Consider the following 288,358-nt stretch of genomic DNA (forward strand, 5'->3'; position numbering starts at 1 on the left):
TACAACCCTAGGTGGGACCAACGTGGAGGTACATAAGCAGGGAACCGAGAGGAAGCTGATGGTATATGACGGGCTGGCCTCTCCAAGGAGCTGGTGTTGGAGCAGAAACCTGAAGGAGGTGGGGACTGAGCTATGACAACGGGCAGCAGCTATTCAATGAGGGCTGACCGCTGGGAGCACCGGAAGACTTAAAACAACAAAACCAGGAGTGCCCCGACCCTACCATCTTCTCCGAATGACACCCACCTCTCTGAGGGGGACTTCGGGCAGCCGTACTTTTTAAAGCTCCCAGGGGATCCTAGTGGGCAGCCCGAGCTGAGAGCCACTCAGCTGGCTACAAGAACATCCTAGGGAGAAGGAAGAGCAGGTGTAAAAGGCCTGAGCAGGTCAGGAGGCCGGCGTGGGAGGAGGTGGGCGGGGAGGTGCTGGGCTGATGAGCTCTGAGGGGCCGAGAGGTCAGTTGCCTTGTGCTCCCGTGGAGATGGGAAGCCGGGGAGGTTGGGTTTTTTTTTTAAACAGCTTTATTGAGACACAATCACATACCATACAATCCACCCATTTAAAAGTGTATAATTCAATAATCTTAGGTGTGTTACATTCATTTTAAAACATTGTGGTAAAAAATATATAACATCAAATTTGCCCTTTTAACCATTTTCAAGTGTGTAATTCAGTGGCATTAATCAGAGTTGTGTTTTGAGCATGTTTTCGAAACATCAGCATTTCACGGACCCTCTTTGGGTGCATCAGGACACAGTGTATGTTATTATTTATTTTCTTTAATCCAGAGAAACAAAGGCCACCCATATTCCTTCTGTGCTGAGGGATTTCCCTGCAGCCATCTTTCAGTGGTCACGATGATGCCACAGGCAGGCACTAATCATAGTCCCATTCTCCAGATGGGGAAAGTGACTTGCCTAAGGTCACACGACAGGTCAGTGCCAAAGCCAGGATTCAAAGCCGACTGCCTGACACCAAGCCAGGGCAGTGGCCCATCAGACGACATGGCCTGTGTGTGCGGCACCGACCTAGGTTTTCGCAAAGCCTCTGGGCGGCCCTTCCCTGACTCTTCTCAACTGCCCCGGGTGGGGGTGGGGGTGGGTATTATTCTGCTTTTGGGAAATTGAGACACGGGGGCTAAATGAATTTAGAGGAAGTCGGGTTTTTAGTTGCAAACAAGAGAATCCACTCTACGTAAATTGGAGCAGGGAAGAAATGAAAGGATATTAAGAGGCTCCCAGATCTCTGGGAGGGAGGCCAGAGAGACTGGCTTGGAGACCACACAGCCACGAAAGATGTCCAGATTCCATTGCAGGACCTTTGTGTCACTGCCACTGGGCCCAGACACTGCAACTCTCACTAGTGACAATGGGCATGCCCTTTTGGCCTCCTCGCTAGATTGGATCCCATGTGTCACAATCCACTTCCATTGCTTTCACATGTGGACGTATCTGGATTGGCTAAGCCTAGGTTCCGCGTGGGTGTATTTGACTAAGTCTAACTACCATTTGGATGTATTTGATTGGCTGAGCCTGGGTCCCATCTGAGTATATCTCACTGATTGAGCCCAGTTCACATGCTTGCATTCTAACTGCAAGGGAGGCTGGGAACGTGAGATGCAGCTGCTTCTGGTGCCAGGTCCCAAGGTAGGAATTGTCCAACCCCAAAAGACCTTGGTTAATGAAAATGTTGACAGCATACACTGTAGAACTCCAAAGTCCGTCAGTCAGGTCAGCTGTCAAGAGCAGAGTTCACTTGGCCAGTTAAAGTGGAAAGCTGTAGTGAGCAAACCTGTCTACAGTCTGTCGTGTTAACTTGGTGAGGCCGGAACTACATTTCTCAGAATCCCTTTCCTTGAGTATTTCTGAGGTAGAATTGACCAAAAGAGGAACTTGTGTGAGATATTGAAGGTGGAAGGGAAGCAGTAGCCTCTTCTCTCGGTCGTCCCAGTTAGATAGGGTGACAGCCACAGAGTGTGCTTGTCCTCACTGCCTCTGTGCAGGTCTGGCCTCAGGACATCAGCACCTGAACTGACCCCTGGACGCTTGGTGGCAGAACGTGCCTTGGTTTCTCACATAGGACAGCCACCTTTCTCCCCATTTAATTCCGTACCCAGTGTAGGTCCCTTGTGGAACACAGCGGACTGGTGGGTCCTGAAATGCTCCAGACCCTTGGCTGTAAGGAGCCGAGGGAACAGTTTGCAGCTTTCCAGCCCCTTGCGTTCAGGAGGGCACAGCAGCAGCAGGAGGGAGGAGGGGAGGAAGGACGGCTGCGTGTTGGACCAGGCAGTTCTCACCCAGCGCTGTGGCCAGCGATCAAACCCTTGGCTTTGCCATCTGGCCCACAGCTCTACCTGCCCAGGGCTCTATTCTCAGGGCATGGTATTAATGGGATACCTCTGTCCCCCTGGCCCAGAGGATAGTCCGAGGTCAGGCCAGCTGGGCACTAGCCAGCTTGTTAAGGCAGTTGAGTACTGACCTTGATTCACCTTAATGAACTGAAGGAGAAGGAACTCCATGTACAAGCATCTTCTTCATTCCAGGCAACACTGCATCCTAATAACCTGCATTTGGCAGCTGAGGACATCAGGCCCAGAGAGGTGGAGGAAGCTGTCTGAGCTTACACAGCTAGTTAGTGGCAGAAGCTGGACTTGAACCCAGTCTGACGACACAAAAAAACTGCCTGCTCTTAACCATTACGATATCTTTAGAAGTCATTATTGGAGAAGCTTTTGTATAAAAGCCACTCATGTAGTCACTGTTAATTAGGCTCCCATTCACAGCTGGGCAGTTTCAGGAGCTGCAGACACAGCTATGGACAGAGGGTAGCTACAGGGTAGTGCTTAGGACGGGAGCTGTAAACTCTGCTCGGCTCCCAGGCCCAGGTAGAGACTAGAAACCAAAGAAGCAGATCGGTGGTGGTGGGGCAGGGGGGCTGGGGCTGGGGGAGGGTAGAATCGACATAGACATGTCTTCTTTGTATGTGAAACATGGTAGAATCGATTCATGCATCTATGTTCTTCTTGAAACATGAAGGTCCCTTGGTTTAGTTTTTGCATTTCCACTTTTGATAGAAAAATACTTCTCCATTCTGGAAAAAACAGTCAGCAGGTGTGATGATGAATGACAGCTGATGCTTGGCCTCAGTGTTGCAGGGAGACAGCAGGGTGTGGTGGGGAATGCGGCCATTGGGTAAGCCTAGAGAGTACCTGCTGCAGCTAAAAGGGGCAGCTGCAGTGTGGCTCAGCTGGTCATGTGCACATGCAGGCCCGGTGTCAACAGACTGTTCACTTTTTTGGAGAGAGAAGTCACAATTTAAATGAAATCTCCCAAGTCTTAAGTAACTGGATCAAAGATTAAAAACATACCATGAAGGGCAATCAATCTTACATGTGGGCCAGATCTGGCCTGTGAGCCACCCACCAGTTTGCAGCCTCAGGCCGGAGAACAGTAATCTAGCAGTCAAAGACGCTGGGTTGGAAACGCAAGCTCTGCCACCTTTTTTCAGGTGTGAGGTCAGGGGCAAGCCACACCTCTCTGGGCCTCAGTTTCCCCCTCTGTAAAGTGGGGTTTATGAAAACCACAGTTAATTGGATGACAAGCTTATTCTTTGCCACACCTTGTTCTAAACCAGTATTTTCAAAACAATGGGTTATGAGTGAAATTGGTTTGTAGATTGTGACCTGCATCATTTAAAAACAGAGTAGGGAGGAAGATCACAGGATACAGCACAGTGATACGGGTAGGCATTGCTTTGTGAGATAATTTTAGTTACATTCACAAAACACATACACTCATGTTTAGGTACACATACATATATGTATGTTATCCTGGGTGGATACTCAGGATACTACATACTCATAATGTAGTATGAGTTTCTTGTGGAGGGCAGTCAAAAAAGTTTGAAAGCCACTTCTAAGTGCTGTTCCCATCTGAATGCACTCGGTGTGGTCAACAAATCTGTGAGGTCAGTGCTGTTGTCACACCCATTTTCAACTGCAAACTGGGGTTCAGGAGGTGCAGTTCCCACAGATATAAAAGGGAGAGCTGGGATTTAACCCAGTGTCAGTGTCCTAACTACCGTGCCCTCCCTCCTCTCCTGACAGGACCCTGGGTGGCTGTGAGGACAGAATGAGCTAATGCAGGTCAAAGGCTTAGCCCAGCACCTGGGACATAGCAGCTTGTCATTCAACCACACCAAGTGGCCAGCAGGACCGAGACGAAGGCCGCTACCCCACTACCTGCGCAGTGGGGGCTGCAGATGAAAAGAGGTGCCCCCTCACCTATAGCCAGAGTTGACCAAATGCTCATTTGAGGCCAAATCCTTAATGGCTGAATTTAAAAATCAGTATTTGGCCGGACCTGGCTTGTTACTAACTTCAAATGAACTTCTGGTTATAAAATAAATGCCAACATTTCTCCAAACAATTTTAATTATTGCAATCACATTATTAAAAGTTAGAGAAGCCAACTTTTAAAGACGGGGCAGGTGTAGGACAGTGCTCTCCAGACCTGTGGCTGCAGATCGCCCTTGGGGCCACCTTAGCGTCCCTTGCCTTCCTACAGACACTGCTCCTTGCTGGGATCCCCACTGCGGCCTTGGCCGATCAGCTGGTCATTAACTCGTGGGCCTGAACGTTGTCAACGGCGCTGCCATTTCATTGAGACAATCCCTGAAGCCTGGGCATGGCCTGAAGAAGACGCTTTCAAAATCCTTTCAAGGGCAACCCTGCCTTGTTCCAGGCCCCACTTCAGGGGGCCCCTGCGCGGCGCTCAGGCCAGCTGCAGGGTTGCACTGCCCTCTGGTGGTCACTGGCAAGCACAGTTTGCTGGCGCTGAGCTGGCATCAACAGGGGTTGAAAGCAGTGTAAGGAGAATGGTCCAGAATTAACTCAAATTCTCTACCCAGAGTGAGCTGCACATCCACGCCATAACAGGGACCGCCTCAAAAACCTTATGAGTGAAAGAAGCCAGATAGAGAACAGTACATGCTGTATGGGCCTGTGTATATTAACCCATGATCAGGCCCAACTACTGTGGTGGCAGAAATCAGGAACATGACGGAATGGGGGTAAAGGCTGGCAAGGGCCAGGAGACAGTTTTTATGGGCCTGGAAATGTCTTCCATCTGGATCTGGCTGCTGGCTACCCAAATCATATGTAAAAATACATCAAGATGCATACTTGAGTTTCATGTAGGAAACTGTGTGTAGATTATAAAATAATATTTAAAAGTCTCTGTTCAGTTCATGGGGACTCCCATAACCAGTTATTTTTGACTGGACGCCCTGCCTCCATCCTTCTGCCTTCAGACCATTTTTCCCCACAGCAGTTAGGGTGATTTTTTAAAATGTAAATCAGATCATGCCACTCTCCTGCTTAAAGCTCTATGGAGTCTTCTCCTTGGATTTAGAATAAAATACAAACTCCAGTAAAATCCCACATCACCTCCAAAAGCATTCAGTCAGATCTAGCCAGGTCTTGCCCTTTGACCCATGACCTTTGGCCTCACCTGTAGCCACACCCGGTTCCTTTTTTTTTTTTTTTCCTCACCTGGTTCCTTTCTTGCCCTCCAGCTTGAAAGGTTTGTTTGCCTGGAAGCTCTGTACTTCCTGTCTCCCTGGAACGCTTTCTGGGTTTTTCTCATCATCCGGGTCTGAGCTCAGATGTCACCTGAGTTCACCTCCTTAGAGGAGGTGGTCCGTGGTGCCCGCACATTGCTCCGGTTACTCCACACCGCATCGCCCTGTGCTTTCTCTGGACTTCAGCTGAGGTCTGAGGAGGACAGCAGCCTCCACTGTTGACACAACAAGGCCATGCTGTGTGTTCTGAAAGTCAAAATCTCAACCAACAGAAAAGACCCTCAATGAATGTTCACCCCTTGGACAGCAAAGGGGCCATTATTTGGACTCTGAATAAATTTCACCGGACAGATACCGTGATCTCTTTCAAAGATGTTCTCAGGGCTCTTTTTTTTGAAGTTGGCTGACTTAGGCTTCCAAGATCTACCTTCTCCTTGCTGAGAGTCATACGGCCCCTTCTCCTGACCTCAAGGCACTTCTTGGAAGGGGACTTAGGCTCAAGCAGAAAAGCAAGCTTGTGCCCGGCGTGTGTAAAGGACCTGGGGTGTGTACAGGTTTCCTGCTTCTGGCTGGCAGGCCCTCTCCGCAAGATGAGGAGGTGAGGGGGAAAGCCCGAGCCCCCAGTTCAGCTGCCGGCTTTCTTTCAGGGTCCCTCTGCAGGAAAGTTGGCTCCATGAAGGTCTGGGCTGCCTCTGTATTCAGAAGTTGAGGAGAGCACCTGGTAAATGGTAGACCTGGCTCACCCTGGGAGAATGGATGAATGGATGTAGCACAGTTGCTCTGAAAGCTCCTTTGACAGGGCTTTCTGGGGTGTCCCTGACTCAGAGCCCTGGGAGCACCACTACCTGTGATGGCTCAGGGCAGGCGAGGCTTCCTGGGATGGGGCAGGAGGGGTCGCTTGATTTACAGACGTTTCTTCAGTCTTCACACCAGCACCTTGAGGGCCATGGGGAAAGGGCTACTGTTGTCATTTGGGGGAAACTGTGGCTAGAAACAAGCTCCCTAGGGCAACAGGCTATGAGAGATAAGTCCCCAGAACTGACATTTGATCTTTAAGATGTTCTAATGGTAACCCATTCACAAGTTCAACATGTAAATAAGGTATCTATATGTAAATAAATATCTCCCACTTGATAACCTGTCTGATAGCTCCCTACAGGTCACTGCTTTAATTTCTTACACATCCTTCCAAAGTTTGTTTTTGCAAATAAGATAATAGTTATTTTTTTCTCTATTTTCATATATTCGGTGGCATGTGCACATGTCATTCTGCTCTGGCATCTGAGTCTTTTTTACTTAGTGATGTGTTTAGATCTTCCCAAACTGATACGTAGGGAAGGATCTTGTTCTTTTTTATGACTGTATAGTATTCCATTGCAGGGCTATATCATCATGTAAACACTTTACCACAGATGAGTATTTGGGTTGTTTTCATTCTCTGCAATTATAGACACACCTACATACATATATCTATAAGTAAATTCTCAGAAGTGGGATTGCTGGGTCAAACTTACATATTGGATAAATAGTGTCAACCTTCTCTCCTTAGGAGCTGTGTCAATTTCAGCCTGCAAGAGCAATGCACAAAGGGCCCCACAGCTCCGCCAGAACTGTGAGTCCTAAAACTTCCAGATTTTTGTCAACCTGATGGGGGAAAATGGTTCTCAATGTATTTGCATTTCTCTTATGAGTAAGACTAATCTTCTTATAAGATTGAGAACCCGTTGTGATTTTAAAAAATCACATGTTTGTTGATAGTCTCTGACCATTTTTCATTTGGTTGTTGGACTGTTATTAGTTTCTAAGAGCTCTTTTTATATTGGGATTGACCCTTGGTCTTGTCGGTGATTTGAATTTCACTCTGACTTTTGTCTCTGCTTATGTTTTTTTAGTAAGTTTTTTTTTAAGGTGGTCAAATTTATCAATGTTTTTCTTTGCATGGCAATGTCTTATTCAGATTTGTGTCTCTTGCGCCTGCGACACTGCAGTGCAGTTTAGATTCTTGATTAATAGTTGATGAAAAAAATATCCTGCTCCTTGTTGATAACAGGAATGACTGATTTCCTGAGTAGAGATCTAAGCCCATGTGATATACGACTCTACTACTAACACTATTTGTTATGTGTTGGATAAGTTGGGATGCTTTTGGCTGCAAATAACTCAGGAAGAACCAACTCAGAATATATTTCAGCCATAAGGACATTTGTTAACTCCCAGGATTAATTTAACCTATTTTTCCTAAGCAATCATTCTTTCAAGAATTAAACAGTACTTTGTCAATGGAAAGCTTTGTTGAATTACTCCTTCTACAGCTTCTACTCTAAGCATGTGGATTACTGCCTACAAATGAAACCAAATGGGAGGAAACATCATCCGGGGATGGAGAGAGAGAATTTAAAAATTTAAAGGCATATCTTGAATTCTGTATTTGGGATGGGGTTGGGGGTCTGAGATCACACATTGCTGAATCTTTTGGTCAACTAAGCCAAGTAATTTTGTTTTTCTTGTTGAAGCACTTTGTGTTTCTGTCATTTGCAATGAAAAAAATAAAACAAATTCCAGTGGTGGACCTTTGACTTCTAAATCCTGCGGATAGCCAAATACCTTCAGCTCCAGAGGTTGACCCAAGGACTTCTTTGGGTCTCTGTCCTTCTGCTGGACTGGTCAGCAAGTTCTGGAGTCATGCTCAGACTTTTGGAAGGCTCAGAGCTTTTGTTTATGGGTACTCAGTAGTCCAGTTCTAGAGAACTGCAAGATACTGCTGGGGAAATGGTGAAGGCAAGCAGTGTGGGACCACTGAGGCTTAGCTATCCATCATCCACCCACTGCCTGTCTACCACCTGTCCAGCCACCCATTCATCATCTAACATTTATTAAGTGCTGTCTCCGTGCTATACTCTGTTATGGGCACTGAGTGTAAAGAATGAGAAAGAGACTGTTCTTGCCCAGTGGCATCTGAGTCATCTAGAATGAAGGCTAAAACACTTACCTGACAGACTGTGGACTGCGGGCTTCTGTCAGACCAGCCTTTGGCATTTAGTCAACACAACAGTAAAGTAGTTGACCATCTAGGTAGTTAGTTTCAGGATTAGAGGGAATATATCTGTTTTTACCCCAAGCTTCTTCCTAGGTGGATGGCTGTAAGTCTACTATTAGTACCTCTAAATGGAAGTCTATTAAAATAAAAACCCCTTTTACAAATAATTTACTTTTTGTTCAGTTCTCAACAGAATTTTTGCTGACGGAAGTTTTGGCAGTGGCAAGAAGGGGGAAATGGTCAGAGCATGGTTGCGGTGGGTGCCCGAGAAGCAGGCATTGAGACAGTGGGGGGACAGGGATGGCACAGGAGTTCCACAGCAGTGACTTCCCAGGGTGCCTCTGCTCCAGTCTCTGTCTACTCTAGTCGGAAGCCAATTCATCCAGTAAAACTCTACTCATTCTAGACGTTGTTTAAACTGACAGATCATCGTGAGGGCAATCCAGGTATTTTAGGCAACTTTAGGGATTCTTCACCTCCACTTATGCATCCATCCATTTAACTTTTATACCATTCTCCCATCCACATATCCAACCATTTTGGATTATTACTAACCACACATCAACCAGCCATCATCGCATTCCATCTACCCACCCAAACATCTATCCACTCATTTATGCACTCACCCACCTAATCATCTATCCATGTTTCCATAAAACCACATATACAAACAACCATCCATCCATTCATTTCACTACATACAACCACTTGGTCATCAATTCAGTTGTCCAGCCAATCATCTATCTACTCATAATCTACATAATCACGCATCTAGTCCTCCCAACGTCGATCCATTCATCCTCCAATCACCTAGCTAGCCATCTGTCTTCCACTCGCTCAACCATCCATCCACCCACTCAGCTCTTGAACCATCTATTCATCCATTTGTCCAAAATGTACATTCACCCATCCAATTACCCATCTGACTATGATTCCAATTATACTTCCATCCTTCCTTCTATCTCATCTATAATGGGATTCTAATTTGTGTCAGCATACAGTCTGTGGATTGATTCCAAGCACATCTGATGCTGGGGATACAGATTTGAAAACCAATAGCCCTGCATCCAGGGAGCTCAGAGTCTAGTAAGGGAGTCTATCTCACCCTTGGTGATGGTTTTCTATCCGTCAGAGATTCTAGCTCTGAGATGCCAATCACTGAGTCATCTCCCATTTCCACTGACATGGATACCAGCCAGTTGGTAACCCTGGATTTTACCAACACGGAGAGGGGAAGGAGCTTTTACTTATGTCTAGCAGCCAATCAGATGGAATCAGGCTCTACTTGGAACTCTGTGGGCAGAAACAATGCTCAAGGCATCCTCAGGACTTTTCCAATTGCCCCTCCTTGCCCCCTATACTGGATTCGTGGCTCACCTACTGTAAAATGAAGTCTAATCACTGGAATGGAAGTCGGTTGTACTTTCTAGTTCAACCATGCAATTTTCCCCAGTCTTTTAGTAATAGCCCACAGATTTTCTCTTTGGGAGGCCAGGTCTCCCCAATTTTTTGTTCATGAGGGATCAAACCCTAAATTGAGCTCCATGGGTAGTCCGTGACTCAGGTTTGGACAATGAGATACAGTCCTGGGGCTCTGTCAGAACCCCTGTGCTGGAAGTGCTCTTTCTATAGGTGTGGTTTTGCTAAAAAAAATCTTGGTCATCTTTGCCACATAGGAAAGAGTGTGACTGAGAACTAAGACCACACAGGTGGAAGTCATTTGATCACCTGGATCCAGCTATGCCTGAAGTCAGTAACACCTAAAGTTCCTGAAGACATTTTTCTTTTTTTGTCTTAAGCCAGTTTGAGTTGGATTTTATTCCTTTGCTACTGAAAAAGTTCAGAAAAGGCCAAACATTCGGAAGCCTGAAGAATGGTAATAAAGTAGTGGTACCCTACCCCACTTCAAAATGTAAACGTGGTTTTATTTAATGCCTCTTATCTGTCACAAAGTACCACCTCCTCTCCAGCAACTCCTCTTCCTAGAAAACAAGATGGCAGCATAAGGCACGTGCACTGTCCACATGACGTCAAGTTAGGTCCTTAAAAACGAATAAGCAATAGTTTTTCCCAACAGCCCCAAATCGCCTCCCTCACCAATTGTTCAAAGAATGATTGTCCCCCCCAAAGCCCAACTTGGAGCAGAGAGTACTTAAATTAGAGCTGAACACCACCCCACATGCCAGTTTAAAAAACCAAACCAAACCAACGACTAAGAAAACCAACAACACAGGTATGAGAGCGTCGTCAGAGTAATGACATTAGTCCATAAATTAAAAAAAAAAAACAAAAACAAAAAACAAAACCGAGCCTGTCCCCTCCTCCTCACCAGCCCTCCCCCAAATCAGCAATTCCTTGCTTTTGTGCTGTAAGTCTTGTAGAAAAGTCTGGACTCTGAGCCTGAGACAGCCCTTTCCCCCAAAGTTAAATATCCTAAAGCCACTGCTGGGTACTCTGCTTCTCAGGACCCACGTTTGGACTGAAAGGACAGCTTCTGAGATGGTCACTGGACGGGTCCTCTCGGCTGAAGGTACCCTTCTGGCGCTCAGCATCTGGCGGGGAGGCAGGGAAGGCGAGGGGCCTGGGTGGGTGGGATGCCCGGGATGCCCCTTGATGGCAGATGGTGCTGTGGGTCCTGCTATAAATACTCCAGCTCCAGGGCGTGCCTCAGTGCCTCCAGGTCGGCGTGGCAGGATATCCGCCAGAAAGGCATGTTGTGCTAGAACACAGAACATCAGCCCTGCGGTTATGGTCCTGCTCCGCACCTCCTGCAGCCCCCTGGATCCCTGTCCACAGTCAGGGCCTCATGAGAAGCTAACCCAAGTCAACGTGGTGTGGGCGTTTCCCCAACCAGGAGGCGCGTGGCATTGTCCGCAGACCCCTATCTGGCCGGTACGCACCAGTCTGGCCACACGGTTTCTACTCCCTCTGAGCCTGTTCTGGTTGGCTCTTCCTATGCCACCTGGCTTATCGATGGACACCCTCCCCTCCACTGGGACCAGCGTGGTCCTAGGTGGTGCGTGGACGTGGACTTCATCATGTGCAAGAAAGCTATACCTTTTTTAAAATTTGTGCTCAATTTTGCTACTTCAAGGAGAAAGACTCAGCTGGCGGCTAGCGTGTCTTTAACCCTTCCCTACTATCTGCTGATCTTCAGCGGAGCAGAGCTGGGCCCGGAGAGCGCGGGGCAGGCCGCGGGGAACAGCACCGCATTCGTTCGTTTTCTCTCTTTACAGCAGGTGCTGCCTGCACTGCATGACTGTCACGATAGCAGGTTTTCAATTTTAAATATAAGTGAGTTGATCAAAAGGAAGACGGTAAGTAGTAGTAGTATGGGCAGTATGTGGATACAACGAGTTGTGAGTGGTGTAGGAAGCGTAATGTTACTGCTGGTCATGGCAGAAAATCACTCACATGGAGAGAAAAATTCGTGAAATACAGATGAGGGTTAAACGTCAGAGGGTGGCCTGTGCACGGCTCTGTTCTACCATCATTAGCTGGGTTACCTTAAACAACTGCCTTTGCTGCTTGGCTGTGAAAAGCGGTACTATTTACCGTATACAATTGTTGTGGCTATTCACAGTGCCTGGCACATATACTGACTGCTTGATAAATATGAGCTGCTACTATGATTCTATCCACATGCACAAGGACATAGCTGTATAAATATAGACAGAGTCAGGACAGGTGCGGGGCAAACTGTGTAGGTAGAGGGAAGAATTTGGGGGCGCACGCAGAAGTTTAGAAAACAATAAGATTATACCATGAAGATGCAAATAAACCATCCGGCAGGCATAAATAAAGTGTCATGGAGCCAGCAAGAGGAAGCAGCCTCTTTTGGTGGCCCAGGACAGGGTGGGGCCAGGCCAGGCATCCCAGAGGAAGAGTCATGGGGCCTGAGCACTGAAGGATGAATGAGGGTTTCCCAGCTGGCAGGGAGCTGGACGGAGGTGTGTTCCAGGCAGAGCGTGCCTGCGTGGGCCAAGGAAGAAATGCAAGGACGCCAGGGGAGGGGGACTTGGGAATATAGTCATGCAAGTGGTTCTGGCATGGTGCGTGTGTGCATGTGCATGTGAGTGTGTGTGTGTGTGTGTGTGTGTGTGTGCGTGCGTGTGCATATATGTGGAAGGGTGAGGGTTGGAGAAAGGCTGGTTGATTAAAGTTTCTGTGTACTATGATGCAGAATTTGGGTTTCACTGTGTAAGCTGATACCCAATGTTTTAAATAGTCATCTTTGACCTGAACTATTATTGAACCAGACCCTGTGTCAGGAGCTTTCTGTTTACTCTCATTGCAACACCAAAACAAAAAAAACCTAGAAACAAAACCAAAAATACCTTTTCCAAGTGGGGGAAAGAAGAAAAGAAAATAGACTTAACCAAAGTTGAATTATTGGCAGGCCAGTAATAATTATGATCATTACCAGTGTGGCACACTGTTAAGTGTCTGCTGTGTGCCATGCACTGTGCTGAACACTTCACATACGTTACCTCATCTAGCCTCATCAAGATCCTCTGAGAGAGGCGCTATTTCTATCTTATTTTGTAGATGAGGAGACTGAGGCAAGCAGAGGTCATGTCGGGCTCTAGGAAAGACACTTCACTGCATTTTTATGGCTGAAAAGTTTAATCATTAGCTTAAGTTGTTGCTTTTTGAATCTCTCCTTTCTTGCTTCCAGAACCTGAATTGACAGCTCTGTGCCAGGACACAGGGGATGATTTATGACCTTCTAAGTAAACTATGACAAGCCCATCCCCAGCCTTGTTTGCTAGGGAATTGTCCTGTGTCCTTTCTGACTTGTGACCCATTAAAGTCAATGAGGAGGTTGGCTGGGGGCTTCTGGGTAAGGTTTTCCTCAATGATTAAGGGGAGCCACCTGGGAGAACTGTTCCCTCCTTACTTTCCCTTCCTGTCTGGATGCTGTCATGTTAGTATGTAGTGCCTGGAGCTGTAGCAGCCATTTTGAGACCATGAGGTAACAAAACAAAATAAAAAGCCAAAGATGGTTAGAAAGGTACAGCAAAATGATGGAAAGGGACTCTTGGTGAAATTTTGACCCGCTGAAACAACCTAGGGTACACTTACTTCTAATCTTACTGGGTGAGCATGTTTAAGTCATCATTTCCTAAATTTTCTGTTATCCACAGCTAAAAGATACTGAACTTCCTCAAGACAGTCCTTGACCTTAAATTATTTACTGAATGAAAAGATGGTGCTTGATGACTACATGGTTGCCCAGATTTCTTGTGGTAATTCTGCCGCCCTGTGAAATTCTATGCCCACAGGCTAGAAACTACAGGTGTCCTCTGGCTCCGGCAACACGTCAAACCCTTTCCTGCTTCTAGGGGGTCTGCACTTACTACTTTGCCAATGCATTGTATCATTGTTTATCTTTACCTTTCTGGTGTGTGGCAGGCAGAATAACAGTCCCCCAAAGATGTCTACATCCTAATCCCTCAAACCTGTGAATATGTGACTTTACATGGCAGAAGGGATTTTTCAGATGTGATGAAGTTAAGGATTTCGAGATGGGGCGATTATCCAGAAGGGAGGGACTTTGTCCAATTGTCCACTGCTGTGTCCCCAGTGAAGCCTTCTGTATAGGGGGTATACACTCATGGGGTTCTTATTGGAGTCACAGATAATAAATCCATAGGTTAAAAGTAAACAAGATGATTTCTTTGTGTGATAAGTGCTATGAAGGAAAGAACAGGCGGGTAGCGGGGAAAGCAGCTGAGAATCGGTGTCTACTTTTGATTGCTGGGTCAGGGAAGGCCTGTCTAGGGTAGGAGTGATATTTAAATGGGCCCCAGAGGATGAGAAGGAGGCACAAACATGTGAGGGAGGTAGTTGAGGCAGAAGACACAGTAAGTGCAAAGGCCCTGAGGAGGGTTTGTGCTTGGAATGCCATATTCACTGTGCATTGCATGGCTCCTGGAACATAGGTGCTCAGGAAATATTTACAGAGGGAATGAAAAGAGGAGAGGTGGAAGGAAAAGAGGGAACAGGAGCTTTTCAAAGTCCTCCATGAATACATATTTTTCCCTTTTGCTCAAAGGGAGCAGAATTCCATCTATCATGGGCAACAGATGCCAACTCCTTAACATCTTCCAGTTACCCCAGCTCCTCCACCCTCTCCTCACCCCAGGCAGGCCTTCCTTTCTCTGCAAAGGTGGATTCTGGTTGCTGCCAGGCCCATCCTGTCCCTCTTTAAAGAATATAATTCATTTTTCTGGGAGGAAATGAGCAAAGGTGGGTGAGAATGTCTCAGCCACCTCCATCCCAGGCCTGATGGCTCTAGAGTACAGGTGGATTTATCACTTGTGGAGAGGTAGAGACAAATGACCCACTAAAATGGAGATATTAACAACACTGTCAGCTGAAACAGTCAAAGCCTCTGTCCTGTCACCATATTTCATGCCGCTCAGGTATCCAGTGGCCTTGGCTAATGACTCCCATCCATCAGGCCAGGAGAGCTGCTGGCATACAGCGTTTTTCACTAATGGGCTGGGGTTGCTGCTTCAGACACTGGCAGAAGTTTTTAGGGGAGCTCAGTATCCGGGGGTGTGTGCACCCTAGTCTTTGGTGGACTCCAATCTTGTCTGACCAGCTCATGGGTCATGTTTGAGACTCCTAAGTCCACCTCCCTTCCTGCCAGGTGTTTGAAGCAAAACACATCAGTTTGCATGTATCAGCTCTGTAAGCTTAGGTAAAATTAACTAACATCTCTCAGTCTCAAACCCATCCTTTATAAAATAAAGTGGAACAATGCCCACTTTGCAGGGGAATTTGAGGATTAAATAAAATGACCCTGTAACAGGAGAGTGAGCCCAGACCAGCAGTTCTCAAAGGGGGAAAAGCCTGCTCCCTAGGGGTCACTGTGGAAATTTCTAGAGGTAAGATTTTTTACTATTTTAATGATTTGGGGGCACAGCAGATGGGGACAGATGTCTTGCCTCATGCCACACACCTTGGGCCTGGATGGTTTTCAAATGTACAAACTCATTTCTAATAGCCTGAGCCTGGACGCTGGACTTGTAACATTTTACATGTCGTATATAGAGTATTTTTTGCATGTTTTTAATAAGACCTGAACTTCCAGGGGTCCAACTACTGTGTAAATCCAGGGAAGTCTGTATTGTGTTTAATTCAGAACCTCTCCCTGAGTTAGCAGTTGGAGAAATCATGTTACAGCTGCAGCACCTCACCTGGGTCGTGAATGGGCAGGAATGCACACCTGTGTCCACCTGTTTGCTGGGACCCCTTGCAGCCACAGCACGTTTGGGTGTGAGCACTGGGGTTTTGTGTCTGAACATTTACGTACTGAAGCACACGCTGTTTTGAGGATAAACGAGTCTCCCTTTATTTTTCTTTGATAGTACCATTAGGTATCGATCTTTTGGACATCACGGCTACGTGCAGGTCATATGACCCATAAGTATTTCATTTTAGGATAGTAGATGTCATTTCAAAACATCTGCTATGCTGCCCTAACAAAACTTCTCTGATGGTGAGAAGGCTGGCAGATGGCAGCAACCGCTCCATAGGAGACCCTGTCATTTTCCAGGTGGGAACCTAAGGGCAGTTACAGGGGCACTGGGAGCCCCGGGCCTAAGCCTGGTTCTCCCATGCAACTTTGATAGAAGCAAAGCTCTATTTTGATGGCTGTCACATGCTTAGGGAGGGTTTTCAGTTAGATTCGAACTTGAAAGAAGGAATGGGGGGCTCTAGAATCCCCCTGTGACCCTGACAGTGGGCTTCAGGTAGTCTCATCACATAGACCGCACTCTTGACCTGGCATAGTATTTCTGGAACACCGAAAGTCAGGAGGTGATGCACGTGATTCATGCCCCTGCTTTGGCCATATCTTTGTGTATCACCGCTATTACTATTATTAAGATTTTTCTCTCTACATCAATTCACTTTCAGAAGAAGTGCTCAAGTCAAAACTGAAGTCCTTTGGGTGGCTCCAGGTCCCTTCCCGAGCCCACCTCCTGCCACTGCCTACACACTTGGCCCACCACTGTGGTTCAGCCTGGCTTCCTGCAGAAGCTCCAGTTTTCAGACCTTTGAAATTCTTTGTTCCTCTCTTGAAACACCCTCCCTCTGATGACTCATTCGGCCCAACCCCTCTCCATCTTTGGTTAGATGTCGCCTCACAGTGACGCCTGCTTTGACCACTGGCTATACTTGCAATTTGTCCCAAGTCCCCTCTGTTCCCATTCTCTGCTTTTTTTTCCCCAAAGCTCCTGTCACCACCTGACATGCATGTCAATTACATGTTTGCTGCTTGTCCCTGGCTGTGGACTGAGAGCCCTGTCCCGCTCACTGTAGATCCCCAGTGCCTGCACTAGTGGTTGGCACATATAGATGCACAGCTAACAGAGCTTACACACTAGCTGGAGGGTCTGTGATTAAGCTACTGATCACACAGGCAATTCTTTCCTGACAAGAGGGGATGATGCCCTGGAAAAACAATATGGACAGAGAGTCACTGATCTAGCTGGAATATCAGACTGGGAGCCGACCAGGGAAGTTTTCTCCCTGGAAGTGCTGCTGAAGGTGAGGTCTAAAGGATGATTCTGGAAGAGCTGGGAAAGGGGAGGAGCCTTCCAGGTGGAGGGAATAGTATATGCAAAGCCTCCTAAGCTCCCTGTCCCTAGCCTCTCACTCAGAAACCTAAAGCCTTTCACTTCTTGTAGGTTTCATCCACTGAGACCCTAAACATTTTTGCATTTTCTTGAAATCTGTTGCTGGGGAGGGAAAGGGGAAACTAGGTCCCCCAAATTAAGCTCTGTGACATTAACAATCCACTTCCCAGGCCTCTGGGTGGGCAACAGCAGGCTCTCTGGGATGCTGCTGACAGGTCCAGACCCGGACTTTGGCAGCTGTTTCTTTTCCAGGAAGAGAGCTGTGGCCACCAGAACCCCCTACCTCTCTCCTCCTGGGCTCAAGATCACAAATTCAGGATTTTCCTTTTCATTAGCTTAATGCTGTCTTTATTAACTGGGAAGGGTTCCTGGAACATATGATCAGTAAGTATTAAATAAAATGCACACACGTGCACAGCCCCCCCCACTCCCCTACTAGCCTGCCGTGACAGGGTGTCTCTGGGCTCCTGAGCAGTTGTCTTAGAGACAATCCAGGGCTCCCGGGGTGGCAGCCAAAGACACGGAGGGGGATTTGCAGAAGGAAATTAGTCAGGATGCTTCGGCGATTTGCAAATGGGAATGGACCTGCAAGCAAAGAACCCAGGAAGCAGGGGACCCAGCCAACGATGCGGAGGTGGAAAAAAATCCATGTAAAGAGCCCTTGAAAACCATGACATGGGCTCGAGAAGGAGGGAGAGTCAGCCCCGGAGACGGACGGAGTACCTTTTTTGCTCCCTGCTCCTCTTCGACACCATCGCCAATCACGATGTAGACGGCTTTTCTGCCGAATCGCTGCATTATCCTTTCGAAGCAGCTCTCCTTCCCTGCACACCCGGAAGGAAGGAAGGAAGGAAGGAAGGAGAGACACTACGTGAGGACCTACCGTGCTGTGGTGGCGAATGGCACCACCCGCTGTGGGCTGCCGCCCACAGAAGCACCAGGTATTAACCATTTATCCTCAAACGTTTGAGGCATGCACTGTCACCACCCCCACGTGGCAGACGACAACACGGAGGCACAGAGAGGTTCAGTGGCTTGCCCAGGGTGACACAGCAGGACAGACAGCATTGCAGGGGCTGGACACCAGCTCTCAAGTCCACGCCGCTGTCTGGTGTAGGAGTGCTGGACCCATTTTACAGAAGAGGACACGAGGCTCTGAGAGGTGAAGTGATGTGGCCACACCCCAGAGTTAGGAAGCAGAGGTGCCAGAGTTCACATGCCCCCAGGGGAGGCTGCCTGGTGGCAGAGCTGACTGTCAGGACACCTCCCCTGTATGCTCTTCTTGGTGCCTGTTGATGACCACCTCTTCCTGTTTTCCTTCTTCCCAGGTGCCTGGGCAGGAGCATCAGCCCAAGCCCACTGGATTCAGACCTCAGCTCATCCTGATTGTGTCAGCAAGTTTAGTGACCATAATAATAGTTAATGAAAAGAGCGATAATAATAGCTTTCTCTCATTGAATTACTGTGGCCTAGGCACTCTGCTAAGCTCTTTACCTACATCGGGATTTCTCAGCCTTGCTCCTATTGACATTTTGGGCTGGATAATTCACGGCTGTGGGGGCTTCCCTGGGTGCTGTAGGCACTGTAGGGTGTCTAGCAGCATCTCTGGTCTCTACCCATCAGACCACTGTAGCAGCTTCTCTAGTTTGGAAATGAAAAATGTCTCCAGATGTTGCCCAATGTCCCCTGGGAGGCAAACTGCCCCCCGCTTCCTCCAGGGGGAACCACTGACTTACACTAATTCATTTACTGTCACAGCAATCCTTATGAAATTGGAATGAATCTGATCCCCATTTTAGAGATAAACTCAGGGTTGGTGAGAGGCTCAGGGTTGGTGAACTGCCTTAAAGATGAGCACAGGAGTTACAGTAACAGTAAGACTGCTCTTACAGTTGAGCGCTTGTGCTCTGCTGGGAACTGTTACATGTTTTACGTACATTATTTAACTTTGTCCTCTGTTTAGAGGTATTTTGATCATCCATTCTACACACTACAAAGCTGAGGCAGAGAGGGGTCGCATTGCCTGCATTTCCCTTGCAACTAGCCAAGGCCACGTGACAGAACTGGGGCCAGCAGGAGGGAGCAGAAGTAACCTGTGTCCCTTCTGAGTCTTGGCTTTAATGTGTTGGACAAGAATGACTCCTTTTTTTCTCCCTTCATGGAGGCTGGAATGATGATGTGTCAGGACTCTGAGTTGATCACATGAATGAGAAAAAAACACAGGGGGTGGTGGAAAAACAAAATGGGAAGGACTTGGCTTCCCGGGTGACTGAGGGCAGAGTCACCAACCAGCCAGCATCACTCACCTCTGGCCTATTGACATGTGAAGGAGTAATAAGCTTTGACTCTGATGTGAGCCCTTGTATATTTAGGGTGTGTTCGTTATAGCAGCTTTGTAGGTGTCCTAACTAATACACACCCTTTGGAAAACTACAGTCCTAAACCAACTTCTCTAGAGGCAGAGGCTACAGCAAGTGGTTTGTGGGGGTTGTTTTGGGGATCTGAGTCATGCCTGTGGACAAGTTCTTCAGCTTTCCTTACCCGGGATAGAGAGCTAACCTCACCCTCCCTCTCTGCATTGCCCTGAGGTCTGGGTTCTGCCTACCTGTCTTGGTTGCACTGTAGATGTTCTCAATAGGAAACACGGAGCCCAGGCCATACAGCAGGACTTTGGCCAGTGCAGGAATTAGTTGAGTGGTGGTGACCAGCACGTTGACGCAATTGGGCCTGAGGACAAAGAAGACTGTCTGTTGGAACTTCAAAGTGCCGCAAGGCTAGGCCTCCTCACCTGGCAGCGTGGGCCAGGAGTCAGGAGGAATTCTAGTGGGGCTTGGAGGCCCTGGTTAAGTTGTCTTCTGGGAAGGGTAGGTCCCAAGGAGCCTCCAGCTGCTCTTTTCTTTCAAGCATGAAGCCAGCCTGACATTGAAATGTGATTTGAATGTAATACTTTTCTTATCTAAAAGGAAAATGTTTATTTCAAGGGACACACACTTTAATGGCTGCAGGGGCCTACTGATAATGTAAATGATTGATATGGAACAAGTACAGGACAGCAGAGAGAGGTGGGGACTGGGGCAAACTGGAGAGCACATGCCATTTCTGATATTTTGCAGAACCTAGACACTTGGAGCTGTGGATTCACATTCCCAGTCTTTGGGACAAAGTATATAACAGAACACATGAGGAGGGTGGCTTCAGCTTGTGGGCTGCCATTTTGTAACTATTCATAAGTTGGATCACAAGGTTTTTAGATGGTAGTGCAGAGGAGTAATTTGTTCTCCAGCCTAGATGATCTTATTTAAGAGGAAAAGGCAATTTCTTGGGAGGCTCAGAATGAAACTGGACCCTTCCTACGTCAACAAGTACTCACCAGATGATCTGTGACATTTCAGAGGACAATGTTATAACTTGTAGGTGTTAACATGCAAGAGTGGATGGGACAAGATGGACCTACGTACAAAGGTCTTTAGGTCTGTTGGGCCCTGATAAGTCTCTGCAGCTATTTGCTCAGCTAAGGTTACAAGAGGTCACGGTGCCTTGTACACCCAAACTTCATCAAATGTCTGGGAATTACGAAAGTGAGAATTTGGAGAGTCCCATTCTCCCAAATGTGGCAATGAAGAAGCCATTACTCTCAAATGGGAGAAAGTTCAGAGGCACAAAGGAAAACAGGGCTCCCACCTACCGGGAGTTGATGAGGTTTAGTGCCTTCAGGGAGTGGGTCAGCCAGAGGTCGGTGAGAGCTTCCAGCTCGGCTCGGAGCTGTAGCCAGGTCTCTCTTTTGGGTGCTCCTATCAACCCTATGGACAAAGGAAATAAAGATTGGGGAGCTATCATTTTAGAGGTCTGGGGGGATAGAGTTAGGATAGGGGAGTCTATCAACTTTACTTTGATGTTTCAAATCAGATGACACCCAAGTGCTCTTAATCTTATCCACTGATTGATTCATTCATTCACCCACTCACCCTTCTACCCACCCACTCATCTGCCTATGCATCCATCCATCCATCCATCCATCCATCCATCCATCCATCCATCCATCCATCCATCCTTCCATCCACCTACCCATCCATCATCTAATCATCTACTCATCCATCCATCAACAAAGAATTCAGCAGGAGTGCCTTCTATGTGTTCAGTATTGTAATGGCACTGAACACACACAGATGAACAAACCATGTGGATTACAGAGCTTATACTGTTACAGTAGAGACAAGAATTAATAATAAAATAAAAAATAAAGACATCATTTAGTGCATGCTATGTGCAGGGCCCTGTGCTTTCAGGATGATTTATTTCATTTATTCTCACAGCAACCCTAGAGGTGGACACTCTTTTTTAAAAACTGAGATATAACTGACATGTAACATTGTGTAAGTCAGGTAGGGAAACAGGCTTTGTGAGGTCAACTGACTTGCTCACTGTAGAGAGGGAATTACGGAGACAGGAGCTGAACTTCAGAGCTCACTCTGGTGTTTCTAAACCTGATTGTCATTTTCTCAGCCGTTAGGGCCCTTAAGGTACAATTCAGACTCCACAGTTGTAACCCTGCCCTGACCCAGTTGCCAGTCTCATCTCTTAACCACTGCATGGATGGCCTTCTGTTCCAACCCCAGGGCCCCCCTCTTGGTGCTTTGAAATATCAGGTATGTTCCTGTCTCAGGACTTTGCACATCTCATTTCAGAACCTGGACCACTCTTCTGACCTCATCTTCCCATTCTGCCAGGCCAAATCCTTCACCCTCATCTTAAACGTCACTCTGCAAGGCCCATCCTGGTCAGGTCTCCCTATTTGAAACCCTCTCTGTACCTCTACTTCATAGCACTTGTCACAACTGTAATTTAAAAACGTATCTGTGTGATGACATGTTCGATGTCTGCCTTGGCCACTGATTATTTGCTCCATCAGCGTGGGGACCAAATCAGCATTGTTCACCACCACGTTACGAGCCCCTACAGCAGGGGCCAGCATGTGGTTGGTGCTCGGTCAGTATCTGTTCGAGGAGAATGAATTCACAGAGACAAAATGCTGTAGGTGGCCTCTGGTTTTCCTTTCTTTCTTCACCTTCCCTACAGCCCCTTAGCTGGGGTCCTTAGTAGCAACCCAAACTCTTAGGGGCACAGCACTTTACAGTTTGCAGAAGGCTTCCCCACCTATGTGCCATGGGTAGCTAGCTGGAAAGTGTACTTGCAATCACTGTTTGCCTCCTACCTGCAGCATTTCCTCCAGGCTTGGTCTCCTTCCCCAGGTAACAAGAGCAGCAATTATGAAGTGCCTACTGTGTGGCAGCACTGGGCTGAGCACCTTCCATGTATTAATTCACATTATTCTGACATTGATCCTGTGAGTTGGGCAGCATCATCCCCATTTTACACATGAGAAAACTTAGGCACAGAGAGGTCGAATAACCTGCTGAGGATTACCCAGGACATGGCAGAGGAAGTTATGAAGTCAGGCAGAGGCCTCTGAACCTAACCACTGCTTCCAGAGACGGACTTATGGAGCGTTTTTGGCCTTCATCCTGCATGCTGCAGAAGTCTCTCTTCTGAGCACATCTTCTAAAACCCTGGGAATCCTGGGAGCCCCCCAGGCTGGAGGCCGGTGACAGAGAAACAGCTGGGGGTGGTGGTGGTGGCAGAGTGGGCAGAAGCTGCAAGAAGTGGGGGCAGGAGGCGGGGCTGCCCACCTCAGCCTGCCAGGTGTGTGCTCCTTGCCTGTGGCCCCGCTGGGGCTTCCCCTCAGCATACAGGGGAGCAAAGCAGTCTGAAAGAAGCCCTGGGCGTTTGCCGCACTAAACCTGCCCAGGCAGCAGATGGCCTCCGTTGGCCGGCTCCCTCCTTGTCTCCCCTGTCCCTGGCACACTGGTCCCTCCTCTCTCCCTGCAGAGGTGGGTGAGCAAGCAGGGGGCTGGCCTGATGCTCTCTGCTTCACTCCTGCAGTCGACAGAGGCTGTCGGATGTGAGAGGCCACGGAGTGCGGGCCGAGGTGGGGCCTGGGACTCCCTGGTGGCTCTGCTGTCTGTGCTGTGGGGTGCTGGGCAGGTTGCTTAACCTCTCTGATCTCAGTCTCCCCCTTCACGCACATGGATGATAAAAGCACTTACCTGGTAGGGATGTTGTGAACAGCAAAAGAGCGAATTAGATGAAAAGCTTTCTAATGGAGCCGGTCATAGAGTAAGCACTCAGCAGACATTAGCTGCTGCCTGGGGTGTATCAGGACCGCAGCCACAGACAAGACGGAAAATCTGTCCCCAAGACCTGACGGTCTATCCGGGCCAGCAGAAGAGATGGCAGAGCCAGGAAGACTCCCAAGCAAAACTCAAAGGAACTGCGTGCCTGCTATATACCATGACTTGGGCATAGATTAACATTAACCTTTCAATAACCCAGGGAAGCAGAATTCTTCTTATCCCCATTTCATAGGCTTAGAAACAGAGGTGCAGAGAGCTTGGAAAGTGGCACGTTGGGACTGGAAACACATTCTGCCCAGTTTGACACCCTAAATTCTGCCTGGGACTCTACTCTTTCCTGGGAAGGGAGAGGGGGCCCTAAAAGCTTTGGGGCCAAGGTGTATAGGGTGGACTTCATTGGCCGCCTACTCAAACCTCTTCCCTTGTGGGCCAGCAGCTGATTCCAGACGCTGTGACAAAAACACCCCCAAATGCCTCCTTGGTGGGGATGCAGTACCCCCTCCTCCTAAGAACCACTGGCCTAGAGAATGGCAGCAAGAGTGATCTGGGGCCTGGCCGCTGCTGAGCCGGCCGTGCCGCTAGCCCCTTCCAGACGGCTTGTTCCTTGTGTGAACCGATGCTCTCTTGCTACTCAAGCCGGAGCTTTCTCCTTGGCTGCACGTTGGCGCCGCCCAGGGGGCCTTGTGAACCTCGGCGTCCAGGCTGCAGCCAGGCCAAGAAAATCGGAATTGGAAACTCCTCAGCTGGTTCCAATATGAGCCAAGTTTAGAACCAGTGACATCTAGTTCTGTGTCAACTCTAGTTTCCACAAATAACCTGGGAACTGTGTTAAACATGCAGATTCTGACTCAGTTGCCTGGGGTGGGGCCCGAGAGTCTGAATTTCTAACAAGCTCCCAGGTGATGCTATGTGGCTGGATACAGACCACAGTCTGAGCAGTGAAGGCTGAAGCCACTGGTCCCCAACTCCAGCGAGCATCAGAATTGCGTGTGAAGAGGCGTGTTAAAACACAGATGGCCAGGCCCACCCCAGAGCTTAAGATCTGACAGGTCTGAGGTGGGGCCAGAGCATCTGTGCTCCCCACAAGTCTCCAGGTGGCGTTGATGCCGCTGGTCCGAAGACCACACTTGGAGAACCACTGTTGTGGCTGAGACATGAGGGAGGGGCCTACCCCCCACGCCCACCCCCACCATCTGTGGGTTGTATAATCTCGGGCAAGATGCTTCTCTTACTCCTCAGTGTCCTCCCCTCAAAATGAGGGTGATGAAATACTAGTGCCTCTTCCAGTGGGCGTCCCGAGGGTTGCAGTGAGGGCGCCAGCAGGGGTAAGCCTCTCGGAGCAGCGCCCGCCGCAGAGCAGGACTGATGTGAGTGACACATCCATCCTTGCTGCAATTGCACAGGCAGGCCTTGGCCCCTGGGGTGGCCCTCCTCTGGCCCACTCACCGCCAACGTTGTTCTTGTACGTGTTGTACATCTCCTTCACCCGCCGGTAGCGGAAGGCCAGCTTCCTCATCCAGTCCACACCGCCGTGCACACCGGAGCCCAGGCACAGGTTGGCTCCCGGGGCTGAACTGTGGAAGCCATCAGCCGAGAAGTTGTACGTGCTGGGGACAGAGAAGGGGGATGGGGGTGGAGAAGAGACAGCGTTAGTGTAGGGAGTGGGGGTGGGAGGCTCCTCTCCAGGGGACCGCAGGCCCCCTGTGACACAGGTTGGGGCTTAGGGCATTCAAGCCCCTGAATGTGCACTTGGAGGAGCAGGTCTGTAGCTTGAATCAACTTCCCAAAGAATGGAGGCACCTTTTATTCTTGCCTAATCACCATCCATTTTCCTTTCTTTTGGTATCAGATAACATCTCTATTTTGGGGGGCACTATCCCCACCCCTTGCATGCAGTGGCCAAGCAAGGGGAAGCCTCTCTCCCTTTAGAATTTGAAGTTGGAAGGGAATTCCAAAAGGAGATGGAGTTGGTTCATCCTAACAGAAGGGTCCGGAAGAAGGTGTCAGTTCCCACTCCTTTGACCCCCACATCTGTCCTGCTTCCCATCCCCCCAGGAGGCTGGGCTGCTCACCCATTTCTCCCATTCTGTGAGCATCTATCTCCATATCCTTCCACAGAGATTCCCTATTTAAAATGTTTTACTTGTTCAAGTAGGCAGAGTCGATTTGCGGATGTAATTCCCCACCCTGAAGGAAGCCTTCCGGGCTAGGAAGTTCTACACGTAGGTGGGTGACAAGTCAGAATGTTACACGAAGTTAATGACAGAAGTGGCAGCTGGGAACCAGATGGGGAACATGTGGGCGATTTACCACCCACAGCAACTAGCCTGCGAGAATGCAAACCCCAGCCCTTTGGAGGAAGCCTGCACCAGAGGCTTTGTACAGGGTTGCGAATTCCCAGGCGTGTTGCTTATGCTATGGAGCTGCAGGGAAGTACCACCCAGAGGGCGCACGGGATGTAGGACCGAACGCTTAGAAGATGAAAGTCTCTTCAGAGAAAGACCAGAAGGAAACGAGTCAGTGCGGTACCACGGGCTGTCTCAGGGCGTGAGCGTGGCTGAGGTTTTTCTCTCTGATCTATTTTTGCTATTTCTGGATTTTCTATGATGAGTTTAAGAGCGGAAAAAGAGAAACATTATATATATTTTTAGAAGATGCAATGCAATAGGAATGAAACACCCCTTGGAAATTGTACCTCAAGTGCCTCCGGTTAACGCCACTCCTGTGGCAGAGTGAGAGGGAACTTAAAGAGTGGGAAGGGCCAGGAGGGTGACATGCCGGGCGCCAGAGCGCAGAGGGATGGGACTTGCTGCTGTCACCACTTCAGTGCCTGGGCTCAGCCTGTCTCTGAGCAGAGGCCAGGCCTTGCTGCCTGGGTGGAAAACTGCTCCCAGGGAAGAGGATCTGGTGTGGCAACAACTCTGCAGGGGCCACAGAAATGCCTTGAGTGAAGTCCCACCCTCAACAGAAAATTTCGCCCTGGGGCTTCCTGGGGCAGGTAGGCCAGGAGGACATGAGCAGCCCGCCAGTGTTGCCTCCAGAGCAGGCTGTGTGGACAGTCACACAGACACCACCAGGCCGACAGAAGTCCTTCAGACAGCCTTAAATTCTCGCCTACGGGTCCATCTAACCCCCCCCCCACATTCACCCGTGCCATTTTTCATATAGACATATCTGTGAGTGTGAGTGTGTAAAAAATGGGACGCAAGTAAGTCATAATGTCCGAAAGTGGTTAGTTCGAGATTGCAAATAGAGGTGGTTGTAAGTTTCTTCTCTGTTCTTTACTGAATTACTTAAATGGTAAGACCCATGGAGAAGACAGTATGGCTGTTCCGATACTTGTTTGCACAAAACCTTCCTCTTCCCCATGACAGACGTCAGTGGGTTTATCACCAGACATGTTGTTCCTTCTCCCTCCTCAGCTGCCGCCTTGGGTGGTGATGACCAGGGGCTGAAGATAAATGAAATTTACCAACTGGTAAAAGGAGCAGACAACACCTCACCACAGGACAGAGGGCCTTTTCTCAAGGACTCCCTTGTGCTGGGCACTTTTCTAGCACATTCTTAACCTGATAAGAAGGAGGCAATACAACTTCCCCTGATCACATCCCCTTGTCTCCAGAACCTATACTTTGATCCTCCTTCCTCTCTACTGTAGAGTTTTCCATCTTGCTAGATTATTTACTTTTTTTTAGGAACTTTATTTTCCATCATCCTTATTTTGATTTTAGACTACTATGGAGGAACAGTTTAAGACCACTCGGTGGGTTCCTGCCCATTCATGGCTTGGGCACTGAAGCTGCAGGCCTGTCTTTGGTGGTGAGCTTGGGCTGAGCGCTGCGGTCTTCATGAGGGAACCGCTGGACAGACAGGGAGCCCCAGTGTGCCTCCAGGCCCATCTGTGACCTTGGGTTGAGGACAGGAAATGTGGGAGCAGGAGCCACCCATTCCGCCTGACAGTCCTCCTTGCCCACAGCCTTTTCCCCAGGGGCCTGCCCTTCCTCTTCCATCCCTCCAGGACCTCTGAGGAAGCAGAGATCACGACCTCCCACACGTGTTCACAGGAGATGGTGCCACGCATGCCCAGAACACCCCAGCTCAGCATCCAGCACGTCAGGCCCGCTGAGGGAGCCCTGTTGCAGGGATGGCAGTGTCTGCACAGCCCAGAGGAGAGTCCGTGTTACAAAGAGTGATCATAGGCAGGTTCACACAGAGCTTCACGAGAGGCTGGTGGTCGGCCCTGGGATCAGCAGCCACCAGAGGTCTCGGCTCCCAGACTGCTGCCTGGCTCCGGTTAGCAAACATTCCAGAGGTGAAGCAGCCGGCAAGAGGCGTGGCTCTGGTGGCAGCTGCAAACTTCAGCACGGCTCACTGGCCAGGATTCCTGGAGGATATGACACCAGCATCAGCCCGGTTTTCAGTGGCCACAATGGCACGAGCTGCTGGCAGAAGCTTCTCCCAGGTTCTCTTCAGCTTTATGATGTAGATGCCAACACTCCTTTTGTAGATGTACTGTTGTGTTTGGAGTCAGGGTTGGTGCCACCTGAGTGGGTTCCTTCTGCAAGGCATGTGAGGACACGCTCCTCCTTCATTTGCAAGACATCAAGGATGCTGGACTTTGTGGAAGTTTCCCTTTAAATTACATTGGGAACCCAGAACAATGCCCATGGACCCCTTCCTGGGTAGTATGAAAGGGCTAGATCATTTATTTTTGAAAAACAGCACTGAGGGTGACTATAAACTCCAGGACATCCACGGGAGATGTCTGGATGTTCTTCCAAGAGGTGGAGGGCAGGGACTCCTGCCTCTCCCACTCACCCGCTGGGTGAGGCTGGTGGATTACTTAACCTCTCTGTGCCTCCAATCCCCCAACTGTGAGATGGGGATGATGATAAAAGCATCTAGGTCCTAGTTAGTAAGTGTGAAGATGAGTGAGCTAGTCCACGGAGAGCATCTGCAACAGGGTGCGGCGCAAAGCAAGGGGCGTTACCAAGGTTGGTTTTTACTGTCAACTGAAAAAACAAAAGAAGGGGCATTTGCTGCTTGGTGCCAGTGCCTGGCAGGTACTCAGGAGATAGTTCCTGAATGAATAAATGGGGAATTTGGTTGCTGAGGGAAGAACACCCTTGGATTGTGGATTCTTGAAGGAGGTACCAAACAGCTCAGCATGAGACAGGGCTCAAAAGAACATTGCTCTGAATTCCAAGCCAGCCAGCCAGAGGGGAAGCTATAAAAATGGAACCCTGGTTGCTCATTGACTTGAAAGGGAAAATGGTTCCCGGGGATGACTTCATGGAAAGGACACAATTAACCTCGATCTGGGGTTTATTCCATAAATTGAGAACTCCTGGCTGGCCCGGGAGCCTTGCTCTTGACTGCAGGAAGGGGTTTGCTGAATAGCAGATTAAAACGAAGCAGGCGCCTGCCCGCCTATCGCCTCTAATTGTGCTGGGCTTTGAAAAGACGCGTAGGGCTCAGTAACAGAAAGTCTGATTTCTTTTTTTTGGAGCAAGTTGGAAGACACACCCAGGGAGCAGACACTAAGTGAAGTTATGATGACTGTAATCAAAAAATTATTTGGTCTAGTATTATTTTTGGTGGGCCAAGAGGCATTGAATTGTGATAATATAAGCACAGATTCGCTATGGTTCTATTTTTATAAAGTCTCCTTGGGGGCAGGCTTGGAACATTCCTGCTACATTCCTCTGAAAGCTGTCTTGTTCCAAGTGGTTGGGTACCTTATTTCCAGAATCCATGTCCTAGGAGTGTTTTCCCCTCAAAACCAGACATACCACTTATTCATTCAAGAAATATTGTTTTGAGTATTGACTATATCAACTTTTATATGAAATAATATATATGTGCTAATCAATGCAATCAAGCCTTTGAAGGACGTATACCAGACTCTTAATGATGGTGATTCCGGGAGGCAAGATGGGACGTGGTGTTTGAATTTTTTTACGATATGCATGAGTTACTTTGGCAGGCCAGAAAGAAAGCATAGAGAGATAAACCTAAGCAGAGTCACAGAGTTTGTGGAAATCTCTGCCTCAGCAATAAGAGGTGATGTGGAAGAGGCTGCAGGGTAGAGGCTGCGTTGTGATTTTTGAGTTCAGAGAAGCACACGGCCCAGTTGTGGCTGCAGACAGGCACACCTCCTGTTGAAAACCAGCCCGCCCCTCCTCTCTGCCTCCCAGTGCAAGGCAAGATCGCTCGCCAAGCAGAAGGGGCGTCTGGGCGTCTGTGACTCCCCAAATCCCTACCTTAAATCCTGTCCGTTATCATCAGAGGAGACGTCATCAATGTGGATCTGGTCACAGTCCTACAGAGAATTTGGCAAGAAGAGAAAAAGAGGGAGAAACACGACTGGTTACTCTCTTGCAGCCTCTAGGAGCTGAGGGGTGGAATGAGCAATGGCCTCGGAGTCAGAAGTCCTGAATTCCAGTCCAAGCGTTGCCACTACAGGGCAGGTGACCTCGGGCTTATTCTCATCCCCTCTTTGCCTGTGGTTTCCTACAAAGGAGCAGGTTCATTCTAAGGGGGTAGGTGGGTGAACATATTAATTTGCCATGCAAACCAGGACAGTTTTGCACGTAAAGGGGGCTGCTGTTAGTATTACACAGGAGGACAGGCACAAAGCGGGACCACCTCCCTGTGTTCCCAGGTACACTGGGAAATATGGTCACGTTGGCCATTTAGTAGAAGCCTTTGCCTTGTTCAAGGTGTTTCCTCTGCTGGGAATGCTCTTCTGCCTCCTCCATCTAGTGACCCTTCTCCTCTTTAAGCATTAGCTTCTGGAGGTACCCCTTCCCAAGTTCCCCTTTGTGTCCCATGATCTGTGATCCTCATTTATCAAGCACTTCCAAGGGCTTGCCATGCAACAGACTCCAACGACATGCTGCTTTCCAACACCCATAGATTTCTGTACTTTCTGGAGAAACACCTTAACACATGTGAGTTAAGACCAAGAAGAGGAGATGAGGAAGGAGGTGGGCGCATGACCCAGACTCAACCAATCAGAGAGACTCAGGCTGCCTGAGGCCACAGCACCTGCTTCGGTGATGAGCACGTAATCTAAGCTGGGCCAGTGAGAACCCGATCCTGGAGCTGCTGGAGGAAAGTAGGTCTGAGAGCTGGAGAGAGGAATGGGGTCCGATCACATTATTTGATCTGCTGGACCCAGCCACAAGTGAAACTAGGGCGCCCTGACTGGGAGGCTGGAACTAGCCCTGCAAAGATGTCTGTGGAACCTTAAGTGACTTTGCAGATATGATTAAGTTGAAGAATTGGGGATGAGGAGATATCTTGGATTACCCAGGTGGGCCCTACATATAATTACAGGGTCCTTGCAAGTTGGAGGCAGGGGGATGTTTGACAACAGGAAGAGGGGGCTGGAGCGATGTGCTTTGAAGATGGAGGAGGAGGCCACAAGCCAAGAAATACAAGTGGGCCCTGGAAGCCGAAAAAGGCACAGATTCTTCCCTCACAGCCCCAGAAGATGCCGGCCCCACTGACATCTTGAGCTCAGTGAAACCTATTTCAGACTTCCGGCCCCCGGAACCAGAAGAGAACGCATTTGTGCTGCTTAAGCCGCTAAGTGTGTGGTGATTTGTCACGGCTGCCACAGGACATTAATGCACAACTTTTCAGTCTAAGCTAGCGGGGTCGGATTTCTGTCGCTTGGCAGTCAGGAGTCCTGCAACGCCGCCCACGGAAGCTACACGCAGCACAGACCCCTCCGGCCAACCCCACCTCCACCATCAAGCCCACTGGGATGAAGGGGCCGTAAGGCAAAGATCGTGAGTGTGCTGCGCCCCTCCCTGCGGTACAGGCTCTGGAATCTGACCACCTGGGTTTGGGGTCTAGATCCAATCACCCCCCAGCTGACCTCAGCACCCTGAACTCAGAGGTCTGACTGGTAAGTGGGGATAATCTGAACCTACTTGACAGGGTTGAGGTGAAGAGGGACGTGCTGCATTGGAAGCATCTAGAACAGCGCCTAGAACACAGTTGGGGCTACATACATACAGTTTTCACTGTGTTAAGATTGATAAATGCCCCCATTTTGGTTGCAAGGTAGTTTTAGGAGGCAGCTCTCTCCTCACAAAGAGTGTCAGGGAGAGGAGAACCACATACAACTCTGAGCTTGACCTCTGAGGAAAATGTGGTGGTAGCATTTCTGGGCCTTCGGTGGGAAGACTGTATGAGCTGGAAAAAAATGTTTTCAACATTCTGAGCAGATCTCTGTTTACACAAGGAAGATGCCTGACTTGGCCTTTGAGAACAGGAGCTTTGCTGGGGGATGACATGAACCCCACCCCTCATGAAACTTTTTAAAGGTGTCTAGAGGTAACTTTGTTGTTATGGAGATGTGGGGATGGGGACAGTGGCCTTTGGGACAGCCTGGGCTTTGGGGATCAAGGCTGGGACCAGGGAGAAGGGGTGGTGGCCCTGCTGGGTCGTCTCTGACCCCTGAATGGGCTTCGGATCGGACAGGGGTTTGCTGGGAGGTGAGGTTTGTCTCCAGAGTCCCTGGCCTGCTGTGGCGCACAGCTCTGGGAGAGTGACAAATTATGACTCAGAGCCTACCGTTCTCTCGCAGTAGGGGACCTTGCATGTGTGTGGCCTGGCCAGCACTGGGCATGGGCACGGTGTGCTCTGAAGGCCTGGATGGCAGAGGCAGCAGGGAAGCCCCACCACGTGACTTCAGGGTCAGCCACAGGCAAGTGGGAATCTGAGCAGATGACAGAGAACACGGCCAGTGCGAAATGGTGGCCACCACAGAGAAACTCTTGGAAGAGTGCTGGTGGAAAAAAAATGGAGTGGGGGTGGCCACTGGGTGGCCACTCATGAGCCAGCAGCTGTCTGGCTTTCTCCCCAACCTCTTCTGCTCATGATTCCATGTTTCCTTTTTTTCCATGTAGGCGGAGGCTAGTGGAGGCTTGGGGGCCTCAGGGGTAATTTACCCTCCTCCCCCAGGGGGCGTGTCCTTTCCTAAAGTAGTTGAGGCTGATCATGATGCTATGCCCCAAATTTAAAGATTCTATAGCCATACTACTGCAGTAGCAATTAGCCACATGTGGTTATTTATAGTTATATTTAAATTAATTACAATTAAATATAATTAGAAATTCAGTTCCTTAGGCCTATTTCAAGTGCTTAAAAGCCAGATGTAGCCCGTGGCTCCCATACTGGATGGTGCATGTCTTTCCATCATTGCAGGAAATTCTACTTTTGAGGGATAAAGGAACCAGGCTGACAACTTTTCTTCTGTGTTGATAAGCTCAGTTAGGGAACAGCTTGGAAGCTGGCCTGGGGACATATATTATTTAGCCCTCATTTTTTTTTTAGATTGTGCTTAAAAAATTTGAGGGGGGAACAAGCACCATATGTAAATTCAGGGGATCTCTCTCATCCATCCTCTCTCTTCTTGTTCTCACTCTGTCTCCCGAATGTTCAGCGACTTTGCAAGTTTACACGTGTGGTAATACAAGGCTTGCATTCTCTTACGTGGACAATCGGTCTCTGCTGGGTGTTCTTTTCATGACCTGGTTCCTTGGCCCCTGTGGGCATCCTAGTTTGAGACCTCTGATCCACAGAATCCCATATAGATGGAAGGATTCTGGGGCCAGCAACCTTGATATGTTAATGAAAACTATATTTAAAAGCCATGCTGACTTTACAGACCCAGGCACAGAGGAAACAAAATTAATAGCAGATCCTCCACCCCAGTCCATTGCTTTGCCTGAAATTGGAAAAACACCTCCTTATGCCCCCCAGCCCTTCCCTCCAGCTCAAAAGCTGCTCTGGGGGTCACCCGGGCTCAGGCCTCTGGAAGGGGTTCCCTGCTTTCCCTGATGTCAGGGGAAAGGTATGTGGGGAGGCTCTGTTTTTCTCATTTGCAAGGGGATTGTTGGGGGCGCTAAAGTGTGACAACAGTAGCGATCACATTTCGGACTTAATAAAATACCATGCCGCTCAGCTAGACACTACCTCATACTCCACCAGCTGACCCGGATCGAGTTACCCACCGAGCCAGCAACCAGGCGAGTGGGACAGTGCACAGGGCAGAGGACAGACTGAGCTTCTGGGGAGGAGGGCCCGAGGCCCCTCAACTCTGCTGCCTGGAGGGCAGGCCACTAAGGCGCTGGATGCTGGCTTTTCATAGCTCAGAGCGCTTCTGGCCTCTCCTGGGCTACAGTGGGACTATCCTGGGGGTGTGAGCAGGACTGGCTAGCAATGGCAGAGGAAGGGTTCTCACGGTCTGGACATGGGTGAGGCCCAAGCCCCAGAGCAATCTCAGCCTCAAGGAATTTATACTTTCTGACCCAGAGAAACACCCACAAATACCTTGGACAAGGATGTCCATCATCCCAGTGAGGGGCTGGAAGACACCTAGAGTGCCCTCAACTGGATCATAGCTGAATGAGCTGTGGTATGTCCATTCAGTGGACTTCCAGCTGGTAGTTCAGAACAATGAGATGAATTTTTATGTTAGCACGTGGTAATATTTCCAAGATAGCCTATTGTGTGAAAAAAGCAGGCTGGAGAATGCTACATCCAGTATTGCATCATCTGTGTGTTTGTAAAAACTCAGTAAAACAAAACCAAGGTATTTTATAGGCATATATACACGTATGTAAGTCCAAAAAGATCTGGAGGCTCACACATCCAACCAAGAGCAGCAATTCCCTCTGGGAAGGGCTGGGGTTGCGTTAGCGGTTGAAGGAAGCTTGATACTTACTGAAACTCTTTATTTTCCTTCCTTTTTTTCCCACAAGGATAATGCAGTATGCTATGCTTTTGGGAAAAAACTGACAATAACTCACGGGGGAGGAGACAGTCTCTAACGCTGGAGGGCAGAAGCTAACTTTAAGTTCCCAATGTGTTGGGGGCTGTGCTCAGCATTTCACATATATTAAGGGGGATATCATTGTCATCCCATCTTATGGGGAAGAAAATGAGGTGGGGACAAGTGCAGGGACATGCCTGTCATGGGCTGAATTGTGTCCCCTCAAAAGATGAGGAAGCTGTAACCCCCAGCCCCCTTGAACATGACCTTATTTGGAAATAGGAGCTTTGCCGATGATCAAGTTAAGATGAGGTCACTAGGGGTGGGCCCTAATCTAATATAATTGGCGTCCTTATAAAAAGGGGGAATTTGGACTGCAACGCACAGAGAGAATGCCATGTGATCATGAGGACAGAGATGGGGCAATGCATCGACAAACCAAGGAACAGCTGGGATCACCAGAAGCTAGGAGAGAGAGGCCTGGAGCAGATTCTCCCACCCGCCCTCAGAAGAAAGTAACCTTGCTGACACCTTGATCTTGGACTTCTGGTCTCAAGAACTGTGAGGCAGTAAGTGTCTGTTATTGAAGCCACCCAGACTGTACTTTGTCCACAGCAGCCCCAAGAAATGAATACAATGGCCGATTCTACACAGCAAGGGGAGAGGGAGCCCAGGAGGCCTTCAGAGCCTGGAAGAAGAGCCAGCCATCTGAAGCCTATCTATAAAAACACCTACTATGGGTCCAGAACAGCTTTAGACAATGCATGGGTCAGGAGAGGGGAGGTTTTTGCCCTCAAGGTACTTATCATGGCCCTGGGGAAGATGAGGTAAATGCACATGAAATACTGAACTGCTAATTCAAGATACCCAGGTCTGATTACCTGCTATGTGCCCAGAGCTAGGCTGGACCCTGCATGTGTCCTGGCGCCCCTGACTCCTTGCTTTCCCTCACATCCCACTACCAATCTAGTAGCAAATCCTGCTGGCTCTCCCTTCCATGTGTAGCTGACCCTTGAACAATGTGGGGCACTGGGGTGCTGGGACCCCTGTGCAGTTGCAAATCTACATATAACTTCTGACTCCCCCAAACTTAACTACTAATAGTCTACTGTTGACAGGAGGCCTGATAATATCAACAGTTGAATAACACACATGTTGTATGTTATATGTATTATATACTGTATCCTTACCATAAAGTAAGTTAGAGAAAAGAAAATATTTTTTCAAATTGTAACACACCTCCCCAAATTTTCTAATATATTTACTGAAAAAAGTCCATGCACCCACACAGTTCAAACCTGTGCTGTTCAAGGGCTGCTGTAAATCCACAATTCAATATATATTCAATTTATATCCCCAATCTGACTAGTCTCCTCCACTGTTCCCATGGTGGCCCAAGCCACCACTATCTCCCATCTAGACCAGGGCTCAGCCAACTACAACCTGTGGGCCAAATCAGGCCCAACACCTATTTGTGTAAATAAAGTTTTATTGGAAACAGCCATGTTTATTCATTTACATACTGTCTATGGCTGCTTTTGTCCTACAGCTGAAGAACTGAATAGTGGAGGCAGAGACAGTTTGACCCGCAAAACCTAAACCATTAACTGTCTGGCTTTTTCCAGAAGTTTGCTGGCCCCTGACTCGGACTACTGCAGGCAGCTCATCAATCTCCCTGCCTCCACCCTTGCCTACCCGCTACCTTCCAGCCTCAGCTCCATCCAGCAGGCAAAGGGATCCTGTTAAACCCTAATGCAGATCCTGTCCCTCCCCTGCTCAAACTCCACAACAGGTCCCACCTCTCTCCAAGTGAAAACAGCACTCACAATGACTCCAGCTCCACGGGGCTGCACACCTTCCCACTCATCGCTTACCCCTGCCTACAACCTCGCCTCCCATCCACCTCTCACTGTGCTGCAGACATAGCGGCCTCCTGCTGTTCCTTCGGCAGCCCGTGTAGCCCTGCTGCTGGGCCTCTGCATTGCTGCTCTGGATTGAATGCCTTTCCCTTCTCTTCTGTCTGTCAAAAGCCTATAAAGGCTCTGTTGATGTCATCTCCTTTGTAAAAACAGCCCCAACTCCACCCCATGTGAGAGCAAATGGCTTCTGACTCTGTTGCCCCACTTTGTGGGGTCTCTAGGGCTAAGCTAGGCCTGACGTAATGGCCAATTTCTTCTTTCCTTCACTAAATTGGGAAGCTGAAGGTACTAGTTATTTTTTACTGATTTTTGCAAGGTCAGTGGGTACAGCAGTTAAGAGCACAGACTCGGGGTCCTGGGTTCAATTCTGCCTCTGCTACTTACAAACTGAATGACCCTGGACAAGGTATTGAATTTTTTTGACTCTCAGCCTCCTCATCTGTAACTGAGCTATGAAATGGTGTTTACCACATAGGGTATTACAAGGATTAAACAAATAGTACAGGTAAAGCACTTTCAAAAGTGCCTCACCTAATGTAATCACAATGCTGCTCATGTGAAACCTTCATAAGACTGTATATCAATGATACCTTAAAAAAAAAAAGGTGAAAAAACCCCCCCAACATTAAAAAAGAAAAAAAAATGTGCCTCAGCTGAAGAAGATACCACATACATGTCTAGTATAGTTATTGCTATTACTACTATTTTTAATTTTACAGCCCAAACTCTGTGCCTGGTACAGTGATGGTCAAATTGAATTGAGCCATCAAGAGAGACTCCTGGATAGTCAGCTCTGCAGATGGGGCAATTTAGAGGCGAAGCAGAAAACCACATTCCTCAGCCCAAACTCCATGAACATGTCAAGAGGCTCTGCATTCCTGCATCTCAGGGAACAGGGCAGAAGAGAACGCGGTAGAGAAGTTCAGGTTCACATGTCCTAGACTTTGCAGTTGGTGTTCAAACGCCCCTCCCTGGGCTCCAGTCCCTGCCCCCCATTTTCTAGGCATGTGATTTCAGGTAACTTGCTTAACACCTTTGAGCCTTCAGGTTTTGTTTTTTGTTTTTACATAAAATTTTAATTTTAGACTAGTTGTAGATTTACAGAAAAGTTGTGCATATAGTATAGGGAGTTCCCATATACCTCTGGCCCAGCTTACCCTATTGATAACATATTTGTACGATATGTTGGTCAAAACTAATAGGCAAATAAAGGTACATTATTATTAACTAATGTCAGTTGTTTATTCATAGTTCCTTAGTTTCTCCACTAATGTCCTTTTTCCCTTTCGGGATCCCACCCAGGGTGCCACATTACATTTTACCATCTTGTCTCTTTCGGGTCCTCTGGGTCATGAAAGTTTTTCAGACTTTCCTTGGTTATGATGACAGTTTAGAGGAGGATGGGTCAGGTATTTTGTAGCATGTCTCTCACCCAGGATTTGTCTCATGATTAGACCGGGGTTATGGGTTTTTTTAGAGGAAGACCCCGGAGGGAGGTGCCCTTCTCATCACATTGTTATCAAGGGTACCTACTATCAACTCGAATTATCATGGTCGATGTTGACTGGCTCAGGTGGGGTTTGTCAGGTTTCTCCACTATCAAGATACTTCCCCCACTTTCCATACTGTACTCTTCAGAACGATGTCACTGTGCAAAGCTCACAATTAAGAGTGAAGCATCTCCATGAATTCTTTGGAATTTTTCTGCAAAGAGATTTGTCTATTGTCCCCCACTTATTTATTCATTCAATCATTTATCTGTATCAGTATGGACGCATGGACACTTCTTTTATACTTAGCATCCAGTACTATGTTATTTATTTTAGTACTCAAATTGTTCCAGCTTTGGCCACTGGGAACTCTTCCAGTTAGCTCCTGTGTGGCTTTGGCATGGCCCATCACTGGGGGGTCTTTTGAGCACTTCCTTACTTTCTGGCCCTACAAGATGCTCCAGGTTCATCATGTGTCTTCTATGCCCCAGCCCAAGAGCCAGACATTTCTCCGAGGAGCCCTGGTTTCTTTCATTGGAAAATGGTATTAGAAACCAAGATCTGGGTGCTCGGTGTGCTCACTGCTATAGGAGCATTACTGCTTCTGGGTTCTCTCAGGTGACAGAGAAAAGTCTCCAGTTGCTTTATTTCTAAAATCATGAAACATGGTTCATATATGTTATGAGGCTTGTGGCAGGCCTGATAAGTGGTAGCAATCATAGTCCAGACTCCTCTTTCATCAGGAGTCTGAAACTGAAGCTCAGGCAGGGTCCAAGGGGAACTCAGGTACAGTCACAGGGCACAAGCGAAGGTATCTGCAGGATTTCAGGAGCATCCCACCTTTCATCAGCGATGACAGTGATTTGACAGCAGTGATGGATTTAGTTTAAGGGTGATGCCTGTCTCATAAAATATGTGGGGAGCATCCCATCTTCTTTGCTTTGTAGTTTGTGCAGGATGGGATTTATACTTTCCTCAAATGTTTGTTGGAGTCCTTTCTAAAAACCAACTGGACACGATGTCTTTTTTGGGAAGCATATCTCACAGTCACTGGTTTATTTTAAAAAGTTTCTCCTTGGGTTAATTTTGGTAAAACATCTCTTTTTGGAAAGTGTCAACGTCATCTAAGTTTTCAAGTTCATTCCTATAATAATGGTATTCTCATAATTAAAAAAAGAAAAAGAATTCCCCTGAATCTTCAATAGTGTCTACTCTTTCATTTTGGATATTGTTTATTAATCTTTTTTTCTTGTTCATGCTTGCCACAGACTTATTATCTACCTTCATGGTCTTTTCAATGACCAGTTTTTATTAATTTTCCTGTTTTTCTAATAAATGTAATTTAAGGTAGTACATGTGAGTCTTGATCATCCTTCACCTGCATTCTACCAGCTTTGATCCTTAGTTTTCTCACTGTTGCTCAGTCCTGAACAGTAAGCTTGGTGACAAATACTTATCAAACCCTGTTCTCATTAAGTTGGCAACAGCTGGGGTTTCCCTAAGCCGCACTGCTGGGGTTGGATCCCATTACTTTTTGTCCTCGGCTGCCTAGAGACGCAAATGCAGAAAGGAAATTGTTGACAAATTTGCTTTAGAAAAATGACTCTCGTCACAGCCTAGATGGACTCCTGGGCCACTCCTCCTTTGAAGCAGGTATACTTTTAAGTGAGATTGTTTAATGCTTGTCTCTAGACTAGCCAGAGAGGGCCCTCCTCCCTGGGAGGAAAACCGTGGCCATTATTCTTGTGTTGTCTAAATGTTTAGCTTATCTGAAGAGCACTAAAGAGGCCGTGGGCTGCAATGCATTAATGGCCAGTTGGGCAGGACGCCTTGGAGAGCAGCTTGGCGCTGACACAGTGAAACAGTATTCTCCCTGATAGCGGTCCCGCGGAACCATAAGCCAGACGTTTAGCAATCAGGCCCGCGTGTCAGGCAAGCAGCTATGGCCTGCCCAGATTCCAGCCACCTCTCCGTCCCTCCAGCAAGATCTTTCCCGAGGCTCTGGCAGCGTGTTGAAATGCTCTCCCTCTGGCCCATCTGCCTGCCTGGCTGCTTCTGAATTGGGCCAGGGATACCTTCTGCCAAAAACCTTTAGGTTAATCTTGTTCCTTACGACAGACTCTTCCGTCCACTCTGCTGATCTGTATTCCTTCTCCGCCTCACAGTTCATCTAAAAACTGTAGCTCCCATGAAGGATAAATACCCAGCTTGGAAGTCAGCTTGGCCTGGGGTCAAAAATCCATACTACTCTTACCAGATATGGGGCCCTGGGAAAGTGACCTCTCTGGACCTCTTTCTTCATCTGTAAAATAGAGATAAAATCTCCCTAGCAGGATTATTGTGATATTTCAGTGAGAAAATACATGTGTGATACCTGGCACAGGATAAGAGCTCCATACATGTCAGCTCTGGGCAAGTCAAACCCCCTTGGTGCCTCAGTTTTCCCATCTCTAAAATGGGGATATGTAACAGTATTTACCTCTTTGGCTGTTGCAAGGGTTAAATGAACGGGTGCAGGCAAGCCCTTCCGTAAGCACGCTGTGCCGGTCAGCTATCGTGGTGACTGTGTTTATTATTCCTATCTGCGCTCTCCTCTCATCTCCAACTGCGGTCCATGTCCTTCTTTCTAGAAGTGCATTCAGGTCCTTGTGTGCTGCTTAGTTCACCTTCATGGTGGGCAGTGAGGGTGCTGTTGTGGTTCAATGTGGTTTTGGTTGTTATTTGTTGATTTTCGTTTTGCACATACAGTGTGAAGATGATATGCTTGCTCATATCTTTGTCTTCTGTATTCACATCAGGAATTTCTCCTCTTGCTGTCAGAATTTGCTTGTCTTCCTCTAGGTTTCCTGGCTACTCCAACCCTCCCGGTTCTCTTTATTCCTTTGAACTCATCATCTCCTGCCTGTATTCGTGAGTTGGGAACCTTCTTTCTTAAGCTAGGTGGCAATTGCTAGGACTCTGGAGATGGGCTGCCTGGATCTGAATATTGTCACTGCCACTGTGTGGCTTTGGGATGTTTACTTAACCTTTCTGTGCTTCAGTTTTTTCACTGGTAAAATGGGTGTTACGGACTGAATGTTTATATCTTTGCCAAGATTCATATGTTGCAGCCCTAACTCCCAGTGTGGCTGTATTTGGAGACGGGACCTCTAAGGAAGTAATTGAGGTTAAATGAGGTCGTCAGGTTGGGGCTCTGATCTACTAGGAATAGTGTCCTTTTAAGGAGAGACACCAGAGAGCTCTTGCTTTCTCTCTGCGCACATGCCATATAAAGACACAGTGAGAAAGGAGGTGGCCTTCTGCAAGCCAGGAAGAGAGTCCTCACCAGAAACCAAATTTGCCAGCACCTCAATCTTGGACTTCCTGCCTCCAGAACTATAAGAAAATGCATATTTGCTGTGTAAGCCACGCACTCTGTGGCCTGAGCAGACTATGATAATGGGGATAATGACAGTGAGAAGTAAACAAATTAATACGTGCAAACTGCAGAACAGCGCCTGGTACATACTAAGTGCCCAGCTATTGTCACCATCACCATCATTACTGACAACGTAGGTCCTGCCTTACAAATTCAGAGTTGCCCTGTCTGCTAGAACATTCTACAAAGAGGTACATATTCTGTGCTTTCCAATACGATAGCCACCAGCCACCTGAGGTTATTTACATTAAAATTAGTTAAAGTCAATACAATTAAAAATTCAGTGGCTCAGCCGCCCTTGCTATATTTCAAATGCTGAATAACCACATGGCTACCATATTGGACAGTGTGGAAAAGAACATTCACATCTTTGTAGAAAATTCTACTGGACAGCACTGCTCTGGAGCATTGGCTTCCAAGTGGTTTGACTGTGACCTGCAGCAAGAAATACATTTTCTATCACACTGAGGTTTAAATTATTGAAATACCACATTACTGAAACGATTTTTCAATCAATACTCATGACTACTCTTGTGATGAGCCCTATGATACTTTGTTGTACTCTTTGCTCTTTAATTATTTAATAAATTGTGCTGGTCTTGATCCTTTAAATGGGTCATGGCTTGCTGTGTGAAAAAATGCTAGTGTTCCCTGCATCTTGAGAAGCAGGAGTGAGAGAAAGAATGACTCCTTATCAAAGCCTGGGCTAGATACCATAAATACTTTTCCTAATTTCATTCCCATGGGTACCCTGTGGACTGCCAATTCCCTACTAGAGGAGGAAGAAGTAGTGATTTATTAAGTACCTTGTTCAAGGTCTGAGAGCTAAGAAGGGGTGGGACCTGGATTTGAACCTGGGTCCTTCTGACCTTGAATTGAGCATCCCCACTCATTCATAATGTGAAATCTCTCAGTGGAGGGGTCGCTGCCAGGGTGGTGCTTTCCAGTCTGTGGTCCTTGCTGTGGCCCCTTCATGGATTTTGCCATGTAAGAGCCCCACCTGTTGTTTACTTCACATTTATCTTTAAATCTACTCTCTTTTTCAAGCATTTAAAACCTTAGCTTCATCCTAAGCAATACCACGTATATGAAGTCACTGACTTAATGTGCCAGTCTTTCCCTGCTAAAACTCTAACAAGAAAAAATGAAAGTTTAACAGAAAAATTTTAGTGCTATTTCAAGAAACCAGCCACAGGAAGCCTGTGTGTGCCGTATGTTCCATGATCCCAAAACACCGTGCAGCCGATCCACAGCTTCAAGCGCTCAGCACAGCGCTTCTCATTGGTGCCACTGGCATTTTAGGGGTGACGATTCCTCATTGTATGTGGCTGTCCAAAGTGCTGGGTTATCTGGCATCCCTGGCTCTGGCTGCTAAAAACCAATAGTTCTTCCCCTTCTTTGAGAACCTAAAACCCCATCCTATTTCCAGATGCCACATGGATGGTACTGCCCTCGGTCTAGTTAAATACACTGACAATCATGTGGTTGCAGACAGTATGGATGCCTCTTGGGAAGAAATGGTAAGGATGCCCACCCTCTCCCACAAATGGCACCATTAAGGAATTAGAGGGGGAGCAGGGTGTATGCTCCGAGTGAATGAACAGGCCAGCCGAACACACCAAACTGAACCATCCAGCGGAAAGAGGATGATGGGTGAGGGTCCAAGCCCCAGGCTGGAACCAGAGATTAGGATTTGAGGAGGACAAAATGCAGCAAATGGAACTGAGGTCAGAGAAACAGGAGGAAAGCTGGGTGATGCTGCACATTGCCGGCTCCCTCCTGGGACCTGTTCCCCTCCTTCCCACAGACACAGAGCTTTTGTCAAATGAGGCTTCTTGCGGGAAGTGGTGCTGGTTCAGAGATCTGGGAGGGGAACAGAAGCTGGCTAGGTCTTGGACTTTGAGAATGAGGGGGCAGGGGAGTGGTTGGGACATGTGTGCTGGGAAGAGGGCATGGTCTGTGCAGAATCCCAGCCAGGGGGGAGCATGCTGTGTTCAAGGGACTGAAAACAGTGTGAAAGCCTAGTGGGTCTGGGATGGGATAAAAGAAAGAGCGAGATAGGGAAAGAGGAGAAGTAGGTGGGGGCCAATCTATGAACGTTTTATTTTTATTTATTTTTTGACTTGATTGTGTTTAAGACCACAGAGAGGCCACTGGAGAGATTTAAGGAGGGAGTGACACATTCACCAAGGCCTCCGTGGCTACTGTGAGAACAGACTGGAGGGTGTTAGGCAGAGTCTGCATGCTGACCCTGATCCCCTAATATCCATTTTCTCCCTTCTATAGTATCAGAATTTGCACTGGCATGTGACTGAGTGGAGTAAGGACTACATTTCCCAGCCTCCTTTGCAGGGATGTGTAGCCACATGACTAAGCTCTTGCCAATGGGATGTGAGCAGAGATTATAAATATAACCTCTGGGCGGTGCCCTTGAATGTGACTGAGGAAGCGGCAGTATTGGGCCATGTGGTCAAGGGCACCATGAGAGGAGGAGTCTGGGCAGAGCTGCCCTAGATTGCTTTTCATGAGTTCAGATTCAGAGAATTCAGATGCTCTTATGAGAGAGAAATAAACTTGTATTTTGCTTAAATCACAGTTATTTTGGTGAGTTTGGATCCTAATTGACAGATGGCAAGAAAGAGTGGAAGCGGGGAGACATCAAAGAGACTGTGCCAGAGCCTCCTCTGTTCCCTCACTTAGATGACAGGCGGCAAAGGATGGGGACGGAAGGGGGCAGGGCCTCTCAGACTGCTGCTGCTGGGCGATGACCTTCTTCCCTGCTGGGCTCACTGATCTCCCCTGGGGCTCACTGTCTCTGTCACCTCCCTCTTACTGCTGCTGTCCCCGTGCAGACCCTGGACCTCTTCCGCAGGGACTGCAGCCTCACCCACCCACATCTCCCAGCTTGACCTGGGCTTCTGCTGAACAACCCTGGGACTGTCTGTCAGAGCTGTCCCTGTCCACCTGTCCTGCGATGCTGTGTTACACATGTGTCCCTTACCAGGTGGCGGGCTCCTCAAGGAAAGGGGCCACGCCTAGCTCATTTCTGTGACCAGAGCCCCTGCCCTGTACCCCACAGATGGGTGACGGCTGTTAACTGGAGGAATAATACATGGAAGGACAAGACAGAGGGAAGAAAGAAGGAAGGTGGATGGATGGATGAAAGAAAAGAAAGGAAGGACAAATAGAGAGAAGGAAGCTAGAGGGATAAATGGAAAGAAGATGGAAAATAGAGGGATGGGAAGGTGGATGAATGGATAGTTGGATGAATGAATGGGAAGGAAGAAAAATGGATGTATGGATGTATGGATAGAAGGCTAGGTGGGTGGAAATGAGGGACTGGAATACAGGTGGAAGAAAGAATGGAAGGAAGGGGAGGGGAGGGAAGGGGAGGTAAAGGAGGTAAGAGGAAAAAGAACAGAGAGGGTGTTCTGGGAGAGAGACAGAGAGACAGGGACAGAGAGAGAAAGGGAACAAGCCAAGCAGAAGCAGGGGAGAAGGAGCAGGGAGAGGCAAGATGGGAAAAAGTGAGGATGTGTTTCTGTGACCCGAATCTGCCCTGCTTTCCCCATTCCCCTCTCCACGGAGGAGACATGCTGGGCATCTCCTCCCCTGCTGCTCCCTGAGCCCGGAAGTCAGACCAGAGAGGGCTGTGCACCCAAGGGCCTCCGCTCAGCTGGAGTAGAGGCCACACAGCCAGGTCCAGCACCAACCTTGGCGGTGACTAGTCCTCACCTCTGGAAGTGGCCGCTCGGGAGGCTTCCCGGGAAAGGGCTCACCCAGTTCAGTGAGCCCTGAGGATGGCTCCCCGGCTTCTGAGCAGCAGGCGTGTGAGTTTCAATCAAGCCTGCACCTTCACCCAATTTCAACCCAGCCAACATTTCAGATGACGGTTCCCTGCCCTAGATTTTACTGCAAAATAGCAGCTCCTGCACAAAGGCAAGCTGGCCAGGAGCAGAGGGGTGGCTGTCGGTATTTGTGCCCAAGCTCTAGCAATGGGCAGTGATTCAGCACCGGCTTGCTCACCACCATCAGGATCCTTGCCATGTCTCTGTATTCCATGTACTGTTATTGAATTATTATAAAACCAGGGGCTGGGCAAGCTACTTATATTTTTCTAACTCGGAGTAAAAAAATACCTAACAATTTAACCAGTTCGGCCCTATACCACGTAATCTCCTCCTCCCAGAATAGTCCCAGTGGTGCGCACGTAGCCCTCTGGTGGAGGGGTCCATTTGCTGGGCATGTACAGTGTGCCAGGCTCTGTGCTGACTGCTTTATCTATCCTGCATCATCACTGTAACCCTGAAAGGTAGGAGCTTTTCTTCTACCTACTTAACAGGTGAAGAAACTGAGGCTAAAGGAGAGGAAGCACCTTGCCCAGGTCACAGAGCCAGGAGATGGTGGAGTCAGGACTCCAAAGCAGATCCCAGTGATTAGAAAGCACTTGTCCTAGACTCAGGACACGCATCCTGAATAGCCCGAGAGACAGCTTGACCCTTGTCCTTGACCAGCCCCTACACCTCATGGATTCTTCTCCCCGAGTGTTTTCACATGGGAGTCTGGGAACCCTGATGCAATGCAGATGCCTGCTTCCACCCTCTCCCCTAGGCTCTGCTCTCCAACTGGTAGCCAGAGGGAGCCTCTGTACCATAAGTCAGCTCATGCCGCTTTCCTGTTCAAAGCCCTCCAAAGGCTTCTTGTCGCACTGAGAATAGTCTTACGAATAGGAGCCTCGTGACCTGACCTCCCTCCCCACCATAACCCTTCCTGTTCCTTCTGCTCCAGCCGCCCTGTTCCTGAAACCAGCCAACTGTGACTATGCCTCAGGGCCTTTGCACTGCTGCTCTGTCTGGCACACTCTTAGCCCAGACACCCACATGCGTGCTCCCTCATCTCCTTCAGGTCTCGGCTCAAATGTCAGAAAAGCCTTACCTGGTTATACCAAGAAAAGTAACAGCACTGGTGATTGTTTCCTCCCTGGCTCTGCTGGTCTCTTAGCAGCACTTTAAGTCGCTTACATATTTAGTTGTTTATGGTCTATCTCCCCAACAGGAATACCAGTGTCTTGAGGGTGGGGTGTTGCTGTGTTTTGTAGCAGGGCCCCGCAAATGCTAAGTTCTCTGTAAATCGCCACTGCATGCTGGAGCTAACCTCCTTATTTACAGATGACACCACAGGCTCTGAGCAGAAAGGCATTTTCTGACTTTGCTCCCTAAACCCACCCATCTGCCCTTTGGTGCAGGCCTGGCCTTGCGCTGGACTCCTGCAGGCCGTGCGCCTCTCGCCAGTCCCACAGGGCCTCCGCGGGAAGCTGCAGGAGGCTGCCCTTTGGATTCTGACATGGACTCCCGGCACCAGCGAGCACTATGGTTTCACTTGTGTGAGTCTCAGCTTCGCCGCCGTGTAACATGGTTTCAATTCTGCTGAGGTGCCCTGAGGGCTTCTGGCACTGGGGACATTTTTGAAAAAAAAAAATGTAGAGAATAAAAACAAACTGGCTTCTCTGAGTAGCTCCAGCTGGTAATTAAGATCCTTCTCCAACTTCGACTCCCTTCAACTGCAACTTTGACCTTGGGGCTGGTGAGGAACAGCAGCGGGGGCAAAGCTGAAGAGGTGGGCTTGAAGCAAAAGCCAGGCTCTGCACCTCAGCTTCAGCCAAGACAACGAAGCACCCACTATGTGTCTGGCATTTTCACAGCTTAGGAGCTTTAAACTCATACATCTGCCTGTCAATTTGGTGTCTTCATTGGGGCGTCACACATATCTCAAACCCGGTGTCGCATGATGCAGAGGTAGATTTCCTCTGCTGCATGCCCACATACTCCCGTCTCTGAGAATGGCGCCTTGGCCCCAGTCAAGCCCAGTCAGGCGCCTCCCTTGAGCCCTCTCTCCCTCCTTCCTCTTAACCAACCCATCAGCAAGTCCCCTTGGCTTTACCACCGTCCTGAAGCCTGCATCTTTACATCTCCATTCAACCTGCTTTTCTTTTTTTGCTGGGACGACTGCAATAATCTGCTGGCCTCCCTGCCTCCACCTTCCCTCTCCCATGGCCCATTCTCCATGCAGTAGCCGGAGTCGTCTTTGTAAAACACAGGCCAGGTCACGCAGCTTTTCCTGTTTAACGCTCCTCGGCCCCATGGTTGTCCACAGCACTTTGAATGAACTCTGGTGTCTGTGACCCATGTCCGGCCCATACCTCCCTCTCCCCCTCATCTGTCTGCATGGCCCTCTGCTTTCGCTCAGTCACCACATTCACTACTTCCCACTGTAGGGCCTGTGCACTTGCTGATCCCACCTCCCTAGATCTCCAGCTGGCCAGCTCCTATCATCATCCAGGCCTTGGCTCAAGTGCCACCATGTTTAAAGGCCTTTCGTGACCCCCTGGAGAATGTGAACCTCCCATCCTACCCCCTGCACCCCCAATCATTCCCCATCTCACTTCATTGTTTTAGATTCTTCACATCCTTCTCCTTATCATGAACATTCTCATTTATGGATTTGGGTGTTTACTGCTGGTGTAAATCCCCAGGGTGTTATTTAGGGGGAATGAGACAGAGGTGGTCCCTGTTCTCATGGAACTAACATTCTAAGGAGGGGACAGAGAAAAAATAAATCTACCCTGGACTTTTCAACTACAAGGGCCAATAATTTCCATTTCTTGCTAAAGCAATTCGGGCTTTGCTATTGACAAATCAGCGGAGTCTTTACTACCTTAGGCTCCATAAATTGCTGAGTTCATTGGCTTTTTTAATTTTTTGTTTTGTTTTCTTTTATCATAAATTCTCTCCCTCTCTCTGTCTCTCTCTCTCTCTCTCTTTTTCTCCAAGATGAGAGTCCTTGTAAAGGGAGCCTACGCATTGCTTTTGGCCAGAGACCGTCTGGGTCTCGACTCTAATGGCATTCTCCGGACTCTGAAATTCTCTTTTGTCATCAAGTTTCTACATTGCTCCTCTCCTTGAAACAGTTGTTGGACAGAGAACATCAATTCCATTTCACAGGCAGGAGGACTGAGGCCTAAAATGGCTTGCCTAGACTGGACAGAACACAGGATTGATCATTGCAGCAAGGATTCCCAACTCTGGAATTCTAGGACTGAGGACCAGACAGAAAAATCTGTATCCTCCTCTGATGATCAATATCAGTCATGCTCTGGGCTAGCCAGGATGATTTGGAATTCATAGCCTTCACAGCTCTGCCTCACAGGTTAGACCCCAAGGATTTTGCAGGTTCCAGGAAACACTATTCCTACTCAGATAAACAGAATTGTTCTTTTACATGCAGTTTCCCCTTGGGTTACCTTTATTTTGCAATCTGGTAAGCCAAAAATGTGAATATAATTTGCAAAGCCATAAGACCCCTGAGTCAGTTGAAAAACCCTTCTTTACCTCGGAGAAAGCTGCTTGCTCTTTCATTAGAGAAAAGTAATGCATTGTATCTCCCTCTTTGCTTTGGCCACCAGGAAGCTCAGACATTAGACTCTGCACTTAACTGCAGGAGTCAGCCTGAGGTGCATTTTTTCATCTACCACCTTACCCCTTATTTGTGACGTAGCCTCCTACTCCTTTGTCTTTGTTTTTATAGTTCTATTTTAATGTTTTCCATTTGAAAGTCTTCCCCAATCTTTCTGACCTAGGTTGGGTATAAACAGATGAATTAAGGTTATTTCTGAGCTGCTCTCCCCTTTTCTTTCACCCTCACCACTTGCTTAGGGGCACAGGAGCTGAGTGATTGAAGTAACCATGGTCCTGCTCACTCTCTCACTTTGTAAACCATGTTTTTTTTTTTTAATATGAAAAATAAATTCATATTTATTTACAGATACAATGATTCATGCATTGATAATAAAGCAGCTTTATGGTAACCTAGTGTAGTCTATACATTAGCTTATATGCCTAGCCTGTACTCTAATGAATGAATTTTTGTGTAAACCATGTTTTAAGGGGAATATGAATTATTTTTAAAAGCTTCCATCCTGGCCTACTGCTAATTACTACTGACCCAGGAGCCTCTGTACTAATTTGCCTTAATAAACTTATTAAATAGCAAATTTCAGGAGGAAGAAACTACACAGCCTCGATTGGATTAGTGAAACTGCCAGTGGACATCACCACTAGAGCAGAAGGACGCCGGAGGAGATAATCTGGTCAAGTGTGTTTCCAATAAACTGTCGCTGGCCACAGCTCTGTGCTTTCTTGGGGGTTGCTGGCAAAGGTTTTGAGCCTCCAAAGAAAAGAGGAAAAGCAATGTCTTTCCCCCAAACCAGACGCAGGTGATTAAACACAGCATATATGAAAGGAAACGAGCAAATCCAAACCTCCAGGTCATTGAAGAACAGATGCGTGTCTGCAAGGTTGAAGATCATTTCTTCCATCATCAGGCCGATGCGCACAGACGTCGTGGTGTCCTGATAGAAAGAAAAGGGGAAAATCACATGCACAGGGCATCGTTGTCATCTTAGCCTCGTTTTCTCTCCAATCCCATCTCTGAACGGCAGTTTGGTCTTTCCTGATCTGCTAACACCCGGCCTAAAATGTGCCCCTGTACACAGTCAGGGTGATCATGTTTGCACACTTCTGAGATTTCACTTCTAGTATTTTATAATTTATGTGTAGCCTCTTCAGTAGTTAAATGGCCCTCACAATGCCCCTGGAATTGCAACTGTGTTCAGTGTTGCAAGAACCAGAAATGACTGCACTAAAAGGGGGCCTCTTGGAAACTGTGTTTTCAGGGATACTCCAACCCTTTTTGTTCTCAAGGAGGCCTGACAGAGTTCAGGGAGAGCAGTAAAACTCATCTAAACCACTCACTGGGAGAGCTGGGATGCTGGTTCTCTCTTTACAACAACCTCTGTGTGGCTGTTCCTTTATTCCTCCTGATATTTTAAATACAACTGTTATCTAACAACAGGGAATTAATGATAAAAACAAACAAATACAGGCCCACTATGGTACATCCATACCAGGGAAAATGAACCATTAAAAAAATGAAGTCATGTTAGAGCTACAGACGTGAAACTATCGTCAAGAAATACAGTATTAAGTAGCAAAAGCAAGTTGCGTCACAGTTTAATGTGTGAAATACAGTTGTGCAACACACGGGTCCATTCTCTCTCCCTCTCAAAAATACAGTTGTGCAACACACGGGTCCATTCTCTCTCCCTCTCTTTTCTGTGTACAGTGTGGGAGACTGCATTTCTCTTCACCCATATGTGGGGTTGCTTTGGCTTCTCCCTGTAGGAGGATGATACATACCAGGGGTTGGTAAACTATGACCCACAGGCTGAATCTGGACTGCTGCTTGATTGTTGCTTATGAGCTAAGAATGATTCTGTACATTTTTAAACAGTATATTGTCTACAGTTCCTTTTGTGCTTTGAAGGCAGAGGTCAGTGGTTGCAACAGAGACCGTATGTCCTGCAAAGCCTAAGATATTTATTATTTGGCCTTTCACAGAAAACGTCTGCAGCCCCTGATATACCCTTTTACTTATGAATTCATGCTTTGGCCAATGACATATGAGCAGAAGTTATGTTTCACTTCCAGGAAGAAGGTTTAAAAGCTAGTGTATGGTTTGCCATGCTCTCTCTTCCCACGTCACAAGACTCAGTGTTCCAGATAAAAGCTACTCGGTCAGCCTGGGTTTCAGAGTAAAGCGAATGGGGGTCAGAGCTGCAAAAGACTACAATGGTCCATAAAAGAGAAGCAGATGAGATTTGGGGGATGTTTGTTACTGCGGCCATAACCTCACTTATCCCAACTGATGCATGTGGAAAATATGTAGCACAGTGGTTCTCAACCCTGGCTTCCTACTGTAACGATCTGGGGAACATTTAGAAATCTTAATGCTCAGGCCGTACCCCAGATCAATAAAATCAGAACTGCTGAGAGTGGGGTCCAAGCATCCCCACTTGATTTCAGCATGCAGCCAAGGTTAAGAACCACACTGGTCTAAAAGCCTATCAACACTTAGTAATAATATTTCTGGTTACTATCTGGGAAGCGCTTTCTCTGTGCCACCTTATAATTATTCATTCATTTAATTCTCCCAAGGCTCTACAAGGTGAGCACTATTACTTCCCCATTTTATAGATGAGGACTGAAAGGTTAGGTAACTTGCTGGTGAGTGCGGGGGTCTGAATACAGGTGGCCTGTTCCAGAGCTGCGCTGCTTCCATGGAGGGCTTGGAGAGGCCGGAGTTGGCAGAGGAGGAAGGGGGCCTTAGACTGTCACTCCATACACTTCTTTTCCTGTTTGAATTTTTCACTGGGAGGCTGTATTACTTCTACTATAAAAATAAATAATGACATAAACCCTTCATGACCCTTTAAAAAAAAGGGGGAAAAATGTAGCTGGTGATCTCAGCTTCACACACGCAACTGTGAAGAATCAGGCCCAGGAACGCAGCCATTAGGCAAAACACCTCATTAGGATCCCAATGGCCAAAGCTTAGAAGGGCCCTGGCTAGAAGGCGGCAGGGGACTCGGTGAAAAACGAAGAGAAAATGAGGAAAACAAAGATTTCAGGGCTAAGCAGGGACTCCTTGTGTGTGACCTGGGAAAAGGTCTAGGAGGTGTTCCCAGGAATTACTCGTACCCGAACCATTTCACCTCTGCATAATTACACATTCTTTCTTGGCAAAGCTGTTTGTACATCTCACCACTGATGAGCAGCCCTCAGTGTACTGGACAAGAGGCAAGAAACCCACTGAAAGGGTTTATTTAGAAAAATGTCAACCCCCCCAGGCCAGCACAGAAACAGGAAAGGTAATTATTGCATACAAAGTGACTTATCTGTGAAAAAGCATTTGAATAGTTATAAAAAGGCAAATAGTCTATATTGATAAAGCTTAAATTATGATCTATTGATATGGGGAGGATGTGAAGAAAAGGTTTGCATATGTATGATGGGGTCCAGGGTGAGAAGAGTTAAATTCTTATCCTCCAGTTTGGGAAGCCAGAGACCATGCGAAAAACAGAAGGACATCAAGAAGTGGGAACATAAGCAGGTTCCTTAGAAGTTTGGAGGAAAGAACCAAAGGAATCAGCGCGAGTTGGAAGTCGTTGCCTCTGGGCAGGAAGAGAACAAAGGAGGTGCCCACTGGGGGCTGCTGCTTTTCATAATGCTTTGCTTTGTTGAACTGTGTAAGTTTTTCACTGTAAGCATATACATCTTGGATCTAAAAAAAAACCCCAGAACAAAAGGGAACATATTCAGTAATTTTACTTTGCATTTTCTATTCTAGAGAAAAACCATCCATATGAACAAAGAACATGTAAAAAGATGTTCACCACAGAGTTGTCTGTAACTGACAAAAAATTTGGGAATGGTTTAGCTGCCTGGCCAAAGGAGACTAGAGAAATCAAATGTAGTGCATTCATACAGTGGAAAACTAAATTCAACGGCAAGAAATGAACCAGACACATCAAACAAAATATTATTGAGTGAAAACAACAGTTTTCTGGAAGTTATATACTGCATGTTATTACCATTTATTAGAAACACATACAGTGTTACTACATATTTTCCATTGGCACTTATATATTTATATATACTTATAGTATTATATATATATAAATGTATATATTTATAAATATCTCAAAGGATATATGCAGAGTCAGAACAGTAATTACTTTCAGAAGGTGGAAAGGAAAGGACAGGAATTAGAGGTGATGATCAAAAGGAACTTTAGCATTATCTAGAATACTCTAAAAAATTTTTAAAGGAGAAGGCATTCAAATACTTATTGTATAATTAAAAGTTAAAACAGAATTTTAAAGCCATCTACACGTTTCTCAGTAGAACCGTTAGAATCCCCTCTACTCCTTGGGAATTCTAGTTACTTCAATTTTCCTAAAATCTGCTTGCCTGTTGCCTACAGATTGTTTTAAACTGCGTAGATGGGACCTCTTTTCAAGGAACTTGATAAAAACTAGTTGTACAGAGGAGGAAAAGTCTGGAACAGCCCAAGAAAAGCATGACTGTCCCAGGAGTTAAGTAACACAGAGTGCTACCCTGGGCCAGACCACTTCATCCAAGGGGAAGATGTTTTCCCAGGATTGCAAGGAGTGGGAAACTAAGAGAAAAAAAAAATTGGAGGAGACAGCATTAATTAATGGGAAATACATCCGGAGGGAGGGAGGCAAGACCAAAGCCGGTGGCGTCATCTTGTGCTGTCTGCTGAACGAGTCCCTGATAAATTTCACAGACACACCACTCAGGTCTGCTGGCCTCAGTCGCCCTGCCACTTGGGCAGGGAGGACCCTCCGTCTGGCCTAGCGCATCTCCTGGTCAAATAAAACCTAAAATCTGGGAGCCTTCATGCCAGGTTCTTCAGCTAATAAAAGGCATTCAAGTCTACCCGATCCCTCTACCGCCTCGCATTGTGGTGAGGGTGGACGAGATGGCACAACGTAAACACCTCGCCGGGAGAGCAGCACGCCCTCCCCAAGCAGTGGTTACTGTCAGAACCCCCCAGTCCACTTCCTGGGACTCTTCAGCAAAGAACCTGTTTCTGTAAACCCGGCAGAAACTCCCCAAATCAGATGGTACTTCATGAAAACCATTTCCTTAATTATCACATACTTGCTGGGTTAGGGGGAAAAAAAAAATCAGCGGTTAATTTCCTAAACAAGCAATAGCAGAAACAGATTGCTTTTAAAAAAATGATCAATTAAAACCAGAACAGGAAACTGAAAAACAAGGGAGTTCTTCCAAAACGGGCTTCAGTTTATAACTTGTCCGTGGCAGGACTGTGCTGGGGGCTGGTGGGGTTGGGCGAGTGGAATGTTATCTTTGTTTGACTTGAGAATTTGTGGGTGGTTCTCTCCCAGTGAAAGTACAAATAAGACTAAGACCCTGCAGATTTTTTCAGTGTGTCCTAATGTTCTACAGATTTCTCGGGGTTTGGTTTGGATGACAGCGAGGCGGGCTGCGCACACATTGATTTGGGATGTTGATGAGGCGGATGGAGCACTGGAAGCCCGTTGGAGGCAGAGGCTGTGGACCTGCCTGCAGCCCCGAAACCTAGTTATTACGCATTCCTGGTGAAGTTCTCTTGATGAGAGGAGGATGGCGGGGATGTTCACCATGTGGGCTGCTCTAGGATCTGCCTCGTGGATCAGTAAATTGTCTTGTGATGTATGGTTGTATTTTTTTTTTTTTTGTATTTTCTGGATGGAGGAGAAGAGGGTAGGAGCATAAAAATAAGTCTCCTAAAAATTAATCTGATGTCAAACCAACTTGAATGAAGAAAACAGCAAGTGGATTCTTGGAGGTTTCAAATTGTGAACACAGAAGTCATTCAGGGTTAATTAAGACGAAAATGGTTGTTTTGTATCAAGTATCTCCACCATCCCCAAATTTATAAGCTTCCCAACTAAAGCCACATTCTTCCAGTCGACTTCCCAATCCCTACAGATGAGGAGGCACCCATTTTCATTTGAAAAGGAGTCTAAGTTTTTACCAAAAAGTTGTTTTAATGAATCACAATTCTCTTTGTCCGTTATAGAATTTCCCTTTCTGAGTTTTCCAAGTTTTTCGTGTTCAGCATGGAACGCTTTTGTGGTAGATGGTTCTAGAGAGCGTGTAATTCAAAGAAGTGAGATCCACACACTATTTATTCAGTATCACAACCCTGTGAACAAAGAAGGAGGGCACACCGTAATTTCATCCTCAAGCCCTTTAAGAGACAGTGGGCTCTTGGGTTCCTTTACGCTGGTTGGAAAAACAGCAATAGCCAATTCGGAGTGCTTCAGAGTAGAGGTAAGAAGTGGGCTCTGAGCCAGGCTGCTTACAGTGAAGGCCATTCCACCTTACCAGCTAGATGACCTTGTACAAGTTTCTTAACCTCTGTGTGCCTCATTTTCTTCTCTGTAAAATGGGGTTGCTCATCTCATTGGGTTGTTATAAAGATTGAATGAGCTTTTCAACGTGCGGTCACAGTCCTTTTTGTGGATGTTTACTTTAATGGCCAACATTAAGAAAGAAAAAAAAAAGAATGGAGAAAATAACAAGAGAATCCAGGAGTCAGCAAACTAGGGCCCACTGCCTGTTTTTGTAAATACGGTTTTACTAGGATACAGCAAAGCCCATTTGTTGACTTAGTGTTTATGGCTGCTTTTGGGCTTCAGTGGCAGAGTTGATAGTTGCTACAGAGCTTAGCCTGAAGCCTAAAATAATCATTATCCCTTTATAGAAAAAGTCTGCCAATCCCTAGAAGAGACAAGATATCAGAGTGTGTCATATGCAGTAATGGTAAACTTCCATTTCAGCTGGAGTATGTGTGTGTGTGTGTGAGTGTGTGTGTGAGAGAGAGTGGGTTGTGTAACATACATGTCTTACTGAAGGTGCTTTGGGACTGGAACTCAGGTCTGACCTGACTCCAGATTCCAAAATCTTCTGTTGGGTCCCGATGCCTGCTATGGCTTCTTTGCTCTGAGAAGTGTCGGCCTTCCACGACTCAGGTGAGCTTCCCTGGTTGGCAGCATTCGGCACATGTCACACATCAGTGGGAGGCTTAAGTGGCATGTCTGTGCTCCACCGGGAAGGACAGTGGAAAGGGGTCATTTTGGGTTGTCATAGTAATTGGGGGGTAGTGGTATTTGGAGGTGTGTGATACTGTGATTTCTACTAAGAAATACATATTTGGTCTTTGTGCCCTGGCGCACACCTGACCACGGTTCACAAAGGCACTCTGCCTGTCCTTGCGCTTCACTTTGTCCTTACACCTCAACTTTCTGATTTCTTCAAAAGCAAGGGATTAAGAGACATTTCCCCAAGATGATAATACTCATGATCAGAGCTCCCCTGGATTCTGGGCACCTGCTATGTGCTGGGTCCTGTGCTGAGCCCTTTGCTTCATTTCCAAGGGGCCTTTATTTCATCATTGAGAGAAGAAGATAGGAAGAGAACAAATACATATGTGTGCTGGGCTATGTATAGTGACAGCTAGCTTCCCCTTTCCCCCAAACCTATTGCCTACACTGGTAGCCAGAGTGCCCTTTTTTAAAACAAAAATCAGAACTGTCCTTCTTCATTTAAATCCACTAGCCTTCCTGGCCCAGGGAGTAAAGCCAACATCCTTCGGTGGCCACCATCCACTTCTCTACTCCAACCTACTTCTCTGCTCCTTGAACCTGCCAGACTTGTTCCTGCCTCAGGCCTTTTGCACCTGTGGTTCCGTCTGCCTGGAATTTCCTTTCCCCAGGCACTTTCATGAATGGCTCCTTTGTGAAGTTCAGCTCCTGCTTTCAGTACCAGAAAGGCCTTCTCTGACTATTCCATCTAAGGTTACCTACATGCCAACCCCTGACTCATCCCTTTGCTCTGTTACAGTTTTTAATAACATTTATCATTATCTGAAATGATCTTTCTTATGGATGATGGCTGGTGCTTCCCCCACAAGCAGAAGGCAAGCTCTACGGGAGCTATTGCTATGTCCCTCATACTTGGAACATAGCCCAGTCCATAGCCCATGCTCCGTGAAGCATTTATTAAATGGATATATGAGTGTGTGTGAGTTTATACACAGGACCACATTTCCTCCTCAAAATATCTTTTCCCTATTTCACAGCTAAATCAAGACTCAAAGTGACAAGGTGACTTGTCCAGGGTCACACTGCTAATAAACGGCAGAGCTGGGATTCAAGCCCATGACTACCTGACTAGGAAACTAGAATCTTAACCATTTTACTCATAGATCATGTTTGTGGGAACTAATAACAAATTATGTTATTAGGGAAATGAAGCTCAAGGCAGATTATAATCAGGTTTTTTTTTTTTTTTGTGTGTGTGTGGTAAATGCCTGATTTAAAATGTTGAGGTCTACTTTTAATGAAATGAATGATTCACTTAATTGAGTTATTCTTCCAAAGCTGGGGGAAATGGCAAGCAGCTGCAGTGTAAAAATTAGCACTGATTGTGTTCTCAGCTCTCATACTGCCTTTCTTTTCTAATAACCGTTGGGCCTCAGAGGGGATAAAAGGAGGGACCAAAGGGTGGGGAAAGATCTCTTCTTATTGCCTTAGGGCACTTGTGCCTTTCATTTCCTGGACTTGATATGTAAAAGCAAAATTCTCATTTCTCAGCTGCCCTCCTCCCCCACCCCCAAGCCGGCCTGGGGAACCAGACACCTTAGCTGAGATTGGAAATCAGATCACTGTAGCTGGCCCTGAAGAGCTCGGAATCCTTTCTGTGCCCCCCAGCTCCCCCCTCCACAGCTTACTGGTGGCCCGTAACTTTTTAGGATATCGTCATAGGAGTCAAAAAGAGGTGTGCTGTCGGAAGACCCATTTCGGTGACCAAATGTTAGGGCCTTTTTACACCCATTGATGGTATCAGATGCAATGATTCCAAAAGTAACTTTCAGAAAACAACTAAGGAACTCTGTGAATTCCGTCTTGTTTTCACTGTGTCTAAGGCTGGCTGCTTCCCAGGTGCGTCTGTTCCATCCTTAACAGGGGTGTCCTGGGGACAATGCCATGATCAGTCCTTCGAGATAAAGATGGGGAAGTCCACAGTCTTTACTCCAAAATGCTCGCATTCTGACATCCTAAACATTAGACCCAGTTCCAGGCTCTGAGCATATACCCAGTCCTCCTGACTGTCTGCTTATCTTCCCTGCTACAATACAGCTTGGAAAGTGACTCCAAAGAGGCATCTGGAGATTTCTGAATACTTCTCTTAGCGCAAAAGTGCTTGGATGAGGAAACTACTTCCCGCTCTTCACGAGGCATTTTTTTTAAAGGAAACTTGTGTAACAAGTAGAGGTAGATGTTTGGGAGTCTGGGAAGTAGTCTTCAAATATTCATGTACTAGTCAGAGTTCATCAATTACTGATGTGTGGTTGAGAATACTTTGATGTGTTTCTGAAAAACTTCTGGTGGCATGGATAACTGTCAAAAGCACTAACTAATGAATGAACTAATTGAAAGCAGTGATTATTGGTCCCCCTAAAAAGCGGCTTTTGTGTGTTTACAAAATGTCTCTAGAATGAAGAATTTGAGCATTCCATAAATCAGGGATTTTAAAACTCAGTGCTATTGACATTTCAGCAGGATCATTCTTTGTTGGGGGGCTGTCCTGCCCATTGCAGGGTGTTGAGCAGCACCCCAGGCCTCTACCCACCAGCCCCTTGCCCAGTTGTGATAACTGAGAATATCTCTCTAAATCATCTTAAAATAATGAAAAGGCTTGGTCCTTAGTGTTAGCCTATCAACTTTGTAATTACAGAGTGAGTCACCTTGTTAATGAAACTAGCTTTCTCAGTGATGAGCTATAAAAAAAAGAAAAGACTAAATCTCCCAACCAGCTGAGTACAGGGTGCTGAGGTGGACCAGGGAAATGGGATAAGGGTCATGCCATTTGTGAAATCACTTAGCCTGCAGAAAAGGGCCCACCCAGTTCATTCTTTAACTTAATCTATAGGCTGTTCTTCCTTTTCTTCCTTCCCCTTAATCAAGTAAGTAACTTTGTAACCAGGACAGGAGATAGACCTCTGAAGTGTAAATGAACCTGTGTGGATAAAGAATGCCAAAATACAGTCAACACAGTCTCCTAAACAACCCTATTCCTAAGACAAAACTTCAAAGGAATTATTAATCACCTGTATACATCAGGCCTTATGCTGACCCCTATCCAAAAGGCCCTATAAAACCCCAAACCCTTAAGTGCATCTCGTTTCTGAGGTTGCCCACACTCCCCTTTCTTCAAGTGTGTACTTTTTAAATAAAGAATTCTCACTGTTCAACTTACTGCATTTTTTTTTTTTTTTTTTTTTTGAGGGGAAAATTGAATATTTATTTAATGGATCTGTTTATAGACATAGATATATATTGAATGCAGTTAAATAGCAAAAAAATAGCTTGCTGATATAATTATTTATACATATTTTAATAATGTTATATAAAATATTCATTAATATAGTCATATCCTTTCACTCTCAAAATTTGAAAGAAAACTTTCTTCAGACTTTTCACATGTATGGTTAACAACATGTCTATCACTATAGCCATATTTTGAATCACAGATAACCATATTATAAGTTACATCATCTTCCATCTATGTTGTTTGAGAAATAGCATTTTAAAAATCTGTGTATGATGCTGTCATTTGAAATATGGTTATCAAAGCACGAGGACCCACATGTGTCTTGCTGTTGTCTGTTTTTAGGCTTTTCTTTTTGTCAGTCTCTGTACTCTTCCAGTGGTGTCCACTTTGCTATTTCATTCTATTTTCCAGACTTAAGCACAAGTCTTCACTCTGTCTCTGTTCTATTCCAGATGAGTAGGGAGAGGCTACTGAGAGCCTGATTTGGGCTTGCAAGTTCCTGTCGCCTGGGTGACCCGGACAGGACTGCAGCTGTGCAATCATGCTCTTTAGTTGCCTGCCGAAAATCTTTCTTTGCCTTTGGGAAGTTCTCAGAACATAATCTCTCACCCAGTCTCTGCAGCTCCCTCGCCTCCTGAGGTAGTAGGTGCTTAGTCCCCATGCCGTGCAGATCCAAGTGGACCCTGGACGCCAGGTGACCCTGGCTTTAGAAGCTGGCAAGGATCTGCCCAGTGACCACCAGCAATTCAGTGAGCTTCCCTTTCCTGCCTCTGTTCTTCCTTGCTCTCTGCTGCCCGCAGGCAGCTGCCATTCCCTGCTACTCTTGCTTGAATGAATTCCTTCCTTACCTACACTCATCTGGCCTCTGGAGAATTCTTTCTCGTTCAGAGTCAGGAACCCTCTCGCCCATCCAGGTTGAGGTTTCACCTGGGGCACAGGGAGAGATCTCCTCAGATGTGGTTTCCCCCGCAACAGCGCCACGTTCCTGTCTCAAAGGGCAGTGTGACACGGCAGTTCAGAAACACTGCTGCAGCCAGATGCCTGTCTGCAAACCGCCTGTCTAGCTACTAGAAGGTGCCTGACTTCGGGCAAGACACCGTCCTCATTCCCTTGTCTGTAGGATGTGGGTAACCACAGCTCCTACCTCCCAAAGTGACTGGGAGAGAAAAGGAGCTGCTGTCTGGTAAGCACTTTAGCAGGGTGCTGGGCTGCCCTCCTGGTGGGCTTGACATTCTCATTCACAGAGTCACTTCTCTGGGTCTCACTGGCCACATGCAGCACTTGCCCTCGGCAGGCCCCTTCACAAGTGCCATGTGAATGAAAGGAAGGTCAGGGGAGACCACGGGCGGGAGCTGAGCTTGTCATTTTGCGATCCCAGCCCTTTGCTCCACATCTCAGCACTCAGGCTGCCACAAGCTACGCTGGTGTCTCAGCAGGGACCCTGTCTGGGCTTGCAGACTTTTGCAGAAAAGGGCAGACATGCCCACTTTGGAGATGATTCACAAATTCAGGCAGCCTGCCACCTGCCTTTGCCTCGCCCTTCTCCTCTGAGGATTACCCTGACATCCCAACATCAAAACAATGCACTTCTGCACCTATTTTGGAGCAGAGACCTCTTCCCCTCTTTTTAAGAACAAAAACGCAGGAACACACAAAACCAATCAAAGCCATGGCACCAAGCAAGCCAACTGGGCCTTTAAAAAATCACCACCAAGTAGCTGTTTACAAGCTGAACAAATAATTACTCTGCCACGAGGAAGAAAAGTATTAATTAAAGCTATTCATTAAACCAGCCTCACCATTCTGTGGGGTTTATCTCTTGGAAGTGTCAGCCAGAGGTTAGGGACGGATTAACACACAATGAGGACTTTGCCAGTTAAATCTCCTCCTTGTGGTTAGCTTTTAATAATAAAGTTGTCATTAAAAGAAAGAATTTAATGGTTTTAATTGGGTTTAATTACTTGGAAACTCCTGGAAAACAGATCAGCTTGTTTAAGAGAGGAAGACAAGAAAATGATGGTTGTAAAGAAAAAAAGAGGTTGATTCACATGTTTAAACAGTAAAGTTAAAAAAAAAAACAAGGACCCAACTTGGCTTCTTTGGCTGTTTCCTAGGACACAGAAAATAGAAAAGCTCTTCTTAGCTCAGCAAATCCATTTATCTGTACTAACAAGAACTTTACCAAAAAAACTATAGGATAAACCACATCATCACTGCATCACAAAAGAGTCAAACTGACTACAAATGATAAAATCAGGGTCAAATTCAAGAGAACGAAGATGTCTACACTGGTTCCTCTTCTGGAGTTTTATGCAACTACTCAGACTCTTAGATCTTTTTTTAATCCTTCGAAAAATGTTCTTTCAGTTGGGTAGTGTGTAGTAGCTTTTAATGCATTTTTCTAGGATGTAAATTTAAAGGCAAAAAATAGTAAGTAGATAAACTGAGCTGTGAACATGGAGTCAGGGGATCACCTGTCCTGATTTGCCCAAACTGCGGTGTTTCCTGGGACTTGGGACTTTGACACTGCGATGGTCTGTGTCATGGAGCGATGAAGAACTATCAACCCCTACCAGGGAACCTAAAGAACAGGAAGAGGGTACAAGAGAACAACCCTTCTGAGAAGCAAAATCAATTTCCTCTTAAATGGTGACAGTGAGCTCAGCATACTGTCCTCTGGGCTCCCTAGCATCTGCGGAGGGGTCCCAGCAGGAGCAAGAGGTCACTGCATGGGGCTCCTTCCAGTCCCCAGGGTACTGTCCTCACAGACATCCATCAGGACACAGGGCTCCTCTTCTTTCACACTGCAAATTAGCTGTCAATGTGCAGCTTGGTTCAGGGGGACAGAAATTCATTCATTCATCCGGCACATATTTACTGAGTGTCTTCTACAGGCCTGGCATTGCTCTAGGCACTGGGATAAAGCAGCAAACTCGTAAATGAATAAAACAAGATTTGTAGTATGTCTGATCGCGGGGCTGCTGTGTATGGCTGTAAAGGTTGTGCACTGTACAACTCCAGGGATACCATGCACAGAGACCACCATCAAAGTGGTACCTCCTAGAGGTGGGCCCTGCACATTCTGCAAGACAGTGTGCCCTGCCAGGGGTGATAAATGCTACCGAAAAAATACAGCACAGGATTTGTTTCATGTGGGCTGTACAGGAGGAGGTGTTAGAGTTTCATGGATGGTCAGGAAGGAACTCACTGAGAAGATGGCATCTAAGCAGATTTTCAGGAGGAAGGGGAGGAAGCCACGTGGGAAGAAGAACATTTCAGACAAAGGGAACCAAGTGTTCCAAGTAAATGGGTGATAAAATACCTAGCGATTAAGGCTGCAATAGCAGGAAGTACAGGGTGCAAAAGGAACATCCTGGAGGGACACCTAACCCAGTGTAGTCAAGGAAAGCTTCCTGGAGGCAGGGATGTTTAAGATAAGACCTGAAGGCTGAATAAGCATTGGTTGGGCAAATGGGTGGCGAGTGGGAAAAACACATTTCTGGCAGAGGGAACAGCATGGATAAAGGCCTGGAGTTTGTTGGCACAACTTCAAGGCTGTAGCCTAAGATATAAAGTTGAGAGCCTGAGAGATGACACAGGGAAGGATAAAAGGAGCTCAGTCATGAAGGGTCTGGAAGCCAGCCCAGAGAGTTTAGACTTTATTCTGTGGATGAGGCGCAAAAGACAACAAGACTTACCGAGACTAAGCAGCTCATGTAAATGAGGGAAATGGTTCACGTGAAACACATGGCCTTGGGGGTCTTTCATTTTCCAACTCGTGATGCAAGAAATGTTTCACTTTCCCCCTACCTCTTAGAGAAAGACAATAGTGCAAGAGAGATAGTAATGACAGCTGATATTTGGCCTTACTTAGTATTATAGAAGCAACAGGGAGTGGTAAGGACTGTGGCAAACTGGAGACCACCTGCCTCAGTTAAAGGGGGGCAGCTGCTAGCAGCTCCAGCCTAGGGGTGCCATTTGGGATTGTGGGTGCAGCATGGGCAGAGCTTCTGATTTTTCAAGAGAACATAGAAATCTGATTTTTTTTATGTGAAATCTCCCAGTTTTAAGTTCTGGCAACTCAAAAAAATGTGTTTGAAAGTCAGGAATGTCTTGCAGACCCCCTGCGGTGTGATGTCGGGTATGGGGAGGAACCACATGGGACTGAACTGCATTGAACTGAAGGTTTGGAAGTCGGCCATGGAACATGGGGGCTTTGTGATCAGCTGTGTCTGCTCAGGTGGCAGAGGGGTTCAGAACGGCCTTTGCAGTGCTGGGTCTGATGCCTTCTCTGCCACTGACGGGCTTGGCAGTCTTGGGCAGGGTCTCTGTTCTTTTGGTAGAATGGGGAGCACCCACATCTACTCTGACCAAGGAGATGACTCATGACCAGCACAGTGCATGTGGGGAGAGATTTACAGTTTTTATCCCTGTAACTGAAGACTCTGAGTAAGGGTTATATGCTACAAACTGAAAGTCACCAGGAAAGTTAAATACTCTTTTTTTTGTTTTTAGCTCTACACACCTAAATTTGACAATGAATGAAATGGACCAATTCCTCAAAAACCACAAACTACCAAAACTCACCCAGAATGAATGAGCTGCAAGTATTAAAAGAATTGAATTCATATTTAAAAGCTTCCTGAAAAACAAAATCTCCAGGTCCACTGGAGGAGCCCCCCAAACATTTCAAGAAGAATTAGCGCCAATTCTCCCCAATCTCTAACAAAAGAAGAGGAAGCAATACTTCCCAACTCATTTTATGAGGCCGGTATTACCTGGACACCAAAACCAGACGAAGAGAGTATTAAAAAAAAAAAAAAGCCTAATTTTTCAAGCAAAAAATATTCATCATTTACCAGCACTAGGTCGCGTGTTCCCTCAACAGTACCGATAGTGCTCTTCGGGAAGCATCAGATGAGTCTCAGACTGGTCTTACGTGCTCAGTGGGCAGGAATTATTACTCCATCTTTACAGATGAGCAAAAACCTCTAGCCAGTTCCAAAATATTTTCATCAGCTCAAAAGGAAACCCCATGCCCCTGGAGCAGCTGCTCCTCATTCCCCTCTCCTCCCAGGCCCTGGTAACCGCTGAACCGTGTTCTGTCTCTATGGGTTTAGCTATTCTGGGTCTTTCATATACATGGCATCTCAGGACGTATGACCTTTTGTGTCTGGCTTCTTTCACTTAGCAGAACGTTTTTGGGGTTCGTCCATGTTGCAGCATGTATCTATGAGTCCTCCATGCCTTATTATGGCTGAAAAATACTCCATTGTGTGAATACCCTAAAATGTGTTTATTCATTCATCTGTTGACGGACATTTCCAAAGAGATTCTTAAACTGCTTAAGTTTGAATTAGGCCCCACGGGAGGAACTGCATCAGAGCTTTTTCTGCCTCTGCCATCAGAAGGGCCCAAGAGCTCTTTAACTCATGGAGGAAATGCGGGAAGCAGGCATGGCGGAGGGAACCTCCTATTTCCCTGTCACTCAGCCCCCAGTACAGCTGTGCTGACACCTTCTGCCATTCACCAAGTGGCACCCTCATCACCAAAGGCTCATGGGAATTCCAGCGATCTTTGGACAGCTCAAGGGCCCTATTGTTGGGAAATAAGTACCGTAAAAAGTGCAGGTGGGGCGCTGGGGGAGACAGCGTCTCAACCTGCTAGTTAAGTGTAAAGGAAAATTGTTCCCATTATTTAGGTTTGCAGGGTGCCTGGGATTTTTTTTTTCACCACTTATCATTGTGAGCAGCAACCCCTATATTTACAGAAGACAAAAGAGCTTCTCACTCTTAAACCCAACCAATAATTTGTTGTAAGTTTTGCATAGGAGATTTAAATCCCTCTTATTATTATTTTTTTTCCAGATGCCCTTCAGCATTCATTGAAAGGCAGGGCTAGAGAAGGAAAAAAAAAAAGTTGGCAAAAGAAGTCGGGGAAGCAGTCGGCATTTGCTAAATTTGTGGGTGGAAAATCCGTACTATGCAGGAGTCTTAACGCGTTGGAGAAAACCCTCCGCCTGGATTAAGTGCAACTGCGGAAAACGGTCTCCCTCCGAGCAGAAGAGAGCACAGGCTTCAAAGAAAGTCTCTGCTAATGAGCACTTTTGTGACAATCCCAAACCATCTCTAAAATATATTTTATGTTGGAAATAATCCTTTAATGTTTTAAAATACATAAGCAGAGGCACTTGGCATGGCGACCCACTGGCTCAGGGAAGCACTATTACAGGGGATTAAATCTACAAAGGGTCCCACCTCCTGCCCCTCCAACTGTCATTTACCTCTAGGACATCTTTCAAAGCATTTCCAGCCTCTTCCTCACCCACCCCCTCCAGAACGACAACTGCAGATGTTCGCTTCTTACCCTCATTGGATGGGATGAAGTGACTAGTTAAGTCACCATCCCTACTCTTACAAGGAAAATAATCTGCTCGGGAAGGCCACTTAAAGTCACCATTTCTTTATTAGCCACAAAGACTAAATATTTTTTACCTAACTGAAAAGAGAGCTGGGTGGGGGGGGGGGGGAGATTTAAATGCAAGGTTTAACCCCCAGTGGGGGAAAGAAATCTCCGACTTCCTCAGAAAATCCTTTCCAAATTGTATTCATCTTGACTTAATCCACATCTACCAAGTGAATTAGGCAGTATTTATTTTGAAAATCTATTTTATAGAGTTCCAAGGACTCTGTTTTCCTTGGGCAGGGCTGACTCTATTTCAGAGCTGGAGGCCGCTGCGAGGGCCCGGCCAGGCCTTTAAACTTCCAAGGTGCTTGCCTCACATGGCTAACAAAATGTAAATAAACACAGCTGAGCCTGGAGAAATTGGAAGGTTTTCTCATTAAAGAAATAAAATAAACAGATGTCCTTAAGCACTTTGGCTTGTGTTTGTCAAAGGATGGAAAGCTCTAGATGTCTGAATGGCAGAAGTGAATTCGAGCTACATCTCAAGGTAGGCAGCGGGAAAAGGAAAGAAAAGGAAAGAATCTGTGGTCCTCTGAATTAACTAATAGTCCTCCAGGGAGGGCACTTTTGATTTGAACCGTAGCAACTTCTACAAATAGTTTTTAACTGCTGGGTCATAAAACCGGGGTTTTTTATTTCTTCTCAGTTTGTAAAGTAGTAACGGACAGGCCACGCCGTGTATCGCCGACTGGATCTGATTGAATCCTGCTGGCGCTGCGCTGGGTATTGGATTCCGGAATCTGAGCCGGAATCACGTAATAACACCCTTGGAGGGTGGGGGAGGACCGTGGCTGGTTGGAGGGGGCAGAGGGGCCATGGGGGGTGGGGGTTAAGCCAAGATCTGGCCAGCTCTCGGTACCTAGCCCCTGCTAGATACACAAAGAGGCCGACGGGCTGGCTGGATCCAGGAGAAAAGCCATTACCAGGTGAATTCATGGCTTATGTCTTGCTTCACAGGCTAATGTGTGAACAAATCAAGTTTAGATGTCCATTCCGATTCTGTGGGGGGACCTGAGACTCTGCATTTCTAACAGGTCCCTGGAGATGAGGGTCCCTGGGCCACACTGCTGGTAGCCAGGAGGGCTTAGGTAACAACAGGGCTGTGGCAAAGAGGAGTTGCAGTCCCTGTAAGAAGCAATCGTGAAGAAGTCTGAACGTCCAGAGCTCCTCAGTGCTTGCTTTGGGTGTCCTCCAAGGTAGACCCTGAGCCTAGGGTTCAAGTGCAAGCTGGGAGGTGACCCTGGGAAGCACTGGAGGCAAGTACCGAAGTGAGGGGGAGCGGAAGGAAGTCAGCAAGGGTGGGCCAGTGAGCAGGTCACTGCTGTGGACAACCAGGGCTCTGTCCCTCTAGTGACATCTGTGAAGAACACCCCGAGTGTCACAGGTACTTGCAGAGGGAAGCCATCACGCCTATATGGGAAGGGTTATGAGTGGGACATTGAGAAGTACTGATGAAAATTCCATCTTAGCCATCTTACGATGATGATGATGGTGATGTTACTCAGTAATCAAATAATCGCACCATGAAATGAGTAACTGAAACTGTGTTATGCAAGCCCCTTGGGCTGTGAGCTGTCACAGGGCATTTGGACTGGTCAGGAAGGTTGGAGAGCGTTTCCTAAGGATGAAACCCTTCTGTTGCTGTTGGAAGAAGGTGGGGATTTAAACCACACTGAGTGAACAGAAGTCCCAGCCACGGTAACAGAGCCTCAAGATAGATCTTCCCTAGGAATTAAGTAGTGTGTAGTGTAAGGCATGGTTTGGAACCACCTGACTAAGTTTGGAACCCAACTGGAGGGAACTAGGGGCCCTTGTGTCCCAGAGTCCACACAGAGGACCCGGAGGGCATGAGCACCACTGATCTCTGCCTTATATATACCACGTTGGTGGGACACTGCCTGGCATTGGTGGGGTACAAACATAAATACCCTTAGGGGTGAAGGAGACACCACACACGTGGAATTGCTCACAGCCTGCAACCCAGGTGTGACGTGATGCTCTGCTCCCAGGAGAGAGGGGGCTGCAGTGAACCCTGGGGCACATGTCCTGTCAAAGGGTCCCCACTTTTTGAAAGCTCAAGCCTGGTGTTGCCAGATCGCCCCATTTTCCAAGAAAGTGAGACATCCAGGCTTTATGTAAACTATTCTATTAAAAAATATTGGCAATGAATTTAGAACTTAAGGGTATGTTTGGGGACCAACATAAACCTGTCTTCATGCCAGATTCGGCCCCCCCATCGCCAATTAAAAACCTCTGATCTCTTACGAATGAGCAGGGTGTGGCCCTTTAAAGAGGAGATGTGGAGGGAATTCTGCTCAGGCAGACATCAAGGGCCACCCCACCTGCCAAAGGGTCCCTGGCCCTCAGCCTTCCCAGAGGGGCTGCTGCTCAACACTTCACAGCCTTTGCTGAGTCCCGGCTGTGGGCACAGCTCAGGGTAAGGCCAGGCCAGGCTGGCACCCAGCACCTTGGCCCTGGAGAGATGCTGACAGGCTCCTGTCTTGTCACAGGTGTGGATATTTGTTCCCCTGAGTTCCTTGGTACCCTGGAATCTCATTTTTGCAGTGCTTGCAATCACACACAGTTAAAACTCCCTACCTGCAGGTTATTTATTTATTTGAATATTCAAAGATACTTGCCAAGCAGATGTGTCAGGCACTGCAGGATAGCAGGGGATGAAGCTACGAACACATCAGACCTAGTCTCTTGGAGCTCACAATCAAGCAGAAGACAATGGATTTTAATTGTACCCTGAGGACATTAACGTGGATCACTGGGGATGCAGTTCAGAAGCATATGGTTAAGAGCAGTGGCCGCATCCTGGCTTTCATCCCTTCCAAACTAGGTGACTTTGGCTGAATGACTTGACCTCTCTGAACCTCAGTTTCTCCAGACGTGGGTATTATAAGAGAAGCCATGCCTTATGGGTTGCGGTGAGGATTCAATAAGAGAGGAGGTATAAAGCTCAGAACAGTCCCTATAGGATGCTCATCACAGCTTTTGCCTGTGCTAGTAGGGAGCCGGGGCACCTGGACGTCCCCCCCATTGGGAGGGGCATTTAAGGAAGACATGGGACTCGAATTCGGAGCAGTGGTTAGATGCGAGACTTCTCAATTGCAGTACTATGGACACTTGGGGGCCAGATAATCCCCTGTGGTTGGGGCCGTCCTGTGCACTGTGGGATGTTGAACAGCGTCTGTGGCCTCCACCCACTAGATGGCAGCGGCCCTCCCCTAAGCTGTGACCACCCAAAACGGTTCTGAGATTGCCAGAAGTCCTGTGGGGCAAAACGCCTCCAGTTGAGAACCCCTGAGGGCAATAGAGTTGAATGTACAGGGACGTGTAAGGATCTAAAAACATAGAGCACAGGGTGAAAAGTGAGAAACAGAGTATTTACACAATGCCATTTACAAACATAAATGCACACAAAATGATAATGCATATTTTGCAGGAAAACAAACAAAAAGCTACACATTGAACTCTGGGGTGGGGAAGAGGAAGGGTCCAAACGGGTCTAAAAGGAAACACGCACATGAAGCAAGAAGGGGACCCTGGGTGGACAAAGCTTATGAATAATGCAATGTCTACATTTCTTAAAAAAGCAGTCGTACTCACAGCAGAGTACTTGCCTTATAGCAAATGTGCAAAAAAACAGGAGAATTTGTTCGAGAGGAATTTGTTAGTTGTCATTGGGGGAGAAGAGATCAGGTCCCTTCAGAGGGAAACTACGGACAGAAAATAGGATATCTAAGTAGCCCTGGGGGTGAGAATAAGGGACGTGCAATTTCTTATCAGTGGTTGGTTCTGTCTTCAAAATATATCCTGACTGCTATACCTCCCACCACCTCACCTCTACCGCCCCAGTCTAAACAACATCTTCTTTCAGCCTGACTGTGGCAGTAGCCTCCTTACTGGTTTTCACACTTGCCCCCCTATAGTCTACTCTCCCTAGGGCAGAGCCAGAGAGATTCTTTAGAAATATGACTTAGACCCTGTCCTTGCTCTACTCCAAGCCTCCATGACTCCCACCTCGGAGTGAAAGCCAGGTGAGCCACTACTCTCCCCCTCACTTGCTCTGCTCCAGCCATGCTAGCTTCCTTCTTGTCCTTCAAACCCACCAGGCAAACTTCTGCCTCAGGGCCTTTGCACTCGCTACTCCTTCTGCTCTTCCACCAGACATCTGTTCCTCCACTTCCTTCAAGTCTTTATTCAAAATTCAGCTTCCCCATGAGGCCTCCTTCCCTGGCCACCTTTTCTCAAATTTAATTTCAATTCCTCCCCCTGTGATACTTCATGTACTTCAAAGGACACCATCAATAAAATGAAAAGACAACCCACAGAATGGGAGCAAATATTTGCAAATCACATATCTGATCATGGACTGGTATCCAGAATATATAAAGAACCCTTACAACTCAGCAATAAAAAGACAACCCAATTAAAAAATGGGCAAAGGATCTGAATAGGTATTTCTCCAAAGAAGGTATTACAAATGGCTGATAAGCACAGGAAAACATCACTAGTCATTAGCCTAATTAGACATTAGGGAAAATACAAAACAAAACCACAGTGAGATATGGCTTCACATCCACTAAGAGGACTATAACCAAAAAACAGATGTTAACAAATGTTCGTGAGGAGGTGGAGAAATTGGAACACTTATACATTGCTCACAGGGATGTAAAACGGTGCAACTACTCTGGAAAACAGTCTGGTAGTTCCTCAAAACCATAAACCTAGAGTTACCGTATGACCCAGCAATGCCACTCCTGGGCATAAGAGAATTAAAACACATATCCATGCAAAAACTTGTAGACAAAGGTCACAGAAGCCTTATCCATAGTAGCCAAAAACCCAACTGTCCATCAACTGGCTAATGAATAGACAAAATACAGTATATCCATTCAATGGAAAATTATGTCACAATCAAAAGGAATGAAGTACTGACACATGCTACAATGTGGATGAATCTTGAAAACATGATGCTAAGTGAAAGAAGCCAGTCACAAAAGACTGCATATTGTATGATTACATTTGCAAGAAATGTCCAGAAGAGGTACATCTATAAAAACGGAAAGCAGATTAGTGGTTGCTAGGGTTGTGGGAAGGGGGAAATGGGAAATGATTGTCAGTGGGTACGGGGTTTCTTTTGGGGGTGATGAAAACATTCTAAAATGAGACAGTGGTGATGGTTACACAACTCTGTGAATATACCTAAAACCACTAAATTGGACACATTGAAATAGCCAATTTATGGTATGCGGATTATTTCTCAATGAAGTTGTAGAAAAAAAACCCACAATGGTTCTAGAGTTGAGCTTCCAATTGGTGCTGAGCTGCCTGGAAGGCAAGAAACAAAAGGAGATGTCAGGGCTGCCTCAGTGTGAACCCCGGAAGACTGCAGATTAGTCCCCTTTAGGGTCCCTTGGCCACAGGCAGAGGCTCCTGACCCCCTTGCATTTGTTTGATCCCAGCTGGAAGAAACAGAATTCAGGGACAGCGGGGAGGTGGGGTGGGAGGAGGAGAGGCTAGGAAAGAGGAGGCAATCGCTGGCTGCTCCAGCTCCCCAGGGAATTTCTAATGGATCCACAAGATGCAGAGAGGTACAGCTACCAAAGAGATGGTCTGGCTCCGAGCACTGGGTAGGAAGAGATGGGAAGGAAGTAGAGAGATGACAGCCTCGAGCAGCACATGCCCTGATTGGGAACAGGAAGAGAGCCCAGTTTCTGGTTTAAAATTCAAACACTCTGTTTTGCATCATTCCTTAATCACTTTAGCTCTGTGAGTCTTATTTCCCTAAGTAAACAGCAAGTCTCCCTTTAGCTGGGACCACAGTTGACATGCTTTCTGCTTCCTGTACAGTGCTCAGCCCAGAGGTCACAAGCTGCTGGTCCTTGGCATAGGTGTACAGGGGTTTTGGCCTTCAGAGGCCATGCTGGACCTCCACAGTCCTTACCCTTTTCTGGAAAGAGCACTTCAGTTTCTTTTGGGGGACCATCCCTCTCTGACTATGACCATTAGGTTAGGAGGGAGCTGACTCACTTTTCTTCCACTCTTTTCATGCCAGGAGTGAGCTCTTGATCTAGGCTGGCTAATCAGAGCCACAGAGGTTGGTGAATGGATGGGCATTTGACCCAGTTTGGGCCAATTGAGATTCAAGCCTGGAGTTGTGCTGGAATTGGGAAGTAGGTGTCCTTTTTAAATTGGGATTGCTGAGAGGGAGTTACCACATGGAGATAGTCAGCTGAGGGATGCAGAAAACCCAATCCCTGAGAACACTGCTTGAGCTCCTGGATCGAGCCTGACCTGAATGAATCTCATTAATAATGAGCTCCACATGGCAGCAGCACAAAGAGAAAGCACAAAGAGAAAAGCACAAACAGAAAGAGCTGTGGGCTAAAAGTCAAGGCCATCTATTTTAGTTTTGTTATGAATACTTTGACTACATGGCCTCCCTATCTCTCAGTTACTCTGTCTGAAAAATGGGGCTCCTGCTCTCTGGATCCTACACTTCTCTGACGTCCAAGTTTACAGTGATAGCCCAGACTTCTCTTTGGAGTTCCAGACACACAAATAGGATTCTAGATTCTTTTCCTCAACAGTCTTCTCTTTCATTGTTCTTCCCATATCACATGGTATTTGTGCTAGAAAATGCTGGCTGCTCTGCAATATCCATTCTTCCCTTCTCCCTCTTCAAATAATAGAAGCTCTACATTTTAATGGAAGACATGACTAGACCAGGTTTCCCAGACTCCCTTCCAGCTAGATGCAGCTATATGATCAAATTCCAGCCAATGGCATGTGAGTAGAAATCACATGTGCAACCAACCTCTGGGTCTGGCCTTTAAAAGAGAGAGAAAAAATAAAAATAAAATTAAAAAGAGAGGAGTAAATTCCTCTTTTCCTGTTCCCCCTTCTCCCTGGCTAGCATGCACACATGGGGATAAGCTGTGTCTTATCTTGCCAATGAGGGCAATGCTTCAGGGCTGGCAGAGAACAAGACGGAAGGGGCCTCGGTCCCTGGCTCTGGGTAAGCAGCCTTAGCACCTTGAACTGCTTGGCTGCTAGGTGACAGAGAAACTACCTTATTTAAGCCATGAATATTCTGGGTCTCTTTTAGGGTGGCTGACTTTAGCAAATAAAAAGATGCTTATTCCTCACTGAAGAGAGAGCTGGAGAAGAGAGTGGAAAATTCTAGAAGAGGAATGAAGATAGCACAGGAGACCTGGGGGCTCCAAGAGCTTCCCACCTGTTTTCCCTGGACATCCTGGGAGCATGACTCTCATTCTCCTTTGGGTGATTTTAGTCTCTCTGGGCCTCAGTTTCTCCTTAAATACTATGGAGACTAATTGGACATGAGAGTCCCAGGTCCTTCCAGCTCTGAGCTTCTGTGGTTCTGAAATTCTAGGATGGATGTTGAAACTCAGAGGCCAGTGGGGCCAGGAGGGTCCTGTAAGTGGGTTAACAGGCCAGGTGGGGGCTGTGGTTGGGCTGGAGAGCACACTCCCCTACCCCACTGCCCCACCATGAGGGTGGTTGCTACTCAGCTCCTGCTGATTGCTGCCCCATGGGAATGCAGGATGGCCAGATTTTCTAATTTTTCAAGAAGAGTTGGAAATCTAGATGTTTTGGTCTGTGCAATCTCCTGATTTTTAAATGTTGGCGACAAAGTCACATTTTTTCCAACACTCTTGGGGCCAAAGGGAAATGTCTGCTAGTGAATCTGGCTGGTGGCCACCACTTAGGAATTTTTTGTTTTGATGCTATTTTCTTTCCTTTGCTTCCTTCCTTTATTGAACAAATATTTATTTGACACCTACTAAGTGAGGGGCACTATTCTATACACTGGGATGAAGCAGCGAACAAAACAGAACAAAAGGTGCCTGCCTTCATGCAGCTTTTGTTCTAGAGGCTTGTTTCGATTTGTTCATGCAACAAATACTTATTGGGCAATTCTGGCCCACGCTCTGTGCTTGATGGGGTAGTTAAGAAAATGTCCCTTGTCCCTACACTTATGGTACAATAGCCTAGAAAGGAGACAGACAGTAAGTGCATAATAGTATGAATGAGAAACACACTTATGGGGACAGATGCAATTTAGATGGAAAGGAATGGTTAGCAAAGTCCTTTTGAAAGAGGCTACACTTAAAGTGAAAACTGAAAGATAAGATTTAATCTAGTAAAATAACATTCTCGAACATTCTAGATCACACCAGAGGTTTCCAGTATGTCCCTTCCTCATTTGCCCTCAGAGGTCACCATCCCTATACATGCAGAAACTTTCTTCTGTTATCACCACAATTTCCTGTCCTAGAGCTTTCTTGGGGCAGGCCAGAGTGCAGGGAGATAACACCCTTAGGAGAAGCCGCCCACCCATGATGGGAGGGAATTTGTAGATAAATATCCAAGCACCCTCACCCCTTGGGTGGATTAACTCTGAGGTGTGTTCTACAGAGTCTCCCTGGGGTCCCTGCTGGGGTGGAGACCCAGTTACCTACAGCAGTAACTAGTTAGGCACTCTGCATTGGCTGCCTTCCCTTCCCTGTCTCACTTCCCCACCCTGGACCCAGTGCTTTCTGGGATCATCTCCCTGCAGAGAAACTATTCACGCTCACTCCTTGTCTCAGGCTCTGCTTCTGGGAGAAACCCAGCAGAAATGGGAAATACTGTGGCAGGTTTGAGGACAGAAAGCAGCTCAGGATAAGTAGTAGGACATGGGGCTGGAGAGTGGGGCAGGAGCCAGCTCATGGACGGTCTTAGAGGCTGGGGTTAGGGTTTGTCAACAGGAAGCCACTGACAATTTTTTGGTAGGGGAGTGATACGACCTGGCTCGTCTTGTAGGATGACCGCTCTGTGGCGAGCTGTGAAGAGCAGAAGTGAAAGCTGGGAGGCCAGGTAGCTCGAGGTGAAGGTGGCTGGGATTAGGCGGCAAGGGTGGAGAGAGGTGGCCAGCAATGAGGAATGACATGGACCAGGTGGCATGGGGCTCAGAAAGGAGCTCTGGGCTTTGTACTTGTCTTGGGGGGACAAACCCACAATATGGTTTAAGGAGTGGCCCTTAAGACACTGAGGCACAGACACAAAAAGCACCCCCAAGATTACAAAACCCTATGCAATCTGTGAGAGCCCGGCTGCCGCACAGAGCCGCAGAGCCTCAGAAGGGCAGGAGGAGTGAAGGAATGCTTTCAGGGTGGGTGACTTTACTGAGGTGGTTAGAAAAAACACAGAACACCTACATCTACTCGGTCACTCCCTACTGCAGCCCCTTTGGGGCAGCCCAACCTTTTGCAGAGGCTGCCAAATCCACACTGGTGTTTTCAGCAGTTCCCAACTCTGCCATCCTTTACCTAAGCTGTGCACAGTCCAAAAACGCATGCCGGATTTCCCTCAGGCACTGCTGGACGTATTAACGGCATTTCTACGTGGCAAGAGATTTCTGCACCGCCAACACCATTTTTATATTCTTTACAACATAACGGCAGATGATAAATCTATCTTGCTAATTACACATCCAGCTTGTTATAACCCCCATAAAAAACACGAGCAGCTGGAAAAGCCACGAGGTGATGTCAAATCATAGTCCTGGTCTCTAAACAGAAACAGAAATATTTTCCAGGCACTGGTGAGTCTCACGGTTCTTACCCATGCGGGGAGGCAGCTGCCAACAGGTCGCTCACCCCGGATGAGACGGTAACTTGCCTATTCTTAAAGCTCTGCCCTCCCGGCCCCCTGGTCTCCCCGAGGAGGTGGTCTCCGCAGGTGGTTCGGTGGAAAGCCCACAAGGTGAACGCAAAGAGTCAGCAGGGTTTGTCCTTTGGCAACTGGGTCCACTTTTGCATTATTAAGGTGGTTTCAGTGTGTCTTCTGTTCACCACCAATCAGTCCATAGCATTTGCCCTGAATTCTACTTGATGGTTCCCCAACATAATTTTTTGAATGATACATTTGCAAAGCTGTTGCTCAGATCCACGCTGGACCTGACCAAATGCTTCCCCCTTGTCTCAGAAAAACGGAAGGAAAATTAAATTCATCTGCCAGAGACACTAAGATAAACAAGAGGGAAGAAGAAAAATACCTCTTTTTTAGCTAAGATTACTGGTTTTGGCTGCAGCACATCCTAGCCCTCTTAGGAGGGAGACAGCTGAAGACAATGAGCTTATATCCTACCAAGCAAACACTTCGTGTGTTGTAAGAAAAGGCAGGGGAGACAATACAAGAGGAAGCTAATTAATTTTTCACATGTCAGGGGAAAATTCCATAGGCTTCCTCAAACCCAGGCTGACTCGAAGGGGCAGCTTTTGTTGGGGAAGTTGCCTCATAAGCTGCCCCCACAATTCCCAGGACAAACCAGCCGGACAGGCTGTCTTGTTGAAAAAAAAGAGAGAGACAAAATGGATTCTTACCTTCCCGTATCTGGATGCAAAAGTCCCCGTGAGTAAGGAGTGAAAAATAATTATTGTCTCATCCAAGTCCCACACGAACACACGCTGTGATGAAAGAGAGGAAGAGAATGGAGACAAATGGACTCGCTTGCATCTGACTTAACGTCTGCAGAAATTAATTCCCTGGGAGGAGAAGGGAGTCTTGAAAAACATTATCTTTAAGTTATAAAACATGTGACTCCCTGATGTGTCACTGAGTCCCCGGCCAACCTCAGCTGTGTAAAGTGTATTCTGATGGCCACTTTTTGGTCTCCTATCAACCCCTAGATGCCAGAACCGAGCAGTCTGTTTTTTGCCTTCCACATAAAAGCTCAGAAAAGAAGGAGTTCAGTCCAAAAACAATAATAAAAATCATAAAAACTCATTTGACAAAGTGAAATACTACCATTTTACATCACTGATCACCATAAGACCAACTAGTACCAAACATTTCTGTTTTTAGCAATTCTGGTGATCACCTCCTTAATGCTAAAACACTTACTGCACCTTTACTTATTGATTTGCCAACTTTAGACAGTATCTTTTGACGGGGCAATGTGAAAGGAGGGTGTAGCTCATGGCAATCTCCCTCATTTCTCCAGAACTTCATATTTTCACATGTGTGAGCCCCTCTATTTCCAGTTCCATCGGTTTTAGGCATTCTCCCTCAGCTAAACAGTAAATCCCGTATGGAAGACATGAATATTGGCATCTACCATTTCCCTTGCCTCCTCCCCTCTCTAGTGTTTATCAGTTTTAACCTTATGTTTGCTTCATCAACGTGGATAAACTGGTTTGTGCATTTGATTTGATAACTGTACTTGAATCTTCTGTGCTCTGTTTATATGTTGATTTTAAAAGTTAATAACCACTAAAGAGCATTTACATCTTGTGATTGCTGTTCACTACAGAGCCAAGTAATGTGCTAGGATTTCACTTGCTTCTCTATGTGTCCAATAACCCTGAAGCCACTTGAAGGAGACTGTTCCTACCGTCAAGGTCATGTGTATTCTCCTTCCCTGCACTCCATCCCAATGAAATCTTGTCTGTTCACATAGGAATCATGCCTGTTTGGAATAACTTTTTGTTTCTGCTGGAGTTTACTAACTGATTTCTTTTCTTGTTTCCAAAACGTGCCTTCCTTAGAATTTCAAATTCAGCCACACCCTCTGGACCAGAGATGTCCATCCTCAGTGACAGAATGCTCCAGTGGGGACTGGATCATCTCTAGGTCTGCTGCATCTCTAGTTTGCATCCTGAGACTTCCCTTTATTGCATTTCTGGGTAAGATCCACTGTTTCCTGGGCCTCAAGTCTCTCTTTTTCTTGGACTTCTTCCTTGGTTTGCTTAAATACACCCTTAAGTTATTTTTTCTGAAAGGATGCATGGAAAGTAATCTTGAATTCTTGCATATCTGACGATGTCTCTGCTTTACTCTAGGGTATGTCTGGGTACAGAATTCAAATTGGAAAATAATGGCCTCTAGATTTTTGAAAGACTCCCTCTGCTATCCCATAGTGTCCAGCGTGACTGATGAGAAGTCTGGTGTTGCAGTGGTCCTCAGTCCTTTATAAGTTTTGCCTTTTTTCTCTCTAGGATTTAAAAATTTTTTCCCTTTTATATCATTAAATATATGTAGAACATCAAAGGTGTGGTCTTTTTTCATTCATACCGTTCAGCACTTAATAAGCATTTTCAATCATATTTCTTTAAATAATTTCCTCCTGCCTTTCCATTGTTCTCTCTTTCTAGAATTCCCAGTAGTCAAATTCAATCTTTGGGAATGACATCGCTTATCCTTAAAAAATATATATTTTCTATAATTTTGTCTATTTGATCTATGTTCTGGGAGATTTTCTAAACTTTCTTTCCCAAACCTTTCATTAAACTTTTGATTCTGTCACTTAAGAATTTCCAATAACTCCTTCTTTGTCTCTGAACATTCCTTCCTCAACAACTTCCACTTCTTATTTATGGATTCAAGATTGCCTTGACTCTGTATAAGAAAACCAATCAGTATTTTTTCACATTCTTTTCTGCTTCTTAAATTACCTCTGTCATTTATCCTATTCATGTATCTTGGCCTTTCATTTTTCATACTGTTGGTGTTTCTCATTTGTCTGATCATTATTTTTTTTAAGCATTAAATATTTTAATTAAACTGTGATGAAATATAACACATTAATGAAATAACTGCAACAATTGTTGCACAAATAAATATGCAAATTACAATTGACTGGAGACTCTGATGCATTTAAATTTATTTTTTATAATGTGGGATAGTAGAAGTCACCAACAGTTAGAAAGGCTTACTCAGGCCTGTAAAGATCATAAAAAGGCCCTGAGGACCACATTAAAATCAAGCCTGTTTTTTGATCATTATTTTTAAGAACAAAAACCCAGACTGATCATCTGGTTAGCTGGTGTTGGGTGTGGGGCCAAATGCATCTGCTTGGTCTGCCATCTTGAATGGGCCACATCTGAGAACCCTCTGTGGTCAATGACTGTATTTCCACATTGGCATTTCCCATGCCTTTAAAAGTAAAGAGAAGGGTGGTATCTAAGAGGAAACAGGCCAGTCAGTGCAGGGGTAAAGCAATGAGCATATCTGAGTATTATTTTGTGAATTTTCTGGCCTAGTTATATTTATGTGTTTATATGTGCTGGGTCACAATATTAAGTATAGTTCTTATTATAGGTCACAGTAAAAGAAGGTTTGAAAACTACTGTTTTTAAAGAGGGTTTAAATATGCTAAGTCCTGATTTATCTGAACTAAGTTAGATCAGTGGAACTTAGAGGTTTTGGTAAGGGCATTTTTAAGGATCAGTATTTTCAAATTTAATGCAGACCCCATTAATTTGTCTACTAAATCCCTTCTGCAGAAGGCCTGTCCGTCCCCCCATTCCCCTACCACTCTTTTCCTCTGCCCTAGACACTCAGTGGGTCCTGGGGACCATTCTGCAGGTGACCCGATCCTCTAGCCCACTGTGGTTTGAGGCAGGGTGGGCCCCTAAGCAGTGGGGTCAGACGCTTTCCTTGGGAACTGAAAATTGGGCCTAGAAAGAAATTCATCATCTTTGGGTGACCCTTGGCAACCATACGATCAGCAGGACAGGGAAGGCCATTCTCCAGAGATGGAGAAAGAGAGGACTAGAGATGGAAAGACCAGCCAGGACCTGGTTTCAGGTAGAGGCAGAGTGAGGGGCCTGGAGGACAGCTGTGTCCAGTAACCGGGGCAGCTGGCCCTGAAGACAACGAATGTCTTTGGGGATTCTAGCACTTTCTCTGTGGCATGTGGGGAGAGAGGGCGTAAACACATTTCCTTGCCCTGTCTACCTTCTGGGTCCACTACCTTGCTGACACTCTGCTGTACCCCTGCCTTGGGTTCTAAGAGAATCCCTGTGTCCTTACAATAAATTCTGCTTTTTCACTTAAACTAGTTCAAGTTGGTTTCTGGCACCTACAGTGGAGGGATTTTAAGTAATACACACTCAGAATTTCCCCCCTTTCCACATCTTTACATAATTTTTCTCTCATGGGTCTCAGTCATTAGCAAAACTGCCAAAGACTTAAGAGGTGTGACCCATGCAAACCCTCCATGCTGACATTAAGCACAGAAGTGAAACACAGCTCACACCTTTTCAACTGTTCTTGCCATGGTACTTACTCTGGAATCAAGAAGCAGATGTTTCCAGAATAATATCACCCCATAATCCACGACTTCCATGCCATCCCCACCCCCTTCTCGGTTTAATGGAAAAATATCTTTCCACCTTCACTTCTCCTACCAAGTGCAGAAGCCATGCGAGGCGACCAAATAAAAAGTTTAAGAAAGATATGAATGTGGATGCTGCCCTCTGTGATTTTTATGCTCTGTCACGTCAAGCTGCAGAAAATCTTCAGGAATATGGGAGGGACAACCCGAGGTCGGTGAATTTTCTTCCAGCCTTTTGCAGAGGCCTCATTCTGTGGAATGGATTGCACGGTCTCCCCTTGGTGTTAGAAGGAGAGGGCTTCAAGAATTAGAGGGAAACCAGTCTGAGAGTAGGCTCACGGGATGTGGGCACACTTGCTCTGTGGCTGGTCCCCAGGAAGGACAAGTTCCCAGAGGAGATGGCTGCTGGTATAGCTTCAGAGGTTGATCAAGCATAGGGGACAAATGTTCAAAATATGTAGCCAGTATTCTAGTGAATATTGGCTAAACACCAAATGCCCTGGTGGTGGGCATTTGTTGTTGGGCCCCCAGCGTCTATCCCCTTCTAAGAGCACTCTGGTTTTCTTTTTCCACAGTGTGCTGTCTTGCTGGGATTGTCACTCAGGGGCCAGCATAGGCCCCAAGCCAGGCCAGTGGGAATGCTGTCTCCTTGGAATGGAACATCAAGGATGTGGCACTGGAATCTGGAATGGCTCCCTGTCCAGCAGGGGTGGCGCCCTGAAGGGTCCCTGGATTCCTGTATGGCCTTTGTTACTGTTCTTCCTAACCTTGGTCTTACGACTTCTCTCCCAGTCAATTCCTTCCTGCTTAAGTAACCAGAGCTGGCTTCTGCTGCTTGCAACCAAAGGATGATAGCTAATACTCCAAGGTTCTTGTCCTGAACAAGGATTTCTAGGCCCAGAGTAAGGCACTAAAACCCCAGAGAAAGGCTGCACTTTCACTGACCACTGCAGGCGTTGACAATGAGGGAACAGCGGCCCCCAAGACACCCTGGGCATCAGAGGTTCTTATTCTGTTTTCTGAGACCACTTGAACCCCACGATTCTCATACACTTCTGGGAGGGTGGGCAGGGCCAATAATGAGATGGAATTTTCTACCACCCCGTGGAATGGGGACTCAGAGTCAAAATTACATGGATTTTAAGGAAATGATAAAGATGACTATTTCTTTGCATGTCTGAATTTGTGGGCTGAGCTTCGTAGCCGCTGCATAAATTGTACAGGAAGGTGAGCAGGGACGTGATGATGACGTATTTGGATTTCTTGGCCCTGACCCAGACACGGCCAGTTTTGTCCGTATGCTCACAGCACACTCAAGCCAACAAATGACTGCTTTCTGCAAAGAAGTTTGAACTCATGAACATGTCCATTTTTCTCCCTAATAAATGCCAGTTGCTTCTCTCTGATTTTGTTTGCGAAAATGTCAGTGCCTGACCAATAATCCTACACGTGCTTTATTACAATAAAAATGGGTTTATCCTTAGTCTAACTGGGTTCTCAGCCTGGCCTGCATGTTGGAATCACCCAGGGAACTTAAAAAATATTGAAGAGGGCAGCTTTCACTCTGAGGGGAATCTGACTTAATTGACATCTGCGGTGCAGCTTGAGAATGAAGTTTCTCAAAGCTTCGCAGGAGAATGTAAAGCGTAGCACCGGTTGAGAACCACTGTTGAAGAAACTCAGAATCATAGAAATCACACGAATTCATCTGAGCCAGCCTCCTGTCTCCAGGTAGATAAATATGTAAGTCATATTAGAATCACTAAGGGAATGTTCAGAACTCCCCTGAAATGTATAATTAGTCTGGGATGGGGCCTGGGCCTTTGTATTTTAAAAAGTATTCCAGGTGATTCTAATATGTAGTTCCGGGTCAGAACCACTCTAACCCACCTGGGAAGGTCCACTGCTCACTGTCCTCTTTGCTGGGGCCTCTCAAAGTGTGGTCCGCAACCCAGCAACATCAGCATCAACGGGGAACTTGCTCGAAATGCAGATTCTCAGGCCCTGCCCCAGGTCTGCTGAACGGAACACTGTGGGTGGGGCTCAGCAGGCTGGGTCTTCACAAGCTCCCAGGTAATTCTGCTGCTTATCTTTGGGAACCACTGCTTTTTACTGTCTCGGGGGTCAGTTTTCCTGGCCTGGTCAGTCAGCAGGCTCTATGGTCAACCTGATTTGTCCCTGCGTTTCCACCAAGTGCTCTTTTCTCTCTTACTGTACTTTGTGACCATTCTCTGCTATGGACTTGCAGAGAACTCTATCCCTCACCCTCCTGCCCTGGCCACAGATGGAGATCACATTCACCAAGTCAAACAGGCAATCCGGACTCACCTCAATCTCATTGTTCCCTGCTGGGGAGGGGTCGCTGCTCCGCTTAGACCGGCCTCGGAGCTTCCCGTCGGAGGAGGCCCGGTGCGGCCTGTCTGCGTCTCCCTCCTTTGCGGGCGTGGAAGGTCCATTGTGTGTGTGATATTCACCTGGTGTAGGAAGCGGAACGGGGCACATGTCAGAAGCTTTGCTGAAAGTCTCCTCCCAGGAAATACCACACAGCAACCAGCTAACTCCGTGCCTCCAGTGAAGATAACAAGGAATAGCAACTGCCATGTCCAGCCCTAAAGTGCCCCTTCCTAGCCACTCATTTGCCCAACACAGATCTACCCAGCAGGCGCTCGTTCTCACAGCACTTACACTCTAGAGAGAGGAGAGAGACACGAGACACACAAGCAGGTGAACACACAATACCCCAGGTGCAGATGTGTGTTACAGAGACTTAATACATTGGATAGGGGAATGGGGGTGCTGGAGGTTCCAAATTCACACGGGTCTGCTGAGGGGAGGCCGTGTGGGTAAGGAGACACCCGAGCAGGGAGTGAAGCTACAGTCACAATGAATAGAATTGTGTGTCTGCAACTCTCTAGCTACCCATAAGCCTGAGAATACCTAGACAGACAGAAGGGAGAAAATAAATGTTTATATGTAGCAGAGCATCAAACTCTGCTATTTTTAAAAGGTCCCACCATGTGGGGTTAATGTGGAAGGTGGAGAGACTTCTTTAGGTGCCTCTTCCTGTGCAGTTTGCTCTAGTTTCCCTTACAATCAAGCCCTTGAAGCTTTACTTATCAAGAGCTTTTTCAGTTTGGGAATTAAATAAGATTACATATACGAAAGCCTCCATACAGGGCTGGCCATTAGGAGATGGCAGTAGGGAATCTGGATCGAGTTCTGGCTCTACTGGACCCACATACACACAAGGATCAGCGAGAAGGTGTAGGGTGGAAGGCAGTCATTGAGGTGGTGCTGGACACTGTGCACCGAGAGGCTGCCATATTCCTGCCCTCAAGCAACTGTCTCATCACCCCGAACAAGTGAGCAGCACCCTCCCGGGACTCAGGTCCCAAAGTTTTTTTTAAGCACAGAAGTTTTAAATACATGGCTTTTTATTAGATTTTATTATCTGTGTTTAACTGATGAGGGAACTGAGGCTTAGTGAGATGATCTAATTATCCTGAGAATTAGTGGTGGGCCAGAGCTAAAACCTGGGCCTGCCCTTGTAGCTGGAGTGACAGAAGTGTAAACCAGGGTGGAGCCTGAGAGGATATCCCGTCCTGCCTACTTGTTTTACAGCTGCTGGTTTTAGCTCCCAAATGTATCCTGTGGACTCCACCTCTCCTCCCATAATTTCCAGGTCTTGGATGATTGGGGGAAAACACTTTTGTCTAAAAATACTTGGCAATGCACTGATTTCCATCCCCCTACCATGGAAGGACTATTGCCCTCCAAAACCCAAAGGACTGAACTTTATTTACTATTTATAAAACTTCTTAGCAGGCTAAGGACATAATAAGAAAAGACTTGATTTTGAGTTGTCAGGACTGCTGGGCCACCTCCAACTCCCCATTTTCAGGGTGTGGCAATGGAGATTCCCAAACATCAGTCTAGCAAAGATTATCTTTTGGAGCATGATGAACAGAGTGTCAATAAATTCACAGATGCTTATGAGTCATAAATAAGATTTATCCTGATGCACTTGGTACTTCTAAGTCTGTGGGGGCTTAGAAACAAGTGTTGACCTCAGTAAAATCCAGGTAAATATTATTTAAGAAGGGGGAGAATGCCAACCACCTAAGAAATGTCTAGGGGTGCCAAAAATAAAGCAGCCTTTTCTCCAACCTTATACGTTCTTGAGAATGATGGGTCAAAGTTCAAGGTCACAGCCGAGGTACACAGGCTGGAGAAATTTATGGGTTCATTTTACTCTTCTACTTTCTCTCTTTTTATGTTTTTACTTTTATTTTAACAGCTTTATTGAGGTAAAATTGACATGCATTAAATCATAAATACTTAGAGCTCACAATTTGATAAGTTTTGACGTATGTGTGTGTGTGTGTATATATATATATATATATATATATATATATCCATGGAACCATCACCCAGTCAAGATAATGAACAAATCCAGAGGTTCCTTGTAGTCCCTTTAGTGATCTCCTCCTCCTGGTCCCCTCCCCAGGAGATGCTTTCTTTGGCTCTAAATTAGTTTACATTTTCTAGAGTTTCCAGAGTTCATTGATTTCCAGGCTCATTTTTATTATTTCCCTTCTTCTGTTTACTTTGGGTGTAATTGCTCTTCCTTTTCTAGTTTCTTAAGGTGTTTGGCTTCAAACCTTCCTACTTTCCTATTAGAGGTATTTAGTGATATAAATTTCCCTGTAAGTACTGTTTTAGTGACCTTCTATACATGTTGATATGTTGCCTTTTCATTTTCATTAAGTTCAAAATACTTTAAAATTTCCCTTTGATTTCTTCTTTGATTCATGGTAAAATAGGGTTTTCCAGAGAAACAGAAAATATATATAAATACATATAAGGAGACTTATAGGAACTGGCTCACACAGTTCTAGAGACCAGGAAGTCCTACAATCTGCTGTTTGCAAGTTAGAGAATCAGGAAAGCCGGTGGTGTAATTCAGCTGGGGTCTGAAGGCCTAAAAACCAGGGGAGTGGACGGTATAAAACTCCCAGTCTGAGGCTGGCGGTCTGAGGGCTGGGGAGAGGGAAGCGAGAGGTGGGAGCAGGTCTTGCTGGTATGAGTCCTGGAGCCCAAAGGCACAAGGGGCTCCAATGTCTGAGGTCAGGAAGAGAAGGGTGTCCCGGCTTAAGGAGAGAGAGAAATCACTTCCTCTGCCTTTTTGTTCTATATGTGCCCTCAGGGAATTGGACTGGTGAGGGCCACCTTCCTTACTTCGCCTCCTGATCCAAATGCAAATCTTTTCCAGACACGCTGTCATAGACACACCCAGAAATAATATTTATCAGCTATCTGGGCATCTCTCAGCCTGGTCAAGTTGGCACATTCAATTAACCATCACATGTGGGTTATTTAGAAGTGTGTTATTTAGCTTCTGAATATTTGGGAATTTTCCAGAAGTCTTTCTGTTATTTATTTCTAATTTAAGTCCACTGTCTTCAGAAAACATACTCTGTATGCTTTGAATCCTCTTAAATGTAAGAAACTTGATTTATGGTCCAGAATATGTCTATTTCGGTAGATGTCTTGTGTATACTTGAAAAAAATGTGTATTTTGCTGTTGTTGGGTGGAGTAGCCTATAGATTATCTATTACATCGTCTTTTCCTTGCTCTCTAGCTCCCTCCCAAGAGAATATGACTGTTAACAGTTGCTGTTGCCTCCTTCCAGAAATTTCCTACCCAAATATGGGTATAAAAGTATACTTATATTAAAAAAAAGCCAGTATCATCTTAAACACACAGTTCTGCACCTTGTTTTTTTCACCAATCACAATAGCTCAGAGAAATGTTCATGTTAGCACAGATCCTTATTCTTTTTAACAGATGCATAATGTGTCACCAGTGGATACACCATAGTTTATTTAACCTGACTTCTGTTAATGGGTATTCAGGCGTTTCCAGTCTTTTGCTATGAAGATATTACAATAAATATTCTTTTTACTCAAGTCTTTGTACCTGTGTGTGAGTTTCTCTTTCAGATAAGTTCCTCAAAGTAGAATAACTGGGTTAAACAGCACATGCTCTTTTAATTTTATTAGATATTGCCAAATTGCATGGAAAAGCCTCCTAAGTTTCTTGAGAGATTTTAAAAGTTTCTCCTTCTGTTGACTGAGGGAGATGATCTAAGAAGTTAAGAAGATCCTATAACTTCATTTTAGATCATTTGTGTCATACGTAAATATTCAAAAAGAAAAAAAAGGCTGTAAGCAACCACTACTGATGGGTCTTTTCTCTGAGCAACCCGAGGTTCAGACTGTGCCCTGAGCATTGGCAGACTGCCCTGAAATCATCCGCAAATCGTGGGGGCTTCATAAAACTGTTAATGCATGTCAGACTGGGCTGGAGGCTGGGGGCCGGGGGTAGAGAGGCACATCAGGATAGTGTAGCCAGACAATGTAAAGAGTGAGTATGATCCGTCAGTAATATATAAACCTCTTGAGTTGGGAGTTTGGAACCAAACTACTCAAGGAGATCCTGGATAATTTCAAAAGTGGAGTTTTTATGGGAAATTCTAAGAGCGTGCCCGAGTGTGTACACGTGTGCACACCGAGTCACACATGCATGCTTGCATGCCCTTCTTTTATAACAGACACTGGGGAAAAGACGCAAGAGACCTTGGTTATAGCTGACAATTATTTATGTCATTAGATTTTATGTGAGCTTGTTAGACACACAGTAAAAACCATCTCAACCACTTATTGTTGAACCTTAGACCAAGGGATAAATGAAGAACAGGGGGAAGCAATAAAGGAATATTTCAAAGAGACACAATGAACCTTTGTTTGCTCTCAACAGGGAACAAAGATGGCCTTCCCGCATAGCCCAAATTCTTGGGAAATCTTTGGAATTCAGTTCACCACTGAATTATAGATAGATAGGGGCATCTACTTGAAGATTTCTCACTCATATTTCCTCTCTGTAAAGAGTTTGGAGAGACCAAACTGAAAAGCAGATGGTAAAAGAAAAAGAAAATTCAGGATTATGACAAAGAAAAGTTTGTTGAATTTCATACTCTTCGAAGAAAGCAATTTGGAAGTTGTCATATAGGTACTATGTAATTCATTCAATACTCTGTGATGAGATCACAATAACCAAAACCAATGCTTGAGCCCTAAACTTCCTTAAAAGCTGACCAAAAAGAACTTAGCTATGTTGTCTTCATTTGCGACAAAGCCAGTGGTGACTACTCGGTCCCCAGTGATGGGAAATACAAGGGCTAAAAGCAACAGCTGCTCCAAGAACCTCAGTAAGAAAAGAGGTGAGTCCTCACTATGATTCTTTTTCTGACTATCAACAATGAATATTTATTGAATTTGTGTCCACATACCATCATGCCAGCTTAGCTTCTACAAAGCCCCAGAACATCAGTATGTGTCAGAAAAGAAGAAAACTGAACAAAATACAGTGACAGTGACCTTATATTTGGATGTTCTAATTTTACTGCTGTCACATCACTTAATGTTGATTAGCCTAAACCACCTCATAAAAAAGACATGTGCATAGCAAGCACATTTATGGAATGAATGAATGAATCTCCAGGCTGGTGAGTTAGTTGCTCAGGGATATACATCACCAAGGGGCCAGGACATGGACTCTCTCACTGTTGCATGTAATCTAGGGGGGATCCACAATCTAGGTTGTGGATACCTGATATTTAGAAACCCCTCCAGTGTCTCTGATGTCTTCTTCTGGGTACAGTGCACCGGGTTTCTTTGGGAAACCACGTCTCCCTCACTCTCAGTCCATGTGGCCTGGGTGGGGCTGACCCCAAGCAAGAGCTCGGGGCTGTGGGCATGAGACCCAGGTCTGCTGCCCCATCCCAGCATTATCTCCCACTGGCCACAGAGAATGGTTTGAAGATAGGCAGGTGACCTAAGTGGGGTCAATGGCAGCATTACCCGGCGCCTCTGCAGGATCTGTTAAGAGTGAAGAACTCTCTCCGAGGAGTAGATCAGCAGGCAGGATTGAATCCTGGAGCAGCTGGTGGCCATCTTTGCCACCACAGGGAGAGAGCCCACTTGAGAGTGAAATGAATCCACGAAAATGCAGAGGTAGAAGGAAGAGAGAGACTGAGTCCCAACATTATCTTCTGAACTCCTGGACTTTTTTTTTGCTTGAACTAGTTTGAATTGCATTTTCTATTTTTGAAGTTAAAAAAGTCCTGACTAACTGCTGTGCCATTGAAAAGGCACACGTGTAAAGATTTTTGAAGGATTCTAGAATTCCTGGTGACTGATTAGAGAGAGAACAATGATTTGAAGGCCTCTGCCCTTCTGTTCCCAAATGGATTTTAGATAATATAGTCTCAGCTGTGGATGGCTAGTGGCTATGGAGCCCTGCAAGCCTGGGTTCAAATCCCAGCTCCACCAATTCCTAGCAAGTTCCTTAACACTCCTCATTGTTCTTATCTGGGGAAGATGGTAACTGCAAACATGTTGTGAGGACTATGTATGACTGTCCTCATGAGGATTATGACTTAGTTTTACATATTTGTGTGACTATTTGATTCCTGTCTGCAAAGAGCAAGTCTATACTGCACTTCATTTTATTTCCCAAAAGAAGGAGTGCCTGTAAAACAGCAGGTGCTTCACAAATGTTGATTCAGTATATAAATTAGTGGTTAGAGAAGACTACACAGGCATGTGCTTGGCACATAGTGGATGAGCAATGAATACAAGTTTCCTTTCCTTAAAGACCAGGGCCCACAAGCTCCAGTGCCTGCATGGGCCAGGCAGCTAGTAAACCGGAGGTAAGCTGGCTAGATGTGGAATGGTGTGTGTGGAAGTGGGGCAGACGTTACTCAGCTCCAGCTAAGTGTTGTCACTTACAAATGTGGACCTACAGAGACCAGATCTCCTTTCAAGAGAAGGCGGAAATTAGAATTTTTAGGAAAAAAATTCTGACTTTTAAACAGGGGTACAATTAAATACACACATACACACACACAGAGAACAGGTGAACAAATATATCTGAGGTCTGGATTTAGCCCTTGGGTGGCTGGCTCATTACAACTAGGACCTATGTCCAGTCTGTCCTTCATGTAAGAGCTCAGCCCACAGCTACGAACTTCCATGCGACACTGAGTGTACATACCGCCAAGCAGCTCAGAACTCTGGCTAGGGGCGTTGTGAGATGCCTCCTGAAGGACGTAGGTGGCCGTGGAGAGGGGTGAAGGGCAGACGCTGCTGGCCGGGACATAGGGAGTGCTGTAGGACGAGCTGTAATACTGGGAGTACTGGCTCTGAGGGAAGCCAGGGTAGGAAGGATAGTCCTAGAAAGGGAAACACACAAGGCTGTGAGTGTGGAGGCTTCTGTCAGCCCAGCACAGGCTGATGGCGGCAAGTGGGCTGCTCTCCTGTGACTAATCTCTCTCCCCATTGGAATAAAAGCCCTATGAGGGCAGGACTTTTCCCCAAAGCAAAGCTGCAAGTGCAAGCAGAGCAGTTGGGAGGCAAAGAGACACCAGCTGGGGAGTGAGGAAGCGGGATACTGAAGGGAAGAAGGGAAGGAGCCAGTCCAGGGGCTTCTAAGTGGGGACTGGAGTGAATTCTCTTAGGGAAACACTGGGATGGAATCAAATGCACATCTCAGAACCCTCTTTCCAGGGGCAAGGGAGCCAGGCTGTTTATACACCAATTCCAGCCAGTCTTTGTTTGAGAGCTGCTCCCAGGGGGTTTTCATTTCCCACTGTAAGATAAATTCTAACCAAAATAAGCAGGCGACGAGAGGCAACAAAGGGCCGGGCAGTTTATTTGAGCGCAATCCTGGACGATGTTCCCTGGTCTGGCTAGTCACAGGCTGGGGAAGTCGCGCTCAGCAGGGCAGGCAGCGAGTTTTTAAAGAAGGTAGGGGGAGGCAGGGCTTAGATTTACAGCAGCGCGTGGACTGGCTAGCCTAAGGCACATTTTTCAGGTTGGGAGGGGGCAGCAGCCGGGGACTTTGGCACGTCGTCAGTGTCCGATGTGCTCACCCCTCCCTCCAGTGCCTCCAACCTTCACCCACTACTTCCTGTCTACCCTATATACTGGTTCTAGGGAACACCCTCGGGCCCAGGGATGCAGAGACTGGTGGCTGGAGGTCAGCAGGTGCGCATGAGGGACATGGCGTGGCCCTGACAGCGTCTGTGCTGATCACTGTTGGATCAGTGCCCAGTGCCTGGAACAGTGCTGGGCACAAACAGGCACTCAGTAAATGCTGCAAAAATTGATGAACAAACAAACGAGTAAAAAGGACCACATACACACATACCCAGGAGACTAGATGCCATTTTAGGTTCATAAGGGGTGCCAATACAGCCACACCCCCATTAGAGATCCAGAATCTTCTCTGAGGGAGTCTTGGAGATCCAATCAGAGAATGCCAATCCTCTTACCAAGCTTTGCTTAAACCAACCAGGTATTCCAACTCCCCAACAATAGTCGTCATTTCAAATCTTCTGCCCTATCACCTCCATAAACCGATGCTGCTCAACCCTGCAAGGGACTCAGGGAAAAATTCAGCTTCCTGGGCTCCACCCCAGACCCACAGAATCAGAATTTCTGGGGGCAGCATTTAGGGAGTCTGGGTTTTTGACAAGCTCCTATGGAGAAGTGGACAAACACCCAGAGTGAAGAACCCACCTTAAAATGTACTGTTTTATTTACAAAGTATTTTATCTATGTATGTCCTATACTGGAAGTAATACAATAATGTCTGAAACAATTTTCACATACTTTAAGGTTTATATCATTTAGATTCTTTAGCTCACTGAGGAAGAAACAGCGTGATCCTCATATTTAAATATGTTACATAGTCCATAAAGCTGATCTACTCTGGGGTGGTTTTAACACTAGCCTGAAATATGGTACCTTTTGTTTTGCAATAATTTTAGACTTATAGGAAAGGTGCACAAAGAGTACACAGAGGTCCCATATACCTGCAGTGGGTTAATTTTTGATTCACTCTCTGAGTGAAATTGAGAGAGTCAAACCATTAGCCAGCATTATTTATCTTTACAGGGTTGACTTAGTTCAACTTAACAAGCATTTACAAAGCCCCTACTGTGTGGGGGGCACTTGACACTGGGCTGCAGAGTTGAAGATGATGTCATCTGATTTAATAGCCACTGAGTATCTTGGGCTCAGGTCAAGATGTAATGTATAATAACATGTAGGTCCTCTTGGAAATCTAATAATTCCAATTTCTCTGCCTCTACACCGTATCTTTCCAATGGCCTTTTGCACAATCTGGCTTCTATGGTCTCCAAACCCAGAGAGGAAGAGACTGGATTTCTGGAGTGGGCTCTTGGAGTGCCCTGATTAAGGGGGATTATTTAAGCAAAGAATGGAGAAACAGCTGGTGGGGAGCCTTGTCTACCTGGTGCACACTTGCAAATCCGGCTGCGTTGGGCAGTCCGTTTGCTCCTTGATAGATCCCCGCCGAACCTGCAGGAGGGAGGAATGGGTACAGATGAGTTCTTACAGCCAGAGAGGGATGGGGAAGAAGGATGCAGCAGACAGGGGCGGACTTTGAAGGCTGACAGGCTGGAATGGAACCTGGCACCCGGGCAAGTTACCAGATTTCTCTGAACCTCAGTTTTCTCAATTAAATAACAAACTAAATAACCCCTTCGTCAAAGGACTGTGGAAAGAAATAAATGAGACAGTGCATACAATGCAGAATCTGGTCTTTGATAATTAGGTTTTAAAAAAATTATTTATTTTATTTTAATTTTAATTGACATTTATTTTAAATGACATAAAATTTACCATTTTAACCATTTTTTAAAACGGACAGTGTTGTGGCATTAAGCATATTCACATAGTTGTACCACTGCCACCACCATCCATGTCCAGAGATTTTTCCATCTTACGAAACTGGAACCCTGTTTCTGTGAGACAGTAACTCCCCATTCTCCTCTCCCCTCAACTCCTGGCAACCACCAACTACTTTCTGTCTCTACGAATCTGAGTATTCTAGGGGCCTAGATAAATAGAATCACATAGCATTTGTACTTTTTTGACCGGCTTATTTCATTTAGCATAATGTCTTCAAGGTTCATCCTTATGGCATGTGTCAGAATTTCCTTCCTTTTTAAGGCTAAACAACATTCCATTGTATGGCTAGAACACATTTTGTTTATCTGTTCATCCATCGATGGACCCTTGGGCTGCTCCCACCACTGGGCTGTCATAACTAACGCTATGAACATGGGAGTACAAATGTTTCTTTCAGACCCTACTTTCAATTCCTTTAGATATACATCCAGAAGCAGAACTGTCAGATTGCATGATAATTCCATTTTTAATTTTGGGGAGAGCTGCCATCCTGTTTTCCATAGCAGTTGCACCATTTTACACTCCCAGCATCTCAGTGGACAAGGGTTCCAAGTTCTCCACATCCTCACCAACACTTATTTTTTATTTTTGTGGGTTTTTTTTTTTTGACAGTAGCCACCTTCAGTGGTGTGAAATGGTACATGAATAAACTGAATGGTAAACTGAATGAATGAATGAATGAATGAATGAAATGACCTTATCTCTCTGAGCTTCAGTTGCCCCATCTAAGATGGGATAAATGACACTATTACTATTACTAGTAGAAGATGCTATTTAGTGAATGAATGAGTAAACGAATGAACAAGTGGGGTGTCATATAAGATAGGGTGGTCAGGGAGGGCCTCCCTGAGATGATGTCTGAGCTGAGACATGAACGGTAGGGAGAAGCCAGTGATGGAAACTTCCTAGGGGAAAAGTGTTCATTCACAAATACTGAGTTTGTAGACCGTAACATAGAGAGCAGCATGGCAGGTTAGAGGAAGAGAAAAATGCCAGTAGGGCAGGAGCCCAGGGAGGGAAGGGTTGGCTAGAGCAACAATGGTGAGCTGGTGCCTATCAGGTGCCATTCTGAGCTCTTGGTGGGGAGAGTGAGGCACAGGAAAGCTAAGCAGTGTGCCTGAGCCACACAGATAGAGTGAGTAACAGCTGCTGGGGCTGCAAGCAGCTTGAGTCTCCGTCTTTAACATGACACTATCCCACTCTTGGCTGCTTTTTAAAACTGTTTTTTGGGGTAAAATTTATATACTCTAAAATTCCTCCATTGTGTCAGTTTGACTATTTTCCTAAGTGAATTAATATAATTGTGCAAATATCACCCTAATGCAGTTTTAGAACATTTCCATCATCCCCAAAGTTCCCTTGTGCCAGTGTGCGGTCAACCCCCCATTCCCAATCCCCTGCCTTGGGGCAGGCACCGATCTGTTGCTGATTCTACAGTATTGCCTTTAGAAATGGGATCATACAGTAGGAGCTTGCAATTGGCCTCTTTCCCTTAGCACAATGCTTTAGAATCTCATCCATGTTGTAATGTGTCTCTGAAGTTCATTCTTTTTTGTTGTTGAATAGTATTCCATGGTATGGATGTACTGCCTCCAATTTCTGGCTATTATCAATAATGCTGCTAAAATATTTGCAAACAAGTCCTTGTGTGGATATATGTTTTCATTCCTCTTGGGCAGATCCCTAGGAATAGGACTGTGGAGTCATGTAGTAAGAGTGTGTTTTACTTTTTAAGAAATGGCCAAACTGTCCTCCAAAGTAGCTGTGCCACTTTACATACCTATCAGCAATGTATGAGAGTTTCCGTTTCTTCAGCACTTGGTATTTTTGGTCCTTTTGTTTATAGCCATTCTGGTTGGTATGTACTAGTATGTCATTGTGGTCTTAAGCAGCATTTCTCTAGTGGCTAACCGTGTTGGACATCATTTCATGTGCTTATCAGCCATTCATGCATTTTCCTTGATGAAGATCTATTCAAATCTTTTGCCCATTAAAATAAAGTTAGGTATGTCCTCTTAAAATAGTTGTTAAGAGTTCCCCATGTATGTAAGAGTATTGCCCATATATAAAGGATACAAGTCCTTTATCATATATATGATTTGTAAATATTATCTGCCAATCTATACATTGCTTTTCATTTTCTTAATAGTGTCTTTTGAAGAGCATAAGTTTTTCAGTTATTCATTTTTTTCTTTTATGGATCTTGCTTTTGCTCTCCTAGCCGAAGATCATAAAGATTCTTTTCTGTTTGCGTCTAGAAATTTTATAGTTTTAGCACTTACGTTTAGGTTCATGATCTCATGTAAGTTAATTTTTGTGTAGGGTGTGAAATAAGGGGCTAAATTAATCTTGTTGCTTTTGGATATTCAGTTATTTTAGCACAAATGTAAAAACATTTTTCCTTCTCTCCATTGACTTACTTGGCACTTTTGCCAAGTATTAATTAACAATAAATGTAATAAGAGTTTGTTTCTGGACTTCCTATTATATTCCACTAACATATCTCCCCTATACCAATTCTATCCTGTCTTGATACTGTAGCTTTAAATATGGTACGTTTTGGAGCCCAGATATAAACCAAGCATATATGGTCAATTAATATACAATAAAAGAGCCATGGGTATACAATGGGGGAAATGACAGCCTCTTCAACAACTGGTGTTGGCAAAACCAGACAGTTACATGCAAGAGAATGAAACTGGATTATTGTTTAACCCCATACACAAAAGTAAACTCAAAATTGATCAAAGACCTGAACGTAAGTCATGAAACCATAAAACTCTTAGAAGAAAACAGCACAGAGAAGACAAGTAGTGATTCTATAGCATCTTACTATGCTGATGGACAGTGACTATAATGGGGTATATGGTGGGGACTTAATAATGGGGGGAATCTAGTAACCACACTCATGTAAGTGTGTATTAATGATACCAAAAAAAAAACAACAACAAAGAAAACCTACATCCAAATCAAAAAAGAGGAGAAAACATAGGCAAAAATCTCTTGAACATAAATGTGAGCAACTTTTTCCTGAACACATCTCGGGCAAGGGAAACAAAATAAAAAATGAACAAATGGGACTACATCAAGCTAAAAAGCTACTGTACACCATCAGCAGAACAAAAAGGCATCCTACAGTATGGGCGACTATATTTGTAAATGACCTATCTGACAAGGGGTTAACATCCAAAATATATAAAGAACTCACATGCCTCAACACCCAAAAAGCAAATAACCCTATTAAAAAATGGGCAGAGGGTATGAACAGACACTTCTTCAAAGAAGAAATTCAGATGGTCAACAGGCACATGAAAAGATGTCCACATTGCTAATTATCAGGGAAATGCAAAATAAAACCACAATGAGATATCACTTCACATCAGTTAGGATGGCCAATATAGAAAAGACTAGGAACAACAAATGCTGGCGAGGATGTGGAGAAAGGGGAACCCTCCTACACTGGTGATGGGAATGTAAACTAGTTCAACCATTGTGGAAAGCCATATGGAGGTTCCTCAAAAAACTAAAAATAGAAATGCCATTTGACCTGGGAATTCCACTCCTAAGAATTTACCTAAAGAAAACAACTTCTCAGATTCAAAAAGACATGTGCAGCACTATTTACAATAGCCAAGATATGGAAGCAACTTAAGTGTCCATCAGTAGATGAATAGATAAAGAAGAGGTGGTACATATACACAATGGAATACTACTCAGCCATAAATAAGAAACATCCTACCATTTGCAACAACATAGATGGAGCTGGAGGGTATTATGCTCAGTGAAATAAGTCAGGCAGAGAAAGACAAATACCAAATGATTTTTCTCATTTGTGGAGTACAACAACAAAGCAAAACTGAAGGAACAAAACAGCAGCAGACTCACAGACTCCAAGAAGGGACTAGTGGTTACCAAAGGGGAGGGGTGGGGGAGAGCGGTGGGGAAGGAGGGAGAAGGGGATTGTGGGGTATCATGATTGGTGCACATGGTGTGTGTGGGATCACGGGGAAGACAGTGTACCTCAGAGAAGACAAATAGGGACTCTGTGGCATCTTACTACACTGATGGACAGTGACTACAATGGGGCATGGGGGGACTCGATAATAAGGGTAAACATAATAACCACATTGTTTTTCTTGTGAAACCTTCGTAAGAGTGTGTATCAATGATACCTTAATAAAAAAATATATAGTATGTTTTGAAATCAGGTAGTTTAAGTTCTCCAACTTTTTTCTCCTTTTTCAAGCTTGTTTTGGCTCCTGTGTATAACTTTGGCATTTACATATCAGTTTTAGAATAAGCTCATCAATTTCTATTTGTCAGAAGGAAGTGGCACCGCATTTTTCAAGTGTGTTAACACAGAATTCTATATCCAGGGAAACTATCCTTCAGGAATGAAGGGAAAATCAAGACATTCTCAAGTGAAGGAAAACTAAGAAAATGTGCTGCAGCAGATCTGTGCTGAAGGAACAGGTAGTGAAAGTTCTTGAAACAGAAAACTTAAGAACGGAAGATATGATCTTGACACATCAGGAAAGAAGAAAGAAAAAGGAAAAGAACAAAAATATGGGTAAATAAGTCTCCTCTCTTTTGTGGTTATGCTATTAAAGCAACAGACAAGATTTTTAACAATTGACTAGCACGATTTTAGGTATTATTTTTTCATATGCATTTTATAATTATATAAAATATTGAAATGGTTCCAAAGTATAATCTACAAAACAAACTATATCCCTATCCAAGGGGGAGGGGAGGGTGCTGGGCTCTAGGAAGGCAGGGGAGAAGTAAGCTATCAATCAGTGCCCTCACGGGCAGCTCAGGAGGCACAGGGAAGGGCTCTGTAATGCCACCTGGAGAGGGGCGGGACCAGGGAAGGCTTCCTATTGGAAATGACATCTGATTTAATCTCTGCAGGATGAGTTGGAGCTGCCAGGTGAACAGAGCAAGAACCAGGAACATGGCCACACCTGGGCATTCTTTGCTGATCTCCATTATGTGGGGGCTTGTCTAAGGGCCAGAAATCACAGAATTTGTCCACACCAGTGTGTCACGCTGGGATCCCATTCTGTCCTCAATGGCCTGTCCAGACACATCTGGCAGAAGGTCTAGGCCAGCCTCTTCTATTCCAGGTCTCTTTTGGGTCCTGTTTCCCATGGCAACCTTACCCGCTAAAGCTTAGGAATAACAGCTGCCTAGGAAGATTCTTGGACGCAGTGTTCTCTCTTCTGACCTTTTCATTTCTTTTGTGTCAACCTTCTGAATGACGACTTATGGCAGGTTTGAGAACAGACAGGCTGCAGGCTTGCCCCTTGGCATTCTTTCTCCAGGACAGCGGGCAGCTGAGCAAACTGCAGTGTGTCGTGGGCAGTCACAGAGCCCCTGCAGGGAGAGACTCACCCCAGGCCTGAGAGGGCCCAGGAGCAGGGGGCATGTGGCCCCAGAAACTTTGTGCCACATATATGGTCTCTGGAGGGTTTTGCAAATGGACCTGCCTTGAGCTGGAATGTTAAACACTAACTTCTAGCCTGCATCTGGCTGGTAGGATGCCCAGTGAGGGCAGGGGAGGGCAAGAACAAGAAGAGGGAAACATCCTCTCTGAAGGTGGTGGTGGCAGGTTCTGCTAGGGGCCCCCCAATATCCATTCACCCCTTCTCTCTGATATTAATAGAATATCTGCTTTTAAGCTGGGCACATGGCTAATTAGAATAAACACTAACCTTCCCCAGTTTCCCTTGGGGCTGGTGAGGCCATCCGATGAGTTCTAGACAAGGGTAGAGGCATAAATTAGTGTGTGCGACTTCCTGGTTATACTCATAAAGGGCAGGAGAGGTCCTCCCCTTCCTGTGGAAGGGGCATCTTGGATCACACAGCTCAGCAAAACGATATAAGGAGTTTGGGCCTCTGCCACATTTGTAGACCAGAACCACCGCATCAGTGTGGAATTTTAGGTAAGAAAGAAATACACTTCTTTTTGTCAAAGACATTGCTCTTTCGTGTGTCATCTGATGCATCTTTTTTTAGGGGATTGTTTGGTTATCTTGAGTTTTAAGTAAAAGTAGACTCTAAATGTCTGGCTCAGTAAAACAGTTTTTAACTGAATATTAATTAACTCATTCAACAATACATCTCCTAGTGATATATCAAATATTACCACGTCAGGCACTGTTCTAGATGTGGTGGTAAGGGGTTGAGGCTTACATTCAGACAGGAGGGACAGAACATTATCAAGTGAATGGATACACAAGGAGTTCAAATAATTCCAGACAAGTCAAAATGGAGCGGTGCATTAACACAGCCCTATTGAAATATGGCCTGCAGACTGGACCCTGCCTGCAAACTGTTTATTACCAGTCTGTGATGAGATAAATACAGAAATCGAGAGCCAGGGTATAGAAATTTCTATTGTTTGCTCAATCTGATAATAAAAAAACCAGGGCTTGAAATCTGTGAGTCTTTTAAAAAATTTCTCTGTTTTGCAATCTTTTTTCATTATTGCTATCCTCTGCCCCCATCCTTTTTGACATTTCCTCCCTACTCATCTGTCCCCAATGACATTTTAATATTACAGATACACCATATATATCTGTTTAAGTTCTTAACACAAAAAGAGTGAGATGCTTTTGCCATCACCCCCCCAACTCCCTCACTGAACCATTTTTTTTGCCCTGTTTGGGTGACACTGTCCCCACTGAAAGTGCATGTTCTGGTGATTCGTTTTTATTGCACTTTACACTAACTTGAAGAAAAGACCCTGGTCTTTCACCACAGTGAATATATGAAGTACTGGGTGATACAGCACTTGGTGGTGGGCCTAGGGGCCAAATAAAAGACACTCCCAGCACTGCAGGCTGTTATGTATAGTGACCTGTTTAATGTTGCTGTCCCCTCTCCCAGGCAGATACTGTTATTTTATTTACAGAAACTCAGTGTTGGAAAAGTTCTGTGGCTTGCCCAACAGCTGCTACTCAGCATCTACCAGACTGGCCGTTAAGAAACTATGGAAAACAAGTGCTGGGGAGGAAGCCTCACATGTTGCTGGTGGGACTATAAAATGGTACAGCCATTATGGAAAACAGTTTGCTGAGGCCCCACAAAGTTCAACAGGGCATTTGCACAGGATCCAGCAGTTACACTCCAGTGTATATGCCAATGAAGTGAAAACAGGTGTTCAAACACTTGTACACAAGTGTTCAGATCACTATTCACAACAACCAAAAGATGGAACAACCCAAATGTCCAATTTATCAGTGAATTGATAAACAAAAGGTGGTATAGGCATACAATGGAGTATTATTCAGCTGTAAAAAGGGATGAAGTTCTAATACATGCTGTGTGGATAACTCTCAAAAACATTATGCTAAGTGAAAGAAGCCAGACACCAAAGGTCACATATTATATCATTCCATTTATATGAACTGTCCAGAATAGGCAAATCCACAGAGAAAGAAAGTAGACTAGCAGGTGCCAAGGGCAGAGGTTGGGGGAGACCTGGGCTTGACAGCTCAATAGCTGTGGGATTTCCTTCTGGGGTGATGAAAATGTACTGGGAGTAGATGGAGGTGGTGGTCGCATGAATGCACGCAATGCCATCGAGCTGTACACTTTGAAATGGTTAATGGCTGATTTCATGTAATGTGACTTTTATCTCAATTAAAAATAAGGCAAAACTGCTGCTTCCCCTGCCTCCCAATTCTGTCCCCATAGCCTGTCTCCTGGATAACAGCAAAGGGAGGGTACAGAGAGGCCCAGAAAGATCAGGACGTTCCCTTTGCCACACTCCCAGATGCTCTGAGCACTGAGCCCCCAGAGAACAGAAGATATCAGAGTTTCCAGATTCCTGCTGCCACACTCTGAGCTCAGGGACCAATGCTTGTTCCTACTCCTTTGGCACCGACCTTCTGTTCCCTTTCCACCTTCTGCTTTCCCTTTGTTGGCAATATTATGGCGTCATCTAACCAGGCTGCTAATATTTCCTGCAAAGGGCTCTTCTGCATGGAGAGACATTGAGCTGGGTCTGGCAACCTGGGCAACATGCACCACTGAGATCACGAACAGCTCTTGCATGCTGGGGCTGCTTACAGTACTGGTCGGATCTGGGATCTTTCAAATGCTGTCAGTTAAAAAGATACATCCTACTGCATTGCTGCTGTCAGGAGGACTGGATCCCCCAGAGAGACACACTCTGTGTAAACTGGGATGCGAATGTGTTTACTGCACTGATCTCTGCACATGATACTGATTCTTCCTGTTTGCTCACCTATCAGAGATGACTGCATAAAAGAGTGGGTGCCCAACTGTGATGCTGGGGAACTCCCCACAAATCGGCACCAGGTGTGCAATCAAGAGGGCACTTCAGAGTGGCCTGATAGATTCTAGGGCAGATTTTACATGGTAGATTAGACAATTAGAAATCAGAGCTCTATGGATATGTTTAATGGAGAGATACTAAAGAAAACGTTGAGAGGCGTGCACTTTCTGCACATTTTCCCTTTACTTCCCTGCTGAGAAAGCACTCCTGTGGTGGTCAGTCTGATTTCACTCTCCCTTCCTCCACTGGTTACTCCTCACCAGGTAATCGCCATGAGAGGTAGAAAGTGCTTTGGGGACTAGGGGAGGAAGGCAAGTATGTCAGGGCAATCAGGACCTCTGTCAGACAGTCACATCAGGGTCTTGGACCCTGAACCAGGATCCACCGGCAGGCAGAAGAAATAGCAGAGATGAGTTATCCCAGTTAATGTGTTACAGAGTTTAGGCCCCAGAGTCTGAAAGGGTTTGAGGTACAGGCTAAGGCTTCTCAAACTGTCTGTGAAAGACCCGTTTGTAAATGTCTAGCCTTTTGGGGATGCAGATGCTGTGCATGACCAGCATGTAACTCATGTCACATGCAGTTCGCTGTGTGATTGGACAACTCCAGACCTAGTCTATGTCCCATGCTGTGAGATGAGTCTCTAATCACATGCTTGGATGTTGGGGCAATACCTAACTGCTGTGCAAGATTCTTGCTCATACTCTCAGCTCCATTTTTTATGTTATTGCAGGCCTGTAATGGTCTGTGGACTGACCTTAGTTGACAGACCAATTAAGAATTAGATTGATGTAGGTAAAATGGCTTAGTAAGAAATATAAAGGAAGAAGGATTTTCTGAAAGGGGGAGCAATCCTCCAGGCTAGAGAAACGGGGTAGGGCAAGAGGGAAAGGAAAGGAGGGGGTACAGAGAGAATGGGAATGAACAGGGAGTCCTGAGGCAGAGGGACTCTATTCTCTGTGCTCACGTACAGCTAGCTGCCAAGAAAGCAGCAATCCGCAGTCAGAAATGGCCTTGTGTGCTGAGTCTAAGACAGGCAGCGCTCAAACTGTACAGACTCCGCAGGTAAGGCAGGTGAAGGAAGGAGTTAGTGTGGCCACATGATAAATGGTGACTGACACAGAGCTTCAGCATGGGGAACAATAGCGGGTGGTGGGGACTGCAGCAAACTGGAGTGTAGAGTTTCTATCTAAGGGACGGCAGTTTGTGGCCGGCATTATTTAGCATCCCTAATTCCTTTCTCCTTGCTGGCATCTGTTCTTTCTTTCCCAGCTTCCCTTGCTTCTCCAGGATGGCCATTTAATTTGTTCTAGCCAAGAGGTTTCTGGGAAAGGCTTTTCTTTTGTTTCTTGCTGGCTCCTCCCCTGGATTATGTAAGGATATAATGGCTGGAGTTATAGCAGCTGTTTCAGCACATGAGGCTATGAACAGAGAGCAAAAGGCCCACATGCTAAGTGAAAGCATGTGAAGAACCTGGTCCTTGAAGATATAACTGAGCTGCTAAACCAATGCTGGGGTCCAGACTTCTTGCTAAATACACAATAAATGTCACTATGGTTTAAGCCTGTGTTAGTTGGGATTTTGTAATGGCAGCCAAAAGCATTCCTAACGGATACAATGCTATTCAGCTCTAGCCAAAATCTCTGTCACCCCGAAGTATTAGCCTAATATAGCCAGGGCTTCTGATTTTCCAAAAGAAGTCAGAAATGTGGGTTTGTCTGTGAAATTTCCCAATTTTAAAATGTGGGCAACAAATACAAATTAGTTGGGGAACACAAAAACAAAACAAAACAAAACAGGCAAAAACATGTTTGCAGGATGGACGTGGTCCATGGGTTTCCAGTTTGTGACCTCTAGTCTGGAAAGACAGAACAATGAAAGATCCCTGTGCCCACAATGTGGCAAAGGAACGAAGCCTCAGGCCAGAAGGAGCCCCAGGGACGACTAGGCAGCAGCCTGGGGCTCAGTGACTGAACACCAGGTGAGTCCCTGACACTGCAGCGCGCTGGCACAAGGTTAAGATGCCACAACCGTGGCCAAAATTCTGGAGAGTTTGGGGAAAGCCCTCAAGGCCCAAGATGAAGCTTTTCCACCAGCCCAGGGGAATGGTGGCTCAAAACAGAAATCATGCTGAAATGCGGAAAAGAAAGGCAGTTCTGTTTTTTACTCCCTTCGGCTCCCAGTTTGAGAGTGATAACTTCTATTCGAGAGACAGGGGAATTCTTTATGTCCCTGGATCTGTGCCTCCAATGTCAGGGAACCTGTGTGGACAGCGGCTGGCATCAGCCCATCCCCTTTGGTCATCCTGCAAAACGTTAGGTGCTACCATGGAGTTACTTCAAGTTCATGGCTCCTTTTCCTCATGAGGACACCCAAGACCTCTCTTTTGAAGGTAGTGATTCTGGCTAGTCTGATGCATATCATTTTGTCTCCACGTGTTCTCGCAAAATACGCACAGTGTTTTGTCGGTAGGCATATAATTCCTGTAACTTCTGTGTTATATTTCTGATGGTTTCTCAGTTTTTTTGCCCAGCATCAAGTTCTGAGGCTCTGTCCACGTTGCTGTGGGTACCTCTCCCCTGTCACCTGGCAGGTGTGCAGTGCTCCCTCGGGGACATTCTCTCTCTTCTGCTCCTCCTGAGGAGAGCGCCCGGGATGCCCCTGTCTCCACCCACACAACAAGGCTGCCATGAGCATCCTCAGGTTCATCCCCTTCTGGGCCAGTGTGTGACTTTCCTGGGGGTGTGTCCCCAGGAAGGGCACTGATGGGTCCCCAGGTGTGAAGACCTACTTTCCCTCAGGGCCAGGTGAGAGCTCTCGGCATTCTCACCTGTAGTGCCCATGGTTCCTGTCTTCCCACTCCCCCAACAGCGGGCATAACTCCACTTGCTGATTTCTGCCACCCTAATAGGACTTGTCTTTAATTCATGTTTCTCTGGTAACCAGTGGCTCTGCACATCCTTCTTGGGCTTGTTGTCCTCTGGGTGTCCCCCTTATTTCGAGGAGATAGTGACAGTCACCGTGAAAACTCTCCTCCCTTTCCCGGGCCAAGCTCAGCTTTAACTTAATCCAAGACCTTGGAAGCCTCTCAGTTACTGTCATTAACAGTTGGACAAAAAAATAACAAAATAATACTGAAAGCCTCCGTTTACTGAGCACTTAGTTCCTTCCCCAGGGCTAGTCACTTTACATGCCTATCTTGTTTAATCTCCACCACAACCCTAGGCAGCAGGTCCTATGAGGAAGTGGCAGAGCAGGGTTCAGGCACAGGTCAGCCTGCCTCGGAGGCCCAGGCTCCCAGCCAGCGTGCAGCCCTGCCTACCAGGCAGCTGTGGGAAACAGCGCAGGTTACTGCCTGCCTCAGGTCTTCTAGGCCAACCTGATTTCCCTGTCACCCACAGGCATGACATGTCACCCCAGGAGATGCAGAAAAAGCCTCACAGATGGTCCCAACAAACAAGCATCCCCCAAAGTGACTAGCTTTGGAATCCATCTTACCTCCTTCGCGCACAGCAAAGCAACCTAATGTAGTGGGTCCACGGCAGCACTCAAAGCCATGTACTCATTCACCTTAATTAAGTCTTACCGATGCCAGAATTAAAATCAAAGTGCTGAAAACATAGAACTGCAAGTGAAAAAGGTCTGGATATGAATTGCGGGGGTGACATAAAAAGAGCTGATATAAGAAGTAGTCAGCACATAATGTATAAAATGGAAAAACCACAGTAGGTTGAGAGAGATGAGCCTGTTAGGAAACCTCACACCCTCCAGTACCCCAACCATGGCCCAGGTTCTGGAAAGAGACAAAGCACAGATCTTCACAGGTTGCTGTCTCTGCTTTTCTTTACCTGGAATGCAAAGTGGTGAAGCCAAAGACCTGGCAAGCCATGGCCCCACCCTTTATCTGCTGTGCTCATTCATTCGGGCATTCACTTATTTATTCAGCAAGTATTTGCTGAGTGCCTACTATGTGCCAAGATTTCCACCTTGAGAAAGAGCTGGGGCCTGTCTTCTTGGATCTTGGAGCCCAGAAGGGGGTGGAAGACAACAGAGAATCCATACAGAATTGATTGTTCTCCCTGGTGACTATGGACAAATGATTGAAATTTCTAAGCCTCAATTTCCTCATCTGTAAAATAGAACCAAGTATAGTTTATTTATTTGGTTTATGGTGAGGATTCTGTGAGATAAGACATAAAATCATAGGCAGAGCCCAGTACAGAGTAAGTGTTCAATAAATGGTACTAAGGTCATTATTCTTTGTACATTACTAATCACCACTGGAGATGTCAACAATGCTGGTATTTCATTGATCCACCAGTTAAAAAAATATTCATGGGAATAAAAACATCTGGGAAAGTTAACAAACAAACAAACAATTTGGATAGGGCCAAACCAGAAGATCTGAATGAAAACAAAGGGTTAGGATTTTAGGGGACCCGGACTGAGTTCTCAGCTGAGACCAACAGGAACACATGGTCCATGAGCATGGAAGGGAGGCAGGCGCCTGTATCTGTCCCTCTGACACTCAGTCGTCTAGTCCATTTGCCATCTTACAATACCCACACATGCACCCAGAGCCCGGCCTCCTGCAGCTTTGCTCCACATGGAGTCCAGCCCACATCTGGGTTTAATCAAATTAGTTGCTAAATGTCACAATGGCCTCATTCACAGGTAGCATAAAGTATATTTAACTGGTAATAAAACAATCCACATTCCTGAGAATGCCATTTCAGATGGGCTGCCCTGTCACTGCATCTCTGCCACACGAGCCAGAATCATGCCGGGGCAAAGATGGGGGGGAGGGGGTCCAGGAAAGGCAGTGATGCTGCAGAGAGAAAGCTATCCCACGTGGGTCCGTGTGTGCTGGTGTGGAAAGGTGTCTCACATGCAGTGCTAGGTGAAAAATAGGCAAGCTGCAGAATTGTGAGTACACACTAGAGTAAACATTGATGTTTGCTCATTTCAGTTATGCATTGCGTTGATGAAGTGGGAGGGCCACTTAGAGGAGGTGGCGGTTGAACAGAAGCTAAATGGACGGGGAAGGAGTCAGCTGCATGAAGATCTGGGAAAAGGCATCTCAATCCAGCAAAATGTAATGGCCCTGAGGTGGGAGGACTGAAAGAAAGCCAGTGTGAATGAAATGGAGAGGATGGTGCAGGTGGGGGCAGGGGCAGTATGCACGATGAGATCAGAGAGGTTTTCAGGGCTCAGAGACCGGGAGTCACAGCAAGGCATTGGCATTTATTTCTGATTGCAATGGGAAGCCCCAGATGGAGGCTTTCAGGCAGGAGAATGGCATGATGGGACACAAGGCAAAGGAGTGACTGTGTGACTTCTTCAGTCAGAGCTGTGGAAACAGGTCAAGGGGTCACAATGGATCCCTAGACTAAATGTACTATTCTTACTGCCAAGGATCTCTTCTGGAGGGATTCTTGGGAATGGTAACCCATAAAGACTAGTTTCGGAGATAAACTGCACATGTTGGAGATTTTCACTCACACAGTGCCCAGGGAAAGCACTGAGGTTAGACATGCCTTACCTGCCTTGATAGGAATTTGGCAGGGATGGAATATGTGACCCAGCCTGGGCCAGTCGGTGTTATTACATTCCCCTGATCACAGGGATCGCTTCAGAGGTGTGCACCTGAACTAAGCAGATCCAAATGAGAGGGAATCTCAAGATGTATGCTAAAGAGACTGGAGCTGCTGCAGCCACTTGGCCACCATGAGGTCACTTAGTATTTACATGATTGCCCTCCTCCCAAAAGAGGTCACATCCATTTTTCACTGACCAGATATGCAAAAAATGTTTGTGAAAGAACACATGGATGACAGAATCATCATCCTTGATGTTCCTCCCCTTTCATAGATCAAATACTGTCACCAATTTTTGTGGAGATGGCCTCTTAAATACTCTGCAAGCCTACCTACTTTTCTCTGTCTCCACCACTACCAATACCTCCATACTCCTATCATCTCTTTGCCCAGGCACAGTATAGTTTCCTCATTGATTTTGCTGCATCCACCCTGACTCTGGTAAAATCCATTATCCTCATAGGTGCCCAGAGCTCATTTTCAGGTCAGTCACCCTCCCTGGCTTCCATCCCTTCACCAGGTCCACAGACCGGGTGTGATTCATCTCTTCTCTGACCTCGCTGAGCCCCACCTTTTAGCCCTGTTTTGGATTGAGCTGTGCCCCCAGAAAGATATATTCAAGTCCTAGCCCCAGTACCTATGTATGTAACCTTATTTGGACATAGGATCTTTGTGAATGTAACCAAGTTAAGATGAGGGCATACTGGATTATAAGAAGAGGGAAATCTGGTCATAGACAAGCAGAGGGAAGACTGCTATGTGAAGACAGAGGCAGAGACTGGAGCGATAAGTCTATAAGCCAGGGAACGCCGAGGATTGCTAGGAGAGAGGCAGGAACAGATTCTTGCTGCAAAGCCCTGATTTCCAGAATCGTGAGAGAAGGCATTTCTATTGCTTTAAGCCACCCGGTTTGTGACACTTGTTATACCAGCCCGAGGAGACCACCGCACCCCCCCTTTGCCTCCCTCCAGGGGCCAGAACATCATTTTAGGATGCCTGCATCCACTCCTCTCTCTGCCGGAAATACCTCCCCATAGCCCAATGCTTCTCAAATATCAGGGTGTACGGGAATCATCTGGAGATCCTGTTAAAAAGAAGAGTCTGTAGGTTCCAGGTGAGACGTGAGATCTAACACTCCCCCAGGTGACACCTGCCGGTGCTGCCAGACTGAGACCACAGCTGGAGGCCAGACCCCTCCCACGGCTGGCTGCCCCCTCAGTCAGGTCTCAGCTCAGACGTGACCCTCCCTGACCACTCCAGCTAAAGCGGTTCCCCACACCAGCCCCAATTCCAGCCACACATTACATATGACCCTGGTTTTGATTTTTTGTCTTCTGATAGCCCTTACACCCTCTGAAATCCTCTTATGTATTTTAGGTGCCCATTTATTGTTTATCTCATTCCCCCTGGGATGTAAGCTCCTTGAGATCAGGAATTTGTCTTGGGTTCACTGTTTCATGTCCAAGAGTTGTAGGCAGCCCATGGCAGGCTCTCTGGAAATAATTTGTGGAACAAACAAACAAAACAAGAATGTCTGCCTCGTTCCAGGCACTATTTCCAGCTACTAGCACAGTACCTGGCACGTAACAAACATTTAATAACTATTTAGTGAATGAATAAATCAAGAGTAAATGAGTTGACCTTGATAATAATTTCTGATTATTGAGCACATATGTGCTGGGAGCCCTGGCCTTGGGTTTTCCCAACACGGAGAACAGAACAAAGCAGGCTTTATTGTGATCCCTTTTCAATCATCTCAGCAATGTTGACTGAGCACCTCGTGTGTCCCAGTCTGTCTGAAGCCCTAAGGACGTAGCAATGGACAAGATGGTAGAAACCAGTGGCTCAGTGTAGCTGATGTCCTAGTGGGGAGGGGCTGAAAGTGAGTAAATCTGTAAGATAGTCTACGGATGATGATAGGAACTGGAGACAGTCACAGCAAGGAGGGGCCTGGGGAGCACAGGGGTAGAGCAGGGGTGGTCAAGGAGGCTCCACATTTGAGTAAAGATTTGCAGGAAGTGAAAGACCGAAGCCCAGAGAGGTCAAGCAATTTACAATTTATAACTCAGAGATTATAAGTGGCAGAGCTGGGATTCAAACCCAGGACTGAATGACTCTGGGGCCGTTGCTTTTCATCTCAGTGTTCTCCCACCTCCAGCCTGCTGGAATTTCCATGCCACTGGCAGGTTCATTAGTAGTTTCAGTGGGTATTTGATGTAATCTGGCTTAAAGTTCCTCTCCCCGTCCTCCTCCCTGTGGTCCCTTAGATGTTGTACCGGCTGCACACATGGCTCTGATTCCTCCAAGGGACAGCTGCCTGGTGGGCTGTCTCGATCACATTTTGCCATGCCAGCTGATGCACCGTGGCTATGCTGCTGTGGTAAAGCCCTGCAGAATCTGCTTTTCTAACTCCCTGGCAGCCAGCGCTCGGCAACAAGGGGACTGTCTGCTGGAGGCCAGGAGCTTGCCCTCGGGCAGACAGAGGCCAACATCTGGTTTGTAACAGGGTGGCCATCCAAAAAGCCACAGTATGGCTTCTGATCTAACGTTTCCTGGCTGTAAAGACAAGCTTCTCCAAATTGATACTTTTTTCAAATAGAGAGGTCAAGTGCTCACCAAAATGACCTCCCACGGCAATCCTTGAGCGCCTCATAAGATCACAAATCCTACATATGTCTGACTTGATGGGCAAAGAGCCCCATAAAATGGTGCATTGTTCTCAGGTACCTTTTGCAGAGGCCCTGGGCTTGCTCCCTGCGAATGTCAACTCCGCTCCTCTACTTACAAAGCTGCCTGTTTCAAGTGTTTACCATTAGGAGTAAAGTTCCTTCCGCAGACCTGTAAATTCCAAGTGGGTCCATCTAATGTACCCCAGGAGGATGTGGGAATAACTTATGCAAAGGCCACAGCTTCCCCTAAGATGTCTCCCACTTTTAGATCAAAGCCATCTTGTCCCTGGTCCTAACAGCCATAATTCACTCCTTGCCCTAAAACCTCACGTTGCTTTTAAAGATTTGATGGTCCGAGCAGCTGTGGACCTTGGCTTTCATCTCTGCTGGATTTATTCCCCCTTCTCTGGTCAGCTCTTCCAATTTCTGTACCTTAAATTATTTCCAAAGTCCCAGAATCTGGGTGTTGTTCCTCCCTACTCTCACCATTGCCAGTGGGCGTTTTGAAGCCTGGCCCATACTCAGTGGGTATTCACATATACTGAGTGCATCCTATGCATTAGGTCAGCCCAAGGGCTAGCTGCAGCCTGCCGATGTGTCTTGCTGAATATTTAGTGTTTATATTTTCCCCTTTCTCTACACAAGGAAAGCATTTTAAACCAAGGGGTTATAGGGCATGGGCTCTGTGGCTTAAGGTTAACATCCCCGGTAATAAGACAGACTGATAACACGTAACCCCTGATAAGAGGCACTGACATCGCTAGTGTGGTCTCCTGCCCGACATGCACCACCTCAATCTAATCATGAGACATCAGACAGACCCAAATTGAGGGGCCCTTGACAAAATGCCTCCCCAGGATGGCTCAAAGGGCCAAGGAAACGAAAGACTGAAGGGCTGTGACAGATTGGAGTCCAGAAGAGGTACAGCAACTAAATGCCATGTGCGATCCTGGACTGGATCCTAGGAACAGAAAATGGACGTTTGTGGAAAAACTGGTGACCTTCAGAAAAGGTCTGTGTTCTGTTCCAAGTTTGAGCCACTGCTAATTTCCTGGTTTTGACCACTTGCACTATGGTTCTGTAAGATGTTCACTCTATGGGAAGCTGGATACAGTGCACGCGGGAACTCTCTGTACTAGTTCTGCCACTTTTCTGTAAATCTAACTTATTTTAAAAGAAAAAAGTCAAAAAAAAAAGGAAAACATAGATTCTGAGAGTTTGAATCTGCTTCTTGTTGGCTGTGTGACCCCTGTGCAAATTTTGTAATCCTTCTGTGACTTAATCTTTCCACCCGTGTAATGGGTATTAAAAGTAACACCCACCTCACAGGGTCATTGTGAGAATCAAACGAATTAATACCCATGAAGTGCTGAGAACCATATCTGGTACTCAGAAATGCTGGGACAAATGTCACCTATACTATCAGTATCATTCTTGTCACTGTCACTGCTACTATTTCTCTTTTGCCGGGAGAGAATGAGGTGGAACAGGTCCCCATCAGGGTCCCCTGTCAGCATCCAACCTGGTACAGTTACTAATATCTGCCAGGAAACTACAGCATGATATTTCAAAAACTGACCAAGTTTAATAAATGTTGCATAACAATCCAGATCTGGGGCTTCTATTTGAGCAACAAAAGTGAGGGAAGCTCTGGTACAGGGGCCTGCTTCCTCACGTGCAATCACACCCTAGGAATAAAGAGCGGCCACCCCTCTAGATGGAGTACATGCTCTCCCTGTGACCACACTTCTCTCCCCAACCTGTTGTCTCCCCAGCACTGAGGGGGAATCCCATCATCCTTGGCATGATTGCTTCCTGACAGTTACAAAACTGTTCCTATGTATCTGTGGGTGGCTGAGTAATGGCCCCAAAGATGTCCACATTCTAATCCCCAGAAAGGTGGATATCTCACCTTATACGGCAGAAGGTATTTTCAGATTAAGTTAATGATCTTGAGATAGGGAGATTATCCGAGTGAGCCCAGGGTAATCACACGGGTCTTTGCAAGAGAGAGGCAGGTGGTCGGGAGTGAGAGGGGGCAAGTGGTGATGGAAGCAGTGGTGGGAGCGATGGGGTCTGCAGGCGGGGGAGGGGGCCACAACGCCAGGAATGTGGATCATTCTAGAAGCTGGAAAACGCAACGAAATGGATTCTGCCCTAGAGCCTCTAGAAGGAACCCCCTGCTGACACCTTGACCTTAGACTTCTGACCTCCACAACAACGATAACAAGTTTGTGTTGTTTTAAGCCACTACATTTGTGATAATTTGTAACTGCATCGATAGGACATGGTACTCAGGTCTCTAACAAAAATAAGAGCGAGAAAAATACAGGAAGAGCTGCCCTCGCTTTCTTCTGCTCAGCCCACTTCAATCCCTTGTGTGATCTGCCCTGTTCCAGTGGACATTTGTGTTTGCTGCCCTCCGCCAGGAGCCTCATATCATTTATTCCTCATTCATGCATGCGTGCTTTACAGTTACTCACTGGGGATACAATGGAGGAATAAGACAGTCCCTGCCCTAAAGGATCTTACAGTTTAAGGAGATGTTCAAGGGAATTACATATAACATTTAAGTAAAGAAACAGAAAAATTGTATTCTATGAGAAATACACAAAATAAATTTTCAAAAGTGGACAAGCTGCCTCGATTTATATTAGTTTTGTCTTCATAATGACCTGGGGGAGATAGATATTATACCCCACTCTATCTTACAAATAAGGAAACTGAGGCTCAGATAAGCATTATGTCTAAGGTTGCACAGCTGCTAAGTGGCAAGCCAGCTCCAATAGGAGCCTCGTCCCATTTCTCCACGAGGCAGCTCAGATCTGTCGGGACCTCCCGCAGCAACACACCAAGCTGCTGAACTCCTGAACTCACTTCACAGTCTGCATTTAAGCAGTGGCACATGTTATAGTGACAAACCTGGCCCAGAGCTGTTCCCGGGCTGGGCTGTCTGTGGTTGCAGCCACTTGGTGGCACGTTCTGAGCAGATGAAAGGACTGGCTCAGAAAAAGCAGATCCGCACCAACTCCACACTTGGCTGGGAGGACCTGGACCCAATCCACACCAACATGAGCCTTTCATCAAAGCTCACACGCTGGATATTAATGCCAAGAGAGGGCTGGGAGTTGCACTGGGCAGCCTGCAGCCAACTGCTTGCTCTGTGTAGAGAGGAGCAGAACCCAGTCACTGTCATCCTTGGGCATATCCACAGGCTGGCTCCCCTCACCAGTCATGGGTGGCAGAGCCTGGTAACTACCCAAAAGGTTTGTTCTTTGCTTTTCTCTCATAGTGGCAAAGTTAGAAATTTCACCTGTGCCTAGGCCATCCTGACTAAATACAATAACTCCCAACTTCCCTGGCAGCTAAGTTGGCCAAGTGTCTAAGATTTGGTGAATGTCACATGAGTAGATGTGTGGTGTGCAACATCTGGACTGTGCCTTTAAAAGGAGCTGTGGTCCTTTCCTTCCACCTCATCCCCTTTCTCTCTGGCTGGAGTAGGTGTAGTGTGAGCCATCCTGGGTCATGTGGATGACCCAGGAACCTAGGAACTGTGGAACAAGAGGAAAGGGTCCTGGGGTCCTACCTCTGTGGAGCTGCCTACTATCAGACTGTAACAGAAGAGAAAAATAAACTGTTATCTCATTGAACCATTGATCATTTTGGTCTTTGTTACAGCAGCTGAGCACATACTCCAATGCTATTCCCAAACCTTCATCCACCAGTGATACCAAATAAAACTAAGACAGGACCCTGCCAATTTTCCAAGAAAAATTCTCTTGGTCAGCAGTGCTTCCATTGCTTATATAGATGTCTAGGAAAAAACACTGAGGAAAAGGACAGGGCAAGTCCAGGCAGGAGTTCCCTCTGGTGACAAGTCCTTGGGGACACTACGTTCCAGCTCTCTGCAAGCTTGTCAGAAGTTCTTAAGAAGGAATGTGGTAGGTTGTCTTCAAATATGGCTGCCAACAATTCCTCTGATCCCAGTATATGAATGCTGTTCCTCCTATCTGATGGTGGGGCCTCTATTCCATCTCCTTGAATGTAGGCTGGCCTTGTGACTTGCTGTGACTAATAACCTGTGGCAGAAGTGATGTTCTGGAACTTCCAAGCTGAGACCTTAAAGAGAGCTGGCAGTTTCTGCCTTCATTTTCTTGGAACCCAGCCACCACGCCGTAAGGAAGCTGGCTAGACACCGAAGGAACAGAGGTCACATGGAGGAGAATCAGGACACCCTAGCCTATAGCACTGATGGCCACATGAGCCGTGGACACCTCAGCTGAATGCAACTTCACGAGTGGCCCCAGGCATCGCCAAGAAGAGCAAAAACCACCCAGCTGAGCCCAGCCAACCCAAGAAATTACAAGAATACACTGTTGCTATTTTAAGCCACTAAGTTTTGGGGTAGTTTGTTACACAGCACTAGCCAATCCACACACAGGAACTGTTTTTTTTTTTTCTTTGCCTTTCTCCAGGACCAGAGTTCCTCAAAGCCCTTTATTCTTGTCGTCTCCACTGCCACACCCCTGATCCTTCTGATGACTCTACTTTGTTTTCCATCCATAGCATTTTCCAACGTACCATATAATATACTTATTCTATTGCCTATATTGGTTTTTGTTTGTCTTCCCATCACAAAAATTGACTTTTGTTTATTTTTCTCCCTTGATGCATCTCAAGTGCCTGGAACCATGCTGAGCACACAGTAGGTGTCAGCAGACATATGTTGAATGAATGAATGAATAAATGGAAGATATGTTCATAGGGATCCATGGCTCTTAGAAGTGTGGAAGTGAGCATATGGAAAGCAGCCCCATTAGTAGAAGGCTCTTTACCTTATCAAGATACGGCAGCACCATATGTTAAAAACAGTTCTGACAACTATAAGTCTATGACGACTCTGATGTGAAGGAGCTGTGTAAAACCAAAAGCAGGGCCCAGATGGAAGGGCTGTGTGACAAACAGGGCCCAGCTCTGTTCTACACCAACAAGCTGAACACCTTCCCAATGCCCTCTCTCCAAACACACAGATTTAGGTCTCTGGACAACTTCGCTGGAATCCAAAAACCTCATAAACTTGAACTATTCCTCTTGATCATTGCAACAATGAGAAAATTACTCAAAAACTGCTCAGCACTGATAGGGAAGGTGTCAACTTCTGTTAACCCACTCATGTGGGATAATGATGATACCATAACCTGAACTGAGAGCTGATGATGGGCCAGAGAGTCTCTGTGAGCTTTATATGTACATTAACTTGCTAACGTGCATACCACTTCTCTGAGGTGGGTATTATTCTCAGCTCACTGGGCAAATGAGAATGCTGAGTAACAGAGTGACTAAGAAATTCATCCAAGGCCACCCAGCTAGAAAGTGGTGGGAAAATGCTGAGTCAAGCCAGGTCATAAATGAGAGAGCACACTGCCTTATGAGTGCAGCATTGAAAGAAATGCTGGCAGGTCACGTGAAGAAATGTGTTCCCCGCTATGGCCACGGGCACCTGGGGAGAAGACGGGCTCCAAGGCTACTTCCTGTCTTCAGCTATAGCTGGAAGGCACCTGACGCATTCATTCTTCTGAGACTTCTACGTGACCTTCCCAGGCTGAACATTTGCCTCCCCTTTTCAAACAGTCCCTTTCCATGGGTTCCCTGCCTATGCCTCCTGTCATACTTAAATATACATCTGCGCTGTGGTGAACTTTCGTTCCCCTGGCGTAAGTTTGCCAGGAAAAACAAAAGTGGCCTCAACATGTAGAAGTTCACAGAGAAGCCCTTTTATGGAAAAATAAAGCATTTGTACTCTTGGGCACTGAGCTCCGTAAGAGGGGAGAATGAATATTCTTTTACCATGGTGCTACAGAGCTGGAAGGGGTCTGAGGATTAACCCTCCCCTCCTTCCTTCCCTCCTGTCTTTCTTTAATCATTTATAGTTGCCTGATGGTCGACTACTCAGTATCCATTTCCTTCCCATTCTTGTTAAGAGAAGCCTCCTGGAATAGCAAAGCTTCCAGGTAAAAATAATTACTTCTCTAGTCTCCCCTGCAACCAAGGATGGCCATATGACACAAATCTAGCTAATAAAACAAAACCTGGAAAGTTTAGCTTTCCTTATCATGGTGCTGATCTGTTTTGATTCTCCTTTCTTCTGTCTGCCTGGTAGGTTGAGGTAAAGGCTGGAGGTAAAGCAACCACTTTGTGATTCTGAAGTGACAAGAATTAGGAACAAAACTAGAGGGAAGCTGGGACACTGGATTTTCTGTTGCTTGTGGCTGACTGAACTCTGACGATGTGTGCCAGATGCCATGTATCCTGTGAATAAGGGATGGTTCCTGCTATCTAGAAGCTCAAATATAGCTCAACTTCTGTACTTTATAGATGGGGAAATTAAGGATCAGAGACTGAGTAACCAGGGTCATATAAGAATTAGTAACAGAGACAGGATTGGAACCCAGAATTATGTCCTAAGTCTAGTTTTGCTGCTTCTACTAGTCCAGGGGTTCCAGAGTGTGATGGAAATCCCCAAGGTAGGACAGAACATAACTGCATATGACTCCCCCCTCTTTATTATTCTCTTTTAGTCTATCTCACAGGTAGTCTAAATAAGAGGTTAAAAGCCTGGACTCTGGATAAGAGGTTAAAATCCTGGCATCACTAGTCATTAGTAGAGTGACCTTGAACATGTTATTGGCCGTCTGTGCCTCACTTTCCTCTAAAAAATGGACATAATTTCTGTATTATAACAGCAGTTGTGAGCATTTAATGAGGTAGCACCTAGAACATAGTAAATATTAAATAAATATTAATTATTACTAGGTCAAAGAAAAAAATCTTTAAACTTACAAATCTCTCTTTTTGGCTATGAGAGCACAGGCTTCAGGTCTGCAGACTTGGCTAGAATTTAATAACACTGTTTTTCAGTGGATTTACTTTTATCAATTCCTTCCATTTATGGCAAACAATGCTAGCTTTCCACTGAAGGCAGAGCTATAAATTTGGCTTTTTAAATTAATTTATTTTAGGCCAAAATAAGTCTGTAAATTTAAAAAAAAAAGATCAAATAATAGTACAGGTGATGCTCAGATATAACAAAATCATGAATAAGATATTTGAGTGCCTGAGGTTTAGAAAACACTTTCCAAACTTAGGGCGAAAAATCTGCAGCCCCGACCCTGCATCCCGCCTCCCACAGTCAAGGCAGACATAACTAATTGATCCCCGCATGCCTTCCCATGGAAGCCTACGAGGCCACAGATGTTTATTGAGTGAAATTACCAATCTCGATTGGTCCTGTTCTGACAGAACCCAGAATCTGACACTGCAACCCAGTGATGGAAAGAGCAGACCAGCAGGCCGTTGTCAGCAGCTCAAAGACTGTGAGTCTCGATAGGTTTCGGGGGTTGGGTTTTTACCATTTGTATAAAAAGTGTCAAATGCAAGCTTTGCGCAGTGGCAGTATCGTAGCCAATGAGGTTTATCCGAGGCGCGATTATTGCTAATTGAAAAAAAAAAAAAAAAAAAGTGTCAAATGTACATATATGCTTAGACATGTACAGACTGTCTCTGGAAGGACACCCAAGAAACTGGTGACAGGAATTGCTTCTGTGGACAAGTTGCAGGTGGCTGTGGGACAGGGGCAGGAGACAACTGTTTCCTCCTCTGTACTATGTGCATGTGTTAACGCTTCAAAAAATAATAATATATCATGAAAGAAAAGGGCAGGGGGTGAGGGGATTTTCTGGTCGGTCACAACTGCCAAAGTTTCTGGACTTCCTGAGGATCAGAGGGCCTTTAAACACTGGAGAACCTAGAACAGGCTTGTGCGCAGAAGTCCAAGTCCCAGGGGTGGGGGTGGCAGCTGAGCAGGCCAGGAAGTATAATGCCCACCTGCTGGTCACCTAACTTCTCTGCAGGGGGGTGGTTATGCCTCCAGCCAGGCCTAAGCTGCTTACCTACAGAGCCTCATCTGTGCTTCTGGACCCCTGCAGCTCTGAGCACACAGCTGGGGGCACACCAAGGATTTACCTGAGCACCTGCCATTCAGTGATAAGCACCTGGCTCGTCCTCTCCTCTTCCTGTCCCTCACCCCAGATACTTCCATTTCTAGCCATAGTTTTAGCACAGTGCTTACAGGGTTGATTCTCTACCAGAAAGCCTGAGCTCAGATCCAAGCTCCACTAGTTCCTAGCTGTGTGACCTCAAGCAAATTGCTTAACATTTCTGTGCCTTAGACGCCTTCTCTGTCCTATGAGACTAATTTCACTATCCACCTGTTGGCCCTGTTGCTGTGAACCGCGTGCTGTGCTAAGAACAGTTACTGCTTTATGATGTTGATTTTTATTATGTGAACAAAGAGCAAGTGACAGAACGGGAAATGACGAAAGCAGCAGGGGCTGCATGTACGGAGTGTCTTGGAGGGCCAGGCCTGGTGCTGAGCCACTGACTCTGCATTTTCCCCCTAGCCTCAGGTCAGCTCTGCAGGGTAGGTGCTGCTATCTCCATTCTACAGATCAGAAAACCGAGGTTCAGACCATGGAAGGAACTTGCCCGAAGTCCCCCATTCTGGAAGACACAGAGATGGGTCCTAACCTGAGCAGTTCATTCTTGAAAGACCACATTGTTTACACTACTCTGTGGAATGCTATTTGCCAGCTAGGGAGACCCACTAGCAGGCTATGAAATGAATCTGGCAGATGGAAACACCATTGTGGAAAAGGTTAACTTCAGTGCTTCAATGGCTAGCGCTTGTCTGGTGCACAATCTGTGCCAAGCATGACTAACTGTTGCACATCTAATAAATAATTTAACCTTCCCAACAAAAATTATCCTCGTTTCAGAGTGAAGAAGCTGAAGCGCAGAGAAGTTAAATGATTTTCCACAGTCATACAGCTAACAGCAACCCAGGGTTTGAACCCAAGCAGGCTGGCTGGCCTGTGTCCTTTATTACTACAAGATACCTCAACAGAAGAGAACTGAAAATACTGCATCTATCTCCAGGGGGATGGGGGGTATATCCATGTCCACAGGTGAGCGCCTGCAGAGTGTTAAATTATAAACTGTATTTCTTTCTGTGCATCTAGATCAGGGGACTGGCAAACATTTTCTGTAAAGGGCCACAAAGGAAATATTTTCTGCTGAACTGTGCCCCTGAAGTGTGAAAGCACCCACAGGCAATATGTAAGTGAATGGGAGTAGCAGTGTACCAATAAAACTTTATTTGTGGGCACTGAAATTAATAATTAATATAATTTTTATGTGTCATGACAGGGGACAGAGGACGCCCTTTGCTGACCTTTGACCCTCCTGCCTAGGGCCGCTGACAGGCTGTTCCCCAGCCTCTCCCCTTTCCCTGGGTCCATGCCCCTCCTCTCTCCTGGACCACAGCAGTCACCTCCTGGCTGTTTCCCTGTGCCCAGCCCTCGACAGCCTACAGAGGGCTCTCTACACGGCAGATCCTGCTAGAACCTATAGTGGGCTGAACTGTAACCATCCCCGACTCCCCAACAAAATTCATGTCCATGCGGAACATCAGCATGTGCCCTTATTTGGAAATAGAGTCTTTGCAGATGTAATCAAATTAAGGAGGGAGATGAGACTCTCCTGGGTTAACGGGGCTCTAAATCCATGACAGTGTCCTTATAAGAGATTCAGTGACACCGAGACACAGAGGAGGCAGTGCGAAGATGGAGGCAGAGATCAGGGGGATGCACCTACAAGCCAAGGAGCTCCCGGGGCCCCAGGAGCTGGAAGAGCAAGGGAGGATTCCCCTCTGTAGCTTTTAGAGCGAGCGAGGCTCTGCTGTGCCTTGCCTTCAGACTTGTGGCTTCCAGAAAGGCAAAAGAATATATCTTTGTTGTTCGAAGCCACTCAGTTCGTGGTGATTTGTTGCCACAGTCCTGGAAAATCATACAGAACCCAAGTCTGATCCTATCCTCCTGCCCTTCCCACCCCAGTCCAGCCGCTGACCTGGCCCCCTCGCCGCAGCGCTTGGCCTCATCTCCTCCCTCTCCTGCCACCCCCGCCACTCCTGCCACGCCGGTCCCCTGGATGCTTCTCAGACCCAGGGGTACTGACCACTTTGCCGTGCTGTTCCTTCTGCCTGGATGCCGACCCCAGACGTCCTGCGGGCCTCCCTTCCTCCCCCTCCTCTCCATGCCCTTTGCTCAAATTCACCTGCTCAGAGAGGCTTTCCTACCGAAAATCGTATCTGCTCTGTACTGGCTTACCAATTCCCTTTACTTTTCTGCATAAATCCATCACTGTCTGAACCACTATGAATTTTACTTAAAAAAAAAAAAGAATCTTATTTATTGTCTATTTCCCCCTTTTAGAATGTAAGCTCTGCAAGGATTGCAGGTTTCCTGTTTGGCATTGCTGTGACCCCAAACCTGCATAGTAGATGCTATTGAATAAATATTTATTGACTGATGAATGAGTGTTAAATTATAAGCCGCATTTCTTTCTGTGCATCTAGATGAGGGGATGGGCAATACCCATGAAAAATAACACTCATGTGAAGCTTCCTCTGTGCCATGCTCTATTCTCAGTGTCTTACATGTACTAAGTGAGTGTGGTGGGGAGAGTAATGCCTTCCCCCCACAGATATCCATCCTAATCCCTGGAATCTGTACCTATGTGAGCATAAATGGCAGAAGGCAGTTCAGGCTGCAGATGGAATTAGGGCTGCTCATCAGCTGACCTTAAATAGGGAGAGTAGCTTGGATCATCCAGGTGGGCACAATGCTACTCCCGAAAGTGGCAAAGGAGGCAGGAGAGAGAGTCAGAGAGACATACAGCCGTGGGAGATCGGCCTGACGTGCGGAGGGCAGGACGTGACCACCGCCCCGGGCTCTGAAGATGAAGAGGCCACAAGGACTGGAACGTGAGCAGCCTCTAGGAGCTGGAAAAGGCAAGGAAACAGATTCTTCCTGGAGCTCTGAGAAGGAATGCCTCCCTGCTGACCCCTTGACTTTAGCTCAGTGAGACCATGTCTGACTTTGACCTCAGGAGCTGTCAGGTAAGAAATCTGTGCTTTTAAGCTCATCATGTGGTAATTAGTTACAGCAGCAATAGAAAATGAACACAACAATACCCATGAAAAACAATAACACTCAGGTGATGCTTCCTCTGGGCCGCGCTCTATTCTCAGTGTCTTACATGCACTAACTGGTTTTATCCTTACAACAGTTGAAAACAACACAACTGATGAGGTGGAGAGTCCTATGATCCGGATCTTACAAATGTGGAAACTGAGGCCTGGAGAAGCTAAGCTGCTTGCCTGTCACACAGCTATGAAGTGGTTGAGCTGGGATATTAATGGCGACAGACGGGCCAGCAGAGCAGGACTGAGGACCCAGGGAGCGAATGCAGGCCAAGTGCTCAGCCTGCACCTGGCCCCTGAAAGCTGTTATCCAGGATGAGCTGTTTTTAGGATTATTCTGCACCTGTTGCTAAATTGGCTATTGATCCATGGTGGCTACGATGAGGCTGGTTGGTCACTAAATAGTAGTCAAACAAATGCTGGATATTAGGACACACTATTAGAGTCACTGCCTCAGGGTTCCAAGCTGCCATCAGAGAGAAGAAAACAGGCGCACGCAGGAGAGACATCTATTATGAATTCTTTTCCCCTTGGGGCCGGGGTGCCGGCAGAAGGGGCTGGTTTTAAAACAATAAAGTCAATTTGATACGGTCTGCTTTGGTGTTTTGAGATCTTTGAAAGAGATATTGTGTGGCTCTGGGAGGGGTGGCCGGGCAGGGAGTTATATTTATACGGTAAAGAGTAGGCCCTGACCTTTGCTGGCGGCGGCCTCTCCTTGTCCAACTTGCTGGGGTCTGGCCTGTCCTTGCCGCCACAGTCTTAGACTGAGACTAATGCAAGCCAGCTGAGCGGCAGAGGCCTTGACCGACCACTCTCGCTTGGGTGGTTCCCATTTCTGCAAAGCCCAGCCATCTCAGGGACAGAACACAGCTCTCAGCCCCCAAGCCTTTTGCTGCTCAGGCGGGACCCTGGGTGGGTGGTGGGGTGGGTTGTGTCCCCCAAAAAGATATGTTCAACTCCTAACCTCTGGTGCCTGTGACTGTGACCTTATTGAGCCAGGGTCTTTGTAGATGTTAATCTAGTTAAGATGAGGTCATACTGGATAGGGTGGGCCCCTGATGGGCCCCCACTCAATGACAGGCGCCCTTAGAAGAAGAGGGTGATTTGCGTACAGACACACAGGGAGAAAGCCATGTGAAGAATGAGGCAGAGACTGGAACGCCAAGGGTTGCCAGCAGCCACCAGAAGCTATGACGGTGGCATGGAGTGGATCCTTCCTCTGAGCCTCCAGGCGGAACTAACCCTACAACATCTTGATGCAGACGGCTTGCCTCCAGAACAATGAGACTGTAACAAAGTTCTATTCATTTTTGCCACCCAGTTTGTGGTACCTTGTCAGGAAGCCTCAGGAATCTGATACAGGGGACCCTGTTGACTTGACAGGGCCACGGGTCCAACGGCAGCCTAACCTCTGAATTGCAAAACTCAGGGATGCCTCCTGGACCTGCCAGTGGAAAGCTGGGGCCCCCACTTCCAAATCTGTGCAAGGAAGATAGGGAACTAGATTCACTTAGCCAGACTTCACTCAACTTTATGCATTTTACCATATCTTCCAACCACCAGTACTATTATTTTACTTAATGTTTTCCATAAATCAACTTTAGATTGACTCACATTTTTGTAAAACTTGGCTTTGCCCAAGCCATAACATCTATAAAATCACTCACTGTTTTTACTTAAATAGATTTGTCTGAGAAGACCTTATGTCACTACCATAAAGAGAAAAATCAATGCCACTTGCCATCAGTGAAAACATGAAAATAGAAAATACATGGAAAACAAATGTTCTTAGCTCTTTAAGCCCCAAGGTACAGGTGGCAGCGGTTCCAGCCTTGTGGGACCATTTGCTGGAAGGACAAAGATGAGTAGAGAGGCAGGTCTGAGAGTGTTCAGTCTCTGGTTCTGGGTTCCGAGGCCAGCTGTACTCCCTCTGCAGGCAGTTTGGCTTCCATGAGCCAACACAGGCCTTTCTAAAACCTAACCTAGTTTGATCTGGGTTTTGGTAACTTGCAGGAGAGCCTTGGGGTGGATGGCATGATTGTGGCGAACACAAAGGACTGGAAAGACCCATTTGTTAATCCAAAGTCACACAGTAGTTGGTGGAAGACCAGGATCCACACCCTCTCTAGAATCAAAATTTGAGCATGATTTCTATAAGATTCCATGCATTCTCTATGGCTAGATGTGTCCGGTGTGTTCTGTGGACCCGTGGCCACCCTAAACTATGCTGTTGTCCTGGCATAATTACTAATGATGTTCCTTTCATCCTAAAAAAATGCCGAGGTTTCAGGCAATAAATCATATGGTCACTCCAACCGGTGCATTATTAAGTAAAAAGAAATATCTTTTTTTCTTCATTTTAACCTAGTCATTTATATTTCATTCTGGAACCAAAGCAAGCCAGAAACTTCAGGGCTTTACCAAGTTACATTTTAATACATTTAATATATGTCCTTAAGAAAGACGAAAGAGCTAAACATGGCAGAATGATGTGAGTACAAATAAACTCTATAGCATCATCTATTAGACCAGGGTCAGCAAACTTTTTCTGTGAAGGGCTAGACAGTAAATGTTTTAGATTTTTCAGGTTATGGGGTCTCTGTTGCAACTGTTCAGCTCTGTCACTGCAGTGAGAAAGCAGCTGTAGACAATACAAACACAAGTGGGTGTGGTGGTGTTCCAATAAAACTTTATTTATAAACACAGGTTGCTGGCTGTTCAGATGTAGTTTGCTGACCCCTGTATAAGATGGAAAAAGCTGGTAATTCCTCAAATGCCCATCAGTATGTGATTTGTTAAATAAATTATAGCACACTGATTCAGTGAGACCATAAAGTCATTTAAAAGCATATTTGCAAAGAATGTTCAGTAAGATGAGAAAACACACACAATATTAAAAAACCCATAAAACCTAAATCTATGGATTCAACATGATTTAAATTTGTTCAAGACTATACATATGCTAAATCAAAAACTTAAAAGGAATTGGTGGGACCAAAGATAAAGTAGCTTAACCAAATGGTGGGAATATAGATTATTAATAAAAATTTCTTTATTGTGCTTTTATGGAATTTCTAATGCAATCACAATGAGCATATAATACTTTTAAATTCTAGCAGGAAGAAATTATTATTTAAAAAAAAATAAGCCCTCTTGTCATTAAGCCACCACTGGAAAGGACCTTAGGGCCCAATTTGTCCTGAATCCCAAACTCTCAGTCATGACCCATTAGTGGGATCCAAAATCAACATATGTGTCCAAAAGCAAAGCTTTAAATGACATAGAAGAGGACTGTGTTTTGCTTCCGATTAGCCTATGGAACACCCAGTAAGAGGCAGTACTGTTTTTTAGAGCCTTTGTTAACTAGTCATGCACACAAATACCTGTACATCATGTGTTCTGGGCTGTGATGCAGAATGTCTTTCTTAGTGTGGACTATGATCAAAGAAGGCTGAAAGCTACTCATTTCTAGCCCAACTCTCTCATTTTACAGATGGGAAAGCTGAGTCCCAGAGAAAAGGGTATGTTACTCCTGATGTCATCTTATGCTGAGCACACACCAGAAGATGAGTCCACCCTCCCCTTTTAATAACCTGCCCCAACATTCCAGGCCACAGCAATTGGCCAGCCAGTCCAGTGTGCAATATCAAATGTCCATATGACGAATGACCCCATGGCAGGTCACAAGGCATGCTTGTATTTACAACAGCAAATCCTAAGAATCGGGGCCTCCAAGGTCACAAACCCCAACCCTCCCCCAAGGGGGAATCTCCTGTGCATCTTTTTAGCCACATCCCTATTTTGGTCCCAGGGGTCTGTAACGAGACCAGTCAGAGAAGCCTGGGGAATTTAAAGGTCAGGCAGCTGATTGAAGCCCAAAAGCAACAGCAGCTGGGATGGCCTTAGGCTATGGTTTTGGGGGTTGCAGAATCTTTTTGAGCAGCTAATTCCTGGAGATCAAAATTTAGAGCTGGCATAGCAAAGGGCTAAGGAGGCCTGGTGAGGCCTGCTGAGGAAGTTGTAAGGAGCCCTGGTTGCCACCAAGGGAGACAAACACACACACAGAAATGAGGATCTTGGACAAAATAGCAGGACAGCAAATGGCCCAGCAAGCAAAGTTTCAGTGCAGTGACCGATACTCCAGAACAGCAGGCCACACACCAGGGTGGAAAAGGTGTAGAGACTGCAAGCTTCGGAGGAAGTACAAACAGTGAGATATTGGAAATAATCTAACTGCCCAGGCAAAGGGGAGTGGATAAATACCACAGTATATCCGTAAGAATCATCGCCGATGCTGTTTCAGGCACTGTCCTAAGCTCTGTGCTCGTATTTCCTAGCATCCAGCTCCACGACAGCCTGGGAGGTCAGCTATTTCTACAGACCCCATTTCACAGATGAGAAAATCATTTCAGGGATGTCATTTGCTTAAAGCCATACAACTAGTAAGTGGAAGTGCTGGGATTCAAACCCTGGAGAACTAGGGAGTCAGAAAATAGAGCTTCTGGAGAGACACACACTAATTACTTATGTGATTTAAAATAAATACATGAAAAATTAAAAGGCAATGTAAAAAGAAAGGAGGAGTAGGGTCTGGGAGATCATGCTGCTCCTGGGGCACTAGGAAACTACCACGGGTGAGGTAAGGTGGAAAGAGAGAGCCCTTCCTGAGAGAATCAGAGGAATTCCCGGCCAGTTCCCCATTCCCTTTCCCCACTGAACTCTTAGGAGCAGCACAAATTTGATTTGTTCAAAGGGTGCAAATTTTGTCTGGCATAACCTGACTTGTTTCTCTTTGAGTGGGGATGAATCTGCAGTGTCTGTGTCTCTTGCCTAATCGATGGCTGCCTGTTCAAGGCTGCACGCCCCCTCCCCTGGCTGCCCACTCCTTCATTATCGCTTTCAGTTCTGGCGCAGACAGCCGACTGCTGGGGGATAGGCCGAGGCTGCTCCCCACTTTTCCCTCTAAGGAATTAGTAAGGCAGCATTTGCCTGTAATAGCATCTACCAGGTCCTCTCAACCCCATTCAGAAATTGTTCCCCAAATAGGACTCTCCATTTGTGTGTTTCTGTAGTTTTTTGGTTCATTGTTGTTTTCTTGTTCTCACTTTCCATCCACTCCCCACCCCCCAAAAAATTATCAGAGAGATTTATTCTGACACATTCTCAACAGATTTTGCAGAGACAGACCCTGGTATGGGTTTATTTCCTATTTCATTAAAAGGTTAGAATTAAGAATGAAAAACAAGTAACAGTTGGGCAACAACATCCCTCTCTGGATCTTTGTTCCTTCAGAAGTGAAAGGACAAGTTGGAGTGATTCTAGAATTTTCTGAATGGGGTCAAGAGGATCTGGTAGGTGTTGTTACAGCAAGGGCTGTGAATACTGGCTCCGTTGTGCCTGACCTAAAGGACAAGGGAGGAGGGACTGGGTGGGGCAGGCCCTTTCTCCAGGAGAGACCTCCTGGTCTCCTTGCATCCTCCATGGCACCCATACAGTCCTCTCACCCCACAGCAGCCATGTGGTCTTTGTAAGATGCAAACCAGATCACCCATCTTGTTTTAAAACCCTGATGGCTGCCTGGTACTCTCAACACAAAATTGGAATGCCTCCCCATGGCCACAAGGCTGTCTGAAGTGGGGCACCCCAATTCCACCCTGCAGCCTCTCCCCTTTGCACACCAGCCATGAGGCCTCCTGTCTACTGGGAACATTCCTGAGCCATGGCTGCTTTTCTTAATTTGCATGTGCCAGCTCTACTGTCCTTCTCAGACACCCTGCCTGCCCACCCTCCAAATCAGACCTCCTCCCCATGGGAGCTCCATTTACTCTCCTCAGGGAGCTCATCACCGCCACTTCATTACAGCCATTTACTTATTCATTTGCTCGCTGCCTGCTATAGACTGAGTTGTGTGTCCCCAGAATTCATATGTTGAAGTCCTAACCCCTAATGTGGCTGTATTTGGAGACTGGGCCTTGAGGGAAGTAAGTAAATGAGGGCATAAGGTTAAATGAGGTCATAGGGTGGGGCTCTAATCCAGTAGGACTGCTGTGCTTATAGGAACAGAAAGAGACACCAGAGATGGCTCTGTCCTCATGCGCACTGAGGAACGGTCATGTGAGGACACAGCGAGAAGGTGTCTTCAAGCCGGGGAAAGAGCTCTCACCAGAAACTCAATCAGCTGGCTCCAGAACATCCCAGCCTCTACAAAGGCGAGAAAATAGACTTCTGTTGTTTAACCCACCCAGACTATGGAATTCATTATGGCCGCTTGGCTCCAGCAGAGAACACACCATATCCCTGCATCCTCTCACTGAGACACAAACTCTACAATGGCAAGCCTTGGCTGTCCACTCAGGGCTGTACAGCTGCACCTAGCCTGCTGCCTGGAACAGGGCTGGCACTCATGAATATTTGCGGAGTGAATGACAGATGGTCTTCCCTGCACCCACAGCCCTCTCTCCCCACGCCTGTACCTGCCTCTGTATAAACCAGTGGCTCTCAAGGGCACTGTGATATCCCCTAGGGGTGCTTGGAAATTTGTGGGAACATATTTATTGAGGACATTAGGGACAGTGGGCAGGTGACAGAAGCGACAGGAGTTCTGCAATACATGGAATAGTTCAGGAAAAGAAGAATTTCCCCGGGTTCCACTGGTGTTTGAACGTCTGACCAGACATTGACAGAGGTGAAGACCTGGCTTTAATGATCTGATCTACAACACAGGGGTCAGCAAACTACAGTCCGAGGGCCAAATCCAGCCCACCATCTGTTTTCGAAAATAGTGTTTTATTTGAAAACAGCCTTGCCCATTCACTTCATATGATCTATAGCTGCTTTCAAGCCACAGTCGCAAAGCTGCAAGTACTTGGGACAGAGACCTATGGTCCACAAAGTCTTAAATATTTACTATCTGGCCCTTTTACAGAAAACATTTGCTAGTCCCTATCCTAGCATATCAGTCCATTTTACACATAAATAAATACAAAGGATTTTTTTTCAGGGTTTTAATATTAACATTAAAATGTGCAGGAAAGCTAATGTAACATGTTCAATTGTAACTATACTGTACTATAACGTATTCAGCTATTCTTAACTGAATATTGAACAGTATTCAATTTTGTTCAATAGAAAAATAAGAAAAAAGGTGGGATGGATGTAACTCCTAAGACGTGTTACAGAAACTTAGTGTGTAAGCAAGTAGGTTGTGAGATAAAGGCACAACTCTAAAGATAGGTTAAGAAGAAAATAACAAAGTTAGTAACCTTATATGACATATAAAAGATAAGATGAATGGACTATATGAATGGCCTATATGGAAGAAACACAAGTGTTGCTTATAGATACAAAGGGATGGAAGGAGTTAGGCAAGCCTTAAATATTAAGTAGAACCAATTCATGCCACCTCTGCACTGACAAGCTATACCAGCCCCAAATTGGCCACCCACTAGTGACGACCATTATGGTGCCATTCTGGCCCCAAGTGCCCTTGACCCTAGAAATATGCCTAAAAGCACCGCAGCCCATCAGGGTAACTGGTGAGCTACAATGTGGCCCTTCCACGTCCTTGCACTTAATCTTAAATGTGCTAACTCCATTCTCTTTCCCCTTGTTTTTCAGTTTAAGTCAATTTAATAAACCACAACATTTGAGCATCTTAATTTATTCTATGACCCTCATGTCCACGATCTCTGGGATGACATATCTCTGGAGGCTAGCCCTCCATCAGGGTGATTTCTGATAACATCTCCACTGCTGTCACTAGCAGATGGCTGCCCTTTATTTTGTTGGGACTTTATCATAAGAGCTGTCTACTATTATGGAAAGTCACATTACTATTAATGGCGGCACTACTGGTGGTGTCTCTGCTTCCCGTGCAGCCCAGCTCCTGAGCCGTCACATGGGTGTGCTCGACTTTTTCACTATATCACCTAGTGTGGTCATGCCTGGGTAGTTATGTGTTTAAAAATATAGTTTATAAATGACTTCATTTCTTTATTTTACAGTAAGGACATTCTGTTTTGACTTTAAAAAAATATGTATAAGGTTAAATTACATATGCATTCAATTTGATGATAGTAAAGGGGCTTTCCAGGATATTTGTTATAAAAAGGGGGCAATGTGTCTGATGGGGTTAAGAACCATGGGTGTAATAGCCTTGGTGTCCAGACTGCTCCCCATTCACTGGCCGCACCCAATTGCCTTCCAAGGAAACTGGGCTTGAAAATGAAGCTCCTTCCCTGGGCTCCAGAGAGACATGGACCAGGGGCTTCCCTTCTCTAACAGGGAACATGCTAGGGTCATGGAGCCCCAGCAGTCCAGCTCTGTCTCCCTTCTAAGTTCACACCCCAGACCCAATCCATCAGCAATTCCTGTCAATTTCACACTCAGAATATATCCAGAATCTGCCCACTTCTCCCCACTCCACAATTACCCAGAGCCAAGCGTCATCCTTTCTCACCAGGACTACTGCAGTAGCCTCCCCAAGGGTCTCACCCTTCATTTCCCACCCACAGTCTATTCTCCATACAACAGCTAAAGGGAGCCTGTTAAAACTAAGAGATGCCATGTCATGCCCTGATTCAAAACCACGGAGCCCATCTTGATGTTTCTTAAGCACATGTGGCCTGGACTGCTGTCTCCTGACATGGACTACACAGTATTTAATTTGTTGCCACAAACTTTTTCAAGTTGGGAAATACCTTATAAAGTACCAGATTTCTGGTGTGTTTCTTTTTGGTCCTGAGCATTTGGAATTACTGGCCCATTGCATGACAACCAGCAGCTTTGGTAGAGCCGGGCTGCAACCTTACGTAGGGCTGGGGCTGCCCAGTTCATCACAGGACCCTTCCAGCTGGCCCCACACACTGACCTTGTGGGCTGGGCTCCCAAGGCATCTTGGTCTGTGACCAGAGTAGAGAGAACAGACTTGGAGCCAGACTGTTGTGGAGGCCGTCTTGGCCCTGCTTCCTGGCACTTTACAGGTGCAACTTTCCATGTCTTATGTCGCCATTTGATTACTGCCTGTCTCCCAGCCTGGGCTGTGAACCCCATGGGGGCAGGGCCATGTCTGTCTTGCTCACCTCTGTGTTCCTAGTGGCTGGCACTGTGCCTGGCACAGAGAAGACACTCCACTCATCTGCTGGAATAAGGGCTATATGAAGGCACCAGTCTCTGTCCCCCACAAGCTTTAACCTCCATGAGCAGACCCTTGGGGTGTCTTCTTATACCCTCATTTCTTTGCCTTGAAAATCCCTCTCACAGTGGGGACAGGAAGTGAAGGAGGTGAAGCACCTCCAAAATGGAAATTTAAAGAATTTCCTAAGCTCTCAGCTTTCCAACCTCTGCTTTTGAATGTCTCAGGAAAACCTACTGTTTTAATCAGCTTGGGCTTTCATAATGAAATACCATAGACTGGGTAAGTTTAAGCAGCAGAAATGTATTTCTCACAATTCTGGAGGTTGGGAAGTCTAAGATGAAGGTTCCTGGTTTGGTTCCCAGGGAGAGCACTCTTCCCGGCTTGCAGATGGCCCCCTCTAGCCGTGCAGACGGCCCCCTCTAGCCTTGCAGATGGCCCCCTCTAGCCATGCAGACGGCCCCCTCTAGCCGTGCAGACGGCCCCCTCTAGCCTTGCAGACGGCCCCCTCTAGCCATGCAGACGGCCCCCTCTAGCCGTGCAGGCCCCCTCTAGCCGTGCAGATGGCCCCCTCTAGCCGTGCAGATGACCCCATGGCCTCTCCTCATGGTATGTACTTGGAGAGGGAGAGAAAGATCTCTCTCTTCCTCTTTTTATAAGGACACCCATCTCATCATGACCTAATGCAACCTTGACTGCCTCCTTAAGGCAGCATCTCCAAATCCCACCACACAGGGGCTAGGGCTTCGACATAGGCATTCTATGGGGACACAACCACTCAGTCCATAATCACCCTCTCCGACCCCAGCATTAACCAGGTTAAGAGTTGGCTTTTAATCATCCCTTAGAATTGTGTTGTCCAGTACTAGCCACATTTACATTTAGGTTATAATTAGTTAAAATTAAACAAAACTAAAAATTTAGCTCCTCAGTTGCACAAGCCACATTTCGACACTCAATAGCCACAGGTGGCTAGTGGCTCCCATATCAGACAGCACAGACACAGACTTTCCCAGCATCACACAAAGGCCGGCAGGACAGCGCTGCCTGGGTGAATAATTGTTTACTAAACTCCCACCTGATTCCTAAACTTGCTCTCAATCCCTCCAGCTGTTTTCATCTGTCACCTCCAGTGCCTTTTGGAGATGGGGGTGACCAAATCAAACTTGTTATGAAACCAGAGGAAAAGACCATCCATTTAAACTCTCTATGTCCTAAATCCAGCAGACTTCAGCTCAAGCAGGAGGCAGCCAGCCTGCCAACATGTGTGAAGGTGACAAGAAGGTGACCACCGAGGGTGGAGGTGTTGCACGGCACAGAAGTGCTGACATGTGTTGGAAAACCTCACCCACTTCATCGTGTGCAGGAGTTGCTGATTCACACCAGGAAACCTGACCTCAGTCCAGGAACCTGTGGGATATGCCAAGCCTGGCTCCTGTCTTGACCGACAAAGTGAGACCAGGCAGACTAAGCCTGCTCAAAACTGGCTGAGCCAGGACAGCCTGAAAGGTGCTGCTGCCAAGAACCATGGAAATAGCTCCACTTCATCAGGAGGAGGCTACTGGGCTTCAACTCAGTCATAACTGTGCCATCCCTCGAGTCCCCTGGGCGCGCCTTGCTGATGGCATAAATCAGAGATGGGGACCAAAAGGTGTGATCTTTCTAGCTCCCCCATGTCACCACCACCTGGTAACTTTCTCCTACCATTCCTGGTCTCAGACCCTGTGGTCCAGTTAAGAAAATATATAACCAGATTGTAAGACGGAGGCATCAAGACCAGCCTTATACTTGCCTGCTTCACAAGGGATTTTCAAGAGAGTTTTCAAATCTGTCGCCAATATTGAAAAGGAATGGGATTTCACATTAATATATAGTTTTGGGGATTACCTTGAAAAAATGGAAAGATTTGGCCTCCCTGGGGCCCCATTCTACTGTGGCAGCAATGGGCTAAAACTGAGTAACACCTGCCCCCATCTTTGATGGACACGTAGTTTGCCACAGTCCCCACCACTCCCTGTAACATTATACCTCACTCACACCTCCCTTTTCTTTAGAAGAATCATGTCCCAGAGCAGGGTCAGTCCATAAAACTGTAGAATCATTTAGAAAAGAGTAACAAACTTGTTTCGTGACTTGAGGTGTAAACATTTCTTTCCAGTTTGCCATTTGCTTTTTGTTCTGTTTGTTTCCTTACTTCCGGCATTCTTTGCTGTGCCCTCTCCCCCTCCCCAGTCCCTTCCCTCAGTCCATAGTTAAATTTGTCAGTCTTTTCATTGGTGGCTTTTGGATGTCTGAGTTATGATTAGAAAAGCTTTTTCTACTCCAAGGTTATAAAAATTTTGCTCATTCTCATTCTAGTTCTTCATGATTTTACTTTTTACATTGAAACCATTGATCCATTTGGATTTTTTCCTGGTATATAGCAAGAGGAATGGATTTTTTCCCCCACATGGCCTTTCATTGAATAGTTCATCTTTTCTCTCTCACTTAAGATGTCTTCTATGCCATGTAGAAAATTCCCTGCTATGTTTTGTCTCTTTCTGGACTGTATGCGCTCCTCCACTGGCCCATCAGTCTATTCATATACCAGAACCATGCCTGATTATTGAGGCTTTATAATATTTAAATATTGGTAAGCCTACTACCTCATTACTTTCCTTTGCATAGTTTTTTGAGTCTAATTTCCTAGCTCACAGAAAAGGAAACACAAATTGGTTAAAGATCTGAAAAGAAGCTCATCGTTATAAGACACACTTACAAAATAGTACTACACTGAAATACTGTTTTTCATGCATCAGATTGGAAAAAACTCCAATAACTAGATGACACTAAATGAGGCACTCTCAGACACTGCTGGTGGGAGTTTAAATTGGTAGAATCCCCCTGGGGTAACTTGGAGAGATCTACCAAATTTAAATACGGACTTTCTCCTTGACCCAGAATTCTACTTCTGGGAACTTGTCCCTCAAGTATACTTGGAGAAAAACAAAATGATGATATGTAGAGAGAGTTATTTATAGCCATATTGGTGGTAAGTGCAAATGACTGGAAACACTCAATAAGGAACTGGTTAAATCATTTAAAGCACATCATTAATAGAATAGTAATCATCTGTGAAAAGAATGAGGCATTCGGCTTTCTTTCTATATACTGACTTAGAAAGTTCTCCACAGATAAGAAAGTGAAGTGCAGAAGAGTGTGTACGGTGTGTTACCTACGAAAATAAGAATAAATACAAGTGTTTCTGCCATAATGTGCTAACGCCTTCCTGAAAAGCCATGTGCTGTGTAAAATCGTGCACCAAATAATGGGGCTTATGGGAAAAAGGAGAGTTGGGGCAGATTACTCAAAAGCAATGCAACTTTGCAACCAGAGTGCTGAACAAAAGCACTAACAGTTCCAATAAAAACAAGAGCACAGTGAAAAAAACAAACAGTCAATAGAGAAGTGCTACATTAAATAGAGGGCTTAGCTGTAAAAAGGAGGCAAAGACATCCTGACGGAAGGGGGTGTAAGGATGATGGAGGTGTTGAATTATAGAAACACGGGCAAAATGGGCCAGACTGTGGGGAACTGTGAAATAAATTCTTCAAAAACAGAGCATATGGCCAAACAGAGGTTGGAGGAAAAACATGGGGCACCAGGGACAGAACTGCATTCCTACAGGCCTGTTGCCTCCACCTGATCATGCATTGCGTATTCAGCTGCTGTTACCATGTGCGCTGCGGGTAAAAATGAACCAAGGCAGTCATACTTCCACTTCGGGCCAAGACTGAGTCACAGGGACTGGATTCACCCTCACACATGAACAGGTTTAAAAAACTAGATTCTCAGGGCACTGAGCATCAGGCAACGAAACACTAGTCCTTGAGAGGGGAAATGAGGGGTGAGTCGTATGGCTGCTTCAGCGTGGAGAGTTTGCAGGGTAGGGGACCCAGCTGGCTGTCTGGGCTGAGGAGATGGAGCTGCAGGTCCGGGGAAGCCAAAGTGGTTAGAATTCACAGAGCAGCACCACAAAAAAGAGGGCCACATGGGGAGAATGCTATGGAGATTTGCAGACATTTCCCCTCGTGGGTCCACCTGGGTACTGATTAACCCATGCCTGTGCAGAAATTACTCAAGGCTGGGAGAGAACCACTTGAAACAATTATAAGGAACAATCCTCAGGGACCATAAGAGTTGGGAATAGTTCCTCTTCTCACCAGCCAGAGTGAAAAACTTTATAATTCATGAGGCCTTGGGTAGAGTATTCAGAAAGCCTTGCCTTGGTGGTGGGAAAATGTATTAGGTCGAGAGAGCCCTAGACCAAATGTTGCACTGCCCTCCCTAACAAAGCTTAAAGCAAGACTTGAAAAGATCAAGCTATTTCCACTTGACTGCATCCTAGAACAAAGCTCAAGAGTACTCATAGGAATAGAAAAATACCGAGCACCCAAACGGTAAAATCCGTAATTGTCACGCACCCAATCAAGACTTAGCATGCAGGAAAAGCAGCAGGAAAATATGACGTACAACAAGGAGAAAATTCAATGAAAAATGACCCAGCAATGCCACAGATGACAGACTTAGTAGATAAGCACATTCAAACAGTTACTATACCTGCATTCTGTCTGTTCAGGGGGCTAGAGGAAAGACTGGATGTGTTACGTAGAGGTATGGTAGATATTAAAAAAAGACTGAAATCAAACTTCGGGAGATGAAAACTACGCATGAGATGAAAAAATAAAAAAGCCGTAGGTATAATTAACAGCAGATCAGATCAGCTGCAGGTGAAAAGAATAGTGGACTTGAAGACACATGGGAGTCTATGGGGGAGGGGGACGGGGGTGTTTGAAGAAATAATGGCCAAACTTTTTCCAAATCTGAAGAAAAATATAAATTCACAAATCTGAGAAGCTCGAACTCAGATCACCAAGGCACATCAAAATTAAATGGCTTAAAACCAGTGGTAAGGAGAAAAATCTTAAAAGCAAATGAACCAATCCAACTTCAGAGTTATTCTGACATCATTTCCTTGTCATAGAAAAAATATGCAATACAGTTGGTTGTGTTCATGTTCATTTCTATTTGCAAAAAGAAATTCTGGATAGGTTCACAAGGACCAAGTATAAGTGGTTAACCACTGGTGGTGTGGAAACTGAGTGGGTATATAGGACGAGGGTGGGAGAGTGATTTCTGAGATTACTGGGAATGTTTCAAGTAGGTAAACGTATAAAAAATTAATATAAAGGAAGGGAAACTTTAAATATGTCTTTTTTTCTTATAACAAAAGAAAATACATTGGTGGGAGGGGACATAGGGAGCGCTAGCTAATGAACATGGAGTTTCTTTTTTGGGTGGTTAAAATGTTGTGGGCTTAGATAATGGTGATGGCTGCCCAATTTTGTGAATACAGTAAAATCACTGAATTGTATACTTTAAAAGGATGAATTTTCTGGTGTGTGAATTATGTCTCAGCAAAAAATAAAATATAGGAAAAAGGGAATACATACACAATTCACCTTTTTAAAAATTAGAGAATCAAACAATTGTAACATAGAAAGGGCTCTAAAGATGGGACATCCAGGACTTCCCACTGAGTATGGAACATATGCTTGGGGAGAGGGTCCCTGTTCAAAGGGAACACTGACTACTGAATTCTATTCTTGGAGAGTTACAAGGCACATCAGTCCACAAAGGCTCTGAAAAGTCCTGCACTGATGACCTCTAATTTTGTGCTACATACTTTTTACCAAATGTATTTGGTAAATGAGCATGACCTTCCCCAATTTCGTTATTTTTTCAATGAGCATTTGTGAATGCTGAGCTGTGAAATACAGATCATCAAAGTTTAGTGACTTGCCAGAGTCACGCAGACTACTGGTGCTAGAGATGGTGCTAGATTTTATAAATCTGACCCAAACTGGCCTTGCAGATCTCAGATTGCAGTCACTGGCTTGAAATACCTTTCACTGGACTGAATTTTCCTACACATCCTCGAATCACATGCTTCCATGTTGCTTCTGAATGGTTGACCTGGGTTCTGAGCTTCAGTATTAATGTTCTCTGACCTTTGGTAAATACCAAGGAATGGCCATTAAGAGGCTCCCTCTGTTTTTAAATCCACCTATAAGGTAGATGTCACCAGAAGGGGAGTTTCTGTGGATGTGGATGGCTCAACAGTCTCAAATCAGTATTCTTTTTTCCTCTGGCCATGACTACCTACTTAACAAAACTTAAGAGTTCAGAAAACAGAAGTGAACTTGGGAAAAACGTAGCTATCAAGCCTGAAATTAGGGTAACAGTATTGACAACTAACATTTGTAGAGCACGAAGTTTGTGCCAGGCCCTGTTCTAAATACTTCACATCCACTGGCTCCTTTAATAATCATGGCTCTGCACGTGTAAGTACTATTAGCACACCCATTTTATGGGGCAATAAACTGAGATACTGAGAAGTAACTTGGCTCAGTGTCACATGCTGGTACCTTGCAGAGCTGGGAAGTTAACTCAGCCTGACTTCAGAGCTGGTGCTTTTAACTACCATGCTATGAAAGGAATAACAAGAATAATAAAAAGAATACCCAGCCTTTATGGACCTCATCTGATGTGCCCATGAATCATTCCACTTAGTCCCCCCACAGCCCCATGAGGTCACCTCTCTTGCTATGATGCGAGTTCCACAGGGGAGCGAACCAAAAGGCAGAGAGAAGTCAGGAGTCTCACCGAAGTCAAGTTGTGGGGTGTGGGACACAGCCAGGACTGACTGCGGCCTCGTCCAGGGCTCTTAACCCCTCCGTGGCACCAAAATGTTTTTACAACACACTCAAAACTCTCAAGACATTTTCTTCTCTTTTTAATCTTTGTGGTCATTTCTGTGAATAGCAATGTTTTTGCAGGAGAAGCCAAAAAGAAAGAAAAAAAAATCAAACCCATAAGAAATACATTGCAGCTATGAACCCCCCTGGGGTGAGCTTAAAAAAAGAAAAAGAACAACCATGCAAAGGTTGAACGAATGCTGTGAACTTTTCTCTTTTACATTTATCGTACATTCAGTGGAGGGGCAGTGTTATCTCAACCCAGGGCCTTGTTGGGGCTGTGGCCCTGTGGAAGGTTCTGGAAGTTTATGAGATTAGGTAGAAGCTCAGGGGGAGGCATCCCGGCTTATCTACTGCTTGCTCTGTGATCTTACATGAGCCACTCTGCTTCAGGACCTCAGTTTACTCACCCGTAAAATGATAGGGTGGTTCCTACTTATGTTTTCCCTTCTACAAAATTAACCTTTGGATTCTTGGGAAGGAAAAAGACTCATTCTGGCTTCTTAGACATGGACCAATTTCACTCAGAGTCAGTGCTTTCAGGCCTTAAACTCAACCAGTTTCAATTTCCCTCTTCATTCCTTTCTTCCTCTGAAAAAACTAGGCTCAACCAACAGCTTCCCATTCTGAAATGCCCACAGAGCAGTTGGAGAAAGTTTATTTCTCCTCTGGAACAACTTGGGGGAACAAAAGTTAATAGGAAGCACATGGGAATGGTGTGTGAGTTTTCTGTGTGTGTGCGCTTGAAAAAAATACTTAAGGAGGAATATGTCAGGCTTGCAAAATGCCTGGGCTGTCTCAAGAGCAGTTTATGGCAATTAGCATCAGACTGAAGGCAGTTAATTGGGACAAAGTCCAGCTGCTGCTGGAGCCCTTCTGGCATCTGGGCCTTGAGGATGATGAGAAAATAACCTGGATTATTCCCATGGTTGGGAGGGCACAGAGCAGGAGATGTTTTTTTATTTGTGAGGGGCTGGTGGGGCTTGAAGTGTGTGGTGGGGGTAGGGTCTAGGCCAGGGCTTATCCACGGGAATCACTGCCTGGATGAATCTACAGAGGGCAGGATGGTGTGGGGGTTATGTGCCTGTGCACTCTGGTGGAGTGCAACTGCTGGGCTTGAAATCCCACTGCCATAGCCATGTGACCTTGGGCAAGTTACTTTACCCTTTGTGTCTCAGTTTCTCCACCTGTAAGATGGGGATAATGACAGAACCTATGTCATAGGGCTATTGGGAGGATTAAGGGCAATGGTGTACACATGGAGCTTATGATGGTTATCTGGAATCCTAAAGGAGTCCAGAAAATAGCTCTTCGAGGAAACAGCACAGATTCTGGAATTCTAGAAACCTAAATTGGAAGCTCTGAACACTTAATGGCCCTGTGACCTTGGGCAAGTCATTTCCTCTCTCTGAGTCCCGCTTTCATTGTATGTTAAGCAGAGATGATGATGCCTACCTCCTGGTTGCTAAGGACCAGAGAAGAAATAGCAGAGTCTGTATGTCCTGGTTCAGGGAGACTCAGCTTCCAATCTCATCTCCCTTTACTTACTATGCTCAGATTCAAAAGTCTCCTCTGGGGTTTCTCAACACTGGGAGCCTTTTCCTGCCTCCGGGCCTGCTCTTGTGTTGCTCCCTCTGCCCAGGCTGCCCGTCTCCAGCTACTCAGGCTAGCTCTGCTTTTCACGGTTCAGTTCTCTCTAACCCCCTGGGTAATGTCAATCACCATTCCCCTCCTCACTGCCCTCACACGGCCCTGGTTTTGTCTTTCATAAGCTTTATCAAAACCTGTAAGGATCTATCTATTTGTTAATTGATTATTGTCTGTCTTTCTCCATGAGGGAATTATCTTTGTTGACTGTGGTGTCCCTAGGGACTAAAAGGGTGCCAAGCATTGAGCTGGTATTCAATAACATCCAGTGAATGAAGATGGATGCAAGGGTGGATGGGGAGTAGGTGGATGTGAGAATGGGGGAGGGTGGACTGTGTTTGCTGCTCGACCTTGAAGCCTCAGAAGCCCTGAGGCAATCAGCTCCTATTTGCAGAGTGAATAACTGGTTTGAGATGGACTAATTTCCAAGGTCAAATTCAGTGTCATACAGGCCTTATTGTCAGATTTAGTATCATAATTCACTCCCCACTTGGGGATGGGTCCCAGAACCTTGTTCTCTTTAGTGGGACTCAGAAAGGTCACTGCAGGGAGACAGAGGGGACAGCAGAAGCAGGGAAGGCAGGAGAGTGCCATGGCACAGAACTTGGGCTTTGGGTGAGACTGGAGGTGGGATTCCACTAGAGCCCTAACAGACTCAGTACATTGTTTCCCATTGCACCTGCAGGAAAATCTCAACTCTTTGTCCTGATGTTGGGCCAATCAATCATTCTCTCTATGCCTCAGTTTCCTATTCCATAAAATAGGTATTATTTTATTATTTTAAAACAGTATTAACACTTCAGAGTGTTGTGAAGATTGTATAAGGTGATCCATACGACACCATGTGAGTGGTCATTATTAGCTGATGGTGTCACCCACAAACTCTGCTGCAGGACTTTGCATGGGAGCTGTTCCAAGGGCTGGCCATTGATGCTCATCCCTCCCTTTCTCTGCACATGTCCCTAAGATTATTTGCTGTCCCTTCACAATGTTTTTCCCTGAAAGGCTGCCCTGGATATCCATTTTGATTGCTTCCTTAATAAAAGAAGATGGAGTGACAATACTTGAGAACAGTTTTTTTTAAAAGAAAAGTGCAATTACTCATTAGCCCATGGCCTTGTCATTACCCCTTCATTTTTACATATTACTTTTCAGACCCTGAATGTTCTTTTCTACCAGGTTTCTCTAAAGGAGAAATAAAACAAGATGAGAATCCCCTAAATGACTGCCATCAGCCCTCTGCTCCATGCATTAGCCCCATCCTGCTCCCAGTGGGACTGCAGAGTAGAGCTGGGTCCTTGGATGGTAAAAGTGGAGATGGGCACAGGAGAATCCAGAAAGCCAGTTTCTCAGGGTGTGGAGTGGGGGTTACACACTGAAGTTCTTCCCTTCCTTTCTATAGCCACCCTATGGGAACGCAGAGCCACAAACCTCCTACCTGGAATAACAGCTCCTTTCCCTGTCTATCCCCAACCCCCAGCATTTCTCGGAGTCTCCAATGGACTTGCCTGTCCCACCATACTTAAAACCAAAGCCCACTCCTACCCACAGCCCTCAGGACCATGCACTTCTCTCTCTCCAAGACTCTCTTCTCCCACATCCCACTGACCCTGCTCTCGCCTAGCTGGTCTCCACTCTGTGCCTCACACACATCAAGACATTTCCAGTCATACAGCTTTTGCATTACTTAACCCCTCTGCCTGGAATGTTCTTCCTCAGGGTCTGCACGTGGATGGCTCTGACTCTCCTTTTGGGTCTCTGTCCAATGTTAAATCTTAAAAATCTTCCCTGATGACTCTGTCTAAACTTACACATCCCAGATTTCCTGACCCTTCAACTGCTCATGACTCTCTATCCAAACACTGTTATTTGCTTCATTGCACTCAACCCCTTCCAAAACTAGTCAGTTTATCTGTTACCTTGTTCACTGTCAATCTCCCTTCTGCCATGTATTTGCCACGAGGGTAGATCTCCTATCTATTCTGTCCACCACTGTAACTCCACTACTTGAGATAGATCCTGGCACATAGTAGGTGCTCAATAAATCTGCTGAATAAATGAATGAATGACTGGACACCCAACTCAGGCATTGCCTGAGAGATGGGCAGGGAGGGGCCACAGCACCACACTAACCGTGCATCTGGTAGGTGTATGGGCTCTGTCCAGTGGGTGGGGTGCTGAAGCTGGAGCCGTAGCTGAGGAATCCACTCTGGCTGGGGGAATGGTTCAAGCTGTCTTCTGTCTTGATGCCTTGGAGGGAGGAAAAAGAAGCACCAGGGACACATGATTAGGATGCATCCTTGTCATCTGCTGAAGAGCTACTGAATCAAGACAGCATGTCATTTTATCAGTTTCTAAGCCAGGAGTCGTAAACTGGTGGCTTGTGGGCTGAAGTTAGCCTACAGTTGTATTTTGCTTGTCCTGCATATTTTCAAGGAAAATCTGAAATTAATTGCTTTTGTTTAATAAATCAGGACGTATCCACCAAAATATGGATTTACAGCTTCTCTTGAGCAACAAAATGGTCTAGCAATACCGTGTGTGCATTCCCAGGTGATGACAGACTGGCTCCAGAGGTTCTTCATTTCGTGTGTTTCCCAGGTCAGCGTGGAACCTGTATGGCCTCCAAGACACTGAGGCTGGTTTCAAGGTGCTATTTTCTCACTGCAGTTGTACTGACTTTTTTTTTTTTAACATCCTAGAGCACTATTAAAATTAGGGAAGGGAAAGGCAGGTCAAGAGGGCTTTAAGCACATGTGGTCAGCTTCGTGCTTTCTGCCTGGCCACCAGGCTCCTTACAAAAAGTTTTCTGACCCCTCTTCTACATAGAGAAATGTAGAGGGAGGATAAACACCAAAAGCAGAGGTGTGGGTATTTTTGAGAAGAAAGAGAGATATAACCTTCCTTTATTTTTTATTTTTTAAGTTGGGCGGTCAGTTCATGGGTGTTTGTAGTGTTATGCTTCTACATGTTTCTTTATGCTTCTTTAAGTTGCTACCTATTCTTAAGTGTTGCTTAATAAATTGAGAAAAAAAGACTCAGTATTCCTAACTTCCTTGCCTCTAGTTTGCTCAATTGTGTTATTTCCCTGTAGCTATTTAAACAAAGGTAAATAATGCTATTTGCCAAGGGGCAATGAGAAAAGTTTCCTAACAAGATTCAGTAAGGTTTGTCCAGACGATGAGCAAACACTGCTTGCTTGGGCATGGGCCTATGTGAAGGGAAACAGCTTTTCATCCTACCTGTCATTATTCAGTGACATCTGGGTGTGTGTGGCAACCTGGCTCCTACTGCACTGATTGAACTTGGGCTGGCCCTGTGAACTAAGCTCTTCATATAGATCAGGGGTTGACAAATTATGGTCCATGAGCCAAATCGGCCCACTGCTTGAGCAAATAAAGTTTTATTGGCACACAGACACACCCATTAGTTTATATATTGTCTGGCTGTATTCATGCTCCAATGGCAGAAGTGAATAGTTGTGAGAGAGACTGCATAGCCCACAGATCCTAAAATATTTACTATCTGGCCCTTTACAGAAAAAGGTAGTTGACCTCCTTGGTAGACTTTCTCATTTAATCCTCACAACAACAGTGAGGACAAGCTTAGTATCACTCCACCTGGAATGAGGAAACCGAGGTGGTTTACCCAGTGTTTCAGGACAAGCAAGCAGCAGAGGTGGGATGTGAACATGCCATCTTAACCACTGACGCTGTGTGGTCCGAGAACAGACCCTCTGAAAGTAACTGAGACTGTACGATGACTTTGAACCTAGTTATTTTCCACCTGATGCCATATTTAATCTGGGAGCAGAGCTATTTTTCTCTTTCAAGCTGAAAAATAATTTGGCTTCATTTTTCTTGACTGTCAGCCAGGTTGGGTAACTTACCTGTGATTGTATCACAAGTCTTCTAGGACAGGAGGGACAGAAAGTTAGAAAAGATGCCCACACCTATTGGCCAAGGTCTGTCACAGCCATCCCCCAGATGTCCAGAATGCAGAATGCAGGCTCCGGCAGCAGAGGCCGGCAGGTAAGGGCTTGGATTCCAGAGCTGGCTGCCTGGGTTTAATTCCACCTCTGCCACCAACCAGCTGGGTGACTCTGGGGCAGTTGTGGACCCTCTCTGGGACTCCATTTATCTATCCCTCAAGAGAGGATGATGATGGGGCCTTCCCTGTGGGGTTGGGCGGAGGATTAAAGGAACTAATGGACACAGAGCACTGAGAACTGTGGGTGGCAGCGACTCAAGAGCGGTGACTATTCCCATCAGCCTAACTGATGCCCCACAGGACTTGGCACTCCTCCTTCCAGAACTGCGCTTGAGTTTGTCTGCTTCTGTCTGCCCACTGCCCTGCCCAGGCCTCCACCAGTATCCCACCCCAGACCTTATCAGTTCCCCAGCCGGCCTGCCTGTTCCTCCCTTTGCTTTCCTCCAATCCAACCTCCCTATGGCAGCCAAAGTGGCTGTAAAAACCCAGGTTGTATCATATAGCCCTCAGCTTAAAGACCTGCCAGTGAGTTCCTGTTCCCTTGGAGGAACATCCCAAATCCCTTCCAGTCCTCTACGGCTTTGCCCACTCCGCCCACCCCATCCCCCACAGTGCTTCAGACACTGGGCTTCTTGAACTGGCAGAATTCCCTCCGCATGGCTGGTCCCCTCTGCCTGGACGCTGTCCCTCCTGGGTTTGTACATAGCTCAGTTCTCAGCTGAATCAGCTTCTCATCTGAAAGGCATTCCCTGGCACCGGAACCTAAGGTAAGTCACCCTTGCTCTGTTCTCTCTCACAACATGCTCTTTCTTTATATCATGCATCATAATTTGAAATAAGACATGAACATTTTTTAATGTAATTTTTTTCTCCTTCTAGACCAGGGATTTGCAAACTCAAATGTCTTTGGGAGACAGGCAGACAATTTAAGCAAGTGACATGGGCTGGGTGGGGACCATGGCAAACAGGCTAACAGGGACAGCCCTACTGGGTGCTACCCACTTCCAACACAAAGAAATATGGGCCCAGGGCTTCCCAATCACCTGATTTTTAAAAAAGACATTAGAAATGTGAATTTTTATATAAACTTTTCTCATGTCAAAATCGGCAATTATTTTTTAAACGTCAAGTATATTAAAAAAAAAAAGTCCAATCGGCCTGCACTTTTCAGCCTCTGGTCTAGACTATAAGCTCAACAAATACAGGGCCTGTTCTGTTTCTTTGACCACTGTATGCCTAGCATGTGAGCCAATGCTGAATGAATGAATGAATGAACACAAGAACAGGGTATATATAGAGAGGGAGAAGAAGGGAAAAAATACACAAGATTCAGGGAACTCAAATCACACCATCTAGTTGGGAAGATTAGATGAACATATTAACTTAACAAATAAAGAAACTGAGGAGAAGTCAGAGGCAGCTGGATCTGGAAGGGAGGTCTCTGGGCCTACCAACATTATGTTCTCTCCACTGGATTGCACAGAGTTGCATGGATCAGAAAGCCATCTGCCTGGACATCTGTGATTTCTGCTCACCTCCCTTCTCCTTTGGGGATCACCCCTTCCCCCATTCAGATCAGTTTTCTTGAGTGAGCTTGGCCTGACCCCTGGTTCCATGGGTGGATATGTGGCCAAATGTGGCCATCTAGAGCATTTCATTGTCTGGGTCAAAGACGGCCATGGGGTTCCAGTCAGAGAAATGTCTGAGACAGTGCGGTACATCCTAGACAGGAGTGGCTCTATCTTTTTTTGGGAAGTTACAGCTTAGAACTGCTAGGGCTTTCGAAAGTGGGCACCACAGTGGGAGAGCCTGCCTGAGAGGAAGCCCACACAAAGGGAAGCAGAGAGACTAATTCCTGATATTATCACTTCAGTATCCAGATTCAACCCTGCCTGAAGGTTGTGCCCTAAGATGTTTCATTTTCAGTTATGTTTGCAATGAATGCCCTTATTTTCTTAAACGAGTTAGCACTGAATTTTTGTCATTTGCTGCCAAAAGACTTTGGTTGACTTATTAGTTAGGATGTGAAGGACGAGTATGAATAAAAGCCATAAGCAGTATGATACTCAGTTTTATGTGTCAACCTGCCTGGATCACAAGATGTCCCAGCATCTGGTCCAACATTATTCTGGGTGTCTCTGTGAGCACCTGGATCTAGCCATACCTGAGGTGAGTTGTACCTCCTGATTTCCCAGCATGTGAATCATTAAACTTCCATTTCCCTAAGCCAGCTTAGGTTAAGTTTCCTACTCTTGCAATCAAAAGAGACCTCGATATAGTCTGTAGAACTCAAACCATAGTAAAGTGTCTGTCCTTCTCTATCTCTAATCCAAAAGTAGGCTGGCTGCCTTTATCATCTGGCATCTAACTGAGGCGATAGAGTAGAAGAAAGACCATGGTGTTGGGGACCCCGGGGGAAGGCAAGGGCTTGGTCTGTTACTCACTGTAAGAAGGGATCCCGTAGGCTTGTGCTGGAGGTGGGTAAGCCGTGTAAGGGGCGGCCTGCTGGATCCCCGTGCTATACTGTGTCTGGCCGTAGGCCGCCATGGCTGTGGGAGGCTGGCTGGGCAGGACACGTGCGCAAGGTCTGCATGGAAGGAGAGAAGATTAAATCTCTGGGCCCAGCCCTTTCTGCCTTTCCCCTTATTTTGGTATCAACACCACCATTTTCCTCTGGGTGTTTCCAAACAGGCTTTCCAAGGCAGGGATAACAAGTGTTTGCCAAACCCCATTTCATTTTCTTCTTCTTGGGCACCAAGAAGATTACATTTCCTCTCTCCCTTTCAGTCAGATTTGACCATGTGACTCGATTCTGCCCAACAGAATGTATAAGGCACTCCCAGCTCTGGCCAATAAAACCATCCCCTGTGACCCTCCTGGCCTCTCTCTTCTTTTGGCAGCAACTGTCAAGGGCACAGGTTGAGATGGCAGAGCTATTATTTATTTGTACACGTCCCGAGCCTTGAGGAGAGCTGTGCTGGAGAGTTTCATCCCATCCATCTTGGACGTAGGAAGCCAACCTTTTTTGGTGGTAAGCCACTGAGACCAGGGTTTACTGATTCCTGCAGCATAGCCTACCCACCCTGACTATCTATGCTGATTTAGACACCTCCCCAGTTGACTGTAGGACTGTCAATCAAGATGCCTTGCTTTAAGCCAAGGGGTGGGCAGATGATTCAAGATCATCCAATCAGACTGTGTCCTGGGAATTTAAATCTTGGGTTGAATAATTCATTTGAGCATCTACACTCTAAAGAACCTGCCTATTGTTTGGATTCCAGAAGCTGTCCTATTTTTGGTCTTTCTCAAGGCTTGATTATTCAACTTTTGCTTACACTGTGAGCTACTCCAGATCTTCCAAGAAAGGTCCTTTGGGCTTACATCAGCTGGAATCCGTTTCTGTTACTTTCAACCAAAGAACACACATGGATTCTGCACTCCATTTGAATGATGAATAACAGGTTCCCTGAAGGGCTAGGATTTAATGGGCCACTTACCCAAGACATCTGTAATACAACGACTGCAACCAATCGTGTTCTTACCATAGTCTCAGAACTCTGTCACACAGGCCCAGTATCTGCATCAGATGTCATCAGATGCACACATTAACTTCCTGGAGTAGGTACTCTTATAACTAGCATTTTAGAGAAGAGGAAACCAAAGCTCAGAGATCTGAAGTCACAGCTAGAGAATGGGAAATCTAGAATTTAAACTCGGGAGTCTGACTCCAGAGCCCGTACCTGTTACCATGAAGCTTTGCTGCCCTTCACTTATAGAAATGGGATTGGCCCAGCCCTACAGGCAGCAATAAAGTCAAGGTGGGCTGTTCTGTCAGGAAGAGGTCAAGATTGTGGACCAGGAGCCAGATGCAGCTCATGGGTCTGTGGATATAATTCCTTTGGCCAATGCAGCTATTTATTTTTTAAATTTGAATTCATTGTCAGGACTTTAAAACTAGGAGGTTACACACACACACACACACACACACACACACACACACACACGCACACACACACACAATTTCCCCTTCTCTTATAAAGCAGATGCTTTGGCAAGCCTAGGTCTGCACTTCTTTGCGGTGCTATCAGTTGGATTTGAGTGGTTCCATGAAGGGCTATCATACTCTGTCTGCCAGAGTCCCTACTGGGCCCACCTCATTTATGGATAAAAACAGCTAACAATTCTTGTATCTATCACATTCCAGGCAATGTCCTAATCGCTCTGGGTGGGTCACTCATTCAAACCTTACAACAGCTCTGACAACCCTGGAGGTAGTTGCTCTTCCTTTTCCCTATTTTATGGATAAGAACGCTGAGGCAGAGAGAGACCGACATACTGGAAGTGCACAGCTGGTACAGCCTTCGAAGGCCTCTGGGGGCCATGCCTTGACCACTCCACTATGCCACCCTCTCCCTTTAGCTCACTTACTGGGACGCTAGAGCCATCTGCACTTGACATCCTGTATTTAACTACTCTAACTGGCATGTTTACCAGTAAAGGTTAATGAGATCCCCAAATCTGTATCTGAATCCATTTTGGTTAAATTACTTTAGTTAAAACCTGCTTGTTTCCAGAGTTCCTCCTCCATATGAAGCCTCATGACAGGTAAGAGAGAGATACCGAGGTTTATGGAGCTACAAAAAGGTGTTCTCACGCTCTGCTTCGTTTCTGACCACTACTGTGATGAAGGGTGGAGAACTTGTTCCAAAATGCATAGAATCTCATATGAACTGGACATGCCAGAACCAACACCGGAAGGCATTTCATTGGCCAACATTCCCACTCCGCGGGGTGCCTCAGAACATATCCAGTGAGTCTGGACTTTGTGCTGAGCAGAGGACCTTATTTGAAAATGTTCTCAATTTACACCTGTCCTTAGAAGGTGGAAATTTGAGATGATCAACTCCTGCTTCCCATCAAAACCAATTTACCCTATTCAGATTCAATGGGGGCTAAAATGAAAACCCGGAGAAAAGGTAGTGGAACTCTTTAACCCTGAGGCTTTAAAGAAAACTTAGGAAGGTTTAACAGATCTCAGTTGCTCCTAGCAATCCCCAAGACATCTAGAGGGAAAGGGAGCCTGAGAAAGTATGTTCCTTATAAACAGCTTCTCCAGTGTTGTCAGGGGAGGGGTGTGTCCACATATGGCGAAGCTGACCTTCTAGACAGAGGGCACACTGACCAAAGGCCAGGCCAAGCCAAAGCCAGGGCTTCTCACACAACGGGGCCTCACTGGCAGCTGCCTCCCAGGAAGCTGTGTCCATCACAGCTCTGCCCCTTGCACACCTTTGGTGGAACATTTCTGCTGCCCTCTGTGTTGAGCTCACTGATGAACGGTTGTCTTCTCCACAGACTGGAAACTGTCTGAGGGCAGGGGCTGTGTCTCATTCACCTCTGAGTCTCCAGGGCTTGGTAGGGGATTGGGCATTGAGCAGTGCTGGGTGAATGTTGCAGCAGGAAGAGAGATGAGAGGAGGGAGGTGGAGGGAGAGAGAGAATGGGAGGGAGAAAGGGGCGGAGAGGAAAGGATGGGGGAAGTAAGAGAGGAAGACAGGGAAGAAGGGAGGGAGGGAGGAATTGAGAGTCTCTGCAGGAAAGAAAAGGAAGCAAAGACTGACAAGAAGACCAAAGAGAAGAACGAAGAGATTCACAGCCAACACTCAGAATACTGTCCACGTTCTAAGCACGTTTAACGTTTCAGCTCATTTCAGGGGCAGGTATCCTGACTCTCCCCCTTCCTGGACGGGGAGACTGAGGCCCAGCTGCCTGCCCAAGGTGGCTCAGCTGGTAAGTGCTGGCGCTGGGATCCCTCTCCGGGGCCCCTGGCTCCAGAGCCTTGGCCTCCGAGGAAGAGGAAGCGAGAGGGCCCGCGAAGGAGCCAGGGCGAGAGAACTCACCTTGCGAAGAGCGGGGACACGCTCGGAGGGACTGATGTGGGGATGCCTGCGGGGGGAAAGAGACATGTGAAGGGCTGCAGCCGTCAGAGCGGTGTTCCGTAGAAGTGGTGGCTTCAGATGACGACCTAAGCGGGGAGAAACTTAAGAGAGTTGCTGCTGGGCAGTTTCTCAACCACCAAAGCTTATCCAAGGCACAATAGATCTTAGCCTTTTCCTTGAAAATCCTTTCTGGTGAGCTTTGTCTCCAGGTACTAACTGAAGGACTACATAGAAGAAGCTGTAGTGTCTGGAAACAAGAGTGGAGTCCCTCCCTCCAACCCATTTGACAGGTGAAGAAACCGAGGCCAAAGGGACAAAAAGAAGGTTCTTGAGCCAGGTCACATGGCTAGATGGCAGTACAGCTGGGACCTGGGACCTGAGCCAGGTCACCTGACTCCTCAGCTGGTGCCATTTCTACCCCTGGGTGGAGAACCACCCGCTTCCCTCCTCTAAGGCACCCCCAAAGATGCCACAGCAACAGATACTGCTTGGTTCTGATTACCCGACATCTAGTTCCTTTCTCCCGATGACATCACCGTGGTGTCCCTCCCCTCCCTCTGCAGTTTCAGTCTTCGGGGTCCTGGTGGGGCTGGCTCAGCACTTAGGGGAAGACACGCCTGGGATCATCTCCTAGGCTCCAGCTAGCATGTGCAGCAGGGAGATGGAGGAGGCCTGAGCTCCCGATTCAAGTGTATCCCTGCATATTCTCTATCTACCCTGGGCACACCACATCCATCAGCGGGAGACACTCATGCAGGAGGTGACAGAAAGGTGACAGAGTTAAGTGGGAAAGATGTTTTCCTGAAGATACCTTTACAAATGGGCAGTTCCCTGGGGAGTATTTTGTGCTATATCATCTTTAACAGCACAACTCAAAGTCCTCACTGTGCAGCCCTAGCCAATACTAGATAACATGCCTGCTGATTGCACCAACCTGCCGATCCACACGCCCTGGCCTGGGGTGTTCCCTGTGCCTCCTGAGAAATGCTCTGAGCCTCTCTCAGGCCCTGAGCTGGAGGCTGGGCAGACCAGCTGCTGTTCCAACTCTACCTCACTACCTGCGAGCCTCTGGGCAGGCTGCTTAGAGTCTGGGCCCTGGAGCTCCCTCTTGTGAAATGAGGGACGCATGAGGCTTAAATGAGAAGGGGGCGAGCACACCCCTCCTTTCCGCAGGGCCTGTTAGATGCTGAGCTCTCTTCTAAGTACTGTCCTGGACTAATTATTTAATCCTCACCATCCTCCCATGAGGAAGGAGGGTTCTATTCATGTCCCCGTGGAGGTACAGGGAGTTTGCGTAACCCACCCAAAGCCACCGGGGTGATAAGGGGTGGATTGGTGATTGGAACTCAGGTGGTCTGGCTCTGGAGTTTATCTTTACAACTAGGACACTGCAGGCTGTGATGACAATCATCAGACTAATAGCAACTGGCATCCAGTTAGAAGGGCACTACGTGCCAGGCCCTGCATTACCCCACCTGTATACATGACCTCATTTATTCCTCACAACAGTGCCACAGGTAGGCCGTGTCATTCTCCCCACTGCATGGATGAGGACACTGGGGAAGGCTAAGAGCTCTGCTCAAGCCACACAGCCTGTGGGCATGGGAACTGGGACTTGAACCCATGGGCTATTTGAGGCCTGAGTCCATTCCCTTAGACACGTCCCCTGGCTGAGTCAGATTCTGCTGGAGTCCCAAACTTCAGGGTGAGGGTGAAGTCCTGAAATCTTAGAAAGTGGAGCTAGAATCCAACAATAAAATCAAATAGACAATATCGGCATGTATTGTTCATAGCAAGGAGGAAATGGGTGAAACTTCTGTTCCAGGTACAGACAGGAAAGTATGTGTGTGTGTGTTTGTGCGCGTGCGTGCCAAATGGCAGTGTAAAAATACATTTCTTACTATGTGTCCTATCAAAAAAAAAGTTGGAACAGCAATGGTCTGACAGCAAGGAAAGCCGCTGGCACACCGAGGGGCTCACAGGAGGTTAGTTTCTCCCCTCGGGCTGTGCTGCCCAAGGCAGGGCCCCCATCCCCCTCTTCACCCTCCCCCAGGACCAGAGAATGAACTGTCTCATTCTGAAGCAGCCACAGTCTCATTATTGGTAAATGCCCGTGATTTGAGTATGTTTAGTAATACATCAGTTACTGAATTAAACATTTTGAATATGTTTTCTTTAATAAATATGTAAATATTCATAAAAATCTAGACCTATGGAAACATTCCTATGGGCTCAGATTAACTTGGCATGCTGTAAATTTGAAGCCTCTCTCCCCCGACCCTCCGGGCCGGGATTGGCAATGCTTGCCCCCCTCCAGCATCCTCTGTTCTGAATTGTTGAGTCATCTGCCTTCCCCACACGGGCAGGTCGTCCTCTCCTATTGTGCAAACCTATGATACTTGTCCATTCCCACCCTGGCAGCCCCCGGGGAAGACTGTGCAAGCAAGAAAATAGGCACTCAGTAGAAGAGATTTCCCTTTTGCTGATTGTGTGATTTTGAAATACACAAGCTTTTATCTTTTTTTCCACTGGTATCTATCTCATTTACCTTTTTTGTCCCAGAAGCCTTGGGGGAATTGAAAACCTAGAGAATGGGTGTATTATATAGGAATGGTCTCCCCCTTCCCTTCCTCCTTTTCTCCCAGGTAAGGACAGGGTAGACCTTACTGAGAATCCTGATGGCAGCTGACCCAGCAGGACTCTCAATTCCTTCCCTTCCCCAGGGGGCCTGGGTGGGACTGTGTCAGGGGTGGTGCTGCCCAGTGCTTTGGGTCCAGAGGTGGGGCAGAGACTGCCCAGGAGCAGAGAGCCTCTGTCTCCCTCTAGTCTCTCCCTCTGGTCCAGGGCTATTAGTTTTCGGAGGTCGTGAGGACCAGGAGGCCCACCTGCAGTTGAGCCACACATTGTCTGCATATTAGGAAGTGGGCCTGACAGAACGGTCGTGGGGACAATGTGGAAGGCGGGGGAGTGGGCATCGCTGCTCAAGTCCCAGGAGACAACCTGGTACTCACGGTAGCCCAGATGTCTTCCAGTGAATCCCCCTCCCACCCCTGCTTCACAACTTTCTGGATGCCACTGCATTTGACAGCTCTCTCCAGGTGGCAATCAGAGCAAGACAGATGAGGTGGAGGCCAGGCCAGTGAACTACCCATGCAGCTCAGGAACAATCCTGCCCACAGCCAGGGTGGTGCCCTCGGATGTGGGCATGATGCTCTGGACAGCAGCATGGCCATCGTACCACAGCTCCCCAGAGGACAGGAAGGGTGTGCGCTCTGGCCACGTGCCCCTCCATGAGGCCAAAGTGTTATGGACCCTGACAGCGGGGTGGGGCAAGCATGCTGGCAATCTCGGGGCAGCGGTCATACTTCTCATGGCCACTCCATCACAAACACAGGGCCATCAGCACAAGGTACCAATGACTCTTTGATTCCATTCTTTAAATGCACTCCGAGTCATCAGGGTGGAAAAGACATAATATTTAGCAGCAGCAGCCCTCTCTCATATTGGTGGGATCTGACACCTGGCTGGTGTAGATGGGCTTCCCACTGATCACAGCTTCCTGTCCTCGACCTGGTGAGTGCCACTGAATTTACCATGATGGACGAGGTAGAGGTCAATGGAGGAGTCACTGATGGTGACCTAAATCCATGTTGCCAGTGGTGAAAGCAGCCCCAGGGACCTGACTCAACGTACCCAAACCTATTTACTCCAAGCTGCACCATGTGTCACAGGGGAGAGTGGCTGGCACATGGAAGGGGACAGCTAGCTCTCAAGTGGGGAGGGGCAGACATCCTCTTCTGTTCACTTCTGAATTTAAAGCTCTAAGCCTCCTTTTCCTTCCCAGCTTCCTATAGGTGAAGGGAGAAGAATCAGCTGAACAGATGGGCAGGGCCTCTGGCATGAGCTCAGTCAATCATTGATTGCCATGTACCAGGCACGTGCTAACACTACAATAAGGAGCAAAAGCAGCCAGGGTCCCTGCCCTTAGGGGGCTTCTGATTTAGTGGGGGAGATGGACTGCAAACAAATCATTACACAAATAAGCACTTCATTCCAGTTATAACAGAGGCCAAGGAAGAAAGTGGATGGTGCTGAGCAGGGCACTGGAAGCTGAAGGTGCACAGCATTTGCCTGCAGATCTTGTTACGGTGCAGACTCTGAGTGCATTGGTCTAGGAAGCCCCCAGAAACCACACTTGGAAATTCAACACATGTTGATCATGTATCTACTGTGAGCCAGGTCTACAACCTGAGTCGCATAATTTGTAACAGAATGTTTTTTCCAAAGAAAGCATGTGGGCTTAAGGGGTGCGATCCAAATTTAAATCCTGACCATGCTGCAGGGTAAATATGTGACCTTGTGCCTGCCACCTCCTGTCTCCAAGCCTCAGTTTTCACATCTGCAGAATGGGGCAGCATCTCATACCCGTGGGGCTGCTGCAAGGCAGCAGAGAGGTACCTGCCAAATGGTAACTGCTCAACACACAGGAGCTATTACTAGCTTTCCATTCTCCTGGGGCCCTTGCTTAAGCCACTTAAATCTGTGAACCCAATTTGAATGTTCACACTTTTTTGACCTCTCACTGGGAGGATTAAGAAGCTAATGATTCTGAAAACACCAACCACTATTATGTTGGCTAATTGGACCCCAGGGGCTGCTTCTAACTGATCCCTGTGAGATGAGACAATTTCTAGTGCAAGATGTCTTGAGGCAGGTCTTTGCTATGAAAGGGGCAAGACAACAAGCTGTATCAGCTCATGTTCCCTGTGTGGATGGTTTAAATTGCTCCAGACCTGGGGCAGGGACAACAGGAGGTAGCACTCTATTAGGAATCCAGAAGTGTGTGTCCCAATTTCGACTGTCACCAAGTGGCTATGTGACAATGAACAAGTCATTTGTCCCTCATGGTGATGTTCCTGAGGGCTGAAAGGAATGAGGCCAGCATATCCCAGAAGATAAAGATTTTAGGAGTACGTAAATAGATGCTCTTCTATTTAAATCGTCACCAATCCATTTTAATGCATATTAGACTCAGGACACGACTGTCAAAGTCATAACGTCATTTCTGGAACTGGATTTAAGTCATCCTTTCAAAGTGAATTGACTGAAAGAAAGCTGTTTTAAAGAAAAGTGAGCAAGCAAGTGACATTATAGGGGGTAAGAGCATACAGCAAAGAGTGGCTGGAGGGTGTGCCAAGTCGGAGGGTCTCCGGCACAGGTGATTTTTTACTCAGGGTTGACATTAGATAACTAATCATAGCCAGCACCCTTCCCCATAAGGAGGGGACCGGCAGTCTCCTTAACACTACACCAGTACCCCACGAGGTGTGGTTTCTGTTCCGTGCAGGGAGAGGTCATTCTGGGTGCTAAGGCCCCCCAGGAAGCCAGCTGAGAGGCTTAAAGGTGAGAAAGGGGAAGCTGATCTGTGTCTTCCCGGGTGAGGCCCCTGGCAAAACTCTGGGCAGCTCAACCTGGTTTGGATGAAAGAATCAAAATCTGCCTGCCCCAGGCTGGAACCGGTGAGACTGAAACTGAAAATCAGACCTTATCATGCCCAGGGCAGGGGAGGAGCAGGCAGCCTGAGAAGACGATAGCCTGGCTTGTTCCATGGGGTGGTGGAACGAGAAATGAGATTATAGCCTTGCCTTCTGCTCCATTTTAAAAGAGAAAGTTTTCTCTGTTCAGCTTTGCTTTCTTAGTTCTGTGACTTTCCCCCTCATTCTTCCAGAAGATGGGATACAATTCAAACTCAAGGTTCCCTTGAATAGTAATATTTCTCAAGTGGTTCCTGTAAGCCAGGCACTATGCTAAGGACTGCATGAGTCTTACCTCTTTTGTTCTCCATAACAACCCAATGAGAAAGTTTTATCTGTACTTAATCGATATGGAAAATGAGGCAGGGGGAGGTTAAGGAAACTTTACTAAGGATTCAAAGCCAGCATCAGCCTAAAGTATCTGTGATCCTCAGGACCACTCTGTATTCAAACATCCACCCAACCCAACAATATACCTATGCATCCGCCCATCCATCCATTAATATAGCCACCCATCCATTCATAAATAATTTTTAAGGATTTCACCATGAACTATGTTAACTAGGAACAGAAATTTGAATATATATATATATATGGGTAAAAATTTGTCTTTGTCCTGGAAGTGAAATTCACCATCTAGAACAATGGTTCTCAACCTTGGGTGCATAATAAACTCATCTGGGGAGCTTTTAAAAGATCCTGTTGCCTGGGTTACACTCTGACCAATTAAATCAGACTCTCTGGGAGTGGGATCCGGACATTAATATTTAAAAAAATATTTTAAACTTCCCAGGAGATTCTAGTGTGCAATCAGGTTGAATGCCAGAGCTGGTGCCTAGTTCTCAGAGTTTGGCCCCTGAACTTTTTAGAAATGCAAATTCTCAGGCCTCAGCCCAAACCTGGAGAGAATCAGAAATGGAGCTGGAGCCCTGAAGTCAGTGTGCTAACAAAACCTCTAACGTGATTTTGATGCACAAGAGAACTTGAGAACCACCAAGCTAGCACCTTGATGCTCAGAGTGGCTGGTCGACCAGAAGCGTTAGCATCACCTGGGAGTTGTTAGAAATGCAAACGCTCAGGCTGGATCAGAATCTGCAATTTAACAAGGTCCCAGGTGCTTCCATGTGCACTGCGTGTTTTCCAAGCATCAGATACTCTGCAAGACCTCTAACACTATCGCACTAAAGCCTTTCTAGCCACTGGCCCACATGCAGGTAGGTCACTCTCTCACACTCCGGCTTTATTTCTTCATAGAAATGAACACTATCTGAAATCTTGTATTTGTTTAAAAATTCAGTATTTGCCTCTTCCACTAGAACATGCACTCTGGGAAGGGGGACCTGCCTGTTTTTGTTCACTGATACATTCCCAGCACCTACACCTGGGCCTGGCCTGCAGCAGGCATTCTGGAACTATTTACCCGACAAATGCACTTCATTACTTATGCATTTGTATCTTCATTATCTACATGAGGAGACTGAGGCCCAGAGAGGAGTAGGAATTTGCCCAGGCTCACACAGTGAGCAATTCACGGGGCTATGATACAAATGTGGCCTGGCTGAGCTCAAACTCTGTAGGATGTGATGTGCAGTCACCCAGGGGAGATGCAAAAAGTGCCCCAGGGAGCAGAGTGACCCTTGCCGTGCAAAGCCCCTGAAGGCTGGCAGTGGGCAGGCATGGTTCTCCACCAGATCCCCAGGCCCTATGCACAGAATGCCCCGCAAACAATTTGCTGATCACATGATGGAAGAAATACCAGAATGAGGAATGACCAGCTCTCTCCGTGGAGGGGTCTGGGAGGTTGCACAAGGGGATAGAGGTGACACTGGATAAGGGGGAGGTTGTAAGGCAGAAATGAAGGGGAAAGAACCTACGCTGATTTCCAACTCTGGGCATCCTCTGTAGAGAAACAGCTCACATGTTCACATTGCAGCTCGGACAATGGTGCCCCTGGCTGCACTGTTCACAAGAGCAAAAAAAAAAAATAACAACCACCTCAGTGTTCACCCGCAGGCGGACGGCTGAGTGACCTGCGGCACAGTCATTCTTTGGTGTATTATTCAGTTAAAACAAATAGGAGGTAGATCATTACTTCATACATCTTGAGTGCGCAGAGCAAGTAACAGAAAATATGTATCATATGACAGCTTTTGTGTTTCGAATTTTTTTCCAACAACAGTCTTTTCTATAGTAAATATATACTTACAAATGTATGTACATAAATACACACATAAATTATATACATATACATGGACACTTTGTAATTGCATAGAGAAAGGTACTAAATAACATGTACACAACATACAACAGTGGTGACTTTGGGGGCAAAAAGCTTCAGTTGGGTGGATGTAGCAAAGGGGAGTTTGGCTTGAGGTTTCAAGTTTTTATAAGAATTGTGTATCTGTGTATTGCCCGGTGGCTAGAAATTGATTTGTCACAGAATAAAAGCGGAAAGGAAGGACGTGCCAGGCTGTGGGGACAGTGTGTGCAAACGCTGTGAGGTGTCTGTGGGCTCTACCCTTAAAACTGGTCCAGAATCTGACCCCTTCTCACCGCTCTATCTACTGCCCCTGTGCAAGCCCCCGTTGCCTCTCACTGGGTTTACTGCAGCGCCCTCCCCACTGGTCTCCAGGCTCCCATTCTGTCCCCACCTCCAGTCCCTTCTCCCATGCAGCCTGAGGGATCCTGTCAGTATGAGATTGGATCATCCCTCATCTGCTCTACACCCTCCCACGGCTCCCATCTCACTCAGGATAGAAGCCAAAACATTCTTCCAATGGCTCACAAAGTCTGGCATGGTCTGACATGTCTCCTGCTGATCTCATTTCCCTGGTTGCCCCCTTGCTCCCTGGGCTCCAACCACACTGGCCTCCTTATTGCTCCTCAAGTGCTCTGGAAACACTGCTGCCTCAGGGCCTTTGCACCTGCTGTTTCCTCTGCTTACAGGGCTCTTGGTCCACATGGACATGAACTGCTTCCCTCATCAACTTCAGGTCTCTGCTCTGTGTTACCTTCCCAGGGAGATGTTTCCTAGCCACTCCAACAAAAATGACAACCCCACCTGCATTCTTCATCCTCCTTCCCTGTTTCTTCCCTCATAGTAAGTATCACCATCCAACATACTATATATTTTGCTTATTTATTGGTATTATCAGTCTCCTGCCCTTCCAGCACCATGTGTAGGCCCAGGAGGGCAGGGTGTTTTGCTGTCTTTCTAGTACTTAAAACCATGCTTGGCATGTGGCTGAATAAACATCTGTTGAATGAATGAACGAATGAACAGTTACTTTTGTTAGGGAAGACCTGTCTAATGAGATCTATAGGATGAGGGGTGCAGAGATGGGGGGGTAGGGGGTGTAGGGGGGGAAAAACCGATGCAGGCAGAGGCAACAGCAAGTGCAAAGGCCCTGGGGGCAGAACCACACCTGTGAGTTAGAGCAAAGAAAAAAGCCAAGAGCTGGACCCAGTGAGCAAAGGGCACAGGGAATTTGAGAGGCTGGCAGGGACAGACAAGGTGAGCCTGGTGGCCAAGGGTAAGGGATTTAGGTCTCACTCTGCACTTTTAAGAAATACTAAGTCATCTTCCTGTTTTAATACACTTCATCCTCACATCAACTCAATGAGGTCAGTGGAATAATCATTCCCATTTATCAGATGAGACAAATGAACCCCAAAGAGGTTAGGCCACTAGATCAGGGACTCATGACTGTTAAGAGGCAGAGCAATGGAAGCCACTAGCTCCACATTCCCTGCAGAATCCCCGTGCAGGCCCCTTGGCCCCTGCCTCCATGGGGTCCGCCTGGGAGCTGGGTCCTTGCAGTCACTCAACGACAACTCTGTAACAGAAGGAAGGGCCCAGGAGGGAGGAGACCAGGAGACTAGGCAGGAAGGGCAGCCAAATCTGGCACTTGAGGCCACAGCTAGGGGGGAATGTCCCCTGCTGAGTCCCTGAGCTTACCGCCCATCTCAAGAGAAAGAAAAGAGTGTGTGTGTGTAACCTGACCCTGCCTGCCCTGCCTGCTCTGAATTTGGGAGCGACCTCACTCTGGCCCATCGCTCCACCCCCAGAGCCCTGGTCTGGGCAGCCAGCTTCCTCCGCGGCAGTGGGAAATGTTGGAAAGCTCCCAGTCACAGAAAAGGAGAGACAGTGTATCTGTGGATGCCAGCCCTGTGGGCGATGGACATCTATAGTCTGAGGACTCTTAGTAGCTTGGCAGAAAGTGATCCTTCAGCTTAGAAGTAGGGACTCTGGAGCTGGGGGTCCTGGGTTTGATTCCTGCCCCTGCCTCTAGTTGTATCACTATAAACTGGTTACTCAACTTCCACAACTGTAAAGTGGACTTATAGCCTAACAGTGGAATAATAATCAAATGAGAATCATAGTGTACTGACTGGGAGAATAGACTTTGGAGTCAGACTTCCTTGTTCAAATTTTGGCCATCACTGAACTGTGTCATCTCAATCATGCTACTTGATCTTTCTGTGCCTCGGTTTCCCCATCTGCAAAATGAGGTTAATAACAGTATCCACTTCTTCGAGTTGAGGATTAAATGAGCTAATGCATTAATGCCTGGCACATAGCAAATGCCAAATGTTGGCTTTAATGATAGTGGAGGAGGAGGAAGAGACTTCATCAACACTTAACGTTGCTTTGAAGTGTCTGGTACCAAGTATAGGCTCACAAATATAAAGTCAAAGGGAAATGGCAGGGACTCATCTGAAGGAGAACTGCCTCTCTCAGCCCTCACTAGTAGCAGCCAGGTGGGAACGTGGTCCCAGCATCTCTAAAGCGGTCAGCATTTCAAGAGAAAGTAGAAATCCAAATTTTGTTGTGAACTCTCCGGATTTTTAGAGGTCCACTTTTACTTAAAACATAGCGTAAACCAAACAAAGGCAACCTGAGGGCCAGGCGTGGCTCTGTGCTGCCAGTCTGCAACCACGGTTCTGAATTCACTGTGGTTACTCATTCAGAGGAGGACAATGGGGTAATAAGCTCAACTGTTGTACTATACCCCTGAGGTGTGCCAGGCAGCAGTAAGCACCCTATGAACTGGGTCACGGTCATGGCCCTGTTTGACAGGCCTGGAAACTGAGGCTCAGAAAGGTTAAACAATCTGCCCAAGATCATTCGGCTGGGAAGCAGTGGGGCTGGGATTCAGACTTGGGTCTTCCTTACTTGGCAGTCTATCCCTTCTCCTATCCCCACTGGCTCTAGAATGAAGACTTGTGCCTCCACTCAGAGAGAAAAGGGGGACTGTCTTTCAACAGGGTTCAATACATTTTCTCAAACTCTCAAAGAGCCCAGGATGTTTACATGGACATGCCCAAGTTCCAGGAAGAGTGAGGGTGTGTTCCCTACCATGTGGTTAGGGTGTGGGAGCCCAGACCCCCTCAGTGGTACTTTTAGCAGGCAAATCTCAGCTTCATAAGCAGCATGCATGGGAAATGTCATTGTCTTGGTGACAGTAATAGCTACTCCCGGAGGCCTGGAGTTGCTTAAAAGCAAATTCCTGATGATGTTATATTCGTCCAGACACAAGTCTCTGGTTTTCTACAACTTACACAGGATTTGTGCCCCATAGAGGCTGGCATCAAACACAAACAGTGAAGGAGAGACAGCCTGGGGTCCCAGAACACCAGCAGCAAATCCCAAAGCTGGCCAGTAAAGGGTTAAGCCCAATGGCTAAGCATAATAGCTTAATGCCTTCTGCTAACTCCGCTCTACCAGGAAGGTTGACAGATCCCAAACAGAACAAACAATAGCTGGAATTGTTCTAGTGAAAACTAGTCCGGCTGCATCATTTGCCAATTATTTTTTAAACAGCTTAACTCTCTTCTGCTTCCTTGACTCCAAACCAACCTGAAAGCAAACTGCAGACAAGTTCGTGTCCCAACGTCAAACCTCTGTAAACAAGACGCCTGCTTGGATGCGGCCACGGCAGGAGCTTGCTGAGGGACAGAACTCAGAGCAGGAGACCCAGACCCTGCAGGACACACCCAGGGCCGTGCCTGGGACACACCTGAAACTGACGGCTGTCTGTGGAGGTGTCAGCATTTCTGGGATTTGGCGACCAAGATGGGACGTTCAGAACACGAATGAGCCTACTTTTACCTCTAATGACTAGACATAATTGTTAGCAATGCATGCCAAAGTTTTGGTCTAGGGGCAACAATCTGATCGGCAGGAGGATAAATTGTCATAATGGCAGTACTTTCGAAAGGATGCGTATCTAAGGCCATCAGTCCCTCATGATATTCTGAGGGGTGAGTAGGGACCACCAGCAGTCAACCAAAACTCACACCAGGAGGCCTACCTTCTATGTCACTCAGAGTCCAGACATCAGCGTCAGCGCAGTTAAGCTTCAGTTTCCCCGGACAACTGCTGTTTACAGTAAGGCTGGGTGAGATCACTAGTTCTAGCATTTCCTTATACCTGAAAGAAAACAAAGGGAAATATAATTTATTCATTAATTATGCATGCCTACTAATGATTCCTATTTCTTTCCCTAAGAGTATAAATATTAAAGCTGATTACCTAAACCCAGCCATCTTATAAATTCTACATCATAAAAATTCACTAAACTTTTCATCAAAGGGAAATGAGGAATTAAAATGAAGTACTTTCTCCCCTTGGAGAATACACCCACTTGATTAAAACTTTCCCCTCCTTCATACTGTATTTTCCCACTAGAAAAATTATACTTTGGTCTCTTAAATGCCATCTGAATGAGCTGGAGTGAGCTAGGGACACTTCCCAGGAGAAGAAGGGAGAGGCAGGCAGAGAGGGGTGTTTGCGTTTGGATTCCCAAAAGTCAGAGGCTTGGGGAGAAATGGGAGTTGACTGCAGTTAAGAGAGAAAAATGGACATGGTGTTACTTGTACAGAGAAAGCCTCAAAAAGCATTAGAATTAAGTAACAAACCCCTTTAGGCAGCAAAACTCCACAACCCGTCACTTTGGTCCCTACCAAGAAAGACAACACTTACTCCTGAGTTACTCCAACTTTGATAAGATGTTACGGGGGACAGGAAAGCACAGGCCAAGCCTCCCGGTCTCCCTCATGTTTTACTGAAAACTTTTCCAACTTTTGCACTATGTAGGGACTTATTCCTCTTGAATTTCTACCCACTGTGGTTAGGAAATGAAATTTCTGGTTGACGGCATAATATCGTACATGGTAGTTTTCAAAGGACTAAACTATGACCAATACCATTCGATGCTGGTTCAAACTGTCCTCAGAGAAAGGCCACGTTTGTTGAAAGAACACCGGTACTGCAAGGTCACCCCTGGCAGGGTCCACTATCATTATGTTAATGAAACACGGTGTACTGACTGATGGCGAAGTGGGTATAAACTAAGATTCCTTTGAGAGAAGATCACAGATTCAAATTCCAGTTTTGCCACTGTGAGAAAGTTTCCAAACTGCTCTAAGTCAAAAGTTTTCTCATCCGGACAATGGGGATCATCAAAGTAACTCCCTGAAAAGGTCATAATGAAGACGGAAAGAGGTGATACTTGTAAAGAAAGGCCTCAGTAGACAGCAACCTAAATGCCATAGGAAGAATGCGATAGGCAGTGTGCTCACTCAGTGGAATACAATACAGCTGTGGAAAAGACTGAACTGGAGGAAAAGACTGCCCTACCCAGCAGGACAGACAGAGAGCCAAACAAAGGAGTACTAAGCAAAGAATCACAAGGGTACTCAAAATATGATTCAATTTCCACGAAGTGTAAAATATACAAATCAGTATTTTATCCTGTTAAGGGATGCATACACATGCAGTAAAAAAGAACAGTATGCCCAGGAATGATAAACACCAATTTCAGGGGAAAGGCTAACTCTGAGAATAGTATGGCTTTGCAGTTTAGGAAGTGATATCTGGGGGCTTCAACTGTGTTTGTCATTTTAGTTCAGAGGCTGACACAAACTATGGTCCAGGTATGACCCATGAGCTAAGAAGGGATTCCACGTTTTTAAATGGTTGACAAAAAAACCGAAAGAAGGATACCATTTCATGATGTGAAATTCAAATTGCAGGCTCCAGAATTTGGAAAAAAGAAAGCTTTCTTGAACATAGTCCTGCCCATTGATGTAATGTATTATCTGTGGCTCCTTTCGTGCTGCTACTTCTGAGTAGTTGTGATAGAGACGCTCAAAGCTGAAAATAGTTAGTTGCTGGTAGAAAAAGCTTGCCAACCCCTGTTTTAGTCTGTAAGCAGGGTGCTGGGCATGCCACTGTTATATGGTTACTATACATCTTTCTGTGCCTTAATATTTTTAAAAAAGAAAGAAATCACTTATCCTAGGACATGCACATAGGAAGTACTTTACATGTACTTTTAAGTCTGATGACGGAATTCCACGCAGATCAGCTTTTTAGTGTTTATATATTTACATTAGCTAAGAAACATTTGGTTACTAAATGTCTCATGTATACATGTGTCCTGGGTTCCCATTTCCTTCTTTCCTGAATGTCATAGGGCACTTCAGGAGAGAGGCCAAGGTGTCTTGTGTCTTTAATACATCAAACACATTGTATGGAGCTTAGCAACAGCAGATATTGAACCTGTTATCTAATCGTACTTGCCAGAAATTTGCATTTTATTCAAACTCATCTCCTTCATCCTTTTGGGTGTAGGCAAATTATTTAAGGTTAGAAAATAAACAATGATGTAAAAAAACAGCATTGCTCTCTAAATATCTAGATGCTGTGAGTATGGGTATTCAAGGCAGCAAGTTATTAGCTAAAGGACCAAATCCAGTTAAAAACAAAATGAACTGTTTATCTTCCTCCTTAGGGTTAAAAATATTTGAAGTAGTTGCTAATATTTAAAAATGAGGTAATTTTACATAAAAATCTGGATTTTCAGCTTCTTTTGAAAATGGAATCATATTGCCATGTTCCTGCATGGCAACTATTGCTGGAGTTGGGTAGCAGTTGTCCAATTGGTCAGGGCCTATGAGCTCCAGTTTGCCATAGTCCACACTGCTCCCTAGTATCTTAGATTTGATCTCTTTTTCCATCTGTGTTTCCTCCTGGTCCTACAGGCCTTTGCATTTGAGACACATGGCACATGTATTGTCAGAAAAGCCTGATGAGGAAAGAAACAGCAATGTGACGCTTCCGGCCTCAGTCATACAGCTTATTGATTTTACGGAGTATCGGCGTGACCCAAACAGCACTTGATGTTATAGCAGAGCAGGAATGTGTTTGTGAGTTTTAACTCTGAGGCCAAGTAGCTATGAAAGCTTTTGGTGTATGCACTTTAGACTCTTGCCTAAGATTCCCGCAGGCCAAGCCAATGTGGAGATCCTCCTATCTCCCCCCAACACACCTGACACAGAATCTTGTTCATTCTGTCATCTGATGATTTGTTGGAGGATGGGAGGAAGGAAGGGATGGAGGGAGAGAGGGACTTTGAAGGGGAGAGGGAGACGGAAAATCTGTAATTGAGTGACTAGCTTCCTCAAACAAAGTTTTTAAAACTCCAATCTATTCTCTTTTCTCACTCTCCCTAGTCATTGGACTCTAATGTATTAAATATGTAAGTATGTCTCCTGATAAATGATGCTGTATTGTTTTATGTGTGACATGTGTTTTAATCCACATGAACAGTGGTGTGCTTGAGATCTCATTCTGCTTATTAGGCTTTCCTTTTTTTCAGTCTTCACAATGGTTTTATAATGTACACATGCTGCTGAATGATTATCTAGCTTATAACTAGAATTCTATACTGTGTGCCCGCTCCATTGTATTTACGCGTCGCCCTAGTGCTGAATGGCTAGGAAGCCTTTATCTCTCAACTACCATAAACAATGCTGCGATGAACATCTTCATTAAAATAATATTATGTGTATCTATCCATACATATGTGTTTACAGACACACATACTTAAAATGTATATATATTTAAGGAAGATTTCTGTGCCATTGGGTACATGTGAACTGAACTTAACCAGTTACTAGCAGATCATTCTTCATAATTCCTGTGCTAATCTGGATTCCTAGCACAAGGGCATGAATCCTCTAGTTTTCATAAATTCTTAATAACACTTGGCATTATCCAGCATTCTAATTTTTGTCAAACCAGTAAGTGGAAAGTGATATCTCATAGTTGTTTCAATTTGCATTTCTACGGTTAGTAGTGAGTTAGAGCATATACTCAATTGTGGGCCATATGAGTTTCTGGGAACTATTTATATCTTTTATTCTTGTTCATTTTTCTGCAGGGTTTTTTTTTTCTCCTCTTGTTGATTTGCTGGAGTGCCATGTACAGTCTAAATATTAGTTCATTGTTGGTTTTAGATACTATAATCTTCTTTTCTTAACCTTTCATTTGCCTGTTTTCTATATTTATGGTGTCTTGCAGCACAAACAACTTCTTACATATTTGTCTCCAAATTCCTTTTTTTCCTTGGTGTCAAAATTATTTCCCTAACCCTCGGATACTAAAATTTGCCAACATTTTAAGCTATTCCTTTAGAGTTTTACCTTTCACAGTTAAGTATTTAATTTATCTGGGGTATTCCTTTTAAAATGGTTGAGAGCCACATTTTCCTCCAATATTGGAGAAAATGAAAATATGTGATTTTTCCTAACAGGTATTAAACTCTAACTGAACTCACCTCCTAGCTTTGATGGGATAGTTTATATTTTGGTTCAATCTCACTATTGTAATAAAAAATACAACCCTACCAAACATTGTTTTAAGGCACTGGAGGGCAACTAAAGCAGGGATGGAGGGCCCGAGAGTCCACATTGATGAGACCAGGACTGAGTGAAGTCTGACCTCTACCACTTCTCCCATTAAGACATTTGCCAATTGGGAAACACAAAAGGAAAAAGGGACAGCTTAGAGTTTTCCAGTCTCAAGGGGCTGGGAAGACAAAATCTGGAGTTCAGGGCTACTAAAGTAGTTAGGACCCAAGGAGCAAAGATCCTAGAGATATGAGAACCACAGAAGAATGAGCCAGATACTGCTGACAATTACTACCCTTGAGGCATTTGCTGATATGCACGCTGGGTGTGGTGAGAGTCAGAGAAGCCCAGCAGAAAGGGGCAGGTAGGAAGGCAGGAAATGAAGCAGAGCTTTGGGCGATCTCCTGGTCCTAGGGAGGCAAAAATTGGAGTTTGCGGCCCACCAAGGATGAGAATCTTTTGTAAACATACCAGGCTTTTAACTGACACCATGTCTTAAATCATTTTAATCCCCTATTGAATCAAAGTGATGTGCCTCTACTATCACTACCTACCAGAAGAAAAGTAACTTTTCTTTTGGGGAAATTTCATCTTCCAGAGTTTCCACAATTTTTCATACATAATGTTTAGCATTTAATAAAAAATTACCAGGCATGCAAGGAGACAAAACCAAATAATCAAAAACCAAGGGGAAAAAAACCCCTAAAACCATATAAGATTCAGCTATGGAGTTATGAAACATGTACTTCCCAACTACCTTGAAAATGGGATCAAGAAAATAGATTTATGGTGTAGAATGCTTCTAGAGAACTAGACTCTTTAAAAAAATTCAAATGAAAATTCTAAAACTGAAGAATGTAATAATTGAAATTCAGAACTCAACAGAGCAATGGAACCACAGACTGAACATAGCAGAAGAAAAGATTAATGAACTGGAAAATGAATTAGTAGACAAATATCAGAAAGAAGGCTGGGAAATAGGTTTTCATAAAAGCATTAAAAAACATGGAACATGGAGAAAAGGTCGGACATACATGTAATAGAAGCCACAGAAAGAGTAGAGAGGGAACAAGTCAGAAAAAATGTTTAATGAGCAACTGACGGAAAACCTAACACTGACAGGAGACATCAAGGCAGTGGAATCAAGGTCTGCAAAGAAGAAATACAAATGGTCAGCAGGCACATGAAAGATACTCCACATTGCTAATCACCAGGGAAATGCAAACCAAAACCACAATGAGATATCACTTCACATCAGTTAGAATGGCCACTATCCAAAAGGTAAGAATAACAAATGTTGGTGAGGAGTAGAGAAATGGGAACCCTTCCCACCCTGTTGGTGGGAATGTAAAGTGGTGCAATCACTATGGAAAGCAGTACAGAGGTTCCTCAAAAAAAAAAAAATTCCATTCAATCCTGTAATTTCACTTATAGGAATTTACCCAAAGAAAATAAAATCCCTGATTTGAAAAGATACATGCACCCTTATGTTTATCACTGCATTATTTACAATAGCCAAGATATAGAAACACCTAGATGTCCATCAACAGATGAGTGGATAAAGAAGATGTGGTACATATACACAATGGAACATTATTCAGCTGTAAAAGAAAAGAAATCCTGCCATTTGCAACAACATGGATGGATCTAGAGGGTATTATGCTCAGTGAAATAAGCCAGGTAGAGAAAGACAAATACTGTATAATTTCCCTTATTTGTGGAATATAAAAACAAAGCAAAACAGAGCGAACAAAACAGCAGTAGACTCATAGACACTGAGAAGGGACTAGTGGTTACCGAGGGGGAGGGGCTGGGAAGGGTGAAGGGGATAAAGGGGCATAATAATTCGCAATCACACTATAAGCTGGTCGTGGGGATGGTAGTACAGCATGGAGAATACAGCCAATGACTCTGTAACATCTTTCTATGTTGATAGAGAATAACTGCACTAGAGGGGGTGAGGATTTAACAATATGGGTAACTGTTGAACCACTGTGTTGTACATTGGAAACCAATATAAGATTGTGTATCCCCGATACTTCAATTAAAAGAAAAAAGAAGGTCTGTAAATCAGAAGCAGGATAAATCAGAGGAAAATACTCCTGGGCATATAATAGTCAAACTGTATATGTGTGAGAATATACTAATCTTAAAAGCAGCCAGAAGATGAAAAAAAGACAAATTATTATTAAAGAAGGAGCAATAAGATGTCTCAACAAAAATGATGGAAATCAGAACAATGGTACTTCATTCACCAACATAGAATTCTATGCTAGCAAAAATTCTTCCATAAAGGAAACAAACCACAATCAAGTTTATTTGCAACCAGTAGACCCACACTATGAAGATGCTCTGGAGACATGAAAACTTAGCAAAGAACAGAAAACAATGTAAAAGGGTAAATATGTGAGTAAGGAGGTGGACAAATGAAGTTTACATAGTTGAAGAACCTTGCATAGTTCCTGGAAGCAGTATAAGTACTAACTTGGAGTAAACTTAACATTTATCAAGGATGCATGCTGTAATCTTTAAGGTAACTATGCAGAGAATAATAAAAAATGTATACCAACAAGCAATAGAGAAAATGGAATAATAGAAATACCTGATTAGTCCCAAAGGAGGCAGGAAAGTAGAGGAGAAGCAAAGAAGAGATGGAGCAAATAGAAAAAAATATGATCGCTTTAAACTCAAATTTATCAACAATTACAGTAAACATTGCATTACAGTAAGTATATTAAACGTAAGCAGAATAAATACCTTCCATTAAAAGACAAAGATTGTAAGACTGGATTAAAGAATGAACTACATTCTTATTACAAAAGGCCCCTGTCAAATATAAAGACACATAGATTCAAAGCAAAACTGGAAAACTCTCTATATACAAACACCAAATAAAAGGAAGCTGGCATAATTTGAAATAGACTTGAAAATAAAAACCATTACTAGAGATTTAGAGGACCATACAGTAATGACAGAAGAATCAAGCCACCAAGATATAACAGTAAGAAATCTGTCCTCCTCAAAAGTACTTTGCATGGTACTGACTTCAAAAAGGAATAAAGACAGTTGACTGAGTCTTGGTCTGTGTGATGCAATACAAGATCTAAAATTCAAACGTACTTACAGCAATGTAAATACATCATTCTTCGGAAACAAATACACAAATATCATTAACAAAGCCAGAGCAATAGACATGTTAGTCTTTGCAAAGTAAACACCACCCTGACTGAAGAAGCTGCCACTTGTCCTTTCCTGCTGCCAGCCTACAGCTTTATGGGAGCTGCTCTCCAGCAGAAGCGAACTATTAACCACAAAGTACAGCGATATGAACAGTTCAAGGCAACTTGGAGTAAAAAAAAAAACCCTTCTAAAAATTCTAATCGTAGCTCGTATTTCCCGAGCACCTACTGCAGGCTAGGCATATTCCCCATCACTTTCACATTATCTCCCTTAATTTTCTCCCTCATCCTGGGAGATATAATTTCTGCCCTCTATTTCCCAACAGGTTTAGGTCTGAGCAAAGCACAGGCACAAAGGAAACATGAATCATTCCTGTTTGGTGAACTTACCCTATTCTGCCATGAGGAGTTTAAAAGAAGCTTTTAAACTTGCAGCCCGTGGTGAGTTTTGTGCTGGTCATATGGTCTTATTATTGAATTACATAGGGCAGTAGAAGAGGGAGGCTGATCTCTTTTGGTGTTTTGAAGCCTCTGAAGGTCTAAACCTGGCCCTGATTATAGTGCTCATTTTACAGATAATAGAAAGAAAAATAGCAAACACTCAAAGAACATTTACTCTGGGGCCAAGAGCTCTTTACACATCTTGACTCATTTAATCCTATGAAGTGGATAGAGATGAGGAGACTGAGTTTCATTCAGATTGAAGTTCACTAACCTACCAGTTAGGGTTGGAGCCTGGAGTCATAACCAACCTGTGCTCTTAACCAAACGTTGCAAATAAAACTGGGTCAGAATTTGAACCCAGGGCCCATTCAGCCTCAATATCCACTAAGCCATCAGGTCAGAGCACTGACTCTGTCATCTACTGTAGGGCTTTAAATCCCAGCTACATGTCTCATCAGATATATAACCTTGGGCAAGTTATTTAACTTCTCTGAGCCTCATCCATAAGGATGGGGAAAACAAGAGAACTTCCCCTGGCAAATTATTCTGCAGGTTAAGTCAGAGAAGGCATGAGTGAGTGGATGCTCAACAATTATTTGCATTCACACAGACAAAGCTTGAAACACACAATTAGTTTCATTCCACGTAGACACAGGAGCTGTCATGAGGATCATCTGGAAACCACTGGTTCTTACTGTGCTCTGATGGGCAGGGTGGAATTCTCTTGTAATCTGGGGGGAAGCTTCCCCCATGTTCCCCCCCTTCTCTCTTCACAATTACCTGAAATAGGAGACCAGCTTATTCTCTTTGCAGGGGAGGGAAGAGAGAAATCAGACAGTCTTAGCTGAGTCTGGGGGGAGGAGAAAGGCTTAGCTTCTTTTTCATGAAGGCGGGAAAGAGCAGCAAAGGCATGGGATTCATTTACAAAAAAATTTTTTTTTCCTGCATTGCATTGTTGCAAAACCCTGATACCCCTGCTGCTTCCGAACTGGGCCAAGAGGAGTGGGAAGAAAGAGGCATTCAAAAGCCCCCGCCCTCTGGCCTTCTCCTGGCCTGCTGCTGCCAGCGGCTTGCACCATTCGTTACCCTTGTCACCACCCCTGTCCCTGGGGACTAGGAAGCAAGAAGGGAGCGTGGGGCTGCTGGAGGAGCCCCAGAGATGACAGCTGGAGGGTGGGGGGTGGGGGAGACTTCAAAGGCTGGGAAGGATCAAAAGCAGATGGAGGGTCCCAGGCGGGTGGGCAGCTCACCTCTCCACACCCCCCTGAGCGCCCTGGCTACCTTGGCTGAGAACAGTGGCTCTGCCTGTTGGATGGAGAGGACAGATGGCCAGTCGGCCAAGGGGACTTTAGAGAGGGCCAACTCCCAGCATCTTTCAAGGGTTTTGAAACCCAAACCTGCTGACAGCAATCACAGGCTTCTGGATAGACAACAGCTGGGGCTCCAACCTGGGCATTTCTGGCCGCCACCCCCCCGTACCCCCACTTGATTTCATTCAAAATACATCTGCTAATTGCAAACCAGCTCTGCCACTGTCTCGATCGCAGAGTGGGGACCAACTGCACACACCAAAAACCCAGGACCATCTCCGCACCCCTCCACCTCCGTCACTGTCATATTCACTCTGTCACTAGGAACTGTCAAGTTCATCCCCTAAACTGCCACAGTATCCACTGACTGCTCTCCACCTCCATGACTCCGACCCAGGGCCACATCCGCCCTATGCTCTCTGCCCTGGACAAGCACCACAGCTCTGCGCCTGTCAGAGCCACTCGGGCCTCACTCTGGTTTGTTCTCTGTGCCCCCCCAGTTTGTTCTCTGTGACACAGCCTGACGGACTTCTGACAACAGAATCTGAACCTGCGTCCCACTCCCCAACCTCATCTTTGCTTATAACCTCTGACTGTCCTTAGAATGAAGCAAGGACTTCTGAAGACAGCCTCGATCTGGCTTCCCGTTGTGTGATGTTTCATTCCAGCACACTGGCCTTTTTCTCACTCCATGCTCCCTCCTGTCACCAGGTTTTGCACATGCTGTTCCCTCAGCCTGGAACGCTGTTCCCTCCTGCTCACCTTTCAGAGGTCTCAGCTCTAGCATGACCTCCCTAGGCCCTCCCTCAGTAGAGCCCATTTCCTGATGGCAGCTCCCATGGGTCCATGTCCCTCTCTTTCTCACACCAGTCACTATAGTAATTTTTATGGGTGTTTGTACGTTATTTAACTTCCATCTGTCTTCCTGGCTAGACTGCAAGCTCCCTGAAAGCAGAGATTTTTGTCTCTTTTGTCTACCATTATACTCCCCAAATATTTGGCAGAGCCTGGCCCTTGACAGCTGTTTAATAAATATTTCTTGTATAATGAATGGACCCATTATTTGAATGTATGAATAAATGTATTATTTAACCATTCTTTACTGAGTGCCTGCTATGTGAGCTCAACACTGTGCTGGTCACTGCCATGGACGCTACCTGGGACACTGCACATATTTATATTGCCTGCCTGGCCCCTCTATGCATCAAGTCTGAGACCCCTAGTTTACTCTTCTTTCCAGCATTAGGACATGGTCAGAAGTCCATGGGTGTTGTACACTACTGTCTTCCAGGTCATCCCACAGGGGAGAGTGGTCCAACAGCTCTAGTCAAAATGCCACAAGGTGCTTGTTAATCACAGTTACTGTGTATTAAGCTCTGCCTAGATGTCATGCCCCTGGAAGTCCTGCTTTCTTTCCTCCTTAGGTTTTTCTTTTTTTCCCCAGCTTTACTGAGATATAATTGACATATTGTGTTAGTTTAAGGTGTATAATGAGATGATCTGATACATGTGCATATCACAAAATGATTTTGGTGGTCTTGCTTTGAGCTAAGAAAGCAGGAAGAGAAAGCAGGTATGTCTAGGGCCACAACATGGAGAACAAAGTCCTCACTTGTGGAACATGGTGGAACAGTGGGTGCCTGGCATTCTGGCCTGGTGGAGCTTGTGGTAATAGCATCTTCTCTATCTTTGGGAGAAGTGCCTCTCCCCAGCTGTCTGTTGATGAGGCTTGGCTGGGGCTGACCCACCCAACAGGCCCTGATCCTGGCAATTAGCAGCTCCCATGCCACAGTCTGCAGTGATTGGCTCAGGGGTGGTGGTCACATGAGTCAGTGGAGGCCAATGAGAGGCCTAGGATGAACTGCTGGAGAAGAGATGCTCTCTCCCATTGGACATGAAGTGTTTACCTGGAGCTGCTGGCAGTGCAGTCTACAGACTACCTCTGAGTAGCACAGTCTTAGGAGACTGGGACCCCCATTCTACTATATGGGCATCACATTGTTGGTGTTCAGTGTGCAAGTTAAGAGTAGGAGTAAACTGTAGGTTCAGCCAGTGAAATTTGGGGGCTGATGTCACTGTAGCCCGCATATCCACAGTTACTAATAGAATGAACAATTCTGCAGACCTTTTTCTCTCCGTAAACACATACAAACAGCCATATATAACTTTAAAAATATATAGTATTGTTTTAGAAGTGTGTTTTATGAAGGTATTTTTATCAACATCCTATTCTGGGACTTTTTTCACTCTGATAACAAAATGTCTTCATCTTCATTCCACATCACGACACAGAGATCTAGCTTATTCTTTCAACAGCTACATAGAATCCCCAGGTCTGTCCACGCCACAGTTCTTCTGGCCAGTCCCCATGTTTCTGTCACTGTAGCTAATGCCACTGTCTGGTACCTGTGTGTACTTCCTAGGAGTAAGACCCCAAGGTAAAACTGCTGCGAGTTCCTTTAAAATTGTAAAGGATATTTCCACCCCTTGGAGTGGCTGCTCCGATTTATTTTCCCAATGGCCATGTCCTGTTCTCACCCTCTGCACCATTTCTAGTCCCTGATCTGAAAGCTTTTATCCAAAACTCTCTTAGGAAGTCATAAGCAATTTTTATAATATGCCTCCACAGCAGTTTACGCCAGAGCACCCTTGTTCAGCCAAGCAGATGAAGTTCTAGGCAGCCTTACGGCAGGAAGGACTGTCAGCCCAGGTTTGGGGTCTTAGTCCTGTGCCAAGCTCCCTCACTCAGGCTCGATGGATTCACATGCACACGAATGGGGGGCAGAATAAAAATGGTTGATGGGATGGTCTGACTGCACTTCCCTCATTCCCGATAACCTGTAAAATCAAGGGTCCATTGTTTCGGCTAATACACTTTTGCTATGCAAGGGAATTTTTTTTTTACCTTTTTATTTTGAGATCATTACAGATGTACAAGAAGCAGCAAAGAATATTACAGAGGTCCTGGATAGCCTTTGCTCAATTTCCCCCCAGCAATTACACCTTATGTAACTATATAGTACAGTATCAAAATCAGGACCTCGACATTGGTGCAGTGTGTGTATATAGCCTAGCGTCATTTTATCACATGTGTGGATTTGTGTAACCACCAGTACACTCAAGACAGAGAACTATTTCATCACCAAAAAGGTCTCTGTTGTGCCACCCCTTCACAGGTGCACCCTCATGCCCCCTCCAGCCCCCAAACACCCAAATCCCTGCCAATCAGCAATCCATTCTCTAAAATGCCATTTGGAGAATGTGATATAAACAGAATCATACAATATATGACTTCTTGAGATTTCTTTTAAACATGAGTCAAGTTCAGATGCCTGCATTTACAATGTGTTTTCCAATATTCAGTAGGCCCACAAGAGACAACTTTCAAAAAAGCACCCAATGTGCGGTGACAGACTGAGACAGGACCACACACATTCTGCTGATTTGGGGTTGGGTTCCGCTGGGCCCTCAAGCAAAATGCAGAATTTTATAGAATATTTCTCATGCAGAGCCATTAAAAAAAGCCACCCACAACGAACAAAACAAAGCACCAGGTTAAACACCATGCTGTCTTACTGTCAGGAGAGGCCAGCCTAGGGACCATCCAGCGCTGGAGGTCAGAGGGAACCCAGGGGCCCCCCAGGAGGCAAGCCGGCAGGCAGCGGGCAGGCAGCAGCATTCTCTTGGGCTGCAAAAGCTTTTGCTCTGAGCTCACGTGGCTCCCTACCCTCAGCAATAGTGCAACAGCATCTCTGCCCCGCACCGCTCCTCTTCCTCTGCTCCCCACGCCCCGGCCCGCCACAGTGACCTGGACCCATTTTAAACCGCTTTAAACCACTGAGAGCCTCCCTCTGAGGCTGCAGAGCAAGGGTGTTTCAATTTGAGAAAAGGGAAATGGGTGGGAGAAAAATATTGGAGAACCAGTAAGAGAAACTGAATAGCAAAAACTGAATGTCAGAACATCTTCATCCTCCCCGAATTCTTACTTGTGTCCCCACAAAGCACCGACCATTATGAAACTGAAAAATAATGAGTTCACAGGATGCCTAGGAGCCAGGCTCTGTTTCCAGGGCTTTTCGTGCTTGAGCCCACTTAACCTTCCCAACAGCCCCTGGGAGATGGGCAGAACTTAAAATCCCATATTATAGATAAGGAAAGCCAGGACAGGATGTTTAAGTCACTTGCCTAAAATCAGCTGTAAGTAGCAGAGATGGATTTAAAGCCAAGTTGTCTGACTCTGAATGTCCTACTCTCCCACCATCTGCCTCGGACAGCAGCAGATGTCTGAAAATGAATCTTTCCTAATGACTGATCTCCTCTAATGACATTGTTACCCTGAAATTGAATGGGCCATGCAGTGATTCATGAGTTTTTAAATGTTTCTCTTGTGAGGCTGGCTCAATGTGATGCAATTTCATACGGTGAGGGTTTTTTTTTCCCCCCTCTTTTTCCGTAAAATGGTTTCCTGGTGAGAGCTCGAAGACTTTTTTAATGAAACATCTCAAACATATGCAAAAGCAGACAGAATAATAAATAAATCACTGAGCATCCATCAGCCAGATTCAACAATTTCCAAGATTTTACTGTATGTGTCTCTTCTAAGCTTTTTTGATTTGTCTATTTTTCTCTTTGGTGAGGTTTTTAAAGCAACTTTGCACTTAAAGTCTCTCCTCTTTGCTATATGTCTTTAAAAAATGTGGATGCTTTCTATTATTGCACCTAACAAAATGCGCAGTGATTCCTTGGGCCGTCTTGGCCACAGTTCGTACATAACCTTTCCCATCGTCTCCACATGCCCTTTCTCCACATGCCCTTTCAAGGCTGGTCCATAAGATTTGGGATCTAAACACAGTTCACACATTACATATGCTTACTGAGTATCTTACATTTATTTAATCGAGAACAGCCTCCCCTCCTTTTCACACGGACTACTGACATGTTGCAGAAGGTACGTTAGTTGTCTCGTAGAGCATCTCATGTTCAGGATTTGTCTGTTTGCTTCCTCATGGTGCTGTTAACTTATTTCTCTTTCACCGTATTTCCCGTAAATTTGCTGTAAAATATGATTAGGTTTGGATAAACTTGGGGGGTGGGGCAGTAATGTTTCAGAGTGGTGCTGAGTTCTTCCCACTGCCTTACACTGGAGGGGCAGGTTGCTACTAATACGAATAGGGCTCAGTGGACCTGGGTAGTAACACTCTGCTCCCTCCATTATGAAGTTCTCCATGAACTTTTCATCCATTAATGCTCCTAGCCTGAATCAGTCATTCCAGCAGGCTTTAAGGAAGTTTTTAAAAATATATTTTTAAAGATGAGAGAGAAGAATTACAATAACATGAATACATTTGTTCAAAATCTGTCTCCTTGCAAACTGCTGTCATTATCTTTCTGCACTGCACTCTCTCAACTAGCTTGTGAGGTGGGCAAAGCCAGCAGGAACCCAGAATAGTGGGGTGATTAAGCAGGCCCCATTGGGTGTCTGGGTTCAAATCCCGGCTCTGCCACTCACTGATGGTTTGGGGTTTGACTTGATTTCTCTGCCTCAGTTTTCTTAGCTGTCGCATGGGGATACAAATGGTCCCCACGGCTTAGTGCTGTGGTGAGGATGACATGACTTACTATTTGTGAAGTTCTTAGAACAGAGCAGAATACAGTAAATTCCCTCCTCCATCCTTACAAGTGAAGACACCGAGAGGCCAACAAGCTAAATAAATGTCCTCAGGTCCCACAGCTAATGACAGCCACAAGGCACACATCTCATTCCACCACATTCTATTGTGTCAATGGAATGTTTTTCCACATTTTGAAAACACTTGCAAACAATTAGGAAAACAACTTTTGGCTATAATGGCTTAGAGGAATACCTAAACAGCCTAATATAATGCCGAACCCAAGGCCCCACATAATGTGGGTCCTGAGTACCCCTCCAGTCTCACCCCCTGGAAGTCCTGTGCTTGCTCCCTCTCCTGCAGGGACACTGCCCTTCTCACTGTTACTCAGACATGGTGAGTTGGTTTCCACCTCACGGTTTTCCACTTGCTGCTCCTTCCACCACAAATCCCCTTCACTAGATTTTTCCCTGACTCGTTCCCTCACTTTACTAAGGTGTTTTCTCAAGTGTCACCTCCTCAGGGATGCTTTTACTGATCATTATTATCAAATCCATTCTCCCAGCTTTCTAACTACCCCCCATCTTCTAACCTCTGACCTTGCTGTATTTGTCATTATAATTCTGATCACCATCTTAAAACATACTGCATATTTATTTCTTCATTTTCCAAGGCAGGGGATGCTTTGTCTTATTCATTACTGCATCCTTAGCATCTTGTACAATAACTGTAATGACACTAAACAGTCAGCCAACAAGTAGCACTTAAGTGAATATTAAATAAGGACCCTCTAGCCTCATCAGGTTATACACAAGGATCACGCCTACAAAATTCCTTAATATCATCAAAAGCAGATATTGATTTATTTTGACAAAAACTATGTTGTGCCTTTGTTTTCCCATTTAAAAACATACCATGTACAGTTTTCAATCAATAGCATACACAGAACCAATTAATTCTTTTTAATGGCTGCATAGTATTTCATTGAAATGATACACCAAAGTCTGCTTCACCATTCCCCTACTGCTGGGCATTCAGGTTATTTACAGGTTTTTGTTTGTTTGCTTGTTTTTATGATATTAGTCAATGACACAGTGAACATGTATCTCAGGATTTCTCAGCCTGGCACTCTTGAGATTTTGTACCAGAAGATTCTTTGCTGTGTGGGGCTGGTCTGTGGATTGTAACAGTAGCATCCCTCTACCCAGTTGTAACAACCCAAAATATCTCCAGACATTGGCAAACGTCTCCTGGGGTCAGAATCACCCTGGGTTGAGAACCTCTCCTCTGAATATTTATATACATACTTAAGCAAGAAGAAAAATCTAATTTCTACAGTGGAGGCAAGCAGAGAAATGGAAACCAAGGAGTTTTCAAAATGGTGGCCCATGAGAAAAACAGCACTTCACACCCACTCTGGATTTTAGTAAATAAATACTTAAGCTGTGCTTCAGTCATGTTTACTGTGGAAACCTGAGCACTGATTCTTCCCAGAAACTGCAGTGGGTGCCTGCAAATTTATCACGTCAACCTGATGCCCCTTGAGTTGATCTGTGTTTTAACATCAGGCTTCAGATCAGCAGATCCAGTGGACAAACATGAGACACACTTTATTAAATTAGCTTATTGGTCAGAACTGGATCATGGTAAAGGGGCTTAGCTTAATGATCCTTCATCCCTTTGGCCTGAGCACATGGCCAAACAAACAAGATCGGAGCTTTGTTGGCCGGGAAGAAGAGCATGGCTGTCGGCTGCACCCCCAGCAGGGGCTGTCCAGGGGGCATTTCTGGGCTGGCCAAGCCAGTCTTCCACATGTACGAAATAACTGCAAGCTGAAGCTGATTCTCCAAGTGCCAGCTGTTGTTATTAGTGCAGCCTCACGCTGCATCAGGCCCGTTCTAGGTGCTATGTGTGATCTGGCTCCTGCCACTCTCTCCTCACATCCCTCACTACTCTGCCATCCAGTGACACCAGAGCTCTACCTGCTGTCCCTCAAAAGTAGCAAATTCCTTGCCACCTTGGGATCTATGCACAGCTGTTCCCCCTGCCCTTGACGCTCAACCCCTCACTCATTTTTAGGTTTCTGCATAAATGTCACAATGTTACTGCCTCCAGGAAGCCTTCCCTGACCACCACCACTGCCATCACCCTCCTTTACTGGATTAGTTTTCACTGCACCCTGAGCTTTTTATCCATGGCATTTGTTACCACTGCAATTAATAATCAGCTGAGCATTTAAATGTATAATGCTTACCTCTCCCATGAGACTCTGTACAGTAGCCATGAGCCACATGTGGCTCTTGAGCACTTGAAATGTGGCTAGTCCAAACTGAGATGTGTCCAAACACATCCCAGATCTCAAAGACTTAGTACAAAAAAAAAAAGGAAAATAATATCTTAGTAATATGAAAAACATTGCTTATATACTGAAATGATAACATTTTTTATATCTTGAGTAAAATAAAATCTATTAGTAACATTAATTTCACTTGTTTCTTTTTATATTTTTTAATGTGGCCAGTAGAAAATTTTAAATTACACATATGGCTCATGTCATATTTCTATTGGGCAGTGCTGTTTGGCACATTATGCACTCCATGAGGGCAGAAATCATCACTAGATTATTCTGCTCTGTCACTAGAGCTTAGAACACTGCCTGGCACAGAATGTGTGCTGAATAAATATCGTTGAATGAATGAGTGAATGAACGAATAAAATGTAAGGAACCGTAAGAGCCTGCCCGTTCATGTCCTGGTTGTCAAGAATAGTTTGTTTGTTGCATTTTGAAGTCCTCCAAACAATCACCAGGTGCTCTATCCATGGAATTACAGTTCGTTCACCTGCCGAGTCCTGGGCACCAGCTTTCTCTTCAGATACAATCCTGTGAACACAGCCAGTTCCCCTGCTTTCTTAGCTGACTCAACACCCCGAGAGAGAAGGCTTGGGAGAAATGTCCACAGCAGCCAGGCAGCCAGAGTCTTCCACCAAAAGTCAATAGATGGTGGCTTGGGAAGTCTATCAACCTTGACTGGTCAAACATGTTCTAGAAATGGCCACTCATACCTGCAGAACAGCATGGACAGGAGCCAGGCGGGCAAGGCTGCCAACTTGGGCAAGTCAGGAGGCCAAGGCCAAGAACGTCTGGGAGGCTGAACAAGCCTGGGCCTGAACCAACCAGGTGGGTCACCTGTCTCCATCCTACGCCAAGGAAAACATTTCTCCAAGATGAGACAGAAGAAGGTGGTACTCTAGGTCAGACTCAGGGGCTCTGCACACGGAGGCCCCGGCCTAGGCCCTGGAGTGGCCGTGCCTGCTGCACTCACAGGCGTCGCCCCTTCTTAGGCTCAGACAGTCCTACTGGGTCTGACACTCTAACTCGGGTCCACTGTTGGGGGTTAGAGGTGGGGAGGAGGAAAGAAAGATTGAGGGTCCAGAAGAGAAACCAAAGCTGGTGTCTTGCCCCCTTTAAACTGGGCTTTAGTTGTTCAGGAGCGAACTGGCTGTGAGCTTGACACTGGTCTAGGCGCTTATATTCCTGTTTGACTTTGAGCAATAGGACTAATACCTCAGACTTAGAAAAGGGTCATGCTGCAAGCTAGGCTCAGCGCTAAGTACTTGACACAGAAACCTAATAACAGAGCTAACACTGGTACCACAAGGCAGCAACCCACAACGAGGAGCAGAGGCAGGATTTGAACCCTGGCATCGGGAGCTGCCCTTCCATTCAACAGTTACATGGATTTGAACTCACCTCTACTACTTACTTGCTATACAAGCTGGGGAATTGTGCAGCACCAGTGACTGTCATTTATCTCGTACTCACTAAGCTCTAGTCAGTCATTGTTCCCGACGTCTTCCTCTCTGAATGTATTGCTCGCTGAATCCTCACGACAACCCTCAGCCATTATCACCCTCCAAATTCAAAGGCAATTTGGCTCCTGTGAAACCACTACAGTCGCTGAAGAACACAGACTCAGGAGCTGCACCGCCTGCCTGGAGTCCCAGCTGTGTAGCTGGGTGAGAGTGGTGACCTTAGGCAAGTACCTTAGCCTCTCTAGGCCTCAGTTTCCTCATCTGTAAAATGGGGATAATAGTACCTACCAGTGTGAGGGTTTTAAATAGGTACTCTTTGAAAGCACTTGGCAGAGTGCCTGGCAAAGAGGATGTATTTGAAGAGCCCACTACCTGTCATGCCTGTAATACGTGGGCCACAGGAAAGGTGACAAGATTAGGACTTCCCAGGGAGGCGGGGCGAAACAGAACATGAAATTCAGCCTTTCAATCCTCCAGCCCCCCCATTCCCCGACACTCTTGTGGGGCATGCACCCCTTCAGCAGTTACTTGAGGGCTCTCTGGGCACCAGACACAACTCAGGGGTTGTCCTCATGCCCTGATGACAGACTCCAGCACCCGCTGGGCACCTCCCACCTTTCACTGCCCGCTTGCCCTGGACCCATTCTCTGTGCTCCTGGAGCGAGATATTTAAACATAAATCTGACCTTGTCATGCCCCCATTAAACCTCTTTAATAGCTCCCCCAGCGCCCTTGGGCTAAATTCCAAACTTCCACAGGGGCTAAAAACAGTGGCTGTCAAACTGAGACTCACAGTAACAAGTGCATTTTACAGTGCAGTGCAGTGTACACCTTCATAAAACCTGAAATAGAAGTTTCAAGAAACCACATTGACCTCATGTGTGACACACAGGCATTTGCTATTCTGTTCTTTTATTTTTTTCCCCCAGTGCTGGATGCGGCCTGCCAAATTGATTACATTAAGACCTGAGGCTGTGTACAACACTGGCTTAAGAACTCTCTGACCCAGGCTCTGGCAGCCTTCCATCCTCACTTCTCATCATTCTGGAAGCCCAAGTTCTGGTCATGCCGAAACCTCTGCCACCAGGCCTCTGCACTGCTTGCCACTGGGCCTTTGCACATGCTGTTCCTCTGTCTACAGCACTCTTTCTGCTTGTCCATCTGGCTTAGCCAAGGACTATCTGCCCAGGGAGGCTACCTGCCCATCCATTGAACATTGTCTCACCATTACTTGTGACCCACCTTCAGGCTTTCTCTGCACATTAATTAGAACAGTCTTGGGAGGTTTTTTTTTAAGCCAATGCTCAGTCCCCAGTCTAGATAATTTCAGTCAGGTATTTCTGAGGCCTGAACATCAGCATTTATAAAAAAAATTCACCAATGAGCCTCAGTTTTATTTCCTCCTGAGCACTTAGGAGAACCTAAAGTAGCTCATGGGTTTGTTTGTTTGCTTGTCCAGGGGAGAGAGCCTCAGTCTCCTTTACGGCCCCTCCCTTCCCCCAGGGCTGAGTGAGGTGCTGCACACTTGCTGCTGGCCTCGGCTGAAACCCAACTCCAGGAGACATGATGGAGATGAGGAGTCCTCCTGGAGCGCACCTCCCTCCGCAGCACCTCCTAGCAGGCCTGCTCGCTTTCCGGGAGCTGCTGAAAGGCTCACTTGTTCAGACCTACAAGGTACAACTCCAAATCCAGGCTGTAGGGGTCCACAGCTCGGGTGGCAGGGCGGTGATCAGGGAAGGCCTGAGAGCAGGCAAATGTTTTCTCTGAAGGGCCAGACAACACTTGTGAAAATATTTTAGGCTTTGTGGAACTGCTCAGTTCTGTGGTTGTAATTCAAAAGTGGCTCCCTGTAAATAAAATGGGCACAGACATGGCTCAATAGAACTTTATCTAAGGGCAGACGGCCGCACTTGTTCCTCTACTAGGGGGTGTACAGCTTAAGGGCCAGACCACGGGAGCCCAGCCCTGTGACCTCTGGCAAATCACTTAACTGCTCTGTGCCTCAGTTCCCTCACTCAGCAATGGGAATCATAAAGGTATACAGTTTATAGGGCAGTTGGGAGGATTAAATAAATTAACGTGTGTAAAGCACTCTAGACAGTACCTGGCACGCAGTAAACACATCGGCAAATCTTAGCTGCTTTATTATTACTACCTGGGAGCAGATACTGCTGAGATGAAATCCCACCCTCTCCTCTGGGTGTTCCCTTGGATGAGGTATCTCTCCCAGCGTCCACTTCCTGAGCTGTAAGATGGGATAATGACAGTGCCCACTCCCGGGGCTGGGTGGGATGAAATGAGCAAATACAGGCCAAGCGCTCTGTCCAAGTGCATAGTAAGTGCTCAAAACCAAAGTCAATACTATTATTCTCCAGAATGATAATGATAGAAAAACAAAACTTGGGCACACTGCAGCCCAGGCCCTGAGCTCTGGCTGCCTGGCCTGACCTCGCCTGGATCTGGTAAATGTGGCCAGTAGGGAACTTTTTAAATGTTTTTATTAAGGTATCATTGATATACAATCTTATGAAAGTTTCACATGGGCAACAATGTGGTTACTACACTCACCCATATTATCAAGATCCCCCCCTCCCACCCCATCACAGTCACTGTCCATCAGCGTAGTAAGATGCTATAGAGTCATTACTTGTCTTCTCTGTGCTACCCTGCCTTCCCCGTGACACCCCTACATTATGTGTGCTAATCATAATGCCCTTTAATCCCCCTCTCCCTCCCTCCCCACCCATCTTCCCCCACCCCTCCCCTTTAGTAACTACTGGTCTCTTCTTGGAGTCTGCGAGTCTGCTGCTGTTTTGTTCCTTCAGTTTCAGCAGGGCTCTTTGTAAAGCTGTTTTCTGAAACCCTTTCCATACAACTCCTGGGAACAGGATTTCAAAAGGCAAAAAAAAAATCCACAGGGCCAGTGGTTTCTGACATTTCTCCACACCATCCCTCTCACCTGGAGATCCTGCTGACGTCAGGGGGAAGAGGTGCTTGGAGACTTCCAAGAGGTGCCTTCCATGGTGGCAGGCTCAGGAAGTGGACAGTGCAGGTGGGGCCGGGTAAGAGAGAACCTTTATTCTCTGATACTTTTATATGCCAAAGTGGAGCAGTTGAAGGGAGATGTTTATGTGTGCATGTGTGAAAACTCTATCTACCTCTCTTCAGTAGATACACTTGTGAAAGCATTTGGGGCCCACCAAATAATCAAGGATGATCTCCCCCAAGCAAGGTCCTTAAACTTAATCATATCGACAAAGTCTTTGCCATGTAAGGTCGCATTTACAGGTTCTAGCGATTAGGACCTGGGCAATATTTAGTCTCCTATACTTGGAAATGACTAACTTTTATGCTGAAATTCTCACCAGTTTGGACAATGAGCTTCCCAGTTGATAAAGGACTAGAGACAGTAAAGAGGGAGGCAGGACAGTTATATGCAGGAGCAGAGTCCACGAGAGGGCTTAAGAACATTCCAGTATCAGAACAGCACAGAAATACAAGTTTACCAGGATGAAGGCAGCATCTGTTCAGTTTTCTCCATGCCAGGCCAGGCTGTAACTGCTTTATGTCAATCAAGTCATTTAATTCTTGAAGCAGAGATGCTTATGTGCTCAACCAAATCTAGCTTTTCTGCTTTCTGAGCACAGCTCTAAACTACTCCCCAGTCTGTCTCACAGCTAGGTGTGTCTGATAACTGAGTTCTGGCCATGCACCATGAGCAGAAGTGGTATTTGCACCTTTCAGGCCTGGCCTGTAAAGTCTCTAACATTTTATAATTCCCTCTCTTTTCTCATCTACCTTCTGATTGGACACACTTCTGAGGCAGTGGGGGAGATAGAGCTACACAATAGAAGGAGCCTGAGTTCTTGGTAGACCACAAGCAGGTCTACCCGGAACACTATTACTGGTGTTTACATGGGTGAGAATCAGCTGGTATTGTGTTAAGCCCTGAGACTACAGGATATATTTGTTACGGCAGCAAGCATTTCCTTAACCAATACAGATAGTCTATCCATACAATGGAATTTTATGCAGCCATTAAAAATAGTAATAGCAGTTGTCTTGGAGAAAATTCCATGAATATCACTGAGGGGGAAAAATACTAAGCATGTATAATACATTATTTAAAAAAGAATCAGTGATTCTTCCTCCCCACTCCCCCCCAAAAAGATCCAAAACCCAACTCAAACCAAACCAAAATCCATCTGTTTGGGAACACATTTGTATGGAGCAAAATGTGGAAGACTGAAAGGTCAGGGGTCGGCAAACTATGGACTGAAGGCCAACTCTGGTCCACTACCCAATTTTTAAATAAAGGTTTATCGAAACACAGCCATGCCCCTTGGTTTACAAACTGTCCATGGCGGCTTTCATTCAATGACAGCAGAGTTGAGTAGTTGCAATGGAGATTGTATGACCCGTGACGCCATAAATATTTACCATCTGGTCATTTCTAGAAAAAGTTTGCTGATTTTTGTGGTAGTTGATCAATGCAGGAAAAATAAAGATTATCCACCACTATCAGTAATGAGATAGATGAGATCTAGATGTGCTGACATGGAGAGATGTCCACAGTATAAAAGTGGAAAACAGTTGGTTATTGTGTGGAAAGCCTGCTCCCATTTTTTGTAAAAAGAGAACTATGAATTTGTAGAATGGTTTCTATATATATGAAAACATATCTATAAAAGTCCACATGCAACAGTTAATGGTGGTGGAAGAGGGAACCTGGGAACTGTCCACATTTTACTTTATGTATTTTGGTGTCCTCTTAATGTTTTGGGATGACCAGGTCAATTACTTGTGTGATTAAAAATAAAACCAGTGAAGGAAAAAAAGTCAGAAGAAACTTAAACCTAAATGAGCGTAAAGATTGCTGGTAAAATGGAATGTGCTAGGGGCAGTTCTTATGTATCTTCAGATTCTGTAAGGGCTAGCCTGGGACCTGGCTGACACGTAGTAGGTACTTATTCAGTGTGTGATGACTTCATGAACAAGTGTTAAGGAAGATGAACAATACAGAGAAAGGATGAAAAGAAGAGAAAAGAAAAGGAAAGACCCACCGCCCTCTGCTCCCCCAGCAAGCACCAGGACACCAACCCAAGCTGAGCAAATGCCCACCGGACACGCTGGCATTCCAGCCTGACCTTTAGAATAACCAGAGGACATCCTTCCTCACCCCCAAATTAAGGCAAACAACCAAACAACCAAACAGAAAAACCTAGAATAATCCCTCTGCAAATAATGTTCAGCCCTCAGACCACCAGTCCAGCTTCTCCTTGGCATCACACACATCTCATACTAAGAACCAAGTGTCATTAGAGCCCATTTCCCTTTGGGCCCATTCAGGCTGGATGTGAACTCACGGCTCTGTTCAAGGCTGAGCATGAGACCAGGAGGAGGAAGAGGTGGCTCCAGGCGTTTCCTGGCATCTGGGGGACAACCCTAGGGGACACCGGAGTCCCTCCAGTTGCTCACGAACTCAGAGGAAGGAACGTCTGCTTATGTTATTGCTGTTGTGTTAACATAGGTCACTCATCAGCATGGTATTTCTGGAGAGAAGCCGCATAAAAATCATATTAACATGCACCCTCAAAGGGAGCTAGCCGCCCAGAGCCTGTTCGCTATGCAAATCTTCTGCCCATAAGCCGCAAGTCAAAGTGAGTTGGAATTTACAGAGCAACACAGCTGTGTGGGCTGCGGGATTGCTCCTTTACTGTAAGCTCCTCAACTTACTGACTTTACTCTTCTTAACTTCTTCCTCCCTCCCTTCTCTTTCTTACCTTTCCTCCTTCCACAAGTATTTCCTGAACTTTTGCTATGTGCCCAGCATCAATTTAGTTTGCGGGATGGAACAGTAAGAAAAACAAAGCCCCACCCTTCCAGAAGTTGACATTGTATTGGGGGAGATAAACAATGAACAGGGGCACATACATATTTTAGATGGGATGACCAGGGATGGCCTTTTAGAGGAGGTGATGTATGAGCAGATACTTGATGTCGATTAATAAGTGATGTGAAGAGGAGGCAAGAAGAGCAAACCACGCAGAACAGCATGTGCAAAGGCCCTGAGGTAGCAAGGAGCCCAGCACATCTGAAGAACAGAAAGAATAACAGAGCAGTTGGAATGCGGTGAGTGAGGGCAAAGGGATAGAACACATCCTGAGAATTTTTACAAACAACACCTATGACGATATCACATTCCTTAGGGTTAGGTATCATAACTGGGCTAATGTAGGTATCATAACTGGTGGTTGTGGACACAGCTTCCAAGGCCCTCCTACCAGCTGGGCTGACCTGCGGAGTTACTGAGCCCTGTGACCTCAGTTTCTCCATGTGTAACATGCGATTAGCAGTAAACCTGCCTTACAGGGTCATCATGGAGATTAAATGAATTTGTATACATAAAGCATCAAGCAGTGGCACATTACTATCAGAGAAACAGTATGCTCTTAGGATGACTCAACTATCTCTTGCTTTTCACAAGTTTTAATATTAACAGTAATGCTGTAAAAATATGTTTTTAAAAAGTAGAGTTCCAGGACTTCAAATATTGGGTCTCTTAAAGGAGGATGATATTTGAAAATTGAATTGTCTAAGTTGCACAAAACTAAAATAGAATGAAATGGAAATATTGATGATGTCCCATTTTCTGTGCATTTAGATGAAGAGTGACTCCCTTACCTTCATTCTCCTGGGTAATTGCCTTAAACTTTGCATCATAATATAACTGAGGATGCAACCTCTTCCTAACAGTCTTAGGAAGCCCTGCTTCCAGCCACCAGGGCTGACCTGGCATGAGGTTCTTAGGTTCTTACAGAGAGAGTATGGGCACCGCCTGCCCCAGGGGATCAGTGGGCTGGACTGGCAGGACTCAGCCCCACTCTGGGCTCACTGCCCCTTGCTCCAGGCAGCAGCTCGGGGTGGGGGGCAGCCTGGAGTGGAGACTAGGCTTTGCTTTTAGTTTGTGCACAGCCTCTCCGTGTCCCACCCTCTCCTTCCAACAGGCATGCATTGATAGCTCTGTCCATTACTGAGTGCTTGTTCTGTGTCAAGCACTGTGTTAATCACTTTGCACACCTGGTGGAGGAAAACATGGGCTCTGGAAACAGATTTCTGGGTACACACTCCAACTCCAGCACTCACCTTGTGCAAGCCACTCAGCCTCCCTGTGCCACATTTTCTTCATGTGTCATATGCACAGTATGACAGTACTTATCCTTCATATGGTGACTGTGAGGATTCAGTAAGTTAATACATGTAAATCCCTCATTACAGTGCATGACTCTTGCTTAGCCATCAGTAAATGGTAACTATTACTATGACCTTGATGGAACTTTCTAGCAACTTTATGAGGTGGGAGCTATTTTTAGCTTCCATTGTGCAGATGCAGAATGGAGGCAGAGGCTGAGACCCTTACTCACAGCCACACAGTACATGGTACAACTAGGGGTTGCAACCAATGCAGTTTGCACAAGTCTTACAATGGGCATCAACTTAATACTGAAATAAAAGTATTAACTGTTAGGCCAGTCTTGAGCAGTCATTCATTCAATAAATATTTGCTGTGCACCTACTGTGTGCCTGAGAGGACGTGGGAATGGAGCTAACCCTACCCTCTAGCTCAGTATGAAGTCTGAAGATGAAGCAAAAAAAGTGGAGAACAAAATCAAGAGTCAGAAAGCAACTGGAATCTTGATTGCACTGGCCGAGCCCTGATCCAGCTAAAACTGTGGACTTCCAGTTCCTTGAGCCCATAAATTCCCTTTACTTGCTAACCCAGTTTGAATTGGGTTTTCTATCATTTGTAATTGAAAGTCTTGACTGTGAGAATAGATTTGGTCTAACTTACTCTCACACTTAGCAGGACAGTTTTAAAAACATTCAACTCTCCCTACTTTCCAATTTTACCATTTACTTCAGGTTTTTCCATAAAAGAAGCCAGGCCATGTATATTTTTGGTATCACCTTATGGAGCACATTAGAGTACATTTCCAATCTAAATCTTTAACTCCTTAAAAACAGGGTCTCAACAAACAAAAACAAATGTTGGCGAGGATGTGGAGAAAGGGGAACCCTCCTACACTGCTGGTGGGAATGTAAATTAGTTCAACCATTGTGGAAAGCAGTATGGAGGTTCCTCAAGAAACTCAAAATAGAAATACCATTTGACCCAGGAATTCCTAGGAATTTACCCTAAGAATGCAGGAGTCCAGTTTCAAAAAGACAGATGCATGCCTATGTTTATCACAGTACTACTTACAATAGCCAAGAAATGGAAGCAACCTAAGTGTCCATCAGTAGATGAATGGATAAAGAAGATGTGGTACATATACACAATGGAATATTATTCAGCTATAAGAAGAAAACAAATCCTACCATTTGCAACAACATGGATGGAGCTAGAGGGTATTATGCTCAGTGAAATAAGCCAGGCAGAGAAAGACAAGTACCAAATGATTTCACTCATATGTGGAGCATAAGAACAAAGCAAAAATGGAAGGAACAAAACAGCAGCAGAATCACAGAACCCAAGAATGGATTAACAGTTACCAAAGGGAAAGGGACTGGGGAGGATGGGTGGGAAGGGAGGGAGGAGGGGGGTGAAGAAGAAAGGGCCTTACGATTAGGATGTATAATGTGGGGTGGGGCACGGGGAGGGCTGTGCAACACAGAGAAGATAAGTAGTGACTCTATAGCATCTTACTATGCTGATGGACAGTGACTGTAATGGGATATGTGGTGGGGGCTTGATAACGGGGGGGAATCTAGTAACCACAATGTTGCTCATGTAACTGTATATTAATGATAGCAAAATAAAAAAAAAATTGAAAAAAAACAGGGTCTCAAGTCTCAACAGCAATTTAAAACCTTGTCTTTGGGATAACTAATATGGTAGTTATGAATGCTAATCACCAAATATTTTAGGTTTATCTTTTGGGTCCATGGTAGGACTGCACTTCTTCACCCTGTTTAAAGTTATTATGTGAGTTGCTTTGGCCACAGAAGTATTAAAGGAAAATGGTATGTGACCCTTCTGGACAGACGCTTACAGAGCCAGTGTGTAATGTCATGTAGTTTCAGAGTTTCCAGAACCAGGAAGAACATGGAACAAGAACAATAAGCAAATGTCCGCTGATTGAAAAGTCATTCAGATTTGGGGGTTTTTGTTAGCACAGCAGAGTCAAGCCTATTCTGACTGATATTAATAGAAAATATTAAGAGTGCACTACACAAAGCAAGTATGGTTTCTCGAAATTTGTACTTATATGTATGTTTTGTTTGGTGGAGGGCTATGTCTTCATTGCGCATGGGTGGTTTTTCTTTTCTATGTCATTACAAGGTTGAAATAAATATGCTTTGTGCTGAAAATCACAGTCAGAAAGTGCTTAAAAGCAGTGCTCTAGAACTTTGGGGAAAACTTAGGGTCCAGGAAAGAACATCTAAAACAGATGGAGGACTAGACAAGAGTACCTGGGAGAAGAGGACTAAGGGGATGAGTTTGGAGGTGTTAGTTTGAACAGTCTTCATGTACATGGGGAATAAAAGGGTGCTTTCCAGCCATTCTCCAACTCTGTAGGGTAGGGGGGGTCAGCAAACATTTTCTGTGAAGAGCCAGACAGTAAATATTTTAGGCTTTGGGGGCCAAGAGGTTTCTGTCACAACTACCCAAATCTACCTATGTAGGAATAAAGCAGCCACAACCCATATAGAGGTGAGTGCATGTGGCTGTGTTCCAATAAAACTTTATTGACAAAAAAGGCAGCTAGCCAGATTTGACCTCTGGGCTGCAGTTCACTGACCCCTGCTTTAAGGGATCAAACAAAGAGGTAGAAACAGATTGAAATTTAAGGACTTACATTTTAGATCCATGGAAGAACTAAAGATGAGTTCCTAATGGAAAAACAAAGCTGCCATCATCAACATTAGGAGTCAGTAAACTATGGCCTATGGGACAAATTCCAGCTGCCAAGTGTTTTCTTAAATAAAGTTTTATTTGTTCACAGGTTGTCTATAGCTGCATTCACATGATGGTAGTACAGTTGAGTAGTTTTAACAGAGACCATTAAACTGCAAAGGCCTAAAATATTTACTATCTGTTTCTTTACAGAAAATATTTGCTCATGCATGCGTGCCCAGGATTACATTCAAACAATGGTGTTAGGGGCTTAGGGTGGACCCAGGATCACATCCAGAAAAGTCCTTAGGGAGAGCCTCAAGCAGAATGATATTTTTAATAAAGTAAATAGGGTAAAAGCCAAAAATGAATCAAAGTAACCCCTGGTCCTGCACCCTGGAGAGATTTTGACCGCAGTGACGCTCAAGGAATGAGTTCACAGCTAAGACGTGCTCCATAAATGTTAAAATAACAAGAACAATAAATAGTAATAAAACACAAAGCCACGCACCCCGTCTCCACGGGCAAGACCTCCCAGGGTTTTGAGCTTAGGAGTAAGGAGGGAACAGCCCTCACCACTGATGGCCTGTCTTGGCAGAGGGTTTGACGGTCCTTCAGGGACCCAATGGGTGAGGTTCAGAGGAGGAAGTCAAATACAAGCATGAACTGGAGAAGAACACCTCGGTCACGGAGACTCTAACTTTCACTGGGAAATGGGACCCAGGTCCTGAGGTCAGCACTTACTCCTGCGACCATTAGAACTCCGGGTCTTCTTTGCCAGTACCAAGCCAGCCCTCAGCAGCTAGTGGCTTGATGGGATTGTCCCAGCACCTTCACCCTCTGCAGTGAAGCCTGCAGAAGGTCTGAAAAGCTAAAACAAATCACACAATCATCACATGAAGAGCTTGCACAAAAGCTGACTAGGCAGATTGGAGCAATGATGCATTCCCTTCCTACAACACGCCCAGAAGGGCCCAGCAGGCCACAGAGGTGAAAGGCAGATCCTGTCCAAAATCATCCAATGCCCTAATGATGACCGGGGTCGGGCCATGAAAAGTCCGTGCGATCCCGAGGTTCCCACGTCCCCAGAGAGCACTGGAGAATGTGGATTATGCTAATAGCACTCGCAGCCTGCACTTCTGCAGGGCTTGGAAAACACCGCATGGTGCATCCACGGGAACTCAGTAGATGGCAGGCAGAATGAGTCCCCTTTTACAGAACAGAAACCCCGAGATATAGGAGAGGCTGCTGAACTCTCTGAGACGTCTTGGAGTTGGTTAAAAACAGGAAGCTCGAGCTTTCTACAAATTCATTAGATAGTCACTGAGAGTCCAGCCACCCCCGCTCAACGCGGCCAGCTCTTCAGCAGCACTTGGGAAATGGCAGGTGCCGTTCCAGGCACTCAGCATAGAAGATGTCATTTAATCCACACTACCCCTATGGTGCAGATACTGTCATTATCATCATTTTCAGATGAGGAAACTGAGGCAGAGTCTAAGGCCACCTAGGTAAAGGAGGGACCTTCCCACTGTTAACTGCGGGGGGCATGTTGTTTTTGAAGAACCAAATGAATTGCCAGGAGATGGTAAATGTAGCCCCTTTACCTGTCAGCTCCTCTCCTTTCCTACCTGGTGTCTTTTCTCAACACACAGTAGGCATGAACTAGGTCAGATCTGAGATATGCTCCGGTCTGAATGTTCATGCCTCCCCTAAATTCACACGATGACACCTACCCCTCAATGTGATGGTGTTTGGAGGTGGGGTCTTTGGGGGGTGATGAGGTCGTGTGGCTCTCCTGAATGGGATTAGTGCCCTTATAAAGAGACCCAGAGAGCTCTCTGTCCCTTCTGCCACAGGGGAAGACGGCCGTGTGTGAACCAGGAAGTGAGCTCTCACCAGATGCCAGAACTGCCGGACCCAGGACTTTGGACTTCCCCACCTCCCTCCCAGCTGGAGAAGTAGATGTTTGTTGTTTAAGCCACCTGGTCACGGTAACAGGTTATGGCAGCTCGAAAGGACTAAGACAAGACATAAACAAAACAAACTTTTCTGAGCTCTGATTGCATGCCAGGTCCTACCAGAGCTTTGCAGCCAAGAGCTGGTTGGTTCTTCCCGACAATGCTATAGAGTACATGCTACTCACCTCCCACCTCAGAGATGAAGACGTGAGGCTCAGAAAGTGCCCTGAAGATGCAGTGACACGAGTGGCTGCCAAGCCCTGAGCCCTTGCCTAGCAGCGCCAGGTGCCTGACACACACTCCCTGTCCCTCTCCTCACGGCCCCCTCACACTCCCATTGCCCAGGTGAGAAAACTGAGACTGTAACTGGTCCAAAGCTAGTGCAGCCCTTACGATCCTGCCACAGAATCAGAGACGCCCACCACTGGAAGGGGTTTGGGCTACTTGTTCCCAGCCCCAACCCCTGTCATCAGGGCTGGGTGAGCACCTCCGGTCACACACGCTCGCCTCCCTTCTGAGCCATTCCTGGGGCCCCTGGGGTCGGCGGAGAAGGCAGAACATGGAGGAGGCTCCAGGCTGACCTGGGGGCTTTCAGGATCCACCCTGTTTGTTTTTGGCACAGGCCAGAACTTGTACTTGAGAGAAAAGTTATCTTTTTAGTAAGAAAGCAAAGAGGAGAGAGGGAGAGGGAGAGAGAGAAGAAAAAGAAAAAAATGAAAGAGTGCGAAGGCTTCAAGCCACAGAGAGGCATTTCGATAACTACATGCAAATGAGGCAGCAATATGTGGATTAAATATCCCTTAAAATCTTACAGCTTCAGATATTAGTGAGGCGTGGGAACACCAGCCCCCAAATCAGTCCTAGCTTCCTTTTGTGCACTTTGCTGCCGCCCTTTTTTGTTTGGTGTATGTCACCCTGAAATCCTTCAGGGGGAAAGCAGTTTGAACTGGGAGAAAGCAGTCTGACCTGGAGGAAATTCATGCTGAGCACAGGGTGAGCCTCCCTGCCCAAATCTGGATCTGGGACTCTGGGGGGCCCCTGGCAGCAACATTCATTTAACGGCCGACAACAGCTACCAGGCCCAGAGAGGGCCATGCCTCAGGCCAGACCCATTAGTGGATATTTCTCTTTGACTCTCACAACAAGTCTGTGAGGTATATATATTCTCCCCATGGTAGGAGAAGCTGAGACTTGGAGAAAGCAAGTTCCTTTAGTCATTCAACAAACATGAGTATTACTGTTTGCCAGCACTGTGCTAAGGCCCATATACTAGGTCAGGATTTCTGTTGACACTGCTGACATCTGGGGCTGGATGATTCTCTGTTGTGGGTTATCCTGGGCACTGGAGGATGTTTAGCTGCATCCCTGCCCTCAACCCCCTGGACACCTGCAGCATTGTCCTGCCATCCTGTTTTGTTTGTGACAAAACAAAAACATGTGCAGACACTGTTACTATCATGTGAGGTACAAAGTTACCCCTGGTTGGGGACCCCTGCTCTACGTGGATTAACGCCCAGAATCCTCCCTCAGAGGCAGGTCTGTTGGTGTCCTCATTGTACAGATGGGGGAGCCCGGCCTGGGGAGATTAAATTGCATGTGCTTGTCCAAAGTCACTCAGCTAGTGTCAGAGAGGGGACTCGAACCCAGTCTCGCCCCAGAGCCGGGTATGGAATTCCTCTCACACTTCACCATGTGGGTAAGTACATCTTCAAGGCTAAGCTGCTGGTTGTTGGAGGCCTTTGTGATGTTCCATTTTGGAGTGGGGTGAACCCAACTCACAGTTCTCCCAACTACACAAAAGTAGCCTGTGCCCCATTCCCCATCTTTTCTCTAAGAGGGTCTTTCTATTATAAAATGGTGCCTTTCTTCAGATTGCCCACTGCCCTGCTGCAATGAGGAATGTTCTGGAAAGATTGTTAACAAGAACTCAGGTAACAATCATGTCATGACTGACAAGTGCTTTCATAAAGTGTCAGTGTCTGTTGTGCACTCCCGCTAAGCTCAAGGGGCTTTCATAATACTTCATCTCAACTTTACCACAAGCCTTTGAGGCAGAGGCTCTCAGTGCCTCCATGTTATAAATGAGGAAACGGGGGCACAGGGAGGGAAGCAACTTGCTCCAGGTCACACAGCTGCTAGGTGGCAGGGCCTCACCTCTGCACCACCACACCACACAGCCTCTCTTCACAGTGCTCACTGCACAATGTTTTTGGCACTTTCCGCGTCGTGATGCATTTATTTTCTCACTGTAGCTCTGGCAGATAGATATTATCACCCTATTTTGGGAATTTGGAAACTGAACCCCAGGAAGATTAAAGAGCCTATATAGAAACCTAGGAGTTTACTTCTGTATCATCTCATCCCTCTTTGGAGTTTCTGTGCCCACTTTACAAAAGATGTAAGTGATATTTAGGGTGACTTGCCTGAAGTCAGGCAGCTCTTAGTGGCAGGGCCAGGATTTGGACCTGGGCCTGTGGGATTCTGAGGCACAGCTCTTGCAGTGGCCTCATCATGCAGGGCACCTTCTCGTTCATGGCCCAACCAGCCTTCTCTTCTGGGTACACCTTGGCAGCTAGCAGACTCGGGGCTTCAGAAAGATGGCATGTCTTACAAAGTGCCCACTATTTCATAGTTGTTTCCCCACTTACACCGAAGGGAACAAGCAGAAATGGCACTTCCAGGTGGTGAAACAGATGGCGAGTCAGGAAGCTGAGGAGCCGGCAGGCAAATCTTTCACCTCAGGGTCACTGGCTTGTTCTGCAGGTCTCTGGGGCCGGCAGGCACCACTCCCCTGCCGCAGCTGCTGGGGCCATGCCCGTGAGAGGCCTGGGCACACTCAGGCTTGGTCAGCAGGAGACAGCTGGCCACAGCCCCCAAGGCCACCAGCTGCCTGGAACTGACCCCTCCCTCAGAAGGCCTGTCGCTGTCCCCTCCCAGAGTCCTTTGCTCTGGCCTGGGCTACAATCACAGAATAAAGCATTTAACCCCTCAAGTGCCAGAGGCCAAGAGAGCTGGGCCAGATGGGTGATCTTTGTACCTTTTGTTTTATATCCTTATGACCATTCAAAGTTTGGACCTGTGCTTGAAAGCTGTTGACCTCAGTAAATGCTGTTGTTATTTTCATTAGTAATAGTATTAGCAACGTGATAAAGAATGTGGCATCTGGATCGAGACACATGGGGTTTGAATCCTGGCTCCCCACTTAGGACCAAAGTGATCTTGGACAAATGGTGTCCTGATCTGTAAAACAGTTCAGCATGACACACACCTCAAGGGCTGTTAGGAATATGTGAGTTGACATGTGGAAAGCATTTACAACCACTCCTGGTACATAGTAAGTGTTCAGTAAATGTTAGCTATTACTAGTATTGATTTGAGTCTCTGCCCATTCTGCCTATAAAGCCCACTATTTTTTGTTGTTGCTGTTTAATTTGGGTGAATCCTTGAAACAAATTAAGCTTTTTCTCCTCCATGAAATTTCTGGCTGGCATAGTATACTTCTTGTGTATCTTCTCACAGATCCTTGCACACAGTAGGTCTTTCATCTGATAACAATTGTGAATGCTAAATTTTATTAAGCCCTAACTATATACCCAGTATCATCCCTGTGCTTGACACGTTATTTTACTGTCCCTCAAACTTTATGTCTTAATAATATATCCATTTTAGAGATGAGGAAACTGAGACTTAATGAGCTTCCTGGGGATGGGCAAGCCCATTAGGGAAGGAAGGAAAGCTAGAGTTGCTGCACCATCTCTTATGAACGGAGGGCAGAAAGCAAACAAGTCTGATTTCCAAGAATATCTGCCCTGCGTCCTCGTTGCAAACTTCTGCTGCAAGCAAATTGGTTTCTGTGGTAAGGCTTTACAGTAAATCATTCTCTTTCACTGGAAGATTTGTGTATTAGGACCCTTTCCATTGCAAATGACAGGAAATTTAGTTAAAAGTGGTTTAGATAAACAGGAGAAATTATTAGCTCGCATAGCTGGAAATCTTAGGAGTAGCTAGCTTCAGAAATAGCTTGATCAAGGGATTAAAAACATAATAAAGTCATTACCTCTCTTCTCCTCTTCACCCCCACCCCAGTTTTGCCTTCCTCCATGTTGGCTTCATTCTTGGGTATCCTCTTCCCCAAGGTGTTGGCAAAGATAACACACCTCTTGGTGCATTCAGCCCAACCCCCACTAGCTCTTTAATCCATGGTGAGGTAGTACGGTGGTCCCCCCTTATCCACGGCAGATACGTTCCAAGACCTGCCTGAAACAGTGGATAGCACTGAACCCTATACATACTATATTTTTTCCTATACATACAGACCTATGATAAAGTTTAATTTATAAGTTAGGCACAGTAAGAGATGAACAACAACTAATAATAAAATGAATATAATAATATCCTGTAATGAAAACTATGTGAATGTGGTCTTTCTCCCTCTTTCTCAAGATATCTCATTGTGCTGGACTCACTCTCCTTTTGATGATACGAGATAAATACCTACGTGATGAGACCAAGTGAGGTGAATGCCATAGGCACTGTGACAGTGTTAGGCTACTACTGACCTGATGCTACATGAGGAGAATCATCCGCCTCCAAGATCATGGTTGATGGCAGACAACTGAAACCTCAGAAAGTGAAATCGCAGATAAATGGGGACTACAGAACCTTTTTCTTCATAATAGCAGCTAAAATCCAGGAATTGTTCTGATTGGCCCAGTCTGGGTCATGTGCTCATCCCTGGACCAATCATTCTCACCACCTTGATGCTATGCACTCATTGGCCAGATATGGAGTCATATGCCCGCCTTTGGTTGTGGGGAGGGGAGTCAGCCCCTCCTGAAGGGACGGTCGGTACAAAGTGTTTCCAAAATGACAACTGATGTGCTTCCACGTCAAGAAAGTGGAATGGATCTGGAATGGCCACTCAGTCCAGTAGTGGAGAGATGAGAAACTATGGGCTAATAGATAAAGTGACGAGACGGTACAACACTGCACTGTTGCACAAAGCCCAGGAGTTTGTATTTCAAAATAGTGAGACAGCACAACACAGCATTAGAACAAGGGCAAAAACACGCAGGCTGAGAGTGGGTGATTTCCTAAAAGACAAATCGAGGCAAGTTCCCCGGAAGAAGAGGAGGGAATTCCAGCTAGCTACAAACCTCAGCAGTTTCTGTGGGCCTAGCCTGGAATTGTAGGTCTGGTATTAACTGGTTTTTCTTCACAATAACCTGATGAGATATTGGTAGTATGTCCATTTAAAAGATGAGGACACAGACCATTTAAACAACTTGCCCAGCTGAGGAGCACTGGAACTTAAACCCAGGCAATGGGCTGCAGAGTCGGAACCCCTCGCAAGAGAGGCAGAATCGGAAGCATGTGATTTAACCTGTCTGCAAAGGGGCCGTTTCCGTCCTCATGTTGCCTTAAGCACCTCAAGCTGCTGCAGAGAATTCCAGATAACAGCCCCCATCTGTGTACCCCCACTTCTTAAAGACACTCTGACTTCCCAGCACTCTGTCTTAAATCGGACCACTCCCTAACTCCCTCTCACTTCTACAATCAGAAGGAGACTCCGTCTTCAGATTTCTTTTCCATCCATCCCCTCCTCTCCATCCTAAGGCTGATACCTAGTTGAGGACACACCTCATGCCCTGCTGGGATGATCCACATTCTCTGACTGTCCCTCTGTCCCTCCTCTGTACCCTCCAAAAGTTTGACCCCAGCACTCTTGCTCTGGATCTCTCAGATGTGCCCTTCACTGTGGGAGTGGACAGCTGCCTCTTCTGCTGGCTTGGCACCACCTCTAAACCCCTCTCCCATGTGGGGGAGTTCCCACATTATGGGCCCCAGCTCCCATGGCAGATGCCAGAAATTTGCTTTCTCAGCCTCCTTGCAACTAGGATACAGACATGGGACCTTAGCTCCACCAATCAGACTCAACCTCCTGAATCTTAGATCAGGAGCCAGTGACTCAAAGGAAATGTGCCATGTAGAAACCATCCTATTGGTGGTAAAGAGAGATGGCCTCCAGAAGCCAGCAGGGTAGATGTTCCGGCAGCCACACCTTGCCAGGGTCTGGGTAGTATCTGTTGAGGCTGGGACCTGTTGCTGTCATTGTCCACTGGAGCCGCCCCCAGGTGTGGTCCAGGTACTATGTGATGCCGTGGGAGGCCTCCCGCCAACAGCCACATGAGTGAGCGCAACGACACCTAACACGGAAGCAGCCCCAGCCGACATGTTGATCCCAGTCTAGTGGCTGGCACTGAGGTGGAGGACCCAGCTAAGCTGCGTCCAGATTCCTGACCCACAGCACTATGATATAAAAAATAGTTACTTTTTTAGGCATTAAATTTGGGGGTAATTTGTTAGGCAGCAATAGATAATTACTCCTCCATACACTGAAATATTTAGGGGTGAAGAGTCAGGATATCTTTAAGTCTTAGATCAGGGGTCAATTTTCTAACCAGTGGTTTGCAAAAATTCATAGAGGAAGAGAGTGATAAAGCAAATAGCAAACTTTTACTAACTGGAGAATCCACATGACAGGTATGTAGTGTTCATGTTATGTACGGGTAAAGTTTCTCTAGATCTGATATTTTCCAAATTAAGAAGCTGGAGAGAAAAAGAAAACAGCATAGACATTGGAGCCAGGTTGCCTGGGCTAGAATCTGGACCCTATTTGCCAGCTGTGTGCCCTTGGGTTTGCATAACCTCTGTGTGCCTCAGTTTCCTCACCTGTGAAATGGGGATGAAAATCGCATCTATCTCACAGGACTGTGGTGATGATTAAATGGACTGATGTGTGTACAGCTCTTTAGTCAGGGCCTGGTTCCTCAGAGAGGCAGCTCTACTATGTCATGCTCACTTTGTACCCTGAGCCTGGCACAGACACTTGGTAAATAGGAAGCAAGCCCACAAGAAATATTTGTAGAATGAATGAATGAAAGGGTCAATTTTTCTAACCAGTGGTTTGCAGGCTTCTCTTCGTTTTGAAGAGTTCCTCTATTAGCTAATGTGGCCAGGAAAATCTCTCTGGAATTCAAAAATTCCCAAATGCCTTGCTGGAAGCATGTCCTGAAAGGTTGGATTTAAAAAGAAAGAAAAAAATCCAGGCATGATGAAATGCGTGCACTGGATTCCCAAGCTCAAAAACCAAGAAGAAACAGACAATTATAGGTTCGGTTGCAAACAGCAACACCATTCTCTAGACTGGCTTTCCTGTGTGCTGGGCAGAAAACTGCCAGCAACCCTAAAACTAAAGTCTGTATAAGGTAATAGTAACTGACTCTTCCCAAGTGCGTCCACTGTCCTAAGCACTGTTCTCACTGCCTTATGTCTATTAATGCATCATTACAACCCTAGAAACTAGTATTATTATTCTTTCCATTGTTTGGATGAGGCATACAGTTAACTTGCTCTGAGGTGAAGCAATTTGCTCCAGGTCACACAGCTTTGGATGTCATGATCTCACGCAGTCTCAGATCAAATCCTTGTAAATTAAAAATGTATAACGATTATAAAATTCTTACTTGCCATGAAGTTATTCCTATAGGATCCTGTACATGAATTCCACCCCTATGCCCCAACCAGCAGATTTTTTTCCCCCTGGAAATGTGAACTAGATATGTCTGTAATTTTTATATACACAAAGGGAATTATTACTTTGCAATCAAACTGCTCCAGAGCAGTGTCGTCTTTTTCTTCACAGGGCAAGACTGTCATAAATTAAAAGGGCTCCCCATTTGGCCTGGCACTAAGCCGGGCCACTTAAAATCACTTTGGATTTTGCCCTCAACCGACCTTTTCAAACTGCATTCCAGGCATCCCTGCTTCCGGGACCTGAGTGGGGTTGATAACAGAGCTTTGCTCTTGTAAATGGAGCCAGAAGTTATTCCAGGCACGAAGGGAAAAAAAATCGCTGTATCACAAAACCAGCTTGAGTTGCAAATGGGAAGGATGGAATTGTCAGGGAGTGGGAGACACCCCTCTGGTTATCCTGGGAGAAGTGGGTCAGGGGGCGGAAACAGCCTCATTCTCCTGTCCGGCTTGAGGAGGATTTGGGGTAGTTTTTCTCAAGGGATGTCTTTTTACTGCACCCGAGGAGCAATATTTAATATGCATGCATTGTGGGGAGAAAAGCATCACCTTTGTGGGAGAAAATGGTGTTCCCTTTGTCCCCAAAACCAAATGCTACCATTTGTCCCCAAAGTATCTGATGGAAAAATGGTGACACTGACAATAGCCACCATTTAATTAGCCCTTATTATGTCATAATCTCACTTTATTATCACTATCTCTCCTACTCACTACAAATATACTACTACTATTACTATTTATTTATCTGATATATACTGAGACCATGCTATGTGCCAGGAACTCTTCTGTGCACTGAACACAATTTATTTAAATCATACAGCAGCCCTGTGAACACGTACTAACGTTAGCCCTATTTTTTCAGATGAGGAGTCTGAGGCACAAAGACGGGATGTCATTTGTCGAGGTCACACGGTTGCTGCGTGATTTACCTCTCCACTAAGGTACATGATATCATCATTCCCATTTTCCCACAGAGGAAGATGAGTATCGGGAGGTGATGTGCCTTGAAGACAGTCACAGTAATAAGAGTCATTAATAACATTACCATATATTGAGCATTTCTTAGTGTCAAGCATGCGCCAAGCCTTTGGCTACCACAGCGCCGAGAGGTAGGTGCTATCACTAAGCCATTTAATGGAGGGGCATGAAGCCAGGAGGGGTGAGGCAGGTCACACAATCAGTAGTGCACAGAGGAGCAAGGATTCAAACCAAGGCTGAGTAATTCTGTTGGAGGCAGCCTAAGCAAACAGATGCTGCAGAACTGTTCCCAGCAGGCTGCACTGAAGGGGCATCAAACAAAATCTGAAAATCTGCCTTAGGCACTTACTCTACACAGTACAGGTTTTCTTTGAGTCGAGAGCTGCAATATGGGGGGAATGTGCTCCACACCCCAGCTAAGTCTTACCGTCTCCTGCCTGAGCTGATGCACCAGCCTCCCTCCTGGCCTCCCGCCTTCAGACTCAATGCCTCCAGTATAGTCTCCCATCACTGCCCTTGAGTATCATTATAACATAATCAGAGACTTGGTTTATTCACGTAGTAGGTGCTCCGTAAATGCACACTGGATGAGTGATCAAATTCTACAACACAAATTTGACCATCGCTCTTTACTCTTTGAATCGCTTGACATTCAAGGACTCTGGTCACTTGGCCCTTGCTCAATTCTCCAGCTTTGGTCACCTGCCTATCTCCCAGTCCAACTCCCTTGCTCCACTCACGTGGGCTCCTTTATGTTTCCTAAACATGTCATGTTATACCTCTTGGCCTTTGCTGTTCCCCTGCCTGAGATTCTCTTCCTCTCAGTCCAGTCCCATGAACTCCCATTCTGCCCACATGATCAGACCCAGATGAACTGTTTTCTTCAAGGTCTAGTGGACACCTGTTGTCTGTACCTGTCCAGCTTCTTCTCTAACAGCATCCCTACTTGCCTTTGGAGAACCACTCCTACTTCACTCTCTGTCCACATTGTTTCGATGGAGCAGACAATCCCCAGGTCCCACAGTGCTTTTTAGGAGGGGATGGGCACTTGTTTTACCCCTGGCTATTGTGATTGGTTCAGGGATGAGCACATGACCCATGCTTGGCCAATCAAAGCCTTGTCTCACCTGTGACATTGTCCTTGGCTCAAGGACAGGCTCATGACCCAGTCTGGACCAATGATAGTCAATCCAGTGACTCCAGTGGAGCCCTGGGGGACTAGGGATGCAGGAGCTGACCCCAAGCTGATCTTGCCTGCGTTGCTGTCTAAACTCATGTGAGCACCCTGTCTTCTTACTGGTAAATTCATGAAGGTGTGGCAAGTCAACCACTGCTGCTTAGGGACTGTGCGACCACTCTGCATTCCTTCCAGCCTCTTCCAATGTTCTCCTGCCACTCCCAGCTCTCTTTCTGCCTCACCTGCCCCAAGCTAACATTTACTGAGGTCTCACCACATGCTCAGCCCAGTGCCAAGCACCTAACATGCCTTCTCTTGTTCAAATGATCCTTTGGGGAAGGTACTGATCAGCCTTCCATTCTATGGGGTAGAAACTGAGGTTCAGAGAGAGTCAGTCCCTTGTCTATCCTTAGTAGAGCTGGGGTTTAAAGCCCACATTAGATCTGTACCCTTTAACACCACATATGATCTGCTGGGGAGGCAGACACGGTGGCATCAGGCTTGGAGGGAGGTGATGTTTAGCCATGAGGAGACTGGGAGGTGGTCATGGGATAAAAAGAGGGCATACCAGGTGGGGGAGGTAGGCAGACAAAGGCCTGGAGGTGGGAACCCAGGGGTCCATATAACAATCCCATTTGGCTGATGGGTGGCAGGGCAAAAATAGGCTCTGCTGGGGTTGGGGGGAGTGTAAAATTAAAAGCAATCAAACTACCTAATCTCATCCCACTCCCAGTTCCTGAGAGGTCCCTCAGCTAGGCATGCTGGCTAGTGAAGGCAGCCCTGTGGCTTTTCTGGCTGCCGAGCTGGCACCCTGAGTAAATTTCAGGGGATTCGAGATCACAGTGCTGAGGACACAGTGTTCAAGCTATTTGTGGCCACATGAATTAATCTCTTCCATGTGCAAAGATATTTCCATAATTCTCCTGAGACTCCTATTGGTGGGCAAGGCAAATGCTTCATCAGCATGGATAGCTTCTCCCCGGAACACTCAAGCCAAATCCGGCTACTCCTACAGCCCAGAGATGATTGCTCAGTGGTCAGTGAAAAGCTGACCCAAACTGCAAGCCCCCAGCTCGACTGCAAAGAAGCAGAATGAGCCCCTTCAGAGGTGGTGCCCTGAATGCATCACTAGGGTCTGAGTTCTAGGTCTGGGAATGTGAGATGGATTTTAAAGCTTGCAAATAAACATAACAGCTCATATTTATAGATGCTGAATATCTACCTGCCAGGCACAGTTTCCCTCTCATTATCTCATTTAATTCTCACAACAACCCTATCAAGAAATAGTGTTGCTAGCCCCATTTTACAGAGAAGAAAACTGAGACCTAGAGATGTCAAGCAACATACCTGGGTTTCTGAGCTGGAAAGTGGATTGAATAGAGCCATTTGACTCCAGAGCCCATTCTCTCAGTCACCATGCTACCAGCCTATTTCTTTGGTATGTTTGTTTTAAAGGTTTTTTCTTTTCAGAGCAGTTTGAGGTTCACAGCAAAATTGAGAGGGAGGTATAGAGATTTCCCATATATCCCTGTCTTTGCTGCCTACCCCAACCCCACATGCATAGCCTTTCCACCATCATCCCCACCAGAGTGGTACATCTTTTGCAACTTGTGAACCTATACTGCCACATCGTAATTGCCCAAAGTCCATAGTTTACATTAGTGCTCACTCTTGGTGTCATACATTTTATGGTTTTGGACAAATGTATGATGACATGCATCTATTATTATAGTATCACACAGAAGAGTTTCACTGCCCTAAAGATTCTCTGTGCTCCACCTGTTGAACCCTCCTTTCCCTCAATCCCTGGTAACCACTGATTTGTCACTGTTTCCATAGTTTCAACTTTTTGAGAATGTCATATAGTTGGAATCACACAGAATGTGACTGGCTTCTTTCACTTAGTAATATGCATTCAATAGTCCTCCCTGTCCTTTCATGGCTTGATAGCTCATTTCTTTTCAGCAGTAAATCATAAATATTCCACAGACTATTTATACATTCACTTACTCAAGGACATATTGGTTGCTTCCAAGTTTTGGCATTTATGAATAAAACTGCTATAAACATCCACATACAGATTCTTGTGTGGACATACATTTTCAACTCCCGTGGGTAAATACCAAGGAGCATGGTTGCTGAATTGTATGGTAAGAGTACACTGAGTTTTGTAAGAAACCGCCAAACTGTCTTGCAAGTGGTTGTATCATGTTACATTTCACCAGCAGTGAACAAGAGTTCATGTTGCTCCACAACCCTATCAACATCTAGTGCTGTCTAGCCTACTTCTGAACACTTAATGAAATACCAGCCATTCCTCTAAGACATTAATGCCATTAAAAAAGAAAAGATTCAACTGCATTTTGGTGCTGCCAGGGGTATGGCTGGGGTCAAGTCTGGGCCCAGGTCTTCATCAACTGATTTTTCTAAGTTCAGTACTGAAAGATTTGGCTCCATTCTTAACTCTACTACTAACAACTATGTGACTCTGGGCAAATCCCTCATCTTCTCTCAGCCTCAGTTTTCTCATCTACAAAATGGACATTGTGACTGCTAGTCAGCATGGTGATTAAGGACAATATACACAACCTACCCAGCCACATAAGGCCAATAGTTCTCAACTGGGGGTGGTCTTGCCCTCTCTGGAGGCATTTGGTAATGTCTAGAAACATTTTTGGTTGTCACAACTTGGTGACGGTGAGGGATGCTACTGGCATTTAGTGGTTAGAGGCCAGGAGTGCTACTAAACATCCTACAGTACTCAGCTCCCCATGACATTGCTCCCACTGTCTGCAGTGTGAGGCTGAGAAACCCTGCAGCAGACATTCCAAAGTGACCTCTGCAGTGAAAATTATTCTTTCTCAGGGCCATAGTGAGGACTGGGTGGATTGATATTTGCAAAAGGTTCCTACCCCAGTGCCTGGCATAGAGTAGACTTTTCAAAACAGCTTGCTTTCTCCCACTCTGCCCCCTCTCATCAAAGCCAAAATGAAAGGAGAAAAGAACAAAAGTGTCCCATGCAATTGTTTTTTAGTTACTATTTTAAAGTGTGTCTGTGCCTTCTCTGCCTAATTTCTCAAAAGGGACCATTTAGAAACCAAACCACAATCTACTTTTTTGTCATCAATCTCTCTTCCAGGTATCTTCTAGTCCTTTCTGCCCTATCACCCACCTTCCCACTCTCTCCCACTCCTCAAATCTCACAGATGTCTCACCGCGGGCAGGCAATAACAGAGCATCGTGTATACGCATCCAACTTGGATTCTCAAGTCAGAAAAACCTGACAGTCACTCTCTGTGTGGAGCAAAGCAGTCACCTTACCTCTCTGAGCCTGTTTCCTTATCTCAAAGACCAGATTAATTAAATACAATAATATAAAGAGGCTCTTGGCTCTTGGCATAGAATCCCATAAGTGGTAGTTTTTATTATCTGTCCTTTTAAAGTTTTTTATTTTTATCAAAGATCATATAATATATGCATGTCATTTTAAAATTCATATAGTAATACAGAATTGATACTTAACAGAAACCTCATCTCCAGCCCAGTTCTCTGGGAAAAAGCACTGTCAACTTTCTTAGCTGCTCCTTCTGGTAATGAACTCCACAGTTCTAAATAATACGCTGACAAGGCCATTTCTTGATGTGTCAGTTTTAAGCTTGATTTTACACTCGTTCCCCCTATCCTGTTTCATCCAAATCAGAAGCATATTTTTTTAGAATCACAGAATCCTAGCAATGGAAAAGACTTGGTACATTATCTAATCCTGCTATTTCCAGACTTTTACGTTCCACAAACTGGTAATTTCACAAAGGACATTTGGATACCCAAATATAGGAAGGGCATAGTCTCAAAGGACAGTCCTTTAAATAAACATCAATTTCACTTTTCAGATTAAAACCTCACTATTCAGTCCTTTTTGCCCTGGCATACAGGCCAGTGTTTGCCAATCTCTGCTCGATTCTTGCATCTTAGCTCAAAGTTGGTATCCTCACATGAACACCCAGGTGCTGCTTAATACTTCTGGGGACAGTCTACTCACTGCTGCAAGAGTCGCCCTCCTGGGGATACCAGACGCTCTAACTACCATGGAGTTGGGACTGTCCCTACAATCTTTCATCATATGGTCCTAGTTCATCCTCGAGAACCCTAATTTCCTCAGAAAAGGCCTTTTCTCCATTATGCTCTCAACCCACAGGCTTATTCTCATGCCTCACACCCTCATTAAAGATCACCCCCCCCCAATCTCACTGTGCTCCTTCCAGTCCCCAGATGTGATTTTCCTTCTACAAACATCCCCCAGCCCCTTTAGATGATGTTCCCCAGGACTGTGGGATCCTGACCCTTTGAGAGTCAGTTCTGCCAGCCCACTCTTCCTTTGGGCTTTAAGGAAAACTTTAAGTGACTTTATCATTATTATTATTATTTGTACAACTTATTTGTGATGGCAAAGCATGTCTCCAGGCCTCTCCCACCCCACAGTTCCCTGAGCCCGCTCTAAACCTTCAGGAACAATGCTTCTATTTTGCTATTTTCTCATAAGTTTTTCTGCTTATGATAGTCTGCCCTTGCTAAAAGTAGCTGTTGGCAGCAGAATCTGCATTTAAAGTAGCCTGGGTGGGAGAGCTGGACCAGAGCACAATGCGCTCTTGTTGGAGGGAAGAATTTGCTTGTAGTTCAGGAATAGAGGCCCCCGACATCAGCACAGAGCTGCTTCCGGGCCACACAACTTTCTAGAACCCCTTCCATGAAGCAGTCCCTGAAAGCCCCCCTCGCCATCCACATCCTGACCCAGCAGAGGAGAAAAGGGAGACCCCAACAGCTGAGGTCAGTTTTCCACGAGCAGAAGTAACATCACCACCCCAACCATGGGTGATGTCACATGCCCAGTGCATGTGCCAGGTACCCCATAAAGAACACTCTCATCTGCAGACAGCTCCCCAGGGGCACAGACAGCGGGTGGTGACAGATGCAGGCTCTGGGATCCACGAGACTTGGCTTTAAATTCTCTCTGCCACTTACCGGCTGTCTATGATTTTGAACCTCTCTGAGCCTCAGTTTTCTCATCCACAAAATGGGGACAGTGGTACTTACTGCATAAAGCTCCACTGGGGATAAAATGAGACATGTAAGGGCACTTGTCCTGGCGCCTGGCACCTAGCAGGTATATAGTAGATGTTATCCCTGCTCTTGCCCCTCTTTTTGTATGACAAAAACGAAGGTCATGAAGTTTAAGAGTGGCCAAAGCAGTACTTGAAAGATCAGAGACTCACGCCCACAGTGGACTTGCGCTGAGGATTTCGGGTTCCCATTCTCCCATTCCTCAAAATGCGCATCCCTGCACTCACTGAACAGAATGATGAAGCCGAGAAGGGCACTCTCTGAGCCAGACCACCGCAGCTGAAACCCCACCTCCTCCACCGCAGAGCTGTGCCGTCTCAGGCAAGGTATTTAACCTCTATTCCTCAGTTTCCTCATCTGTGAAGTGAAAACAATTAAACTTATCTACTCCACAGAGTTGCAGGAAAGAGTAAATATATCTAAAGCGCCTCCAGCAGTGCCTGTAGCAGAGCCAACCTCACCTATTCCCTGTTAATATTATGCTCAGTAACTGAAAGTGTCTATTGATTGAAACCCTACCGTGTGCATTTTACTGCATTGCCTCATTTGGTCTTCACAAATCCTGGGAGAGAGGCGCTATCAACACACCCATTTTACAGAGGACAAACCTTAGGGTGGAAGAGGGAAGTGACCTCCCCAAGGTCACACATTCAGTGTGGATTCAGCTCTGAAGCCTCAGCACCTAACCACTACATTTCCTGCTACGGAGGGGAATTCCAGGGGGCTGATGTCCCACTACTAGCTGAGCACCTGTTCTTCTGCAAGGCTCTCTGCTCACTGGCATCTGGGTAACTTTCCTGACTGAGGGAAGAGGCTTCAGTAGATTCCAACCCAAGCATATAACACCAGATCTTCCCCCAACTTCAGTGAGTTCAGACTTTCCTTATGTGCTGGCAGATGTGCTGGGCAAAAGGCTACTGCACCAAGGCACTTCTTGGCTACAATAAAGGACAACAGCTGTCGTGTCCCTCAAAAAAGATACGCTGAAGTCCTAACCCGTAGTACCTCAGAATGTGACCTTATTTGGAAATGGAGTTGTTGCAGAAAATGAGGTCGTGGTAGAGCAGAGTGGGTCCTTAATCCAATGGGACTGGTGTCCTTATAAGAAGATGGCCATGTGACGACAGAGGTGGGGATGGCGGCGAGGTAACTACAAGCCAAGGAATGCTGAGGGCTGGGCCGCCCACCGCAGCCAGGAAGAGCCAGGAGAGCCAGTCTCAGAGGGAGTTGCTGACACCTTGATTTGGGGCTTCTAGCCTCCAGAAAGAATACGTTTTTGTTGTTTTAAGCCACTAAATTTAGGAAACGTCATTACAGCAGCCCCAGAAAAAAAATATTTACTTCTGAATTTCCAGCCTAAAACTGCTAGGCTTCATTCCTCTAGGTTCTGGAAATTGGGAAGGTGAAACATAATGGAAATGTCATATTGGTGAAAGAGAGCAGGCTAAGGTATTCCCGTCACCACCCTGAAGGAAAGGACAAAGGCATGGAGAAAATGAGCCAACCAGGGCCTTCCTAAATTACAGTGTTAAGAAATTAGGGGCCACCAAAGGTGAGTGTCACCTTGACCCAAATATCATGCAATTCAGAGGAGTTTCCATCTGCAGCTGCTCAAACCTTAGCCCTTCCCAAGCTGCCATATTCATGTCCCACTGACCCTGTGACATTGTCATTTCCTCAATGTTTTCTTTGAATTGACTTGCTTTCAAAAACTTAAATTAGTACACCTGAAAAGGAAGTTTTTAAAAAATAACAAATATAAATCACTGCTAAAAACCAGATAGTAATTAGAAGAATAAATATGACCAACCCCTATGGAAGATATCGGTTCTCTCCTAAGCCTGCTGCCTGCCTGGTGACTCTGTTATTCAGTGAGAACTGGCAAGGTCTGGTGTTAACAACCATCTAGTACCAACTTGAGACTTTCTTCTGGATTTAAAAGAAAGTGAATGGAAATAAGATTTTAAGAAATCACTAAGTGATTTACTGTTAACAACTGGTATAACACTGAGAAACCATCACATGGACGGTGTCCCATGCTTTGGGACGTACCAGTTTAGTAGGTTAGAGTGTGGGTTCTAGAGAGAGAATGACGTCTGTGAGAATACCAGTTTTCTACTGACTTGCTGTGGGTTTGGAGGCCCTTTTACTTCCTGGAGCTTCCATTCCATCTTCTCTAAAAATGAGCGTGTTAATGCAGCAGGTGTTTGAGGTCTCCGAGGAGTAAATGACACAATGTGCCTGCATCTCACTATTCAAATAAGTGCCAGGTACTACTATTGTGATATATATATATTGTTTTTGCTGGTAGTGATTTTAAAAACTTTTTATTTGGAAATAATTTCAAACTTACTAGTACAAAGAACACATGTACATCTTTTACCCAGAGGCACCTGCTGTGAGCTTCACATCCCATTTGACTTGTCAATTGAACTCTCTCTCTCATCTGCTTTTTTTCTGAGCCATTTAAAAGTAAATTACATATGTTATGGTCCTTTAGCCTGAATATTTCAGGGTCTCTTTTCTAAGGTAAGAAATTTTCTTATGTCATCACAGGACAATGATCAACATCAGTAAATTTGATGCCAATACAGGATCTCACCTAATCCACTCTATTAAATTCTGTCAACTGACAATGCCCCTTACAGCGTTTCCCCCTCCTAGCTAGGATCGAGTCTAGAACTGGGCATTGCAGTGCCCTGTCATACTCCCTACGCCCTAGGCTCCTTTATTCTAGAGTAGTTCCTCAGGCCTTTCTCTGTCTTTTACAACACTGGCATTTTTTGAAGAGTAAGCTATGTTTTTGGAAATAGAATGTTCCACATTCTGGGTTTGCCTGCTGCTGCTTCAGGATTAGCTTCAGGTTATACATTCTTGGCCAGAACATTCAAACATTTTTAAGCAAATGGAAAAATAATGGAATAACCCGTGGTACCGAGTTTCAGCAGTAGCTGAATTCAGGTGCTCAAGTGACATCATCGGGAATCTTCTGCCTCCACGTGTTGCCTGTTTTTCTCTAAGCTGCCTTCGTCCGCAAGCAGGCCTCCTCCGAGCAAGATGGCCACATCCTAGCAGGTGAGCCCGCCAGAGGAGGAAGGCGCCTGTCCCGAACAATTTCAGCAGAGTTCCCAGGCTTAGGTCCCACTCGACTTGAGTCTCGTACCTGTGCCTGAACCAGTCCCCGAGGGCGGAGGGGATGGAATGCTGTGACTGTTTATGCCTAGAATTGGGGAGCGAGGTCTACACTGGGTCACAGGTCTACACCTGGAACTGACAAGTAAGGTAATGGCCTGAAAGTACAGTGGGAACCAGGAAGGAAAAGAAAGAAAGGAAAACGAGAAGGCAGAATGGCTGCGAGGCATCGTCCACTCCAGAGGACTAAAAACGGAAACAGGAGAAACTAAGTTCAGGATGTCCTGTGTAAACTGTAAAGTGCTGTGCAGGCATCGAGGTTATTCTCCTGGCCTCAGCTCAGGACCCAGAACTCAGGCCCGAGTGAACATTGGGGCCTGTCTTGTTTCATGCTGTGGTCTCTGAGCTTTTTGAGGGGAGGGCCAGGGTACTCCCAGCCCCAAGTCTCCACAGTTGCTGTCAAAGCCCTCCTGCCCGGAAAGCTCCCCAGTTCAAACCCAGCCAAGGTTTGATGTCCTGGCAGGGTGAGGACTAATGCCGCAATGAGAGGGGCCTGAATTGGCCTAGAAAAAGAGAAGAAAATCTGCACTGTGCAGAGACCCAAACAGGTGAGCACAGCCCATGAAGAGACACTGTGGCAACCACAGGCGTCCGGAGGGGTCCTCTTTGTCCCAGAGGGATGGCAGGCCAGGCCTCCCCGGACAGCCTGCGGGGACAGGCTCTGGTTGTCCGGAGAGGGCTGAGGAGGGGCCTAGAGGCACTGCCCTGGTTTCTGTCTTCGTGTCACTGGGCCTGGAGTGAGGGAGACACACCTGCCCTGACCCCTGGAAGGGGAAACCCAGAGCGAATGTGAGGGAAGTTGGAGGGGTGCCAGGGATTTCATCAGCTGGGCTGCTAACATCTCAAGAGAAAACTGAAGTTGCTTGCGGATTCCACCAACTGGAAAACCCAGCAAAACCCAACAAAACAACTGGGAAAACGACACAAGGGCACTGCCAGTTTGATGGGTCAAGCAGCGTTTAAAAGCCACAAACAAGAAACTTTACAGCCAAAAAAGGAAACATGCCAAGAAAAAGGAGATAATGATAACAAATCATTCTTCAAATTCTAGCTTCATGAAATTCTCTGCACCCACCTCATTTTGCTGGGGGCCAGCTGTCCTGGTCTCCCCAGAGTCCTATGTACTGGTATTTGGCAAAAAGTTCACCAGCTTTGGGCAGCCTGAGAGTCCCGAGGTCAAATATTGACTTTGTCATATCCTAATTTTGACATGTGAGCAAGTCACCTCTGAGCCTCAGTTTCCTCATCTATAACATGGGGCAGCAATTCCTGCCTTGTGGGGTGCCCATGCATTCATTCACCCTTATTTCTTGAGCACCTCCTGTGGGCCTGGCACACTGCCAGATGCTGGGAATGTCACTATGATGGGACAGGCACAGCCCTGGTTTAAAGCCAGACGGAATTCTGCAAAAGATCACACAGTTAATATTAAACTTTAAGTGCTTTGAGGAAGTATACACGGTGTTAGGAAGGTCTACAAACTTAGGGGTGGGCTGATCACCTGACCACTCCCGAGTATCGTGAGGATGAAATCAAATCAATCATTCATGATTTTGTCACATCCACAAACTGTCTGTACTGTTTACATATTATTATTTAAATGGATTGTCTTTCCACTCAGACAAATTGAGCCTTATTCCAAGACCTATCATTCTTTTTTATACTTTAAAGGTTATCTCCCTACATTTTATCCTAACACACATGAAAAGAAACAACATCTCAGCATTAAAAGAAAGCCCCGAAGCTCACTTTGGAGAGCAGAGAGATAATTACTACATGAACATCTGGCACACAGCAGGCTTCGGAAAATGTTAGTCCCTTTTCTCTGGGTCTACTGTCCCAAAAAGAAAGTGATGATTATTTTTAAAAGTTGGTATCCCTAACTCTTCTCTCCATAAGCCCCCCAATATGCCCCAGAAAGAAGGAAAGTCAATTTTAACCTACCCTTGACCCAGCTCACTGACACACCATTAAGAAAGTTAAAACTACTTCACTTCTCACTGTGGCTTAAATGTACAGAAAAGGCCAGAAGTGCCAGTCCCAGAGCCAGGGAGAAAACACTTTCAGCCTGCTCTATTTGGGGGAAATCCCATAAATCAAGAGCACATCATATACGTGCACAGCATACACGCACACAAAACACACACCCACACATACACACAAGTATATGCACACACATGTTCATACACACACTCTTTCTTGAGCAATTAAAAGATTATTTAAACTTGTTAAAACTTCTTAATTTGTTTTAATAGCATTTTAAGTTTCATAGAAGTGGGGCAGATTTAGGCCAAAGAAGTTTAATTCTGCCTTAAAAAAACAAATGGAAACTACAGTCCTGGCATCCAGAGGTCACAAATGTAATGTTGGCAGAGAAGGGGAAGGTAATATCAGTGAATGAAGGGGGCTGGCTGTTTTCTGTATTAAATCCATAGGAATCTTCTTCCCTGCCACAAAGAAAGAATGCTCTGCACCATTAGTTTTTACACAAGTAGCCATTTGGGTTGATCTTTTGTTTCTTCATCTTTGATAAAAACACAAGTTTAAGAAATGTTTTAGTTTCCTCTTCACTCCACCATAAGAGAACCAGGGCAGAAAGCTCTGTGATGCCAATGACATTCAGCTCCAGAGTACAGCAATACTAGAGGGAGGGGTGGGGACTGTGGCAAACTGAAGATACACTCTGGCTAAAGGGAGTGGTTGTTACTGAGATCTTCAATTTTCACCAGGCAGGAATGTAGACCTCATTGGGCAGGTCTCCCAATGGCCCAAGAGAAGCCAGAAATCTGGGTTTTTATATGGAATCTCCTAATTTTGAAATGCTGGCAACTCATACAAATTAAAACACTCTCAGGTCAAAGAAAGCACATCTGTGGGGCAGAGGTGGCCACAGAGCTGCCCGTTTGTGACCTCTGATGAAAGAGGAAGATAAAATGCCTGGGATCCAGAGATCCTGGTCTGGCCAAGGCTCTGAGACCAACTTAGCATGTGGTACTTCTTGGCCTCTCTGAGCCTCAGTTTTCCCATCTGTATAATACAAGGGCTGGTTTAGATACTACTACACTCTGCCACCTAGGCCTCTCCACAAAAGCAGCAAGTGGAAAGAGTGGCGTATCTAGGCCACATAAGTGGGGCATAATTTGACACCATTTTAGAAAGTGGTAATTCAATGAGAAATGTTTCTCTTCCCTGGCGGAGGTTTTTGGAGGCAGTGGGTGTGTTTTTAAAAAAACACAACACACCAAGTCAGGAATTTCATCAGGAGAAACGTGGCAGCCCCAAATGGGCTCACATCTGGGGATTTGCTTGTTAAGAGAACACGCTGTCCTGCCTTCAACAAATGAGGGCAGAATACTTGTTGGGGCTGAAGTCCGCTCCTCTGGGGGTGGGGAGAGCAAGGAAATGGCTAAGGCCCACATGCCTGGTGAGCAGAGCAGAAACAGAGGCCTCCAATTTCCAGCACCCAGGAACAGGCCAAACTACAAAGCCCTCAGGCGCCTCGTCCCCAGCCTAGTTTCGAAGGTCAGTCAGTCTTTGTCCAAAATTAAACCCAACTTCCTAATTCCCTCCCAAACTATAGGTCTGAGAAGCCCCACTGGCCGGTGTAGACTCTGGGCCAGGCACAGTGCTAGGTGCCGTATGTGCACTGTCTCACTTAATCCCAGAGGAAGTCTTCCTACGTCCACACCACAGAAGGAAAAACAGAGGCTTGGGCAGCCAAAGCAACTAAGTGATGGAGTTCTGGATTTAAACCTATGTTTGCATAAAACCAAGGCTTTCTAAGCTACTGACTGGTAAATATTTTAAAAGTGTGAGTTCTTCTGTGGAATATGAATCTTCGTGGGGCTAATATAACAAATTTGTCATGGAAAGAGGCCAGCGATGGATGCACTGAGCAGAGCCAGCCTGTGCTTGGAGGAGACACCGGAGGGCTCTTTCCAAACAGGGGAGAGGGTCTCAGCAGCTCAGTTGGTTCCCTGGCAGAGTTTCTCTGTCTCCATTGCTTCCAAACAAAAAGGAGAAATAGAGAACCAGGAGAACACAGTGGGACTGCAGAGCGCTAGGGGTGGGAGTTTGGGCCTGGCCCCATTCCAGTGGGGCTGTTTTGGGCATGCTGTTTAATGTCCGGGAGCAACTGTCACACCACCTCTAAAGAGCGATCGTAAAATAACCCACTTGAGAGGATGGAAGGAGACCTTTAGCACTTGCTCAAGGTCAGGTTCACAGAAGATGCTCCTAACCTTCCCTCCCCACCTGCTCCTGTGCCTGCCTCCCCATTTCAGGAAGTAGTAGCTCCATCCTCCAGATGATCAGGCCAAAAACCTTGGCATCATGTGGATGCTTTATAGTACTTTCCAGATCCAGTTCCTCAGCAAATCCCATCAGATCCACCTTCAAAGTATATCCCAAGACCAACTACTTGTCACCACCCCTACTGCTTCCCGCTGGTCCAGGTCAGGGTCACCTCTTGCCTAAACAGTCTCCTGATAGGTTTCCCTGCTGCACCTCTGCAGTCCGTCCTCAGGGCAGCCACAGGGATTTGGCTGAGCCTGGCCCTCTGCTTGGAGCCCTCTGGTGGCTCCCACCTCACTCAGAGCAGCAGCCAAAAATGCGCCCATGGCCTCAAAGACCCATGTCCCCTGCCTCCCCCTAGCTCTCTGCACCTCCAGCCCCTCTCCCTTCACTCTGCTCCAGACACAATGGACTCCCAGCTATTCCTGGACATACGTTGCACATGGTCCCACTCAGGACTTACGGGGGGGCATGCTCTTCTGTAAGTTTGTTTGCAGTGGGGCCTTTCCTGCCAGTCATGTGCTGGAGCCAGCCAGCACCAGCCTGCAAGGAATGATTGTTACATGTGCAGGAATTCTGTGAGCTGGTAGCTGGAAATAGGCCACGGTGGGAGTGTTTACACCATGAAAAATGGCAAACACCATCCATCAGGGCCTTTATTTCCTGAGAGCCAGATTGCCAGCATGCTGGCAGTGACCACTCTGCCTTACATTAAAATGAAATGAAAACACCACTCTTACCCACGGCACCCCTACACTCCCTATTCCCTCCTTCCTACTTCACTTTTCTCCGTAGCACTGAACACTCTCCGTCACACTATGTCTACATTTGCTTGTGTTCTTGCTTATTGTCCATTTCCCTTCCACAGGAAGCACAATGCCACGAGGGCCCAGGCTTGGTCAGCTCTGGTCTCAGCTGCCTGCCAAGTGCCTGCAACAGTGGCTGCCCCATAGTGGGGGCTCAAGAAATATGTGCTCAGTGGATGAATGGCACCTACTATTGCTCTTAAGAGAAACCTGTGCAGGCACGGTATTCAGATACCTGACAGTATTTGGAGGACTGGAGAAAGGCCTAAAGAGAGCACCGACTTCCCTCCCTGGACACGCACGTCCCCTTGGCTTCCCATCGCAGATCACCTTAGGAGCTGCAGAGACACTGCAGGTGTCTCGGGGAAATTCACTCTGAGCCGCAGCTCACAGAACCAGAGCAGGAGGAGACATCCAGAGGCCATGTGACCCCTCCCTCTGCTCTCCAACAACTCGACTGTTGTCCACGCTCCATAGTAGAACCTATTGTTTGCACAAATTGTGCAAGTGGCATCCGTCACAGCCTCTCGGCTGAAAGTTAAGAAATTCTCCAAAGACTCTTTAAGATGGTTCAAGCCTCATCTAATGCTGAATTCTTTCTGTAACACCCTAGACTGGCAGTCATAAATGGCCTTAATGGTTGGTAAGCCCACCTATGATTAAACTACAATCAGCCAATTCATGACCTCTATTGCCAGTGCTGGGCCCATCAGGGTGAAATTCAGAGCAAGACGGTTTTTCTCACTTATGCTAACTCTATTTACCAAATGGTGATGGATGTCTGGAGCCCAGGGATCTATTTACTTCTGAAAGGGAGTTTGGGCGATGTGTGGACATGTTAAATGCCATCCCATAATGCACAGGACAGACTTCCATAACCAAGATTTGTCCAACCCCACGTGTGAATAGTTGAGTTAATAAAGGTTGAGAAAACTTGACTTAACTGAAGGCCTATATTTTTTTTCATTTTTCTTCATACTGATGACCAACTTGGTTTATACTTCATTTTCATACTTTTGACAGAGACCTAGATATAGGAGAGAGCTCCTTTCTCTCTTAAATCTACTGTAGGATGGCCAACAACATGATCCCAACAGTCAATGGCAACTAACCCTAAGCTCCAGTGTTGGGAAGACAATAGAGAGGGGTGAGGACTGTGGGGAACTGAATTCACCCATCTAAAAGAGATAGTCATTTCCCAGCTCTAGTCAATTGCAGTCATGTGGAAATGTGGGCACAGTGTGTTGACAGATAATTTGATTTTCTAAATGAAAGCCAGAAATCTGTATTTTTGTGTGAAATATCCAGATTTTCTGTGTTGGCTCCATTTTCTATTTTAAATGTTCTACAGACCAAACAAAACACATCTTGGCTGCCAGTTTGCAACCTCTGTGTTGCATCAGAAGTTACTGCAGTGTCACTGGATGGAACGTAAAAAAGTCCAGTGGAGACAAAAACAGGGGGCAAAGCTCAGAGGAGGAAAGGAAACAGGCTGATCATTGGAGGCCCAGGAGTGTAAGCAAAGCAGAGACAGGATCTCTCTTTCTACTCCAAGTGACACTGAGTCATTTCCGACTTTCCCTCCAAAGTCCAGTGCATCTCCCATGCTTGGCTGCAGCGTCCTCAATATTGAGAGATCACTTTGTACAAAAAGAGATGACCCTCCCCTGAGATCCTCCCTTGAAATAGAGGGTAATTCTCTTGTCCTGTGGGAAAGAGCATGCAGGGGGCAGAATAGTAGCCTGTCTCAGAAGTACCAGCCTCATTGGAGTGTGTAAGGAGAAAAGCAGATGGTACACACATAGAGTGTATCACAGTGTGTGGAAAAACCACATGTTTCACAAGTGGCACCATAATCCAGTAGAAGAGGGATGGACAGGGCACATTTAGGTGCATTATAATGCAGTTTTGAGTTTATTCCTTTATAATGCAAGGAATCGGCTCACTCCCCACTTCCAGCAAATGTTGCTGATTTCAGTTGGAGAATCAACCTGTCTCCCACTCCATCCCTAGTTCCAGAGGTGGCACTTGACAATTCTCCTGAACAGGGATTAATCATATGGGCACATCACCCACATTTGAGCTCTTGAGCCAGCCGTACCTGAAACTAGCTTACCATTCCCCAGAACTTTTCATTTCCCCAAGTCAATACATTTCCTTTTTACTTAAACCAACTCTGAAGTAAGATTGTTAATTACATCCAGAAAAATCTCAATAGCTCTGTGGCCCCTTGGATGGGTTTTGGGGGTCAAGAATTCAGGGTCATTAGCCTGGGCATCTCAGGTCTTTAAAGCTCTGAGGGCTTTCCTCACCCTCACACCCCTGCTGGCCCTGCCTAATTACTCAACTTTCCAATCTCCTTATGTGGAATTCTTCACGCAGCCCCCACCCTCACCCTGCCTTTCTTCCCTTTCATGTCTGTAGCCGTTGGAAACTATCACCCGGTCCTTACAATGTGAGCAACACAAGAAGTTCTTTGCCATTCTAAACAGTGGCTGACAACCATTTAGGGAACCTGCAAACATTTCACCACCCCTAAATCAACCCCAGATGACAAAATCATCATCATCATGAAACTAATGAAAACCCGAAGGAGGGTGGACTTGGACCCTCCGGCCGTTCCCCGTGATGAAGGCAGATCGGGAAAAAGTCCCGAGAAAGACATAAAAATGAAGCAAACGGATTGCTCCTTGGAAGAAGTCTCAGCCCCTGTCCCATGAGGTTCAAGTCCTACTTTTTCCTGGAAACAATTTTTAGCATCTCTTGGCATCGTTCTGCTCAGGAATTGGTAAAAAGAAAAGAGAGTGAGAGAAAGGTTTAATGCCTTTTCGCTGAAATGAGATTCCCAGGGTCTGTGGCCACGTGTGGGAGAGGGGTCACAGAGAGCCATATGTGTGTTTTGGTGGTTCCTTGTGGTGATTTAAAAATTTCTCATAAAATCCAGATTCCAGTGTTTTCTGAAAGATCAGAGTACTTGGCAATACAGAGCCTGATCCCGCCCAGTAAATGACCCCACCTACTTCATTGCCTTCATTACCTGTCAGGCCACTGTGAATACCTGAGCTTGCAGTTTTTAATTTCAGATTTAGGTCCTGTGTATTTTTTTAAAAGTAATTGAAAAACTATACTGATTTTGACTTCAGACATGGCGGACTGGCACAGAATGGGTTCTGAGCAAGGCCCTAATCGGCCCCTCTGCCGGTGACCTCCTCCCCTGCACCCCTACATCACTGGCCCCAGCCACACTGGCCTCCAAGCCACTCCCATCTCAAGGCTCTGCACTTGCCATTTCCTCTCTCTAGAATGTTCTTCCCCAGATATCAGCAGGGGTCCCTCACTCCTTCAGCGTGTGCTCAGAGGCTGCCTGCTAGGTGAGCACCTTCTTGATTTTCCTCCACAGACTCATCCCCATCTGACATTCTATGTACTTTACATATTTAGGTGTTTATTTCTGATCTTTCCCCACTTCAGTGCTTTTCCACGAGGGAGTAGGTTTTGGTTGTTTTTGTACTGTACTGTATTCCCCGTGTCCGGAGTACTGCCTTGCGCACAGCTGGTGCTCAATACATATTTTGGAATGAATGAATAAGTTCAGTTTTCCATATTCAAGAGGAAATAGAGGCAGGGGGGCGAGGGGGAGGCGGGGGAGGAAGGTGAAAGGAGGCCAATCCAGAAAATCTGCCCACCTCGTCCTGAGGACCAGGCAGAAGCTTTTGGAGAAAAAGACATTTTCCATAGTAGAAGAAAGGGAATGAAAAGAAAAATGAAAATCCTGTGGTCAGAGCCCGTGGCGCACTGGCATTTGCATGACACGCCACCAGGGTTTTTATAAGCATTCTTCTCTGCCTCTGTCCCCAGCCCTTCTTGGGACAGGGTGAGAGTCTCCACTGGGCCATGGGTGGGCCATGTGTCTGTGGCAAGCCCCTCCCCTGGAGCTTCAGTTTCCTCATCTGTGCAGATTCTATTCCCAGAAGGCTCAGACTCATCCTGGCATCTTCTCACGTGGAGATGAGGAGAGTCAGTATCTCTGGCTGGGTCTGAAGTCATCTGGAAAAATGTGAGCTGCTCTCCAGCTTGAGCCCCACATGCCAGGCACTTTTCCCTTCTCTTCCGCTCCAAACTATACTGCAGTGCATGGTGTCCCCAGGTAGATAAGATCTCCAGTTTCTTTTTCCTCAACAGGTAATAAATAGCATTCAACAATCATCTGTTGTGTGTTAAGCACTCTTCTCTGCAGGTTTGTTAACTCTTATGATGTGGATTCACTGCATAAACGAGGAAACTGAGGCTGGAAGAAGATACACAACCCAGAGGTCATGGGGCTACTAAGTAGTAGGCTTACATGGATCTGAACCTGGACAGAGCAGCTCTTGACCCCTGCAGTATGCTGCGCCTGAAGCCTGTAATGAATACATTACAGCTAACACTAATGGCCCATTTGTTTCCCTCTCATGTCTACCCCAGTTAAGCGAAGGTCCAAAAGAAGGTCAGTTTAATTCTTTCTATGGTGGTTAAAGAGGCAGGGAGTGCAGGAGTTATGAAGACCTCTAGAACCATACTCCTGTATACAGAGCCTGACTCTGCTACTTACTTGCTGTGTGACCTTGAGCAAGTCACTTAACCTCTCCGTGCCTTACTTTCCTATCTAAAATGAGAGTAATTATAGCACTTCCTTTGTAGAATTGTGAGAATTGAATGAGTTGATGCCTATACTCATTCAGAACAGGTCCCAGAATCAAGTTAAGAGCTGAGAGGTCATTCTTGTGAATGTTATAGTCATCCAAAGGGTAGCCATTCTTTAGAAAATATGAGATACAGACCAGGTGCGCCCATACACTAACCTGCCTTGAGGTGACTTCACTTACATCCTTGACAGACCTCACCTGCTTCATTCTGTTCCTCTGAGAATAGAGTACAGCATTTCAGTTCCAGTTGGGAGAAGGTTCTGATACTTGGGGCATTCATCAGAAGCAGCTTGCTGGGACAAGCTTTAGCAGGGAAATATTTCACTTAAGTGAGCAGGTCTCGGGGAAGTGTTCACATCTTCAGATGGATGCTTCTCAGACTTCCCTAATGAACTCTGCCATACCTTTGGTATTAATTACCCGATGGACTTGATCTTTAAACCATTTCTGTCTTGAGCAATAAAAACGTGAGGAAACCATTTGCTTGAAAAGCTTGTTCATAGCTTTTCCAATGCATGGTAAATGAGGACAGCACTCTGAAGGAAAAATGTCCATGCGTGTTTTAATCAATTATTTTACATTTAATGTTTGATTTTAATTTTAATTTTATTATTATCATCTTAAAAATTGATGTGAAAGGGTACACAACACCCCACTGAAAGAAGACTGCCCTGCAGAGACAAAAAGATTCTTCCAGAATGTGTGAGGTCCCAAGACTGCCACTACCTGAAGCATAGTCAGGTATAGCCCCAGTGCAAGGAGCCTCCCCTTTCATCTCTTTCGTTCAGTACTTTCAGCGGCGGGTACAATTCCATAAAATCCTAAGAGCACCAGTCTGCTAATTGGCAGAACGTGTCCCATCCATCACTGTACTGAAGCTGTAAACAACATCCGATACAGACAGCATCTGCCCCACGAACTGGTGAGGAGTCAGGCCCCGAGGGCTCAAGTCCTCTGCTCAACATCACAAGGCAGGTGGTGACAGAGTGGGGAGCCCACCCCCGCCCTTCCCAACAGCTGCCCCGTTTTGGCAACTCTGTGTCATGGCTCCACATCATAGCCAAGAGCCTGGCTTGGTCTGAGGAGGAGGTCATGTCCCCTGGTTGGCAAGAAACCTCAGAGGTTCTTGAAGAATACCACCTAGCAAAGGATGTCACAGCCCACTGCCCACTGCTACTTTGTCCTCTTGCTGTTTAAGAAAAGTTCATTCCTTCTCAATGTAAAGGTGTGCACAAAGGCCTCCAAACTCAGGCTCCCTCAGGACGAGGGACGCTACTAAAGTGTAGGACAGACCAGAGCTAAGTGGTTGTTCAGGGAGAATTCTCTGCCAGTAAAGCTCTGTGTGTTGGCACTGGCAGGCCTGTAGGCCCTGTGGTGGAAAGGGTCACAGAGACTTGGAATGGCCGCAGCCCCACGCATTAGGAATTTCATCTGCTCTGTGAATAGGCAAATGAGGCACCACTAGCAGTGGCAGAGCTGGGACCTGAACCCCGGCAGCTGGGCTCCCGGCTCTCAATGATACACCACCTTCTGTAAAATCTGGTGAGACCAGAATTTAGACTAGCTTAGCTTGTAGAGCATATCAGATCTGGAACATTCTGAGGGGGTACCATTCAAAGCTGGGGTTAGGAGGGGGCCATGTGTCTTTGACAGGATAAGGTAGCAGGAGAAAAATGAGAAATCTTTTGTTTTCCTTTTTCGATTCATTAAGGTTTGTTGGGGTGAGCAAGAACCTCACTTTTTTCCTTCCCATGACTTCCCTTTTATTTTAACGGGGGAACGTGCATTTCAAAGACGGCTCAATAGCAGCGTTGAAGTCTCAAGTTCAATCACAATGTCCCCATTGTGGCTGGGGGAACTCCTTGGCCTTTAAGCTTGGGTTATAAAAATTTGGTCTGAGCCCAAAGTCTGGCTTTAAGAGAATATTTTAATTTTGTTTAATGAATATTATTTTAAATCCATGTGGCAGTTTTAAAACATGTTCTTTTATTTTCAAATTAAAATTTACTAATGTTCTGTGCTTTCCTGGGGGTGGGGGTATAGCTGGGAGTGGGGTGATAATAATACAAGCTACCATTTATTGAGTGCTTATTACGTGCCAAACACCCTGCTATGTACTTTATGGGTGCCACCTCTTTTCACCCTGACATCCACCCAATGGACAGTGACCCCTGCTGCCTCTGTCTGGGAACTGAGAGGGTCAGCCCTTGGCCCAAGTTGACAATTCCTGAGTGGAGGACTTCAGGCTCAGGCCAGATCTGTCGGAGCTCAGGATCTGCACTGTTAATCACTGCTGTGCACTCTCGATAGTGAAAAAGGACTCAATTGAGCTTAAAGGCAATCATTTACTATAAGGCATGATTCCCTATAACCTCCAAGGCAGTAAACGCGGGCTGCAGCATAATCGTCAGTTTATTGACCATTCAGTGAGGCAGGTACTACAGCAGAGTAGTTTTCCATGTATTGTCTCATTTAAATTCTCACAATAGTCCTTGCATCAGTTATTATTGCTATTATACCATTACCCCCATTTTGTAGAGGGGAAACTGAGACCCACACGGCCTAGGGTCATGCAGCTTGTAACTAACAATAGTAATACAATAGTGGACTCTGAGATAATTAACACCATTTGCCATGCACTATTGCTAATACTGCATTTATCAACTTGAGCTCCACAGTCACTCTTGGAGGCAGGCATGCTGTTATTCACCCTGTTTTACAGATGAGGAAACTGAGGCACAGAAAATTTGGTAACATGCTAAGAGTTGAACAGTTGGTTAACGGTGAGCAGGGATTTGAACCCAAGAGGCCTGGCTCCTGGGTTCATGCTCCAAATGTCTAGGCTGTAAGTCAGAGTTAAATTTGGGAAGTCTGATTTCCCCCACTACCTCTTAAGGGAAACAGAAACTCAGTATCTGTCCTGAGGCAGTGAGTGGGTCATGAGCATTGAGTGACACAGTTCTAGGCACAGAAGCCAGTGCACTGCTCTTACTGAATTAGAGATGGCTTCTTTTGAGTAAGGGTCTGCAAACTTGGGTCTTCTTTCTCTATCCTGAGGTTGGAATATTGGATACCCCAAAAGTCATATCACTGTCCTCCGAATGCCCAAGAGTGCAGAAGAGGCAGTGTGAGATTGGCGAAAATCCCAGGACTCTGCTATTGGTGGTGCTAGATAGGGTCCTTCTGGCCTCCGGATCCCTAGTAATGAGCTCAGCACCTAGAACACAGCTCTATAAATACTACTGAACAAATGAGTGAAAGAATGAATGAGTCTGTAATTTCCCCCCATTGCCATGCAAGGTATCAGGCATATGGGAGGCACTCAATAAAAAACAAATCTGTGAAATGATACCTGAAATGTCTCAAGTGCATGTTTTCCCTTATCAACAAAATTTGTCTTGTCATATTGCAATATCTCAGGGGTCAGCAAACGTATTCTGTAAAGGGCCATGTGGTCTCTGTAGTAACTACTCAACTCTGCTTTCTTAGCACAGAAGCAGCCATAGGCTGTAACTTAGACAAGCTAACTGCAGTGATGCAGCCACCATTTCAATAGATTCCAACTCTAAACTTTCATTAATATCCACAAGGACAGGCTCAAGATTCTGGGAGAATAGGCAGAGCCCAACTTGCTTTTGAGCCCAACTTTTGTACCTGACCATCGGTTAATATCCTGTAGGAAAAGCAAGGAGAGACTGACTTTAAAATCTAGCTCTCCAGGGCAGCCATGCAGAGGAAAGGTAGCTCTTATTATACGAGGGGTGCCCACTGGATTTCCTAGTGTTTAGGAATCACAGCTGGGTCCCGTCCTACTCTGACGTGAGCCATGTAACCTAGGACAAGTTACTTGACTTGTTCTCACAAGAGATTCAGTCTTTCACATCTGTAAAATAGTGGTGATAATAATAATAGCACATTCCATCTATGGCTATTTGGAGACAGAAATATGAGTGTTTGTTTAGCATAGTGCTGGCACATAATAAATATTCAATATGTTTGGGCCACTGTTACCCCAAACAAGTCTTGTGTTTTCTTAAAAACAAACGAACAAATAAAAACAAATTCACTAAAAATAAACACAAAGAAACAAGAGCAAAGCTGCAGATAATGACAGTATTTCCAAGCAGGTTCCTACAGACGCTCCTGCAAGGCATTCCAGAGGTCGCAAGGTGCCAGAAAATTCTCCCCTCTAGACCAGACCACCACCAAGCCCCCCAGTCTCTCTGCCCAGCACCATCCCACCCCCAGCCTGCTTCTATGGCCTTTTATCACTTAGTCTTTCTTGCGGGGGCCAGACAAGGCTGAAGACATTTAGAGCGTCTCAGACATTTGCTGAGTTTAAGACATTCTTTCTCTTCTCCTACCCCCTGCCCTCCACACCCCAACATTAAAGTCTCTGGGGAGCATGGTCGCTTTAGCAAGACGACAGCACCAGAGAGCCCAGCGCAGACAGCAGGGAAATAATCTTCTCAGCTCCATTCTTTTTCACGGCTGGATGGGGCCAAAACTCTGTTTATAACACAAGCGGCGAGTCACAACTTGTTACGCACGCCACATGACACCGTCCAAGCTGCGAGTCACCACTTCCCTCTACTGCACTAGTCACACAAAAGGCCAGAAGTGCAGGAATCCACCCCCTGTGCTCCTTCCCTTCAACCCCCTTTCCAACCAAGAAGAGCATTCAGACCACTGCTGGACAGACAAATGTTTCTAGGACATCCTGAAACAAAAGAACCTGTATGTGCAAATAACAGACACCCACAAAAGAAAACCACCTCTTTGCCTTGATACCCTTTCTAAGAGGCGGTTTTCTCCCTGCATCAGATTGACATCAGCACGGGGGTTGGCACCAGACCTGGGGACACAGTGGACACTCTCTCCATCTTTCAGTACTTCAGGGAGCTGCCAATCAATAAGGACGTAAAGGCTTGTACTTAACGGCGTACTCCAAATGCTAAAAGACACATAGATGTTGCAGGAGTGAAAAATTGTTTGGGAAACTGTAAATACCCTAACCACAAACTTACTACAGGAAGGGGAAGGGAAATGAAGAAATTGATCAGAGGGAACAAAAGACATTTTCAACCTCTGGCTTCCCCATATCCAACACCAGGTATGAAACATCTGCTTTGGAGTGAAAGGTGCCCCCCAAATCCGCCTGGTCTGCAGAGGAGTGAGAAGGAGGGATCTGAAGGAGATGGGAACGCCGTACCTCCCACCTCACTTTACCCCAATCTTCAGAACCCAAATCAAATTGACATATTTCGATTGTGTGCTCAGAAACCCCCTTCCCGTGTCAACCAAACACATCTAACAGGCAGAAATTTAGAGTTGGCCGTGGTAAGGAGAACTGGTGGTTTTCGCCGTGGTAAGGAGAACTGGTGGTTTTCGCCCTGTTTTGGTGACCTTCAGAGGGCTTACTTATGCACTTCAAGCTCATGACCTAAAATGTGTTGGTTTGGCTTCTCTTCTCATAATAGCAGCCTGTAAAAAGCTTTTGAGAATTCCCGGTGTTTTCTTTTTTTTGGGTCAAGAAAATAAAATCAATATCTAAGTAACCTAAAAAAAAAAAATGGCCTGCACAATCTAAAAATTTGGAATGTTTCCACTAGGACTAAGGCAATCTCTTAGAGCCTCAAAGATCATCACAGTTAAGACAAACATTTGTCATTCTTGAGGTGAGATATTTGGTAACAGCACATGTGAGAATAAGCTAAGAGGGACTTTTTGACATAAGTCAAACGATGACATTTAAAACTCACGTTAAAGCAATTACTGTACAGAATTTTTCTGTGTTTTTCCCATTTCTTAAAACAGAAGTGTGTATGTTTTCAACATAGTTTCTTGCTGTAATTTTCTTTCTTGGCAAACCCACATCTTACCATGAAACCCAAAGTATGCACACTACAGAAACAATAATGGTTGAAACAGACTCGGCTGTCTTTGGCATGATTTTTCTTGACAAAATTAAAATGTCTTTTGGCTAATACACTGTACATTTCAGTTAGGAAAGACCATTCTTGGGGGATGAATTGAAAAGAAAGGGGACTGACAGATGCCGCTGATGCGAGACAAAAGGAAGGTGCTATGTTCATACAGTAGTCAGACCCTCTAGTCCCTCGTTCTTCAGGGAAAAAATGTGTTGATTTTTATCATTTTTCCCGTAGTTACATTCACAGAGAGTTGACAGTTCTCCTCGGAATAACGTGAGTAGATATGTACAGATATGTTACATCTGGGAGTGCACAGATTTTAAAAATCTAACTTTACTAGATAACTCCAAAGGAACCCAGAGGAGGAAAAATCTAATATCTTTGACATCACACCCACTTTTATGTTATCGACACAACGCTAGTGATGCTACATGACAAAATCATTTCTAATCTCTTTTAAATACTGTGTTCATTTTGAAATATGTCTAAATTAGCGTTCTCAGGCAAAGACAGCCATGTGCACATTCTCAAAACTGGTAAGTAAACTCGTCTGCCTGGCTATCTGTTCATCTAAGTTCCTGTTTTAAGTTTCTGCATGTATCTGAAAGCAGAGGCAGACTTTTCAAAAAAGCACAAGCAGGCACATCTGTGCCCTAACTCAAGTCATCAGAAGGGCGATGACAGCAATGATGAAGCCCCTGCTTTCTACAGACCCAGGACTGTGTGCAAAGACCCTCCCATCCATCCTGCCAGGCTTCATCCCAAAGTGGGAGCCCTCACAGCCCCCACTGACCCTTACCCGCCTGTCCCAGATTTAGGCAACCGATGGCCTCCCTTCACCTTCAAAGTGGCAAAGATAAATCGTTCCGGCTACCTGACTCTTGGGACCACCTGTTCCAAATTATTCTTCACTCTCCCAATGTTTATAACCTAACCCCCATACAACAGCCCACCCTTAGCGATCCAGCACCTTCCAGTAAACTTGATTTGGACCTCCTACCGTAACATTTTAGGGCCCTGCCCCTGCCAGTAAATTTACTGACTCTTTTTAGGAACTGAAATGCGTAGCATTACAGTATCGAAGGAAAAAATCAAATTAGTTCTTGTAAATAAACATTTTCCTTTCCAGAACAGTACACAACCTGCTAAATATCATGACTCACAAAAGCTCCTATTTGTGTTTTCTAACTATGTAATATGATTTTTCTTCCATTTGAAACAACAACAAAAAACATCAGGGCAGTCAGAAAATAATTGTGTTCTGCACATTTAAACCATCCAAATTCAACATCTCTCCAAGGCAAACAGAGCAGCAATGTTCTCTGAGCCAAAGTTTCTTAGCATGTGGGTAAGGCACATTCTGCACAGGTCTGAAGGCCTAGATTCTAGTGTCACTCTCCCTGTGGCTTCTAGTGGGTCATTTGACTTGAGACCCAATCTCCTTGATAACAAAGTTGAGATAATAAAAATAATAATACCACCTAAACTCGAAGAGCTGTTGTAAAAACCCATCATAAAAATACATGCCAAGAGTTGACTTCAGGCCTGGCATACAAGTGCTAATAAAGGGCAGCTATTTTCATCATTATTATAAAATACGAGGATGTAATTTGCAAGTGGAGAGAAATGGCAGAAGCATCAATATGACAAAAGTGAGCAAAAAGAAAGAAAAGCAGCAAAAATAAATTTTAAAAAGCCTGTGGCTTTCTCTGTTCTCTTTCCCCTAAAAACCTGGCAGGCACTTTTCTACCTTGAAATTGATTTTACATCAGACGCAGTGAAGAAGAAATTTCGGCTCCTCTGATTCATTTACAGAGGACAAGTGGGTCTGAGCCACTCACTTCAAGTATCTGCCACCTGATTGAGGGGGTTAGTCCTCGGATTAGAAGAGGTGTTAGTCAAATACCATTAGGCCAGTTAAGATCTTCAAATAGTGAAAATGAAGCATTGTCTCAAGGAAATTCTCTGCTAATCGTTTCCCTTACCAGAACCTTCTTTTTGTTTTGCATGTTGGGACTGTTTGAACTGCCACAAGTGTCGGAGGGGTGGGAGGGTGGGGGAGTGGGCCATGCAGAAAGCTGTTATGATATTGGGGGATGGGGCTCAGGGAGGAAGGTGGGGAGGGAGTGAAGCATGGTGGGGAGTGTGTGTGAGTGTGTGTGTGTTTTCTGTCAACAGGCTGTGTTTTCTCAACTCCGAGGTTAATTCTCTGTAGAGATTCCTTTTGAGTGGAGTCCACCAAATCCTCTCCTTCAAAGCAGCTAGCTAGGGAAAAGTTTCCTTCTACCAACAAACCCCAGTCCTGGCAAGAGTCAGATTGTTCTGCCTTTGGAGGTCACTGAATAAACAGCCACTTCACTCCTACAAACCCCACAGATAAGGAGAACTACCTAATTAGGCAGAATTCCTCCCTCATAAAAAATATTTAAAGGACGAGGGTCTCCCCTCCCCCAGGGAATTCATGTCAGGCCAGAAAGCTGTGCATTTTATCTGTGCCCGAGTGAGAGACCGGTATGTTTTTACCCTGCCACAGGGAGGAAGCCTTCTTGCCCAGCCTGCACGCACACACGATATACCCTGTACACCTCAGACCTGTGGCCACTCTCTGCTATGCTTTTACTGCTTCTCCAAACACTTTTATGTTCAGGGGGCCTGCCCAGCAAAGACAAGACCCTACCCTAATGGCAACTTCCATCCATTCCCTTACAGAAGAAAAGGTGCCATTCAGGGTGTGCGTGGATATTTAGGGACAGGCAAATGTCTAAATAAGATTTCTCTAGTCCCTCTTCTTTTCCTCAGGACAGCCACAGGCGCTCTCTGTGCAGAGAGAGGCATCTGTCATGAGCTGCTGGGAACCCTACTTATGCCATAACGGCCTGCGATTTTATTATACAAGGAGTTTATTGCTGGTCTAATTAGTTTCAAACTGGGCATTCCAGCTGAGGACACCTAAAAAACATCTGGTGGAAAGAGCGAGAATGAGTCCTCGTTCTGAGCTGGTTACGGTTGAATTTCTGCATAACTCTGGTCTCTCGTGCCCGACGCCAGTTATCTTTGGAAAAGTAACTGAAAAAAATAAGGAAATGGCTTCTTCTTTGTGGAAAAGGAGTCATCTTGTCATGGGAGCACCAAAAACGTCTTAAAGAGAACATGCTTGGACTGTGTGTACTTTTTACAAACTGCTGGGGTCTCCATAGCTTGCTCAGCCTAATTCAAAATGTACCTTAGCTACATCGCAGAGCATTTTTGTTGAGGACTTTTTCATTCTCCCAACAGCAGCTAGCATTTTATCAATTTATCCGTCTGGAACAAGGCTTGCAAACTCTTACATGCAATTTAAAGCAGAAGTTAATACCGCATATTTGAAACAGCATGTCTCCAGTGTTTTTGCCAAATGGTAATTCCATAACAAGTCAACAAATCATATCTCTTTATAATGTGTCTAATACAACACAAAAGGCATGAAAAGAAGATTCTAAAACTTAAGTGATTAAAATATCCAGTTTAAAAAAAATCCCAAAGTAGTGAAATAACATTTTTTATTTTATTTCATTTTATTTTACTTTATTTCTTTTTGTTATATAATATTAGGAAAGTGATTTTTTTTTATAGAGTATTCTCATATACACTAGATCAGCTATTTCAAGACAGAGGGAAAACATTGCTAATTCCTTTAAGAAAAAAGTAACATTGTGAAGCTAAAGACACAGGAGAAGAATGGAGTCACTACTAGCTATGTAAGGGGCATAGGAACTGCTTCTCAAAGTTCAGGTCCTTTCAGACCTAGCTGCAGAGTTCTAAATCACAAAATTTAGAGTTTCCTCTGAAGCCAAGGAGATTCTGAATACAAACGCCATTTGAGGCTTAGTCAAAAGCAAATTTCAGACCATCATCATTTGTTAAATACATTTTTTATTAACTTCCCTTGGTCTGAGGATGTTTAAATGCAAGGAAGTATAAAATTTAAGGGGTTTAAAATGGTGGGGAGAGAAAAGTGAACATTTCTTGGGTAAGGTTGCCCAACAGAGTTTCTCACAAAATTACTTTTAAAAGGAGGTTTCTTTCATTCCATCTCTCTGTCTCTGTCTGTGTGTGTCTCCCTCTGTCTCTGTCTCAACGGGCCACAGGCTGGTAATGCCGCTGCTAGGTCAGTACTCATCCTCTGGTAGTAGTAGTAGAAATTTCACTCAAGCAAGAAAGGACTCACGAAATTAATAGATTCGGTTGGAAATACAATTGTCCACTGGTTATAATTTCCTTTGGAAGGGAGCTCCCGAACTCAAACATAATTCGCCACTCAAATTCTTACTTGATGTTTGTAAATCATTCCACCGCCCCTCTGCTCTTGCTAACAACACCCGACTACAATGTTCACTCATTTCACTGCACCTCATAATTAAAAGGGTACCTCCACCAGGGGTGATTTATAACTCAACGTTATAAAAAGCAATAATTAAGATTACATAGCATTTCGGGAGAATGGGGAAGAAAAGAAAATGGTAACTATAAAAACGCACATCAATCTTGCTTTTTACAAATAAGAAAGAATGCAGCAGCAGGCACACTAACTCCTAGCCCAGGCTGCGTTTCGGGGTAGTGGGAGCCTCACCCCTGCCAAAGCGCTTCACTTTCAACAGCTGAGAAATGCGCATTGAGGATTTTGCGATGCGAGTATTTTTACCAGCCGAGCTTTCCTAATATTCCTTGAGCTTAAGAACTATTTATTTGAGGGCAGGAAATATACTGAAGGTCCAGAGCCAGCACGGCCATTCAGCTTCTAGCCTGCATGGCTCAAAAACAACTCCATTCTCCAGTCTCCCATTACACCAAAACCCTCGCCTCCTTCTAAACCTCGTTGTATGCAGTTTTTTAAGTTTCAACAACTTCAGCAAGCGCCAGGCCGCCGGCTCCCGTCCGGAGCCCCGGGAGCGGCACCAGCGCAGGCCGAGCGCCGACGGGCTTTGAGAAGATAATGCATCAAGCCAGGGCTCGGAGGGCCGCTCCTGCCCATCCCCGGCATCCAGCGTTTTGCTCCTCGGCGACCCCATGAGCAGCGCCTGGGGGCGCGAGTCTGGCTCGGGGCTCCCGGAGCCTCTTCGGGCCGATTCCGAGAGCGCCCCTCAGTGTGATCCACCCGGGCCATAAAACCAACCGATCGCAGCCAGCCCAGCCGCGTCCACATCGCCTGCGCGCCATGCACTTGTCCCGCGCGCGGGAGTGCAAAGTTCTGGGTCGCTGCTGCCCGCCACGCGCACGGGGAAACTGAGGCCCAGGGCCGGGACGGACTTTCCCGAGACAGGATGTGCCCGCTGTCCCCGCTGTCCTTCTGCCTGAGGTGCCCTGGGAGTCCCGGGCGCCCGAATCGGCTCCTGCGCCCCCGAGCGCCCCGACAGCCGCCGAGGCCCCGGCTCGTCGAGCGCCCGCCCGGTGAGGGGTGTGTATGTGTGTGTGTGTGTGGGGGGGTGGATCGACGTGAGGGTGGCAGCCCCGGCCCGGCGGGACCCAGCGGGTGCCCGGGCGGTACTCACCGCGCGCAGTGGAGAGGGCGCCCCGGCGCGGGCGGGCGCGGGTCCGGTGCTGCCGGGCGGACTGCGGCGGGCACGTTGCCTCCCCTGCCGCCGCCGCTGCCTCCGCCTCCTAGGCTGCCGCGGCTGCTGCCTGCGCGGGGAGGACCGGCCCCTTCCCCTCCCGGGCCGGGCCCTCCCTCCGCCGCCGCCGCCCGGTCCCCGCGCCGCTGCGTGGGCGCGTGGGGGCGCCGGGGCGCGGGCTGGGCTCGGCGGGCGCACACCCCCGGCGGCTGCACGCGGCGCGGGGCTCCGGCCCTGCAGCTGCCGCCGCGCTGCTCTCTGCGCCGGCAGCCGCGCCCCCGCGCTCGCTCTTGCCGGTCCTGGAGGAGGCGAGGGCCCAGCCTCCTCCCCACTCCTCCTCCCTCTGCGGTCCAGGCGCGGCCCCTGAGTGAGGAGAGTCTGCTTGGAAGGAGCCTCCACAATCCCACTGACAGTCATTCATTCACCCCACAAAGGTGGAGCATCCCCCACGCCAGGTACAGCTCCCGAGGGGCTCAGCTGGAGCAAGACACACGAGTGTTCCGCCCGCCGGGGAGCTGACATTCAAGGGGAGACAGACCACAAACGGTCAAGGAAAGAGGCAAAACGATTTCAGAAAGTTGTAATTACTACGGAGAGGAAAAATTCTGTGCTGGCGGTGTGAGGACTGTAATCTTAGAATAATCAGGGAGGACCTGTCTGAGGAGGTGACAACTGAACTGTAAGAAAGTGCCGTTGCTGGTGATATCTGGGGAAGAAGGGTTCAGGGATCTGTCCCCGGAGACAGGTCTCTGGAACTCAACCGGGTCACCCAAAGTCAGTGGTACAATCACCTCCACACATTCCCTCAAACTGAGGCACCCCACTTGCTTCATCCTCTCAACGGCTGCCTCTTTCAATCCTCCCCACAAGGAACTGTCTGGAACGGGGTCTAGGCTGCCCACTCACCCACCCACTGTCCAATGTTTATGACCTCCGATGTGGGACACTTAGGATACGGCAATCCAACCACTGCCATTTGCTAAGCTCATTCAAATATAGGGTATCCAGTTAAATGTCTTTTGTGATAGGTGATACATACTTATACTCAAAAATTACTGTTTCTCTGAAATTCCAATATAGCTTCCTAAAATCTGAATTTGTTGTGATTTCTCAATTCAAAGAAATACTTTTGGACTCATGATTTTGTATTATTTTTCTTAAATAGGTTCCCCAAATTGTATATGCAGCAGGCCCCTCTGTGCCTGGATACACCTTTGGTCTCAGTCCGTCCCCTTTCTACTCCCCAAACTTCAGACAGAAGCAAATGTGTTCTGTAAGCATGATGTCCTCCTCCGTGAGCCAGGTAAGCATCACACCTGTTGCTCCCAGATGGAGATGATTCTTCTGCTTTCTAGAAGCAGAACATACAGAGGTATTTGGCCTTAATTGCCTCATCTCTAAAATGGAGATAACAGTACCCATCTTGTAGTATCATGACAACTCACTGAGCTCATGCTCATAAGACACTGTGACTCTAGCTGGCACTAGCAATCGCTCAACAAATATTATTACTGTACACACAATTTCACTTCCCATAGCATTTCTGCAAAAAGCTCAATGTCATTATAAATTGAGCATCTTAATGCTCTCCACAGGTATTTCATTTATCTTGGCCCATAAGCCTTAATATAATGTTGTTTAAACAGTGGTAGTAAGCAGGTTTCTTTTTTCTCTAAAGGAATAGAATGAAATAGGCTGGAACAGAAAATACTAAGTGAGTTGCCTGCAAGAGTAAGTGTGTTGAGTATGAGAGAGAGAGAGAGAGAGAGAGAGAGAGAGAGAGAGAGAGAGAGAGAGAGAGAGAGAGAGAGAGAGTGTCCTGGGTCAGGATGTGAAATGTCTTTCTTCTTGCAGATCATGGGGAAAATGTTGAGGTAACATTAACTAAAGGCACTCTATGGAATACAAAGGCTTCATCTGTTTCCTTCTAACCCTTTTTCTCCTTCACCAGAACCTAGCCCATTATCTCATAAATCACAGCCACACCCCGCAGCCCCCTGAGAGATAAACAGGAGGCAGGGCGTATTAATTTTATTTTTTCCCTTCTCTTAGGGCAGTGGTTCTCAACCCCCAGTGCACATTAGAATCTCCAGGGGAGCTTTTAAAACCCCCCACGCTAAGGCTCCAAACTACACCAATTAAACCACACTCTCCGGGGGAACGACTGAGGCATCAGTATTTTTTAAGGCTCCCCGGGTGATTCCAATGTTCAGCAGAGGGTGAGAACACCTGTCTTTGGGGGAATAAGGACTTAGCCACAGATTCACAGCAGATGAGGTGGAAGCTGAGATAGGATTTAAAGCTCCCAATTCTTATTCCAGACCACTTAAAATCCAGCCACCTCCCTGTGAAGGAGCACCCCCTTTCTGTCCCTTTCTTTCCCTTGATTTCTTCTTGTTAAATATCTCCTAATATTTGTCAAGTACTTGTCCAGTAAGTATTGGTTATTATTTGACCATCAAAATCACCCCAAAGTCGAAAACGCTAAACCACGAGGCGGATTCTTTGGGAGTGTAGAATACAAGCATGCCTACCCTGGAGTGAAACACTTCCTTTCCCCCAGAGTCTTCCAAGTAAATGTTCTCTGAAGCCAGAAGATCAGCTTAACTTTGAAAATGACAAGCTTTACAATGTATCTGACATTGTACATACATATCTTACAAATACACATGTATATTCCCCATGCCAAATCATGCTTTATTTCTATACACATTCCCTTCCCACCTGCAAAGATCTCCTCTACAGAAAAAGTACTCTGCTTTTTTAATGTGTTCATTTAAATCTTGGCTCCTTCCAAAAAGGATTTGAGGCAGCATGCAAAAACATATATATGTGCAAGCAGAATAAAGAAAACAAGAAAAGCAGGTGAAGGGGAAACATGGGGAGGAAAAGAAAAAGTCAAGAATGAGGTTTGTACACAAAATGTGCGTTAGGAGGTCTTGAGCATTTGTCAATGGTGGACTGATAATTAGATGCTGAGCTTCTGAGCAGCCAATGCAAAGAGGAAAATGTGATCAATTACATCAGTGGCTTTCAAATTTTCTTTGGTTCAAAAGCAAACAGAAGCTCTACATGGAAAATAGGGGTGAGGGATCCCAACCCCAGTCTCAACCCTTACACCTTTCTCCTGTGGGTGTTTGTAAGGGGTCTTGAAGGAACCCCCAAAGTTCTACAGATTGAATACCATGAATTTCAAAGTGCTTTACTGTGTTCATGATTCTTAATGCCTGTAAGATGGAAGCAAACAGAACTATTGGAACGAACCAGAACTTTGCCTGATATTGGTACAGGAGGAATGTTTTCTCATGGGTCCTTATAAAAGAGCAATACATGATACAGTATGTATATGGGGGTAAGGCAGGGGGCTTTTTGCAAACTCATGATATATACAATACCCCTTCACCAAAAAAGTAAAATCTCACAGTGTCTGTAACTCAAGAACACAAATACAAATATACTTTGAACATCTCCCTGCTAAACGGTCTCCTAATAGACTAGGTCTTTGTTTTGAATACCCAAACTTCATAGAAGGCATGTTTCTCACAATCATTTAGCCAGTATTCATAAAGAAAAACTTATGTTTGTATCCTCAAATCTCCATGTAGCATTTCTCTGGAAATAACATGTATAGAAATAACATGTCAATTATGTTGCGGGAACATCTGAACCACATTTTGAAAAGTGCGCCAAGAAGCAAAGGAGGGGCGTGCAATCAAGCTTGGCCATGTCACCATATACACATCAACTGTTTGTTGAAAATTTACGTTATTACTTGGTGATCAGGAAGCCATGCTTTAAGCATTTTACATCCTAATGAGCTTTTGATACTCCGTACATTTTAAGTGTTTAGTTCCGTTTTAGGAAATTGTTTTGAGGCTTGGGTTAACATGTCATGCATTATAATTTTTCCCACATAAAATAACAGGAAATCAACTTTTGTGTGTATGTTCAGGCAGAGCATCAGAATTTCAGCATCACCAATGCTCAAGAAGAGATGCTTATTCCCATGTGGAGAGGGACCTTCCAGACTCCCATACATGCTGTTTTCTCTGGGCCCACATTACCCCTCCCTGACAGTCCAGTGTCTTGGTTGTGGGGATGGTTTCATGGGGTATGTATATATGTCAAAAATGATAAACTTAAATGCTTTAAATATTTCCAGTTTATTATATTTCAATTATACCTCAACAGAAATGTTAAAATATTGTCACTTGAGTTTCCTTATTAATAGTCATATGAGTCAGAAGAGTCTCTTTATTAATACATTTAATCATAAAATCTAACAGCAGGCCTAGTAACTTCATTAATTTCAAAGTAGGGCTGAGCATAAAAGGTATTTTAAGGTACTTGAGACAACCATAGTAGGGTATGAAAATATTTGTGATTTCTACTGGTAACAGAGTCACAAGTCTGAATAACGCTACTGTGGTTTGTCACCACATTCATATTTGAAGTGAATGCTTACAGTTAGAGGTTGGTGGAAATAAAGATACTCTTTTCCCACCCAAGTTTACAGATCCCATAAATTCTATCCATGGACCCCCAGGTTAAGAAGTCTTAGTTGGAAGCAACTTTAGCCACTTGAATATAATTATCTCCCTAGAAGGTAAGCATCTGTAAATCCCAGGAATGTTTAGAGTTGATTTTGAAATGTTCCAAATGGGAAAGCAATTTTATCAGTAAGCATGTTTTAACTGAGAAACAATTCAGACATAAAATATTGGACAGGGTCAAAAATCATCATATTAATATTTTTTTTGAGAAGGAGTCTGTTCATATTTGGTAATTTACACACTTTAAGAGACATGTTGGTCAGAGTTATTGATTACAATTTAAACATAGTTGGATCATTCCTTAAATGCACAATTTTTAAGTCAAAATCTTACTAAGTTTATGTGCAATTATTGGAACACTTATGGGAATTTAACATTTGCTGTGTGTCATTTATTAGATTTATAGGAATTGATTAAGTACAAAAACTTGAAAAGAGAATCCAGAACATCAAACTTAGAAATTACAGCTTAAAATGTTTTAGGCATTCAATTAGATAAACTTAATATGGCACTAAATATCAATCAATGACTTTTTTTAAACAATGACTTATTTTGTTATTCTATTCTTAGAAATAGGATAATAGATTTGAAAAGGAAACTTAAAAAATCAAGGATAAAAACTAGGTTTGATAAACTGTAATTTTAGTAATTCAAAATTATTTCCTAGAATTTGTGTATTGCTTATTCTGCATAAACCGTCCAAACTCATATGTGACAGTATGGGTGATTAAAAATGGAACGAGGCACAGGAAATTCAGGATCTTTCTCTCATTCCATGTTTATTTTTAACTTGTGTCCATTTTGTCCCCCTATCTGGGCCTCTGCCATTGAGGAATTAGCCATAAACACAAGAAAATTCTTTTCAGTGACCTAAGGAGAAGAAAGGGCACTCATTACACTGGCTTAGGAACAAATTTAAAATATTGAACCACTTAATTTTTCAAAACAGTGGAATCTAAACAAATGCTAAACTGGTGAACAAATGTGCATTCATTGCCAAAACCCCAGTTGGTTTGGACAGCATTTTCTCCCAGTTCCTTCAGCAGAGTTTAATTCATTGGCCTGCCCTCTCCAACAGTGTAGAAAAATCACAAGGGGAATAAAATTGTACAATAAGTATTTTAAACAATCTACATTAATGGCAGTTACATGCCAATATGCAAACTTTCCTCCTGAAAGAATTATTGGGAACATCAAATCAAATAATATTTTTATGTTTTTCTCAATTTGAAATGATTGCTTCCCTTAGATAATTCTCTTTCAGCATTCAATGATTTTATTATTTAGGATATCAATTTGGTTGCTGTGATAGAAAGACATTCCCTCCAAAGTAGCTTTTATTTGATCATTTTGTTTTTTCTCACCTAAAAGTCCGGGTAGGCAGTTGATGGTTGTTTGATGGCTTGACAATCATACAGGACCCAGGGTCCTTCTGTTTTATTGCTCTGCTATCATCAACAAGTGCCTTCCATTTTGTAGTCCAATATGGCTGCCTTAGCTCAAGTCATCACATCTGCATTCCAGCCAGCATGAAGGGAGAAAAGAGCTGCAGGGCTTACGCCCTTCTCCTAAGGGAACTGCCCAGAAATTGAACACATCACCTCCATTCACATCCCATTTGCTAGAACTTAATGATATGACCATACCTAGTTGCATGGAAGTTGGGTAAATGCAGGATTTATCTCCACAGACAATGCCAGGCTAAATATTCTGTTAGTATAGTAAAAAGGGGGAACAGATACTCAGTGACAGCTATTAGTCTCTGCCATATTTGACATTAAACTCTACAGGTTATTAAGGTTTGTGTGCATCAAGATTTCTCCTGTAAAATATTCCTTGTAAACTCAAATTGGTGTGACCACTTCAGAGGGAAATTTGGAAATACTTATTAAATTGTAAAGTGTAACCCAGCAATTCTATTATCCATCTCATCTCTTGAGAAACATGTGAAGTAGTCTACAATGAGCATGTTCAAGAAAATGTTCTTTGAACCTTGTTTAAAAGAGTAAATAGATGGAAACAAACTAAATGGTAATCAAGAGAAATGGTTAAATGACCTCATGTATCCCTGTTTTAGAGTACTTTGGAAGAAGGTGTCTGGAGTACTTAGGAATCTATATGCATAGGAAATGTAATTTGTAGAATGTCATAAACAGTATGAGTGACAGTGTTTATTTAAAAAATGAAAGTACATGTAGACACATGTACTTGTAAATATTCAGAGAAGAATTTGTGTATCTAAAAGATCTGGAAAGATTGGTATTTTTAAAAAGAAGATAAAACATTTTTAAAAAGAAAAATATAAAATACATTTAAAAGAAAACTGACACATTCCGATACATAGCACATATAATACTATAAATATAATATGTAGTATATAATATATAATACTGCATACTATAATATAGTGTTATTATATAGCATATAATGCATTATTAAAATATTAGTTATTTGCAGAATTGTTCCTCATTTAGATTGATCTCATGTTTTCTTATGATTAGATTTCAGGCTATGCATCTTTGGCAAGAATACCATACAAGTGGTGATATGTTCTTCATAGCATAAGTTTTGCATTTGTCCCATTAAAGAGATATTAACTCTATTTAACTAAGATTAAATAGTGATATTAACTACACTTAGTTAAGGTGGTATCTCAACAATCATTTTTACTTCTTTTTCTTGTTATGAATAAGTATTTTGCAGGGTTATACTTTGAGACTATGTACATACCCTGTTCTTCATCAAACTTGCGATTCCTTAACTTATTTATTCACCCTCTTTTATTCAATGAATCGAATCATTACTGTCGTGTTTAATTTCATGTCCAGTTTTCCTCAAGCTGCCTTCTCTGTCCCCTGGCCACGTCCTCATCATTCTTTGAGCACTTCCTTCCTTCCTGGCACAAGATGTTCAGGTTTATCTTCTACTTGTCTTGATACAGTCGTGAGTTCTCCAAAAATTTCTGGTTCCTTTCAGTGAAAAATAATTTTTAGAAAAAAAAACCCCAAAATAAAAAACTAAGACCTGGGCACTAAGTGGATCTGTTGTTGGTGTTCTGTTTCTGCTTCCAGGGTCTCAGTGTACAGACCCAGGAGCATATACACACGTACATTTAAATGTTTACATGCATACAGATGCACATATGCATACAAGACACTTACATCATTTTTAGCCTGGTAAGCTGATTCTATGATCCATCTAAAGAGGAAATGTCTGACAAGAATGTCTTGACTGAATAATAACAAATTGCCTAACCAGGTAGCAAAACAGGTAGTGGAGCTATAATAATTAAAACTGAACAGTGCTGGCACAGACAAACAGATCAATGTAATAGAATATGGAGTCAGGAATAAACCCATGCTTAAGAAAATTTGCTCTGCTTTGTGGGGAAAGCTTGGATTACTCATGGAACGATTGTTGGCACAGTTGTTCTCCAGTGGGGAAGACTAATTCTTACCTCTCTTCATTCATTAAAACAAATTTCATGTGTAATAAAAGATGCACATTAAAAGAAAAAATACTTTTAAAAGAAAAAAATACTAGAAAAAATGAAACTTATTTAGGACAGGGAGGACTTCTTTGAGCAAAACTGAACAATAAAACAACAAGCAAGCAGAAGGACAAAATCTATAGTGAACAAGATGGATGAATTAGACTAGGAAAGGTTTAAAACTTCATATAACAAAAGATATCAGATATCAGATTAAAAGACCAGGGACAGTTAGAGGAAACATTTGCTAAATATAAAACACATAAACTATAACAGTTGGAAATACATTTATCAAGAGTTCATACAAATCAGAAGGAAAAAGACCAGTAACCCAGTATAATACTGAATAGAGTATGAATATGCAGTTAATAAACCACAAAGTCAAAACGGCCAATAAATATTTTTAAAGATGCCCAGTCCCACTAAGAATGAGGAATATCCAAAATAAAACACATTGAAGTATTCTTTTGTGCCTGTAAGTAGGAAATTCATAAATAGGAAAAAATTAATTATAACCACTTTGGGTGAAAGATATGTTCATAAAGCATTGGGAGACATATAAATACTTCGGCTTTTTTAGAGAAAAATCTCAACTATAAAACTATATGCATTTATATCTTTTTAAAAAAATATGTATTTTTATATTCTTTTATGTTTTAAAATCTTATATATTCATATAAATTTTAAGTGTGCATACCTTTCAGCTGAGAAATTCAATCTATTTATTTTAGAAAAACAGTCACATGGAGGCACAGGAAGCATATATAAGGATCTTCATCAAAATATCACAATGGTAAAAAATTGGAAACCACTTAAACTAATAGGGAATTGGTTAAATAAATTAGGGTACAAAAATTCTATGCAGCAGTTAAAAAGAATGAAGTAGGGGTATGTGTTTATAAAAGCTTAACAGAATGTATTATTAAATGCAAAGGAATTATAAACCAATATGTAAAATATGGTTCCATTTATGTAAAAAAAACAAATCCCACAAAACTCTTTCCCTTCCTCTTTTTGTCCTACACGCCTGCACCACAATAAGCCCTGGAAATGTACACATAAAGCTCATACCAGTGGGGGCCAGCTTTACAGGAAGGGGGGAAGGACTGAGGGAAAATTTATTTTATTTGTATTCCTTGATTTTTTAAATAATGATAGTAGGTATTATAATTCTGGCATCATTCAAAATAAATTGTACAATCAATAATTTAAAAAACAGAAATTATGTTAAAAGAAATAACATATGCACATCACATAGCCCAGATCTGGTGCATAGTGAAATGCTAGCTACTATTATTCCATTTTGAGGTGTGAAATTTTTGACAAAATCCATTTCCCAGGAGGCAGGATTCTAGGTTCCTGGCTTTATCACTAATTTGCTATGTGACTCAATGAAGGAGTTAGCCTAAGTCTCTTCAGCATTAAGATTCTGTGATTAGACACATTTGCAAAAGTTCTCACAAGTGAATTATGTATTAGTTTTCTATTGCTGTGTAACAAATTGTCAAAAACTAATTGGCTTAAAACAACACACCTTTATAGTGGAGTTTCTGAGCGTCAGGAGCCCAGGAGTGGCTTAACTGGGTCTACTGCACAGCATCTCACCAGGCTGCTGTCAGGGTCTGCCAGGCTGCATTTGTAACTGGAGGCTTAACAACTAGGGAAGGACCCACTTCCAACCTCATCCAGGTTGTTGGCATAATTTCCCTTTTTGTGGCTGTATGACTGAGGGCCTACCCCCTTAAAGATCATTGGTGGAGGCCACCCTCAGATCCAAGAGGCCACCTGCACTTTTCTGCCACGTGACCCTCAACACAGGCAGTTCATACCATGGGGAGCTCACACCATAAACAGTTCATACTAGGAGCTCACACTCACCATACTCTAGTGCATGCTAGCAAGATAGGGTCTCCCTCTCTCTCACACACACATACAAACATACACACAGGCACACACACACACACACAATCATAGGAATGACTTCTTTCACCTTTGCCATGTAATCTAACCTAATTAAGGGACTGACATCCCATTACCTTTGCCAAATTCCACTGGTTGAAAGCAAGTCACAGGCCCCCTAAACCCCGACCCCAACTGGGGAAGGGAATTCTACAGGACATGGACACCAGGGAGTAAGAGCATGTGGACCACCTTAGAATTCTGCCTGCTGTAACATCTCTAAGTTCCAATTATTTAAAAAAAAAATCCTCTGTATTTCCATTGACAAAATTATTTAGACAGTGGAGTAGGGGAGAGGAAAGGGGATTTGTTAGGGAGGTAGAATTTCATTTTTTTCTTGAAGTATAGTTGATATATGATAGAATTTCATTTTAAGATAGATTTTTGCAGCAAAGTTGACAAGTCTTAACTGCTAGAGTTTTTGTTTATGATTCAGAGCTCACTATATACACTCATTTCAAATTGTCCCTTGAAGCCATAGAGCACTGAAAAATTCATATTTAAAGAGCATGTGAAATTGAATCACCTCTAGACAATTATTTTGAAAAATTAATTCCTGCTTCGTTATTTAAAAGAAATCAAGTTCATCATTTGGATTCCATTCTTTTCCACCTTTTTTTTTGTACAGTTATGTTAAAAATTGAGGCCCTGGGTATCTCTGGCATGCTTGGAGGGCAAAGTTAAGATTGAAGAGTCAAATTAAAAAAGGAAGAGTCCCTTTGAAATGTGCACTTAGGCAGGGATCATTTGCATGAAATCATGTGAAGCAAAAAGGATAGACATTAACCTAATATCCTTCCAAAAATACGGCAGTGTCAACCAGGAAGCAGGCCCAGGTAATAAAGATGGATGGGAGAAAGAGGAAGGGAGGGGAACTGGTCTTCACGTGGACAGTTGTGTGTTAGGATCCAGTGGAACTTCCACTGTGAGTATCAGGGTCTCCCCATCAGGGGTTGAATCTGCAGTGCTGGGATGTCAGCTTGCACCCCACCAGGACAGGCAGGCATCTTCAGAACCCTAGGCAACTTTGGTCCTGTTTACAGAGAGAAACAAACAAATCTGCTTTTATGAGCTGGTCTAATGAAATGTTTGTGGGGGAAAAGGTTTGGCTGTTTTGCTTTGCCCCCCAGCAAATGGATGATTTGCCACAACAGTGAAAACAAATGTTTCCGTTAGGGAGCCACTTCCCAGGCAAATAAACATCTTCAGCAGGAGTAAACATCAAGGATATTAGGTCAGTGCAAAATAGAGTACTTTCCAGCTCATGTTGCTAGTGAAGTTGAAATGTAGTTATGTGTGTGTTCTAAAGCAACTGACTTCATGGTGGATTTTGTTTGTCTAGCACAGTGTTTCAAAAAAGAGTTTTTTAAAAAAATTGTTGCCATCATTAATAAGAAAATTTCACGTAACATCTGGATTCCTGGCTTCTCCTGAAACAAATTGGAACATCTGCCAACACTAGGCTTATATTCCCGCTTAAAGGCATCAGCAGATGGAGCTGAGGAGTGGTTATTCTCTTTAGTTCACCATAGTCTCCACCACTCCCTATTGCTTCACACCTGTGCTTCTTCATTTGTTTATCTTTAGTCCCTGGCCCCTATAGGAATTTGAATTTGGAGCCCTTAATTGGATGCATATCTATGCTTTTCAGTTTGAAGAACTAAACTGAAAGTCTAAATCTAACCCTCTGATTTTATAAATGGGGAAACTGAAGCAATCATACAGGTCAAGACTGAACTGAGCTAGATTCTGGTCTCCTGACTTCTCCCCCGACCGCCCCCCCTCCCCCACCGGGTTTATTGAGGTATAATTGACATATAACATTGTGCAAGTTTAAGGTGTGCAATATATTGATTTGACACACTTATATATCACAATATGATTACCATGATAGCACTAGTTAACACCTTCATCATGTCACATAATTACCATTTCCTTCTGTGGTGAGAACACCTAAGATCTACTCTTTTAGCAACTTTCAAGTATTTAATACAGTATTGTTAACTATAATCATAATGCTGTGCACTCGATCCCCAGAACATACTCATTTCTAACTGGAAGTTTGTTCTCCTTGATTTCTAAGTGGTTTCTGCTGTGAATTTTCCGTATTTCTCTATTTCTCCATATTAATCACTAGGAATTGAAATCCTCTAAATTTCTCTCCAACTATGTGATTAGAATATATCATTTATTTTTCTCTTTTTTTTTTTTTTGAGAAACCTTAATTGCTTGGCACCTGTCTTAGTAGAGAGCCCGCTCCAAGGCTTTTCGGTTACCCTGTGATTGGAATCATGATTAGGGCAGTGTTGCCCATGTGGAGTAGGTCAGATCACCTAGAGGGGACCTAGAGGACAATATAAGAACCTCTGTTTTGAGATATCATTCTAATCTAACATAATAAGAAAGCCAGTCTGCTTTGCTAGTACTTAATATTCCAGTTGGCTATGGTGCCCCCTCAGACTGTGTGTGTTAGACAGTCTTGGGTTCCTTGGGGGTTTGGAGACATCCAGAGGGAAGAACTGTCATTTTCCAATGCTGAGGGCTTGGAAGCGATCACTTTCACTCATTCATTACCTCTGTGATGTAGTGAGGGTGAGCCCACTAACTCATGCTTTGAAATTAACAAGTGCCACTTCGGAATGATTAGTGTGCCCTCCCCATTCTCAGGCAAATTTTCATCCTCCTCCCTGGCACCATTTTTTGGAATATCTTTCATGTTGGCGGTGGAAGTCACTGAAATGGTTTTTTAGGTTTTGGCAGGGGGCGAGTTGAGAACTTTTCTTCTTCTCAGTTCCCCAAAACAAATCATGTCATAATGGTAGGCCTGGATTTTCAGATGCGAGCCAGTCTATGATGCATGGAATCAGGCAGCACCCTGCTCCCTAACCAGGAGAGCGTGAATTCTGTTCCCTGTCTTGTTGCAGGCTAGCAGATGCCTAGGGACCTCTTGCAATAAGAGCTCCAGTGACAGCTTGCCAGACACTTTCAAACTGGAAAAGAGGAGCCTTATCAAATGACCTTTTAAAGTGGCTACCCATGTAAAGAACGCAACTTAGTGGCACCGATTTGCTCTTATCAACTGGCCTTATCAGTTTGCAGGAACCAGGGTGATTATACAAGCGGAGGTTCACTACTATGTATCTAAATATCAAAAATTTAAATAAAACATGTTCTAGCCTCTTATGCCTTCATGATGACTTGGAGTGCCAGGTTCAGGTTTAGAATTCTTGGACTTCTCTATGTTCTGGCTGGAATGTCACTCAGCGCATAGCTCCATCCTACCAGGAGGGGCTCTGTGCACACGTGTTTGCACGGGCCAGCCAGTGTGTCCAAGCTCTGTCCCACCCTTTTGGCCTCTCTGGGGCTGTGGGGTGTGTCCCTTGGTAACACAGTCAGCTCTTGGAGGACAGCCCTGGGGAAGAAACTCACACAGCCCTGGAAGGATATTCCAGGGCCCCAGGTGCATGGTCTGGCAGACTGGGTGCGGACTGTGCGTATGCACATCTCCTTGGCCTTGCTGATTCCTCCTCATGGAAAGGACACCGATGCGGGCTTTGTGGCCACTCTGGTTTTAATCGAACCAACTCTTCCCAAATGTCAATGGACAAGTGGCCAAAAAGGTTCCCTGGGGAGATGATGATAGGAATAATGTAAGCACAGGAAGAGGGCAGAGTTCACATTCTTCTCTCTGCAGGTCCTTGGCCAGCCACACACTTATTCAGGGGCCTTCAAGGTAAGGGTAGCATTTGAAAAATGAGAGAGAAAGGATTGCTTTTTTAAAAGAAAATTGCACTATGAAGAGAGCATTTTGAAAACAGGTGTTTAGAAATATTCTTGTTAAGGTCTTATTACTGACATGTTTGCATTATTCAAAATTATGTAAATTGCCTACATAAATGTCAAACCTGGCACCACTTTAAAGACCTGAAATGGAATTTTTGAATATAATTCAAAATCATCCCACCTAACATTTGAATGGATTTTCAATTCCTGTGTTAAAAGTGTAAAAATTCAACATTTTTCAATTAGTTTTCAAGAACAGAGGCTTAACCTCAGGGAAGGCAGAAGAAACCAGATAAATTTCAACAAAAACCCTTGGCAAAATTGGTGTATGGAAGTGAAAGATGGAAAGCATTTTTTAAAATAACTGCATTGAGGAATTCCCTTCCTGTTCAGAGACATATCTTTATGAGGTTACTTTTTCATTTATGACAGCCATTAAGATGAGGTATTGATAAACTATACCATATAATTATAAACCAAAAATTTTTAAATACTGAAGGATTGTGTCACATTGTTTTTGATATTCAACTTGTGATCATAATTTAGTGGGAGTAAAAGATTTTTTTCTGTCACGAAATAACTTTTTTAAATACTGTTTTTTTTATCACTTCCTCTTTACATTTTTCATGTTTTACCATTCACAGGATATATTCATACAGTAGTAAAGTATGTAATTCATTAGTAAATACATAAATATTGGGGGGAGTCATATCAAGATATTTTGCTTCATCAGAAGGTTGGAGATCACTGATTTAGGGTAGAATGTGATCCAGAATAAAACCAAATGTGGCCCCTTTGTCACTGATATTTTGACATGTCAATCTGGGAGTGGGTGCTTTCTTCTTTTTCCTCCAAGACCTTTTCAAATAAATTATGCCATCTGCTTCTGGGGGAGGAGGGGGCAGGGTTAGTCTATTGCCCTTGGCACTTAGGAGCCCCTGGTTTCTATTTCATAATCAGAGTGATGCAAGCAGCCAGAAGGCACAGTTTGCTTTTGTTTAAACTCTTGGTTTTTAAGACCAAGATATGAGGAATCTTGTTTACAAACACAGAAGTCACTCCTGAGGGCAGAAGACAGTGAAAGCCATGAAAAAGTGGTGAGCATTTTGACTCTGTGTGAGCAAGTGTTTGGTGACAGGTGTGCAGGAGCAGGCAGTAATAATTGTCACCATTCATAGGGCGCTTATCCAGTACTACACTGCAGATTGTATGTGCACTCAATCACATATCATCTTTACACAGCAAGAACTATTATTCATTCCCGTATTAAAATTTGCATTTGGAAATGATTTCAGACTTCTGGAAACATTGCAGAAATAGTACAGAGAGTTCCTATATACCCTTCACCCAGCTGCCCCTAATGTTAGCAATTTACATACCATTGTTCAAGTATCGTCTCCAAGATCAGGAAATTAACATTGGTGCAACGCTATTAACTAAGCTACAAACCTTATTCAAATCTCACCAGTGTTCCCACTCATGTCCTTTTTTTGTCCCAAACCCAACTCAGGAACCCATGTTGCATTTAGAAGTTTTGTCGCTTAGTCTTCTCCCACATCTGTAGCAATTCCTTTATCTTTGTTTGTCATGGAAATGTCATGTTTCACATTTGTGGTAAGTAGTGGCAGTTATGTCCTTCCATTCTGTTAGTCTGGCGTTTTCTCAGGATTAGACTGAAGTTGTGAATTTTTGGCAAGAACGCTGCAGAAGTGATGTGGCATCCTCAGGGCACCTTGCACGGGCTATGTGATGGTGATATATCTTATTACTGGTGATATTAATTAATCTTGATTACTTGGTCAGGTGGCGTCTGCCGGGTTTCTCCACTGTAAAATTACTAACTAGTTTTTCCTCTGTAATTTATAAATATCTTGGCGGTGATACGTTGAGGCTTTGTGAGTATCCTGTTTCTCCACAAGTATTCACCTACTGATTTTAGCATTTGTGGGTGGATTTTGCCTACAATGATTATTGTGGTGTTTGTTTAGTGGGATTCACCCTCATTTCATACAGAAGGCAAATGAGGCTCACAGTAAGGCAGTGGTTTGCTGAAGGCCACAAAACTGTGATGCTCTTCTGCTCAGAATCCTGCTGTCCCACTCAGAAAAAGCCAAAGTCTTAGTATGAGTCCTGAAGGCCCCCATGACTTTATTCACACCCCTCTGTCCCTCTCACTCACTCTCCCTGGGCCCCACTGGCTTCCTTGCTCTTCCTGAAAAATGCTCCCGAGTCTGGACCTTTGCATTGGCTGTTCCTGCAGTGTGAAAACCCCCTTTCCTCATGTCTGAACATCCCCTTTCCCCCCTATCTGCTTTGCTCACCTTTTGCTTCCTTGATCAGCTCCAGTGTCACCTCTTTATCCCACCCATAGCCCTGGCACTCTATCTTCTGCCCCTGCTATTTTTCGCTTACTAATATATTATGGATGTATACAAATAGGTGTTATTGATGGCCTCCTAGCTATAATCTCCATGAGGAGAGGGAGTTAGTGTGTTTCGATTACTGCTGTATCTCCAGTAACAAGGATAGTGCTGAGCACATAGTAGTCACTCAATAAACAGTTGTCGAATGAATGATGAAGCTTCGGGACATGAATGAATGAAGGACTCAGGAATATTCTGTTTACAGGTAACAGAAAAAAAAAATAGAACTGGCTTCTCTCCAAAGGGAGATTAGAGGCTCTCCTAACTGCAAATCTGGAGGTGGAGCAGGCTACAGAAGGATGCTTCCAGGACTCCAGCCTCATTTCTCTATGATACCCTCGGCTGTTTGGGTCTTCTGCTTGTTGGCCCATTTTTGGGCTGAACCTCGAAGAACCTGTTGAATCATCTCCTTCCCTCTTCAGTTCAGTTTATCCACTGAAGGCTTCCTCACATGCTTCCTCTCTGTGTGATGGCGCTGCCCACTGCAGGCTTGCATCAGCCTCACAACTTGTGCTTATGGAGAGATACGACTTCCCTTTCCCTAGATTTCCAATAAAATCCTGAGATTGGGTCTCACTAGCTCAGGATCCTTGGAGTACACATTCCTAAACCAATGACTGTGGGCAGAGGGACCAAATTCTCTGATCGACCAGACCTGTGTCATATGCTGATGCTTGTTACTGGAGCAGGACCATCCATATCCCACCCCTAACACACATGAACTGAAACTTGGTAAAGGGAGTTACTAGAAGGAAAATGGATTTCTGGAGGAAAGGGGAACTTATGTTGGCTGGGAAAAATTATTACCATTCTGCATGTCAAATTTTATATACTGTCTCTGGTCACAGCCCTGGGATTCTGCTTCTTTAGGTCTGGGGAGGGGTCCAGGCGTCTGTATTTTTAGGAAGCATGCCAAGGGCATTTTGATTTACAGCCAAGGTTGGGAATGACTGGTTTATGGAATTTGCTTTAACCTCCCTGGAGTAAGAAGGGGGCCCATTTCACAAATATGATTCTAAAGTTTCTCAGTTAAAAGGCATTGACAGGAGTTCACATCCATTATGTTGAAGCCTGTGGCAGGAGACACCTGTCACCTGTGTGCTCAGCACCCATTCCTTTCTCCCACACAGCGGCCATCCTCTCCTACCTCAGGGCTGACCGTGTGACTCAGGAAGGCCAATGAGAGTCATCCATCTCCCTGGCTATTGCACTTGATTCAAGAACGGGCACGTGAATTAAGCCAGGGCAATATGAATCCATTCTGTGGCTTTGTATGCACCTGTCAGGGAAATGTTGCTCTATTTACTTTGGGAATACAAATATGAGGACCACATGAACCCTGAAGTATTGACAATAGTACTTATCTCAAAGTGAGAAAAGTCTTGCCTCTAAAAACAAAAACAAAAAACAGCATAAAAGAAAGAAGAGGTGACAGCAGGTACTGGAGCAGAAAGAAACTGTGCTGGTGATATGTTGTTAGTGCCCTGAATTGGCTGTGACCAAAGCTGACACAACCCCTGGACTTTTCAGTTGCATGAGCTAACAAATTAATTTTATTTTGATGAAGCCAGTTAGGTTTGTGTTTCAATAACCAGCAACCAGAGGAGTCCTAATTAACTCAGTAGGAACTACAACCACCTCAACTTTGAGACCTGTTAATGGGGTAAAGACTGCCTTGAACTCTGAAGGAAGAATCATCCCATGTATTAGTATGAATATTACATGCAAGTCAACATGTACAACGAGAACATTCTATGTACAAGTCATGGTGTGAGTTCCTTACAGGGTAAGTAATGAACATCTTAAAGATGAATAAGATGTGTTCCTGCCTTTGAAGCCTATGAAATGCTGTGCAGCCATTCTCAAACTTTGTTGTGCATAAAAATGACATGGGGAATGTATTCCCAATTTTCTGGGTCTCAATCCCAGGGATTAATTCCGTAGATCTGGAGTAGAGCTCCAGAATCTGCATTTTTTACTAGCCTTCCCCACTCCTACCCTGCAGGTGATTCACACCATACTTTGAAGTTGGTCTAGTAGAAGAGAGAGGGAGAAGATAGCCAGAATGAGGCAGAAAATAAAAAGTTGAATAAATAATGGCTGAAAATGTCTCAAATGTAATGAAAGACATAAGGTCACAGATTCAGGATGCTCAATGAGCACCAAAAAGAATAAAGATGATAAAGGCCATCCTGAAGAGCAAATCATGATAGTGGCAAAAGGAAAACAGCATGTTACACACAGGGGCATTGATTCGACTAATGTTTGACACCAGCATGAGAACCTACAGAGCGCAGAAGAGAGATGTTTTAAACAACATCTTTAAAATGATGAAAGAGAGAAAAAGAAACCCTATCAACCTAGAATTATATGACCTGTGAAAATATCCAAGAATGAGGAATATTTTCAGATAAAGAATTTTATCTTCCACTGCATGTGTTAAATAGCTGGATGAATATCAAAGACTGTGTTTCTGCTTTTTCCCCTTTAATCTCTTCGTAATACATAGACTGCTTGAACCAAAATTATAGTACTGTCTTGTTGGGTTAGGAAGTATGTCAACTTAATACATGTAACAATTATGGCATAAAATATGGGAGAGTGTGGACCTACATGGTTACCATATTCCTACATTTTACATGAAGCGGTATACATTGACTGTAAGTAGACAATGAAAAATTAAGGGTATACATTGTAATTCCTAGAGCAGCCACTAAAAAAATTGCCACTAAAAATATTGCTAAAGATTCACATTAACACAAAAATTAAAATAGAATTATGTAACCAATTGTTATGGGCTGAATTGTGTCCCCCCAAAATTCTTCTGTTAAAGTTTTAACTTCTAATACTTCCCACTGTGACTGTATTTGGAATCAAAGTGTTTACAGAAGCAATTAAGTTAAAATGAAGTCATTAGGGTATAGCTAATCCAATATGACTGGTGTCCTTATAAGAAGAGAAAATTTGGACACAGATGGGTACAGAGGAAAGACTATGTGACTAATGTGAGATAAGATAGGTTTCTAGTTAAATAAAAAAAGAGGAACATGTCAAAATGATAAAAGGGTCACTTCAATAGGAAGACAAAATAGTAGTAAATATTTATGTGCCTAATAACAGAGCTTCAAGGAAAAAAAATAAAAGACCAATTCCCAATATCAGCAATGGAAGAGGAAACATCACTCTGGACCTTAAAAATATTAAAAGGGTAAGAAGGGAATATTATGACCACCTTTATTCCATAAATTTGACAACTTAAAGTGAACAAATTACTTGAAAAACACAACCTTAAAACCCCCAATGCACATCTTTAAGTAGAAAATGGCTGAACTGTCTGCTTCCAAAGCCCATGTTCCTAACCACAACACCAACCCTTAACATAATCATTACTTGTGATTATTCTCATTCTTGTTTTCATGATTTACTATATGGGCATGAATTCTATGACCTGCAAAAATATCCTTCAAGAATGAAGAATATTTTCAGATAAAGAATTTTATCTTCCACTGCATGTGTTAAATAGCTGGATGAATACCAAAGACTGTGTTTTTGCTTTTTCCCTTTTAATCTCTTCATAATACATAGACTACTTGAACAAAAGTTATATTTTTTACTATAGAGACCCTATAATTTACTATACATATTTCATATAGATACTACTTACATATCTATCTTTACAGAATTATAGCATTATGTTGCATGTTTTAAAAACCTTTTATAAGTGTTATTATTTAATATGTATCTTTCTGAAACTTGCTTTTCGTACACAACACTATGATTTTGAGATGTGTCTCTTTTGACACAAGGCATTTCTTCCCTGCCATATAATATTCACTAGCAAATGACAATATGTTGTTCCCATTCTGCTGGATATTTAGAGTCCTGCCCCCTCCCCTGTTAATTTTTCACCATTATAAACAATACTGCAATGAACATCCTCACATAAGTATCCTGGGGCCCATGTAGCATACAACAAGGAATGGAACTGCTGCCCTGTGGACACTGGATCACAAGATTGGTTTCCCACCAGCAGCTTGTGATCACTCCTGTTGTTTCAGTTACTCGTGAATACTTGGTATTGTCCAATAAATTATATTATGGTAATTGGATAACTTTAGAGTTAAAAAAAAACTTTTCACCTTTTAAAACTTTCTACCTTTAAAACTTATTATTTGTTGAATGATACCCAGATGAGTCTAATCAGACTGAAAGCTTATCAAGGCAGGTTTTTTTTAAAAATTCAACTTTGGGGTACAATTTGCACACAATAAAATGTACACATTTTAAGTTAGACTTCAATGAGTTTTGACCTGTGCAGCCACCACCACAATCAAGATAAAGTATTTGCATCATCCCTTACATTTCCCTTGTGTCCCCAGCCAGTCAATGCTCACCCCCATTCCTGGCCCCAGAAAACCATGGTCTGCTTCCTACCACTACAGAGTAGATTTGTCTTTTCTAGAGTTTCATATAAAGGGGCTTATACAATATCCTACCTTTTTGTGTCTGGCTTTTCTGGTTCAGCATGTTTTTGAGACTCATCCATGCTATTGCATGGAACAGAAGTTCCTTTTTTTTTTTTTTACTTCTATTGTGTGAATATATCACATTTTGTTTATCCATTCACCGGTTGATGGATACCTGGGTCGCCCCGCTTTTTATCTTTCATAAATAAAGTTGCTATGAACGTTTGATGTGCAAGTCATTGTGTGCATTTTTTCATTTCTCTGGTAAATAAGAATGGAAATGCTGCTTCTTAGGGGAGGTTTGTATTTAAGGTGAGGACTTTGGAGTAGCTATCTTAATAATTGCATTGCCTTATATCAACCTTACCAGGATTCCTGTGAGTAAACAAGTGAATTTTCCCCAAAAGAAAAAAAGAGAGGGAAGAACATTTGTAGGAAAGGTAGAAAGAACCAATGTATATCTTGGACTTGGCATCTGGGCATTTCTGGGGTCAGGTCACCTCACCTCTCAGAGCCTGTTTTCTCATCTGTGAAATGGGAATTAGCATCCCTCCTTCAGGGGAGATCCAGTCTGCAGAGCCTGAAATGTGGACAATTTGGGGAGTCCTTTTTAAGAATAAGAAAAGTAACAGTTTTTACTTTTACAAATATTACAACACATACCCACGAGTGCTTATGTCAGCGGACCTCCTAGCTTCATGCTTAAATTTCACTAGCTTCACAGTAAGTCCACCTTTGCCAGCCCATAGCATTTTTATCTTACCTTTTTAATGATGAAATAAGGCATGGGAAGAACTAAGGGCTGTGTCCTTGCACTGCAAGTGCTCATTGAGAACAGCTAACAATTAAATGGCACTTTCTGGGAGCCAGGCAAGGTTCTCAGCACTTGATACATAGTAACTTATTTAATCCTCATTGGTGAGTTTACAATGGAGGCTCAATTGAATACTCCATTTTACAGATTAGAAAATTGAGGCCCTGAGGGTTAAATCATCCATGCCATGTCTCCAGCTGGTGAGTAATCTGGTAGTCTGGCTGCAGGGCCCCGGCTCTTAACCACAGGACTTTATGGCTCTTGTTGAAAAGCAGGAGTTTTTATTACCTTTTCTTGAATATCATGAGCATGCCCTACTGCAAGGAAGTCTCTGTGAACAAACAAGACCTTTATCCTGTAATGGGGGTGAAAGCCCCTTTGGAACCCCAGAAGCCTGTTTTCTGAAGACTGCACTCCCGGTGAAAGAAAACTTCCCCCACCACTGCCACCCCAGGGAGATTGTGTGAAAACGCAAACCCCCCCACCCAGAACACGTTACACACGAACTGCTTGCCAGAGTCCCAATTCCCTGACATTACACAATGAACTCTGAACTCAATTAACTTTGCCCCTACTTTATATTATCCCTAATAACCGGGGACAAATCCAGTTTTGCTTTCCATGCAACTTAACTACATGTAGAAACAGACTTGCAGACACTGACTTAGGAGCGGAACTGAAGCTTGTCCCATGTGGTTCCTTCCACGGTGGGATTTGTCCTCCGGTGGAGCGCCTGTTTGGCAACAGGTGAGACTGCTGAAGGGTTAGCTCTGCCCATTTTCTAGAAGTGCTGGGGCTGTTGATGAAATACGCTGCAGGCAGCACATTTTTTAAAAAGTTGCAGGGCTCATGGCATGCAGTGGCCTTTGGTCCAAGCAACCTCTTCTTCCAATTGAAGAGTGAAATAAATGAATCATAGCAAAGAACATGATGGCTAGAGGGCCATCTTGTCCAGGAAAATTGTCTCTGGGTTGTAATTGGAGCATGTACCAGTTGAGTAGGTTTCACTGGAAAACGTAATAGTCAAATTTCATGATTTGCTTTAACACGGTTGTTTTCGAGATCTGATCTTGAAAAGCAATGCTTTCCCCTGTCTTGCCAATGGGTTTCAGCCCCGGGCAAGTTCACTATGGATTCAGTTGGACAGTAGAACATTCTTGGGGTGAAAGGGTTTATTACCCGGCTTATTCTCCCAGTGGTAGGTTGAGCACTAGCGTCTCTGCCTCCGCCCAGAGCACTGGGCCGAGCTCTCTATACAGCGCAATAATAGCTTATTGCCTAAAGGTGTGGAAGCGGCAGCCCAGCAACAGGCCAGTTACATCATCAGGTGGTTTAAGTTCCACGAGGATCCTGGCCATAGGAACCCCAATTTACCCACATCCCCTCTCTCCCTACTTCCTACAAAGCTGTTAACTCATCAAATGTGAAGGCAATTCACAATCTTCAATCTCCTTCAAACCCTGTAATGGTTCTCACTGCCTTTGGAATTTAAGCTAAACCCTAAGGTGGTTAAGACACCCCGTGGGACCTGGCTTCTGCTGGCTTGGACTCGCAGAGTCAGCGTTCAGTCCTGAGCTTTTCCCAGTTTCCCCAAAGCATCACAGGTCCTCTTCAGTCTTCAGGGCCTCTGCCTGGAAGGCTCCTTTCCTTCCTTCTTACTGCAGAGGTCAGTTATTTTTTGCTGACCCTTCATAATTCCTTCCTCTGGTAAAAGCATCTCAGTCCCCTTGGAGACTCACCCCAGACTCTTTGGGTAGGTGAACTAGGGGAGTGGAACGGGACCCATGTCTGGCCAAATTAGAGTCAAACCTCAGTCAACCTTTTACTGGCACTGTTTAAGGGTGCCTTTCTACTAGGATTTTGAGATGACAGGATCTCAGTCAGGAGCTGCTCACGGACATCTTTGCCACCATGAGAGAGGAGCCTGCTTAAAAATGAACCCACACAGAGGAATGCAGACCCAAAAGTTAGAGACAGCTTTCTGATGGTATCTATCACTTGAACACCTGGATCCAGCCAGACCTGAAGCTAACAGTATTGGGACTTTCTACATCTGAGCCAAATGTATTTCAATTACATGAGCCAGTGTATTTCCCTGTTTGCTTAAGGGAACTTAAGCTATGTTTATGTCAATTGAAACTAAAAAGTTCCTCAAGAATGTACTTTTCCTTTTATTTGGTTAATTCTCGTCCATTCATCATGGGAGCTTAGAGGACTGTCTGATTCTGGGTTGGGTCTTTCTGTACATCCCCAGAACCCTCTTTTTCCACATATTTACACTTACACCACTGCACTGTAGCTTCCTATTTGCTTCTTTGATTCTCTCCCTAGACCAAGAAGTGAGACTTCCTGTGGTCTTTACTGTTGTGCCCAGCTCTGTGCCTGGTGTATAGTAGGATGTCAGTATTGTTTATTGAACAGATAAGTTACTTACTTAGTTAAAATCATTAAACCCCTATCTAGGAGGCTACCACTATCAATTTTGAGAGATTAAGAGTCAATGTCTAAATCCCTGTTCAGAATTTTGAGACTGAATCTGCATTCATCAAGAAAAAAAATGCTGTGAGCCATTAGTGATGCCTGGTATGGGCCTGGAAATGAAGAGTTGTAGTTTGTGCACCACATTATCATCTTTGGTCTATACTATTACTGCATTATTATTTTTTGCTCTCTGTTTATTCCATGAGTGAATATCTTGTCTCTTCAATCAGATTGTAACCTCCTTGAAGGCATGCATCAGATCTTTGGCTTTTCAAGCATCACTAACTTCTCAGGATCGGACATAAAATTGCTCAATAAACATTTGTTGGCAGACAGACCTACATTCTTTCAAAGTGACAAATTGGAGTCTTCACAACTGTAGCTGTCCAATCAGCCCCACTGCTTCTCCATGGCCTGTGGAGGGAAAGGCCCAGAATTGCCTCCCCTATTTTACAGATTAGGAAAGACAGAAAGAGAGGCATGTAGCAACGTTTTCTACTCTTCCTACTTGATGCTCGTGATAGTTCACTGTATGTGTCAACTTGACTGGCCAGTGGGTGCCCAGACCATGTTATTTCTGGGTGTGTCTGTGGGGCTGCATCCAGATGAGATTGGCATTTGAATCGATGAACTCAGTAAAGTAGATGGCCCTCCCCAATGTGGGTGGGCAGCATCCCATCTGCTGAGGGCCCAAATAGAGCAAAAGGCAGAGGAAGGAGGGAATAATTTGCTTCCTGCCTGATTGAGCTGGGACATCTCCAATTATCTCTTCTGGTCCTTGGATGGATTTAAAACATAGGTTTCTTGATTCTTAGGCCGGTGGACTCAGATTCAGAATTATGCCACTGGCTTTCCAGGGCCTCCAGCTTATAGACAGCAGGTTGTGGGACTCCTCAGCCTCTATAATTACGTGAGCCAATTGGTCATAATAAATTAATCTATGTCTACCTGTCCTCTATATATGTCTATATTCTATTGGTCCTGTTTCCCTGGAGAACACCAACTACTGCAGTACAGATGCTATTTCATGGACTTACAGGCACAAGCCAGTGTACCACCAGTCAAAGCACTGCAATAATTCCTAAGAATGGAATAAGCAGCAAGGTTCAAGAATTCCCAGGTGAAATCAGTGAGTGAGCCAGACAGTGTGGTTGGCTCTCAGTTTCATTTGCTCACACTCTACTCTGTTTTCTACTGCAGGACCTAGAGAGCTACAAACCACATTCCCAGACGCCCTTGCTAGCTGGCTTCCTACTGGTTTACTGATGGGAGGTGTGTTAATGGAAGATGGGAGAGGGGAAAGGCCATTTCCCCAACTCTGACAGGTGACAGTGTCAGCATCTGATAGAGGCAGTGGTGGAAGGATGCTGACATGTGGCTTCTGATTCTGCTCAGGCAGCTCGTTCCCATCCATAGCAGACTCAGAGACACCATGCGTGTGGATCTGGCAACCTCACATCCTCCAGCCCTTGTAACAACACCTTAATAATCAATTCCCAGAATTAAATGTCCCCTGTGAAATACAAGACTGGACACTTACTGATAAAAGAAATGGGTGTGATGTATGTTTTTATGTTTATCTACCCAGCCTGTGCTACCGTTTGCTGAGAATAGCCTCTACTGACCTAAGGAATGAGCCCAGTAGTCCAGATGCCTACCATAAGACCCCTCTCCTTGGCTGTCGCTGATTCACCTGATTCCAGCTGGGCCAGTCAGATTTGCTCTCCAGGGAATTAGAACACGTGATGCATAATCTCCCAGTGGTCTCTGCTATTGCTCAAATTTACAATAAGTTGATGTGTTCAGAGCAGCAGGTCTCACTTAGGGTAACTTTCACCCACACCCCACAAATGTCTGAAGTATTTTGGTCATCAAACTTTGGCAGTGCTACTGCCCTCTAGTGGGTGGAGGCCAGGGAAGCTGCTAAACATCTTGGCAGGGCCCAGGATGACTGACCCCCACAGCAAAGAATGATCCTGCACAAAATGTCGGTAGTGATGATAGAGGCTGACGATGCAGAGGTTTAGAGGTGGCCAGGCTGCCCACATGCCTGCTGGGGAAGGAAAAAAATAGCTGCAAGTGAAAGAGGAAACAATAGAAACATACATAGGAGCTGGGGAACGGAGGTGGTAGATCATGAGCTTGGATGTCAAGATAAGTTTTATTTATTTTCTAATTAAATGGTTCCTCAAGAGCCTCCATGGAAAGAAATTTACTCTGATCTCTATTTGGTTAAAACTTTGTCTAGTGAGAATGAATGAACCACAGCTGTGTGAAACAAAATGAATAAATCTTAGCAATAAAATATCTCATTTTAAAAGCAAGTCCCTTTAAATTACAGGCAATATGATGCCACCTTGACGAAACTCCCACACAAGCAAAATTTTTACAAATGTTTGCTTAGGGAGACATACATATTTGAGAAAACTGTGAAAAAGCTGAAAGATAAGCACAAAATTGAGAATATGTGAACTATGGGGCAGGGTGGTGGGGGAGGCAAGGTAGTGGGAAAAGGGAATACATAGTCAATGGGATTAGTAATGTTTTGAGGGTTTAGTTGGGAGCTGGGTTCATAGGTCTTTATTATCATGCTTTATAACATATATTTTGCATGTAATATTTTATATGAATCAAACATTACAGGGACTAGCAAACTATGGTCCACTGGCCAAATCTGGCTATGGCCTGTTTTTGAAAGAATATTTCATGAGAGACTCCAAGGAGGGACTAGCAGTTACCAAAGAGAAGGGGTTGGGGAGGGTGGGTGGGAAGGGAGAGAGAAAGGGATTCATGGACACTATAATTAGCACTCACAATACAGGTAGGTCATGGGGAAGGCAGTACAGCACCGAGAAGACAAGTAGTGACTCTATAGCATCTTACTACACTGATGGACAGTGATAGCAATGGAGTGGATGGGAATACGGGTGAATGTTGAAACCACAATGTTGTTCGTGTGAAACCTACATAAGACTGTATATCAATGATACCTACACTTAAAAAAACTAATTAATTAATTAAAAAAACAAAAGAAAGCCCCCCTCCAAAAAAAAGAATATTTCATGACACTTGAAAATTATATGAGATTCAAATTTTAATGTCTGCAAAGTCATACTGGAACACAGCCACATTCGTTTACAAATGTCTGTGGCTGTTTTATCACTACAAGGGCAGAATTGAATATTCATGATAGATTAATATTCATGATAACTTAGAAAACTAAAATATTTGCTATCTGGACCATTATAGAAAAAATTTGCTGACTCCTTAAATGTTACATTAAAGAAGAATTTTTTTTTAACAGCCTTTCAAAAAAACTGGTCATTTGAGTAGTTTTTCTAGGTAATGCTCAGCCATTGGGTTAACTGGGCCCTCTGCTTTGCCAAGGTGATCTCCAGGTGCTTGGGGGCATGGTGAGCACAGGCGGCCCGAGCGGTCTGGAGGAAGGTATCCTTCCGTCTATAGCCTGCCCCACTAGTGTGGCTCCTTGGGTCGCTGGTGGCCCCAGGGCCTCTGCAGTGGAAGCTGATGACAGACACAGGAGGACATTGGTTCTTCACCAACTTGGCCACAACCCAACCACTAGTTTGCTCTCTCCTTAGCTCTGCGACTCTGAGTGGCACCCTCCTGAGTGGCTGCCATGCCCCCCTGGGCCCTCTGGCCTGGGTGCTCCACTGCCTACCCCAGGCTCTACCATGGGTCACACTGCCCTCACCACCTGGGCCCCATGACAGAAGTGTTCAATTTCAACTTAGCTGCTATCTGGACCCCACCTTCTGAAGCCACAGGGACTGCCAGGCCTCATCTTTACTCACCAAGTAGGAACAAGGAATAGCTGAGAAAGCAAGACATCAAGGCTGCCCAGGCCTCACCAACCTGCTGCTCACAGTTCACTCCCATGTGACCTGGGTGCAGACAAGTCAGCCAGAGGAAGCCAGAGAGAGAATCCAATGCCAGATCATGAAGAGCTTCCCTTCCCCTGGTGTCCCTGTCTGATGCCAGGCCCCCCTCTCCTGGCCAAAACACCCATGGGAAAGACACGGACGCATGCTTTCCTCTCCTGCTCTTGTCAAGTAATTCCTTGGCCCCCCACCCTGTGACCACATGTCTTAAGGCTTGGATTCGAGGAAGGGGGCTGCTCATAGAAGAGGATTTAAAGGGCAAATTGAAAATGTACATATTTTTCTGCAGAGAATTGCGGAGGAAGGATTGTGATGCCCAGAAAGAGAAGCACCATTGTCCTGGCCCCAGTAGCTTCCCATTCCTGTCTTGTACTTGCTGAGGCCAGCCTGCATGTTTGGACTTGGCGATCCATAGGACACCCCTGATTCCTTATGGCAAATTCCCTTGTTTGGTTTAAAAGGACCCCACTGCAATTTTATTTGTTTCTTTTACATTCAGTAAAAAGCCTACCGAACCCAACCCGCCTCTCAAAGAATTCTGTAATACATTCACATCTTTTAGTAGATGTGTCCTTGACTGAGGGAGGGGAGAAAAAAATTCTTCCTAAGCATAAATATTTCACTGTTGATTACGTCTTTAAACACCCCCACCCCCAAACACACACATTTACTCAGACATTTAGTCCAGAAATGAAAATCAGCTTCTCCCCTTCGTCCTCAACTCTTCAAGGGTGTTGAATGATTTTTGAAGTAGACAGTCTGGGAGAAATAATGAACCAGATTAAAATGTATTTACTCAACGGACTAACATGCAGACGGATGGAAGACAAACAAGACGCCTGGCTCACAGTAGCAAGTCATCATGCAGCCACCGTCTACAGGGCACGAGCGACGGGGCTGAGTGTGTTACACGTGGTAGCTGCTTTAAAGCTGTCAACACTATGATCAAGGTATTACTATGCCCATTACAGAGTTGAGAAAACCAGGGCAGATGGATGAGACACGATTTGCACAAGTAGATCTTACAACTTGTCCTGAAGCAGTCCAAATTGGAACTCAGGCTTCCCTGCCACCAAACCCTCAACTCCTAATTATGTGGCTATATGTACTTAAAAAATATATATGGGGGTTGGCAAACTATGGCCCACAGGCCACCTGTTTTTGTTCAAAGGTTTCATTGGAACACAAGCCACACACATTCACTTATGTATGGTCTACAGCTCCTTTTGTGGTACAATGTCAGACTTGAGGGGTAACAGAGACCTCATGGCTTGCAAAGCCAAAAATATTTACTACCAGGCCCTTTAGAGAGAAAGTTTGCTGACCTCTGGTGTATATGATATTTTAGCAAGTATAAGAGCAAACCTCAAAACTGTAACTATATTGCTCCCCACACAACTAACACACATGGAAAATGGTTAAACGAGACCAGAAAGAAATGTGTATATAAGTTTAAGCAAACAGATTAAAGATGTGGGTTTTCTTTCCTGAGGGATAAGATAGCATAAAGTTGTTTTAATAATAAATAAAATTTCAAGTCGAGAAGTTAATTGGCTGAATTCTTTAAAAACTGAAACAGAAATTGGAACATCTCTGCTTGAGTTGGATGGTGTTTGCAAAACACACAAGTGTTTTCTCCTCAGGCTAAAACTCAGTCCTCCTGAGAGATGAACTGGCTCCTGCTAACTTGTTAGGCGAGAGAAGAATTTGGGACATTTCAAAAAGCAAAGCATTGCAAATTGTGGGAAATACTCAGATCAAAATCTCCTGTCTGCTGAGGAAATTTGGAAATTTTAATTGCCTTAGAATTGGACATTTTGAGTTTTCCAAGTGTAACCTGGGAGCAGGGCCCAGGCAGGGGTAGGTGGTGCAGGGGGTTCCTAAGGAGAGATGGGTAAAACAGCCCCAAAAGCTTGTCCAGGTATTTTCTTCTTAGACTGTTTTGCTGCGGCCTTGGAGGTGAGCGTGCGCATAGAAGGGACAAGGTAAGCAAAGGTGCTGAGGACACAGACTCTGTTGCTGATTAGCTGGGTGACTTTGAGACGTGCCAACTCTATTGCTACATTATAAGATGGGGCAATTAATGGGCCTTTCTTGTGGGTTGGCAGGAAGGAGTAAGTAAGGCCATGCATGTCCAATGCCCAGAACAGGGTCTGGCACAGATATTTCTTTTTATTATTTTTGAACTTTGTCAATGATAGGACATAGATACAAATCTCAGGCCACAAACTTAGGTGAACAACAAAAGCCGCATTCCTTTGTGTTCTGTAAATCAGTATTCCGTGGAATGTATGAAACTGAAATGATTTTAGGTGAGAGCAGGCGTTGGTACACAGACCTGGCCTTATATAACCTTGACTCACATGGAGAGAAATTTATTCTCTCTTCAATTCTCTTAGCCTTGAAGGACAAAGTCTCCATTGGATGCCAGTCTGTCCTGAGCACCTCCCTAACACTGACCCCCATCTCTTTTGGTAACAGATATAAAAGGCCTCGGGGAGGAAAAGGTACTTAGCTAGAGTGTATTAACATTGCTTGGTTTTCATTAAATATCATATTGTCAGTTACCTCTGCTTAAGACAAGTGATATCTTAAAGTGATATTTCCATTTTTATTAGCGACATGAAGTTCCTTTCAAGAATAACTATCTAGATGAAAAAGCAATACGAATTTTAGAGAAAATATTAACTCAATGTTACAACAGTTGGTTTGTTTTCATAAAATATATGAGGTGGTGTGTGGTTATGGTAAGAATCTTGGAGGTTGGGTGGCCAGATTTAGCAAACAGAAATACAAGATGCCCAGTTAAATGTGAATTTCAGATAAACAAATAACTGTTTATGTAAGTAGGTCCCAAATACTATGGGGAAAGAGAGAGGAGAGCTGTTAGGAGAGAGACTAAATAGCCCAAAATGTTTGCGCAGCTAATTTCTTCTGAATAATATTTCAGACATACTTAGCCTAAGAGATGATTTGCAATTTATCTGAAATTCAAATTTAACTGGTAGTCCTATATTTATCTGGCAATTCTGCTTGTAGGTGGTTTACAAATAACTGACATTTTAGAAATGCTGCTCTAATCCACTTTGTCACCTGAGTCTGATCTGACCTTGTGTCATGGTTGGGGCTAATTGGGCCTATACCTCTGGGTCCTATGAAGATTTGGGGTTCTGGAGTTTTAGGGAGCATCAGTCACTGGTACACACTGGTTATGCATGCAAGGTCCATTGTCCCAGCCCACAGGGCCTCTGTAGACCTGATGCTTCTGATGCCCCTTTCCATACCTGGGGCAGGGGACCCTGGCTGAGATGGTGATGTAAAGTGATGGGCATGAAGGTGGTGGTAGCTTCCTTTGAAACCTACTATACCCCTAGGGCACTGCCAGGGAGCTGGGAGCAACCCTGAGGTCCCAGAACCCACAGAATTCAGTCTTCTCTTATCTGGCTTAGGGAAGTCTCTTCTTAGTTCTAGAAAAATCCAAATTTTCTGCAAATGAGCTATGGCTTTGGGAAATAAAATACAGGAAGCCCTGCCATAAAACTCCACCAAAACAAGGTGGCACAGAGCATGATCCCCATTGAAACGGGGGAGAAGAAACATGGTGGGATGTAGGAAGAGACGAAAGTCAATGTCAGAACCAGCCAGCTTTCCAGAAGCAATTGACCTCCCTGTTCCCATCTCCAGCTAGCGCCACATAACAACCAAAATGGAAACCCCCTATCACATCAGAGCAGAACCCAGCTTTTTCTGCCTATGTCAGCATTGAGCGTCTCTCTGGATGCACCTGTTTTCAAGATGCTGCCTCCCTTTACCTCAAGGGCTCAGGAGCAGATCACTTGGATTGGATCATGTGTTACCTGAGCGACATTGGGGAAGTTCTTAAGTACTCTAGAGCTCAGATCCCTGTCTGTAAAATGTGGCTCCAACCATACAGTTGCTTATTATAAGCATTAAGTGAGTTAATACATATAAAGGGCTTAGAACAGTACCTGGCACACACCCCCCAAAACTCTATTTGTGGTAGCTATTATTTTTTATCTTCTGTGCCAAAATACTTTCAGGTCACCTTTCCAGGGGATCCTAGGTATTATTTTACCAACATCTTTAGGGTAAGAATAAACACACACTTAATTTTTTTTTTTTTACAGATTACAAGCATTTTCACGTCCAGTATATTGATTAATGTGCAAAATAACTGTACTGGATGGGGACTGCTGGCCCCCTTTCACAGATAAGGAAAATGAAGCTAAGAGAGGCATATCAGTTATCTACTCCTGTAGAACAAACCACTCCAAAATTTACTAGCATAAAACAGCAATAATTTCTTCTTTCTCGTGGTTTAGCAGGTTGGCTGGGCAGTTTCTCTGCTGATTTGCTTAGACTCACCAATGTGGCTGCAGAAACCTGGGAGATTGGTTGGGGCTGACAGGGCCCAAATAGCTCCCTCCCATATCTGTCTGGCTGCCAACTGGGGCATCTCAGTTCTCCTGCATGGAGTGTCTCATCCCCCAGGGGGATAGGATGACTGCCTTACATGGTCGTCTCAAGGTTCCAAGAAGGTGAAGGCAGATGCTTCTAGGCCTCTTGAACCCGGAGCTCTGGAAGTCACACAGTGACATTTCTACCACATTATATTATTTATATCAAGTTACCAGTTCAGGCCCAGATTCAAAGGGGTGGAGAAATAGACTGCACTTCTGGATGGGAGAAGCAGCAGCCACACTGCATAGGGGTATGCATGCTGGATGGGAGGAATTGTGGCCACTAAACAATCAACCATAAGGGGTGAGTCTCTTGACCAGGGTCCCCAGAAAGAAAGAGCTGGGGAGAAATGGAAAAACCAGAAGCCAGTGGACTGTTGGGGAAAATACTTTAAAGAAAAGGCAAAGGCCTGGGATCCATTTGCAATTCCGAGCGACACGTCTGGTATAATTTTGTAGCCAGGGCTTGAGGTTTGCTCTGGTTTGGATGCCTGTCTTACTGTGTTTGGGCTGCTATAACAGAATGTCAGAGACTGGCTGGCTTATAAACAGCCGAAATTTATTTCTCATGTTCTACAGGCTGGAGGGCCAAGATCATGGCACCAGCAGATGTAGGGTCTGGTGAGGACCCCCATCCTGGTTCATAGCTGGTGCCCTTTGCTTGACCTCAAGTGGCAGAAGGGGCAACAGAGCTCTGTGAGGTCGCTTTCATCAGGGCACTAGTCCCAGTCCACTTCCTAATACCATCACCTTGGGCACTAGGATTTTCCATGTGTGTTTTGAGGCGCACAGACATTCGGTCCATAGCAGCGTATGCGATCTCTACCCTCAAGCTGTGGTCCGGGTTAGGTGAAATCCATGGATTCTCCTTTCTCTGCCTGGGCTGAGAACATTCCCTCAATTTTTTGAGAAGCTCTCATTTTCTAACATCCAAATTTTCTTTTCAACAAAAAGTTTTTCTTCTCCCAGCAACATTTAGCCATTCGGTAAACATTTCTGGGGCTTTGATACAATCTTTATGGTGACAGGTCCCGGTGTTTGCTCCAGCCCAGGCTTTTCCCTGCATTCCAGATTCCATTCCCTACTGTTAACTCCACATCTGCTATTGCACGTCTCATGGGCATTTCAAAGTTCCCATGACCCGAAAAACTCCTGATCTGACTCAAGCCAATATAACCTCTCACATGGCTCACTGTATAGAATCCTCACCAGTCCCCCCACACTATGTCCTGTTTTCAACACAGCTTTCTAAGTGATCCTATTAAAACTTAAGATAGAACATCCTGTTTCTCGGAGCAGAACCCTCCAGCTGCTTCCCCCCTCATTCAAAGCCAAAGTCCTTAAAATGGAGAACAAGTCTGGAATGGTCTTTCCTTTCCAGCTGCCATCTTATCTCCGTCCCTCGGCTCCAGCCACCCTGGCCTTCTGACTGCTGCTTAGATATTGCAGGCTCCGCTCAAGAGCCCGGTCACTGCTATTTCCTCTTCAGGAAGGCTTCCCCCTCTGTAAGGAGACTTGCTGGAAAAAGCTGTGTCCAGTGGGGATCCTCCCTTGAGGGAATTAGAATTTGAAACTAAGATCATTAGTTGGGAGCAATTAAAATGATGATTCCAAAATTCTTTCATTTCGTCTTGAGTAAAATTAACTTTACAATCAGAAGCCACGCATTTTTAAATAGCACCTTAATAGAGAAATTTTGACCTGTTGATGCGAGTACTTCAAAATACCAAGCATTGAGCCGGCCATCACATTCAGTGATCTAAATAAGGGGGAAAACTAAGTCATACCTTGAAGACTTCAAAATGTAAATGAAAGCAAGGTGGATGGAAAGGTTCTATCAGATTTATGCATATTCTACAACTTGTGCTCATAAAAGTCTGTTCAGCTGTATGTTTTTTTAATGTAACCTTGAGTTTGAATTTATAACCAGCCTCTTAATATTTAAGTCCTGGATCTTCTTAGTTTCTTGAACTTAGGGGAGAGGGAAAAAAACCTGATATTTTTCCATGTGTAAATTACAAAACAAGTAAAAATAGATTATGGTTATGGCAGAAGAAATTAAAGTGATCTCAGTTCTTCTCACTATGTTCAGTAGCGTCAGTAAAGGAAGAGACAGGAAGAGGTGGGTGATGGAGGGAGTCCCGGCCAGGTGGCCTCTCCTGCTTCTGGAACTGTCCGCATGGTGATGAGCAAGTGTAATGGGAACAAAATGGATCTTGCACCCAGACAGACTTGAGTTAAAATCCCTGCTTCTGCACTTTCCTGCTGAGTGACCTTGGACAGGTCATTGCATGTACTCTCAGTCTTTCTTTTCTCAACTGTAGAATAATATCCTTACTTCGAGTTTGGCATGAGCCCCAAATGACATAATGGCTGTACAGTCTATATTTAGCACAAAGTGTGGGACATAGCGGCTGAGTCCTTTCTCTCACCTGAGGTCCCCTGATGTCACCTCAGGATATCTTTGACCCTTGAAACTCTTGGAGTCCAAAAGACCAATGAGTCCCAGATTGGCTGGATCACCTGCCCAAGGTCGTACAATCAGTGAGGGGCAGAGCTAGGATTTGACCTCACATGTCTTGGACCCAATCTAGGGCTCTTTCCAGTACATCAGTATTTTCAGAACTTCAATCACTCAATAACCACCTTCATCTCGCGCTCGTTGCCAGAAATGGACACCAACTGCAATATTCTTTTCTTAAAATATTTCTTTGAATCAACTCATTTTATTACTGCAATAAATTAACTGAAGGAGCATTATATCTGTACTTAAAATGGGAAAACCAGCATCACAATGACAGTCACTATATTATATATAGTGTATATAAAAATATACACATACCTATATTTTTTTAATGAAACCAGAACACTACTGGTCAATCCCATCTAGGTGGTGTGGCCGTCTGAGAGCTCTGAGCCGAAAGCTGTGCCTGTCTTGGTTACAAAGGTTGATTAGCAAATGTGAGAGAAGGTCAGAAGCATCCTAATCCCCATCTGAGACTTTGTCCTGGATATAATCAGAATGAGCGATACATAACTGAACCTAGATCATTAATGCTATCATATGTGACAAAGTATAATTTAACATTATATCCGTGTACAGTGTACAACCAAAACATCTCTACTACCATGAGGGGAAAATAACCCATACTTCGCTAAATACTGCCTTATGCTGAGGACCTTCCCTAAACAGTCCTGTAGTAGAGATTTTTCAAAACTGTGTGACCACAACCTATGGTGATAAATACATAGCTACATTCATATTCATATCTATCACTGTAGCTATATTCTTGCCTGTAGCTGGAGCAACGCATGACTGAAGTATTTATGATAATACGCACCGTCCTTACTAAGAATGTGTGCCTTGCCCGCTGATAATTCCTTCTCTTCCCTTTCTTTCCCTTTCCTATCCTTAATTATTAAATTTTAAAAAAATGCTAACCAGGACCCAGTAAAATAAATACTGAAGTCACATCTAAAAGCCAATGATAAATAAAAGATAAGAAGGCTTGCGTGGAGAGAGAGAGATCTTGGTGCCTTTAAATACTTGGAGACAGTGATACTCTAACTGTTCTCCAGGGACCCTGGGCTCCTCCAGATCCTTCGGGGAATCCACAAGATGGAATAACTAAGATGTTAGGTGCCTCTTCTGCTCTGGTTGTCTCACAGGTGTGCAGTGGAGTTTTCCAGAGGTTACATGACATGTGATGATGTCATTCCCTGCGATTATCATGTAATGCATTTGCTATTGTTCTTTTCACATAGATCAATAAATAGCTTCAGTGTCTCAGCTTTAATTTCTAATAGGGTGAAAATCAATACATATGACCCATGAGAACAAAAATTATAATTTTTAAGAGTGTAAAAGGGTCATGAGGCCAAAAGCTTTGAGAACAGGCTTCCATAACAATTACCTGTTGGATTAATGGATGAAGAATTAAATTGTGTAGCAAGTGACGGGGAGAAATAAAAACTTTTGTTGAACTGTTGTTTTCAGGGAAGGCTTCACACCTCACATGGTGGATGTAGAGTTTCACCTGGGTATTGGAAGTCAGATGGGTTTGTTTAGACACGGGAGGAAGGGCATTCCAGGAAGGCAGTGAGCATGTGCCAAGGCAGGTGGTGGGAGAGCCAGAGGGCTGGTGTGGATCAGGGTGGTGAGGAGACTAGCCTGGCTTGGTTGGAGTTGCAGTTTAGAGGGGAGATTCTGGGATCAGTGTTGAAGACCCTTCCACCCCCTCGGTGGTCTCTGAAGAGTACTCCGGGGCTCCCTTGGCCAGAGAAAACCAAACATTCTGGTTTGCACTCCCTGAATGTTCCCTCTCGCTGCTCCTGGGAGCTGAGACCTCACCCACAGGTCCCCCAGGCTGCATGGGGTGGGAATCTACAGTCAACCACAATGCTGAGCAAAACCTAAACTATTTCTTTTCTTTGGAAGGCTTCTAGAAACAGGAAGAGAGGCTGTTTTCTAGGATTTGCCAAAAGTTAAGTCATTCTTTGCTGATACAAACAATTTCTCAGGTTACTGTTTGGAGCCCAGGAACATTCATGAACTGCACTGGGTTTGAACTCTTCAACTCTGAGCTTCAGTTCCCTGGGTTGTCTGCCTGGGGCTGCGGCATGGCTCTTTGGCCATGCCTGGGTTTGCAGAGACATGGCCAAGCCATCTCTGGGGTAAGACCTCAGAGAATTGTCTTCCAGAGCTGTTGTGAATAGTAGATTGACTTCAGTCTTTCTCCTGAGTCAGATTGATGGATGCCTGGTTTCCAGAAGCATGTGACTGGGCACATCATAGGTTAAGTAATGCATAGATGTAGAGGCAGTTGAAGAAAGTATGCAAAACCAGCAATGCAGCATTTATTGCACTTGGTGTTTATCACGTCATGCCCTGTGCTGAGCACCTTGCGGTTTTTTCTCATTTAATTATCACAACCACCTAGTAAGGCATAGCATAGGAGTTAAGAGCAATGTCTACAGAACCACCCGCCTGAGTCTGTGTCCTGGTTCTATGTGGCAAATTATATTTTTCTAAGGTGGCTGAACAACATCTTCCATTCCATATATTCTTCTACAGTGCAACCCTTCTGTCCAGAGGTGGAGTCTCCACCCCCTTATTTTGAGTCTGGTCAGGCTTGTGACTTGCTTGTAATTAATAGAACATGGCAGAAGTGGAGCAATAGGACTTCTGAGGGTAGGTAAAGGCCATGGTGCTCCCCTTTGCTGGACATTCCTCCTGGAGTCCTGAGCCACCGGGTAAGAAGTTCTACATATACTATATGTTTCATATAGTATCTGACACATGATAAGGGTTTGATAAAAGTTATTATTAATTGTATCATCCCTGAGGCAGCCATGATGTGAGGAAGCCCAAGCCACATAAAGAGGCCATGGCCAGAAGGGGTGGCCATGGCATTGGTTGGCAGTACCAGCTGATGGGGGCACGTGAGCCATCGGTGCAAGACATGTAAGTGAGTGATTTAAGTTCCAGCCATCAGTTCATTCCCAGCTTTTGAGTTTTCCCAGACAGGACCCCCAACATTGTGGAGAATAGATAAGCCATCCAGCTGTGTCCTTTCTGAATTCCCAACCCACAGGTACATGAGGATAACAGATGGCAGTCTCTTTTAGGTCACTAAATTTGGGGTGCTTTCTTCTACAGGAATTGTAATGAGAATGTGCCACTAATTTGCTTGTGACCTTGGGTGAGTTACTTTAACTTTCTGAGCCCAGGTTTGCTAATCAGAAAAATGAAATAACTATGTTCCATATACTCCAAAGAGATATGGGGAGGATGAGACAGTGAAACTCTGTTTCATATAGTATCTGACACATGATAAGGGTTTGATAAAAGTTATTATTAATTGCTGAAGGATCCTTAATAAATAGAAGTAAGGGTGGGAAGGAAGTTGCCTTTCCTCCCACAGTCCCTTCATTCTGCTCTGTCCCAGTGCTGGGGTCAGACAGAGAATGTAAATAAGTGAAATACATCAGTCACGTAAAAAATGATGGAACATATAAACTGACCAACGGAACAGAAACTTGGGTTCCGTGTTAGGGAACACATAGACTGTGGCAGATCAGAGAGGTTGGGCATTTCTAAGCGTGGCAGTCACTAATCAACTCTAGCCAATTGTTAATAAGCAGAAATGTGGTCCCAGTGTTATCAGATCCTCTGATTGCTCATAAAGAGCCATAAATCCATATTGTATGTGCAATCTCCCAATTGTTAAATATTAGCAACAAGTTGAAATTCTCAAAAAAATGTTTGCCAAGGGTGGAGCCAAGATGGCGGCGTGAGTAGAGCAGCGGAAATCTCCTCCCCAAACCACATATATCTATGAAAATATAACAAAGACAACTCTTCCTAGAATAAAGACCAGAGGACACAGGACAACATCCAGACCACATCCACACCTGCAAGAACCCAGCACCTTGCAAAGGGGGTAAGATACAAGCCCCAGCCCTGCAGGACCCAAGCGCCCCTCCCCCCAGCTCCCGGTGGGAGGAGAGGAGTTGGAGTGGGGAGGGAGAGGGAGCCCAGGACTGCTGAACACCCAGCCCCAGTCATCCAGACCAGAGCGCAGACACAGTTCATGCGTGGGGCCCTGGATACTAGGGAAACAGGGAAGCAAGAATGGTGAGCGGGTACCAGAGACCAGAGCCGGAGAACAAAAGAAAAGCGAGAGGCCACTTTTTTGTTTGTTTGTTTGTTGTTGTTGTTTTGTTGTGGTGAGTGCTTTTTGGAAGTCTTAAAGGGAAAGGGACCCCAATACTAGGGAGGGCAGCAAGACCGGTGAGCAGGTGCCTGAGGCTGGTGCCGGAGAATAAGGAAAAATGAGTGGCCATTTTTTTTTTTTGTGGTCGTTTTGTTTTGGCGGGTGTTTTTTGGAAGTCTTAAGGGGGCAGGGCAGGACACTTAGTCCAGAGGTAGGGAATCTGGGGATCTCTGGGCACTCTAATCTCCTGGGCTGCAGGGATCACAGAGGCCCCTTACGGAAATAAATAGCCTCCCAGCCACTCCCCCTCCAACGCAACTCCACCACTTTGGAGTAGCAGCCAGAGCCAGGTTACGCCCACCGCAACAGCGGAGATAAACTCCATAGCAGCCAGGCAGGAAGCAGAAGCCCTGTCTGTGCGCAGCTACCCAGCAAAAGCCACTAGAGGTCACTGTTCTCCCAGGAAAGGACGGCCATAAACCAACAAGAAGGGAAGTTCTTCCAGCCATCACTCGTCCCAGCTCTGCAAACTATTCCTATCACCATGAAAAGACAAAATTACAGGCAAACTAAGATCACAGAGACACCAGAGAAGGAGACAGACCTAACCAGTCTTCTGACAAAGAATTCAAAATAAAAATCATAAACATACTGACAGAGATGCAGAGAAATATGCAAGAGAAATGGGATGAAGTCCAGAGGGAGATCACAGATGCCAGAAAGGAGATTACAGAAATGAAACAAACTCTGGAAGGATTTATAAGCAGAATGGATAAGATGCAAGAGGCCATTGATGGAATTGAAACCAGAGAACAGGAACACATAGAAGCTGACATAGAGAGAGATAAAAGGATCTCCAGGAATGAAACAATATTAAGAGAACTGTGTGACCAATCCAAAAGGAAAAATATCTGTATTATAGGGGTACCAGAAGAAGAAGAGAGAGGAAAAGGGATGGAAAGTATCTTGGAAGAAATAATTGCTGAAAACTTCCCCAAACTGGGGGAGAAAATAATCAAACAGACCACAGAAATACACAGAACCCCCAAAAGAAAGGATCCAAGGAGGACAAAACCAAGACACATAATAATTAAAATGGCAAAGATCAAGGACAAGGAAAGAGTTTTAAAGGCAGCTAGAGAGAAAAAGGTCACCTATAAAGGAAAACCCATCAGGCTATCATCAGACTTCTCAACAGAAACCCTACAGGCCAGAAGAGAATGGCATGATATACTTAATGCAATGAAACAGAAGGGCCTTGAACCAAGGATACTGTATCCAGCACGACTATCATTTAAATATGATGGTGGGATTAAACAATTCCCAGACAAGCAAAAGCTGAGGGAATTTGCTTCCCACAAACCACCTCTACAGGGCATCCTACAGGGACTGCTCTAGATGGGAGCACTCCTAGAAAGAGCACAGAACAAAACACCCAACATATGAAGAATGGAGGAGGAGGAATAAGAAGGGAGAGAAGATAAGAATCTCCAGACAATGTATATAACAGCTCAATAAGTGAGCTAAGTTAGGCAGTAAGATACTAAAGAGGCTAACCTTGAACCTTTGGTAACCACAAATTTAAAGCCTGCAATGGCAATAAGTACATATCTCTCAATAGTCACCCTAAATGTAAATGGACTGAATGCACCAATCAAAAGACACAGAGTAATAGAACGGATAAAAAAGCAAGACCCATCTATAGGCTGCTTACAAGAAACTCACCTCAAACCCAAAGACATGTACAGACTAAAAGTGAAGGGATGGAAAAACATATTTCAGGCAAACAACAGGGAGAAGAAAGCAGGGGTTGCAGTACTAATATCAGACAAAATAGACTTGAAAACAAAGAAAGTAACAAGAGATAAAGAAGGACACTACATAATGATAAAGGGCTCAGTCCAACAAGAAGATATAATCATTCTAAATATATATGCACCCAACACAGGAGCACCAGCATATGTGAAACAAATACTAACAGAACTAAAGGGGGAAATAGACTGCAATGCATTCATTTTAGGAGACTTCAACACACCACTCACCCCAAAGGATAGATCCACTGGGCAGAAAATAAGTAAGGACACGGAAGCACTGAACAACACAGTAGAGCAGATGGACCTAATAGACATCTATAGAACTCTACATCCAAAAGCAACAGGATATACATTCTTCTCAAGTGCACATGGAACATTCTCCAGAATAGACCATATATTAGCCCACAAAAAGAGCCTCAGCAAAATCCAAAATATTGAAATTCTACCAACCAATTTTTCAGATCACAAAGGTATAAAAGTAGAAATAAATTCTACAAAGAAAACAAAAAGGCTCACAAACACATGGAGGCTTAACAACATGCTCCTAAGTAATCAATGGATCAATGAACAAATTAAAATAGAGATCAAGGAATATATAGAAACAAGTGACAACAACAACACAAAGCCCCAACTTCTGTGGGATGCAGAGAAAGCAGTCCTAAGAGGAAAGTATATAGTGATCCAGGCACACTTGAAGAAGGAAGAACAATCCCAAATGAATAGTCTAACATCACAATTATCCAAATTGGAAAAAGAAGAACAAATGAGGCCTAAAGTCAGCAGAAGGAGGGACATAATAAAGATCAGAGAAGAAATAAACAAAATTGAGAAGAATAAAACAATAGCAAAAATCAATGAAACCAAGTGCTGGTTCTTTGAGAAAATAAACAAAATAGATAAGCCTCTAGCCAAACTTATTAAGAGAAAAAGAGAATCAACACAAATCAACAGAATCAGAAAATGAGAACGGAAAAATCACGACAGACTCCACAAAATTACAAAGAATTATTAAAGACTACTATGAAAACCTATATGCCAACAAGCTGGAAAACCAAGAAGAAATGGACAACTTCCTAGAAAAATACAACCTTCCAAGACTGACCAAGGAAGAAACACAAAAGTTGAACAAACCAATTACGAGCAAAGAAATTGAAATGGTAATCAAAAAGCTACCCAAGAACAAAACACCCGGGCCGGACGGATTTACCTCGGAATTTTATCAGACACACAGAGAACACATAATACCCATTCTCCTTAAAGTGTTCCAAAAAATAGAAGAGGAGGGAATACTTCCAAACTCATTCTATGAAGCCAAAATCACCCTAATACCAAAACCAGTCAAAGACCCCACCAAAAAAGAAAATTACAGACCAATATCCCTGATGAATGTAGATGCAAAAATACTTAGTAAAATATTAGCAAACCGAATTCAAAAGTATATCAAAAGGATCATACACCATGACCAAGTGGGATTCATCCCAGGGATGCAAGGATGGTACAACATTTGAAAATCCATCAACATCATCCACCACATCAACAAAAAGAAGGACAAAAACCAGATGATCATCTCTATAGATGTTGAAAAAGCATTTGACAAAATTCAACATCCATTCATGATAAAAACTCTCAGCAAAATGGGAATAGAGGGCAAGTACCTCAACATAATAAAGGCCGTATATCATAAACCCACAGCCAACATTATACTGAACAGCGAGAAGCTGAAAGCTTTTCCTCTGAGATCGGGAACAAGACAGGGATGCCCACTCTCCCCACTGCTATTTAACATAGTACTGGAGGTCCTAGCCACGGCAATCAGACAAAACAAAGAAACACAAGGAATCCAGACTGGTAAAGAAGAAGTTAAACTGTCACTATTTGCAGATGACATGATATTGTACATAAAAAACCCTAAAGACTCCACCCCAAAACTACTAGAACTGATATCGGAATACAGCAAAGTTGCAGGATACAAAATTAACACACAGAAATCTGTAGCTTTCCTATACACTAACAATGAACCAATAGAAAGAGAAATCAGGAAAACAATTCCATTCACAATTGCATCAAAAAGAATAAAATACCTAGGAATAAATCTAACCAAAGAAGTGAATGACCTATACTCTGAAAACTACAAGTCACTCTTAAGAGAAATTAAAGTGGACACTAACAAATGGAAACATCCCATGCTCATGGCTAGGAAGAATTAATATCGTCAAAATGGCCATCCTGCCCAAAGCAATATACAGATTTGATGCAATCCCTCTCAAATTACCAGCAACATTCTTCAATGAACTGGAACAAATAATTCAAAAATTCATATGGAAACACCAAAGACCCCGAATAGCCAAAGCAATCCTGAGAAAGAAGAATAAAGTAGGGGGGATCTCACTCCCCAACCTCAAGCTCTACTATAAAGCCATAGTAATCAAGACAATTTGGTACTGGCAAAAGAACAGAGCCACAGACTAGAGACTCCAGACATTAGCCCAAACATATATGGTCAATTAATATTTGATAAAGAAGCCATGGACATACAATGGTGAAAGGACACTCTCTTCAACAGATGGTGCTGGCAAAACTGGACAGCTACATGTAGGAGAATGAAACTGGACCATTGTCTAACCCCATATACAAAAGTAAATTCAAAGTGGATCAAAGACCTGAATGTAAGTCATGAAACCATTAAACTCTTGGAAAAAAACATAGGCAAAAACCTCTTAGACATAAACATGAGTGACCTCTTCTTGAACATATCTCCCCGGGCAAGGAAAACAAGCAAAAATGAACAAATGGGACTATATTAAGCTGAAAAGCTTCTGTACAGCAAAAGGCACCATCAATAGAACAAAAAGGAACCCTACAGTATGGGAGAATATATTTGTAAATGACAGATCCGATAAAGGCTTGACGTCCAAAATATATAAAAAGCTCACATGCCTCAACAAACAAAAATCAAATAATCCAATTGAAAAATGGGCAGAGGAACTGAACAGACAGTTCTCCAAAAAAGAAATACAGATGGCCAATAGACACATGAAAAGATGCTCCACATCACTAATTATCAGAGAAATGCAAATTAAAACTACAATGAGGTATCACCTCACACCAGTAAGGATGGCTGCCATCCGAAAGACAAACAACAACAGATGTTGGCGAGGCTGTGGAGAAAGGGGAACCCTCCTACACTGCTGGTGGAAATGTAAACTAGTTCAACCATTGTGGAAAGCAGTATGGAGGTACATCAAAATGCTCAAAACAGACTTACCATTTGACCCAGGAATTCCACTCCTAGGAATTTACCCTAAGAATGCAGCAATCAAGTTTGAGAAAGACAGATGCACTCCTATGTTTATCGCAGCACTATTTACAATTGCCAAGAATTGGAAGCAACCTAAATGTCCATCGGTAGATGAATGGATAAAGAAGATGTGGTACATATACACAATGGAATACTACTCAGCCATAAGAAGAGGGCAAATCCTACCATTTGCAGCAACATGGATGGAGCTGGAGAATATTATGCTCAGTGAAATAAGCCAAGCAGAGAAAGAGAAATACTAAATGATTTCACTCATCTGTGGAGTATAAGAACAAAGGAAAAACTGAAGGAACAAAACAGCAGCGGAATCACAGAACCCAAGAATGGACTAACAGGTACCAAAGGGAAAGGGACTGGGGAGGATGGGTGGGTAGGGAGGGATAAGGGGGGGGAAGAAGAAGGGGGGTATTAAGATTAGCATGCATAATGGGGGGGTGGGAGAAAGGGAAGGGCTGTACAACACAGAGAAGACAAGCAGTGATTCTACAACATTTTGCTATGCTGATGGACAGTGACTGTAAAGGGGTTTATAGGGGGGACCTGGTATAGGGGAGAGCCTAGTAAACATAATATTCTTCATGTAAGTGTAGATTAATGATAAAAAAAGAAAAAAGAAAGAAAGAAAAGGGGGATTACTCCCTGATAGGATAAAACTAATTGTAAGTCAACGATTAATGCATGCTTCAAATATCCTTAATTTTGATCACTTAAAGGATGTCAGATGATCGGCTATAGAGGTACACTTTTCTGATAATATTCCTTTCTCTTAAAAAAAAAAAAGCAGTTCCTGTGTGGTGACCTCCAATGAGTTCTACACAATGGTATAAAGGGCATATCAAAATGTGGGCAAAGGGTCTGTTTGTGTTTATACAGAGGATCAAAGCCTAATTTGGCTACCCAGAAAATGAACTAAGATATGACATGAAGAAGAACTTCCAACATCAGCACTCTTTGGAAGAGTCATACCGGAAGATAATCATCAAAAAAATTCAACAAAGACCCAGGCGATGCTGCAGTTGTAGCTGCATCCATCCCACCAGTTCCTGGACTTGCCATTGGAATGAAGAAGGAGATATCTAAGCTGGCCTGTGCATACAGTAAAACAACAAATTTGACTGGATCTATACTGTGGGAACTCAACCAAGAATTAGGAGAAGTGTGAGTTGTAGTGCTCCAAAATCTTACAACTACAGACTATCTACTGTTAAAAGAACATATGGGATGTGAACAGTTCCCAGGAATGGGTTGTTTTAATTTTTCTGATTTCTCTCAGGCTGTTCAAGTACAGTTGGACAATATCCATTATATCATAGACAAATTTTCACAAATGCCTAGGGTGCCTAACTGGTTTTCTTGGCTTCACTGGAGATGGCTGGTAATTATAGATCTGCTTTGGTTATGTAACTATATTCCCATTATGTTAATGTGTGTGCGCAATTTAATTAGTAGTTTAAAACCTATACATGCTTAAGTTACTCTACACGAAGATATGTCAAAGAAATAATCCATCTTCCCATGTTTTCTTCCATCTGCTACCTCTATAGCTTTTCTTCTTCCTTCCTAATTACAACCCTTAAATAGAATTCGTGCCTCATATCGAATTCACCGAGTATCATAATTCCTCCAAGTGGTAAAGATACCTCAAGACAAATGCTGGGCGTAGAAGCCACAGGGCATAAATCTGCAAAGAAGTAAAAAGCTAACCTTTTCAAACAATATGGCTTCTCTCTCACTTACCAACTTTACATCTCCCTGTATGGCCCTGGAAAATGACTGGTTAGCCAGAGACGGGTAAGATTCCTCAAGGGAGGAACAACCTAAGACAGGCACAGTTGCAGGGGCGCCATCAGGTGAGAAATTGGAGATCAACAGAGGTGAGGCTTAGAACCTTACCCGCCCTGTTTTGAGAGAAATCTTCTGCATCCGTGGATGTTTTATTGCCCCTGTCTAGCTTGGATTAACACATAGTCTACAGGCACACACCTGATCATCTGCATTTGCTCTCTTACAACACTAAACTATGTTTTCTAACTTTATCTTGCATCTACCTACCACTTCAGCATTTTATTTAAAAAAAATAATAATAATAATAAAGGGAGAAATGTGGGATCCACATATAAATCAAGTATAAAAATCAAACAAATATTCATATTTGACCTGATTGTTTATAGTTCATAATGCGTGATCAAAACCGAAAGTTTTTGTGATGACTGCCCTTGTACTGTTCACCATGTAAGAACTTACTCACTATGTAAGAATTTGTTCACCATGTAAGAACTTGTTCGTTATGCTTCAGAAGATTGGAGACTCACAAGAATTAAGTTTGGGGTGGATTAATGATTGTGCATTGAGCATTGACTCTCCTATACAGAATTTTATTGTTGTTAACAACCATTTGATCAATAAATATGAGAGATGCCCTCTCAAAAAAAAAAAATGTTTGGTAGGCTGAATAAGCATGCCAGTGGTCCGCTCTGAGACCTTAGCTTTAGTGACAGGGTGGCCACCAGCTGCTGATGTTCAGCCTCAGAGGGAGAGAAGACCCGTCTCTCCTACCAGGGCCCTCAAGTCACTGCCCATCTCTGGCATGGCACTTGCAACATATCTGATCCTACGTAGGCCTCGCTGGGCAACTCCAAACGACCTGTCTAGACCAGTTTCTCAACCTTCTACAAATGATTGTTAAGGAGCTTTTAAATTATAACCTAAGGAGCTTTTAAAGACATTTTTTTCTGAATCATGCCCAACTATGAAATTTTAATCCACAAGTATTTTGCATATCTACTTATGTACTGTATATACATATCTGTGCTTCAGACATAAAAGGAGGAGGATTTTTTTCATCTTGGCCATGCATACTAAACAAGGGGTAGGGGGGAGTTTTGCCCTTAAAAGGGTTGAAAATTGGTTTTTGAGGGGCAAAAAAAAAGTCTTTCTTTTTTCCATGAAAGGGGGAGGTGGAATGAGGGAAATATGACTAAAACGGCTCCTTAGGGAGGTGATAATGAAACGGTGAAGCACTGGTTTGGACTCTGTTGTTAACAGCTCCACTCTCAGGTTGCCCAGCCTGGGGGGCAGGCACAGCCCTGGCTCGCCTTCCCCTCTCCAGGTGCCCTTGCCAATCAACGTGTGGCCTGTGACTTTAGGGGGATCCCTTCCCCATCACAGCTAAGTACTGGGGCCAGGCTCAGTTTGTGGGTGTGTGACCTGTGCAGTCACACGCGGCCTGCACTTATAATGGTCCTGCACTTGGGTTGATGCTCTGTTGTCAGTGCCTTGAAATTCTTAACAATGTTTAAACAAGGACCCCCACATTTTCTTTTTGCCCTGGGCCTGCAAATTAGGCAGCCACTACAGCCTGGGGCTTTAGAACCTGGGTCTGAAGCCCAGTTTGCCACCTCCCAGCTCTTCGACTTGGGCAAATTAATTAACCTCTCTGAGCCTCAGTTCTTCACCTGTTAAAAGGACATTACATGGCCCTTACTTCAGAGAGTTGTTGGGAGTGAGGATCATTTGGGCTACAACTTGGGAAGGTCACAGCCCTGCTCTGGCACCAGGAGGCCTCCTTCAGCCCAGCTAGGACGATTTTTAGCCTTCCACAGGACCAGCCCAGAGCTGCGAGGTTCTACTATGAGCTCCATTTGTAGGACGTCTGTTGATTTTGCCGCCACCCTTCTGGTTGGTTGGTTTGTTGTCCGGCTCTGTTCTGATTGGTCAGGGCCTGAGCTGGTCTTGGTTTTAAATAACTGGTCTCCCCTGCTTATAAGTCTTCCTTTCTCCTGGTGCCCCTCTCTTATCCCCGACATTCCGGAGCATGGCCACAGCTTCCCGTGAGGGTCCTGCTCCACCCATGAACTATCCCCCATCCTCAGGACCTGCCAGTTTAGGAGTCATTCAGGCCCGTTGTATAGTGTTTTAACACATTTTCACTATGTCCAAGTGCAATTTTTGCACCAAGATCCAAGTCTAGGATCTCATATCCATGCTGAGTGGAATCTGGGTGGGTTTTGGGGAAATGGGCTCTATGTCAGCTCCCAGAACATGGGGATTTGGAGTGCCTCATGAACCTTTTACATCGAGAAGCATGTCTCACTTTGTCCCTTTACCCATGGAAAGGAGATCTGGTGTAAGATAAGGGAAGGAAAGATTAGATTCTAGGATTATATGTGTGTGCTGGGGGAGGAGGGGACAGTGTGTGTGTGTGTGTGCATGTGTGCATGTGTGCCAGGCCAATTGGGGTGCCAACATCAACAAGAGAATCAGGAGGGAATTCTGTCCCCAGCCATGCCACCACAGACTCCCTGTGGGAACTTGGACAAGTCATGCACCATCTCTGATCTCTGTTTCCTCATTTGCAAAATAAAGCGTATTATCAGCAGTGTTCTAACTGTGAATGACTGAAACAAAAACAAAAACAAATCAAACAAAAGCCACGAAAGGGACCTTTATCAGCCCATGGAATTCTAAGTGGCTGTAGAAACAGCTGGTGGTGTCCTATCACTGCCACAGGAGTTGGCTCTGATTTCCTCTGTCTTTATTTCACTCTGCAGTGGACCTTTCCCAAACTGGTGACAAAGATGGATCTAGCAGTTTTACCTCCTACTAGTTCAGCATCCCATTTTGCTGATACTTATAGCAAATTTCTGAGTTTGATGCTTTCTTTCTTCTTGGATCCCATGCTGGTCCCTCAAATAGTCACCGAGGGCAGAAGAGAAAATATTTTCATTGAATAGGTTTTCACCCCATGCGCCCACTCTTGAGCTGGGTGAAGGAATGCTCTGATTGGCTGAGTCTGGGTCACATGACCCCCAGAACTAGGGCCAGGGATTGAATTTATCTAAACCGCGTGGGGAGAGAGTCATGGCGGGAAAGTTTCTCTCAAAGGAAAATCAGACTTAATTAGCTGGAGGAAAGTGGATTTATGCTGAGAAAGCAAAATTGCCTGATGTTCAGGGGATTGGAGTGGATTAGTAGCTTCTAGAAGGGGCGTAAGGGGGACTTAAAGGGACTCCCCAGACATTCAAAACATTTTATTTATGTTAAAATAATACATTCACACAGTTCAAAATTTAGACAATATACTCTTCATTCTACACCTTCCCACTTCTGTCCCTCAACCAACCATTCCCCCTTCCCAAGGGCGGCCAATGTTACCAGTTTCTTGAGTATCTGTGTCCTCTTGCTACTGTAACAAGCTGCCACAAATTTAGTGGCTTAAAACCACACAAATTTACTATCTATTAGTTCTGTAGGATACAAGTCTGACACAAGTCTTATTGGCTAAAATCAAGATGTCACGTATTTTAATTTAAATCCAAGTAAAAAGCAGCATTGCACATCCAAATGTCATATATACCTAATTTTAATCTACTGAAAAGGTACAATCAGTAATTTCCCTAGTTCAAGACCCTCATTTATTTTTAAGGAACTAGAATGCATAGCACATAATAAAAGTAAAACTTATGTGAAACTTCTGTTTCAGTCTTTTGTGGGTGAGTACATATGTGTGAACTGGGTCATGATATAAAAAGTATTTTTCACTGTGACTCACAGTCAAAAATGTTGGGAAGTTATTATTACACAGTTTCGTGGTTATATGAGGTTTTTCTGGGGTCAGACTGTCTGGCTCCATCAGTTACCAGCTGCATGACCTTGAATAACTGACTTAATCTTTCTCAGCCTCAGTTTCCTTGTCTGTAAAATAGGAGTAATAATTGTACCCCATCTTTTAAGGTTTGTAGAAAGATTAGTATAGGCATAAACAGGAGAAGTGCTTAGCACAGTGCTTGGCACATGATAAGCATTAGTTATTATTCTCTTTGTTTCTATTATCTTTATTATTCCTTTAAAGGTGGAGAGGGGATGAGATTTTCAGGGGAGAAAGAGCCGAGGTTAGACAGGGATTTTTGTAGACAGGAAAAGCAGCCTCAGCTCAGAGAAGGGAAGACAGCCAGGACGGACAGGTGTGGGAGGCGCTCTTCTGCTAACCTAGACCAGGTGAGACATCACGCTGCTGTGGTGCTCACTATTCCAGCTCCAGGTGACGGTGTGGGAGGTGCCTGATGACATGCAAATGAGTTTGTAATCTGAGGGGGGGCCCGGAATTAACCCATCAGATTCCTCCAAATCTAAGCACAAATTAGTTATCATATTCATTCAACCAGTCAGCATTCATAGAGTTCATAGTGTGGGTCAGGCCCTGTTCCAGGGTAAGGACACAGCTGAGAACCAGCAGGACAGTGGCCTTGTCCCATGGGGTGTGCAGGAACTAGACAGGTAAGTAATTACAGGTGTGTTGGATGATATTAAGGAAAAGTGAAGAACATTGAGGAGAGGTAGAATCGGGGAGCTGATGTACCTAGGTGGGGAGCACTTGGGAAAATTCCCCACGGAGGTATATTTGGCCACCTTTCTGTACAATCAGTAGGACCAAGAAAGGTCAAGGACTTTGGGGTGAGGATGACAAGGTGCCTGCAAAGACCTTGATATGGGAGATGATATGGCCGCATGTGAGGGCTAAAGCAAACTTAGTGTGTCATGAGGAACCCAGACAGTGACATCAAACAGAAGCCAGGGAACATGGGACTCAGGATGGGTGTTGAAAGTGGCCAGAGAGGAGAGAAGCTGAGTCTTCTGGGTTCCTACTTTAAGTCTTGAGAATTTGGGGAAGAGACCTCCCCCCCATGAAAAACAAAACAAAACAAAACTTGAGAGCCGCTTTAGAAGGAAGATATTCCAGGGTTTAGGGAAGGGAGGGATAAGATGCAGCTGTTCAGATCAGCAGCCCAGGGGTCTGCAGATTGAGGGCCCAGAAGAAGTGATGAGAAGGACGCCCTAAGTCAGCTGTGGACCAGCTGTCCAAGAAACTCCAGACCCCATGGCACATTCTGGCAAAATTCCAAAGGCTCTCCAGTGTCAGGATGTGCGGGTGAGAACTGACAAGCTAAAATTTCATTAGGATCAATGTCAAGGTCAGCCTGTGGGGTCATTCATTCATCCAACATGCATTCATTAAGTGATGCTTTGAAATCAGAAAGGCCTGAGTTGAAAATTGGAATCAGTCACCTATTAAACTCCTAATAAAGTGTCCACTCTGTGCCTCAATTGCCCTACCTGTTACTTGGGGGTGGCAGTGCCTACTTCCTAAAGGGCTGGGAAGCATTAATGTTGGGAATGGGCTTACCGCATGTCAACTCCCAATAACTATTGGTTCTAGACTCTAGACTAGACACAGAAATGAAAAAGGCAAGTTTCTGTCCTCAAGTAGCTGCAGTCTTTGTGGGGAGACAGACAAGGAAAAGATGCAATTACCATACCCTGAGATTAGGGACACAATGGTGGAAGCTTTAGAGGCTGTGGAAGCAGAGAGTGGGGATCCCTTGGGTCAAAAAATCACAGGCTCCCCCTCAAAGTTACTCAGGTTTCCTTTAGTTGTAAGTGACAGAAACCAAACTAGAACTGACTTCTATTGGTTCATACAATGGCTAAGTACAGGGGTAAAGGCTTCAGGCCTGGCTGGATCCAGGTGGCCAATGGATGTCCTAAGTCTTGTTCTCATTCTGTCTTTCTGATCTGTTTCCTCTTTATTTACTTCATTCTCAAGTGGGCTTGTGGTGGTTAGATGGCCTCCAAGAGCTCATTTCCTGCTGATTTAACCACTTAAGTGGAAAGAGAACTTTTTTCTTTAAGTAACTCCAAATGAATTCCAAGGATTAGTCTTATTTCATTGGCTTAGATCATGTGTCCATCCCCAAGCCAATCACTGGAGCCAAGAGAATAAACTATGCTGATAGGCTCTGCCTGAGTCACATGGTCACCCTTAGAGACAGGGTGGCAGGATGTCTGAACAAGAACACATGGTTCTGTTCTCCTCTGTCAGTTTTATTTTCAATGTGCTGTCACCAAGAGGTGGCAATGTACCCTACTCTTAGTCCTCTGCTTTCCAAAGAGGAGAAAGGAAAATGCTGCTCAAGTGATTACTCAAGGCACAAGAGTTTAGAGGATTTCTCAACAGCATGTACAGTACAAAGTAACTTAGAGATTTTCAGGGTGCTAATAAACAGTAAGGGTTTCAGAGTGCTAATGAAGAGAAGAGTTATCACTGGCTAAATAGTACCCTCTCGCCTCCAAATATTTGTTTAAAGTCATGATGGAAGATTGATATTTCTGCCTGGGTCATGTTTCTTTAAATGAGACACTGGTTCTTCACTATAGAGATTCATGGATGTATATGGGTTACATATAGATTTAAAACTCTTCATTGGTTTCTTATCCTATGCCACATGCTTTGTAGCTGGTAAAATGTTCCCTCTTACACACTCTAGACCAGGCTCAGGAAAGATGACCCTGCACCCAGTTCCCAGGAATGAGCATGTGACTCAAGTCTGGCCAGTTGGAGCACTCCACCCTCTCGCCCAAAGGTTCAGGGATGAACCAATGTTTGGCACTTCCAGAATAGCTCTTGGGCAAATATCATTGTTTTTACAGAGTGTGCTACGCTTTCAGATGGAAGTCTAGAGCTGCTGGTGCTAAAACATGGGGATACTGATACATGATAGAATGAGTTCTCATGATATCATTGGAATACCAAGATTCAACTTTGCCTAAACTCCATATCTAGATTTTTTTTAAAGTTATACTGGAGCTAATATAGGTGGGCCTCATCCAATCAGTTGAAGGAACTCTTTTTATTTTAAATGAAGATTTTTTGAGATGAGTTTCTATCCCTTGCAACTGAAAAATACTGCTTAATACACAGATTTTCAACAGTCTCGTCCCTCCCATGCTATACAGAGAAGACCCTCAACCTAACTCAGTGCTTGACTTTAGATGAATTCATTTTAATGAGCATCTTTTGAGTCACTACTATGTGCCAGTCCCAGAGCCAGTCCTACTGATATAGATATGAATAACACACAATCCTATGCCCTCATGGAGACACATGCACAGCTTATTATGGCAAACATCAGATTGTGGTAAGGGTAGAAAACAAATTTGTTCAAAGCAATTCGTTAACCTGTAATATATACAAGTGCTGAACTAAATGGTAAGGCCATAGTGTCAAGCAAGATGGACATGTTTCTTGGCCATGTGGTATGCATAATATAGGGGAGAAGACTTCAGAAAACTAGCAAATAAATAACAACATAAAGTAAAATGAAATAAAAATAAAAGTATGATTAGCGCTCAGGAAGGGAGGCATCGTGTGCTATGAGAACATACAGTTTGGGCTAGGTGATGTGCATGATGACTAATGTGATGGTTAAATGTATGTGTCAGTTTGGGTCACAGATACTTGGATATTTGGTCCAACATTATTCTGAATGTTTCTGTGACAGTATTTTTGATGAGATTAATATTTAAATTGGTAGAGTAGATAAAGCGGATTGCTCACCCTAGTATAGGTGGGCCTCATCCAATCAGTTGAAGGCCTGCATCAGAGCAAAAAGGCTGACCCTACCCCAAGTAAGAGAGAATTCCTTCTGCATGATGGCCTTTGAACTGGAATACTGGCTTTTTCCTGCCATTGGACTCAAACTAAAACATCAGCTCTTCCTGGTCTTGAGCCCGCTGGCCTTCAGACTGGACATATACCATTGGCTGCCCTGTTTCTAAGGCCTTCAGACGTGGACTGGAGCTAATCCATCAGCCCTCTTGAGTCTCCAGCTTGCCTACTCATCCTGAAATCTCACTTCTCAGTCTCCATAATCACATGAGCCAATATCTTGCACTGTTTATATCTCTATCTCCTATTGGTTCTATTTCTCTGACGAGCCCTAATACTATCATGGCCAAGGTCTTATTGTGTGCTAGCATTGTGCTGGGTGCTTTATAGGCTTTTCTCCCTTTTATCTACATCTCCATCTTGGGGGTGAGACCTATGTCTTTTCACAGATACGACTTGCCTAGGTGAAATGGTTTGCTGTGGCCCCCAGTTGGTAAGCAGCAGAACTAACATTGGTATCCCAAGTCCCTTCCTATCTTGCCACACCCCACTACTCTGAGGAGAAGAAACTGAACTAAATAATTCTCTTGTGGGCCTTCTTAAAGAAAAATAAAGGAAATAATATGCATCAGGCAAGAGAGAAATATAATTACAAATATAGAAGAAAAAGTGAAATAATTACAAGAAAACCCTCTGGGAGCTCCATGGCAAAAACATGGAAAACCTACAGGAAAAAAAATGATTTTTAAGCAGGATGTAAATGATGAAAATTGACTCAAGAAGAGAACAGAAATGTTAAAGGACAATTAACCACAGGAAAAAGGTAAAGTTGTTAAAAATTTACCACAATGTTATTCAAAATGTTTCAGCAGAAATTGATGCAGAAGTCCCCAAATCATTTATCAAAGTGAAGACAACCCTAATGCTAAGGTTTGTCATTCCTAGCGCAATTAGAAAACTCTAGATTGTATTCACTTATGGATAGAGATGTTAAGATTCTCAATAAAATGTCAGCAAATATATTCAGTGGCATACTAAAAGAAGAATATATCATGAGCAAATAATGTGTGTTTCAGGATGTAAAAATGACTCATCATTAAAGATCTGACAAAATAATTCATTGTATTATTACATCAGCAAATTAAGCAAGTAAAACCAGAGATTATATTAAGAAATGCTGGAACAGCATTTGATAAAATTCCACAGCTGTTCCTAGAAAAAAACTCTTCAGTCAGACCAAAGAGAGAAAGAAACTACATGGATAGGCTAAAAATAATTACTACAAACTAATAGGAGACATACTGTGATGCTGTGAAACATGAATCAATCCCAGTAAAATAAGAAATAAATCAGGATGGCTACTGTATACAGTTATTTCAATTTCTAGCTGATGCAATTAGATAAGGAAATGAAATAAGTTGTGTAAATATTCAAAATAAAGAGGCAAAATTATCTCCCCTTTTGGCAAATGGTATAATTGTAAGCTTAGCAAATTCAAAAGAGGCTACTTTAAAAAAATAATATTCAAATGAGTATTTGGTATTTGTAAATGGTTTATTTATAAATTGCTTGGATGTGTTCTAAATATAAAGAAATCAATAGTTTTTCTTTTTATGAGAAATAACCAGTTAGAAATGAAGACAGAAAAATATTTCATTTGTATCAGTGATCAAAACTATAAAATACAGTGGAATTTAACAATAAAAGTACAAAACTCATATGGAAAGAACTAAAAATATTGAATTAAAGAATAAGAAACAAAAGCCAGATGAATGACATGCAAGGAAAGACATCTGTGTTCCTGAGTGGGAAGATTAATTTTGCAAAGTTTCAATCCTTCCCAAATTAATCTTTCGTTTGTGTAAAATTCCAATCCTTATATCAACAAAAATTTTTAGAATGTGAATAAAAATCTCTAAGACATTTTTGAAAATGAATGCTAGGACTAGACAGGAAGTCCTACCAGATTGTCGAAGGGTCGTGGGCTGGGTATTTCCATCTGGATCCACCGATCTCTGCCCCACTTGGTGCCCCTGGACGCTGACCTCTCTGACCGTGTCCTTAGCTCCCTAGTTCTCTGCCATGGTGGGGTTTGAGCAGTGGGAGGCCCTTCAAGGTAGAAAGAGATCAAAGTGAGCATAGTTATTCCTCCTTCCCTGCTGGGCTACCGTGGGTGGGTTGTATCCATCTACTCAAGACTACAGTCTTCTCCAAACAAAACTCCTGATTCCAAGAAATACTTCCTCCTAGTGCTATGTTGAACAACAGGTTTTGGGGCCAGGGAGCTCTGATTTATAGCACTTGCCGATTTCCTTGGTGTAAATATTCCCACCACAGCTGATTTGAAATTACCCATGTGAAGCCATGTGTAGCTGGAAAGAGATGCTAACACCTGGCTCTTGCCAGCAAGCTCCAATATTTCTCTGCTTCCTGCCAGCTCTCTTTCAGGTCTAGGGATAGTAATAGCTCCCCTATCACTAGCTCTACCCCCTTGTTGGCTTCCATAAACCCTGCCCGTCCCTTGGTAAGTGGTCTCTTTATTAAACCTTCTGAGTTGTCCTGCTTAAGTGGGTCATTTGTTTCCTGCTGGGGTCCTGGCTGCTCTACTACTTGAAAGCTAGTGAAAGAAAAACATGAGAATAAACAGATTATTAGGATATTATAGAAACTCCAGAAACTAATCTAAATACATATGAAAAATTTACATTTAAATATATGCATATATATTACATATATACATACTTATTTATAAAATAATTAAATATACTTAATGTATAGTTACATTTAATATTTAATTATATATATATAGTTAAAGGTGGCATTTAAATTCAGTAGAAACAGGATGTTTTATTGGAAAGTGGTACTGCCATAAGTGGCTGTCCATTTATAAGAAGGTAGGTTAGACTCTACCTCATACAATATACAAAATAATTCTAACTGGATCAAATATCTTAATGTAGGAAGATAACAATAGTATATGAATAAACTTCAGAGAATATTTATATACATTCAAGATAGCATGGGAGGAAAATGTTCAACAAAAATGACAGGCAAAAATATAATATTCCTTTATTTACAAAGAGCTCCTAGAAATTGACAAGGAAAAGATAAAAGTTTCAATAGCAAAATGGACAAAAGGTGCTCCCAGAATGACCAATATACATGAGAATATTTGAAACCTTGCTCAAGGTCAGGAAAATCTGAACAGTAATATACTATTTTACATTCCTCTGTTGACAAAAACTGAAAAACTTGAAAACATAGGGCTAGTGAAGATGTCAGGAGAAAGTCGCAGACTCCTGGTAGAATATGAATTGCTCTAATGGTTTTTGAAGATATATTAAAAAGAACTCACTTAAGAGTATTATGAAATAATTATTAAATTAAAATTATTATGATGCTATTATTAAATTAAGAGTGTTTGGAAACTTTGACCCAGAAATCCCATATTTGGAAACCCATCCTACATAAATAAAATGACTGAGACATATCACCATGGATGTTTATTGTAACATTGACAATATAGGCAATATATCAGGGACAATCTGAATGTCCTGACAGACATGGTATAAGAATTTCATATGTCACATGTCAGCCTGTAGAGACATCCATATATTGATTAACCAAATTCTCAGAGAACAGTGGGGATCTTATTTATGTGACCATATGTTGGCATTTGTTTGTATGAGCAACAGAAAAGTATATGGACGGATTCTCACCTAATCATTAAAGCTTAAAATGTGAGTTGAGTTTCAGGGTGAGGTGAGTACTTTTTTGTTTTTAACTAATCTCTGTTGATTGATTTGTTGCAAATAGCATGTATTGTTTTTGTTGTCAGGACAAAGAATACAATTATATACACACAGACATACTTGTATACACATGTATGTTAAAAAATTTTTTTTAAGTGTACAGACTTCAATGCATAGATATACCATATTACATTTAATCAATTTCCTGTTAGACATTTAATTTTGTCTTGCATTTTCACTATTATGAACAACACTCTAATAGATTACCCTATATATACATATATTTGATATCCAAATATATATATTTGCACATGTCATCCTCCATTCAAATTAACATTTATGTTTTTGTGCCTTCTATATGCCATGTGTTGTTTAGGTGTTGGGGAGACAGGCTTCGTGGACTTGACAATGGGGCACAGACAATGACTGTGGAATTAAATACATGGAAAATGTAGTGCTTTTCAATGAAGAAAATAAAACAGAGTAAGGGACAGAGAGGCAGGGCTCTGCTGTTTTAGGTGAGCTGGTCAAGGAAGGCCGTGATGATGTGACATTCCAGCAGAGACCTGAAAAAAGAGATGAAGTGAGGCCAGCAGTTAAATATACAATGAAGAAAATAGAAATAATATGTAGTCTTACAACCAGAGATCCTTCTGTTTGGTGTTTCCTTTCAGTTATTTTCTGTGCAGTTATTTTTTTTTTAATCATAAAATTGTAATGATACAGTGTGCATGTTTTTATGTTTTTCTCTTTTCCCTGGACTTGATACTGTGGGCATTTTTGCATGTTTTTCCAGCTATTGCCTTAGCATAAACTTGTGAGAGTGAGGTTGCTGATTTAAAGGATGAGCCTATTTCACATTTTGAAGATGATGATGATACCATTTTTATACCCACTAGCAGTACAGAGGAAGCCCCTTTTCTCTGTATCTTTGCCAGGACTGTGTATGGCTCTTTTAAATATTTGCCAGTTTGATCATTTATTTATTTTAAAGGAAAGCAAGCTCACAGTTGTTGCAGTTCTTTTCTTTATTATTTGCAGAAGTCAATAACCCCTTCATTTTTCTAAAAAGAAAAATGGAGACAAATTTAGGAATTTATCTATTTCTTCAGGCAGCAAAGATTCTGAATGTCCTTTGTGCCAGGCACCACGCTCACCACGCTCCTGCAGGTAAGGTGGCGGGATTGCAGTGCTGTGAGAGGACATAGAGATCTGGTAACACTTGGTTTTGTGAAGAAAGACACTGAAGCACAGATTTCAGTGATTTCCCCAAATCAAATGGTGAATGAGTTGAAGATCTGGGACCAGAACTTGGATTTCACTGCTCTTTTTACAACAAAGCCCTGCCTCAAAACAAAACAAAGATGAGAGGTGAGAACCCTCTTCTCTTCTGGGGGTTTCCAGAGTATTTAATTGGAAAGTATGATTTTAGGAAAGGGGGTTGGAAGGAACTCTGGAGTGGGGAAAAGTAGTTCAGTCAAATCTCAGTAGCTCAGGGGACATGTCTGTGGGGGATAGAGAGAGTGCTGTACATGTGACATTCTGCAGTTGGTCCCCAGAGTTTGGAGAAAGAAGTAAATGTCAGGAAATTAGCTCTGTTGGCTGTCTGTGTCATTTTGAACTCCTCGCCCCCGACTCCCTCCTCTCCCCCAAACCCATTTCAGAAATCCGGTCCCGTTTTTCTTGCCTCTGACCCTGGTGGCTGAAATTTCTCTCGGTATCATAAAACCTGGGGTTGTAAAATTCATATTGTAACTTTAAGAGCCACATCTGTTTTAATCATTTTTTTTTCTGTTTTAAGAACACAATGGGATTTTAATGGCTGCAATAAAATGGAAAAGTTGAAGGAAATTATCGCAGATTTGTAAAGCTATAAGGCAGGTTCCTGGGCTCAAGTGAGCAGTCAAATTACAAAGAAAAAATCCAATTGCTTTTATAGCAGGCAGATCTCTGGTTTAAGCATTTCTTAGTTTAATCTATTGATGAGGATTAGCATTTTATTCACTTCGGCACTCATAATAGCTTTGGTACGTATTGCACCGATAGGCCAGACTGGTGAGAACCACGAATTTCAGAGATGCAGAGAAATCCAGAGAAATAGCAAGAGGGGAAAAATGTTGGGTCTGGCAAATCGGACAGACCTGGTTTTAATCCTGAATTTGTCATGTTTAACAGAGTATATGGCTTTAGACAGACTCCTGACTTCTCTAAGCTTTGCCCTCCTAATCGATATATGGGCTATATGAGCAACTTTTGCAGTGAAATTTTCAAGGAAATCCTCAAGGTGATGCCAGGAAAAGGTTGGTGCTTTATAAACGGTGGTTGTCAAGTGGTTTTCCTTCTGATGCCTAAGCTATTTGGAGGAGCTACTGTTGGGATCCCATCTACATCCTCTTTCACTGACCTCCTCTTACCAAAAATGTTCACTGCGAACACCTGCAACTGCAATTCTTTGCCTGAGGCTCCTTTTCTGGCCTCAGGAGCATGCTTGACCCATGTTCAGGGCAAGCCACAGAGCTGAAGAGGTAATGCCCACCAAAGCAGCCCTCACCCAATGACAGTGCGGATTGGAGGATAAATACCTCTGCTCCCTCTCCCCACAGGAGGCATGTGTTCTGTGCCACCTCCCAAGGT

The 288,358-nt window shown here is 44.9% G+C and overlaps 1 protein-coding gene, 1 long non-coding RNA gene, 1 other non-coding gene and 1 pseudogene across 5 annotated transcripts; 2 read left to right on the plus strand and 2 right to left on the minus strand.

Annotated features, from left to right (window-relative positions):
• Positions 1-514: 514 nt before the first annotated feature.
• Positions 515-81,830, plus strand: LOC140849454 (uncharacterized). Its single transcript, XR_012131300.1, has 3 exons — positions 515-7,192; positions 76,939-77,076; positions 80,084-81,830. It is a non-coding gene; the product is annotated as an uncharacterized lncRNA (long non-coding RNA).
• EYA2 (EYA transcriptional coactivator and phosphatase 2) lies at positions 10,302-228,635 on the minus strand. Of its 3 annotated transcripts, XM_037006250.2 has the most exons (16): positions 228,267-228,635; positions 158,369-158,487; positions 146,482-146,527; positions 143,030-143,172; positions 138,729-138,845; positions 90,889-90,956; positions 88,627-88,804; positions 81,837-81,982; positions 75,775-75,858; positions 49,396-49,485; positions 29,723-29,781; positions 24,906-25,066; positions 20,954-21,068; positions 19,874-19,995; positions 17,992-18,092; positions 10,302-11,336 (listed from the first exon to the last, which is right to left on the minus strand). In XM_037006250.2, the coding sequence occupies exons 2-16, from the start codon at positions 158,475-158,477 to the stop codon at positions 11,256-11,258; spliced, it is 1,620 nt and encodes a 539-aa protein (XP_036862145.2). In that variant the 5' UTR covers positions 158,478-158,487; positions 228,267-228,635; the 3' UTR covers positions 10,302-11,255. The 3 variants fall into 3 exon arrangements, with proteins under 3 accessions (XP_036862145.2, XP_036862146.1, XP_017522943.1); XM_037006251.2 differs by lacking the exon at positions 228,267-228,635 and having other exon boundaries at positions 146,482-146,606; XM_017667454.3 differs by lacking the exons at positions 146,482-146,527; positions 228,267-228,635.
• On the minus strand, positions 26,701-29,673 carry LOC140849453 (small ribosomal subunit protein uS2B-like; annotated as a pseudogene).
• LOC140849805 (U4 spliceosomal RNA) lies at positions 115,356-115,497 on the plus strand. The gene has a single exon (XR_012131997.1). It is a non-coding gene; the product is annotated as a U4 spliceosomal RNA (small nuclear RNA).
• Positions 228,636-288,358: the final 59,723 nt, after the last annotated feature.

Source organism: Manis javanica, chromosome 5, assembly GCF_040802235.1.
Source record: "Manis javanica isolate MJ-LG chromosome 5, MJ_LKY, whole genome shotgun sequence".
In the NCBI taxonomy this organism is placed as follows: domain Eukaryota; kingdom Metazoa; phylum Chordata; class Mammalia; order Pholidota; family Manidae; genus Manis; species Manis javanica.

Coding starts and splice junctions, on each gene's coding strand:
- EYA2 (XM_037006250.2), bottom strand. CDS start 158,477: ATGCTAGAACTAGTGATCTCACCCAGCCTTACTGTAAACAGCAGTTGT. Junction 88,805..90,888: donor GATTTGCAAGTGTGCACCAG/GTAGACAAGGCT, acceptor TTCCCTTTCTAG/GACTATCCTTCCTACCCTGG. Junction 49,486..75,774: donor TTGCATCCAGATACGGGAAG/GTAAGAATCCAT, acceptor TCTTTCTATCAG/GACACCACGACGTCTGTGCG.